The 287,254-nt window shown below is 43.2% G+C and overlaps 8 protein-coding genes and 2 long non-coding RNA genes across 16 annotated transcripts; 7 read left to right on the forward strand and 3 right to left on the reverse strand.

The window, feature by feature from the left end:
• Nucleotides 1–479: 479 nt before the first annotated feature.
• Nucleotides 480–8,425, reverse strand: LOC116999074 (ribosome biogenesis protein WDR12-like). Its single transcript, XM_033065401.2, is given in 14 exon segments — nucleotides 480–942; nucleotides 1,660–1,732; nucleotides 2,236–2,368; nucleotides 3,246–3,351; nucleotides 3,463–3,603; nucleotides 3,791–3,804; nucleotides 3,807–3,875; nucleotides 4,066–4,111; nucleotides 4,760–4,914; nucleotides 5,302–5,417; nucleotides 6,247–6,353; nucleotides 6,993–7,087; nucleotides 8,103–8,197; nucleotides 8,279–8,425. Coding segments are annotated over 14 exon segments (1,269 nt in total). The 5' UTR covers nucleotides 8,320–8,425; the 3' UTR covers nucleotides 480–864.
• Nucleotides 8,426–12,717: 4,292 nt separating this feature from the next.
• Nucleotides 12,718–15,837, forward strand: LOC116998688 (calcium-responsive transcription factor-like). Its single transcript, XM_042779449.1, is given in 5 exon segments — nucleotides 12,718–12,728; nucleotides 13,743–13,877; nucleotides 13,879–13,963; nucleotides 14,930–15,050; nucleotides 15,803–15,837. Coding segments are annotated over 5 exon segments (387 nt in total).
• Nucleotides 15,838–17,206: 1,369 nt separating this feature from the next.
• LOC116998806 (calcium-responsive transcription factor-like) lies at nucleotides 17,207–33,515 on the forward strand. Its single transcript, XM_033064921.2, is given in 12 exon segments — nucleotides 17,207–17,317; nucleotides 17,700–17,783; nucleotides 21,656–21,845; nucleotides 24,034–24,154; nucleotides 25,046–25,189; nucleotides 25,624–25,857; nucleotides 26,241–26,250; nucleotides 26,252–26,404; nucleotides 27,378–27,453; nucleotides 31,010–31,140; nucleotides 32,140–32,506; nucleotides 32,981–33,515. Coding segments are annotated over 11 exon segments (1,572 nt in total). The 5' UTR covers nucleotides 17,207–17,317; nucleotides 17,700–17,756; the 3' UTR covers nucleotides 33,100–33,515.
• Nucleotides 33,516–33,555: 40 nt separating this feature from the next.
• Nucleotides 33,556–40,288, forward strand: LOC116998808. The gene is made up of 3 exons (XR_004418462.2): nucleotides 33,556–33,683; nucleotides 39,067–39,120; nucleotides 40,140–40,288. It is a non-coding gene; the product is annotated as an uncharacterized LOC116998808 (long non-coding RNA).
• Nucleotides 40,289–57,737: 17,449 nt separating this feature from the next.
• PLEKHM3 (pleckstrin homology domain containing M3) lies at nucleotides 57,738–136,417 on the forward strand. Of its 3 annotated transcripts, none has more exons than XM_033064999.2 (8): nucleotides 57,738–57,823; nucleotides 66,890–67,749; nucleotides 74,634–75,569; nucleotides 86,466–86,611; nucleotides 91,296–91,489; nucleotides 102,974–103,037; nucleotides 119,935–120,092; nucleotides 130,019–136,417. In XM_033064999.2, exons 2-8 carry the CDS (start codon nucleotides 67,092–67,094, stop codon nucleotides 130,194–130,196), a joined length of 2,334 nt encoding a protein of 777 aa, XP_032920890.1. In that variant the 5' UTR covers nucleotides 57,738–57,823; nucleotides 66,890–67,091; the 3' UTR covers nucleotides 130,197–136,417. The 3 variants fall into 3 exon arrangements, with proteins under 3 accessions (XP_032920890.1, XP_032920889.1, XP_032920892.1); XM_033064998.1 differs by lacking the exon at nucleotides 57,738–57,823 and adding an exon at nucleotides 58,150–58,220; XM_033065001.1 differs by lacking the exon at nucleotides 57,738–57,823 and adding an exon at nucleotides 58,150–58,220 and having other exon boundaries at nucleotides 119,935–120,105; nucleotides 130,019–130,095.
• A 511-nt stretch (nucleotides 136,418–136,928) lies between these two features.
• On the forward strand, nucleotides 136,929–146,231 carry LOC116999034. The gene is made up of 3 exons (XR_004418514.1): nucleotides 136,929–137,330; nucleotides 145,168–145,286; nucleotides 146,103–146,231. It is a non-coding gene; the product is annotated as an uncharacterized LOC116999034 (long non-coding RNA).
• A 5,589-nt stretch (nucleotides 146,232–151,820) lies between these two features.
• FZD5 (frizzled class receptor 5) lies at nucleotides 151,821–156,245 on the forward strand. The gene has a single exon (XM_033065331.1). It carries the CDS (start codon nucleotides 151,930–151,932, stop codon nucleotides 153,658–153,660), a length of 1,731 nt encoding a protein of 576 aa, XP_032921222.1. The 5' UTR covers nucleotides 151,821–151,929; the 3' UTR covers nucleotides 153,661–156,245.
• A 3,289-nt stretch (nucleotides 156,246–159,534) lies between these two features.
• On the reverse strand, nucleotides 159,535–192,798 carry CCNYL1 (cyclin Y like 1). Its single transcript, XM_033064881.2, has 10 exons — nucleotides 192,509–192,798; nucleotides 180,278–180,352; nucleotides 177,982–178,016; nucleotides 176,191–176,291; nucleotides 174,685–174,720; nucleotides 173,895–173,946; nucleotides 170,738–170,857; nucleotides 168,564–168,730; nucleotides 164,044–164,206; nucleotides 159,535–161,293 (listed from the first exon to the last, which is right to left on the reverse strand). The coding sequence occupies exons 1-10, from the start codon at nucleotides 192,753–192,755 to the stop codon at nucleotides 161,177–161,179; spliced, it is 1,113 nt and encodes a 370-aa protein (XP_032920772.1). The 5' UTR covers nucleotides 192,756–192,798; the 3' UTR covers nucleotides 159,535–161,176.
• Nucleotides 192,799–202,109: 9,311 nt separating this feature from the next.
• On the forward strand, nucleotides 202,110–205,378 carry METTL21A (methyltransferase 21A, HSPA lysine). 4 transcript variants are annotated; one of them, XM_033064269.2, is made up of 3 exons: nucleotides 202,110–202,359; nucleotides 203,763–203,874; nucleotides 204,899–205,378. In XM_033064269.2, exons 2-3 carry the CDS (start codon nucleotides 203,790–203,792, stop codon nucleotides 205,294–205,296), a joined length of 483 nt encoding a protein of 160 aa, XP_032920160.1. In that variant the 5' UTR covers nucleotides 202,110–202,359; nucleotides 203,763–203,789; the 3' UTR covers nucleotides 205,297–205,378. The 4 variants fall into 4 exon arrangements, with proteins under 4 accessions (XP_032920160.1, XP_032920161.1, XP_032920159.1 ...); XM_033064270.2 differs by having other exon boundaries at nucleotides 202,110–202,351; XM_033064268.2 differs by lacking the exon at nucleotides 202,110–202,359 and adding an exon at nucleotides 202,653–202,886.
• A 4,071-nt stretch (nucleotides 205,379–209,449) lies between these two features.
• On the reverse strand, nucleotides 209,450–249,123 carry CREB1 (cAMP responsive element binding protein 1). 2 transcript variants are annotated; one of them, XM_033064266.2, is made up of 9 exons: nucleotides 248,897–249,123; nucleotides 237,737–237,824; nucleotides 230,267–230,388; nucleotides 226,781–226,927; nucleotides 224,847–224,947; nucleotides 221,926–222,068; nucleotides 220,329–220,511; nucleotides 218,790–218,940; nucleotides 209,450–215,897 (listed from the first exon to the last, which is right to left on the reverse strand). In XM_033064266.2, the coding sequence occupies exons 3-9, from the start codon at nucleotides 230,378–230,380 to the stop codon at nucleotides 215,753–215,755; spliced, it is 984 nt and encodes a 327-aa protein (XP_032920157.1). In that variant the 5' UTR covers nucleotides 230,381–230,388; nucleotides 237,737–237,824; nucleotides 248,897–249,123; the 3' UTR covers nucleotides 209,450–215,752. The 2 variants fall into 2 exon arrangements, with proteins under 2 accessions (XP_032920157.1, XP_032920156.1); XM_033064265.2 differs by lacking the exon at nucleotides 237,737–237,824.
• Between the last annotated feature and the right edge of the window lie 38,131 nt (nucleotides 249,124–287,254).

A 287,254-nucleotide genomic window follows, 5' to 3' on the forward strand; every position in this document is an offset into this window, starting at 1 on the left:
GCTTTTTCATTTGAATGCTGAACTCAAAGCAAAACCACCAGCAGGGCAACTGAGCATGTTTGAATAGTGTTTATCCTCTCTCAACCTAAAAGCTACTGCAACTTTTTCTATCTGTTCTAAGAACAAATTACTTCTACTTTTGCCTTCTCTGTGTGATCCACCATTTTTTATACATCTGCTTTTAGGACGAAGACAACACAATAGTGGTACTGCAACACAAGTACTGTGGTACATGGCAGGCATTCTTATAATCTACAGCCCAAATTTATGAGCTCCTAAAATACGGAATTTCATCTGCCAGTAAATCTGTCAAGTCCCTCTATATCATGCTACTTTCACTGCACACATACCAAGTCTTCATCCTAGAAAGAAGCCTGGGTTCTTAAGTAAGGACTAAATCATAAGAACTGCTATCAGCCAGACTGAGAGGAGAGCTGAAATCTAATTTTTATCTGAAATGACACACTAAACCCATGAACTGTTGATAAAAGCTTTATTTTTTTTCCCAATGGAAAGCAGGTAAACTCAAAAAATAATTTAGTCAGTGAGCAGTTTTTCTGTAAGTATCAGCAAACGGTTTACTTCTTTTTAAAAGGGCTATCCAAATATTAATTTTAAAAGACATCAATTCAAAGCCATCAAAAGGGAGGAAATGACCTTTGCTTTGTTTCACATGAATCCCATTTGTGCTTTGCTATTTTTCTGTGACAAATATGGATATAGGTTACCAATACAAAACCAGGAACAGCTCTCTGAGTAACAAATTCCTCCTTTCTTCGGAAGTTGATTGTGTAGAGATGCTAATAGAGAGCAACTGCTGCAAAAATCTTTTTTTTTTAAAAACAGTCTTCTGGCTGTTGACCTTCATGCCCCAACATCAGAGGCTGTAGCTGGGTATCTGTAGCAATATAGTTTGTTGTCTGCTCCTCCACTCAGTAACAACTGGTGAGAAAAGGAAGCTGATTAATATCAGAACTAAGCAAAGTAAGTGCACAAATGTTAAGGACTCACTTTTTCTTTACTTTATAAAATGCAGTAGTGAATAATGAACTGTTAATGCAGTTAAACTAGAATTAAAGTGCAGAAGCAACTTTGTCTCTTACTCTCCTCTTAAAATTGTGAAATGAAACTTGTGTAGGAAAGCTACCAAAGCTTTTCCTGACTTTTACAGTGAACAGGAGCCACACTGAGCATCTTGAAACATTCACAGAAGGGCGGTTTTTGGTAATTTTAAATATATGTGTACCAGTACAGTAGCAGAACAGCTTGCTATAAAGGGTTACATGTCCCACATTTACAGGTACTGCCACGCCCCAGCAGCTTTACTTTTTTAGTCCCAGTGGCAGAAGACTACCCTGGAACATGTGTTTTCTGAGTAAAGTGCAGTGCTGTTCTCATCTCTCCTTGTTTGGAATACTATTATAATGCTTAGTTAAAGCCACAGAGCTCCTGCTCCCTCCATTCCCCTTTGCAGAGTGTGGGGACATGCTCCAGTGCCTGTGACACCAGGCACTACCAGACATCAAACATCAAACACAGCACTACTACAACTGCCTGTTCTCCTCTAGCTTTAAGCATAAGTAACACCCTGTGACTGCTTTTAGCTCTCTTCCTAACACTATGTGTATAAATCAGGTAACTAGCTCTTCAGATTCTTACCCCTGCTTCTGTCCAGTCCACACACAAAACCTTGTCTTCATGAGCAGCCAAGTCATACAGAGGAGCTTTGCAACTAGGAAAAACAGGTTTGAAGTTATGTGAGCAATCACAGACAACAACTGGTCCCAGAGAGAAATGCTATCCCAAGGCTATCAAACAGATGTGATCAAGCAATTACAAACATTGAGAAAGTTCAGACATTGACCATCTGTGATGCTTCCTCTGCTTTCCCCAGAGCCAATCATATTACTATTATCCTACATCCCCAAAGAGAAAAGCAGCTACATTTTTCATCTGCTTGTAAACAACTTCAGGACTGAAATTCAATCAGTTGTTAGGAAGAATTTATTATAGCTTCCTCCTTCCATGTGTAGAAGCATGTTTTCCAGCCCGTGGTAGACTGCAAGTATTTTTCTCCCTTTTATTATCTGCTTGGCTTCCAAAACCTAGAAGGTTTTACAAATGCCACAGGTGTTTCCACTGAATGTGTCTGACTGGTTTTGCTATTTCATGAGAGGTAGCTCACTCTGTAAGCTTACAGGCCTTTGAACAGCAACAAACACAGGTTTATTTTACCTCCTTGTGTCCCAAAGCTTCACAATGTTGTCCAGAGAACCAGAGATTAGCTGATGCTCGTGGGTAGGTGACCACTTCACAGATGTCACCCAGCCTGTGTGAGAAGTCAGAGACAGGAGAACCAAGGAGCCATCTGAATAGAAAGAGGAAAAAACAGACATCAGCAGATGCTGAAAACAGCACTTTGAAGATGTGTACAAAATTTGGTGTGAATGCAGTTCAAGGTAAGCCACGCAAGTTCTGGGGAAGGAAAAAAATCCAAAGAAACAAACCAAACTGAACAAAAAAAAAACCAACCCAACCCCTTAAAATGTTTTCTTGTCGCTAAACTTCCTTTTCAAAGATTTTTTTCTTTAAACTAAACGAAAAAATTTGCTTTTATTAACAACATGTAATATGCTAGTGAACTTAAAATTAGATTTACAGAAGCTGAACAAGTAAATGTTATTTAATAATTGTAGCCTTCCAGTACCTGAACAGAGCCTACAAAAAAGATGTATTCGAGGCCAGGCTGGGTGGACTCCAAGCAATCTGCTCTGGTGGAAGGAGTCCCTGCCCAGGATGGAAGGGTTGGAACTAGATGATCTTTAAAGTCCCTTCCAACCCAGACCATTCTATGAAATGTGTCTGTGAAAATAAATCTGGTAGGCTTAGTCATAGTATCTGTAATTCCATCTGTTTATGAAACACAGTACCATGTCCAAGCAACTACTGTTTAATGATTATTAGACCAGCCTTAGTCTGAACCTTACCAAAAATAATCCATTCTGCAACTGCACAGTTGAACATTCACTAGTAAGTTTAAAAAAAAAACCTTCTGAATCATTAGATAAGAATTAAAATAAGTCTTGCATCAGAATTCAGAAAATAGATGTAAGCTTTGTATTTAATAAAAGCCTCCAATGGCTCGTTTCAAGCAGAGGGGCCAGAAAAGTTTGTGAAATGTCTCTTGACAGGACAAAGTTCTGCTTTTGAAGAACATCTTTGAAACTGTGCATGTTTAAGCTCACCTTTGCTGCGAGGATCCCATAGTCTGATATGTCTGTCAGTGCTCCCTGATGCAAGACGTCGACACAGGGGTGAGTAGGAGACAGAATTAAACACTTTGTTTCCTGTCTGTCAATAAAGAAAATAATAACTTTAAGACAGGAGCTATTTTACACAGTTCTTTCTTTTTCTCTGAGCTCAACTTCAGCTGAACCTACAGCTGGAGTATAATGATCTCACCAAAGTTGATTTGAGATCTCCAGTCTCAGCATCCCAGAGTTTAATGGTGTGGTCCCACGATGCACTACAAATTTCTTCAGCATCTAACCACAGCACAGAGGAGATGGCTTCTGTGTGGCCAGAGAGGGTTGCCAGGGGAGTCTAGAATTTAATGGTTACAGATTTGAGTAAGTTATAAAAAAAAATCTATTATTTCAACAAATAAAGAAGTCTGATTATCCTGAGACATACCAGCAGAAGTTTTAAAGTCACCTTTAGCAAAGAGAAATTATCTGTTGGGGCTACACTTCTAAAGAAAAATCCTGAACAAACCCAGAGCTCATCTTACCCTTGTTAGTCCCACTGTTCAGTTTTCTGCTTTTTCCGTGGTCTGTTAGCTGCTTCTTCCATTTCGTCCTCTTCATCTGTGGGTACTGGGACAGAAGACAGGCAGACTTGAGCTACAGGCTTTTGAATTCCATCTCCATGTAAGTAATTAAGCAAATCCCCATATTTATGGTGCCTACAACCATCATGCAGGTGATAGTAAGATGTGAAATGGTGTAATTGACCAAACCAGTAACTCAGCATAGTGATGTATAGCTTTACAAACTTACATCTTACCTGCAGACCAGATCTTTAACATCTTATCCCAGGATCCACTGCAGAACTGTATGAACAGAAACATTTTGTTAAATGTTGATCCACATAGACCTTGGAAGGGAGACTTGCTTGAAAAATAACCAATGGGTTATAATACACAAATAACAGTGCTGGGCTCCTAAAATCCTCCCAAAAATGTTTGGTATACATCAAATTATTATTTTTACTTCCTTTGTAGGAAAAATATCTACAAAATACCTATTTCCTTCAGCACCAAAATGTTTGACTTTAACCTGTCTGATATTGAGTCAAGCTGGAAGCAATGATTCCACCTTTGGTGGGAGTGCTCCAGTTGAATTCCTGGGTGAAGGGAAATAACCTATTTGCCACCTGCTTCTTCCAAGAACTCTGGAAATTTTTTTCCCACCAAAACCACTGGGAAAATTTAGTTCAAATTTGAAAAAAAGGTTCTCATGCATTTAAAGTACACTTAAATTTTAACTTGTTTTCTAAACTAAATGGTTTTGTGATTCTATGCCATAGAATTGATGTAACACTACAAATTCTCAATAACCACCACTTTTAAGAAGACTGAAAAAATTATCACCATGCCATAAAACCATGATGAATATCCATACAAGGACAAAACCACGATTTTTGAGGTGCAGGCTGCTAAATTGCAAAACACAAAGGTTTCTTTCCAGAAGTCACTCACTTTGGTTCTCGTACAATCAACAGCCACAGACTCAACACTGCCAGCGTGTCCTCTGCAGCAGTGAAGGGCTTTCACTTTGTTTTTCTCCACGTTCCACTCCCAGAGCAGGACAGTTTGGTCCATGGAAGCGCTGAGTAACAGGCATGATAAACTATCTGAGGAAGAAAAAAGTTACAGTCACACCCAACTCAGCTTTCTGAAGTCTTTATAAATAACTATTCTAATCCTAGGAGAAACAGCAGATAGACAGCAACTCGTATGTGGTTCAGTTTACATCATGTTACCCTGCCAGTACAATTAACTACATACACACCAGTATTTGCTAATGGAGACTGCAAGGTGGTTAGACAACAGTCCTCTTAAAATAACTGTATTTGTTATTGTCAAAGGACTACTTTATGCACACCATGACTTCATTTCTACATCACTCACAGAGACTGAAATAATTACATTTAAATAATTAAATATTCATAGTTAAGGAATGCTAATGTTTCTCCCCCAGTAAATCAAACTACTACTATTCCCCTGCTATATGTACTGACCTTGCTTCACCCATGCCACATCCTTCACTACTTCTGTGTGCCCAGCTATGGTCATGATGGATTTTCCTTCCACAGACCAGATCCGAGCAGTCTGATCGTAGCAGCCAGTCAATATCCTACATGGTACAGCATTACAAACATCATTGGCTTTAAGACCAACAAATGTTTTTATGAAATAAAGCCTCAACCATAAACTTGGAAAACTATCAGCACAGTAACTGGTTTAAAAGAAATAGCCTGAAGAGGAAAAAATACCTTTTTGCTACAGAGCAAAGCTTCATGGAAGCCTCGCAGCTGGGAGGCCAAGAGTACAGGCTAGAAAGACAAGCAGGGAAGGTACTACATGTCCTGGTCTATGGGACTTAAGATCCCTTAGATAATTTACACCATTTGAAACTTAATTTGTTTGTTCTAGTATGTTGCCAGAGGTTCTCAAAGGATTTTCAAATCTCTACTTAATATATTACCATTACCTAGCTGATTGGAAAATGAATGTGAAAACACAGTAGAAAAAGGCCTCCAATTATGCCTCTGGCTTTTTTCAGGAAAATCTCTGCAGAAAGATATGCCATTGTCTTTGTTGCTAAGGGGAAGTCAAGGGTTTAAGCAAAAAAGAGAGATGAGGAAAACTTGCTTTCCTCTAAGAAAAAGGATACTAAACAGCATTTGTTTTGTTCATTTGTATAAGAAATATCTCAAATTCAGTGTCTCTATCTGTTTTCTACCTATGTTAAAGTCACTATCATGTAGTGACGTGACAGTGTAACCAGCAGACTCCTTACAAAAGATGTAGTAGATGACTGACTTGAGAAGTTATTAAAAAAAAAATAAAGAGGGGGGAAAAACCCACCCAAGGGATTATTAAAGACAGAATAGCGCTCTATTTGATACCACAAAGGAACATGAATAAGCAAGACAAAACTTAGAACTGGCTTAGTGTGGTACCATTCTTCAGTGGCTTGAACAGAACTGATCCAGTCGTCATGGAAGATGCATTCCTCTGGCTGAGGGGCCATGTATTTCTCCACATACTCTATTTCCACCACTTCTTCCTGAGCTCACAGACAAAACACTTATTTAGCGATGTAGTGTGGTTTTGTTTTTTTTAACCACTAACAGTAAGATTTAACAGTAGTGTGGCACAAATACAAGTTTATTGAGCAAAGGTCTTGGTATCCAAGTCCTGTGCCACATCAGTAGAACTGAAGAATTTAGGAAAAAAGTGTGAATTACATTGCTTTCCATATTTTTATCAAACTACTAATAGCATGCTGGAAGTAAAAGCAAGTGATTTCACTCTTCTTACATCCTCTCCTTCTATATTCACTAATACAAAACTGGTGTCTAAAACACTTTCAACATTTTCTAGAGGTAATATTAAACATCTACATTATTCCCCCATAAGAGATAAAAATGTATTAATGATGAACTGAGTAAGAGACGAATTTCCTCTCTGAACTGTACACAGACAACAGATTGGAACATTCCTTGCACTGCTCTGTCTGTAGTCTCTAATCACTGCAGTTCACAATGGATTTAAAAATATAGGGAATTCTCATGGGAAAGTCAGAAAAGAAATGAAACAGAGACGGAAATCTACCTAGCTGACAGTGTAGTATTTAAATCAGATCAAGTAAACTGGCTAAGTCTGTTCTACTGTCCAAGAAGGGGAGACACTGAGTATGACTTACTGTGGAAATATTTTCCATTTCCATGTGTGTGACCAGCGGCAATCGCAAGAACTGGCCATTGATAAGGAAGTCAAATTCCACATACTTGTGATCCTCTGAAACAAATTGAAAAAAAAAATCAATGTTCAGGTGTCACTATTTATTTGATACCATCAAGAATGGCATCATTTTGTGACTGGGTCAGGAAAATAGAGCCAGGAAGAGTTTTAAAAGACCCAAACATAAACAACCACCCAAAACCAAACCAAATGACAAAAAGAACAAAACACCCAACCAATTGGTTTCTTCTTCCATTTTTAAGTGGCCAGCCCATTACTTCCACAGGATATTTAAAAGGAAGGAAAATTTGCTGTTGGGGTTCAAAGAGTTGTTTGCCTCTTATGTAATTTTATTGTAATTGTAGCTATATGTGATCAAATCCCAGCACTGCTTCCTGACTATTCTGTATGGCTCTTGCCACTTGTTACCATCAGCTAGAGCCCTGCACTTGTGGCAGCAGTAGAGGAAATCCTAAGGACTAGTTCACATTTCTCCCTTTGTAATGGCATAAATGACAAAGGCTCTGCATTTTGGCAGAAGCACTGCACTGTGCACTAGTTTTCTGCTGATTGTTTGTAATGTCATGGGTCAAAAGCGACTTGCAGAATTTCAAGAAGCAGGGTATAATACCACTGACCCAGTTTCTTACAGAAAATGGGATCCTCCAACAACATTGGACAAGTCTTTCCCCAGATAAGCTTCCATGTTAGCCGGCCCATTTCAGCACTGCCAGAATAGATGAGGTTTTTTTAAAGGCTGTTACAAACCCCAAACCTCTGGTTCCATTAGTTCTTGTGCCAGGCTGTGGGCACCACTTCCACTGCCATGTGTGGCAGCCGGGCCGGTGCGCCGGGCACACACGGTGTGCCAGCCTTCGGTCCCTCTCTCGCGGGGATGCGCAGCAGCGCCGGCACCGCAGCGTTTCGGAGCCAGCCCGGCAGTGCCCCGCTGCAGGCGGCCAGGCCCACGCTGCGGGGCAGGACCGGCCCGGGCTGTGACAGCCCCGCGGGGCCGGCCCGGCCTGGGCACACGCGGGCTGCGGGCTCGGGGCCGCCCCGCCGCGGCACCTACCGTGCGCTGCCGCCAGCAGCTTGTTGATGAGCTGGCTGAGGTCGGCGGTCTCGGAGGTCGCGGGCACCGAGAAGGGCACATCCTCCACGGCGAACCTGCGGGCACAGCGCTCCGTTACCTCCTCTGCGTCACCCGCTCCCGGACCCAGCCCCGGCCCGGCAGGGGAGGCCGCTCACCTGCGGTTCTCGGTGCGGAACCGCGCCGTGAGCTGCGCCATCGCGGCCGCTGCTGTCGCCGATCGCGGCACTGAGCACGTGTCGCGGCGCGCCCCGGCCGAGCCCCCCGCGGCACCGCGCACCGCCCGCGTGCCGCGCGCCCGCCGCGCTCCCGAGAGCCCGCGCGCTGCCGCCTTCCCGGCGCCCCCCGCGCGCCCCCGCCCCGCTCCGCGCTGAGGGCGGGCGCGCGTGCGCGGAGCGGAGGCGCGCATGGCGGCGGGGCTGCGGGAGCCGAGCCCAGGTGGAGTAACGCGCCTCCGGCATCTCCCCCCGGGCCGCCGCGACGGGGCCCCGGCCGGCGCCTTCCGCCGCGCCTGCCGCGGGGCTGCGCTGCCGAGGGGGGCGACGGGCGCGGGCTGAGGCGCGCTCCGGCTCCTGAGGGCTGCGGCGCGGGGGGCGCGGTGCGGGTCCCTGGCAGGTGCGGGAGCGGCTCCCGTGGCCGCGCTGTGCCGGGCCGGGCAGCGCCCCATGTGGCGCCCGGGGTCGCTGGAGTGGCGGTCTCCGCTTAGAGCCGCTCGGGTTGTGTTTCTCTGCGCGTCAGCGACACACCCACAATAAACTGCCTACTAGAAGTAATAAACCCAACGCGCGGTGGACTTTAAAAGAAGCTGTAAGTGAGTTTGGTGCTCTGGGAGAAGGCTGCTTGTGTGAGGACATGCTGTGTGCTTGCGTTGTGCGTAATTTTTTTCCCCCACCTTTTTGACAGTCTCTGGGGAGCCCCTAGGCTTTCCTGGAGTGCCCTCGGGTTTTGGTGACTCCGCTTGTTGGAGCGGGCGGTGTTGAGTGTTTGCTGTTCGGTGAGACTCTGAAGTCTCACCTATTTCTTTAGCGTACTTCAAAGAGCTAACGTTGTTTGTCAGCGAAACAGACACAGGTGCATTTTCCAGTTATTGGTGTTGTCTACAAAAAACTGACTTGAGAAACTTTTTAATTGTGAGTTCCCAGATCTTCACTGTTTCCTTAACAGTATCTGTCTCCTCTTCCGTGATAGATAATGCTAAATCTCAAGTCTGGTACAAATGGGCAAAGCGAATTGTAACTACTGGGGAGTATCACTGTGCCCTAATTTTCTCCCTGTTATGTTTTGCTGTAATTCACGGCCTTGTGAATTTGTGCCACTCTGAATGGTTGTAGAGAAATGCCCTTAGAGGGAGCTTTTTCAGACAGCGTGTTTGGATTGCTGTAAGCTATGCAGTTATCTGAAGTCTCCTTATAAAACCTCTGTAACATTTTGCAGAAAACCCAAAAGAGATTGATGATGAAACATTCAGCTGTGTATTTTCTGTTAACACCCTGCATACAGTGCTCATTATGGTTATCATGTTTGCCTGTGCTAGCAGCTTCTGGAGCTGCTTGCTCTCTTTGTAGAGGTGAACCAAGGACACAGTGGCCCCCGATTTCCCTTTGTTTGAGAAAAGTGCTTCCCAAGTGGAAGCAGGGTGAGGGAAGTAGACCTGTGGTGTTAGAATACACTAACCCATGTGTTGGAGGGCCCTGGAGTGCTGGACTCGGGAAGCAGCCCCTGAGGTGGTGGGGGTGGAGTTGTGTTCAGGCTAAAGCTGAGGCATAGGGAGCTGCCTGTGTGCTTTGGGGATGCAGCTCTTGTTCCCACTGTACACTAACATTAAACTTCCGCATTTCTCCTTCAGCTGGCTGTTAAATGTGTGATACAGTGGTGTTAGATGGGAATTCTTGTGGTGCTCACTTAATGTTCATGACAAGATGTCTGTATGTATACTTAAATGTACAGGATTTACCTCTCCTGTTTGGGGAATTGGTCAGCAATATTTATACACTATAAGATCTATTCACTGTGTATGTACTTGTACATCTCTGTAGAAGTGTATTTCTTTTAGACAAAAAATAATAATTTTTGTTTGTGGTTGCACACAAGCACTTAGGTTAATGAAACCTGGATGGTTAAACCGTGAAGTTGATTTTCCAGGTGATGTGTGTACCAGTGGTTTGCCTGGGTTACGTCAGTGATTAGACAAATCATGGGGCAAAATTGTACCACGGGGATATTTTAAACACATATAAAATTTCAGGTATTTCTGGGCTGCTTATGAAAGGAAGCTGGGTAAATATCACTGTGTACTTACCCTACTGCTGGATATTTTTTCCCTGAGCTTTGTTATTAACTATGGTTAGATAGTGGATGTTGGGCTGCCTGGGTCATTGGTCTGTCCCCACAGAGCTGTCCTTGTGTTCTGTTGTTGGGTTGCAGCATGCTCAGAAATGTGTCATCAGTATCTGGAACAAACTCAGTTTATCTCAAGGAACTGAATGTGCTGCTTTCACAAAACTGCCGTCTCTTTACATCTTTGAACTGAGGAAATGGTTGAGTAATGATGAAATCAAGTTTTCAGGGTTTGGGTTTGTTTTTTTTTTTCATTTGCTGCTAAGATGCTTCAGACATTGTAACTGAAACATCTTATAATTGTTCTCAGATCCAAAGCACAAAAATATTTGGTAAACATGAAGTAACTTCATTTGGAACTTGGTCTGGAGTGTCATCACTTGAAAATTGAATGGAAAAATAAATCTGCTTTAGATTAAAGTATTAATATATTGAGCATATGAGCAGCTTAACTTCTCAATGTTGTTTGTATCAGCAGGATGCTTTATTCGGCTTCAAAAGCCAAGGAGATGTGGATTTACTTTGCCTGTGTCCTTTATACCTTTGCAAAGCAGAATAAACCTGTGCTTTTAAGAGTTGTACAGTTCTTTTGAAGTTACTCTCTGGCCTGTTGCAGTCTCCTTACAAAAGCTGTAAACAGTTGAAATACCACAGCCAAGAAGGTCCATCTTGAGGAATTTACTTGCGTGGTGTGGTGAAGAAGATACAGCTGGTAGGAGTCATGTGCTAATATAATGCAGCCTGCCTTTAAAATAAATACTGAAGGGGAAATCGTGACTCCCCTTCTCCCTCCTTAACCTAAACTACAGGAGTTCAGTTTTCTTCTGTTCAGTTGGGTATGTTATGCGTGTAGTCTTATGTATGTATACTCTTGCTAGGTAAGGGGCCAAGTTAATTTTCATTTTGTGCTGTTGCTTGTGAGTGGCCATGCTTTAAAGGGTGTGCTGTGTGCATGAGAGCATTGTGCTGTGGTTGTGGCAATTCACTGTCCAATATTACCTGTCTGTTTGAAGGTTTGTAATGGGCAACTGAGTAACTTGAAGTTTTCTTTGGCTAGGAGATAGATCTCTGAAGTGCTGGGGGCTCTGTTTTTTTGTCTTTCACCATTGTAATGCCAAATTTTGTTTTGCATATCTGATAGGTTTTTTTCTACCCAAAGCATACCACTGTAGACTAAAAATAGTAATTTTATTTCATGTATATGCTGCCTTGTAAGCCTTTAAAACAAATTGATCTTCTTCAAGATGTCTGCATGACAGTTGCATAATGCAAATTCTGTCTGGTGATTATGGAAGATGACTAAAGCACTGCTGGCATGCGCCTAAATATCAAGTGTTCTCTAGATATGTGTGGTTGTTAGTTCAGTGCTTTTGGACATATTCAGATGAAGATGGTGGGAGGGTGTATGTGTGTTTTGAATCTGTGTATGCAGTGACAAATCAAGCAAATTGTCCCCTATAAAAGGCTAAACTGTACTGCAGCAACACACTGAAATTTTTCTGCAGTGAGTAATAAACTGATAAGGACGCAGGGTTTCTTGAGAACTTTGCTGTTATCTTGCAACAGCATTAGAACTTGTAGCAGTAAATTTGTAAGAACAGACCTAAAGACACCACCTGCTGCAATCTCCTGGCAAGAGGCTAAAATCAACTTTTATAACCTTTTCAGGTCACCTTGTAATGGAAGAAAGTGGAGCTGACCATGATACTGCTATGGAAGGATCTAATGATTTGTTCATAGAATGCTGTAATGGTACAGGAGAGTCAGAAACAAATGATCAGGTTTTTCAGGTGAGGTGTGAATGCTCTGTCCTTGTAGATGCTTCCTTTACATCCACTCTGATTTCACCAATGCAGATTTTTTCCTTGCCTTTAGAGTAATACATCGTGTATTTTAGGAATGTACATCCTTCCCTTGGATTCCCATTCAGTTTTGAACTGATGTAATTATGTTACACATAATGACAACCTTCAGTAATGTCCTGCTACAGTGCTGAAAAATAGATATTTTATTTTGTTAACCCTTTAAAAAAGAATGCTTTATGGTATGTGTTGGAGTAGAAGTTCAGAACACGTGAAAATGAGGTGGCATTGCTTAGTGAGCAAATATGACAAATAAAAGAGTCCAGGGGCACAGGACACCTGTGTATTTATTGAGGGAGAAGAGTCTTACATGTGTTTTTTAACAGATATTGCCAGATCTTATTTGGGGAGGTTTCTGTGCATGAATGCTCTTCTGCAGAGTATTCTTCTAACATAAAATGTCATTCAGGTATGATTTACTTGCACTTGTGGTCTCTGCACAATGTCTTTAACACAGACTTTGTTGCCATTTGTTTGTTGCTGTTTTTGCTGTAGTTCACAGTAGACAGTTTCAGCACAGAAGATTTATACCTGCAGTATCTTTGATGAGGTTGTTTAGATAAATTCTGACTTTTATATAAAATTTAGAAACATTTTTCCTCTTTGATTGTAGTGTATTAATTTTTGTCGCAAAAACATAAGAGTTGTTTGTGCAGTTGCTGCAAGAGATAAAAAGAAATTGCAGCCCTTCTTGCATTGGCCAAATGACAGCTTGACATGTTATTGCATACAAGGACTGCCTATAATTCCATTATTTTTACATGTTTAATGTTTGTGTTGTCAGAGTTTTCAACATTATTTGTGCCTGTGCCCTTAAATTTAATGAAAATAGGATGTACTCTTAAGACTTCGGTTCTGCAAACTGATGAAGATACACTCCAATTTTTGAAGATTTTGAAAATCTAATTCTTGGCCTTGAATTAGAGGCTGTGTTGCTTGTGTTTTCTTCTGAGATAAACAATTTTTAAAGTGTGTAGAGATTTTTTCCTTCATAGCTAAATGCATGTGTAGAAAGGCAAGTGGAATAGTATCTAAGATTTTTCTTCTGAAGTCAAATCAGTTGGTGAATATTTTACAGTTTTGTTTTTGGTGTAAGTCTTCTCATTTTCTGCACAGACTTGAGATGTTTTAAAGTCGTAAGTGGTTTTGGGGAGCAAATTTGAGCAAAAGGGATTTTCTTTTGCCTTAGTAGAGAGACTTCGTTCTAGGAAGCAGGAATGTGAATACTTTTTCAGCATGGAAATAGAAAACAAAAGTAGAACTGCTAGTGTTAGCCTCTTGATCCAGAAGGACAAGAGCTCCTCTGAGTATACAGTATAGCACACTGATTTTAATGTTCTTTTCTCTTTCTTGTTGTTTTGTTTTGTTTTTCTTCGTAGAAGTTGCTACTCAAAGCACATTTTACTGTTTTTCCTCTGTGAAGGCAACTAACGTGCATGGATTCCAGGGATCCATTGTTTGGCCAGAACGACTCTCCCCCAGCCCTGCCCATCACAGTGCCCCTCTCGGGCAATCCTCCAGCACCGGCTGTGCCGGCGCGGCCGCCCCAGGCGCGGTCCACCTGCAGAGGAATTGCACCTGGCAGAGCAGCCCAGGCAGCCCCTGTGCGAGCTGCAGCCCCTGGGAGGGCCCAGTGCACCCATGGTGAGTGTGTCTGCACGCGGGGCTGGGGCTGTGTTCACGGGTGAGGGAGCTCTTTGAAGAACTCTCTTACGTGGTGGTTTCACGTAGCAATAGCTGATCAGACTTTATCTCTAGCAACAAGGTGGAGCTTTTCAGTGGTACAGTTCATGCTCCAGGTGCCCTTCTTCAGGTAGGCAAATCCTGTCTGCAGCCATTACTAATTTTATTAAAACAACTGATGTACTTTGTTAGTATCAAGTCTGGATACTGTAGTGTGATAAGATCTTGTATTTCTACTGCTGCTGCTTTCTCTAGATTCCCTGATAAATCTTTCTGTATTTTTTGGTGGAATCAGAACATTAGCAGTAAACGAAGTCATTATGTCTCGCCTTTCCCCAGCCCTCAATTAATTTTTTTAAAGTGCTGCTTTATAATTTGTAACATCTATTTTGTAACTCTCTCACCCAGAGTCCTTTGTAATTATGGGTAAATATAGCATAAGGTGTTGTTCAAGTTTTTCAGAATCCCAGGTGATTTAATTTGTATTGGTTTTTTAAGCCCTAGAGCTTTTCTTCTCTCTGCTTTTGCATGAAATGCTGCTCATAGAGGTCAGCTTCTTAGAAGTAAAGGTCACAATTTTTATGTTAGTATTAGTTCTGCTAGTCTGAATGGAGTTACAGTGAATCCAACTATGAATGGCTTTCAGGTGTTTGATAGCTTTAATAACAGAGTTGTCAGTTTCAAATAAATGTCTCATTCATTGTAGAACCAGGTAAAGTTGTGGGTTTTTCTTTCCTTAGTTAAAGGCCTATTTTAAAAGGGGAAAGTAATTTTAAGAAATTGACAATAAAGAGACAGTTTTCTTATTATGTAAAGTCAAATAAATATACAAAGTATTTCCAGTTCTGGTAATAATAAAAGCCAGTTGTGCTGCAACGGTCACCATACAAACTAGACCCACTCATGCTCTGTGTGACTGCCTTACAGATGATTGTTGCCAGCCAGTCAGAAAATGGACAGGTGCTGCATGTCATTCCTTCTGCCCAGCCAGGAGTGACCCAAGTGATTATCCCTCCAGGTCAGCTTCTGGATGTGACCAGCACACAGGGTGAGTTTAACCTGTGGGACTTGAGGGTTGTGCTCCTGTGACTAAGCTCATCCTCCATTTTTTAAGCACCTTGTTTCCTTTCCTTAGTCAGTTATAAGAGAATTACGCACTCAATCTGCTTTCTGATTATGAGTCTGGTGCCTCACATACACATTTTCTGTTGGGCAAAAGCCTTATGAAAGCTTATGAGAGCTATTATGCCTCCTTTCTGAAGGGTATGTGATGGGTGGATTGACATACTTAGCACAGAGTTGTTACTTGCCTTATTTACCTTTAATAAGGATATTTGTGCTGCCAGCTGTACTATCTTCAAATTTTCAGTATTTGTTTACTTCATTGTGAATGAAGTAGTTAATTCCTGCAGTGCAGACAGGCCGGAAGAACATTAAATCTTCTGTTCCAGAGATCACTGGTGATGATGCATCTTCTGTGAGACAGGAATGAATCACTTTTAGGTAGAAATTCAGTTCCCAGTCAAGGAAAATGAGCTCTAACTTTCCATTCATTGGAATGTGTTAGTTGTCACATTTAAGCATGTGCTGAGATGCACAAATTTAAAGGTTTTTCTCTAGGAAATGGACATACTGAAACCTGATAGCCTTGATTATTTGTCTGCAATCCTTTCTGGATGGCAAAACACTGTGTACTAGTTTACATTCATGGAGTGATGCTGGGAACGAGGTGTCGTCACTTTTGTTAAACTCTCAAATGTTTTTTAAACTGTTTTTTCATTCTCTCCGCAAAATTCTCAGGATTTGAGCACCGGTTAAGTTTTCCTGTGGAATGATAGCTCAGAGTAAGAATAGAGTCTTAGTGCTGGGGGACAGAAGAAAGATTTGGGATTCAAGTCATGATCTAGCCCTTTTCACTTAGGGTTGCAATATGTTTCCTGACATTGCATTGGAAGACTTGTTCCTACCCTGATGCTCAACCTTCCCTCCCGCTCCAGCTTTAGCAGGGGTGAAACCAGGTCTGGTTACAGCAGAGTCTTACATGACTTGAAAGCTGACTAGGACCCTTTAGTTACAAATAATTACTGGTATCTTTGTGTCATAGTATTTGAATACTGTTCTACAGCAGTGCTACAGGTGTCATTTGTGGGGTTTTTCTCGTTTGTTTTGTTTTTTTCTAGAGACTTACTGTGTAAAAGACTTTGTAGTGATTTGGTCTTTAAATGATAGTTGGGGAGACTTGTCATCAGTTTACTGTAGAGGTGAAAGAGAAAGGAGAATGGCCTGTCAGCTCCTGAGATTCACTTGTCTGCACATGGTGGTAATGCATGGAATGGTGCAGACTTCAGAGTAGCCTGCACTGCTGCCTGAAGTGTCTGTAGTGTCTTAAGGGCACACACATCTCTGTAGGAGGAACCAGTGCTTTGAGTCAGAGTGGTGTTAATCCGAGTGCACACTTATGAATCTTCTTATGGAGCTTTGTGGGATCCATTTCTGTACTGTGTCAATAGCTTACCACTCTCCCTGGATGAGGAAAAGAAGCTTTCATAACTGAAGGGCAAAAATCCCTCATCTAAAGAGACCTCATGTGTTTATGTTGTGACCAAAATATTGAATGTCTGCTTTCACAGTTTTCCATTATGTTTTGTTTAACTGTACACACAGGCTTCAGTCTAAGAGCAATTTTTGGCTTGTGGATTCTCCCTATTACCAAGAAAGGCTAAAACATTTGTTCTAACAGCATGTCAGATTCAATTACAAGAGGCCTGTTTTTCTTGTTTAAGTTCTTTTCTAAGTACAAAGCAGTATCATTACCTCATTTTTTTCTTGTTTTAAAAGCAACCAGTATGTGACTTGCAGCTGAACAAAATACTTGTGCAATCTTATATGGATTCCTGGAAACAGAGTAATTTGCAAGTCGTTCTGATTATTTGCCTTGTTGTGGAAGGATTCATAAGCAGTAGCACAATTACCAAAGTCTTTAATATAAGCAGCCTTATGAAGTGTGTCTTCATATGTATGCCAGGAGTTTGAGCACTGATTCACAGCTATTAGATTGTCATCTATAAAACTTTCCTATGTCAAAAGACTTGCTTTAACAACACACAAATTTTAAATTATAGCTTGTTTTTCGCCATTCTGCATTCCGTTATTAACCAAGAAGCTGATTTTTTTTTTTGTAAAGATATTTCAGAGAGAGAAGTGTGGTGATGGGAACCTGCAGACTGTGGTGGTGGCTTCTGTAGCAGACAGTGCAAGCAGTTACATTCTACATCCACAGGCATCTCTTACCATATCGAAAAAAACAAGCACCAGGTAGGCCAGGGGTTAAAGGGATGAACAATCACTTTGATCCACTCTTAGCACTGCCTTTGTTTCTTAGTTTGTTTTTGCAATGGTTATCACAAAATTACTATGGAACAGAGGTTATGAACCGCAGTATATTGAACACTTGGAGGACTTGAGTGTAGAAACCAGTGGGGTTTTTAAATACTTTTATTCACTGTAAATTATTTTAATAATTAAAAAGAATATTAATAAAATTAAGCACAGGTTTTTAAGGCATGTTGATACAATATCCATAGTTTGATCATATGCTCTAGGGTTATACATAATACACTGATTTGATCTTACCTGTAGTTTAGACTAAGTTGTTGCTTTTCTGAATGTCTTTATAGACTTCTATTTTTTTTTTCAGGGTAGTGGAAGATTCTTTTCCCATCCCTCTTCAGCCATTGCCACTAAATACACCTGCATGGCACGCCGGCTCAGGAACTGTGAGGTGGGCCACAAAGAATTCTGAACTAATGTTTTATCATCCAGCTCTGAGATGGTGTTTCCTGTTCTTTGATAGGAATAATTCATAGCTATGGAAGTGTTCAAGCTTCCTGATATATAGCAGTGGTACTGCTAGCACAGTTAAACACATAAAATGCTGTGAAATCCCTTTCTATTTTGAGAATTTTAGAATAACTGACCATCAACAGTTCCTGAAGTAAAAGAAGTGCTGCTGAAAACCTGATACCTTGTAGTGCTGGGAAGAAGCATTGTGTGCCATATTAGACTTCGCTGTTGAACAGCAGTGCAAACTTTGCTGACTTCTGCAACTGTTCATGTGGTTTGTGTTACCGCCTAGAAATCAAAATCCATGTGATCGGCCAGTGTCAAGTGTGAGACTTAACACACTCTAATATCAATATTTCACTAAGGATTCCTATTTTAGATTCTTGCTGATTATTTTTTTGTCCAGCAAGTTAGGTTACTTGTACTTGTTTTCTCTTTTGTTAAAAAATGCTCTGTTTTTATGTTCTGTGATGGCTTTTGACCTAAACAGAACTCTTCCTTTTTTGCATATTGTTAGATGTTTGCAGAACTGTCCTGATGACTAGGATGCTATCAGCAGCTAGAATGCATCATAAGTTCCTTAACAGGAAGGGAGGGGAGATGAAAAGTTTGTTGAGAGATCAACTACCTCTTCCTCCTGCTCCCAGACTCTTCCTGAGAGATGTTTATTTTACTTTCTCTTAATACTTTTTAAAAGGAAAGCTCATACTCTGTAGCTGCCTAGTCTTTTTAGATATCTCTATCACTTTTTTTTCCTATTGACTTGGCCACTGATAACTAGAAGTTGCAGTTTGAGGGACCTAGAAATTTAATTTCTTCTCCTTAGAAACTGTTTTAAAATTAAATATATTAATCTATTCCTTTTGTGTTATGCTATTTATTTAGCCCAAATGATACCACTCTTACATGTCCACATAAATGTTAAGAAGTCAGAAAATTAATATTGTGAATTCTTCCATGGTGGAGATACAGTTTGCAGAGAATCAGTTGCTTAATTCAGCGGGCCAGTTAGTTCCTAAGGTTCACTGTGTTTTTAGCATTATGTGGTACATTCTTTCCTGTCTTAACATCCATTTGGCTAACCTGTATCATTTTTTATTGATAACAGATTATCAGAGGACTTATGATCTGCTTTGTCTCTCTATCACAAGAAATTTTACCTGCTGTGTTTAGCATTCACAGTGGCATTTGTAGAAAAGTTCTTATTTTTAAAGAAAAGGAAATAGAAATAATGTCTTTTTGATATGTTCTGAGGACACAAACATCTCCCTCTGCGTTCAGCAGAACTGTTGCTTGTATGTATTACTCCTCCCTGATCCACCAGAGAGTGCTGGGAAGAAGTATTGTGCCTTTTTTGGGGCACAGACTAGAGACAATGGAATTTTGAGGTGTCATTTATCTTTCAGATGTCAGGATGTTTTGTTACTAGTAACAGAATTGAAGGGTCCTACTGAAATTTGGAGATCCAGTTTTGGAGAGGTGCTTTCAAATATATCAGCTCAGGACTCCTCTTTTTCAGTTGTCTGCCAGAATTGAAAGAAGCTTAAAATGTTGTTTCAGTCTCTGACTCGCACAAGATGTTAGCAAGTGAAGCCACTGCACTCCAAAGGGCGGTAACTTCTTTGGCAATTGGTACTGTGGGCAAACACAGAGCAGTAGAAGCTGATTGCCTTGAAATGTTCAGCTTACACTTGCTGTGTCTGGACTGCAGAGTGCCTCTGGTACCCTGCTGCTGCGAGTTTCCTCAAGGAAAACTGCAGTCTTGGTGTGCGTACTTTGGGTAAGCTTTGTGTACTTCGCTGAGGCAGGGCTGGGGAGAAAGTATTACTCAATTTTTTGGCTTGAACCTTGGAGTTTAAGGGCTGAAGACTATGTGGTTGCTTCAAGTAATTTCATTGTTACAGAGTTAATTTTAAAAGTTTCTTTTCAATAACTTATTTTTAGTTTTCAGTGGTCTGATCAGAATGCATTTCCTGCATGTATCAGCCGGCTGAAATAAAATGTAATTGAAAACTGTTATTAATTAACTGTACAAAATTAAGTTAATTTATTTGTCTGAAGAAGGTAGGTGTCATTTGTCCATTTTTTTCCTACTTGTGAAGCCTGTAGAAAGCATGTAATATCCAGTATGGTTTTCTTCCCCTCCTCTTCCTCCCCTTCCACTAGTTTAGGGAAAATTATCTAACTTGTGCAAAAGTAAAGCCAGGAATAAGACAGAGTGCCTAATTGTTTTTGCTATTTTTCTGGCACAACAGTTTTTATCAGTCTTCTCATCTCTCTAGAATAAGGTCAATGGACCTATTTTTAGTGACAGGTATAAGATATGGGGAAAAAAACCCCAACTGTGTTTGCAGTATTTGTTATGTGCAGTGGTACTGTAATCTCCCTTTGAAAGGCAGCATCCTAGATTTCTGGAAAGAAAGAAGTTCTGGTACTTCTCAGGGTACTTTTTTTTCACCTGATTTTTTTCAGATCAAGTTTTGTTCAGAAGTATTTCTAGCTAAACAATTGCCAGTCTCTCTTGCTCCCCACTGCCACGTGAGTGCAGCCAGTGCAGACCTGGTTAGCTGCTGCAGCAGTGCCTGCAGAGGCAGTGAGCTCAGGTGTGAAACAGCTCATGTCTCAGTGACTCACATCCGGTGCACAACACAACCCTCGTGTCTGACCTTGCCCTAGCAACAGCACCAGTTCATTCACAAGATCTTCATTGGTTCATTGTTGACTTAAGGTCTTGCTAACCACAGACATTCTGTTTCTCTTAGATGGGTGTGAGGCAGGTTCTAAGCAGTTGTCAGGTGTCTGTGTGATAATCATGGAGGGACATGGTTGCTCTTTTGCTGTCAGTATTATTTAAATATCTGGCTGTTCTGTCACTGAAGGTGGCACAACAAATCTATCAGACTTTGGTACTCATTCACCATGTGTTTGTCCCACAGATATGCTTTAAGACTGAGCTGGCAGACTACTCCAGCTGTTAGAGCTGGTTGGCCAGGCTGACCCTGAGCTGTATCAACTGTTTGGATGAAAAGTTCTTCTCTGTCCCAGTAGTTTTGTTGCTTGCTGTCTGGCCTTTGCAGGCCAGCACTGAACCAACTGTGGTGGCACTGAGTAGCTGGATAACTGCTTTGAGTCAAGTTAGATGCAGTTTTTGTGGAGTTGCCCAGACATTAGCAGAATTCATTGAAACCATCATCAGTTTGCACATGGCAGATCTGGTACAGTATGTTTCTGTATAATGCTGAGAATCAAGGATGCCTTGAAGACTGGGAGGAATGCTGTGTGAGACTTTGAGTTCAAAGTTTGTGCATTAAGTAGGTGAGACAGTTTACTGGTGGTATGGGCAGGTGCATTCTGCTCCAGCTCAGTGCAGCATGTGTTTGCAGTAGATGCAGAGACAATTATTAGTGATTCAGAGATTCTCTATGACAGTCAAGTGAAAAACTTCATCTAATACTAATTTGTCTGGTCAGTGACTGCAACCGAGGTGTGTGTTGGGGGTAAACCACAGGAGTGAAGTTGTCCTCTGGAAATCAGAGTTGGCTGTGACTGTAATCTTTTCAGAGGTTCTTGGTATTCTTATAATCTTGGATGACTGACAGACTCCTGACCTCAGTGGGCACTGCTCTTCTGTTAGATCCTATGATAAATCTCTTTATGAGGATACTACTGTGGGAACAGCAAACATGGAATGCCACAAATCTGGGCCTATGTTCTCACCTGCTGGAGTCCCTGACTGCTTGTGTTTTCTTGTGTAATGTCCAGCAGTCAGATGGGTGAATAATGCTGTTATTTCCCGTCCTTTCCATGCAGAGAATTGGGGACTCGTACCGCGGCTATTGCGTGAGCGAGACAGAGTTAGAGAGCGTTCTGACGCTCCACAAGCAGCAAACACAGAGTGTGTGGGGGACGCGCCAGTCTCCAAGCCCAGCCAAACCCGCCACACGGTTGATGTGGAAATCTCAGTATGTCCCATATGATGGGATCCCCTTTGTCAATGCAGGTAACTAACTTTTATTTTAATAACTGCTTTCAAATTTTAATGTCACCTCCCAACTGACCATAAAGAAGAATCTTTATGTTGTTCCTTAGTTTTGATAAGGTCTAGACACAAACATAAAGAAAGGAGCAGCTTGCACACTGCTGTGAGAGTCTGCAGGAGCTTGTTTCCTTTTTTATGTTTTGCTGTATTCCCTTTTGTCCTTTAGAGATAAGTTAAGTACCATTTGATGGGGTTCTTGTGATGAGGTCTTTAGGTGGAGGTCCCATCTGCTCTGTTAGGGCATGAAAGTTCTCATAAGGGTAAGAGCTTGTTTGATTATTCTTGAATAACTTGAAAATCTTTAGGAGAGTTTGTTCCACAGCAGTCAATAAACGATTTAAATTGCAATCATTAAAGTAATAAATAAATAAATACAAAATTCCAAACAAACAAGCAAGATAAACACCAACAGACATCAGCAGAGAGACTTTGGCGTTTGGGGTTCTTTTTGAAATGTACATGCAGACTTCACAGCTTGGTAATTACATATTTAGCTCATGCAGCACATATGTGAAATTACCCAGAGTTTAGTTTGGATATAAAATGAACGGGCTTTACTTGGTACACAGAGAAAATGAGTGACAGGAATGTAGGTTATGTTTGAGGGTTTTTCTTCTTTTTTTTCTCTGAAAGTTGCTGAAAGAGGGAAATGTTAGCACCAGTTTTAAAGCTTCAACCATAAACTGTGATATAAAAGAAAACTAAAAATAAAATCAGAACAACTTACCCTTTTTCCCCAACATGCATATGAGACATCTTTAGTTTCATCTAGATCGTTTGGTATCTTGTGGAAACACCTTATGTTGCTGTTAAAATACTTCAGAAGTTTCTGGGTATAACACTTGTGGCATAGGCAGCTCCTGGCCGGCATACTAGAGTACACGAACTGTAATAAAAGATAACTAAATGTGATGTGGAAGAAATTTGGAAGATGTTTCTTTCTTGGCCGCTTTAATGCTTTGCTTGTCAATCCCTTTTGTTAGAGGTCTGACTGGAAGATGTCACTTAATTCGAGTTTAGAGCAAAGCAGTATTTGTTTGAGCCTGTCTGGTTTTGTGTGGGTGTGCTGTGCTGATACTGTGTTATTTAGCAGTTAAGATTTCTTAACTGCAAGGCTGAGCTTTTATGGGACCGCATGGACTGAAGGGTTAATTTAAGCCAAGAGGCTGGAAATGACTTGCTGACCTTGTGTCATAGTTTGACTCCAGCTGGAAATCGCCAGAGTCGCTCACTCATTCCCCCAGTGGGATGGGGGAGAGTCAGAAAGGTAAAAGTGAGAAAACTCATGGGCTGAGATACAAACTGTTTAAAAGGTGAAGGAAAATACACACACACAAAAGCAAAGTAAGGAAAACATTCACAACTTCCCATCCCCAGAACAGCAGGACACCATCATTTGTAATGGTTACCTGGGAAAACAAACCTTCTAACTTTGAATGTTCCCCCCACTTCCTCCTGCTTCCCACAGCTCTGTATGCTGCACATGGTGCCATATGGTATGGAATATGACTTTGGTCATTTTGGGTCAGCTGTCCCAGATGTGTCCCCTCCCAATTTCTTGTGTCCCTCAGCCCCCTCATTGGTGAGGTGGGGTGAGAGGCAGAAAAGACCTTGACTCTGTGTAAGCCCTGTTCTGCAGTAGCTAAACAGCCCTGTGTTACCAGCACTGTTTCCAGCACAAATGCAAAACACAGCCTCACACTGGCTACTCTGAAGAAAGTTAACTCTATCTCAGCCAAAACCATCAAACCTTTGATTTCAGCAGGAGATTTTCTCCGTTGTTTTGGGGGTTCTGCTTTTTTTATTTATTACCAGTATTGTGTTCCTTTGGTAGCTTGCAAGACTTCTCATCTTGTAAAGTATTGGTGCTAGCCAGGGCAAAGTCCCATATTTTGCCTTCACCTATGTTGAGGAGTGCTGTGAGGTGTAATAAGTTTGAGAAATGTTTTAAACTGGTCTGTGCTCTTACATACTGGGAGAGAAGCATTTGCATTATATTTGCTTGCTGTACCTTAGGGTTCTGCCTTCTGAAGAGTCTGACGGCAAACAGAAATAACTGCTTCAAAACTTTCATCTCTTCTGTAGTTAGTATTTTACTCTAATTAATTCAGTGATTGCTTGAACAGAGTGCATTACTTTCTGTTTCCAGGAAGCAGAGCCATTGTAATGGAGTGCCAGTATGGGCCAAGGAGGAAAGGATTTCAGCCCAAAAAAGCTGGTGAGCAGGAACGTACCTCTGGCCAACTGTACAAAGCCACTTGTCCAGCAAGGTAAGAATTATTTGTAAAGCTGTAAGAGTGACTGAGCATCCTAAGAAAGCATTCTTCCTGTGAACCATGACAGAGCACTGGTTTGGGCTGGTGGCTGATACTTACTGTAGCTCTTAGCTTTATCTCCTTGATAAGTCAAGGTTGATACTTTATTTAGAGGTAAGGAGGAAATGCTGTCCTGTTTGACTGAATATGTCTGAAATTTGATAGGCTCCCTGAATGCAAGGTAACAGTACATCACTCTATGAAATACAAGTGGGATTCATTATCTCCCTGAGCATTCACGAGTAACTGTGGTGCCCTTTAGTGACTATTTCTGTTCCTATAACTTTGTCATCTTATTTGTTGTTTCTTCTTCAGGCTTTTAACTGCACTGATATCAGTCAATCATGCTAGTTTAGCACATGTTGTGTGTCCAGAAGGAGTCATCTCTTCTGTTTACTGGGGATGTTCTCCTTCTTCAACACCAATGTTTTTTTCCTCACCCTTGAGCATTCTCCTGGCTGCTTGTTCAGTTTTTACTGAACTAAGAGTGTTTACAGAATAGTTGCAGCTAGGTCTGTATGTGCTCAATTCTGCATAGCTGGGTGAGCTGCAGCCTGCTCACAATTGTCTTGTACTTTTTCTGAGGAGTAAAAGGGACAAGGGCTTTTGCTGAGGAGTAAAATCACTCGGGCTGAGTGGCTGCCAGCTCAGAACAGAAGTGTCTGTCTGCTTCCATATCTATTAATCTTTAAGAATTTTACAGTTCTTTTAGAGACTCCTCACACCCTACATCACTCTGCTTGAACTTTTTCTATATTAATGCCTGATATGGAGTGGGATTTTTGCCTTTCCCTTCCCAAGGACAAAGTATACTGATGGAGAATTTTTTTTATTCCTCCTTGGAAGGATCTATATTAAAAAGGTTCAAAAGTTTCCAGAATACAGGGTTCCTACTGACCCTAAAATTGACAAGAAAATCATAAGAATGGAGCAGGAGAAAGCATTCAACATGCTGAAGAAGAACTTGATAGATGCTGGTGGTGTCCTCAGGTGAAACTTCCACTTTTTTCTTTATTTTCACAAATGAAGCAGAAAAAAGCAGTATTTTACTTGGTCTTTTTTTTTTTGTTTTGTTTTTACTTAGTCACTTATTAATAATAAAAAATTAATGCTGTCAGTAAGACTTCTATGGCATTGAAGTACTGATTTGGCAAATGTGTTAAGCACTAAGCAATGGAACTTCAGCAGGTGTTTCCATACAGGGTATCGATAGAAGTAGTTGTATAGTTTAGGTTTGATCTAGTTTGTTTTGCACTGAAATGTTTGAGAGGGCCCTGAGTTCTGAAAGACGTCTTCTTGCTTAGGGGCTGTGAAAATTTGTCACACTGACTAGGTTGTTGGTAGTTCTCAGAGTGTTCCCCCAAGACACTAATGTTTTACCTTTGTTTGAGAATTGTGTGTTTTAACTCTCTCCTTCTTGCTAGGTGGTATGTGCAGTTGCCTACTCAGCAAGCCCACCAGTATCATGAAATGGAAACTTCCTGTCTCCCTCCTTCACCATCCCATCTTTCTATGTCTCCTCCTGAGGAGGAGGAGGAAGTCATTAGAGATGAGAACAGTACGCTGCCTTCTCGACTTCATCCTCAAGTGGCAGACAAGATCCGAGAGCTGGTGTCTCAGGGAATAGAGCAGGTCTATGCAGTGAGGAAGCAACTGAGGTACAGAACTCTGCAGTGCTCTCAGTCTGTAGTGCTGTATCTGCTTTTGTATTTGATTAATTTGGTTTGCAGCTAAAGGGCAGTGCTGGTGCATTACTGAATCTAATTCCCAGATGTCGTAAGTCTGTTTTTCCCAGCTTTTGGTATCTTTTCATATCATTGTGGATAGTCACTAAGAGTTGCTGTACTCTTTAAAATTATTTGAATAAATGGGGGATTTAAATTCCAGACTCTGTAGCAGATGCACAAGGATCTGGCTCAGAAGATCATCTAGCTTGCTTTTGTCTTGTCATTGCAACAAGGGGAGGGAGAAGGTAGCAGTGTCTCAAAAACAGGGGAATATATTTAAGTATGCTAATAAAATATGCTTTAACACATGACAGAAAGTATGTGGGAAAGAGAATTGTTCTCACCTGATGAAGTGCCAGAAAGACATAACCTGTCCTTCTTCCCCACTGTGAATGACATCAAGAACCACATTCATGAAGTGCAGAAGTCCCTAAGGAATGGAGAGATAGCGTATAGTTCAGAAAGTATCCCAGCAACGGTATGTTGGCCTTTGTGTATCTTTCTGATTTTTGGAGTTAAATACTGGAAATCTTAATTTTTACTGCTTAGCTGTATTTAATCCAAAATCTCTGTGACTTTATATTTCCAGCAGAAATATTTTCAGTGGAATATCTGACTGAGCAGGATTGGATTAAATGTGAATAAAACCTACTGACCTTATTTGGTATTTATCTCATCAGCATTAGATTGCTGTTAGTTGGTTGACAAATTACGCAGTATTAGCACTTCTCGATGACTGCATGACCTGGAAGCCATTGGTGTAGCAAAATTGACATGTGACATAAAATTTTATTCATGGCTTTGTCACTGTCTATGTTTTGAAGAAGTTACTACTACTTTTCAGTAGCTGAAAAGTGAGAATGAAGTGTGTCTCAGGTGCAGTCTAAATTAGGACTTAATAAACATTTAGAATGTGTAAATATTTATAAATACACTTTATAGTAAGTGCAGTAGGCTTGGAGTTGAATCTTCCAAATGCTCAGTAATCCTTAAATCTTGTTCCTTAATTTTATTCCATGTATTGAGTAATAAGGGGTACACAGGGATCATAGTTTTCCCAGTTATGAGACTAACTGCTAAGAAATAGCCGATTTAAAATCAGCTTTGACAAACAGTACTGTTAAATCATACTGTGTCATCAGTCTTTTCCCTCTCCCTATGCTGGTGTAGCCCAGGTGAGTGAGTGTGCTTGTTAGTTAGCCAAATGGTATGACTGTTTTCTATTTTAAAGTCATTAAACTGTCAGATGAGGCAGATAACCTTCCTGATACACACTACATGTTTAAAAATCTTTTACAGTACTTTTTTTTTGTGAATCAAGAGGTGCTAAAATCCATAATTACAAAAAAGTAAGAAAATGTAGTTTCAGACACTGTTTTCTTATCAGACCTGTATTGAACCTGTGGACAAGCATGCACCCTTTCTCAGAACTGAGTTCTTTCTCATTTCAGCTGCAGTGGACCACAGACAGTGGGAATGTCCTCACAGAAACAGTGACTGTTGCGTTTGCCTCCCCACCTTCAGATGGTAGGACTGCATATATAACCTGTCTCCAAATGTGTTTTATTAACTATGTCACAGAAGTTCACTTTCCTTCCAGGGAGGTTGTTGTCATGTCCTGTCACTCAGGTGAACTTAAAAAGGATTATTTTGCTATAACTATTTTGGTTTACTTTTTTTTTCTATTTGACTGCTTGTGTGGAAAAAATGCGTAGTCATAATCTTGTTGGCAGAAGTATTAAAATTGTAAACTTGGCTTTTATTTAGCATCTTTAGGCAAACAAAAATTTTAATGGGATGATTGTCTGGAAAGAACCTTTTACCTTGGATGAAGGTGCTAATAATATCTGTTTAGAGAGAATTAAGTTACTAAACAGATATGTCTGTCAGGGGACACAGTTCTCAGGATCCAGCAGGATTCTTGAGTTTCCAGGTGGTTTGTGCTTCTCATAGGTTTAAATGTCTTGCTGAAAGGGATTTCAGTGCACATTGAGGCTCCTGCTTCTCAAAAGTCATTGGCCTGATGAGTTCCAGTGCTAGGATCAGGCACTGAACAACAAGCATTGTATTGCTGTTGTTGGCATTGAGACCAGTCTTTTCCATTTTTCCTTGATGATTAGAACAGAAACACGGGTGTTAAGTGGCAGCAAGGCTGAGAGATGTTTCTTCAGTTCTTTGTGATGTAACTTCTTTATTAATGTGGTGCTCAAGTATCATCTCTTCCCAGTGATTGTTGAGCCACAAAGTGTTAAACTTCTTCCCAGTCTGTTTCAAAACTAGAGTGTAGGTAAGGTAGACTTCTGTAAAAACTTAGTTTTATGCATTCTTGGTCAAAGGAGACTGGGGTTTTTTTAAGATGTTATGCTGTTTTTCCTTCATTGAAAGTGGGTTTCTACTACTGTTACTTCAACTTCAAAACATACTAAGGCAAAATACAGGTGTTTGTAACTAGATCTACTTTCTACCCACACAGTTAGAACTACACATAGGCTAAGATGTTCTTACGGCGGCTGGTAGTAATTTTAAAATTAGATTATTCTTCCCTTCCCACTCTTGTTTAAGGATATTTTGTCTAGTGTGACACCAAAAGAACTTTTCCTCATGTTTGTAGATGCTTTCCCCATCCTCTAATAGGCTTGATGTGAAACTCATCAGAGCTATCCCTGGCTTTTTAGCAGGGATATGATTGAAGTGAGATGGAAGAGCCTAATTGTTTAGACACTTTTGCACACAATTGTTCAGATTATGCTGCAGACTTCACAGATGTTTTTAATCTCAGTAGCAGAGCCAGCTGGTTTCCCCATTTAACTGAAACATGGTGGTGGGTACATTTTGTTCCAGACAGCTGATAGAGAAGTCTACAGGGACCAAAGGGGCACTGCCACAGCTGTCATGTTCAGGATTTACTGGTGTCAACAGTTATCCTGTGGTTCTTGCCTGAAGAAGTCCTGATGTGTTTGTGTCCCTTTCCCCTTAGGTCAGGGAGTGACGTGGGCCAATTTTTTATTTGTTGTAGCAGGAAATGTAAACCCCCAGAGGTTTGGCTCAGTGCATGAGTTCTTCTTGACGACTTTGTGAACCTGATTTATGTGAAGCAGTTCCATGTACACCAGTGCATTTACTGTTAAAAAAAGGCAAAGATTGGGCTGTGTTTCATTTGGGATTTTTTAACTTAGTTTGGCTATTGTTGCAATGGATTAATTTGAACATAATGCTGAAAAGCATTATGTATGCTTGGTGCTTTTAGGGAAGAATTCCACTGTTTACAACTGTGAGAGAATAGGTTAATTTTTAGACTCAGCTTGAACAGTGTCTCTCTTTTTTGGGGAAGTCTTGTATTTTAGGAATAAAAGAAATTTGCAATGTGAACAGACTTGCTGTGCTTAAGCTTGCATACCTATGTTAATATTGCCATTACTGTGTTTTTATGGAGAGACACAGGATAGCTGTGTCTTCAACAGCTGTTGAGCTGTAGAGCTCAGCAGGGATGCTGGAGAACACTCAGAGAACAGTTTTTGCTTGCTTTGTTTTACACAGAGAATTTTCTGAGACAAAGTAGCTTATCAAATGTGTAAACATCCATCCAGTGACACACTGAATTTTGCAGGAAGCAAAAGTATGGGATTTGTTTAGTTTTCTGCACATGTGAACCAGTTTAGTGAATATAAGCAGAAACTTAATTGCAGCCTGTCTCGTCTCCACTTATATGTGTGGGTATGTGTTTGTATACATTTGAACACATTTATAACTGTATTACAAAAAAGAAACCTAACTTCCTAAAAATGAGCTTCCATTAATGTTTGTGAAATGGTAGGAAAGGAAAACAGCATTGACTTTTCAGACTACTCTTTGTATATGTATGTTTTTTAAAATTCCAGCTTGTGCCAAATGGAGACAACTGTTTAAGAAATCAGGCAGTAACAGAATTTGTTTGTGCAGAGCTCCCTATCTCCATGTGATACAACTTTGTTTGTAGTGAGGAGAGGAGGAGTTGAACTATTACCTTTTTTCTCAGGGAAAATACAATTGTAGAATACAACCCAGGGAGAGAGCTACTATCTCTTCCTGCATGTGAACATTCGCAATATGCATATGGGATCTCTGTATAATACTCAAAAGAGTCTAAATATTTGAAGTACTTGTGTTCAAGAAGATTTATAGATTTGTGTGTATCTTCCTGTCAGTTATGACAGTTAAGAGATAGTTAAGCAGGTCTTTATATATGTTGAAAAATCTACCTCCACTCAGATTGCTGGAAACTTTTCTTATGATTTTCTGATAGAAAATGTTTTGCAATTGACCATTTTCATTTTTTTTTTGCATCCACCAAACAAATCTGCATTCACAGGGCAAGTTCTTCTTTTGCCTCCATAACAGGGGAACTGAGAAATAAGAAAAACAAGAAACCGAGCAATGTCTGCGTAAAACTTAACCAAAATGTTCTGGGTGGCTCAAACAGGAAATGGAATGATCTCATGAGAAATTTTCTTGCAGAAATTGTTACAAACAAATCTCAGTTTTCACAAAACTTCAGGAAATGAAGTCCATCATTCTTGCATGAAATAAGAATTTTGAGGCTATGATATAATCTGTAGGCTGAAAGACCTCCAGATAAATGGACTTTGGATGATACTGCATAGAAGCTATGCTTATTTCACAAAGATGGGAAGGGAGTGGTGAGACATAGAAAATTTCCTAGATTTTCATTTTGAAAGACAACCCTTTCTTTAGATACCTGTGTGTTTTTAAGACCTTACTGAGGTATAGATATTGTCAAATTATTTGTTGCTTTGCTAGAAATGTTTCAGCTTTTTGCTCTCAGGAACAGATTTATTGGTGCCTCTGGCTTTTGCTCTGTACAGATACATGCAAACTTCCTGCAGTATTGTCTTTTTGTCATACCCAGTCTTCTTTCTTTAGCATCCAAGTTCTGCAAAGAGAACAGCATATATGTACGTGTGTGTATATGTCTTCTGTATATCTGTATTGAGATTGAAGGAAGCTTGGTTCACAGGGGAGGCTTTTATTAAACAGGAAGAAGAGATTTGTCATAACTGTCTGCTTCCCCACTTTGGCACTGTAGGGAGCTCAGGAGTGGAGTCAGTCATCACCAAAGCAGAATCCAACCAGAGTGGGGAGTCCTTGGTACCAGAAACAACTCAATTGTTGTCTTCACTCTCTTCACTTCAGCCCAAGATATTTGCACAACTTCAGGTACAGTCAAGTCATTTACAGAACATCAAGCATGCTGTGCTGGAGTTGCTGAAGACGAGCTGAGAACATCAAGTTCCCTCTCAGCTGATCCCAAACATAGCTGGGTAACATGGACTTTGGAGTAGCTGTCAGCTCTTACTCCGGTTGCTCTTGCATGTCACATTTAGCATATAGCTGTGGTGCAGGGAATCCCACTGTTGTCTTCTGATACTTTGAAGTTAGGGTCTCATGTGAAGGCAAAACCAGGAGGATAAAGGCAGTGGGTTTCTGCCTCAAACCAACTACCTTTTCATTTTCCACATGATCCAGTCATTTCATAATGAAAATGCTGCAAAACTGCAGGGAGATAAGAGAGTCTTGTTTATTCTTTTCAAAGCCTTCTCCAGTCTCTTAAGAAAATATCTTAAAATCCTGAAACTGCTCCTAGGTCAGAGCTGTAAACTTGCAGGTTGAAAGGCTGAAGAGGGAGGGATAAGAATGTCATGCTAAAGAGCTTCTTCTAAAGCTCATCTCTCTTCAAAGCTGGCTCTCTTATCCTTCTTCCTTAGCTGCTTTGAAAAATCTGCCTTCATATTTCCTGAACCCCAAGGAAATGCATGATCTTTTCCCTAGAAATACAATCTGTAGTAAGATTCTGTTCTACTTGCTGTTTCCTCTTTTTCTGAGGACAGCCATGCTCCACCTCACATCATTTTACTGGGAGCAGTGTGCTTAGCTTGTAGTACCCACCTCTTGTGGGAATGGGTAGTACTGGGGAATGATCTGAAACTGAATATCAATTCAAAGTTAGAGCTTTATTGTCATAAGCAGTCTTCTAAATGCTGCTGGATTCCATTGTTTCCAACTACATTTTGAGCCTAGAGCTGCGGGGATTGAGTGTTCAGAAGAATTAATGAGTAGGAAGTCAGTCAGAAGCTATCTAGACAATATATGCTGTTAAATCCAACTCCTTCTGCTGTAAATGCTGCTCTATTGGTACTTCTGCCTTCTCTTTCACAGGGATTACAGCTGCAGTCAACATTTACCTCAGCAAATGGATCAACAGCTCTGCTAGCTGTCAATAACCATTCCCCTCCCAACCCTGCAAGTCTCCTGGATTCCCTGGGGAGTGCAATAAGCAGCCATTCTCTAGCACTGAGTCAGGGGCATGGTCTGCAAGCAGGTGCTGGCCTAACACAGGACAGTTCTGCTGTGCCTACTTTTGGGGCTCTGTCTGGTTCTGATCAGAGTCTGGTTGCCATGGGCCAGCTGGTACCAGCTGAAGGGGTGGATGACTCCAGAAGCCTGGAAGGAGGGGTGCATCAGATTCTCTTGGGAGATGTACAGACTATTCCAGTACGGATTGTGGACAGCCAGCCAGCACTTAGTAAGTTGCAGTTTTCTCAATAATATGTGAATATAGAAAATACAGTGGATTCTGTTCTGTGTGTCTTGAAAAAAGGACACACAGAACAAAATGTGTTGATAGTGGGGAACTCCAAGACAGCCTTCTTTCAGCCAATTCCAATTAGGTTTTTTATTTTTCCATGGGAAAGAGGAAAGACATTTTGTGTGAAAGTGGTTTGGTATCTCCAGACATTTTATCTTTTTTATGAATTGGTTTAAATATTGTTACTCAAGGGGAGCCTTACAGCAGTAAGTTCTTGTCAACTTGCAATATTTTAAAGCACAATAGGTGACATACCTGACTGTCAAGCTAAAAAGCAGTAAACTTCATATATGCTTTAACTATTAGCTTGAGTTCCTAAAATATTTTTTCTTTTAAATGCACAGTTATTAGGGTTGAAGCATTGTCAGTGGAGTTTGAACTTCAGTGTTTGTTTTTTGTTTTGTTTTTTAGCTGAAGAAAATACAGAGGGTATTGTTACCTGTGTGAGCAAAGTTAAACAAGAACCAAGAGAAAAAGCCTTGTCTATGGAGACAGATAAAATCAGAGACTGCCACAGTTCCTCACCATAGTTCTTCACCTTCACCTGTGAAACCTGGAAGGATTTTTCAAATTGGAGAGCTCTAAATGTCTTGGAAGGAAAGGCAGGTGCTCTCAAAGTACTGCCATTCTTTTGAAATTGTATTATGACATTCAGACTAAGCATATTTTAGAGTACTTCTGACAGAAAGCTGTTTTGGTTTGATGTGGCTCACTGCCAACTCCAGGTCATGCAGTTGCCCTGTGGAACACCATCTCTCTCTTCTGTTTCAAGTTTTGAGTAATTTGGATTCTATCCAAATGGCACATTTTGTTCATTGTTTCTGAAGGTCTTCCACAATTTAATTCCTTAGCTTTAAAACGTGGATCACAATGCTGGGTTCATATTTTCTCCTTGAGACCCCTGACTCTTACTGCACTACAGAGACCAGAGGATCTGTCAGCTCCAAGATCACAGAGTCCAACAGCAAAGTGGATCAGTATGGCAATGCTTTTGTGACAAAAGGAAGGTCCAGGATGCTAAACTTCAAAGTGATAAAGGACATGGATGCTTAAGAAAATGCAACTTTGACCTGATCATAATGTTAATGATGTGAAGATCAAGGAGAGGAGACAGGTGAGGTTGCCAGGTGAATGTAAGGTTGTATGGTAAAAGAAAGTGTGTGAATGGTAATGGTGAATGTTTTTGACTTGACAGCTTTGAACTTAGTTCTGGCTTTGTAATGAGGTTCATTGATGCATGCAGCCTTCCTTTGCAGCAGTACTGTATTTGCAGTTGGTCATAACAATGCAGGAGTCTTTCTCATGGAAAATGATTGATGCTGCCATTTCAGCTTATCTACCTCTTGTTTTGTGCACTTAAAGCTACCAGATCAGACAGATGTGCTGTTGTTTGGTATGTAGGGCTTGTGAATACATTCCTAACAAAGAGAAGCCCAAGAAAACAAAGGAAGCAATCAAAGCAATATGTCCAAGTATGCTGTCACCACAAGAGTCAGAAAACAAACTCTTCTTTTTCAAAAGTGATATATTCTAAGACTTATGTGGTCCATACAATTAAAATAATTACCAGGAATCTTTAGAAAATTGAATGTGATAAAAATTAAGGTTTAGTAATATTTGAGTTAAAACCATAGTAAGTGACAAGCACTGTGCTGTGTAATGTGCAACAGACGTTTCCTGAAGAAAAAAAAATTGCACCTACAAATAACTTTGAATCAATTTAAAGCTGTAAATTAAATGCAAGTTAAGCAATTGCATTGTTTGCTTCAGATGTTGAATTCCTAGAGCAACATTCACAGTAGTTTTTATACAGCAATAGGAGCCTTTCTGGTTTTAGTTCCTACTAAGTGATTGAGAGCTTGATCATAAAATTAGGGGTTTTTCCTGCATGCTAAAGAAGAATTCAGTGTGAGGACTTTTTTCTTTTTCAGACTTGAAAACAAACAAACAAACAACCCCAGGAAAATTATTAGTTCATTTATGTAGTAAAGAAAGTGTTGTGAATATTATATGAACCAAAATATTAACATTTTATATTGTTGCATTTAACTTGCATTCAAGCATTCATAAACATTTTCTAAGTAGTGGCCATTTAAAACTATTTTTCATTTTCTTTTGAGTGTTCAAAACTAAAACTTTCAGAAGTATTATATTGGAACTTGTGTTCCAAATGCCTTTATTTGCAACATCTGTTTGTTAGGCGCTATATCTTAGACTTAATGTACATTAACTCCTCTGAGGTTAACATTGTAAACACTATTTGTTTAAAACTAATGTTTGTGGGTTAGCTCCCATTAGAATTTTCCAAGAGGATTGTGCTCTTATTAAACTTATTTAATTTAAAGCCAGTATTTTATCATGCAAGTGCATAAAAATTCTCCAGTTTTTTTGGAGCTTCCAATATTTAGTATCTACACTGACTTGTTTTATGGTATGCTTTACTTGTTTCTGGCTAGGAAAAATCCCACAAGATTCACCTGTGGGGTTTATTTATTTGGTTGGGGGTTTTTGTTTAGTTTTATTTGTTGGTTGGTTGTTTTTTTGGTAGGTTGTTTTGCTAATTGTCAAAATATCTCCCAGATAGATGTTCTCTGCTGCAGTGTTAGTTCTGAAGCACTCAGCCAGCAGTCTCCTTCTCTTTTCCAGCTCAAAAACTGCATACCAGAATGGGTACCTCCTTCCATGCTGCTGTATTCAATAATCCATCACTATCAGTTTTTCTTGAAGTTTAAACTAATGCATTCCAACCTATATTCTCTTTCCCTATATTGCTCTTTATTGAGAATGCTTCTTTTCAAAAGAAAAATTACAGCTAAAGATTACCAGCAAGAGGTTATTTCAGTTATAGTTCTCTTCAAAGCAGACAATACATATATGATTGGAGTAAAAGCTTAAGGAAAGTTACATTTCCATCAGTTCTTGCTTAGTTCCCCCATTAAGAGTTCTGGTTTTAACACAGTTCTTTCCACCATGAGCTACAGTCTCATCCTGTGCTGCACAGTATTTCTGACAGTATTTCTGTTTTGACCTAGTACTTATAGCTGGAGAAAACACTCTTTTAGCCCATCTGGAATTGCAGGCTCTGAAATGAATTTTGTATTCTATCCTGATTTGCATGGTACTCTGAAAACAATAGAAGAAAAAGTTGGAAGAATTTTAAAGAAGCAATAAAGAGTCAATTGTTTTTAAAAACTGGGGATTAGACTTGAAATTCAGTTTATTGGAAAGTTTACTTTAAATTATTCTTCAGCCAATACTCATATTTTTGTCTTCAATTTTCTTCGTGTTCACAGAATTTCAGTTCTTTGTCTTCCAAATACATATTTCTGTTTATTACTGTGGGTTTTTTTTAATTTAATGTAATTTTTTTTTTCAAAGTGTGTGTTTTACCTTTGTTTTGTGCATGTTGCTGAAGGAAGAACATGAACTCATCCCCTATGTCCACTCTCTAGATTCCATGTAATGCCTTTGTTCACTAATATCCACCTAAATTTTACAGAGAAGACTGTTATGTATCTGAAAAAAATCAGAAGTAAAAGCTACCATGTTCAATGGTTAAAGTTATTTAAGTAGAATATGCAAGGCTGATTTTTCAGAGTAATCTATGTAGCTTGATGCAAACTAGTTGGTTATTACTTTGTGTTGGAATTGTAGATGTTTTTCTGATATTTACTTTGGTTTCTTGTGGTTGTTTTGTGCAAGCACTTATTTTGCAAACCTAGAAATCCTGACCTTCAGCAGCACTGTAAATGAACAACTGATTCTCCAGTTATCCTTGCTGTTGGCTGTCTGTAAGAGTGATTGGTTGCTTTACAAGAAGAGATGTGCTTCTGTATGTGCAAAAATAACCTTTTGGTAAAATGTAGAGAAGGTGTAAAAAGGTATACATCCATAGTTCTCCTTCAAGGCTGGAGGCCTCTTGGATGGAAACCAGTACTGGTAATGGGTGCTTTTTGTGCTACAAAATTATTGCAGTTTCTACAAAATGTAGAGGCACAAATATCAGTATATGTATGTGCATATATTTTTTTTTTTCTTTAGTTAACTTAGTGTATAATATTCCTATTCAAATGTAAACTACTTGCTCTTTTCTTTGTGGCTATGGGGGCTCATGGGGAGAAATGCAAGAGCTCTTTTAGGGATATTGGAGAACAAATAGGACAGCTCCAGGGAGACCAAGTGGAAGAAGTTTCTGAAAAGCCAAGATCCTGCTGGGAGGGCTGCGGGGGCTGTCCTTGGGGAACTTTAAAGTTGAGAGCCCAAAGGCTCAGTGCAGTTCCTGAGTCTATCCTTAGTCCTCTCTATGCCAGCAGTGGATAGTGTGAGTTCATGGTAGGAATTTAAAGGTATGGAGGAAAAGTGAAGCCTGCCCTGCCCTTAAAAACGGAAAAGTTGGGCTTTGGTGTCCCATTAGGGTTAGAAAGTGTGATACAGCTGAGGATGTGGCTGGGAAAAGTTACTGCTCTTCATGGGTCTCTGATGAGAAAACCATCTTTGACCTGCCTTACCTTTCTGAGCAAAGCTTTTGTAGGAATAGACTTCAGAGCCTATCCCATCAGTAACAATTATCCTCTCCCAGCAACAATGCACCCTCATTAATGAATGAAACAAGCCTTGTGTAAAACAGGTGGTGTTGATTTTTTTAGGTCAGAAGCTATCCAGCTGGTCTATCCAACAGCAGCAGCTAAGGTATGATTGGGGGGAAAAGAGGAAAGAGCAAATAACAGGAGTGTATGTGCATGCATTTTTTTTTTCCCAATATAAACTCTTACATTTTAGTATCCCATTCCATTTCTGATGCACATGGCAAGTGACCTGTTTATTTTCTAAAGGAATTTAGAGTATTTTCTGGAGAATCTTTAAAGAAGTGATCATGAACAATACTGCTGTATCATCCAAACTACTAGTACATGTTTGTCAACTAGGACCCCATTTTGTTCTTGTACAGAAGGGTTTTTAAAGTATAGAAAGCTTTATGAGGACAAGTGCTGAGTGTCTTTGTCCTAATGAATCTTCCCTGGACAGGAAAATGGGAGCTGTGGGAGTAATTCTCGTCAGTAGTCTGGTAACCTCTGATAGAATAAACCTTGCAAAAAGCATCCATGTGATAGCCCCTTACACAAGTTACCTGTGGATACTTAATAGTTTTAAAATACATACGCATACATATATAGATGTATGTACCTCAAAATGAAATGGTGACTGACTGTAATTGTTTGCACATAGTTCTTTAATTACACTTATCTGCGGTTAGTAATGCAGATATTTTAGGGCACATGTAATCAGATTTTTTAATGTGGGTAATTGGAATTCATGTTTTTACTACAACCATCCTTCGCTCTCTGCAGCGCAGCTCAGTCGGCCATTTGGCATGTACTGGCTTCTGTTAATGACATTCTGCCTGTTTAAACAAGAGCATGCTGTTCTAAGCAAATTAAATTTCTCACTCTTCCTGATTGTTTTTCTAATAGGGATTGATAAGGCTCATCATGCAAATCTGTTTGTAGTATAAAAGCTGATTTCTGGGTCCTCACTAGGAAGGAACTAGAGAACAAAAGCTTACATGCTATTGGATCTGCCATTTGGACAGTTGTATAAGGTACTTGGATTTCTATAGCAGGACAGTGTCAATACAGCATAAAGTCCCACTGAAATAATGTAAAAATTTCAACTATCTTCCTTGGTCAAATGTTGACAGTTCAGTGGCTATAGGAAAGATCATGGGAATACTGCTCTTTGGAGAACAGTTTCTGTGTGTAGATGCTGTTTAAAACATAATTAGGTGTGGCAATCAAGTGGCTGTAGGAGAGCCAGAAACAGAGAGGTGTGTGCTGGCAGATCAGTGAGAGAGGGAGAAGTTCAGTCCCAGTGTCTTTGTGCCAGTCTAACATTCTCTGTGCTAGTCCTGAAGGCACCCTTGAGAAACAGTGATTGTGTGCTGTTCTTTCTGCTTGCCTGCTCAAGAATTCTGCAAGCCTTCAAGGGACATGGAGAGCATGAAGGTGTGTAAGATCTTGTGAGAGGGCCTGCAGGAATGAAAAAGGAGATTAAACTTTGATGTCATGACTTCTGTGTAATGCAGTTTCTTTGGTGGGAGGAAGAGGATTTTCCAATAGAGAATAAAAGTATATCTTCCTTTCCAGAATATTAGTATTACTGCTGATTCTCTCTGGTCTGCTCGACAAGATGTGTAGTGTGTGGACAGATCTCAATGTTTTTGTTGGTATCACAAAATGTTAATGAAAACTCATTCATACATTGCCATTTTTGCATGTCATATTGAAACTGTAGGCCAGTGGCATCTCCTGATTTTATTATCTCTGTGCATTTTCTTAAAGTAAATTAAATCTTGTTTTATAAAATAGCAGAGAGCTTTTATCCAGAGTCCTTTCATATATATACTTTTCACAGAGTAAGCTTTAACTTAATAATGTTGTCTATTTCTAACAACCTAAAATAACCAAAATCTTTTTGCTTTTTTTTTTCTTTTTATCCAGAACATGAAGCATTCCAAACTACCCCTCAAAACCACCATGCTCAGAGCCTGAAAGGTTTGGCACTTTTCTTCCTCTGTAGGTGATCTTCCATCTGCGCTATGTTCAGTGTCTTGCACATAACACCAGAATCCATAGTTAAGACCTATCCCATCATGAGGGCAATTTTTCATTTGCATAGTCTACCTCATCACTTGGCTTTATGTCAGTAGCGATATCTGCAAACCACAGTTTATTGATTAACATCTGTCACAACAGTTCTAGATGTGGCAAATTTTCTTTGTGCGTGGAATTTGCATTGATTTAGTGAAACCAATAGTGATGTCAAAAATAGTCAAGTCTCATGAACTGAGAGACTTCTGTGAATTTGATTTGAGCTAGGGACAAACTCTGAGGCTATGCCCCTGTGTTCTGCAGTACTTGTTGAGCAGAAAAACCTTCCAGCTCCTGAGAACAGCTGCATTTGTGTTTCTGCCTGATGCAAATACTTATAAATATCTCTTAAAGGATGGCTCATGGGATTCTGCTTTCCAGCTTAAGGAAAGATAAAGTCTCTGTGTATGAAAACTTGATGGAAAATGTACAGAGAGTTTGGAGCACCCAGAACAGTCACCCTCAAGTGTACTTAATTTAGGAATAGGAGCTGGTAGAAGGAATAAGCAACTGAAGAGTATCATGATAAATGCAGGCATTCTTACTCTTTACATAGCATTGCCCTTACACAATACCTTCTCTTAAATATGTTCTTGACAAACACTGGTCAACAGTGAGAAGAAAACAATTTCTCCCCACTACCAGCTGACAGTTTAAACATGGCTTCTGCAAATTAATCACAAGTTGGGCCTAAAATTCTATCCTAGATCTAAGTTTGGTTTTGCTTTGTCAGGTCACTGTTAAGTTACATAAACTTAACTTTTTTGCATAGCTGTTTCTTTTAAAGCTAAGATTAAATGTGAGATAGAATTGGAAGTTTTGTTTCTTACAGTAGACACTTCAGTTCTCTAAAGTGTGCAGGTGTTTCCCCCTTGTCTTCCACTTTTATCTTTTAGTTCACTATGTATTGGCTCTTTTCTCAGGATCACTTACCTCTGAGAGTACTCCAGGTAGCTGTCAAGAGACCAGAGCAGAGCAGAAGAGGAAGAGAAGTTTTCAAAAAACTGCTTGCAGGAGATAGAAAGCTCTCGAAGTTACAGCTGAAGATTGCAATTTCTTCTGGCTGAAGTGGCTCACTTTAGATGGTAAATGTGTTTTTTTAATATACTACTTTTTAATTGTTGATTTTGGTACTATTTATGCTCTGAGCTTGTATCTCATAAAAGCTAGAATGGTAATTGTGTCTTTTTCTTTTATCTTCAGTGCACTAATTATCTTCTGAATGCTAACTGGTGTGATAACTCTGTGTTTCTGGCTGTTGACAAAGCTGGTATTATATCTGAGGTGTTCTATACATGGAAACAGATGGAGGAAGTGGGAACATTCTTGACCTTACTTCTACTGAGAATAGATGCTCTGTGGAAAGAGGGCTTTACCAGTTAAAATCAGTATCCTCACAATAATTTGGTGGGTGTACAGGTTTTTCATGTCAGGTGCTAGTTCACGTCTAACTTTGTATGTAATACAAGCCATAAAATTACCTCTCACTGGCCTAGCCGTGTTTTTTATTGTCTCCTATCAGTGTATTCATTGCTTTTTGGGAGTGGAGAAATAATTTTAACGTGTTCTCATTTTCCATTTTTCTGCCTTTCTCCTGTTGCCTCTTTCTCTTACCCAGAGCAGCACAGAAACAAATTTGTCATTTTAAAAAACTTCTCTCTCCTCAGTTTCCCATGTTTTGGGGTTTCCTGTTTGCTTTATTGTGCTGGAGTTTGATTTCTTCACTGAAATGTAAGGTATCATTGTGTTTTGCTTAAGGAGTGGGAAAGACTGGGGTGAGCTTCACTGCAGAGGTCCTTAGAGGAAGCACCTGGCACTGGTTCTGCTCCTGCACCTGCATCTCCTCACAGGCCAGCACAAACACAGAACTGTGCGGATGACAGCAGTGGCTTGCACTTTGTGTACCAGCACGCTATCAGTACAAAGTTATTGCTGTGAATCCAGATCAGTCTGTGGGTCTGCCCCACTGTGTCCCCACAAATGACTCTTTGGGCACAGTTTGAAAGAGAGCACAGGAGACAGCCAGGAAGTTTGTAATGTTCAACTTGCAGTTCGTGCTTCTGTATTGAGTTCAGGTGCCCTGGTGTGCGTGGCCTGTGCAGGACACAGCTGGTTCCAGGCAGCTCTGTAAGGAACCCTCCACGGGACACAGCTGAGCACACTGGTGAAGCACAGTACATCTGTGGAGGTGTCTGTAAGAAAGGGCAAAGTGCGCATGGCAGAGAGGAGTGAGGAAGAAGGTGAAACAGTCCTCTGAGCACCAAGGTGAAAGAAGAAGGAGAGGGAGTATTTTCCCTGCAGACCACAGAGCTGTGAGCAGGTGCAGATTTTTCTGAAGGAGCTGTGGTCCATGGAGAGGATCCATGCCAGAACAGGCTTTGCTGAAGGACTGCAGCCTGTGGAGAGGACCCGTGATGGAGCAACAGGAAGAAGCTGTTACAGACTGACTGCAATGCCCATATTCCACTTTGCTGTGCTGCCTTAGACAAGAGGAGACAGAGAAATTGGGAGTTCAAAGTGTGAATTTGAGTCTGAGCAAAGAGGGCAACAGGAAAGGAATGTACTGTTTTAATTTGCTTTTGCTTCTCAGTGATTTAATCTGTTTTAGTTGGCAATAAATTAAATTCGCTTTCCTCGTATTGATTCAAATGTTGAAATTTACATTTGGACACAAGTCATGGTGAAAAAACCTGATTTCTGTTTGATCACTGCAAGTCACTATTGCCTTTAATTTTTTAAGTCATCAAATTTTAATTTTTATTAATTTATTCTGTGTGAAGGAAGTAGTGTATCCAAATCAGGAATTGCATTTCTGAATGTATTCTGGTTAGACCTTTCAAGTTCAGCATGCTCACCTCTTCACCAGAGTAGATCTCAGGTGGAGAATTAACTCAGGAACATGTGTAATCCATTATATTTCAGCTGGAAAAGAATACCAGCCATATTTTTACATGTTTGAGCATGGAAGAGTCATTCTGAGGAGAGGATGCTGCAGTAGATTCTACTTTATCTACTTTGGTAAAGCTGTTCTTACTGGTGTTAAGGGTGTTATGGTGTTAACTGGTGTTATGTCTAGCAGTGCTTCAGAATTGGGCAAAGTTTGTGGTGAGTGGTATCTTTGGTGAAAGTGCTGTTAACTTTGGGGAAAGAAATAAACAGAGTTTGGGAATGAGGTTTATGTTCTTGGGCTTTTCAGAGATTATTTCCTGAATACAAAGGGAACTTCCTTTAGAGGGTAAGTTTTATATGTATGTCCTTACACCACCTTTGGAAAATAGCTGGCACTGGACACCAAGGGTATCTAGACAGGTTACTAGGTGACATGACACACTGGTTTATAATGGGTGCACTGGAATATAAAATTGATGGATAGCTTCCTAACATTAGCTAAATTAATTTTTTTTGTCCTCTCTCTCCACATTTCTCTATAAAGAGAAGAGTCTGTTAAAGGGAACCTGGTGGATTGTTAGTTGTCCATAAAACTGTTTATGAGCAGTTGGATGAAAAGGACTTCTTTGATGATGAATTAGATGAGCTTCAGAAAGAATTGTACTGTCATTGCAACTTCAAGTGTTTTCTTCCAATGATATCACTCACTGTTGATTATTGTCTTACTGTTTATTTGCTGTATAATTTATTTGTTAAGCTTTTCTGACCATGTCAGGGCCAAAGAAAGAATGCATATGGCAATTCTCTTTTCTCTTAGAAGTTTTATAAAAGGGAAAGGAATTCTTAAGTCACCAGCTGCTCTGGAAAAGTCCATGATTATCTGTGTTCCATAGCTACCAAAAAATCTTCTGTGCTGAAGTAGTCCGTAAACTTGTGATTTTTCCTTGGATCAGGCAAAGTGAATGTGACATCTTTTAAAAAAATAAATAAAAGGCAGACCACACTTGAACCAAATTTAGCATCTTCAGGAGCTGTGACCAGCTGTGTTCATCAGTTGCAATTGTAAAAAGATTGATGTTTTCATAGTGAAATGTTTTTATTCATCTAGTTTAATCTATGAACAAAAGTGTCTCCATTCCTCTTATTTCAGACTTCTGAACTCCTTTGCAAAATGAGAGATCGCTAGTGAGATTAGCTAATAACTGCAAACATGGAAAAGTTTCACTGGGGACAGGTGCTAACAAAATGTACCATAAAGTCAGCCACCATAATTGAGATTAGTAAGGTAAGATCACTTAGAGATAGCTACAGGTTAATACTTTTGCTGGCACACTGATGATGTTTAGTCTGATCTTGCAAACAAAAGTAATGTTTATGAGCCATTGCAGAAAGAACTGGGAAATAAAGCACTTTGTAAAATGCCAGTCTGTGTTGGGTTTGGTTTCTATTGGCTTTGTCAAGCTTTTACTTGGTGTTCATTCTTTTGTGTATCTGTTGTAGGGTCTGTTTTATCTGATCTCTTATGTAGAGTAAGTTAAGTTAATAGTTATTACTTTGAGCATAAGACACAAGTACCTAATGGCAAGATGTGATATTTCATGTCTTTTCTAACAAACAGTAAAAGTTGAATATTCTTGATAATTATCAGAAGATATTGGAGAGAGACTTCATATGCTGTATTCACTCTGTTTGTGTTTTGGAATTGATGAATTCCCGTTTCTTTGGGAGTTGTCAGGAGTTTTTAGCAATGAAATTGCTATTTTGAAATGAACTGTAGGTTCCTGCCTGCTGTTAAAATGATTTCAAGTAGGGAAACCAGGTTTGTATTTAATTTTGAATGGCCAGAATTTCCAAAAAGAAGAGACACTGGAGCTACCTCTGCACTCAGAAAAACACTGTGTTTTGGGCATGATGTGACAAACATCAACAAGGTTTGCAGAGAAGTTTGGCTGGTGTGCTAGCCAAGGATAGTATGGTGTGAGGCAGTGATGCTGCCTCCTCTGGGATGCCTGGAATACTTCATTATTCAGTGTCTTGCTGCTGGCATACCAGTGAGAGGATAAAAAGAGGAGAGTCCATGGATAAGTGCTTTGTTTAAACCCAGAAACAGAGGCAACAGCTGGCATATTTAAAATTTTTACTCAGGTGAGTGTCTTGAGATATTTGAGGAATGAATTTTTTCTTTTTTTTGTCTCTCTCTCTAGCATTGTCTGGTAACAAATGTTAAGTTTATTTGGATCAGGTAGTGCTAATAATACTACAGATTGGTAATAATGCTATTTGGGTGCTTCTTTCAGATTTCCAGTTGCTGTCAATTTCTTCAGGGAATTTTTGTCAGTACATTCCAGTGGCACGCTGTCTCCACTATATTGAAAGTAGTATTGTTTGCTAACTTGGAAAAAAAATTCTTTCCCATTGCTGAGGTGACTTACAGGAAGGTTAGTAGAGTTGGCTGTCTAGATAAAACATAGTCTTCTGGAGATGGAATTACTTAATGGTGCTGAGATGGCAAAACTGGCGTAATACAGTGAGATTTTGAGGAACCAGGGGTACAGTTTTTTGATGTTACCATTGTTGAAGCATAGCATTCACCAAGGTGGATCCCTGAAGAAGAAATTCTTTTGCACAGGTCAGCCAGAGTTTACCATCCTTGCCCACAGAGTAAGAACTAAAGAAGGTTATTGACTACTTGACCAGCACTTACTCCAGTTCTTTCTTGCTGTTTTAGAATGAATGGCTAACTTTTGGCTACCTGAGAAGTGCAGTTTCACAACCGAGTACTTTAGCTCTCTTCTAGGTGACAATGAGCTGTGTCAGAAATTTCTGAAGGAGAAGCAGTGGAAAATACTGAAGGAAGATCTAGGAAAGTCTGTACCACAAAGAAAATCTGCACCAAAACTAGGCCTTGCTTTTGAGAAGCCCATAAAACATGTTTGGAAATCTGGACCATGAGCCATGCTGGCGTTCTGGACCTGAGCACAAGCTATCACAAACCTCCAAAACCTTCTCAGCAGCACACACAAATTTGTTCCTGTTCACCCCAAGCCAGAGAAGAAGTCTCTATTTAGGCTACATACCAAGTTGAAGTTAATACCACATGCCAGTTTAAATGGGTTGCTTGAGAAAGCAGTCTGTAAACAATGATGCAGTCAAAAATTGAAGCTCCATTTTTTTAAAAAAGTAAAAGCTGAAAAAATGAATCTGTGTTCAAATCTATAATTCCTGTTTTCCATTAGAAGGGAGACAGAGGAGAAATAATATTTACCTGACTATTGCTATGTGGTGTAATAGATAATAGTCTGGTAAATTTGTGCAAGAAAGGAATGTTCATATTGCCTTGAAGCAGTGGGGGAAAAATTACCATTCTTTTGGAATTTTTAATTAGCTTTATTTTCAGTTTTTCTATCTATATTTGTGTGAATGGATGTTTTAATATATTGTATGAGGAAAGCAGGCAATTTTTTTATTTTATGATGGTTGGTTGTCACTGCTAATGCACATCTTGATGTTCTAATCACTAATCCAAGTGATTTATAACATCACTTACTCCGGGACAAGCAGTGTCAGACAGTAGAGAATTAGCACAGAATGGGGCATCCAAAACGACTTCTGCTGGTTTTTATCAGATTTTTGTTTGTTTTGAGTGGCAGTAGATAACTGACAATAATAATTTAGAGCCCACTCTTTCCTTGGAAGTCTGTTCCCTGCTGTGAGTTTTTGTCATCTACAGGATCAAGCAGAAGAGATAGGCTGAGGGTTCTGCTGTTTGGAGAGCAATGGCTGCGGAGTTACTAAGTGTGGACAGGGGACACAGCCACCATCTCTATAGCCAGCAGATGAGAGAGCAAGGAATTAAATAGAAGATGGATGTGAACCCTGTTTTTCTTCTGGTGTTACCATGTTAGATCGAAAGATTTCTAGGGGAATTAATGAGCAGCACTGCAAGAGAAAGCAGAGGTGGGAGCTTGGTGATGGCATCTGTTTGAACTCCACTAAGTCATCCAGCTACTTTTGTAGCATTGCAAGTGAGAGAATACTTTCTCAGTCCTCCTTCAGACTGTTTGGAAGGAGTATGTTCTATCCCAGGCTATCCATTCCCTGGTTCTTGACCTTGGGAGGGATAATGCCAGTTAGGCCAGCAGGTTATGAGAAGAGATGGATGCTGGATAAGTGCACCCTGCTCAGACAGCAAACATTAGTGCAGTTCTTGTAAATGTTGCCAGTTCTTCCTGCAGCGGGTTGCTCAGTACACATTAAGAGAAGGCACATTTAGGAAGTAGCTCTATTTCTGGAGGCTGCAAAACCCCTGTGTGTGTGTGTGCAGGCTCATGCAGTGCACATACACGTGTAACTATGTAATAATTGGTTAATAGTAACTGCTGCACACAACTTGGCAGAGAGCTGCTATCAGTCATCCTATGAAAAGCAAAGAGCTTGTTTCCATGTGACAGGTCGATAAGGTAAGAACCTTAGAAACTGTTTATAGAATGTACAGCAGTTCGACAAAGACAGTGATTAAAAAATTCTTATTTTCTGAAGTGTTTGGTGGTTTGCTTACGTTTTAAGAGAATTGTAAACATTTAGCATGGCTGTTAGCATGTATTGCTGCTTCTGTGCTTCAGTGAGCAGTCACTGAAGTCTACATTATAATTATATACTCAGAAATTTGATTTTTTTTACCTTTGATTAGAGAATACAGTCTCCAAGCTGGCATTATAGAAGAATTAGAGGGTTTATTCTAATTAGATATTGAAATTTAAGAAATGTAATAAAATCACTAGCAGCTGTAATCAATGACAGTCTTCAGTGAATTGTAGAGTCAAACTCTTGGGAAGGTTATGGATGGTTTGTGAATCATTAGGGACTCTGCTTTCTTCAGCTAACATCAAAAATCCATTTTCAGCTTCTGTCAGCCAGTATCCAGGCATTGCTTTGTTCTGCAAACAGGTGGAGAGGGAGGGATGGCAGTGGGGTGGCCCATGCAGTCATGGGCAGGAGGTCTATGAGGTGGTGCGTGTAAGACATCAGAAAAAGTAGCACTGGATGAAGGGAGAGGCAGTGCCAAAGTTCTACATGTTATGATGAGCACTAAGCAATTACCAACGTTATTAGGCACCACTTCTGGAGCATCAGCACTGATAGATATGTGGTTATCTCAGCCTGGCCTGACCTGGTTTTCCACATCAGCTGATTTCCCTGCACTTCACCCTTTGTGTCTTTTCCCCCTGCCCTGGCAGTAGGGAGGTGTGGCAGAGGGTGCAGTGTCCCTCCTCATCACAGTGCTGTTCTTTTCCTAAGAAAAGCCACAACAGATCTGTTTTGTGTGTGGGACTCTCTGGCCACAGCATGAGTGCATGAAGTTAAAGCATCTCAGACTGTGTGAAGGGAGGAGGAGAGGTTCCTGGACTTCCAGTGCTGCAACTGCAATGTGGAATGAAGTCTGTGATCCTCCTGGCAAGACTGGACCAGTTTGGATTTAACAGAGGCAGATTCTTCTTACATTGACAACCTTTTCAAAACTGAAACCTTGTAGGGAGTTTAATTAGGTGCTTGATCTTCCTGGAATATTGCTAGCACTGATAAATGTGTGGTGGGTATGGAAGACAAGACTTGGATGTCAAAGACAGGACAGCAGACACTGTCATTGGGAATGTTACAAACAACTGAAATCTGCAATCCTTGCCTGCACTACAGAGTTGTGGCTTTCTTCTGACCATGGGAGGAGGAACTCTCTCGCTGGTGTAAAGGTTGGTGTTGCTTCTATGTACTAGTTTGGCTTGCAGGTTTGGTCAGCAACTGTGTGTAGCAGCAAATCCATTTGACTTTTTTGTCAGGAGTCTTACCTCACTCTTTTTGACATTCTTTGCTCTCTCTGTGTTTCGAGAGAATTGCTGTGCCATAGAGAGAGGCTTCCTGGGCCCTAAACACAACAGAAATACTGTAGTCAGTGGAGCAGAGGTATATGGGCTTTAACATTTATGTTTGTCACCTCTAAGGAAGACCATTTCAGTACTCCTGGGGAAGGGGAGCTCTAACACCACTAAATCCTGTTTTGCTCCCAAATGCTAAAAAATGGAAGGAAAGCCTAGAGAATCTCTAAATGCCCAACCTGAATATTGTGGTTTGAGGTACTCGAAGGATTATTTCACCTGCTTATTATTCCAGTTCTTTCTCTTTTTATTTCCTTTCTGGTTACAATGATCATTTAAACAATGAGCACATCTTCAAAGCCAGAATAATCAATTTATATTGCTCTCCTGTGAAAGCTGAGAGCCAGAGTGGACTTGGACAATCTATACCTGTATTTCATGGATTAGAATATAAACTAAGACCTTTCCTTTTCCTGTCCTGTGAATGTGTTTGCCTCATCATTCTGAGGGTGACAGTGTTTAGCTGGGTGCACATAACTAACAGACGGGATTTTTGGTTTGGGGGTTTTTTTATGGTTTGGTTTGTGTTGTTGGGTTTTTGTTTGGTTTTCTTTTTTATTTGTTTTTGTTGTTGTTGTTGGGGTTTTGTGTGGGGTTTTTTGGTTGTTTTTGTTTTGGTTTGGTTTTTTGGTCAAAAAAGAATAAAAGGGTCAGACTTCCTTCATCTTACTGATACTTCCTTATATTTTTCTCTTTATTCCTTCAGGATGACAAAGGTACCAAGTGCATTAATCGTTTTTGATGCTAGAGGGAGCTCATGGCTTGAGCAGTCAGAATGAATCATGATACCTTGTACAATTCTTGAGGAAACACAGATGGAAAGTAAAGTGCTATTGATGACTATAATGCACCTTTTTCCATCACTAGCAAAATTAGAAGGGCTGAATGTATCTGCTTAGGAAATTACACATGGCTTTCAGAGACACTCAGATAATGAAACGCTGTAGCTGCAATCTCTTCTGTATCTGAGTACCTCCCTGTTGTGACTGGATTTATCTTCCCAGCTTCTTCTAAGGAAGTAAGTTGTCTCTGGTATCCCTGTGAATACACAGGAACTGTAACACCGGGAGCACTCGTGTATATGTATATACACAAAGTAGTAGTCCAAGCAAAATTCTCCAGAGCACCCAGGAGGAGACTTGAAAACACAAGGTAACATCGTGAGACATATTGACTGACTGTTTTGCCATCTCCTCGTTGTCATTAGGGATCTGTCACTGTAACAGTTCAGTTGACAGCACATCAGCAACCAGAACTTAGGGTCTTTGGAGGCTTAAATGCAGCCATACTTGAACTGGCCTAGCTTAAACATATTAACTAAGATACTTTCCATTATCAGGACAAATTTTAATTTACATTGCAGCCATTTCATCATTCAGAGTTCCTGACATGTGAACCTCTAATCCTACTGAGCACCACCTCTAATCTGTTTAGTGATATTTCAACAAATCCTTTCTCTTTCAGAAGAAGCTCAGCTGTCACTGTTAATGCTCGGTGAGGTTACTTCAAGTGTCAGGGCAAAATGGACAATCATACTGCTCCAGTGCCTGAGGCAAAGCAAGCTTGCTTGCTGTGCAGGGCTTTGGCAAGCCAGGCTTGGCGTTCCTGCTGGGGCAGCTCTGCCCGGGAGAGGGCAGCTCTGCCCGGCCACGTGCTCCAGCAGAGTAGCCATGGTGGGAATATGTATTATATTGGATAGGAAGGTCCATACAGACAGGTGGATAGGAGATACGACACAAAGAAATCGCTCAAATGTGTGCCACAGTATTTCAGTGGCATATTACTGCCGTAAACATGCTGTCCTGCTGGATATAGATCCTGTTAAGGAAGCCAGAAAAGAGGACTCTTGCAAAGGGCCAAAGATGGGAAGGCATTACAATGGCATTGGCTTCATAGATACCTATGCCTAAGTTTTGATTTGCAAAACTACAGTTTTGATTTGCAGTCAGTCTTCAGATTTGTGGACTCGAAGATACTTCAGCCCTCTTCAGGGTATACTCAGATACAGAGTGCCTGAGCTTTTCTCCTTGGTATCTTGTGACACAGTTGTCTAACGCTTGATTGCTTGGGCTTTACTCTTACAGGATGCAGTAAGTACTAAAAACTGTTACTCTCTCATAGGTGACACTGTAGAGACTCCTCTGCCCAAGGCAAACTTATGTTCCTTTATCACATAAAAGGTTCATCTGCATGAACAGCAACACATCATTTTTATTCACTTGGATTTACTTTTTCCCTTCTTTTTATTTATGCCCTAGATTTAAAAGTTAAAATGGAAAAGGCTGAGACTGTTGTAACACATACTGTTAAGGCTGACCATATTCTTGGATGTACTTTGAACATGAGTACCATGATGGACAGATGGAGTAAAGAGATTTTATGTCTCAGGATAGTATTTGTATAGCAGTTGTAGCTATGGGGAAATTATACCTGTGAGCCATAATTATGGTTTTGAGAGCTCTGGTCCTTGTACCTGAGGGAAAAAGAGCCTTGAGGCTGCTCTAACTTCCATGGAAGCTGCAGCTGTACCTGAAAGGCTAAAACATCAACCAGCATTCCCTGCTCTGCTACTTGCTAATTAAATTAGCATTAAGATGAAGAGACACTGATGAAGACAAGTACAGAGGCACACACTGAGGGTCTGGCTTACAACTTCATAGGAGAAAATAAAAGCAACCTGCTAGCAGCAAAAATTATAAGCGGTCAGTTGTTGTAGACATTTTTTTTAAGGTAGAGTCAACAGATTATGTTTGTGAAAGCTTTGGCATCTCAGACTTCTTTTAGATGAGATCTGGGTCAGGGCTCTCTATCCAAACCTTTCCAGGGGAATTGGGGTGGAAGTTATTGCTGTATAACATCTGTTCACTCATCTCGCTTCAGTATTTCCTTCCCACAGCATTTGCATCCCAGCAAGGAGCTCACATAGGCTGTATCCACACTGAATGCAAGCTGTCTTGTGAGACATCCTGAGCCGGCTGGAGGCTCCACATGGTTGTGCTGCTGAGCAGAGGGACTGGCCCTGGCTCTGGTGCAGGATGGCTGCTCACAGGGCCCCACGGCTAGGTGAGTGAAGTGGTGCACAGCACTGAGATGTCAGTATTCTTCCCAGTCCCAAAGCTGGCAGGATTGATGCTGGATAGGGGACTATCTGCAATGGGCTGCTTCCCATGGTATAGATATTCCTCTCTTCTGCTGTATTGAAGACCTCACAGGGCAAGTGAGCGATGTCCTGACACCAGAATAAAGTCAGAGCCTATGACTGGGAAGCTGGAGAAACCATGGACTGCACCAAAACAGGCCACAAAAGGCCAAGACACTGGGTGGGGCCAAGACAAGGAGAGAGATGGGCTTGGAGTGAAGGTAGGCAGGGAGAGTTCATAGGCAGGCAGAGCAGAGCAGAAGACATGTCAGAAAATGAGAGTACTGAACACACAGCTGCATCCCTTAAGGCTGCCTATACCCCCATAAGATGGGGAGGCTCAACACGGTGCAGGGATACAAAAGCCACTCCTGGTCAGGACAGGAGTTCATGAAAACTTGATTTCTCAGTCCCTATCAGAGTTTAAGTGTTCTCAGATGTATCCTTCCAGCAGCGTTCCCCTTTCTGGACAGAGAAATGGAGATGGGGAGACTAAAGCAGCTTGGTTAAACTCACACGGGAAGCCCATGGTACACCAGAGGAGTGAAGGAAGAAAGTCACCACCCTAATCTGGCATTCCTTTCCAAATGAGGCTGTGTGGACAGACAAAAATGTCACATGGTTGCTACTGTCCCCCCTATTCTAGTGGACCCTTGATCTACCAGGCAAGTGAGTGAGTGAGTGCTTCTCTGTGCCTCTCCTATTATCCAGAAGAATGGTCTGCAGGAATGAAAAGGAGGTGCAGGAAACACCAGCTGAGGGCATTAGAGGGACAGGTTTTTGCTCAGCTGGCAGAACAAGACCTGTTTAGTAGAGAAGGAAGAGTTCTAAGGATACAAAGACAAAGTAGGGAAGTTGCATTGAATTAAACCGGGATGACACTTGCAGAGATTAACAGCTGCTTCCCATCCCATATAATATGTCTCCTCCTTGCAAACATACACAAAGGATTTTCTGGAAATGCATACTTTACTCCTCTTTACTCCAGTCCAGTTTCCCCTGGGTTTCAACACACAGGTGCAGTTGAATAAATGGCTCAAGTCTACTTTAAATGAGATCAAACACAATTTGAGGGGGAATCCAAAACTGCACAGTCAGTGAAGGCATTTTCATTGTTTTAGTAGGATTCAGATGAGATCCCAGTTAGTTTATTTAAAATGTAACAGGGTAACAGCAGTAGATTGAAGTAGAACAACCTGGAGAAATCCACTTAAACTCATTGTCTGTTACCTTCAAATGCTAGCAGATTAATAATAATGATTAAAATAAATAAATAAAGGGGGAGGGTGTTGAAAGAATATCTCTGTACTAAACTGTAGGTATTAATGAGCAAATCTAAACAGAACTGGCTTGATGAGATCTGATGTAGTCATTCCCGGCTCGCTGCAGGAGCTAGACCTGAAGGAGAATAAATTGGACAAAGATTTGCAGACAAGACGGTGGCTCTTAGATTGAAGCTTTGCTTCCAAGACCTTACTTGCTGCGTTTCCATCTCTTTTGTACCTGATGCCTCACCTTCAGCTGTCCTAGTCTGGCTGAAGTTCCAAGAAATAGATCCACCAGTTGCTCATTGCCCATCCTATCCCTGTCACTGGGAGATGGGATACTGTAAGCTCTTGTTTCTAAAGGACCATCTCTTTTCAGCCTGCTATGCACAAGCTGCTCACTGAGCTTTCCTTCATGCATGGTCTCAAGACTCCCCTTTCTCATGACAAATCTCTGCCTTGACCATCCCTCCTTTACATGCTACAATTACTTGTTTTGTGTTATCCGTGTCTTCTAAGCTATAAGCCAATGTTTTTTTCCACCTTTCTGTTAAATTTCCCCTTGCTTTGGATATCAATGAAATTTCAATTCTTCCTTCTGAGTCACTGCTTTTTGCTCATTTGCAACAAAGCTGGCAGTATTATCTGCTAGTGTCAAAGAAGGAAGTTTTAAAGGCACTTACAAAGCAAAATCCATGCCAGAGGCCAGGTCCTATGCTACTAGTAATCATTGCTTTATGCATCTTTAATGACTATTCTTTTAAGAAATAAAAAAAGGAATATAAACAGAAACTGATTAACATGAAGAATGAAATGCTGAAAACAGAATGAATTTTCTGTATCGGGGCTATGATTCTGAAATCTGATTCAGAAGAGGGTGAAGGAATACCAGTGATCTTGATACACTGCAGTAAGACTCTGGAGAAAGAACTGTATCAACTTCCTAGCTCTGCCATGGCAAGAATGACCTCAGGTATTATTTAATTGCACTGAGGCTTAGCTCTCTGTGTGTAAAGGGTGATTATTCGTTTTGACTTGCAGGATAGTTCTGAGATGTTTTGATCCTATGGAGATGTTGTTCAGAGGAGCATCTCAGAGAGGTTTCTTTGTTAGAAGAGATGCAGTTACTGGTGAAATGTTCAAAAGGCCAAAATAATGAAATTTTTCAAAACTACCAAACCCTGAGGAAACAAGAGTAAACTCCTTTGTGGAGGCTGTTTCTTCAAACCAGAGTCGTGTGGTTTAAGTGAGGAGTCTGTCTCCATATATCTTTCTCCCTGTTAGTGATAAACCTTTAGCACCAGGATATTTACCTAAGTGGAGAGGACTGGGTGAGTGCCTGTGCAGAAAATTTTGTCATTCCACACCTCAGCCGAATGAAATAATTTATCATAACAAAGGAGGCTCAGGGCTCAGCAGTGAGGTTCCCAAGACTGCTGCCCTGCACACCTACAGGCACAAAGGCACTGCTTTGTCTCTGTAGCCTATGGACTGGCTGTAAGTACAGCCACCTACTTGAAGGTGAGATGGAGTAGCAGTGTCCACAGCTTGGCTTCAGTAAAAGACCTTCCCAAGTACTGAGGGAATAATTATCTTTTATTGTTCTTGAGATTCCTTATTGGCTAAAAATGAGTCTAGAAATTTTCAATCTTGTATCCAAGGTTGTATCCTTGTATCCACACCTTGGAACAAGCTGTGTCTTTCAATATTCGAATCTGTGTGTACCATTACAGTTCTCTCTTTCAATGCTGTCTTTTGCAGAGACCTCCTGAGACCTCCTGGCCCCATTTCACTGTTTTAGTGACCAGCATGTGTCTGACCCTGTAATATTGCAAATTGCCTCAAAAACTGGCTGCTGGTTGAAGATAGGGGCAGTTTCAGAGCCCTCAGAAGAATTTTAGCTGCATGCTCCTGAAAGTGGCTCTGAAGAATGTCGGGATAGAGGTTCACACTTGCTTTTGCCTCAGTTCACCTCCTCATCACCAGAGACTGCCCACAACCAGAAGGTAGGAGACATTGTCCCGTGCTAAATCCCAGCCTGCCTTCTCCTGCAGTGTGGGAAGGGGAGGCTGCTCCAGTCGTGCCTTCCCAGCAGCATCTCCCAGTCACAGCTGCTGGACAATGGACAGCAGCCCCAGGTTTTGCTGCGAGAACTTAATCTGCACTGTCGTCCCTCATTACTGCCACTCAGTGCCGTCGTGTCCAGCCATGAAGGGTCACAAGATGACATGAGAGAGGTCGGGCAGGGGGTGTACAAAAGGGTCTGGCAAGCATCGGGAAATATGGAAAGGCTAAAAAGGGAACAGCTACCCAAACGATGCTCCAAGCGGCTCGGTGGGGATGGGGCTGAATGCGGCTGGGTTCACACCAAGTTTTCCCGAAGGTCACTCTGCAATATGGTAACTCCCAGCCCGGCTGTCAGTGCCCATAAAGGCAGCTCTCCTCACAGTGCGGGGGGAGGAAGGGAAGGAGGTTTGTTTAGAAGCATTAGTGCGCCCCTCCCCCGGCCCCATTAGTGGCCCTTATTAAACCAACACAGACAAAGAGCAAAGATGCCCTCGTTAATGGAGAGTCTTCGATAATTACTCTGCTCTGCCGCTTCTTTTGGGGCCTGAATAGCCTTTGAATAATGTTTCTCTTGCTGTGGTTGCAGACAATACCCTCGCAGACTGCTTTAAGCGGTGCCAATCCCATTAGCAGAAGAATAGCAGAGCTTTCTGGTTGTGTGGGTGTGTGTGCTCACGGGAGGACAGCGGGCTCGCAGTGGGAACAGACTACGCTGCCCACTGCTGAGCTCTCCTCTCCTGCCCTCCAGGGCCCACGGAAGCAAAGCAGGCAAGTGCTGGGCGAAACTCCATCTCGGAAACCATCTCCCTGTTTAAGCAGCCCCCGTGCCAGGGCGCTGGTGAGAGCCGCGCTGCTACTCCCTGCAGGAGCGCAGAGACGGGCACAGCTGCTCACCAGAAGAGAAGGGAAGAGCTGGGAGGCAGAAACCCCGCAGGACTGGGGTGCCTCCAGCCCTCCCTCATGTTCCCCAGGCACAGCTCTCCTCGCGCCCACACAAAATTCCTTAGGCAACAGAGGCCCAATAGCCCCCAAAACCAGAATCAGGCAGAGCTGCTGCTTTACTGTACAGAGATGAGACACTCCTTCTGCATGCAGTTGATTATAGAGCATGAAAACAGCTATACCACCCAATTTTGGGAGGGTTAATTTTGTGCTGCACACCCCAAGCAGGAAGCTAATTAGTGTGTTCAATGGGTAGCTATCAGCCAAACTTGGAAGAGTTTGGATAATTCTACCTGAGCCTTTTTCTTTGATCTCCCCTTTTGCATGATAAGTGAAAATAGTGTATAGCTGGGCTGGCTGTGGTGTTTAATTTAATCATCTGATGATATTTATTTTCACAAACCTGAACTCAAGCAACAATTATCAGAAAGGCTTCATCTTGTGCTGAACGCTCCAGTTAATGGCCTTTCTGTGAGGAAATAGCTTCTATGTAGGGAGTCAGTAATTAAAACGTGTGAAAAAAGGCCACTTTTTCAGAGGCAGTGGAAGACTGGTGGGTCTAATGCTCAGCTGCTATGAGCTGTCAAGTCGGTCAATAGCCACAATAAACTGGGCACTGCTCCTTCCACATTATACCAGCAAAGGATGTGCCCAGAGGGTTGTTGAGAACAACCCAGTTTGAGAAGAAGGTTTGGGTTCTTGTCAAAAGGAGCCAAACTTAGGAATACACAGTGCAATGATCTGGTCTTTGAAAGATGATTCTGGAGTACTAATGGAAGATGTTCAGATTGAAGGAGCATTTGGTCCTGCAAACAAAGAAAGCAGCTAAGTTTCTAGTATTACTACAGACGGTTTTTTTCCCTCTTTCAACACAGTGTTGAAACAAAGGAAAAAATTACATTTGACACATTCCAAGTAGCAGGAAGATGAGTTTCTTCATGTCTTTGTCATATGGAAAAATAATGTACAATTTTTTTACTCACACAGGTATCCACTATATGGCTTCATGCACAGTTCAGTGTTGGGCCATGTGCTGATGGTGAACAATGAGGACAAAGCTGAAAAACAAGCTGTGTGGAAGATTCTGATAGGTAGCAACCACTATGTCTTTAAGCAGTATATCTTACTGGAAACAGCTTATGATTTCATGTTGGGGGACAGTGATATGCTTAAACAATGAAAATCGCAAAATCTGAAGCTTGCATTCTGAAAGATATATATAGGAATAACAGCAAAAACAATTTCAAAGGTTCCTATTTCTTCAGAACTGAGTGTGTTTTTCTGCAGCTTTCAAAGATAATGTTGATAATTGGGGTTTTTTTTCTCCCTCCATTGCACACAGACTGCTAGAGGAATCAGAAGCAAGGAAGAAATAGATTTTTTTACAGTGCACACTGCCTGCTTTTCTCCCCTGGACAGCTGTGTTCCCACAGGTAATAGACCAGCACAGACTGTGCACGATTTGGTTGGGCCTAAAAGGAAACTTTTAGTTTGTAACTGGAAGAGAGGCAAAGTTCTGCAACATTGTCAGACACAGGAGTCCTAGAGTCTCTTTCCTTCTGAGGAGCCCAAGAGAAAAATGTCTAAGTATCATTTGAGGAAAGGCTGGATGGTGATAAATAACATTGCAGGTAATGCTACTGCCTTGTCCTTTGTGGGATCTAGGTGGATACAACTGAATTGGAGTAAAAAAGATCAATCCTTGGAGAAGTCATTCATCTTTGGGAGCAGGACTTGGAATGTACGGTGATCTAGTAATAGCCTACCTGTTATTTTTGAAGGTCAAGATTAATTAGTTTTCAGCCAGATTAATTGGTATGTTGTGTGTCAAAGGCTCTCATTTATCCTTGCTGTCACTGAAGTGCGATAACCCATACAAACACTACTTTGTTAATTGTGCCAGTTGCATTTTGCAGTATACACTAAATGATGTATAGGATGTGTGAGGAGATGAAAAACTACTGGTGGAAGCTGACCTAACACCTGCCTTTCGCTGTGGATTGTGAATCCGCTTTGCGGATTCAATTCAGCACCACATCTTGTGGTTCCACTTCAGGACAAACCCGATCTCTGCTGCCACACCACTGTGCTGGGGAGCTTAGACCTGTGCACAGTGCTGGTGAGAGGTCTGTGTACATAGGACGTCGAAATTCAGGTGCATCCCTAATCCAGACGTGGCCATTTCTTGCCATGAGGTTGTTTTTACAGGAGCAGTACTGCCGGGTGGGTTGCCATGCTACCTGAAACAAGCCATTTGTAGCTGTCTTGTAACTCTTTGTTTTCCTTGGGTAACAGGTTCTGCTGGAGATCCTTTTGCTGCCCTGTGGCGATGTGGATTCATGCACCTCGCTGCTCCCTGCAGCCTTCGCGCCTAGGTAAGCGATCGTGCACCTGGGACTGTTAAATCCCGTTAGGGTTTTGCGTTTCCCATCTCTCCTGAAGCCAAGTGCCAGGTCCCTGAGAATCTCTGCCGCTTTAAACTTGGGAACGTGCAACTTTACCCTTGATGTCTATACAGGAAAAGCTGCGGTTTTCCTATTGCTGCGTTTTTAAGGGAAGTGAGAGCGGCGGGCTGTGGGGCCGGGCGCTCCGAGGGCCGGCGGGCCGGGCTCGGCGCGGGCAGGCAGGAACCTTGGTGCGGCGGAGCCGTTTCCCGCGGCGGCCGGGACGGCTTTGCGGCAGGACGCGGCGGCAGGAGGGGCCGCGGGCCGCGGGCAGGGCCAGCGCGGGCCCCTCCCGGAGCGCGGGCACGGCTTTGCGGCCCCGGCGCAGGTAAATAAATCCTCCCTTCGGTCCGCGGGCGGGGCGGGGCCGCAGGGGGCTCAGAGGCTCCTCGGCCCCTCCGGGGCGGGCGGCCGGGCCGGGCTTCCCGCAGCCTTGGCCGCGCTGCCCGCCCGAGCGTGCGGGGCTGTGTGCGAGGGCCCGGGCGCGGCCGCGTTTGCATTGATAGCACAAACACGCCTGCAGTCATGTGCTCGTCTGGAAGGGCTTGTTCCTGTCTGCCTAAAAAGGCCCCGTGCTTTCGTTTTCCCCACCCGGCTCACGATCCCAGCAGGAATTTGGGTGCTCCTCGAGTCAGACTCCAGTACGTGTGGGCACAGGGTGCTGACATCCCTGTCTGTTTTAATAGCCCGGAGTGTGACATAATGCCGTGGGCTTCTTACCTTGCAGTAAAATTGCTTCTTTTAAGGAGCAGGCACCCAGACACAGCCAGTGGAGTTATGGCTTCTGGAATTAAATAGGCCTGACAAGAGAGTCTGTGTTATGTGGGAATGAATGTGTGCTAGCTGGAGTATCAGCAGAAATGCTCGGGTCACTGGCAGTGCGAGGTGAGGTCAGGGAAGAAGCTCGAGTTGACATTTGTGTAGGACATCATGATTGCTCCTGATCGGTTCTGCAAACAGCACAAATGGCCCTCACCCTGCAAAGCTTTACAGACAAATCTCACTTTGAGCACTGCATACCCTACTAACGGACTACAAAAAGTTGTAAGAATTAGAAAGCACCTGAATCTTAGTTGGTCCAATGCCCGTACACTTTAAGGAACAGTAGTTTTCATCTTGCCACTTTAATGTCTTATTTATTCAAAATTATTGAATTTAATTTGGCACTTAAATCAGAAATCTAAAATGTGAAACAGTGCACTGTACAGTGGAATGAAAGTTCTTATTATTCTGTAGCAGCTAGATACATTGTTCTTGCAGCACCTTATCAGACTGTAGTCAGGTTATTATTAGCATTTCAATATCACCAGATGCCTTGAGATTTCTGCCATCTTCTGCTAAGATTTTCTGTAATGAAGATGTAGTTTGGTTTGGAAAAGAGCAAGCACTTGTGCTGGGTAGTCACACAACTCTGTAGTGGTGCCTGTGGTTACAACCATCCCGCAGGGTCAGCTGTTGTGGCAGGGCAGCCAGGACCTGAATATTTGGGTTGCTGTGGTAGGTTGCTGAACTTCAGCATTATTTGGATCATTGCTTCTTTTCCTGCCAATTTATGTGACAAAGCACTGTGGTGCTGGCTGCTTGAAAAACAAGAGAAGAGCTTAGTTTGGGGTCTGCAATGAGGTTGTGATTAAGTGCTGTATTTCCCTCAATGTCAGCATGCAACCACTAACAGTTACAGGAAATCCAGGGTTCACTGTGGAATGGCTTGTACTGTCCCAGCTGATTCTTTGGGTACCACAGTTGGTGAGAGGAGTTGGCTCCAACTGCAGATCAGGGCTATTCAGAAAACTGTTCAGTACAGATTTGGATATCAAGTGTGTTTTATTACAGCTGTGCCGGGATCTCAGGGAAGAAATGGTCTCCTGTGTTCTTGTGGGAGATGGTGTGTTTCTTATCTTCTTTTGGGCCTCCGGGGCAATGCAAGCTGTTATTCCCAGCTGTGCTTTTTACTTCTGTTCACAGCTTAACAGGGGCAGATTGAAAATGTCTTAATTTCTGAACTTGAAAAAAGTCAAGCATTTAAGGACTGAGTGTCTTTCCTCTTCAGCCTAGTCTTAGAAAATGTGGAGTGAATAGATACTTATAAAATTTCAGTTTGCATTAAGTAGAAGAGTTTATTTATTTTTTTAAGAGAAGTTTTATTTCACCTGACATATACAAAGTTGCTCCACATCCTAGCAGGAGCCAATCTTCTCCGTAGAGGCAGATACAATTAGAACTATTAGACTGAGTCATGTTGTTTGTTGTTTCCTGCTTGTCTAGTTCAATCATGTTTCCTCCTGTGCTGGAGGAGTTTGTATCACCCCTCTTGGATACCCTGTTCCCTGTCCATTTCTCTACTCTGTGCTGAATTCAGGAGGCAACAGGCTGTTTTGTGGTGTCTGTGCCTGGCAGAACAGGCAACGTTCTTGTAGACAAGGACAGCATGTAAAATCCAATTTATACAACTTCAGACAAAACTGGAATATAAGCACAGAAATCATTCACCCCTTTGGGTTGTATTTGAGGCTACAGGTGTGTTTAAGACCACAGATCCATTACTTGGGCCAAATCACTGCACTGCTTCATTCTTTTTTGTCCCTGTGGGTGTTGTGAGGTCAGGCAGCATGCAGAGGGGTGGTCTGGGTTTCAGTCTGATGTGACCTAAGAAAATGCCCATGTGCTGATGGGTTTGTCTGGCTGCAGCCTGGGCTGTGTGTCACCACCAGCTGCTCCCCTGTGGTCAGTCTGCTTGGCATACTTTCCTTTCTTTGTTTAATTCTTTCATCCTTCATCCCAGTCCAGCTGCTGAGATTTTAAATGGTTATTTATTCATCCCCAGGAAGTGACACAGCCCTTCATTACTTGGTGGTGCTCCCCAGCCAGGAGGGATGTGTGTCAGATGGCTGCAAGGCAAGCCAGTCAGTGATAAAGATCTCGGGAGAGCTGTCCAGCAGTCAGTTTCTGGAAAATAAATCCTTCCTGTGGTCTGTCTTCCTCCACTCCTGGATGCTCCTCACCTCTGGCCCAGCTTTGTTCTAATGCAGGCTGTTGTGCTCTTTGCAGCTTAGTGTTTCTTGTGTTTTAATCACTGTTTCCAAATGACAGTTAAAATTAAAGATAATGTATACTGTAAGCACTGTTTATTGTGCGCTGCTGTGTGCTCATCACTGGGTGAGCTGTTCTGGAGCTGTGATGTGTTACTTCTCCACATGGGGAGGATGCCTGGGGAGCTTCCTTGTTAGAGGCACTGGGTGAGAGCAGCAGCTGGGGAAAATCTGTGCTTCACAGAGCCAGACTCATGTGTCCTTGCCAGGAGTCTGCTTCCCCTCACAGGACATGGCTTCCTTCTTCCTACCCAATTTCACTTCTTTCTTCAGTTCATCTTTTCGCAGTTGTTTATTTTTGTTTTATTTTCTGTAGAGTAGAAGAGATCACCACTGTCTTTTAGCTTGACTGTAATTAGGCACAAGTTAATTGCAGCTGTTCCTGCTGTTTGTCTCCCTGGTCTAGCAGACAGGATGTGGGAGCTCTTCTTCATTGATAAATATTGGCAGTTAATTTCATCCTTAAAGGCAATGAGACTGGCAAACAGGTGGGTTTGCAACATGGAAATGGTTATGCTTACATTCAGCTACCCTCTCTGGACCCTATAGCCAAGCATTCCTGACCAGGGAGTTCTTTCTCCAGTTTTTGTGAGTTTTTTCCTGGGTATTACCAGTGGGTTTGTGCAAGAATATCAGTCAAAAGATATTTTTGTAAGATATTTTAAAATTGGGATAGTCTGAAAAAAATTTAAGCAATGAATTTCTCAGTTTGTCTGTTGGGAAAAGAGGCCTTTTGAGAGGGGCTTTAAAAATGTGATCTAAAGACAACTGCCCAGGTGATGTTGATCCAACCATTGACTGTCATATGGCAATGTTTTGAAACTGTGGTTCCCTGTATATGAAAAGTTTATTGTAGTTTTCTCTTCTTTCTTTGTAAATTTCCTGCAGCCATTGAAATGGTGACTCTAACAAGTTTGTGTGCTCTGTCTCACTTGATGTACACAGCAGTAGGTCATCTGGGGTTTTGGAATCACTCGGGAAAAGGATTTGTGGCCTTGTGCCGCAGGAACAAAACACAGCCAGGATCCAAGAGAATGTGATACACACAGGGACAGTGTCCCAGCTGATTCTTGCTGCCTACAGTTGTCCCTTGTAAAATTCCTCCTTATCAGTTGCCTCTCCAAGAGGAGTGTGACAAGCAAGCAGGAGTGCAGCCTTCAATTGCTGCTCTGAGAATTGGGCCACTGCAGTGCCTGGGGTTCATAACCACTCGGAGGGGAAGTGTCTTGAACCAGGTCTCTTGCAGGACTCTTCAGCTCCTTGTGCAAGCACTTTGTGCCAGTGATGTGCAGAACTGCACAGGCAATGGTAAAGGCTGTGTGTGTGACAGCCATCTCTGTCCTTGTTCTCTCCTCTGTCCACTCAGGTGTGCCCACCTGACAAATACAGCTCAACTTCTTAACTATCAGGTAGCACCTAAGTCATCAGTTTCATAGCTGTTTTCAGGGATCTTGCACAGCAGAGCCTGGCTTTCAAGGACTATCATTGACCTAAGTGTGTCCTGTTTAGATTCAGGGCAATACTTGTCAGATGTGACCTACAGAGCAGAGCAGAAATCCTTGTAGCAGCAAAACCTGTAGGTTTGAGGTACCACTGGAAGACATTCAGGTCACAGTCTGAGGTTGCTCAGACTGACAGGTAGAAAAGCTCAGTAGGTACTTAGCTGTGCCAGCCCCAGTGGATTGTATTCAAAGTGAATTGTATCCTCTTCTTCAGATGACCTGTTGTTCAGACCATGTTTATCTGAACAACACATAGCCCATAAACTGGACTGTAGTGGTCCAGACCTACAGCATAACAGAAATAAATTCCCTAGGCTGCTTGAATTTGCTCTCTTACTCAATTGTTACCCAACTGAAAGAATCTCTGTTTTACTTCTTGGCAGTGGAGTTTCAGCCCACAGTTGTAATATAGTGTGAGATAAGCAGAGCTGGTTCCCACAGAAGATTCCAGTGTGTTGAGAAGGGGATAGGGCAAGCTTCCCAGTGCCTGAGGCACCCCTGCTCTGTATTTGCCTACAGGTAGCTTGTAAAACTCCTCTTATGCTCTTGAGATAAAATTATCAGAAACCCTGACCTTTGCCAGGAATTTGAGCCCAAGAGTCATTAAGAGTCAATGAAACTTGAGGGACTTTTAATATTACCTGTATTTTGCTACCTTTTACTGATTGAGAGCTCCTGTAATTTATGTATTCCCTCATGAACATCATTGATAGTTCCTTTCCAATTCTCTGTCCAGAGGAACTCTCTATTTATCTCTATTTGTCTGTTGTGTGTCACTTGTTGTGTTAAGCATCTCTATTATCTAGAATGGAGGTGGGAAGTCCTCTGAGCACCAAAACCAACTTATGATTGTGAGACTTATGAGATTGCTTATCAAGTTCTGTGAGGCCTCCTTCCTTTCTGCTTTTTCCCTCTGCTTCACAGCCTTTTCTGTGCTTTTTAAATTTTGCCATGCAATACTTGGATGTTTTCCATGACCCATGACAATCCTGAAAATGTATTAGGAAGTTAAATGATCTCTTCCTTGGTGTTTGTTATTCATGATTTTTCTTTCCTGTCAGACTGTGCTGTCACCAAAGTTAAATCCATTTGGCTTCCCCAAGGGAGGTAATCTTTACTAAACTGAACTTCAGTGTCTCATGTGCTATGACCAGCAATCCTTGCTGTTTGTCTCAGCCGTGTGAGTGATGGGGCCATTATAAACTTGTGATAGCAAAGACTGCTCATGTTGTAAGTGCACATTAATTATCTGACTGCTGCATGTTCATGCTGGGCAGATATACAGAGAACTGTTTTTCAGCCTCTTCAATCTCTGTGTCCAGCAATTTTTGCTGAGTACATTGCAGCATGTTCCTTCATCCTTTTTTTTTCCACTAAGACTAGTTCCCAGGGACCTGGATGAGCACAAATCCAAGCTTATAGTTGCCCTTAGCTTCATTACTCTATAATGGTTTGGGCTGATGCTTCTTTCTTCCTCTCATATTCACTGCCTTAGACTGAATGTCTTTGGAAAATTTAAGGTGTTTCAAGAAACAACACATAAAGCAATACAGTTTATAGTAACTTAAAAGAAGTTTAACTTACCCCATTGTTTGCCTTTTTTTACCCTTCCCATGAAGGAAGTGATTTTCACTGCTTTCCCTTCTGGAGGAGATTCTGATGAAACTGTTTACTGCCATGTCAGAGTTTGCTTTCATTTGGCACCAAATCCATGCAGACATCTGAATTAAATTTTTGTTGAGTGCTGCTGTCAGAAAATGCCTAATTGCATTTATGGACGATATGTAATTGCAGGAGCCCAGTGCTAGTGGGAATTACTGGCACAACTCTTTTGTTGGTGTAGGAAGGGGTGAACCTGCCACCACCGATGTCACCTTGCACATCTTTATTGAGCAGGGCAAACAGACTAGCTGGGAAGGTATGAATGCTGCAGTTTGTGAGCCGTGTGATACAGGGGCCTGTCATCTTCTCATGACCATGTGATTCAGCATCCTACTGGATATGAGGTCAGTTTGTAGTCTGGCATCACCACACTTGGCTGGGTGGTACTGGATAGCTCCAGTCTCACAGGATCCAGAGAACTGTTCAGCTGCTTGAAGCCTCTGGCATTTAAAAATGAACTTTTTAAATGTAAGTGTCAGTTTTTATCCTTTGCTTTCCACCTTTGATTTAACATGAAGAACAGACCAACATTGTGTCTGCTGTCACTAGAATGCTGCAGTGGTGTGTCACAAGCCCTTCTGGAGTGATTGCTGCTCCAGTTGCGTGAGGGAGTGTGAGGCTGCGTTCTCTGCCAATTCCCATGAGGCAGCATCTGTGAAAGGAGCAGGCTGTAGCCTTCACTGCAGGCTTGTGTTTATGTTGGTGCTAGTTTTGTTCACGTGAATGCCTCCTGCAGTTTGCAACCTTGAAATACCATTCTGTAGCATAAAAATATGCTACAGAAGGATGTAGAATAAGTGGATGGGTTGCACCACATTATGTCCCTGTGGGTGCTCCTTGAACTCCCAGGCTCTGTGGTACCAGGGGGCAGAACACTGTTCTGGGGCTGCTGGCAGGAATGAGCTTCAAGAGTAAACTCCATGCTGCAGTAAGCTGACAATGCAGATGGGCCCAGGATGACTTAATTTCCCACTGCTGTCAACTGGCACAGTTGCACAGCTTTGTAAAGCATCTGTTCCTATATTGTTCTGATTTGAAATAACTCCAGGTCTATTTTGTTCAGCCCTCTGGTTGAGGTTTTGTCTCTATCTTCAGTGTCTTACTCTATGTTCACATAACTGAAGCTGATCCTACCCTGGTTCAGTATGAGCCTAGCAAAGTGAATCCTTCCAAAGAGTTAAGGGGAGAAAGATCCCAGTGTAAAGGCTTGATGTTTCAGAGTTGTGTATATGATTAGTTATTGATTTTGGAAGTTATTTAGTTGCAGTCTCTTTGTGGACATCATAGTCTGAACTGCAGATCTACTAGGAGGGAGGGTGAGCTGCTGGTTTTGACCACAGCTGTGTCATGGCTGGCTACAACTGAAGCAGGGGTGGGAGGAAGCCACGGGGGATTGTGGAGGAGGTTGGTTTGTGCTACAGAATTCTGTGTCCCCTTCTTGTGGGGGTTGCTCGCCACTTTCCCCTCTCCCTCTGGCTTGCTATAATAATTAAGCAGCTTTCCTAATAGAAGTTAGGCTAATAGACTGTTCTGGATTAAAAAAACCCTACCTTATATAGAAGTATTTTCTGGTTTTGATGTTGTTTAATAGATGTTTTTCCCTGCTAAGTGTGAATCTTCATGGGTCCTGGTAGCACTTCAGCAGCATTTACAAGCTAATGAGCTGCTAATTATCGGCCCAGCCCAGCTAATTAGTTTTGTTAAGAGTGTATTAATCTAGGCAGAGCTCTGAGCTAATGCAGCTTTGCTGGTTCTAGGACTTGAGCTGATGTGTTCAAAACTCTTGACTTTAAGCTATTCTGCATGTACAGGCTCTGGGTACTGTGATTTGTCTTAGGAGACCTGAGGGCTGTTCTCCTACAAGTACAGATGCTCACTCTCCAGGTCCCAAGAACTTGCAGACATTTGACAGGTTATCCCAGTTTAAACATACCTACCATGCATTTCCCTTCAGCACAGCAGCACTGTGGCTGGAGCTTCAAGAGTGAGAAGTTAGACAGCAGCAGACTTGGTGTGGCAGCAGTCAGCAATGGGACACCCCCTTACTGTACCATAGGGAATAGAATCCCTTCCCTTCCCTTCCCTTCCCTTCCCTTCCCTTCCCTTCCCTTCCCTTCCCTTCCCTTCCCTTCCCTTCCCTTCCCTTCCCTTCCCTTCCCTTCCCTTCCCTTCCCTTCCCTTCCCTTCCCTTTTCTAGAGAGAAACAGTGCAAGGCTCTGCAGTAGACTCGTAGCATTGATTTATTTGGCAGATGTCACAGTTTGGGTCATGCAGATGGGTAGGCAGGGTAGTTGCTGTAGAACTCATGTTGGTCTCCATAAAATGGTGAGTTCAAGCAATCTTGGACAAACAGGCAAACTATTTGAGGCTGGTTGGCGTATTTTATGACCCTGTATTTTATCAACTTTTTCTTAGAGCCCCAAGGGAAACTCTGTGAAGCATTCCCTATGTGGCTACCTCTCAATGCAGCTTTCTCAAGCTTGGTTAACAAGTGGTCTCACTTTGGTTTCCCATCATCTAGTGCCCCATCCAGCTCTCTGCAGCTTTTAGTTCAAAAAGTAATGATAGACAGAGTTCGTACAGAGTGAACAACAGAAACCACAAAGGGTTTCTTCATGCACAATAATATTGGTGCCAATTGAAGGAGAAAGTTAAATGAAGGGGATTTTGATTGTGAAAGGAGTGATGTGATTAAACATATTTACCTGACTCCTACTGATGTGATGTTTTGCTTTTCTTTACAGGTACTCTTCATCACTATGAGCTTGTTTCATACAGGGACCTTAGCCCACTTGGTCAGTGGGTGTTAGATCTTCCCTGTGAAGACAAATTAAGTTGGTTACTTCCTACCACTATGGGTTGGAGTTGGTGACTGTGTTTGCCTATCAGGTCTAAGTTAATGGTGTGCCAAGGACAGACGTGAAACAGGTCTTTAGCTCCATATTGATGTGGTATCTTCTTAACACATCGCAAGGCCCTGAGCCCACAGCAGCACAGGATATGGAGGCTCTTGAAGTGGATGACATTAGCCCTGCCTTGGAAGTGACTGAAGACTTTTTCAATAGTTTTGATACTAAACTTGACAAGATTGTGCAGCCCTCTGAGGTGTATGGTGTACAGGAGGTCCCTGAGCTGGTTGGGCATGAGGTATTTGATCAGATAACGGGGAGCAGGAACCTGAGGAACGTCGCCTCCTTAGCCAAAGGTAGCCTCATCTGGGATCACTGCAAAAATGGCCTCTTGGAAACCAAAGCTCAGACAGCTTTCCCTGCCAAAGACCAGCACATGGTGCAGAGGGGAACAGCTGCTGCCAACCTCGCTTGGGCAGGGGAAGGGGAGACCACAGCTTTTAATATCTTCAAAATCTGCCAGCGGCGGAGAGACAGGCCTCGCTCAGTGAATGACATCCTGGTGCAGAGTGAGGAAGCCTCCATGTTCAAACCAGGCCACAACAGGTCACGCTCTGATATCAGCCATGTGAACTGGAGAGTGGTCTTCACGGGCACTTCCCTGCAACAGCCACCTGCACCTGGGCAGGACAATAACTGTGCTCTGCTTTCCTACCTGGCATTAACCAAGGGAGAGGACATCCAAGGAAACACAGGTTTGTGCTGGTGCTTTGTTTATGTTTATATGAGGAATTTCCTATTTGGTTTAATATTTGTCTTGAAAGAGGAGCTGGAGGTTAAAAAACACAAAAAATTCACTCAAAACCCAACTGTGAGCTAACTTTTAAAAGAAGAGAAATCAGTATGGCTCTTTTGTCTTTGATGTGGCTCTGTGTGTTTGCCTGCCTAAGCATAATTTTTTAAAGTTACCTTGATTTCTGTTCTTTTTATGGTTTTAAAAACTAAGCTTGTTTGATTTTTTTCATTCTATTTTATTCAGTGTGACTCAGGAAAAAATAATTTATTTGCTGTGTATTTGTGATCATTTCCTTGAATGATTTTCCCAAACTTACAAAGAAGCTTTGAATGCTAAAGCTATTGGGAGAATGGCAAATCCAGACAAAAGCAGTTTTCATAAAGTGAAAGAATGGCCATTAAAAAGAGGCGTACAGAGCTTTACTGTAAGGCTTGAGATCTCTGCTCTTTTTATTTAAATAATGCTGGCTCTTCAGTCCATAAACAATTAACAGCAAGTAAAGCACTCAATTTGTCAATATTAAGGCATCCCTGCCAGCTTTGTGTGGGGCACAGGAAGTGTTGTTATCAGATTGAGGCAGGCGTCTCCAGTGAGCCATATGAAGCGGTGGTTCAACCAGTGATACTTCTTCCTTTTCCTTTCCCAAGAACTGCACTGGAAGAGGTTCTGCTCAGGTCTTTGGAAACACTGACCCAGTGTCTCCATCTCCATGATTTATTTTGTAGATGCCAGAAATTGTCTGGGCACTTATAAAGAAGAACAGCAGCTAGTGCCACAAAGATTTTTATAATCTAAATAAAGGCAGGGCTTAGCTAAAAATCAAGGGATTGTGAAAGGGTGCATATATCCATATGGTGGCTTGACTCCAGTTATGAATAGGTGGCTGTTTGGGGTTAAAAGAAACTTTTTGTGTTGGGTTTTCCAGGTAAGTCAGCTATAACGAAACATAGAAAGCAGGTGCCTAAGTGTTTGTTACTGGGGAGGTGTGTGTGTGTATAAATATATATAACATGTAAGTGTATATAAGTGTGTATAGGTGTATAATAGGTACAAACATGTAGGTTATTGTGTTATATTGTGATATAGTTGCTGTATCCCTAGGAAGGGTGTTCTTGGTTGACAAATGCAAGTATACCTGCTGTTATTTTTGTCTAGGGAGATGTATTGGTTCTTGTAGAGTGGGGTCTCTGTTCTATATCCTATGGAAAGAATGCAGAACATAAATACACCCACAAGTCTGGAGGCAGAGCTCTTCATTTTTATCAGCTGTATTCTGGGCATCTCCTGGGTTTGAACTTTATATGCCCATAGAAACTTCATCAAAATGGAGCCATTAAAGGTCTGTACATGTCCCTGATAGTGTTTTAAGCTTAATCTGTGATTCTGTGATATGAAATTCCCATGGACCTGCTTCTCGAGGTTGTCAGTGCTTGCTGTGTGCCCTCCAAGAGCCTTTCTGTATGGAATGCTGGAAGGCAAGGGTGCCTTCTTTGAAGAAGGAGAGCTTCTGTGCTCTGAAAATACACTTTTTAAACTTGTTTCCTTTACCTGTTCTGTTCAGCTGCTGTGCAGGTTTTACAAGGCAGCCATGCTATTTCTTCCCTCTGCGTTTACAAGAGAGCCTCACAAAGAGTTTGCTGCTACTGTTAGCTGAGCTGAAAAGAGAAGCATGAAAGCAAGAAAGTAGGTTTTGCAGACGTATATCTGTGGCTACTAATTATTCTCCAGAAGAGACTGAAGGATGTGTTTGGAGGTTGGATAAAATCTGCTGCAGTTGTTGAAGGGGTCATAGTGGTTGCATCCTTACAAGACATCCCTTTTTGGGGTTTTAATCCAAGTTAAATGAATGCTGTGTGATACTGAGAGGACCTTCAGCGTCTCCGTCAGTCCTCACTGCTGTGAAGGACTTCCCTCTGGAGCCTGCAGAGGTCTCCCAGTCCTCCAAAGCTGTCCCAGTTACTGCACAGATGAACTCTTCACTTTTTTTTTTAATTGTCACAGTATATGCATTACTGTGGGCTTATCTGTTCTTGCTGCTTGCTCTTTTATAGAATCACAGAATCATTTAGGTTGGAAAAAACCTTGAAGATTATCTATTTGAGCTGTTAACCCAGCACTGCTGATTCTACCACTAAACTGTAATACAAATAAAATGACACTGAAACTTTTCCATGTGCTGAGAAGGAAAAGGACCTAGAAAGAAGTTGTGCCTTTTGGGGCTGTATCTTAGGCCCACTGGTGAAAGAGCTCATGTGCTAGAAATACACCCTGTTTGTGCTATGGGGTACAAGTGGGAAGCAGAGCTAGCAAAGACAGAAGTTGTCAGCAAATTCAAGCCAGGCTCTTGTATTTCTAGGCACATGGCCTGGCAAACAAAGAGAGAATACTGCTTCTGTAATGTATAGTGAAGCTTGGCTTGGATTTTTAAAACACAGTGATTTAAAAACAGCACAGCTTGATGGTCATGTGGCTCATCATTCAAACACCACCACTCCTGACAGTGTGGGTGCTATAGTAGTTTTTCCAGGTTGCTGTTTTGTTTGCCTGTTGTGCCTGTGAGCTTGGGGAGCTCTAGAGCTGTCGCTGTGTTGAGCCCCTGCACACTGACAAACTGAAGGATACATACTTGCAGTCCCAGGTGGAAAGAAAAGATTGTATTTTTTAAGCAGGAAGATAGCGGACAATGTGAATCTGAGGCACAGTTTGTCCCTGATCTGGCAAATCCTACCAAGAAGGTGACTAGCCCTATCCAATTTGAGAGCATTTTAGGTGCCAAACATGTTTTGCAAAAATACTCTTTTTATAAAAATCCAAGAGCAACGCTACTGACAAAAACTCTATCTTACACTCATCACTTACTAAGCATTAGAGAATTCAGAGAGGAGTGCCCCCTCAAGATGCAAACTCCTCACAAACTAGGCATCTCTGCTTCTGCTCTTTCCCAAGTTACTTGCAATGACTGTTACCAGAAATGCTTCGGTGGTGGAAAACAGAGTGAGCTTTCCTGCCACGCCAGCTGAGATGCAAGTACAGTTATTTGGTCTCTGCCTCCAGGGGTGCTGGTTGCTCCAGGCTGCCCCAGGTGTGGCAAGTGGTTGGTGGGTGCTAAGCTGTCCTGGTTTCGGTGCTGTGTGCAGGGTTCCTAGCTGGGACCAGTGGGCACTTCCCCAGGGAGAGGAGAGATGCTGAGGAAGATATTACTCTGTCCCCAGCTGCTGAGTCTCTCTTTGTTTTCCTCTGCTTTCTTCCACCTCTTTCCTTGAAATTGTAACTCCAAATGGCTCAGATGTGGGCCATTTACTGTGATTATTTCCCTTTTTTTTTTTTTTTTTTTTTTTACTTTTCTTCAATTTACTCTGCCTGTCTCCACAAGGAGGAGAAGAAATGCATTTTCTGTTTGGAAGGTAGCTAGAGAGATGGTACCATTTGCTCTCTGAGTAAAAGGTATTATCTGGCACAGTGCATGTGGAGGAGAAAAAGGAGCAGAGCTGTAAGATGTGTGTGTATGTGTAGCATATGGATTCAGCCTGTCTCTGCCAGCATCTATTGCCCTGACCTAAACAATACGAGGCATTTGAATGTTAATCAAGGTGGCTGCTGGTTCTGTCCCAGTTTGAGTGAGAGCCATTGGAGCCAATTTCACAGAGCTTGAAGGGTAGGAGTGGGATGAAGGAGGGAGAGGGGGGTGCCTCTGTGAAAGAGGGAGAGATAGCCTTTCTCTAACTCAACAAAAGACAAGCAAACCTGTGTGCAGATGAAGGAGGGGTGGCTGGGGGAAGGTTATGAGTTGTCTTATTATGGAGAAGCTTGAACGGTCATCTGTACTTGATGGAAACGAGAGAGATTGCAGTTCGAGCTGCAGAAGCGCTGCCTCCCTGATTGGATTAATAGAAAGGGAAGATGACTCTAGAATGGCTGTCCATTATCTGCACTACAAAGGGATTAGTGTGGGTTTCAGAGAAATTAATGGCTTTTGAGTTAGTGCAGAAATACTAATGAATGTCAGAGCCAGAGATGTACAGTGAACAAAATTGGTTCTCTTTTAGTGTGTCCATGTGTGCACACATCTGTCCATTTGGGCCATCAAAGAGTGCTTTTTCTCTGCCATTTTGGGTTATAGATTAGACTTTCAGTTTTCATATTTAGCTGAAATTCTCTCGAGTAGTTTATTGACATGCAAGGTATAGTTATACTGACCTTTTTAGACCTAGTGGCAAAATAGCAATTTTTAAAATTGTTGTTATGATTTTAGCCATATCTGCAGGAAATCTCTGTAGATGGAGTGCATTGAGCATGATGTTAAAAGCAGGCTCCATTCTGAGTATGTGGGTGAATGAAGAAGCTGAGGCTGAGCTGTCAAGGAGAAACCAAAGTGCCTGCTTTTTGTTTGGGTGGCTGCATGGTAACATCCTTCCCCCATTTTTAACCCCCATGAGATTTCCCTACCAACACTAAGTATATCAAACAATTCATTTTCATGTATGTTCATTAAGTTTAACTGGAGCTTGCCTATTTAATCCTCATAAATCCTTAAAAGCTGGTCTTTGCTGAAGAACTGGCAAAAGCTTTTACACTGCTGCTATTCTGATTCTTTCTCCTGCCCATAGAAGAAACTGGGAATTAGGTACAGGAATACTTCCAGCCAAAGGTAGGAGCACCTTTTTAGAATGAAGGTTACAGCCCAAGGTTGCCCCAGTTGGTATCAGAAGCCCCTGGACAGTAACTTAGTTTCTCAAATACTCAAGAGTCCCTGACTGACCTTGTGCTCTGAGAGGACAGACAGATTGACCTGTTAGCCAGCAGTGGTGAGAGCAGTGTGGCCAGAAATCTTGGTCATATTAGCTGGGAAGCCAAGTATGGATGGGGATGTAGTTCCTATACAGGCCTGGTTTTGTTTCCAAGCTTCATCTAGTCTGGATGTTTCTCTTTTTTAGCTCTGTGTTGCAGACATCCTCAGTTCACTCAGAGATGGTGTCTAAAGCTTGTCAGAGTGTGGCCTGTTAACACAAAATATTTTATGCCTCCAGCTATCCCTGTTTCAAAGGCTGTCAGCCCCAGGGTGGAGATCTCGAGTAGGCCAGCTCTTGTATTGCTGAGGTCCGTAATGCTGTGTGTTAAGGTCAATTGGTGCTGATTTTGTTGTGACCTGATTATGCTGGGCAGTGGATGAGGAGCTGTTTCCAGGTGGCTACCTTGCCCCTGTGGGAACAGCAGACTCCAAGGGAGATAGACAGTTGGAGGCAGAAACCTTTCCTTGTGTCTGCTAATTCTGTCGCTGTTTGTAAGTCAAGACCCAGCACAGGTACCCTTACTGGAAGGGTGAAGTAGAACTCAAATGGGAGTAAGAGTTTGTTCCTCAGGCCTGGGTTGTTTTGGGGTGTCAAGTGTTACAGTTGATATTACAGTATAATAGTAAATGCCAGGGACAAACACAAATTGCCTAGAGCTGCGTGCCTAGCCCAAGGTGAAAATATGAATTCTCGCCTGTGGTGGCTGAAGTGCACAAATCAGATTGGAACAAATTTCTATGGAAACCTTTTTTTTAAAAATTCAGAAATGCTTTAGATAATTCCTTTTAAATTGCCTTGCTTTAGTGCTTGGAGTGACTTGAGTATGGCTGGTTTTCTGCGATGAAGAAAATTCCCCTGGTCTTTGCCTTGGGCTGAGGTTTGTGAAACTGTCAGCTCCAAAGCATCTTCAGTGCTGAGATGCTCAGGTGTATGTGTTTGAATCCCTCTGGGCTGCCTCTTACTTTCCATTTTTGGTTGTGTCTGCTACGCCTGAGCCTGATTCTCATAAATCAGCAAAACTCTGGAGTAAACAGAGCTGCACAAAATGTTCTGGTCCCAGGTCTTGCTGCAATGTGGTAAGAAACTGCTGTGTTGGGCACAGTTCTACATCTGCTGGGTCAGTCCAGGTGCTGTACCCAGTGCTGGCAGCAGGGCTGTTCCAGACAGTTCCAGCAGCCCCTTCACAGGACACAGCTGTGCCCATCAGCCACAGGTGGGGCCTCTTTGGCAGAACTAGTCTCAGGAAGGGCACAGCACTGGGAGCTGTGTCAGGAGCAGCTGAGGGTCAGAGGATAAGAGTGTGCTCCAGCCACTGGGGATAATGTGGTGCAGCAGAATCTCCCTGCAGGCCCATGTGGGACCCCATGCTGGAGAATGTGGAGGTTTCCTGAAGGAACTGTGGCATGGAAAGCTCATGCAGGGGTACCTTTAACCTGAGGGTCTGCAGCCCTTGGAAAGGACCATACTGGAGCAGGAGAAAGGTGTGAGAAGGAAGGAGCAACAGAGTGGAGCTGAGCAGATAACACTATTCCTTTTCCTTCTGAGCTGCTTAAGATGGGGGAGGCAGAGGTGGTGTGTGTGAAAACATGAACTTGAGCCTGGGAAGGAGCAGGAAAGAGAGGGTAAGGTGTTTTAATTTGTATGTCTTTCTCACTGTCAACATCTTTGTTAGCTGGCAATAGATTACTTGATAGTATTGTCCACTTCTGGACTAGGTTCTGGGAGACCTGCAGTGTTTTGTTGCTCTGCCATTGTCGTCCTGGATATGTCAGGAAAATTACTTTGTTTCTCTGTCCCTCTGTTTCTTTATTCCCTTTTTGTAAGGTGTTTTTAGTACCTCTGGGTAAAAAGGTACTGTATTCTCGGTGGCTCAAATGTAGAGTTAGTGCTTGTGTTTGATAATTGTAACCTATTAGATGAAGATTCTCTCTGTGATCCTATCCTCAGATATACCATGTATAGGTTAGGAGAGATGCAGAAGCCAGATTGATGTAGTAATTTGAGACAGTTAAAAAACAATAATCACAGTATTCTAATTTTTTTTTCCCTCCAGAACACAAGACGGTGTTCCCAAATCTTCTGAAGAAGGGATACTTGGAAGTTCGAAGAGACAATGACAGCTACTGGCAAACCTGTTACGCTGAGCTCTCCCAGTACAAACTGTACCTGTATTGCCTGGACAGCAGTGGCAACCAGACTCTTCCCACCGTGTATCCACTCCTGCGTTTTCAAAGGGTCGCTGTTACTGGTGGTGTTGAAACCAAGGTGGTGGACACTGTCCTGTCAGACAGCTCACAGCTACAGCTGAAGGCAGAGTCCTCCTGGGAGACTTTGGACTGGGGACAGAAACTTTGGGAAGCGGTGCGTGCTTCTGTCCCTGCTTTTACAAGACAGCAGGAGAAACTGGAGAATGTGCCAAAACCTGAAAATAACAGTGACCTTTCTCAAACTAATGGATTATTAGAGAAGCCTATGGAGCTCTTCCTATCCATGAATTTGACTGAAAACACTAAAGACTACCAAAATATTCTGAAATCAGGGACTCTCTATAGGTTAACTGTCCAGAATAACTGGAAGGCATTTACTTTTGTCTTGAACAGGTCTTATCTCATGGCATTCCAGCCTGGTAGGCTTGATGAAGATCCCCTGCTGAGCTACAATGTCGATGTGTGCCTGTCAGTCCAGACAGATACTCAGGATGGCTGTGACTCTTGCTTTCAGGTCATTTTTCCCCAGGATGTGCTGCGCCTGCGCGCAGAGACCCGTCAGAGGGCCCAGGAGTGGATGGAGGCGCTGAAAGCAGCAGCCAATGCTACTCGAAGTTTGACTCAAAACCCACAGGTCACGCTTAGGAACAAACCTGGAGATCGGCCCTTTGGAAATGATCTTAGGAAGACCAAGCGCCAGTCTGTGACCACCAGCTTCCTGAGCATCCTGACCACACTGTCTCTAGAGAGAGGGCTCACTGTTCAGAGCTTCAAGTGTGCAGGTGAGCAGCCAGGTTGCAGCATCTGCGCCTACACCCCCTCTGCTGGAAAAGAAAATTACTTGAAAGAGCATGTGTGGGTTTTAGCAGCTGTTCCCTGCCTCTCACTGCGCTGTAGTTAGGCTTTCTCTCTGTCAAATGTGGAGGAAAACCTATGGGTATTCAGAGATTCATCTGCTTTTGATGAACAGTGCTGAAACATTAGACCCTGCACATACATCACTACTTGGGCCAGGGCTGCCCTGCAGAGTGGCTGAGCTGTTTTCTTGATGCCAGGACACTGTAAAGGTGGTCCAGAATCGAAGGGGCTTAAGTTCCTTTGTTGTCTGATTCTTGTCCTGTAGGCAGGATCATGTTTGGGAATGAAGTGAAAACAGAGAGGACCTGTGTGAATGCAGTTCACTATCATTTTGTTTTAGCAAAGGCACCTGTGTGGAGTACATTGGGGCACCTTATGCCTAAACTATAGTCTCTGACTTGCTTTAGTTACGCTCACTTAGAAGTTGTCAGCTCGAGCAGAAGCAGCTCTTTTGGAGACTTTTTCTCTTGTATGATGGGAGCTGTGATGGTCCTGGCTCCTCCCCGTGCTGCTTTGGGGTGTGGTTCTCATGGCACTCTGGAACCACACATGACTCTGGGGAGTATCTATGTGGGGCCAGCACCTGCTGGCTAGCCTGAATCCTTTCCAGGGGAGACCTGGGCCCTGGAAGTACTGGACTGCCCTCAAAATTGACTGTGGGTGCAGTTGGGTTTGTCCTTCTCTGGTAGTCACCTGCAGGTGCTGTTCCTGCTCATCTCTCCACAGTGCATGGCACTCACCTGGCAGCTGGAGCATCATATGAAGGTTGACATCATTGCAGTTAATGATTTGGTCACAGTATTTGGGCTTCTACCTGAATTCAGCTTTGTTCTTGTCCACATTTGTATGATTTGATGTAATTTGTTTTATATTTTGCTTCATCCTCTGACTGAGGTACAGGAGAGTTTCAAGTGAATATTTTCAATGACCTCTAAAATGGGATCAGGCCCTGGGATGGCAACAAAATACATGTCTCCAATGTGAAGCAGGTTTTAGTCTTGCTTTATGCGTAATATGGGATCAGACTTTTCTCTGGGAAAGGGTGGATTCCCTCTCCCAAACATGGGATGATTAATATCCACTCACTCATGTATTCCCTGCTAAAATAAGGTGCTCTGACCAGGGTTGCATGATGTCTTTTCCTGATACACCTGAGGCATTCCCCAAACTCCTGTGGTCTACTTTTAGTCTGCCAGTTTGAACGAAGGTTCTCGTGCAGAGAAACTCTTCTTGAGTTGTGGAGGGTCTGTGGGAAGCTGGTCACTGGGGTTCTCTGTGCCCAAGGCTGGGGATTCACAGCACTGTCTGTAGGAGCTGGTCCCATGCCATTCCTGAGACCCTTAGAGCCGTTACCATGGTGCAAAGAAAGAAATCATTTTGGTTATAACTGCGGAAACTTGTTTGGCTCCGAAAAGCTTGTGCTGAGGAGGCACGCGGGCAAGCTGAGCCTGTCTCCTTGTTCCTTGCTCCCTGTGCGCAGTTGTGCCGTCCGGGCATGGGCTGCTGTTTAACCTGAGGGGCCTACTGTTGGTAATTACAGCTTGCAGGCATTGAGAGCGGTTTTCCCCAGGGCTGCTGGGAGGGGTAAGCTTGGAGAAAGATGAGGAGGGGGGAGGAAGAAAAGTTTTGCTGTGAATTCTTCAGCCATTTAGTGCAAATTCCTGTAATTACCGTCTTTGTGTCCTGTCCCAATGGCACATAATACAGCAGAAGCCTTTCCTAATTGAGACCTTACAGGAGGTACAAATCCCTCCTTTGTTCAGCCTGACAAATTAGTGCCAGAAAGTGGCAAGGTCCGAGTGGGAATCAAAGGCAAGCAACACAAAGATGGAACTTACGGCTACAGTAATAACCCTCTCTAGTCCTGCAGGGGTGGGAGGGAAGGAAAAGTAATGACCAATGAAAAATGAAGGGTTTTTTTGTTATAAATTCCCTTGACATGACAGCACCTCAGGGCTGCTTTATTTATTTAGGAAAAGCGATTAAATAGTAATACAACAGGGCAGACCATTGTCTCTCGGGCTACCCCCCTTCCTACAGACCCCTGCTGCCTCTGCTAATTGATTGACAATGAACCTCTGATAAAGAAGGTTGCTGGGAGGACCTGATGAGGACAGGCTTTTTAAAATTTATTTTCTCTTTGCAGTCTTTGTGGGGTTCCCCTCCCTGGTTTTTTTTTTTTTTTTTTCCTGTTTGAAATGCTCTCTGCATCCCCCTTTCTTTTTCTCCCTCAGTAAAAGCTTTTCAAGGAATTGGTCCCAGACAAACAGCTGATATTCACAAGCAGGTAGGGAAGAATGTGGATGTCTGTGCCTCGCTATTGACAGGTTTATCTTGGAGTCTGACTAGCACTTTTCAACTTGTGATATAAGCCAGGGCCATGGTGTCAGATGTAGTCATGGGGCAGGAAGGACAAACTGTTGATACCCTGGAGTCAAAAGGGTATGGAGTCAATTTGAAAAAAGTTGTCTTTTGCTTGATCAGCAGATACAAAAACTTTTCTCCACATTTCTAACTGCTTTACTGCAGAGGGCAGGGCATTATTTGTTGTAATTTGAAAAAAAAAATGAATGAACAGGCCACGGATTAGCAGTGGAGAGGCAGTGAGTTTATAAACCCTTGTAATTTTGTGGCCATTAGTTATACTTTTGGCTTAGGGAAAGGCTTCTAGGGAAAGGTAGGCATTTCTCCTGGAGGAGTTCTCCTGGAGATCTGTAAGGAGCAAATATCCCTGTTATTTCTTTGTCATGTGGCATCACTTTTCCATAGATGGGGAAGACAAATGGCCTTTGCCCTTGCCTCCTGTTTTTGCATAGCTCCTGTTCTTCTGATGGCTCTCTTCTGTTTCACCTTTTGTTTTCTTTCCCCTGTCTTTTATTAAAACAGACATTTTTTTCCAGAGAAGTCAGTTGTGTCTGCCAGGAACTCTTGTTACTCAGATAGCAAGTCCTAATGGATGTGGGAATTTCTGCCTTCTGGAAAATATGCTCTGCACCCTTTCATTTGTGTGGCTTTCCTTGCTCCTCTTCTGGAGTGCCTTCTGTCTTTTCCTCCCTGCTTTCTCCATGTCTCCTCACTTGCCAAAATGATAAATACCGCTATTAGAGCTTGAATGACTTGGCTGGCTGAGCTGAACATGAGGTGCAGAGAAGCCAGGGTTAGTAAATGTGCTGTTTCCTGAGCTTGCAGCCCTGTCAAATGAAGCAGCAGGTGGGGAGCTGTTGTCTTTCAAGGAATCGTTTTCCACCTAGTGCTGTGATCATGTGTGTAGCTGGGGGACAACCCAGTGCAACATGCACAGGTCATGGAACCTCTACTCTATCTCAGCCCCCTGGTCTGGAATCAGTCCCTACTGCAATGAAAATAAAATTCCTTTTTTTTCCCCCTTGATGAAAAGAAAGTATTTCCTAATAGTTTGCAGCCAGCAAGTGTAATTTAAAAACAAAACAGAATAGTCATAGTCATATCAAAATAGTGATGTCAACTTTATTTGACTTCTCAAAAAGCCTTACAGTTGAAACTTCTCAAATAAGATAGTTGAGAAGCATCCTTGAATTTAGCAAATACTTAGTAAACTGTCATTACACCCAATGCTTATTTGTAGCATGCCACTGAAATAAAAATGCTAGAGGATAAACCCTAGAAAATACAGCACAATAATAAAATACCATAAGGTCCTTTGGAAGGTTTTCAGCACTCTTGTCACTTTTCAGTTCTGAATAGCTATTGTTCTCACCTGTCCAGGGCTTTTAGGATTGTGCTTTTTCTAAGTGCTGTATTTGTTTTGTGCTTGGTTTCATTTCAATTGATCTCTTTCTTCCAAGGCTTCAGCAGCTTTTTACCTGCCCTGTATTTGAGACTCTGTAAAATCCCCTAGGAATGTTTTGCACTGTAAAGGTTTTATTGTTTAGGTATCTTCACCTTAGGCTTTGGTCTTCTAGTCTTGTATGTGACTTTCAGACCCTATTTCTATTAATTTTAAAGTAAAATTTCCACTACTAGCAGTGGAATTTCTAAACCAGCTGAGCAGAAAAAACATGGTCTAAGTTAGTGTTTGGAAAATACACCATGTTTAAACAAGGTCACTGACTTGTTGGGAGGAGTGGGGGGAGTGTTTCCAAACAAGGATGACAAGGCTGTAGCAGGGAGCACTTTATTTGCAGTGGACATGTTTCAAGACAGATTGCTGGGCTACAGTGCTTTACCATATGACAGCTCATTTTGGAAAAAGATCAGGAGATACCACATACTTGGGCTGGTTAAACCTGTTTATCACTTATGATCACAGGGGCAATTTAATCTTCATTGATAAGAGGAGTTCTTCAGTGCAGGATGGCATGATTAGAGGAAGTGACACTGAAAACTATCAGCTTTGCTGGTAGAAGTTGGGTCCTTCACCCTCCTGGGATTAGGCTGGCACCTTCACAGAGGGAGAACTTTGCCTTCATGGGATTCAGTTTGGGGCTGCCCTGCTGCTGGAAGTGCAGTTTAGAGAAGTACTTGATCAGTTCAGTGCCTGTTCTGTGCCTCCATGGGCACTTTGCAATCAACCAGTGTTTAAGTGAAAGCTTTGTCTCAACCCTGCAAGAGGAGCTGCTGACACTGTCTTGGCTGATGAATCTACGTTTTCCTCCTGGCAGCCTTGAAGGGAGCCTTTTCTTCCTATATGGGGATAGGTATCCCCATTGCTCTGATCTGCCCCTGTCAACAGCTCTGCAGGTTTTCAGTTCTTGTGCTAATTTATTGTCCTGTTGTGAGCTCAGTTCTGCAGGGTGTGAATGTGTCAGCACTGTAAGCATCGGCTGTTTGTTCTTGGCTGTGCCTTGTTTCTTCCTGGCTTGTGGGTGCTAGGTATGGAACGCAGAAAAACTGTTGGTTGTCTGGGGACCTTTTTTGTCCATTTTTTGTATGAAACTAGTCTTGAGGGATCTTTTGGCATAGAGTTCAAAGAAAACAATGCCCAAACCAGAGCATTGGGAGTCTAAATGTCCAGGTCTCACCTTTGTTGCAATGGAAAAAAGCTACATCTGGACAAAAGGAAGTATTTTTCAGACTCAAAAACTCCAACACTTATATACCACCCCACACCCCCACAGTTCCCCTCTGGAGAACCCAGAGGTTCTTAATAAACTGTGTGCAAGAGAGAGCTTAATTTGTTGGCCTAGCATCTTTTAAATCAGTCAAGCCACTTTTACTACTAAAGGCATCGCCTTCCCAGAAGGGCACAGGCATCTGCACAACACTTTTTCTTCAGTGGCAGTTTATACCAGGTTCCCGAGTTGGTTTGGGCAATGGCTGTTAGTTTAGATTCAGAAGAAAGCAAAGCTTATGTTCCAATGCTGTTTGCTTAGTTTTACTCTTACCCCATAACATTTGGATCTATTGACTGTTCTAACAAAATTTGACAGAGAAGAGGTAGCAAAGATGTGTGAATCTCAGTGGTGTCACAGAAGCCAGCATCACGGGGAACCCATCCTAATGCTGCTCTGGAAAAAAATCCTGTGAAGTGCACTGTGCATTTGTTTGGCATCAGAGTGTCCTTGCAGATGTGCAGCCTTGAGGGACAAACACTGAAGGAAAGTGTCTGCTTTAGGGTCCACTGCTGCAAAACTAGGGTGTTGGAGTGTGTGTTGGCAAGGCTCTCCCTCTTCTGTTGCACGCCAAAGCAGTGTATTATTACAAAACTTATTACATGTGGATCAAATCGGGGACAAAGTAAAAGAAATTGCAGAACAAAATAGAGGCCAACTGGTAGGAAGAGTTTAGGTTCTCAGTCTGGCCTTCTGCAACATCTCTAGTCTCTGACAGGTACCTGTGCTGTGTAAATCTGGATAGTTCATTGGCCCAGCACAGGGCTGTGGTAGTGATGTGCAACCAAGAAGAAATTCGGCCAAATAGCATTGGCAAAAATATGTAACCACGCTTACTGCACACTTGTTCCTTCTGTTAAAAGGAGATCCAAAACCAATTGTGTATTCAAATGGAAAAAGAGCTGGTTATTTCTGGGTATGCTAATGCTGTATCAAATTAGTGAAACTTGGCAAATCAGGTAGCCTTTAGTGTAAGTCAAGGATTGAACAGTGTAGGGGTAAAGTGGTCTTCAGACTAACTGGAGAGCAGAAATGAAAACTGGGTTAAGTAGAGATTCATTTTGCTAAATGACCTGGCAGAGGGTGCTGGCAGTTTGTTCTGATCACACAAATGGCTGGCCTGTTCTTTGCTGTGTTCTACCTTCTCAGTATGTAGAACCAAGCATGAATGTAGTTGACTGTACAAATAGGAATGCCATTATTAATTATGGTTACATTATCTCCTTCTAGCTGGCAGGCAGGCTTCAAGAGCTGGCCCAGAGAGTGTGTTCAGTTCCCATTCCTGACCAAAGAGTGAATTACTGAATCCTACCACTAAGTTATTCCATGGTAGATCCCATTTCCTTCTGTCAGGGAGCACTTCAGCGTCTCAGCAAAGTATCAAATAGTGCAGAGAATAATCCTATAAGGGCAAGGAAAAAAGAATACCAGATCAGTTTGAGATTTATGGTGTTACTCGTCAGCACTGTTGTCCTGTGAATGCAGGGAAAGGATTTGAAGATGTGCAGTAGGAGAATGCAAACTGGCCACGTGTTAAAAGGGTCACAAACAACAGCTTGTGTATAAAGCATGTCTTCAAAACTGTTTGTCATTTCCTCAGAGCATATTCTCTGGGAAGAATATAACTTTGCACCTCTTAGAATTTGACACTAAAGGTAAAAGTATCTATATTCTGATGAAACTCAGAAGTGGGGAAATCCAAGCCCATAAAAAACTAGTTTCTAAATGTATAGTTTTGTTGCTTGTTGTTTTTAGGATTTTTAGTTCTCATTTAGTGATGAAATGTTACTCTTGATTTATGTATGTGAAAAGCAAGCTTACATTGACTTAAGTCTATATTTGCAGGCTTAACTACATTTTTTTTACTGGGAAGGCAGAATTTAGCACCCTCCCAAAATGTGTCAGACTTTGCTTGGAGGTTTATACGTTTTTAATTATTTCTTTGAAATAAAATTGCTCTGGAAAGTAATGATGGGAAAAGAACAAAGTATAATGCAAACCTGGGTAGGCATAAGAGAGAACTGAGCTGGATTGTTAGTGTATCTTCCTTGTGAATTTGAATTTTCCTATGGTGGAGTAAATTGAAATAGATTTACAGGAATAAAGGTAAGCAACTGAAGTAACTCTCGCCTTATTTCGGTTTGTGCTGAGCTGATAGGACAATGTTGTATGTCTGATCGGAAAATTTGTTGCTGTGCTCCTTCTACTTAGTCTGCTTTATGCCTTTATCAAGCTGAAAGCCTTTTGAAGTCTGTGGATCATTTTCTTTTCTTTGTATTGTATGTTGTTTCTAAATGAATTAGCTTCTAAGCTAATCTGTCACAGATTTAATTATGGCACACAATCACAAGGGACTTGCTTTTTCCTGTTACTGAGCAAAGAACTTTATTGAATAAGGAAAACAGTTGTGTACTTGATTCTAATTTGGTCTTTCACTTTTTCTGTTTCACTGTGGAGCTGCTCCAGTCTTTTCTTGCTAAAAGATTAAAGAGAGAGGTGTCTGGATAAAAAGGATAGTTGTGTGTGTCTTCCTTGACCACAAGAGTATGCAGCAACCTGAAAGTGGTGTTTTCTGTGCTTCAGAGAAGAGGAATTATGTTCAGATGTATTGGATTCCTCCTCCATACTAGACCACCACCTTAAGTTAAGGAGAGAGTTTTGTTACAACTTTTTAACCTCACCTCCTCTACTTTCTTACTGAAGTCTTCTCACTTGGACATGAGCCTCTTGATGTTGATACTCCTGTTCTGCTCACAGACATGTTGAGAGAGATTCATCTGTGCCCAACAGCACTTTCTTGCTGCTATTTTTTCTAACCCCTATTTTCTTTCCTTGATTCCAAGGCTGTTTTGTTGTATTTTCCATGATGAAAGGTTTGGGGTGATTCCTTCCCTCTCTTTGCTAACAGTATACCTTACAGCTACATTTCTTCCCTCTGTAGCTTGCTCTCTAACATTCTTTAGGGAGGGATGATTTTAGGTGCTAGCAAATACTGTGGTGTTCTCTTTGCATTAGGCTCTGGGTTTGGCAGACCTTTGTACACATGTTATATAGATAATATTCTGTGTGAGCATTAGAAATAGGTGAGAGAGATTTGGTGAAAGCTTTGCTGCTTTTTTTCTCCCATCCTATGCAACGTGCTTTCTCTAGTTATGTAAGCAATTAAGTGTTTTCTCTGCAAACATGGTCCCTTCCCAAACCCTAAAGTATTTGTTGAATTGTGTTATTGATCTCAGAAGTGGTCAGCTACATCTGATTGTCCTGCTGGGAGAGATGCTCAAGAGGTTCAAGCCAGGAATCAGTACTAGCTTTGCTTCTGGTAAACATCATGGCAAGCTGTTGTACCTGAATGCCCAGGTAGAGGATTTCCAAGGTCATTAAGCCAATGGCTATTCCTTCTTCTTCTTCTCTCTTTCATTCTTGATCTACTTTTTTCCATCTTAAAAAAACAAAGTAGCATAAGTGGTCTATGCCACAGAAATATGTTTGTCACACTACACCACTTTGAACTGCATAACATCAAAGAAAATCAGTCCTTTGATAACTTGATTTGAAAGGGTTGTAGAAATAGCCATCATTATGAATCACAACAGAGAGGAATGGAAAAGATGGTGATTTTCAAACAGCAGAGCAAAATATAAAGTGGATGCCAGCGCCACATTATCATCTAACAAACCCCAACTACACAACTCTTATGTAGCTTTGCAGAGCATATTTTCTTGAGGATATGAAGAGGCATGAAACACACTAGGTGTAAAGAGGATCAAGGAAACAAATGTGGGCTCAGGAGAGGGCTGTAACAAAAGAGAAAGCAATGCATGCTGCTTGGGTACGAATTTCTTCCAGTTCCTCCTCTTCATAAAACCACCCTTCCTGAAGATGAAGGGCATCCCAGATTGCTTGCTGAGACTCTCCTCACCCCAGAGAACTTCAGTTCTTATGGGCTGGACATAGAGAGGAGGAGAGAAACCCCCAGCATTTCTGTGCTTTGTCACTCCTCTCTTGAGAAAGCTCTCTCCATGGACTGGAATGAGTTTCTGGCTCTAGGAGACTGCAAGAAACTTGGCTTTAAAGTGATGAATTCTCAACTGCAAATATTTTACTTTAGAGTTTTGGCAATTCAAATTGGACTTTACCTTATTCTTACTTTCAGTCTAACAGACAGGAGTTAGGGCCTTAAGGCAAAGTAGCAACCAATGGAATGGTAGGGGATGCATGGTGAAATCAGTATTTCCTGTGCCATCCTCATCCCCAGACAAGTAAGTGTTGGCTAGGTTATTCTAATGATTTTTATTAGAGCAGAGGGGGACATGGTGATGTCATTTGATGTGGGGAAGGAGGAGCTCAATTTATGCCTGGACTAGCTGACCTGCAATCCTTCCTTAAATCAGTGTCATTTCTAAAATGAGAAAAGATAAGAAACTATGCTTTCAGCTGGAAAAGTCACGTAATTGCACTAAATGAAATTAATTCTATTGGCAAAAGCAATTGGTCAGTTGACTTCTACCTGAAAAACTCTGTTTAACCAATCCTTTTGCAGTAAAAGTGATGTACAAGGATTCTGCTGCTCAGTATTTCTAGACAACTGCAGCAGAGACCATCTGAGCATACAGCACATGCCAGAGTGGAGCTCTGGTGCTCTGGCTCAAACAATAATTGTCATGTGGGGACACTGGCATTTGAAGGCTAAGCAAAAATACTGTCATGTATGCTGTGTCTAAAGGTATTGTTAACAACCACAGACATCTTGATGTATCTTAACCAAATATTTTTATCCTCACTTCCTGAGCAGGTTGTTTAATGTGACTGTGCTGTCTGTCTTCAGCCATCCACTCTAATATTATATTAAACTTTTGGCTCATTTTAGTCACTATTGAAAGACAGAAGTGTCAAGTACATTGAGGTTTTATGTGTTTTGTGAAAACAGGTGATCAGGTGAAGGAGATCTCTGCATTAGTTCTTTCCAACTAAAGCAGCAGCTTTTGAATACATTGTTTTACCCCGGGGACTCCATACAAGAGGGCATGGGAAGAGGCAAGGGATCTAGCTGTGAAAAAAGTGTCAGGCAGACCTCAGACCTTGTAAGACACAGAGTAATGCAATCATAAGGGAAAAAAAAAAGCCCTGCTGGAAACTGAGCTGTGTCACTATTGCTAGTCAAGACCTACTCATTCTCAGTGTGACTGCTACTCAGTTATTATTCATTATCTGACTGTGGTTTGCCTTGGCTGTGCTAATTCTGTGGCTGAGTCTTACCTGCCAAGTCAGCATCCCTTCTGGCTGTCAGTGGAGCTGGCCTGCCCTGCTGCAGGCAGACAATGCTCCCCCATTCTGCTGTGGGGAAAGTGGGAGCTCTCTGGAGCAAGCATACAGTAGAATGTGGCCTGTCTAAGCTTCAGGCCACGGTTTCCAGGTGGCCATGGCTTTTAAATGCCGAGTTCTCACAAACAAGTCTTCTGCCTTTTTTTCTTGAGAGATGCTAAGCGTCTTTTGACTGCTGTCTGAACTCTTTGTCACAGATGCCCAAGTTAGCGTGTGCTTTTTCAGTGCTAGTCCAAGAATACTGATATTTATTTCTCAATTTTTTATGGAACAAGAAATGTCTCTTGAGTAAAATAAATAGACTGTTAAAAGGATCTCAGATGGAGGAATACTTTTCTGACTCTGTCCTGACTGTGTATCTCTGGCTTGGTGTACAAACCCAGACTTCTGCCCCTCTCTTTTCTCTAGGCTGTCAGCGCTCCATAGGTTTGTCCAATGGGAAAGCCAAGGTGTGCAGCTACAGTGGATGGTATTACTGCAGCACCTGCCATGTGGATGACAGCTTCCTCATCCCTGCAAGGCTGGTTCATAACTGGGACACTTCCAAATACAAGGTAATCTCCCTGCACGTTGGAGTGCTAGGAATGAACTGAATTGCTGATAGAAACACAATAACCCAAAGGTTGCAGATATTGACTGCTAATACTGTCTTCTTTGTCCCTCCTGACAAAATGAGCCATGCTTTCCCAACAAGACAGGTTTTCATCACAGTTTCCTTGGGCAGGTCTAAGGTGTCCCTCCACAGGAGCAACTGTGCTCCTCCTTCTTGGTGGCATCTTTTTCATCATTGCTTATCTGGCTGTTCAAGGGACAGGGAGAGGTAGCACACAACAAACTGTCTTTTAGCTCTAATCCTTGCAGTTATTGGCTCCTTGAGGAGTACCTGTTCCATGACCAGCAGGGACTAAGGATTGGCACTGCTTGGTGATGGATGCTAAGTTGTGGAAATGCCTATAGGAAACTGGCTTACCAAATGCAATGTTTGTCAGGCCCAGTATGTCCTGTCTCTTGGCATGAGCATTTTGAGGACAGTAGAAGGACATTGCTGTAGCACTTGATTGAACCAGACAGATGAAAGTAACATAACAAGAAAATTCTACATTGCAAGAAAATACAGTTGTTCACTTGCCATACAAGAACTTTTCTAAAACTTTTATAATCTGCTATTTGCTGCTGCCTTGGTGGCTGGTTGCTGGATGGGGGCACTGATTATATGCCTCAAAGCATTATATCAGCAAACACAGCAACAGTGTTGTTTTGCCATCTCAGGCAGTATATGCTAAAAGAATAACAAACTCATAAGGAATCCAGACCATGCTAGAGCTTTAGACCTAGCAGCCACTGTTAGGAGAGGCTGTTTGATGTTTTGTGTCTGCGAATATTATTATTATGTGCTATTTGAAAAGGAAAAAAATAACCAGTAAATGCCCTATTAGAGGAAAAGCAGGTCTCTTGAAGAAAATTTGTCAGATGGGGAGATTATTAAAAGGTAGCCAGAGCCTGCCATCAGGAAAATGATAGTCTTGCTCTGTGAAATGCAAGGTTCTTCAAAGTTGCAGAGCTCCAAGGTGTGGAAACAAAAAGCCCTCACATGCCTAGAAGCTAGAAATATTTAAAAATTCTTTTTTTTGGATGCTTTTACCAAGGACTAAACTTGCTAGCAGATGGTATTATCAGTAGATCTGATATGGGTCTAGTGGATGGTAAGACAAAGACCTCACATCAATCTGTCAGTAATTCTGCCAAGAAAATAAACTGGGTTTTTTCTATACCTGCAGTGTAAAAAGTTTGCTCTAGTCTGTTTCCTGTGGTATAGCAACTGGGGCAGAAAAAGAAACAGGACTTTTAGGCTTAAGCATTCATTGAGAACTTAATCTATTGTCATCTCACTGTAATAGTGAGAAATTTCATTTTGTACTTTTTGGAGACAGAACAGGTATGAGGTGCTTTGGAAACACAAGCAAATTCTGTGCAGCTGCTTTACCTGCCTTTGTGTGAAAGTGCTCAGAGAAGTGAGTTTAAGAAAGGAACACATCCCTTCAGGTGGGAAAAAACAACATAATCCCAAACTATTAGAGCAGGAACTAAGAAAGGTGAAGATAAGCACACTGCCCTGCCCCTTGGAGGTAGCACAGCACTGCCTGAAAGTGGAGCTTCTGCTCCTGACTGAGCTTCTGGCTGCACATCCCAAAGAGGTCCTGCAGGAAACAGGCACTTGATGGTCAGGACTGGAAGAGGGCTTCAGGATTTAAAAGCTTCTTTGTTTTACACGGTCTGAAAAGTGTCTGTCAGTCCACCAAATTGGAAGCAAAATTGAATGACGAGTTTGCAAACCTGCACTCCTTTCCACTGCCACCTATTCCCCACCTCCTCAGGGGTTTCTAGGGTCTGTCCTGCTTCTGGTAAAGCAGACACCAAAAGGTACTGTAGAACATGAGCTTTTGCACTGTAACTGGGCATGTTTCTCTTTTTATGTTTCATGAGCTCAACATCTGAGCAGCAACTGTAAAATAAGCTGTGGCATCAATTAAATTTGGAAATTGAGGTTCTGGTCTGCTTTTGGCAAGACAGGTCATGAAAATCAGAAAAAATAAACCTCTCTAAAGCTGTCTCTTGCCATATCCAGAATCCTGAAAAACAGCAATGCACTTAACATCTGGTAGCACATGGGTAGGAAAAGAGAAATCCTCTTGGCTGCAATAGAATCTCTTTGAAAGGACTTGGCAGTTAGACATGTTTCTTCTGTCAGGACCAAAGCTGCAGCTCAGTCCCCAGGTTTGCTTTTTTCCCCCATGTCTCCTCCTGTTTTCATATTTGTATTTTTCATGTGTTTGTGTGAAGGCAGAAGAAAAGAGGCAGTTTTGTGAACACTGTCTTCCTTTTGCTTAGGCCAAGTGTTATCCCTGTTTGCACACAAAGCCCACTAAATATTGAAGTTTGTTTCAGGTGGCTTTCAGCCTGCACAAAATGCCAAACACAGTAGGAACTCCGAGTGACAGAAGGTTTCAAGAGAAGCTGACTTATGGTAAATTGAATTTTGAACTGTAAGTTTGCAGCTCTAGAAAGGAAAGGTCTGGAAGTGTTAGCATCTATCCTTGTATGACATTTAAAGCTGAAACCGTGTTGCACTTCACATCTTCTCACTCCTTCTGGCTGATTTAATAGGATTGTTTCACTGCCCAGTAAAGCTGGCTGACTGAGTGTGCTAGGATGTGTATTGAAATATTGAATTACTGTGACTGCCCCACCCTTCCCATTTTAAGACTGTTTCAGCCTCTTTGTAACACTGCTGTGTTTGGCAATGTGAGTTAATGTTTTACCAGATGTGTGTGCCTGTGTCAGTCATGCAGAGTGGACGGACACCTATCTGTCAGCCAGTTATGCTGGGCAAAGCTACTTTTCCTGCAATCAGCACTCCATGGGTGCATTGTATTGGCAAGGAGGGGAAAAGGTTTGCTTTGCTCCTCTCTCCTCAAAGGCTGCATTCAGACTGTGCAGCAGCAGTGCTGCACAGAAATACTTGGTTACCATAGTGCATGCATGTGGCAGAGTCGCTCAGGGGACCTCGGTTGTGGCATCTCTTTGTTTCTATGCTCTTAATGCCTCGGGGGAGATGCCCAACGCAGGGTATAGGTGTGCACAGATGTGAGTGTAGTATTCAGACAGGAACCACCCTCCAGTTCCCAGGACAGCAGGGCAGGTGGATGAGGAGCCCGTCACTTCAACAGAGGCTTAAAGCAAGGAGATAGCACTGAGCACCTGGTCCTGCTGGTGGGAGGAGCTAGTCACTGTGCCAAGCATTCACACACCTCCTAGGGAATCATGGAATACGTGCTTTAATTTGCTAATTGGTGGAAGAGGACTAATAATTACTGTAGATATGGAAGTTGCCAGGGGAGTGCTGAGATATTGTGGTCAGATGGTTAATGATTGTAAAAGCAGGTTGTTTAACTGCAGGTTTTTTATGCACTGCAGTAAGCATAATAAAACATCAACATTGCTAGTGTTAAAATACTTGATAAATTTGAAGTTTATAGAATTTTGTTCTACAAAATCTGAGGTGCTTGTTTTGCCACGTTAGCTCTGATTCCACTCAGATGGCACAGTTCCTTGTACATGCAGGATATTTAAAAAAAAAGAAGAAAAATGAAATTAGTGGGGTGTTTAATGTACATAGGTGGGATATTCAATACAGCTTCAGGGAGTGGGAAACCTGGGAAGTTATGGTTTGCTGTATTTAAAATTACACTTCTTGTTATCTATGTAGTTATTGGTGGGAAGGCTGGCCTTCTCATATTTCCTAGATTTGTATTAAATGTTGTGAAAAGGTTAAATCTGGGCTAGCTTCCCCATCAGTAGCTAGTTACTGGTTTTGGAAGTGGTGCTATTTCTAAAGATGTGTATTGTTCTTAACTACAGCACCAGTAAGAAAATAACTTCCTAAATCTCAAGGGGCTGTGGTGTGTGTTCCCTTTCTACTTTTGTTAGCCTAACTCATCCCTCCCTGGTCTCAGTGTAAACATTGACTTAGGGGTCCAGGAGGACTAATTGAAGTGTGGAACCAGCTACATTTCTGTAGCAGAGTTTCAGGTGATTTGCAGCTCATTTCATATAATCTCATCTTCTCTTTTCCATCTGTGATACAATGTAGAAATCAGGAATGAGAGAGAATTTGACCTTTTCACTTAAGGAACAGGTGTATATTTTCTAACGGAGCAAGAGTCCCATTCATTTATCGAGATTACAGTAACTTTTTGCAGGTGGAGATAAAACAGGGCGCTATCATGAAAAATACATTACAAACTTCTTGCAGATTGAACTTTGTGAGTAATACCAATAAGATTCAGTTTTATTTATCTGTATTTTAGAAAGCACAACTTGCTTTTAGCCATAAAGAAAGCAGTGAACAAACAGGAAAAATATTAACAGGGAAGAAACTGCTTTTTCAGATTTTAGACTTTAAAAAAATCTAGTGAGCTATGTTACATAGCATGTGTGACTGCAGATATCCCTGTAATTTGGGTAAAAGTAGCTATCTAATACATTCAATTTTGAAGAGCTTGATGAAGTTTGACTTGACTATAAGCAGAGAGAGTTTGATCTCTCTCAACTGTCTCCATTTGTAAATGGTAACAGAGTAAGTTTTCAGATGCATAGATTGGCTGACATCATAGAGGGGGGGAGATCTGCTTAACAAGAGTTTGGAGAAAAGCCTAACTAAACTGCTTTATTTTTTAGGTATCAAAGCAAGCCAAAGAGTTCCTGGAATATGTTTATGAGGAGCCATTAATTGATATCCAGCAGGAAAATCCCATGTTGTACAATCATGTTGAACCCCTGGCAACTGTTGTCCGCCTGAGACAGCAGCTAAAATCTCTGCGGGCCTACTTGTTCAGCTGCAGAGCAGCAGTGGCTGAAGATCTGCGGAGAAGGTGAGAACGACAGCCAACCTACAGCACAAGGATGGAGCTTCCTTGGCATGTTACCTCTCCTGCTGTCTGTTTTGTTTTGTCTCACACTGTGGTTCTGAAGGCATTACCCATTTAGAAAGATGCTGTGTGTGTATCTGACTTCTCTGGGAAGCTGGGTTATGTTCTGCTGAAGAAAATTATTTTATAGGGACTGAATATCTCAAGTTGTTGACAGCTATTAGCCCTGGGGCATCACACATTGTGATGAGCATCTTTTACTCCTCCTCAGGCTTTCTGGCTGTGTGTGAGTATTTTCATGTTGTGAGATCTGCTACCTCGTGCCCCCTGCCATGGCATCACTGCTGGGACCTTTGAAACACCTCACAGTGTGGCAAAGCATGAGGGGGGGCAGAGTCAGCCACCTTTCCAGTACTTCTGCTCCCCTCTGTGGGATGATCTCAGCCAAAGGCGGAGGTCAGATGTAGTCCCCTGGCACATGACCCAGCACATGGTTTATGCTGGTCTCTTCCTCAGTCAGTATCCATGACATGGTTGCACTGAATGTTTTGTTTATTGACAAATACATGGTCACAGCACAGTGTTTCATATTGCTTTTTCTGGGGTGAAAACAGGAGTTTCATAAAAAGTGAAATTAATTTTAGAATGCTGTATGTTAGTCCATTCAGTTGCTCCTGAATTTTTCTAACAAGGTAAAAAATGAACAATTTTCTTAAAACTGTCAAGCCAGAGTTGCAATCTTAAAAAGGCCAAGTAGTTTTTGGTGTGGATCTCCAAAAGAGATGGGGAGATGACTCTGCCCAAGGCGTCCTGTGAGGTGAGTGGCTCTGGCCACATGCAGCTGACCTGATGCATCTGTAAGCTTTTGTATACCCCCGCTTTTAAGACAAGACTACAAGTGGGAAAGCCACTGCTTTGAAATTGTGAGCTGCCAAAGGGCAAGGAAGCAGGTGACATCAGTATTTTGAACATGGTGTTCTAGGGACCTGAATTCTTTGGAAGGGAGAGGAGGCTGCACAGTGTCTTTATCCCAGGTAAGGAGAGCTGGTCTGCTGTTTGGTACATATCCTATGTCATTGCTTTGATGAACTGCCTAGAACAAGTAGGAGAAGGATACAGCAACAGGTTTATGGAGAGCATTGCTGAGTTCTTGTGTCAGATGCACTGTCGGTTACTACTCAATTCCTATTATTTGCTAGGGCAGCTTACAGCATTTTAAAAATTAAGATGGTTTTCTTTTATTCCAGATGATGGTATTTTCTTGCAGAGCTGGTTGTCTGTGCCATCCTCTACAGTAAAACTAAAAGGAAAATAAGATTTTTTTGGAAGGTTGTTAAGAAAAAGTAGCAGAAAGTAAATTATGCTTTCTGATTAGTATTGAAAAAAGTAATTCTCATATTAAAATAGACAGAAGGAGGCAAGGAACTCAGTGGACTTGGGAAAGACAGCAAAAGAAGAGTTCAAAGGAGGTCTAGCATAGCAATCAATTGACTAGAAGTGAAAAAAGGGATGAAGGAAAGCCAGGAGAAGGAGTTTCAAATAAGGAAGAAATCTCAGGAAATTGAGTTAATGAAGAAACCAGGACAAAAGAGGAACAACCCAAAATCAGCCTTCAAAATGGAGGGATGACAATTGCTAAGGAAACAGAAGAGAGAATGGACAAAATTTAACACAGAAATGTAAGCATGCTTTTTTCTTGGAGCAGAGAGGAGAAAGAAAACATCCCTGTGTCAAAATTAAACACTCAGAAGGGTAGAAGGAGAAACGGGGTAACAATGTTCCCAATACTCCTTTTTCTAATCTAAGAGCTTCTTCACACCATCTCCAATTAAAGCTGTGTGGTGGAGAGATGGACTCCATCCCAAGAAGGGTTTGATTTTGTACTGAGGAAGCATCTCCAGTTCAATAGGACTTGCTACAAGTGTGAAAGCCACTGAAGAAATGTCCAATACACACCTTAGAGTCCAGCTCCTTCTTGATTTGTGAAGTCTCCACTGAGGTGACTTGGTACTCAGTTGTTTCCTCAGATGTCTCCCCTAAGAGGTTTGCAGAGATGTGAAGAAGTTATTTTCCCACAAGGATTTATTCTTCGCTCAAAATCCTCCCAATGGCTATGCTGCCTTCATCTAGTATCCCAGTATGCGGTTGTTCACTACCAGTGTGATGACTTTATAGAGCACAGCTGAAAAGTAAACAAAGAAGATATGTGATTTAAATTTTCCTTTGGCTCATCACAGGAGCAAGTTGCAAGAAAAAGGAGGAGTTTAAACAATATGGTGAGACAGCATTCCTAAATTTAGTAGTGTTTCCTAATTAAAAGTGAAAGATGGAGAGAGAGAATCCAGTTATCTGTCCTGCTCTAAAAACATTCTTTTTCTGCTTGATCTTCATCTTAGTATGTGAATAACTATTAATCACAGGAGAGTGAACACAGCATCTTGAAGACCTGTCAGACCCATATAAACAGACTGAAACCAACTGTTAATATTGCTGTCTACAGAGAACTAAAAACAGACTGATTAATTGTATTGGCACCTTGCTGCCTCTGGGACACTGATAGAGCCTTCCTTATTAGGGAAAAGCAGATCACTCTGAGGTTTCTTTTATTAATACTATTTGCATTATCATCTACTTTAAATCTATACCTTGCTCTTCAACCCAGATCACAAAATGAAGATGGCAATGAAGTTGGAAACTCTTGGTGTCCTCTGTGAAGACAAAACTGTTTACAATGCTTACAGTCACTTTTTCTGAAGAATTCCAGATGGCTATAAACCAGGTTAGCTCAGGATCCAGTTAGCTTAAATGTGGAAATGTTATTTATAATGTTTGGTGTGCCTAGATAGGTACTTTGGGAACTTTGAAACTTGGCATCTAGCAGGGAACTCAGGACTGAAACCACATTGTGAACCTTGAAGACACAAATGACAAAGTAGAAAGAAAGGAAGAAAACAAGGAAGGAAAAGACAGAAGAAATCCTTAAAGTAGTTAGAAGACTCACAGTAAAAATGGTCTTTGTCAGTTATAGTGATTTATTCTCACCTATTGCTCCAGTGGATTCTACGCTTTTATATTTGCAGGGGGGAAGTACTAAGGAGCTTGGACTTGGCTGGGAGGTGAAATAAGGCCCTCCACCGGCACGTATCAGCAGTGTTCCTCTGATACTAGCCAGATGAGATTCCCAGCCTGTTGCTGAGCTCCCTGTTTTACAAGGCATGTTGTTATGCCTAGTTAGCTGTAACTGTCACCTCAGTATTGCAACACATCGTTTGCCTCAAATGTCTTTACTGAACAAGTTCTCGCTTGCTTTTGTTGCCTCGCTCATGTGGATACTGCTCAGGCAGAGGCATACAGGACTGAGACCTAGAGCCAACACAGAATTGTGCAAGTGGAGCTGTACAGATCCCACCACCACCTGCAGATGGTGAATGAATGGCCCAGATAAACCAAGATGGAGTCAATAAAATTCGTGTCTGTGAAGGAAACAGAAATCTCTGAGTCCATTAAATAATGAGGGTATTCTATGAAACTGTGCTGAATGATGCAAGTTCTGTTCTGGGTTTGCTTTGTTCTTGACCTGAAGAACCTTCAATCATGACAAGGATCTGTCAGAATGATTTTTGGGTAGTGTTCAGACACCTGCATATCTACTGTAGAGTAGGGTAACCTTGGCCAACCTCAGAGCTCCATCTGAGGAGCCCTCTCGGTTCTCTGCTCTCTCAACTGTGCATCTAAACTTGCAATTCAGGTGCTGCTAGCACAGATACTTTAGACAGATGGCAGTGACACAAGGTAAATGTTTTGCAGCACATTCCTCTATGCATTAGTGCTTGTTGTAGTGCCCTTGTTCTGTAAGTAAATCTGAATGGTGGTAAGAAACCGTATGAAAAAACTTCCCTCTTGTTACTCATCCCTGTCTGATACCATTTGTCTGTCAGCTCCAGAACAGCAATACATCAGTTTTACCCCAGCAAAACTCCAGTGCTAGGTACATCACAGCAGGCTCTAGTTTGGTCTCTCCTTATAGCAGCAGGAGGTTAAAGGTACACCTCCAGTGCTGCAGACAAGTGGTCCTGGCTGAGCCTGCTGGTCTGTCAGCACAAGGTGAAACAAGCCCACATTCAGTTATGCTGAACAATAGAGTCCTGTCACTTCCTACAGTGAGGCCTTAGACATATCACTTCTGACACAGGAGTAGATTACTTTCAAAATATTTGTGTGACAATTGGGGAACCTGTCTAAACACATTGTAGGAATCCTGATTGATCTAATGCAATCACTATACCTCCAAATACCTCATCATGTATGTGAAGCTGGCACTCTGTCATCTTTCAGACCTAGGACAACAGAAGGTCATTAAGTCATCTCCAGACTGTCAAAGGAGACTCTCCATTTTCTTTGCAATGTTTGGGCCATTTGGGAGTGGAAAATTCCAAAGCAGGAGAACAAAGATACGGGTTCTGAAAGCAGTAAACTGCAAAAAGAAAGTTTGAGCAGGGAAGAAACAGAAGGATGTGGTTTCGGGGCTCTGAGATAATGGCCAGACCAACAAGAAGAAAATTTGTTGCATGGGTGATTGGAAAGAAGGTGAGATAGAAACTCATTCGAAGAGGGTATCTACATATCCTGAGAGGAACCAGTGTTAAGACCAAACACAACTCAAAGTGAGGAAAGGTGAGAATATAAATGCAGAGAGTATGCACAAGCCATTTGTTGTTTTATTTAGATCCTTCATGCCTTTAGTCATTGCAGTAGCTGAAATAAAGTTGCTTGTTGATGGAGCTCATACAAACAGACTACCTTCACCTCTTCACTTCAACTCTTCTCTCTTTTGGAAAAAAGTAACCATGTGTGCAGGATCTTTGCAAATTAGCATCTTAACAAGTGTTTGGCTAATACTGAGGGGATGGTCTTAAGGTGGAATTTGAGCTTTCATTTCAACTAGAGGTAACAAACAGCTGAAGCATTGAGGTGTATGCCAGAGCAACCAGAGTGAAGGCAGTACTGCTGTCTGTTCATGTCAAGGGAAGGTCAGAAGCACAAGCTAATGCTCTACCATGGTAAGCATCCAACTGAGGAAACTGCTAGAACTTTCCATGGTAAGTCCCCCAGAAGACAGGTGGGTCTTTCAGTTCACGTTAGTGTGTCATGGTCTAGGGGGTACACCTGTATCTCCTTGTCAAAGAGATGAGTAATATTACATCTCTTTCACAATGGTAATTTCCATTTACCTTGTTGAGACCAGGTTGCTTTCAAAAAAAAAAGAGATTTAAAAATAATCTCCTGTTAGATGTGGACACCATGTTAAACATGACTTGTGCCATTTTTATCCCTCTATTTTTATATCAGAACCTCCAGCAGCAAGGTGTGAAGGTTCAAGAGTGCCTGACAAAAGCAAAGACCGTTTTCTTATTCTTAATTTCAAGTTAACTGGGGGATCTAAACTATTTGATTTCAAACTGTAGCTGTCTCTAGTTCTCTGTTCTGCTTTTAGTAACAGTGGTACTTGATTAATGAGTTAGAGCTGTAGTAATTCTTGTCTTTCACAATGTTACCGTAACCTTGCTCAAGGAACCACGAAGGAGAGAGAGTTGGTGTACTGCATTTTAGTAGGAAGTTTATAAACTGGTTCAGGATTGCTGATGGATGATAAGAGTAACTGTTTTAAAACATAGGGGTGCTCATGGGGAATTTCATAACAACATTAAATAATACCTTACCTGGACAGGCTTGCTAATAAATCTAGCATTTAGTGTGGGCTGAAGATATGTGGGAGTGACTGTTCCCAGAACATGACCAGAAGTGTTCATACCTCATTAATGTGAAATGATTCACAAACACTTTTTTGCATAAACTCATATAATTAGAAAAAAAAAATCGGGTACGATGCACAAGAACTAAATGAATAAGTAGTGTTTTGGTTTGGTTTAAATTAATTCCTCTGTTTTTGCCTTTTGACTTTAAAATCACTGTTTCCCAAAGCCCTACTTTTCTGAGTAACTTTTGTTGGCTGGAAAGTTTGGGTTCTTCTCTCCCAGGAAATTTCCAGGAGCTATGATTTCCAAGGAAATACAATATCAAAAGCCTGAAGAAAATGATAAGAATTAGCAATGCTGGAAAAAATCCTACCTTTTCCCCTCACCTCTGATTCTGTTCTCTGCCTTAAATTGACAATGTCCATATCAAATGAATTGCAAGAGAAAACCTAGCAAGTAATGTTATTTACCTTGCCACATGTATTTGGGATAACTGGCAATTCACTGATGCCCTCCGTAGTTTTAGAACCAAACAGTAACTCTGAAAAATTGGAGCTGCTCTCAGTGAGATCAGAATGCTCACACGTCCTGCTCATCTGCTCCACACACAGCTGCAGGGACAGGAGCAGAGAGGGCTCCTGCCCCTTGTTCAGGGCCAAAGAAACACACAGCAGTGATAATCAGCTTGTGCTGGCCTTCAGCTGCTTTAATTTGCAGTGTGGTGCCATAGCTCCAAAGGTGTAAGTTGCAGTGCCAGGGTATGAGGTGTGCTGAATGAGGAAGCGGACTTGGTACCCTGGTGCTGTGCCAGCTGTGGGTGTAGCAGCTTCCTGCAGAGGGGTGGGGAGGAGGCTGAGAGCAGCGCTGTGCTGGACCGGGTCATCTGCGTCCCCTGTGAGTCACGGCTCAGTCATACAGTTCTCAACCCGGTCAAACGAGACACTCCTGGCTGGCACATGAAACCCTGGTGCCAGCTTCCCCTCCCTTCCCCCCTCACATCCTAGGTTTTAAGAGGCTTTGTGGTATAAAGGAGACTTGGTTGTGCCCACCTGCCAGCTAACTTGATTTCTTTTGACTGCACTGTAAAAAGAAGAGTTCCCCCTGCTTATCACGTTTGTACTTTGGTTGTAGTGTCAGGCATAGGCAGATTAATTGGTTGTAGCTTTAGCAGAGCTGTCAGGGTATTTAACCCATTGAAGAAAAATTACCTATGCTGGTGATAAACAGGCTTTAAATGCAGAGCAATTACTTAGTGCTAACAAAGCACCATGACTACACACTTTATCCAAATGCAAAGAGCAAACTCTTATCAGTGGTTCTGTTTGCAGGAGGACACTAAAAGATAACCTTTGTTTGTGCAAATACTTACCTGATAAGATCATCCAAGAAGGAACAGATGAAATTTCTGTCTTGCCTGAAGGTTGTACACAGTATCAAGCATAAAAGAATAATAATCAGAAACTGAGAATGCTCACTTCTTTCTTTTAGTTGGATCAAAAGTCTTGGATGGTGTGTTTCTCTTCTGCTTGCATTGATTGTGTTTATATCTAGGACATAACAATAAAGCAATAAAGAGACCTTTAACCAGTAGGACTTTGGATTTCATTGTTCACAGTAACTGGCAAAGCTAGAGGCTGGTTAGCATTGAACTTGGTTTGTTCATTGCAGGCTAAACCCTGCCTGGTAGCCAGGGTTTACAGCACGGTAGTCCTGTGACTCATCAATGGTGAAACTGGCCCGCGAGTTTCCAAACTCTGGAAGCTGAGGAGGTGCTTTTAGTGGGGCGTGCACATGATACCATTTGACTCTCAAGGGTCACAGGTCACATTCTGAAGCTGCAGAGGTTTGAGTTTTTATTGTGATGAGCCTTAACATCTTGCGTTTGACCTCTGTCTAGTTCGCTCCAGTTTCTTTTCTGTGTTAAGACTTGGCTGAAAGGCCACTGTTTATTGAATGCTTTTAATTGACCAACTTAAAAAAAACCATCAGTTAGTTGTAGCACATCAATCAAAAGATTTACAAAACTGACATCTTTTATTTTGCTTACAAATGACTAATCAGAGATTTCCCATTTTGTGTTTATAAAGAACCTTTATATTAAGGGAAAAGTAAAATTCAAGCACGTTTTGGTCTTTCTGTATTGAGGCCTTGTATTAATCCAAGCGTGCTCAAAGCTCCTGATGCAACGTCCTGCAGGAATTAAATTTTCTAGTGAAGTGTTCCTAAGTGTCGTTATCGTAGACTATTCTGGGTCTCTGTGAGATTTTTGGGCATGAATGTGATTTTGGGTGGATCTGGATGCCTTGTAGTACTTTGTCTGGATGCTAATGCTGTGGTGTGGTGTTTGTGTGAGGCTCGTCTTGCCTGCTGTTCTCTACTGACTTCGGTTTCCATTGAACAATTTCAGTTGTAGATGACAGAGGGACAGAGATGGCATAGACACTACTTTCCTATTGGTTACATGAGAGGAGGAGTCTGTGTTGGGAAGCAAGAGGCTCTGAATTAGTCCTGTGTACCTCCTACTGAAAAGGACTTTCTATAAAGCCATGACCTCATTAGGCTCAGAGAACCTGTGCAGGCAAGCAAGCTGTTGGAAACCGGCCATCAGTCATTTTCTTACTCACTGGAATGCTTGGTCTGTATGGATTTCCTGCCCCAACTGATTTGCTTGCATTTTATGATGAGTTTTTTTGAAAATGTGTTTGGGTTTGGTATTTTGATGCCTGTTACACTCTTGTTCCCCACCCAGTAGAGGCTGGCAAAACTGGCAATGAACAGACGCATTTTTGGGAGGTGGTTTCACTGGTTACATTCAGGCAGCTGTTGAGCTTTGGGTTTTTCTTTCCAAATGGGTCTAATAGAAATTCTCTGGAGGAGAACTTAATTGCAGACATACAGCACAGCAGGACCTGTTTTTGAAGCAGTTGCTCAGCTCACCACAGGTGTGGTGAAAGCACTTCATTTATATGAGTGAGGGCTGAGCTGCCTCTTTGGGGCAATTTCAGGGTTTCACAGCCATGGGGCTGTATGGTTTCCACCTTTGTGGTGTGAGCAAGTGTTGAAGGAGTGTTTTGCACCTCTGCATTTATTGGGAATCATGCAGGGACTGGCCTGGTTGTTTCATGACGTCTGTAAATGCCGTTGCATTTGCGAGCTTTGGCTGCCCAGCTGTTTCTCTGTGGCCTACCACACAGAACCAGTTTTAATTTTTCATGTCAGTAGAAGGACTGCAAATCTGAAGCTGGACCAGCCTTACTTACTGAGGGATTTTTTGATGCCTCAGTTTCTGTAGCAATTGAAATAATCACTTCACTGACTTAAGTGCTGAGTATATATATATATGTATGTATGTATGTATATACATGTGTTTTGCGTAGAACTGGGAGGGCAGTGCCTACTTTTTTTTTCATGGAAATAGATTTGGATGGGAGGTGCATTGGATACCAGCTGTGCAGAGCTATTGCTGCAAATTAGCATGTTTTAGAGAAGGGGACAGGTACAGGGATAAGATTTGTCACCAGAGCCTGTGCTGGCTGAGACTTGCCTGACAGAGGAATTCAGTTGATCGTGAGTTTGCTTTTCACCTGCACACTTTTTACTAGGAGTTAGAACTTGCAGGAAATAAGGAAATAAAATGCCATCCTTGAAGGCAGGGGAATGTAATGTTAGTCATCAATATTAGTCATTTACAGTCATTTTTGCATATGGGTTATTCAGGCTATTTCCTGAAAAAGGGAATATTTCATTAGCTAATTGTTTTCCTTAGCAGTGCTCTAAGGGCATCAGCAAATAATACAATTTCTGGCAAAGCTGTTTAGTGCCTGCCTGTGTGATCAGGGGAGAATGATGGGTAGATTTTAATGAAAGAAATTCTATCTGAGGCTGAAAAAATACTAATGATGCAAAATGCTCTTCAGAGTTGACTTCTTATCTTTTAATAAGCCTGCTCTGTGCAAATGAGCAATTCCAGTGCTGTATGTTGTCTGATTGTCTGGATTTTGACTGTTTTCCAGTGATCTTTGACATTTTGCCAAATGTATTATGAAGGTGTGATGCAGCAGTACCACTGCAACACAGTCCCCTGAAAAAGAAGCAATAGTATAGCCTGGCAATGCTCTAGTGAGATTGCAGCTGAGAATTGGGTGGGTAGAGTGGATATGCTTGGTGAGTGAGAAGGAGCAATGGCACAGTCCAGCTCCAGAAGAGTGCCATAAGATGGGTGGTGTGCCGTTGTCAGTGCCTTGCTTGCAAAACTCTTCTCGTCCTACCCCAATAAATCTTATTTTTTTTTCAAAAGTAATTATTAATTATTTGTACTATCCACCTTAGCAGCAGAAAAGTCCTAGTCCCTTCAGTACATACTGTTTTGAAAACTATCTGTAAAAGGCTGTTGTTTAAGACAACTAATGGAACACCAGAAACAGGGGTATTTTCATTATTTCTTAGAATCTATGTTCTGTAGAAAGACTGCATTTGGTAGTCTTGTTCTCTTGGTCTGTGATTTGGCTGGTTATGTTGTTGCAGCCTCTTCTTTGAACTGCTGTGTACTTTCTCCATAGGCTCATATCAAGATATCATCTAAGCTCATATTGACCTTTCACTGTCTTTGGGGTGCTTTTGAACATGAGCAGTGGTCTCCCTGCCACTGAGCTTTACCATTAAAAACCAGAGCTTTGTTCATGCATTTAATAATACAAAGAGTTTTGGTTCTGTATTGCCTTAAAACAACGTGATTGAGATTTAGGAACCAGATTTACAATTTCCGCTCTGAAAGAGAACATATAGTGGGAAATAGTTTCACTTCTTAAGATACCTAGTTGCTTTTTTGGCAGGAGTAATGTGCAGGAGTAATCTCCCCTCACCTGGAGACCCAAGTGTGGTGGTGTATTTGTTCTGTGTGGATGGAAAGTAGAGCTGGTCAGATTGTTGTTTCTCTGTGCATGCACACAAAGATAGATGCACTTTTTCTATTCCTGACATCTTTGTAGCAGATACATAGGTTTTCATAGACTTTTTTGTTAATATCCACTTAACATTCCAATGTCCTTTTTTTTCCTCTGTGATGTTATATTAACCCAGTTTTTAATTTTACTGCCAGTCAGTCCAATTAAGGCATCTCTTCTCTGTTCAGTTTCCTGTAATTTTGCTTTACTTATCAGATCTGTCAGTATATAAGCAATGGTCTTGCCTGAAACCTTGGCTTATTTAAGGTAAATACTGCTTTCTTAAGTAAGTCATTATAGAGTCTATACCAATACATGTATTTCTGTATGGAAAGGGGAATTGATATCAGTCAGCTCTATGTTGGAAGAAGAGTATCTGCATGGCCTGTTTCCCAATATAGTTATTTCAGTTACAAAACCATAAATCACATCTGAAACTAAGTGTTACGACTTTGTAGCAGACCAGGAATCTTGTCCCAGACCATAAGAAATACTTTTCATATGTAGTTTGCATTACTTGTTTAAAGAAACATCAGAGCTTTCAATGGCTGTTAATGTCTCAGTATATGACCTGACAATTAGAGAATGATACTGGCCCAGAAATTATTCTTATTGTGGAACTGTTGTGCCCTTGCAGAAGACTGTAAAAATAGCTGGTGCTTAGAGGGTGATATAATTCTATGTTCTTTCTCTCTAGCATCACTGTCTTGCTGTTATTTGGTGGGGAGAGGAAACTTCTGAGTTTCCCAGTCAAGAGGTGTGACACATATCCATTTTTGTCTTTTCAGGATCTTTCCCAGAGAGTATCTTCTACAGCAAATCCATCTTTATTCTCTGGCAGACCTTCAGCAGGTAGGTGTCTTGGATTAATTCTACCTGTTACACATGAAGCCTGTTCTCACCTTCAGAGCTAATTGTACTTTTATCTTCTAGCATTCTACCTATTCATAGCAGAAATACCTGTACTTCCAAGTTGTGTCTGTGGTTTGTAGTTCAGTATAAAAACGAGTTAACAGTGGCATTGGTTAGGGATGGGAGCCTAGAGCATCAGTGTTCAAATAGGGATGGAAAGAGACTGTGAAAGAAAACCGTAGTTGCAAAGAGAACTTTGCTATGAGAAATTTTTCATATGCTCAATAAATTCTCATTAAAGTCTCAGCCTACAGGTGACAAGTAGTATTTGTTGCTTGAAAGAGTTGTTCTGGAATTTTGAAGTTTGTTAAGTCCCTAGTGCATTTTTTACAACATCTGCTGAGCATTGCCATGGGGGGGGAACCTAACCCCCACCCCCCCGACCCCCAAACCTCAGCCAACCTGCTACACAAAACTGAGCCATGCAGTGTTACCATGACAGATGTGATCATGGAAGAGGGAATGTGCCAGCAGAATTTGTCTTTGCATTGATATTGATTCAACAAAGCAAGAGCCTTGAAGTACATTTACCTGCACAGCAGAATTTTATTATGTAACAGATTAAACAAGAAGAATTTGGAACAAGGAGCTGAAAAGGGAATCTAAGGTGAATGTGCTGCAATGCTCAGATGCACAGTGGAGGAAGCAATGAGCTGAGGTGTGCTGGCTGACATGGGCACCTCTGTGTTCACACTAACGCTGTTGCTAGTGGCGTGTAAAACAGTATTTTAAGCTTCTTTCACCTATGTTTCCCTTCTCTAGTGGTACCTTTTTTGCGGGATAAGGGTAGCATAGTCAGTTCTGGATGTTCAGTTGTCACATTAAGTTGAGGTAGTTCAGATGCCCTTCACAGCTGGAGACTACAGAACAACAAGAATCATGGGTTTTGTTGGCTGGTGAAATCACAGGGTAGAAATGATTCCATATGTAAAATAAAAAAAATAGTTGCCTGAGGTCTGAAACTGTTTCCACATCTTTTCAGCATGTTCTGCTATCTCATCTTTAGTAATCAAACCATGAAAAAGCGAGCTACTTAACTCCAGAGCTGTAGTCTCCCTGGTGGGCCTGTCTATTAGCCTCCAGTGCTTTGTAAGCTGCTTAATCAGTTCCTAACATTGGTAGTAGATATTTTAGAAGCAATCAGCAGCTTATCAAGCACCCTGGGGGAGAGAAGGAGGGTAGAAGTCATAATTCATGCATTGATTTAGCACTTTCCTTTAACATATTTCTTTGTGTTTGTGTTTGCAAGACACCTTCTCTTCCCCTGAGGGCCCCAGTCCCAAACTTATCATATTTAGAGGCAATATAATTTGATTACCATTTCTGCTGGGGTGGGTTAAATTACATTTACCTTTTAATCTAGCTATATCCTTGTTGTCATCATAGAGAGGACTTTTCCACATTTCAGAGGCTCCAAGTTTGAAATCGGATTGCCTGGTTTTGTCGAAGTGGATTCAGAGTGGAAAAGAGAGGAGGGCCCCGCTGAGAGAATGAATCCAATGGTCAAATAAATACTAATACCCTTAACAGCCCCTCCTTGCTGTCTGCTTTGCCCCTTATTGCTGCTTTCTCCCTGTTGCTCATCATTTTCCACTGACCTGCAGTTTGGGTAGTTTTAATCCTGAAAGTTTTTCCTCCTTTTGATTCCCCTACTGCCTGTTTCCTCATATCCATGGACTGCTTTTGCACTGTATCCTGCTGTCATGTAGATTGCATGTGTTTGGGGAATTAACTAAAAGGTTTATTAAAGATTAATGGAAAGATAAGGCGTGGTGAGTGAATTAGAAAAGCAGAGAGGGGTAATCTGCAGATATAAGCAACCTTTACCCTGGTTAGTCCCAGCTCAATTCTGATTTGTTTCCTGGCCAAGTTCCCTTTAAAGATCCTAGAAAATATAGTTGTTTCCTACCAAGCAGCTGAGTTTCAAAAATGGGGCTTGAGGGTCTGTCTGTTCTTAGTTGCAAAAAGGTTGAAATGCATGTTTGCCAGTAGATGAAGCAGTTTGTAATACTATTCTAAAATAAAATCCAATATCGTTATCTTTCCAAGCTTAACAGGGCCTAGATATTATGAATCTTGCAGAGTATATACTTGGGCTGTCTGATGGTCTGGGGATGGTTATTGCTTGGATCCATTTGGATCGGGAAGACTACTGTGGGGTTAAAAGAAGAGTAAAAAAACTTGGAACAAACCAGCCTTAATTTTTGGAAATTTCCCAAGTCCTGGTGAGGCAGTGGTTTTTTGCTAGTACTTGGGTCATTAACAAATGCTTGTAGTGCAGATGTGAGTAACCAAAGAGGCAACAAGTGACAATCTTTATTTGTATGTGCACACAAATGCATACAAGGACTCCAGAAGGTTTTGCTGCAGACCAAGACCCCAGGGAGTACATTGAAGTTTACGAAGTCTATCTGTGGGTATTCCTCTGAGGTATATGTTCTTAGCGTCTGGTATCACTGGAGGTGTCAGCAGAGGAGATAACTGATTAGGTGTGTTCACATTGAATAGGCACAAACACCACAGCTTGCCTGTTCTGCTCCTTTGCTACACTTGCTTGTCTTTGCAACCTCCTGTCATCTGCCCTGCATCACCCATAACCCTCTGCATCTCTGTTAGGCAGTTTATCCAGGGTTATTCCAGTTAATTAACACTTTCAAGAGGGACATCTCCACTTGTTAGGAAACAAGTATTCACTCCTGAATTTGCTGGTTTTAGCAGACATAGTACACTGGAAAAACAGATTAGTCTTACAGACCATGATGTGCTTTACAGTCCAGGGTAGTTTCATCCAAAACCTGCTGGAGATGTGAACTCTGTTCTCTGCTGACATTACTGATGGACCTGTCAGTACCTTTGTGCATGTATGGACAGAGTTCATGCAACAGGAGTTCAAAACTATCCATTCAGATTTTACAGATGTGATTATGGGGCTGCTTTTATTGAAACTGACAGTTTTTACACTGTTTAATGTTGGTTTGGACCAAAGTTGACTCGGACAAGAGTCTTGTATTTTTTATGAAAAGTAATTCTTGCTACTTATGCTGTACTATAGCACTTACTATACACCATGGCATATTAATGGGAGCTTTCAAAGTAAAAGAGTAGAAGGGACTATTGTGGTGATTTCAAAATTCTATGTTCATCCATAGAGAGTTAACTAAAGTTTTGCCACTTTTTTATGTTAAATAGCAAGATACAAAGTATACAATTATTGAAGTGATGTACAGAAGTTCCACCTGAACATGAGGGAGAACTTCACTGTGCAGTGACCGTGCATGAGCACCATTTGCCCAGAGATTGTGGAGTTTTCCCTCTCTGGAGAACTGCCTGGACACAGTTCTGTGCCACATGCTCTAGGATAACCTTGATTGAGCAGGGCCAGATGACTCCTGTGGGCCCTTTCAGCCTTACCCATTCTGTGATGGTCTTTACTGTGGAAACTTTCTTAATCCTGGCAATTATTTCATCCTGGTTATGCCAACTGTGAAAGATACAGTAAAATGAAAAGGATCCCCATAAGGGCAAAAAATTACTGTATTTCAGGGGTGGAAATTGTAAGCAAGATTGGAAACTTAAAAAGATGATAATTTGAAGACTTGTTTATACAGGAACACTCAGGGAAAAATAATGAAGTGACAAAACATGGGAATTTAAAAAGATGAGTTTAATTACTTTGAATCACTGTGTAAATACTGTTATTCGAAATATAAGTGGCTTTCATTTGGTTTATCTCAGTTTACTTTGGAAGCAAGGTGACGTAAATTGTATTAAGGCCATTTTCTTTCTGAATGTGTATGTCCATACAGAGATTTAATGTAATACAATTTATCCATTTTAACATTGCAGATAAACTAATATGTTGAAATTTAGTTAAAACATTACTGACTTCAGATCAGCTTTCCCGACTACCTGTAGATGAACCTAAAAATAATGTGAAGAGCAGTGTAGAGAAAGGATGAACAGGAGAGCCCTGTTCTCACAATAATTTGGCACAGATCATACAGTGAGTATGAGGGACACATAAAAATCCTTAATGGAAATGCTTCTTTGCAGAACACAGTGAGTATGAGTTTAATGCCACAATAGTGTCACTGAGGCCAGAAATGTATCATCTTTGAGAGGATTAAGTATCCATAATGAGAATATCCACAGTTACAGTACATAAAATAAAGGGATTATAAGATTTCAGACTAGACATACTATACTGAAGGGATTAGGAAGATGTCTCCCCTACTGACAGACAGATCCGTGATTTCATCTTCCTCTGACGTTTGTAACACTGATTACATACAGCACTGGTTACAGCTCCTGGGAGCATTTTCTGGCTTGCTGGACTGTTGGTCTCACAGAAGCATTCCTCACTGGGAATCTTAAATGTTTCTAGTCAAGCTTTTTTGCATATAATGCTCCCTAACAAAAGTGTGGGGAATAAAAATGAACTTCAGTGAAATAAAGGTGCTTCCTAATTTGAGCCTAATATAGTGTTAGATTAGATTTAGAAAGTCTTAGAAGAGTAGTAATCATTAGGTTTCTTTCACTCCTCCAGGCTTTTAACTCACCCTGTACTTTCACTGCACTTCCTAGAGAGGAGTGAAGGAGACTGAAGATGCTCTTTCTACTATTTTTATATGTGCAATGATTTAGACAAGTTGTTTCATCAGTCCCAACAATAGCAAAGAATGCAAGATGTGGACTTCTTTTGCCTTTTACTTGCTGTTTTTTTCAGAAGTAAAACTTCTTTTCTGATAACTCAGTCCTCATACAATTGCTGATAGATGCTTGGTATAGATTAGTAACATACAGCCTGATGAATTCCAAGCCCATCAGTGGTGGTGTCCCTGCCCAGCAGTTCCTTTTTATTCATGCAATGAAAGGCTGGGATGTAGCATCTAATCCACTGTGCATGTGGCTGTATTGATTGAAAGAAATGGCGTTTGGCTAACATACTTTGGGCTTGCTCAAGTTCTAGAAGTATTACTGAATTAGGTTCATGACAAATGCCCTCCTGCTCTTAGTGTATATAGCTGACCCTGTGAAATAATGAGTGCAAACTCAGTTATATCAATGAGAACGTCTGTTGCTGTCATTTGTGTCATTCAGTGATTCAATATAAGCTGTATCATCTTAAACTTCTATTTACCAAAGAGGTTTACCCATGTAGCTGTACCAGCAGATTCTTTTAATTTTAGGCAAGCCCTTTTTCTGCTTGAGGTGCAGGAGGTGAAAACTGAGGAGAATTAGGTTTTGGGCAGGCCTGGCTATGCCGAGATGACTGAAGACTTGTCTGTCACAGTTCTCTGTGGGAGTTGACTGTGCTCAACAAGGGTAGAAAAATTCTAGGCACATCATCTGTGCCATAGCTGCCACAGTTCAGAGCACTGTTGGGAAAACATTCACATCTCCATTCTCCCAAGCGAGGGTTGACACAGCACGTGTGACAGAGGTGCAAGTCCTGCAGGGTGTTACTACCAGTGTAATAATACCAGATAGTTCTCTACATGAACTATGTAAAGATGCAGCTTGGACCACAGTGGCATCATGTTAATAGCTGTCTTTATGACATCCTTTATGTCCTGTGCCTGCTTGACAGTGTTCTAAAGTAGCTACAGTTCTAAAGTAAAGTAAGCAGTGGAATATGAAAATAGTCCTAGGATGGGAAAAACACTCAATACACATTTTCATAAATATTAAAAGATCTGATAGCAAAGCAGCTATTAAACAAGCTATTAAGCTTGTCTACTTTCCTGTGGCTGTGGCTCCTTTATCACTGAATCACAGAATGGGTGAGGTTGGAAGCACCACAGTGTGTCATCTGGTCCAACCTCCCTGCTCAAGCAGGGTCATCCTAAAGCACCTGGCACATCATTTATTTCTGTCACTCCCTGGAGTTTGCCAGCACTGAGCTGCCTTTCAGCAGAACAGGAAGCTTCAGGTTAGCTGATACTCCCAGTGTGTGTGTGTAATTCACCAAAGTGCTGACAGCTCTGGTTACAATTACTGGTAATGACAAAGATCTTACTGGTGTTTTCCTTTTACCTCAGCTCTGCTGTCTTGCTGTCATTCAGAGCCAGGCTCATGAGAGTCAGGCAGAGAGCATGGCAGAGCCAGCCAGGCTTGTGGTTGAAGAGCTGGTTAGGAGCATTTTGGCAGGTGACTGTCAGGAAGACAAGTTCATCTGAATTAGGTGTTGCAGGCAAAGTCTAGAGATCTAGCAAGATTGTTAGTAGATATTTTTAATAGTAGGACTGCTTCCAGCACTGTATGAAACCAGAATTTTTAGCAGGGTGTATTAAATACTTGTAGTCCTTTACCACGTGAATATGTAATCTGGGCCACTTGGGGTAAGTGTGGCTATTTAGAATGAAACTCTGTTTAAAATGACCCAGTAGTGGTGCCACTGATTCACAGGAGCATTTGAGTTGAGATCTCCAGAGAGATTTTAATTTTTTTCAGCCCATAGAAGCAGCAGCAGTAATATGTTACCCCTTTTCTGTTGCCTTGTGCTAAATGGGTTTCTTCTGTTATTTTCTGCTGTGCAGCATGAAAAGCTCAGTACTGGAGATGCAGGTTAACAGTGTGAAAGATTGGGCTCTGAACTCACTGCTCTACTTCACATAAAATGATGATTTGGAAGAGGCAGCTGGGTGTTCCTTCAGGACTAACATTTCGAGAAATCAGATTTTCCAAGAAATAAAATAGTCTCAGGGCTACCTGTTTGGATAAGAGAAGAATATTTTTTTTAGATTTTTCTTTGAATATACTTTGTACTCATGGAGGTTTTTTTCAGAGTAGCCCCAGCCATTTTCTTGGTATGTTGCTTTCTTGTTCTAAGATCCTTCAGAGGGTTCCTCCTAAAAATGCCCAGATCCAGTCCTATGCAAGGCAGGAAAGTTTCTAATTTTGTGCTATCACTCATGAAGTAACATTTTGCTCAGTGGGCATGTAGAGTCAGTTAATATCTCTGCATGCAATTGCCTGCTTCATCTTAAAAAAGCATATATATATATACTCTCTGCCTGATTGCATATTTGCTTCTGTATTTAGAGTCACATATGTTTTTAAGCTAAGTAAAGTGCTTTCTGTTTTCTACCAGCCAAATTCTTGGTATGCTTTCAACCTTGTTTGATTAAAACAGCCTTTAACCTTTGCTTGAATACCTTTTTCTTAAAACAACCTATAATCCATCCCTGCAACGAGATCAGGAGAACTTGGGGTGTGACAAAATTGACATGTAGCTGCCTGGAAACCTTGAGGGAAGGAGAAAGGAGGAAAGGCGACTGAAACACAGTGAGCGTGAGACTTGTTGCAGAGCTGGTGGGAGAGCTGGCACAGGTGATTTCCAGGCATGCTGTTTACACTGAGGCAATTCCATCTCCTCTTCACTTGTGTCAGCTTGCATCCAAAGGCCTGCTGAAATTTCTGGCATTTCTTCCTTTCAATGAGAAGAGTGGGGGAGGGCTTGGTGGAACCTTGTCATCCTCTCTGTCTCCTGCTATAAATTGACTTGAACTGTCACCAGTTTGTTTTTCCTCTCCCGCAGCCAATGTAAAACTCCATCTTCACCTTGCCCCCTGCCTGTGTGTGCTTATCAGAGATTAGCAGTGTTTGCTCTTGACCTTGCGTTTCTTCCTCTTCCCAGTGCCTGTTTTAGTTAGGGGCCAATTTGTGGAGTATCTGTTTAATACCAAATTAAAGTGAAACATATTCAGGGGTTTACTCCGGAAGGGCCGTGAACAGCAAATGGCTCTGCCATCAGTGCAGACTGCCTAATGCAAACAAGTCAAAGGGGGCTTCTGATTTCTGTTTATTCAAATCTCACTCATTTAGTTTACTCTGCTTTAGTTTGATTTATTTAGCAGTTGGTTTTGTGGGGCTCTTTTTGTTCTTTGCAGTGTTTATTGCAAGGTTTCCTTTCGGGTTGCTCTCTGCCCTGTGTGGGTGATGAGTTAGCGCAGCACAATGTGCACTGGTGTCAGCAGTGGGTCAACAGAGTCCTGGCCTCACCTGCTCCTGCCCACCCTGCTGGCACTTGTACCACAGGCTGAACAGGCTTTTGGGACAGCAAGGGACCTGTGGAGGGTGTAAAGGGAAGAGGAGGGAGAGGGTGGGGTGGTATCACTCTTGCTGTTGGGAGCAGGGATTGTGGCCCATAGCGTGCCTGTTGCAACCGAAGATGGGGCTCTTCTAAAGTTACTGCTGGGGTTTTTTTCCAGTTTTTTTGTAGCAGTGCACAACAACTGATTCTAGTGTGCATGCACACAAATAGTAAGAGATCATTCTTCCCTTAAATCACCTGTAATTTAAATAAAGACAGGCAGTCTGAAAGAGATGGTTGGGAGTCAAAATGGAGTAAGGAAAGCCAACTGACTAGTACATTGCACAAAAGATGGGGCCTAAAATCTGATATTTGCCTCTCTGTGACTTTTACCTCATGATCATCCTTCCTCCTTCCTTTTCCTTTTCCTCTGAACTCAAGATTAATTGTGCATTGAAATCATAAGAAGAATGTGTGGTGCTAAGAATCTGTCCAACGGAAGAGAAAAAGTCCTCAAGGAAATTAGCAGTCCACAAGCATTGTCTGTTCCCTAGATATAAATGACTGGGAACTTCCCAGCCAGGGAATGTTTTCCCTTTATTTTCTCTGCAACCTGCATTATCCTTAGCTAAGCATATTGTAGCATGCTTGTTTCCAAGTCTATGTTTTTATCACGTAAATCCTGACCCTACTGAAATCTTTGTGGGGCAGAGATTGCATTTACCATTTCAGCTTTAATGCCCAACTTCCCTGTTTAATGAATGCAGAAAATACCTTCTTACCTATCCAGTAAACAAATAGAATAAATAGGTAAAGGCAATCATTGTATTGTTCCTGCACCCCCAGTCACTTTTGCTTGTCCTGTCTTGTGACAAAGATTACTTGTGACAGACAAGAGAATTTGTCAGAAAATGGTTTCTGAAATAGATGTTGCAATGTAAGGATAGGAGGTAGAGTATAAATATAACTGATTGCAGCAAAAGAGATCTGAGGCAGGCATTAGGAACAGCTTTCCAGTTGTTCTGAGCACTGGACTGTTCTGGTGAGAAGTTTTTGAGTAAGTCAGTCATTTTGGTTGTGCTGGAGGGTTTCTAAAGGTTTATTTTCTAGATCTATTTTATCATTGGTAGTTCCTTTATAAGCATATTTCTCATCTCTCCTGGAGGTGAAGCAAGATTATTGAATGTTTAACCCTCTTCCACAAAGCTACCACTGGTGGAATTTGGAGAGTAGTAAGCATCCAAATGGTGAATTGAATACAGCCTGTTCAGGATATTTTATCTGCCTTTTCATTCAGTCCAGGAATCATATTCTCTGTGGTGCTTTAAAGTTTAGGCAAAGCTGGGGCTTACCTCTGAATTTTTAGGAAAAGGCATGATTCTGACTAACTGTTTCTGGAAAGGTAGAAAGAAAACAACCAATGGAGGCAGGAACCTTTTCTGTAGAGGATGGTGGAAAGCTGTGCACAATTGTTGATTGCTCCTTCAGGTAGCTTCCCTCTGCCAGACATCCATGACAGAATGACATTATTCCTGTGAACTGAAATACTTTCTATCTCCTCAATTTACATAATTGGGGATCATGAATGAGTTCCATGTCCACCACCCCTTCTATTTTCTCAGTGCCTCTTGGCCTTTCCTGTCTCTTCTACATTGCGTCAGTGCCTCCTGGCAAATTCTGTCTATGTCTGTCTCAGATAGAGCCAAGTGTATGTCTGGCCTTGAGAAATAATCATAAATTTTGTTCTGTCAGGAGGAGAGGCCAGGACAATCCAGTTTACATTTGAACCTGTAGTTCAAGGTGTTTTAGGGATTTCATATCACTTAACCCATACCCTCCAGGCATCACTTGTGTCTGACATGTCGATCAGACTGGAGGAATAAAAGGAACAGATTGCTCAGTGCTCCAAATGAAGGTTATGAAGCAAACCTGCGTCTTTAAACAGAGTGCCTTCTAATAAATGTTATCTGCAGAGAAATACACCAGCCCCTGCATAAGTAGTTAATGTTACTGCTTCGGTGTTGGCTCATAAAACAACTTTATCGCCTCTATGACGATAATGATTAACAAGCTGATTTACAAGGGTGGGGTCACAAAGCCATTTGGCAAATTTAGCTTGTCTCACAGTGGCAGGAATACAGAACCTGAGTTTTACAGAATTTTTTCCACTTCACCTGGAGTACTTAACCATGGTAGCCAGGCTCTTAGGCAGAGCAGTAGCTACAGGTTCTCCTTTATGGGATAATAACCCGAGTTTCCTCCAGTGTTTCTAATACCTGAGGAAATTGCAGGTCTCTGTCTGAGGATTTAAGAGTGCTGGGGACATTTCACAAGATCCCATCTCAGTATTTAGTCCCTGATCACTTAGTCACAGTGAAGTGCCAGTGTTGACAGACACACTGTTACAGGATGCCTCTGATTGACTGCCCCTTGTGCCAGAGCTGGCAGAATATCTACCCAAAGATGTGTGTAGATTTATCTTCCTGCTCTTAGATTCTGGGTAGCTGCTGTTAAAATATCCTTCATCTATTGATTCTCCATTATCTTGGATCTTAATAAAGGATTTTTCTGTTCAGACTGTGTCAGATTTTACTTTTATCATATGGTAGAAATTACTCAGATTAACAAATTTAATTTAAAAATTATATTATTCCAGCAACGCTTTATTGTGACTGTAATATGTCATGACACTATTGAGAATCTAGACTCCTTAAACTTGGCAGTTTCTCATATTGAGCAGAACAGTGTATCTGAAAACTCAGCAAGCTATATTCCCTTTACTGTCTATTATGACAGTCCCAATGTAGGTGATCAAAGGTATTTATGATCTCCATTCTATGTAAACATCTACTGCACTTTTAGAAGTTGGTAAAAATACACAGACAGGGTAGGAGTTTTGATGACTCTCACTCAAATTCACAACATAGACTCCTGCAGGGATAGAGGTCTTACTCAGTACCTTTTGCTTCTTATCTAGCATTGCTGACAGGAGCCCTGCCCTCAAAACAAACACTTACTGCCCTCAGAAATGTTTTTCCTTTCCTGCCCAGAAAGTTCATCATACAGATAGACTTTGATACTGATTTATGTGGCCATGATGCAAAGTTTGAGTATTTCTGTGGCCCTGATCTAATAGGTGGGTGGAAGGCTATTGCAGGTGTTACTTGAAGCACTAGTGGATTACAGCTAACTCATTTTGTCCTTCTGTTTCTATACATCCCTCCTCTAGTTCCCACTAAAGTTTTTGGGATATTGCATCTATGGAAATGACACAGTCTGAGTTAGGAGGGGACTTCCATGCTTGCCTTGTCTAATCAATGTTTGATTGCTTTTCAGTTAGTCCCAGCCAGAGGCTTCTATTAATGTCTTTTGTAATTTGACCAAATCTCAGGAACTGGAACAAACTCTAATTCTGTAATAGGGTTTTTTTCACGCCTAGTTTTTGGTCTTGCTCTGTTTCCCAAGCAGAGAGTTATTACAAATCATGAGTTTTAGGTTACCCTCTCTCTGGGTTGAAACTCAACAGACTTGAGAAGTTTTACCACTGTTCCCTTGGCCACTTTTCTAGTTTGGTTTTTAATATGAAACATATATTGCAACACCACGTTCACTACATTTCTCTCCCATGGGACTGTTTTGTGCAACTCTCCTTCGTGCTGGTAAGTAGGTTCTCATACAAGGAGATTTTGTTGACTGAACTGGGAAGATGAAGTGACTTGACTTCTCTGCTGTGTGATGGGGACTGGGGGTTTGTGCAGCATGGAGGCACAGCTGGGTCTGGGCAGTGGGGCCTTCAGAGGTGGACTTCTGCCAGCACTGTGCTCAGCCCAGGGAGCTGGGATGGGGGATGGAGTCACAGAGCTGGAACTCAGTGAGTGTCCGAGATGAGGGGACCTCTTCTCCTCCAGTGCAGGGCAGTGTTGTGGGCTAAGAAATATGGGGGTCAGACACAGGGACACTGGTCACAGGCCCCTGGGCAACACCTGCTGCTTCTGAAAGTTGTTGGTGAACAAGAGTCCTGCTGTGCACATAGTGGGCCACTGAGGAGGATTTCTCTGGCTTGGTGGATGCTCTGGTCTATGGCCTTTGCAGTTCTTGTTGTCTGGGGACAGCTGGCTGCCCATTTGTTTGTGAAAACATCACCTTGATAGAGAAAGGGAGCTATGAGTAACTTCCAGTCTTTGAATAGAAGGATCAGGGAACCTCTGGGGGCAAGCAGCCCTCCTGACAAATAGTTAAACTTTGATCACAAAATTGCCCTTATAATCATATTAATGTGATGTTTCCAAAGGGACTTCAACTTGTAACGTAGCCACTGCTACCTTTTATTTTCTGTCTTCCTGGTGTATCAGGAAACTCATAACCAGTGCAGGTGTCCTGTCTTCCCACTCCTGTAGCCTTTGCCAGTGTTGGCTTGTCTGGTGGTGTTTGGCAGTCCCTGTATCTGTATTTCCCCCTCACCCCACTTATTCTGAGCAATTATTTCTTCAGAATTATACTGATCCCCAACTGAAGATAAACATATACGAAGAAGAAAGTTTGATTTACCTTTGTTCATGACTTTGACTTGTATGGGAAGCCTCTGCTTCAGAATTCATCTAAAATAATTGTGCCACCAGCCCTTCAGCATGTGTTCAGATACTTGTACCCCGTTTGTTTCTCCTATTGCTGCAGACAAGTCTCTGCCTTGAAGAGCCTCTTGCTCTTCAGCACAGCTTGAGCTTTCCCAAACCAGGTACAGGAGGCTGGGCAGTGGGGCAGGTAGCTGTTCCTGCTGGATTTCCTGGTTCCTCCTCTCCTCCTGGCAGCTCTGGCACTTGCAGCCAAACTCTGTCCAGGGGGATGCTCTGCAGTGTGGGCACGGAACCTGTATGGGAGGCTCCTCCAAAACACAACTTGTCCCATTTCAGGTGGGAGATATTTCAGGTGGCAGTTACTGTAAAAAGCAGTGTTTGCTTTGCTGGCTTAAATTGTGAGTGCTTTGAGGGCAGGGCCTGGCTTTTGTGTATGTACATGTGGGTGTGGCTTTTTTATACAGTTCTTAATGTGACACACAGAGGAGCTACTGTGTGCAAAACCATGGCTTTCTGTCTTGTGGAAGCTTAGAGAAATATTTTTCCTGATCCAGAGGGATGAACAGTGATTCTGATCTGAACACTGGGGGTATTCAGAGACACAATTTGCTTTGGACCTCTGGACATAACTGTTTTCCTTCTGTTGTCACCAAGTAGCATACCCGGGTACAGCAGTGATAAGCATGGCCCTGTGTCCAAAATGATGCTGGGATGGATTCCTTGACCAGTTAAGGAAGAAAAAGCTGCATTGTACCCTCTGTCAATTATGGACTGGGATGCCATTATTAATCACCTCTCACCCATAGTTTTGACCAATTACACAATTGTTTGCTCTACAAAGAGTTTGGATTAGAAACAGACCTTGTGCTTTATGTGTGCTGTAAGTAGAAGAGAATCTGAGCTCAGCAAAATTTTAATTTAAGCTTAATGCTTTTTTCTTTTTAAGAGAGAGACATATATTTTAAGCATTTGCCAGGTGTATGCTGAGACATCCTCTATTTGAAGAGCTAAGTCAAGGGTGAAAATTTTGGTTTCTGTTCCTTTGGCATACTCTTAACTTAGTTTTGTGCTAAACGGCCACACTTCTGAAATGTGATGTACTTTTCTGCAGCTTGTAGTGTGTGATTTCACAGTTTCTCTGTTTTGTAAAGTTATTTTGTAAACTGAAATGTTCTTAGGAAAGGTTCAGGTCAAAGCTTAGGAGTGACTCCAGCAGTGAGAGCAGACGTGTTCTGGATTAGACTGCATGGGGGCTGTGAAGTCTTCGTCACTGAAAGGCTTTAGGAACAGATACAGCTGCAAAGAGTGATAAAAATATTAGTGGCTCTGCCAAGACAGCCTCTTGAGGTCTTTCTTTACCTCCCATAATTTCTGTGATATCTGGATAATGCATTGCATTTGACTATCACACTTCTATTCTTTAATCACTTGTGTTTCCTTGAAACTCAAAGTGAGGTTCTAGCAACAACTGTGAGAAGATCCTGAGATTCTTCCATCATGGTTCTGGGGTGTCTAAACTGACTGACAGTGGACCTCTGGCAGTCACAGGAGAAGTTTTGACACCTTTGATTACATGTTCTGTGTTCCTTTTCCCAAGCCATAAAACACTCACTGCAAAACTGTTACCACAAAACAGTGGGTAGACAGTAAGTAGACTACAGTAAGTAGACTTCAGCAAGTAGAAATCTTCCTTTCTGCTTGCCTGGCATAAATGGAGATGAGGATTTTATTCTTATTAGCTACAAACAAGAATGAGAGAAGGCTGCAAGGAAAAATCATCTTGTGCACAGCCTTGAGGTCTCTGATGAAACAAAATAACACAAAATTTACAGATGCTAAAACCAGTGATAACATCGATTTGATGCTGCATTTTGTCTTCCTTCTATAATACAGTAAAATGGCCTGTAATTCACACTGTAAAATTGGCATGCATGGCTCTTTGAAGATATCATCTTCCTTATATGTCTGCAGTGGCCAGAGTAACAAGCCCACCCACTAGAGTGCTACAGCAAGCCACACAAATAAATAAATAAAGAGGGACAAATGACACCATCTCCTCAGGGCAGCTGCCCACTCAGTGTGTCTTGCTTCAGTTGTGAACTCTTCAGCACAGGAAAGCTTTTGTTCCTTGTAGTTTTAAATTCACCCCCAGTGCTTAGGAAGGTAATAGATTTGTCATAATTGTGTTTATTATGTTATATAAAATGTTCCTTCAATACAGAGATTCAACTTTTAAATCATTGCTGACAGTGACATTAGTTCAGATTCTGAGAGTTTGTTTGCAGTGTGTCTTTAGCCAGGCATTTTAAACTGAGCATTTGTGGCCTGAGGTGACTGCTATATCATGAAAATTCTCTGGAAAATTTGTATGCGTTGTAGTTTGTTTATTATCTTTGTATGTGTATTTCATCTATTAGTGCCTAAGTGGGCTTTTGGAGGGTGACTGTAGCCTTGTCACTAGCTGGGTGGCTTCACTGTTTCTTTCATTTTGTTTATTGAATATCATCAACTTCTGTGTCTTTCCCCTACTCCCAGCTTGTTTGGCTTTCAGACCCCCCTGTAACTGTGGAGTCTGCAAGCAAAATATCTCTTCCTTCAAAATGAAAAACAAACCCCAGCCTAGGGGAGCTGAATTAGCTTCTGACCATCTGTTAGAAGGTTAGCTGTATCTCTACCTTGAACCATGGCTTCATTTTCATATTTCATGCAGCAGCTTCTCTGCATTGTTTATGTTGTGGTTGAAGGGGATTTTTCTATACCAGGAAGCAATAGGAATGTCATTTTTCCTCTGACATGAGGAGATGTCCTATCTGCAGTAGTAGCAATAACATTGCTGCTTCCTGTTGTTGCAGGTGTTGTTAGCAGGCTGGAGCTGAAGGCAAGGAAGGGGCACATTTCAGCCCTTGCCATTCCCCTGCCATCAGCACCAGCACTCCCCATGCACCTCCTTTTCCAGTTGTACTTGTTAGTTATGGCTTTCTTGGCTAATGGGCAAGAAATTGCCCTGAAACGCAAATTTATTTCCTTACCACTTGGCATTTGCTTCCAAACTCTCTGTCATTCTTCTCTGCCTTCATATCTCTGCTTTCTCTAGATTTGTTTGCACTGAACCCAAATTACAAGGGGTGTGTTACCCTATTTAGGGAAGGGGTGCCTGAACTGACTGTGACACTCATTTAAGTGCAAAACTCCCTACTTTTGGGTTTCAGGGCACAGCCCCATGCAAGTCTTCAGTCAGCAATTACTGAATTCTTTTTTCCTTTTTACGAGAGGTTGCTGTCAAATCCCATGACACATTTCGATCACTAATCTGGCAAGCTGCCATTCAGACCACAGGAAGCCCAGGAGAGAAGAATATACACTTAGGGCCTTATTCCATCTTCATTATTCTCTACAGCAGCAGAATTCCTTAAAGTCTCTACAATTTTGTGTCTGAATGGAAAGTATTTTGCCTGAATAGCACCCCTTATTGAGGCATTGTCTCCAAGTCACAAATTTAGATGAGTGCTGTGTTTAGCAGTTTAAGGTATATGGCTTGGTCATTTTTCCCCACCAACACAAGGAGTGCTAATCACTTCTAGTGGTCTAGCAGGATTCTCTGTGACTTCTTGATTTGAGAGCTGGACATTAAAGAGGAAAAAAAACCAAACCAAGTTCCTTTTCAATATTTTACTTAAGAAGTTATTAATTTTGGCAAGGAGCAGAACATTATATTTGAATGGTTTTCAGTGGGAAAGACAGTTTTACTAAAGGGCTAAAGCTAGGACTCTGTTCACAAACTACATGCAAAAAACTTGTACTTTGAAGGAAAAGAAACAAAACCAAAACTGTGATATGTGCATAAAAAGTAAGAAGTAGTGAAAATTGTAAGGCAGTATTCATAGCTGTCAGAGATAATGTGGAAGCCTTAAACTTGTTTCCTATTTACTTCTTTGTCCTTTATTGTTATTAATGCATTGTTGCACTTAAAATGACTACTAATATTTTGTTATTGCCATGTAGAGACTTAAAAAGAGATAGTAAGTTTTTATGTTCAGATTATTGCTGCTTCATTGACTACTATTATCACTTGTGTTTTCATGGAGCTGTAATTGTTGGGAAGTAACTTTCTTATTGTTTTAATCAACAGCATGTAACTGCATTTCTGTAGCAATAAATATTGTCTCAGTCCTTCAGGACATTCTGGTTATTTCTGGGGGGTTCATTCAATATTGTCTTCTCATTCCAGGTTATTGAAGGAAAGCTGGCTCCTTTCTTGGGGAAGGTGATCAAGTTTGCCTCCTCTCATGTGTACAGCTGCAGCCTTTGTAGCCAAAAGGGTTTCATCTGTGAGATTTGCAACAATGGAGAAATCCTTTACCCCTTTGAGGACATTTCTACAAGCAGGTACTCCAATGTGGTAATGTCATTCATACATTTGATTTAAGTATTAAAGCCTTGAGGATTCTCAGCCTCATGACCTTTTATTTAAATAATTAGGGACTAGATTCTACTAATGCATATTTCTGGGCAGCTACAGTAGATCACTGCTCCAGGGAGGCCACCTGAGCAAACGTGGAAACAAATGAGAAATGCTACTTACCACAGCCCTGTAAGTCTCAGAATAGCTGTTCAAAAAGGCAAGAGCCCCCAGTATCATCACACAGTGTGATTTATCCAAAGCTCTTCTGAATTTGCAAAGTGTCCTGAAAAGCCAAATTACTTTTCTGGAGCGATCACTGGCATCTTTCTGTTCTCTGGTATCACTGGGCCCATAATGTACAGGGATCATTCATTATAAAACAATCATCACCCATTCTGAAGTGTCTTCCCCATGAAATGTTATGGCTAGTTCTCTGTTCTTTGTCCGATTATTCCTCTGTGCCTGTGTACATAAGATTTTTATTCTTCAAAAATTACGTTGCTATTCTCAGGTGGCAACAAAGTAAGTGTAAGTGCATGTGAGTCCTTAACTAAACAAACAAAAAAACCCAAAAAAACCCACCAAAAAAACCCAAAAAACCCAACCAAACAAAAAGAGAACTTCAGATCATGTAGAGTACTGGATGCCAGGTCAGGGACAGGAGTCACATGGAAAACTGAGAAGCAAAATGCAGGGAAACAAAGCAGATATGGCAACACAGCAGTGTTACTACTCTTTTTCAGTAGTGTCTTGGATTTTGAATAAAGGAGATATATTTTTTCCACCCTTAACAGAAAGACAGTATATCTGACAGCACAACATTCCTCCACAGATGAGTATTTTTTGGCTGTTTCAAATACAGTAGTTGTAATTTTTTCTCCAAAGTGTTCATTTGAAAAGGGAAGAAAATCAAGGACCCACCTTTGGGAACAATTAGGACCAGCCTGTTAAAAGAGTTTAAGAATCTGGTTCCCTTGCCTGCACAAAGACATTAAATTACAAGTAACCAAGGACTACTCTTAAGGGATTTTCAGTCTGATCTAAGTTTCAAAGGCTGTTTGCACATTGTTTTTCCAGAGTCTTATTCTGAAAAAATGTATTGACAAAGCAGTGGATAAAAGCTAAACAAGGTGTGTGGCTGAGTTCTATAAACAGTTTTTAAGAAAGAATGCATCTAGGGTGCATGGTGAGATAGACTGAGTTAAAAATAAAGACTAAGGTGGCATAAAACATAAGATGTCTGTTGAGACTGCATAAAAGGCAATTAAAGATATTCCCAAAAGATTAATGAGAATGTGAAGGAACATTTGGGAATACAAGTTTATGTTAAAATTTTATTTGCCTGGGGATTTTTGTTCGCATTATTGGACATTATCGGGTGTATATTGTTTCCCTGCCCTTCAGCTGAGAACAGACATAGCTTGCAATTACAGAGTTCAAAACCCTCTGGAATCAAATAGAATTTGTCAGCAGTTCAAGCCAACAGAAGCTGCTCTAGCTCCTGTGTTTATGTGAGTTAGAAGCCAGAAGGGACTTGTGTTCATGTTTCACAAATGTGACATTATGGTTGATGTCATGCCAAAGACAGTGATCTTTGTTAATGGGTTTAATTAAAACACAATCAGCATGAAGGGTTCTTCGATAGTTCCCTTTCTTATTTCATCATTCTACTTACTCCTTTTGTATTCCTTGTAACTAGTTTTTATCCCTAGCATTTTATATTTCCTTTCCTAATTAGTTTTCTCATCTCATTACTATACATGCACCTATGTGGAACTAACCAGATTACTTCAGTTACATATTTTTGCTCTGGTGGCAAGGTCTGTCTACAGAGGAGCTTGTACACTTTACTGTGCAGCTCCATCAGCTCCAAAGCAGTGAGGGAGAAAGCCAGGTGAAGGGATTTTGTGTTTGTTTCCTTCTCTAAAAGATCAGAGAGGTTTCTGAAGTAGGTGTACTGACCACTACAAAGACAAGTGTAAGGTGAGGAGGCTGGTTGGAAATAGGGAGATGGACAGAGTAACCTGTGGCAAATGGAATGGCAAGTCCTAAAAGGTCCATGTGAAGACTTGCAATTGTACCTGAAAATTCTGATGATGTGTTCAGCTTTCCTTGTCAGTTGTCATACAGAGCTCTGAGTAAACAGCTCAGATTTGTGATTTAGTTATGCTATTCTGAGTCCACGGTGTACAGAGATAATGTACTACAACTCCCTTTTCTCCATCCTGGTTTTCTGGAATTGCTATCTACAGCATAGTATTCATATTTTGTACACAATACTGGACTGCCAGGTACCCTGGCTGAAACTGGTGAGTTGAGGAGGAAAGAGCTGCTGAACTCTGAAGACCATTTTTTTTTTTGCATTTGAATGTTTGTTCATTTTTGAGCTATTAACTCTACCAGCAAACTAGGCTGTTAGGTTAGAAATATTCTAAAGTGGGTGCATGACATCTTTTGCAGACTTCAGCTCTTTGCTCCATATTTGAAAAGTGAAGCCTGCTTTTGTGTGTGTGTGTGCATGTATGTATGTGTATATACATGTGTGTCTGTGTTGAGCTGGCATTTGGTTTTTTGGCTACCTCCCTGACCTTTTTCACAATGGCCATTACAATTATGAGGTGTTTCTCAGTTGGTTCTTAGCTTTCCATCCTCATGGTCTCTTAGGTCAGCTTTGAGGTGAAGAGGTTGTTTCTCTCCAAAATATTCTCAGCAGTTTCTGGCGCAGTGTTCAGCAGGAATTTATGAAGGATGAGTATTCTTTAGATAGATACAACTGAGAGAAAAAGAGGGCCCCTCTTGAGGGCTGGAGTTTCTCTTTGGTCTGGTTATTTGCTTGAGAGTCATTTTTGTCAGTCCTTGGGCAAACAGAGTGAATACCTGGGTTATGCACTCCTCAGGGTTTGAATACACATATATTACATACCCTTCTCTCACTAATCAGTGTGACACATTCCTTTGTTGGCAAACGGTTCCAAAACAAACACAATCAGTTCACTTAATTAGCGGGTCTGTGGGCTGTGCTTGGCAGGCTCTTTACATCCTGCTCAACAATACAGCACAACAGTTTGCTGCCTTGAATGTAAGGGTGGGCTCACAAAGTCATAAGCTTTCTAATGATACATACTTTCTCTGGCTTTTCTTGGGAGGTGGCCATTCTGCACAGATCATAATGAAAGTTCTGATTCAGTAGTTAAACAATTTCTTAAAAATTGCCCCAGCCTTTTGATGCCTCTTCCAGTCAGTTTGATTCTTCTGTCCCTTATCTCCCTCTTTTCTGTCTTACCCATATTTATATAATACTTAATCAGGGTTCTTTCAAAATTTCACTATTTCACCTTGATTTTGAAGGCCTTTAAATAATGAGAACTATTTCAAGCCTCTTGAATTAATTGCATATTTCATGGACAAAATTTTCAGCTAATGTAAACTGTCAGAGCCCTGCTTTTGCTGGAGTTCTGGTAGCTTAAGTGAACTGAGCATCTACCTCCCATTTTATTTCTTGGACTAAATTTGCCTGGGCTTAAATTTAGTGAGTAAACATATAAAATCATCATAATATATCACTTATTTTATATTTAGAGGTGTTGTGCAATGACTTGAAATATCCTTGACTGTAAATTGGCTTATTAGAGCTATCCTTGCCTATTAGCAAGCAGGCACTTCCCCTCAAGTTGTTCTGATTTTTCTTGTTCTTCACTAATGTGCGGAAAAGATTTTGTTTCTTTCTCCTAAAATTAAAAAAAGACCCAACAACCAAACAACAGAAGGGAAGCCTGTGTCATGGCACTGTTGTCTATAGTAGTGGCTATATTTGTTTTGTAGGTTAGAACAATTTTTAACAATTTTTAAATCTTAAGGAATACTGAGAAAATTACCTTTAGAATGAGTATAGAATTCATTAAGACATGTTTTCTGTCTCATCAGACAATTAAGCAATCATGGTTATGATTAAGATTATGTTACCCAGTTAATAAAGTTTTGGTCTTGCCTGTCATCATCCTAGTGATTGCTTTCACGGGCAGTTAAATTTGTTGTGTTTTGCTGGTAAAGTTACTTGCTTTTTAAGAACAATTTAGTCCATTCCTTTCCTTTTATGTGCTGACTGTAGATGTATGTGAACCATGGAGAGTTGCTCTTTTGTGTTCATATTCATTTATCAAGGCTAAACTGTTTTCACTTTGCTAAGTTAATTTGTTCTGCTGATCAGTTAAGACATGTAGACCTTTTGAGATACAAACCAGAAGGCCCAAGTTTAAAATAGACGTGCCACAGAGCAGGCTTGACTATATCAACCAGCTCGGATGCCTCCATAATCTTTGGCCACCATCCTGATAAGACCTGTGAATGTACTTTGCACATAGTGACAAGTCTTTAGACTAAAGACTCCAGGGCTGTGCATGCCGAAGTCTTTGCAGAGTTACAGCTGACTGTGTTGTGGATGCTCTGTCACTGGACAAATGCGACTTTGAGCATTTGGGGGAACGTTAAAGATAGATGTTAGGTGGAGAGACTGAAATATGTTGTATACAGCATTTGCAGGAAATACCTTGGCACAGTTCAAAGGCTGATGCCTCAAAGTACATAATTTTCCCTTTTGCTTTGATTGGTTTGTCTTATGCTAGAAAGCCTTTCCCCTGGCCCAGCTCACCTGAGTTGCGCCAGGAGTTTAGTACCTAATTTTTGAAAGAGCTTAGCCTATCAGATGCTGATAGCTAGTTCAAAGCACTGGAGTGATCTGCTCAGCACTTCTTTGAGGAAATGTAGGCACCTAAATAGATGCTAAATTCTCTTGGTAATTTAATTTCACCTGAATCTATCAAAACTGATCAAAATCTTCTGGCCCAGATTGCTTTATTTTTGTTTGTGCTGGGTAGCACAGTAATACTATCTGGAATATGTAAACAGAAAACAATTAAGTATACCAGCTTTTTTATCAAGTACTGTCTTTTGCAACTGAATTAGCTTTAGAGGTTGGTTTTACTTGCCTCATGTCACAGTGGTTTTTAACTAAAATGTTCAATAAATGTCATATTAGTGCCAACTTCCTTCCATTTATTTACTATGTGGGCATCCCTCACTAGGCAGGCTACTTCCATTGGTTCCTAGGCAACTGGAATAATATTGCTGCACGTGTGTGTCAGGCACTGATTGCCTTTGGGGCTTTTTTTGTGTTGTAAGTGAACACAGGCTAGTCCTTTTTCCTTTTCTTTGTGTTCTGCTAAAGGCTCAGAGTTTGAAGGGCCTGTCTGTGATATTCACAGCTGAGCAATTCAGAAATGCTTGCAGATAGGCACATGTGCATAGTGTGCAATGGTGATCATGCTGGAATCCCCAGGCAAGGCTTACTTCAGTCAGTGTGGTTTGCTCTTTGGGGTTTTTCAGTAGCCAAGTTACAGGTGGTTTAGTGTTTTGGATGATTGGTGAATGTTTAGCATCATTTAAGGAAAACATAATGAATAACCCCATTTAATCCTGCTTTTACTCTGCATGGCAGGAAAGAAGAAACTGAAGAGCTTAGTCAGTGAAAGGTTCAGCCCTAAATCAAATCCTTGCTGAAATTTGTTTCAAGGGATTGCAGACTTGACCAAATATTTGCAAGGTCTGGCACAAAGGAAGTGAGTTTTTTAAATGAAAAAATGAAAGCTAATATATAAAATTACAAAAGAAAGGGTGGTGTGTGAATATGGCATTGCAGTGAGACAGGGGAGCTCTTTGCCCTTCTCAGCTCCAGGAGCCTCTGGCTGACCTTGAGTCAGCCAGTTCACCTCTTGCTTCTTGTTGTGAGGTGGAAATGGTGACACTCTGTTGTGAGTGGTTGTGTATTTGGTACAGCCAGCCCATGTGCATGGGACTGAAGGTATCCTAATAAATGTTGCTGGTTGCAGCGACTTCATCCCACCTTTGTACCAGGCACTTTGGTGAGTCTGTCAACCAGTAAGGTTCCTATGAGACAAAAAACCCTGTCTTTCAGGTTTCCACCTGTTGATCACCTCTGTTTCATTTTGTCTGATTAAGGTGAAAGGTCTTTGAGGCCTCTTTGTGTTGTATCCCTCACTTCAGGCACCTGATTCTGCTCAGGGGCACTTAATGGTGGTGCAATACAGAGGAGAAATATGAGCATAATCAATTGGTTGTGCAGCATCTAGAATTACTTGAGCTATAATCCTGGAAAAAAATAGATGGGAAGCATAAAAAGAGCATGCCAGAATTTAGTTTACTGAATACTGATATGCTTCAAATGCCCAGACTTAATGGGAGATACTAACATCAGCATTTCCTCAGCATACAAGGAATTATTATATGCTTTTAATGTAGAAAGGCTTTTCTTTTGTAACTAGTAATGATAATAATAAGAGCATTATAATGTCTGGCTGGCTGTGGAGAGCTTTGCCCTTTCTCTTACAATTTCCAGTGCAATAGAAATTATTTAGAGGATTGAATAATTCGCTGCATTTTTTTTATTCCATACAAGTAAAATATCCTTAAAACATAAAACACCCCCTAAAGCCTCAAAAAAAATTTAGTCAGAAAAGAGGGAAAAAAAAAAAGGAGAAAACACCAAAATGGAGAGGAAGCTATTTCAGCTGCCTTCTTAGAAGACTGTGTGAAAACAACACGCAATGTTCACTAAGTCTTCAAATACTGTTTGAAAAATAGCAAGATGCTATTAATGTGCAGTGTCACAATATCACTCATTAAAGAAGGAAACATGAAAGGCCTGAATGGCTATGGGCTCATCAGCTTATTATCAGTGGTGAATAGCATTCTCACAAAGGATGTAGGGACTTTCTGGCCTCTAGACAAAGAATAAGTCATGATTCAGAAATAGCACCTGAACTGTGTATTACCTATGACAACAACAAGGGTTAAGGGAAAGATAAGTAAGTGTGGTGAACTATTAAGTGAGCCTTTTCTAGGGTACAAAATACATTTTATTTCTCCAGAGAAATAAAATCATTTTGATATACTGAGGCTTGAAAACAACAAAAAACCCTATGATGTGGAGATAAAATTAGATCTCAGGATTAACTAGGAGGCAATCTGTTTGCAATATTCTAAAAAGGAATATAGTGTTGGTGGAGTTTTGGTATCACTGGAGAATCTCTTGCGGTGAGGTTAGAAATGGTCAGCATTCCACGGCCAGTTGAGAGTGACTGTATTTGATATGAGGAAAAGCAAAGTTGTTTAGGTAGCTTGGAGTAGTAAAGCCCCACCACTTTAAAAGGAATAACTTGCCAGTTGCATGAAGGCAGAGCAAGATCAGCATTGCCCCCCTGCCCTGTTGACTTTGTCAGTGAGGGGGATGCAAGCGTGCAGCGAAGGCTGGTATGGGTGTCCTCTCTATTCGTTCCTGTGCAGAGCTAGAGGCAGCTTTGTTCTCCAACTCAGAGCACCCTTCTTCCAGGCTGCTGCTTTGTTGTCATCTGCATTGCTTGTTGGGCTCAACCTTCACTAGAGAAGGCAGAAAATAGGTCTTCAGAGCAGCAGTCGGGGTGGGGGCACCAGAATAGACCAACAATGGCAGCACTGGTGCCAGTGCAGTGCCTGTGAGATCAGGGCTGGCTGTTTACTCTGCCTCTGCTTAGTGTGGGGTCCTGGGCAGAGCTTCAGCTACTGCACCAGCTCTAATGAATAAGAGTTCAGACAGTTTTTCTCTCCGTTTTGATTCTAAATGATGGGAAAAAAAGTTTGTTAATCTTTTCCACTGACCTTATTTCTGAAAAATGAATTGTATTAATTTGAACACCATCAGTCTTTGTTTGCTCTGCTGATGGCCTTTGACTTGAGAGAGCAGGTGTGCTGGCTCCTTTCTCATCCTGCTCAATCCATTTCAGCAGCAATTTCTGATAGGTTTTGTCATTTCCATGCACACTGTAGAAAAATATTGGGCTAGCATAGGGAGTGGCAATGTAAGAGCACTAAATTACACTCCTCATCAATCATTACCCTCTAGCAACTTCCAGGGCACTGTAAACTGCTGACTAACAAGGGAGAATTAGCTTGATAAAATCACCATTAGTGTCAGTTCAGAGTGGTGTAAAGTTTTAAAGACACTGCTGTCTTCTGTCTCTTCTTTGTCCATTAGTGTGTCTGTTTGTGGAGATCCCAACCCAGCAAAGCACGTAAACACATTTAATGGAAGGCAGATCAGTAATCCCAAAGAAATCAGTGGGATATGAGTCCTAAGCATGTGTGCATGTGCTTCAGTGGATAAGGGCAATAACACACTCTCTGAGCACAGAAGTTGTAAATATCCCTGCGTGAGCTGCTTTCTTGATTCAAAACCAGAGTTAGACTATAGTTGGACTGAGAAATCCAACAGTCAGGTTTTACTGCAAGAGAGCATGAAAGCCAGGAGATATACTGCTTTATACTTAGCTTTGTTCACCTGCCTTTTCTTACTCATATTTGAGTTTTATCACTTTATGCTAGTTAGAAATGTGCCTCTTTAAATCTCTGCACAGCCTTCTCAAAGCTCTGCACTTATTAAAATTTGGACCCATGCATAAAACTTCAAGTGCAGCCAGACCAGGAACAGTTTTTTTGAAAGTTACAGGTGCGATGCAGCCAGTATAGCTAAGAGATTGTGTTAGTTTATGGACTTCTCTCAATGTTGTCAGACCACAGGTTCTCACTTTTTGGGGGTTCCTTTCTTCACATTTTCAATTTTTCTTCACAGTCTTGAAGACAAGAACCTTATTTCTATGAAAAATAGGTTCAAAGCAAACCAATAAAAAACCCCACTAAATTTGTAACAATGAGCACTTGGATTCTTATACAGTCATTTGACTACAATAGCTACAAGAAAGGAAAAGGAAATTGTGAGGCGTTTCGAGATGTCCTATAGAATCACCAAGGGCAACCAACACTCGTTGTTTGTACTTCAGGATTGCTCTAAAGTTTCAGGTTTTGTTGCTTTTATTATTTGGTTATCCAACTGAAATCTAAGACTTTACTTCTAACAGTCCTCCTTTTTCTTTGGTTACAAGGCTGTAGTGACCACTCATCACTACAGATAGTTACTTGCATTGAAAGGCTGAGAATGTCCAGCTGTTCAGTTGTAGCCCACTCACTGATGGCCAGATGTTTTATTGCTCAACATCCATCTGCAGCAGGGGCATCATCTGCTGTGACATTAAGTTCATTGCCTCACAATGCCCCAAAAGTAAACTGGTCATCTTCTTTGAACAGTTGATTTGTTTCAAGTCTTAATGTCACATTTGAGAACAGAATAATACAGCTTTGAATGCCAGAAGGATAGCTCAATGTACTGATCAGTTGATTAACATAGATCAGTTGTGTTCATCTAGTCTTCCACAGGACACAGGGCAGAAAATATCACTTACCTCTGTTTAATTTTTTATTTTTGAAACAACAACTTCTCCTGCTGTTGAAGTTGACTGTTTTTACTCTTTCCAGGATAGCTGTCGCCTGGAGTTTCAATGAGAAATATGTTGTATCATAGCTGTTGCAAATCACAGAATCTGGTTCTGCAAATGCTGAAATGTACCTTATTGGAATAATATAGTCACTCCTCATTTACAAACAAAACAAGACTTGTCTTTCATAAAACAAAGTTGCTATCTTTTCAGTGATATACCTGAATACTAGTTCCTAAGAAGATAAATATTAATCCTTCTATAAACTGGTCTGAAGCAGAAGTGCTGGGACAGATTCTCAGCAACTGCAAAATGAATTCAAGTCAATTTATTTTAGTGCTCCTGAGTTTGACACCAGCAGAGGTGTGGCCATACCAGTGTCTTTTACAAAATCACTCTAATGAAGCATAAGGCTCTTTGAGCTCTCAGAGTGGTGTCAAGAAATACCTACTGCCACAGCCCACCTGAAGCCCTTTGCATGCTCTAATCCTATTTTGTGATTCAATTTTGACACTGGTTTGTGTTTGCAGGTGTGAAAGCTGTGGTGCTGTCTTCCATTCTGAGTGCAAAGTGAAGGCTGTACCATGCCCCAGGTGTGTGCGTAAGGAATTGCAGAAGAAGCAGAAATCCTTCTGGAGACAACTGAATATGGACGAGAACTTCGAAGAGTCTTGCAACATGTTTGAGTTGTCATATCAGAACACATGAGTTCCTTAAGGCAGTGGCCAGCCTGAAGAGAATCCCTCTCCCAGCTGTCAGCTCAAGCAAATTCTCAGCTTAGACAGGCAGAAATTGTTTTGAAAAATATTACCTGACCATGTGTGAATAAGAGCTGCCAAAGTGGCCGTAAAGCCTTGTTGGCTTTGAAATGCCAGTGGCTAAACTGCATTGAAGTCCAGCTGTTATCTCTCACATAAAATGTGGTTTACGAGAAATGCTTTAGGTCTAGCTAATTAAGTACCCAACTTTCTTTTCCAGCTCTGGAGAAGACTTTATCTCAAGGCAGAAGATATTTGCTACCATGACTGCATTCTTTTTTGTTGTTGTTGTTGCTCATTTAGAATTGATGAATCTTCTACTTATTTATGTGTCTTATTTATTTATTAGTAGCCTTGGCAGGGGTTCTGGTGAGGTGTTTCACCCACCCAATAGAGCAGGAATTATTTTAAATCCACTATCTCCTCCTGATATGGACGTGTGGTTCCATTTCCTCATGTTTTCAGAGAGTTATCTTAAAGGATCAGTGCATTAACATTTTAAAGGATCTCCTTGCCAAGGAAAGAAAAGGATCTCCCATTAAACCTTATTTGGGGTGCTTACAAACTTAAGATGCTGAATAATTCCTTCAGTTATGTTTATATATTTATAACCACCCCAGCGAACTACTCCATATTCAGATAAGCATGGAACTTGCTACTCTTTTTGTTCAGGCGGGGAATATCAGTTAAGCTCTGTCACTGAGATTTGTGCTGGTTACTCTCAATTTATGGGAGGCTGTGGTCTTGTCTGTAATAACATGATGCTGGTTCTCCTCCTTCCAGTCTGAAACTTAAGGGCATTTTAAGTGTTCACATTGGTTTTCTTTTTATTTCATGAAGTTTACTTCAAATGTTTTTCTAATCTGAACCTGTTAAACTGATAGTCCGGAAAGTGGTCTTGCCCATTTTGGTTAGCAAATACCTCCAAAATTGTGAAACACTAGTTTGCTGTTTCCATATACAACTTGTGTCCTGCATTCTCTTTGAGCTCCAAGGCATTTATAGTTCTGTATTGACTTCCATGGTGGACAGTGAAGTTCCTCGAGATATGATTCTGCTCCACACACCTGGAACACAGGGAAGTATTTAACACAGTAAACTATTCTGTAAAGGGAAGTACATGATGGATTTAACTGGGGAGGCATGTGTCATTACTGGCAGTATGTTTAATTCATGGGGAGTTCATCTCCAATGAGCAGCTAGATTGTCGTCCCCCCATTTCACATTCCTGACTCTTTTCCACACCCTGCAGTGATATGTGTATTACATACCTATGAAAGCATTCATGTATATGCACACACATATCTATATACAGAAAGCAAATACGGTTTCAGGAGAATAATGCCAGTTGCATGTGTATTTTTCCTCTTCTCTCACATAGGTTTGTGAAAATACGGAACACTGATTTTTGCTTCCAGTATAATCTACAGACTGTTGTAAGGCAGAAAGCAGTTTTGATTGTTGAAACATCTCACTAATTGCTGAAGTATTTTAGATAAAAGAACAGGGTACATCATGCTTCCATTAAAAGGTAAAATGTTACAATGGGTTGCCTTGTACTGGAATATAAGTGGTTACCTTTCCCAGCCTCCAGTCAAAGAAAAAGTAGCTTTCTCAAATTTGAGTGCAACTACTATATATATATAAGCATGTTTATATCTGTATACATTAGACAACCAGTGCCTTTTTTTCCCCAAAATCCTTCTTTCATTTGGATTCTTTAGAAGGAAGTGAGGGTTTTTCCATATTCTTGGCAAAGTGCTGTAGGGATTCCCATACTTAATAAACCTGGTGAATCATGCACCTTTGTCACTGAAATTAATACTTCCCATACACAATGGTGTCTCTGTCTCAGCTCACTGTTCCTCATGTGAAATGAGTTGCTTTTGGCTATCACTCTTAAAGGTATAATGTTCCTTGCAAATCCATTCCCATGCAAAGAATTCCCTCTGTGTTCAGAAATGCAAACACTGGGGAAGTATTGTGGAATTAGTCAGGCAAACAGGAACTGCACTGGTACTGGCTGAATAAACAAAACGCTCCCATGTTTTTCAGCTTGTGTCACTACAATTACTCCTGTGGCAAAGCCAGTAGCTCTGAAACTGTCAGCATCTGGCAGGTACTATTTTGAATTATCTGTAGACATAATGTAAGGTCATTAAAGAAAAAATGGTGGTGTTTTTGATATTATCATGCTCTGGTATTTATGATACCTCACAGTGCTGTTCATGTCCAGCTCAGTTTAGAGAAGGCTGCTTGAGTACACTGTCAAAAACCATACAGAGTCAAGGATTCAAGGTCCATATTAGTTACTTTGACAGATGTCCTAGCTCCAAAGTACCAGTCATGTGGGTGGTTAGATATTGGAATTTAATTCTGGAATAACAATATAGACAGCATTAGAGTTGCTCTGGTTTGTAGAGGTATTACAGTACAGTTTCTTTGCTAACAGAGATTTAAAGTATAAAAAGAGTATGAAGTTGGCAAAACTGAAATTAGTCATGGATCTGAAACCACTGCCATTACCAATGACATAGAGCAAAAGCATGTTATGATATTCTGTCAGTGCCCAGAGCTTTATATAAAAAGGTACTGTACAATACCAATCATGTTATTTACTTTAAAATACAGTGTTGTTGTAAACCAGCTAGTTCCTAAAATGAAATAGACATTCATTTCTACTTTGGAAAAGTGATACAGCTTCACAGTAGCTCTAGGAGCAGGCTGTAATGTGAAAGATGATGTCCTCTCAGGGATGCCTAGCTCCTATCCAAAAGTAGTTATTCCTTATGAATGGGTAAGATAAAGTATTCTGTAAGCATAATGAAAGGCTTAATCCTGCCCTCAGTCGATTTTCTTGCAGGAGCCACCTGCAAGCAGGAGCCTCAGCCTGGGATTCTGCAGGTGGTTTGGGTTTCAGACAGCGCTGTACCCTTGCATGGCTGTCTCTGCTGTACTAACAGTGCTCTGTGCTGGTCCCCACTGCTACTATCTGCCTGTTCTGCAGCCCACAGCCTACACATGGCTCTGCTCTGCAAACTTCTCAATGAGCATCAGCTGGTAAAGTTCCTGGGAGCTTTGCAGATTGCATGACTCTGCCTGCACCCTCCCTCCACCCCAGGTGAAATTATGGTACTTCAGTTTTGCCCTACCCATGCAAGAAATGAATTTGAACGATGCCATTTCATTGTGAATCAAGAATAAAATCTGCTATTTGTTGTCTTCAAAGAGAAGATGCTTTCATAGCTGATGGAGAAGGAATTGATCTGTAATCCAGTTACTGCTTTTGCTTTGTGCAGAACTTGTTATCAATGTAAAAATAGGATGCTTAACTGCAGTGGACCATAGCTTCACTCTCTGCAGGCACTTCTAGTTGTTACTCATATTATTTTAATCTAGGACACTATTGAGATCCTTATTTCTCTTTTCCTCTTTACCCTAACCATCTGACTTTAATGGGAAGATGGACCTACCTAGGGAATGCAAACTGCTGCTCTTTTTGTATTATCAATCTATGAAAAGAGAAATTTATATTTCTTGTGTAGGAATCCTCCTATTGCTTTTCTTGGGGTTTTTTGTCTGTCTTACATGGTGGAAAATGATGGGTTGGTGATGTGACAAAATATCCCGGCTGGCACGTACCAATATGAGCTCACTGCTGGGATCGATAGGAATTGGCAGGTGTGAGGGAAGACACTTTTTCATGAGGAATTTAAGTTTTTCACAGTACTCCACAGGCTCTGATGGCCCTGTTAGAAGTGAATTATCAGGGTATCCCTAGAGCTCCTCTTGTCAAGGCTTCTTTTATTATTAGGATAGTGTGTGTATTATGAGGGATTCATGATAATGTTTTGAAAGGTTTTTAAAAAGAATAGAGGATGTCTGTTTACAATGAAATGGGGAATCTGCCCAGTTGAATTTTGCTTTTTCTCTGTAGCAACAGAAGCCACTGAGTTTCCTAGGCTTCCCAAGTCACTGCCTGGATTGCGGCTGACTGTTGATTTGTATAAAAGAAATTAATGGAATAATCATCATAATCTTCTAATTTTTTTTTTTGCTGCCGCTCAGTTGCCAGCCAGTCTCCCCTCTCTCTCCACTGTCTTGTCCATGTCCTTACTCACTGTACTGAGCCTATAGCCAGACTTGGAGCTTCATAGCTCATTGTGTTGCTTTTGAACCAGTTGAGTCCAATAATTCTCTCCTTTATAATTTGCCTTCCAATTTTCCCTTCCCAGTAGGAGTGCCTTACATTACTGTATATTAGCGTCTCTCTTCCTGTTTTGGATTTCCTGATTGCATCTGCTGTTTTATTAACTTGCAGACTTAAACTGAAACTCTCCTGTGGCTGTGCCTGCTCTTTTGCAGGAGCAGCTGAGTAAATCAGTTTGCTTGTTCTGCCCTGATGAAGTGAGCTCTACAGGCTTCATATACCAGCTCTGAAGACACCAAGCTATGTGGGAACTCCTCACTTTTGCTCATTTTGGTGCCTTAAATTTTGAGAAGTGAATAATTTTTTTAGAAATGCTCTGCCACGATGCAATGTGTTTGGCATTGGAACATAAAACCCTTGCTCGTGACAGTTTCCATCTTGCTAGGAATGGTAACCATATAATTTGCTTACTGTCTATACTTTATGAGGGCATTATGAGGGAGGATAGTGTGGAGATGGTATTGGTTCTTATTATGTGTTTTTTTGAGACTAGCTGGGCTGCTTAGCCTGAGATGCAGTTTTGCAAGGCCTTCAGAAGCCGTGCATATATAATGTCAAGTAGAGAGAATTAAACGGGGTCAGGTCACATGCAGTTTTGCTCCTCCTGGAACCCCTGGCCAGTCCACACAAGGTGGCTAGGGACTCCCATACAGAGCTCCCTGCTCACTTGCACAGCTGGGCCCAGTGCTGTGGGAGTGAAGGTGTTCCCTCAAAACTGAGTTTTAATGCAGCCTGGCTGCCTGAAGGCAGAGCCAATGGGGATTTGGTTGGCCTTACCTTAGAGAGAGGGTTAACCTGTTGAAATTTTATCATTATTTGCTAAAGCATGTGGCATGTGTCAGCCTGGGGCACATGTCCATACTAACTGTGATGTTGTAAGTCCACATTTGACACCAGTAGTAGGAATCACATTTGACAGCGGCAGTGCTGCTGTTGCATTTTAGCAGTACAGTGAGGAGACAGCCTGGATAATAATGTGCAAAGTCCTTATTTACTTGAAAACCCTGGTATGGCCATGATGGCTTGAGTCATATCTTAAAATGCCAATTTCACCCAAATTCCTTAGGGTGACTATTAATCCAAATTGCAGAGATGCCACTTGTGGTCAGCAACAGAGAGATCTAGGTCTGGAGAGCTATCAGCTGTCTAGGACCAAAGTGTATTAGATTTTGTGCACAAGTGTCATTGGATCAATTATTTATTTATTCCTTTCTAACCCACATGTTAAACCAATATAAATCCTTGAATACACAGCTTTGTTTTGATGGAAAAAGGATTTGTTTCAGTGCACTTGTCTACCAAATTGATTTTGCTTAAATTTAACTGTGCTTTCAGGCTGATTTTTAATTAATACCTGTGATACCAAGTTACCTTATATGAGTCCTTCCTATACTTGAGGTAAGCAAAAGTAAATGAGCAAAATGTGTGTTTCATAGGTATTAAGTGATAAAGGCAGCTTCCAAATCAAATTTAGGTCAGTCAAGGCAGTTAAAAGCCAGGGAAAGACAGGTATGAGCAACAGAGCACAGTGGCTGGTCCCTGGCAGCCTGGGCTTGTCTTCCTGCCAGAGCACCAGCTCACCTGCACCACTTACAGTGAATTTTAGCATTGCTGGCAGTGCACCCTGAGTGTTTGGAATACCATTATGTGTTTGTGCTACTCTGTTAATTTATTTGCAACACTGTTATGTGTGTTTCATTGTTCTTGTGTTTGTGTTGTTGGATTGGTTTTTTTTACTTTTGACAAGGATTTTTTTTTAATTATCTGCAACTACTGGGCTATAGTCTTAATTTATTCTTGATGTGTAATGATGTTATAATTTAAATCCATTGAGTTTAATTGCTTGTTGACACTTGAGCAGGGTTTATTTGGGTTCACTTGTGACTGCATCAGAGCACCAGTCCCTCCTGTACAAAGGCAACTCTCAATAAACACTAAAAAATGTTACTCGTCCTTTTTAATTTGCCTTCTGGTGGGTACTGTACCATGAGTAGGGCAAGCTTTGAAGGAGTGATAGTTTTCTTAAAAATGCTTCTTTGCTGGTTAAAGTCTTCTGAAACTAAGAAAATACAATACTTGCTGTTCCCAGATCTCAGCTAGAAGCGCCTCTGGAAGTACTGTTAATGCTTGCATCAGGCTCTGGGGGTTTGGATTCCCAGTTAAATCTTGTGTTTTTGGAAAGCCACAAATTCCTAGATTTTTTATGGTGCCCATCTCTGCAACAAGCTCCCAGGGGAGCTTACTGTGGTCTTGAGGCACCCTTGGATACAGAGCTCCTGGGAGGCTTGCAGGAGGCAGCTGCTTACTGTGTGGCTGCCATGTGGACCTCTGCCAGAAGGGTCCAAGGTCAGGGCTTTGAATTCTAAGTAAGTGAGGCATCTCCCACTGGACTGAGGGGACCACTGAGGGGCTGGAAGGGCAGGGTTTTGTTAAAAGGGTTCTCACACTTATGGATGTGGGAGCAGGCAAGATTCTTGTTCTTCTTGGTTGTTTCTTCCAGTGCACCAGCTAAGGAGCTTCTGCAGCTCCTTGAATCTGGATTTGATGACTGAAGATTGCAGCACAGAGCTGTGGTGGAGCTCATGGGCCTAAAATTCCTGCCCGGAACTCCCCGGAGCATTCCACACCCAGCCCTATGCTCTGGCAGCTTTCAAAGAGAAGAATATATCCCCTCCTTCACTACCTTCCTGCCCCTCCTCAGAAAGACCAGAAGTCCATCAGGAATGTCAGTCCTCTCTCCTGCAGGAACCTTTGGACTTCATCCCTGTGATGAAATCAGCTTCAAGCAATGAGTTAATGTTTGACCAGGACCACACAAGCTGCACAAGGAAACCATGTGCAAGACCTTCTCTTCGTCCTTATTTGCTTTACAAGGTGAGCAAATTTTGTTATGACATCTCCTTCCCCTTTCACTGCCACCTCCCCTCCTCACTTCACCCTGTAAGAGATGGTGTGAAAAAGCATCCACACAGAGCAGAGACCATGGGGTCTGGAAGAGCATGCCATTCCAAGCTCTAGCTCTTCTTTTAAAATCAAGATAATTAATTTTTTAAAAGCTACCCTTTTAGCTCTCAGACCAAAATTAATAATATTTGGATTCATATGTGAAGTTAACTGATTTTCTGAAAGAACAGACCTAGCAACATCCCTCTTTCCTTAGGGACTGAAAGGGACCTTCCAGGTATGAGGCTTACCATACTTTTTCAGTGAAAGCACACTGAGGGCAAATGAAAATATTCTGGGAGTTTGTGTACATAGCTCAGGACTGTCTTGTTAAAAGAGTTCTTGTTTAACTAAATACTCTCCAAAATACCAGTCCTGTCTAGAGGCCTGAGTATTACCACTATGAGAAGGTGGTGAAAAGCATCTCAGATAATCAAGTGTTACAATTAAAAACAGACAAAGTCTCCAAGGCAAGCAGGAGTAAATTCCATCCATTTTAAGTATAGACAAATATAAAACTTGGCATTGAAGCTGTAAACATGCTTTAAAAAGTCAGCTTATAGTAAGTGACTTCCAATTTTCTATAATTTAGTTCAAGGCATTAGCATTCATTTAGATAATACAACTTCATTTTTAAGGCTCATGTGGAAAGCAAGACAAGGCAGATAAGAGCTTGCCTTAAGGGAATGAACTTTCATTGACTTGAAAATTCTCAGGTGTTTATCATGTAGGTGCAATATGATGTATTTAGAATAATTAAGAAGGAATTATTAGTAAAGTTAGGTACTGTTTCAAAATAAGAAAGTGCAAATTACTGAATCAGTGCAAGAAAGTAATAGATGTAATCAGCATGCATCGAGCAGTTCAGTCCAAAGTGCTTTTCTAGCATTTAAGATTATAAATTAGTCTCATTTCTGACTGACACTGCGGACAAATACCTGAAGTGCAGCAACAAAGTAATGTAACATAAGGGATGTGCAGTTTTGGGCACCACAATATAACTAAGATGTTAGGCTGTTAGCATCCAAGAGGGGGACAACAAAGATGGTGAAGGGCCTTGAGGGCAAGCCAAGGAGCAGCTGAGGCCACTTGGTCTATTTAGTTTGGAGGAGACTGAGAGAGACCTCACTGCAGTCACAGCTTCCTTGTGAGAGAAAGAGGAGGGGCAGGCACTGATCTCTGTAATGACCAGTGACAGGACCAGAGGGAAGTGGTCACAGCACCAAACCTGACAGAGTTCAGAAGTGTTTGGACAGTGCTCTCAGGCACATGGTGTCACTCTTGGGAATGGTGCTGTGCAGGGCCAGGAGGAGTTCAACACCCTAGTTTTTGTGGATCTCTTCTAATTCAGCTTATTCCATGATTCTGTGTCCCCCAGTTTGTACCTTCCCCTGCGATGATTTCTGAGAGCAGGGGTACAAATGCCCATGAAAGCAAGGCTAGGGTGGAAAACAAATGCCAGCACCCTCGTCATCAAACATTGTCAGGCAATGGCTTGTGACACTGGTGGATACTTTGTTGTGTACATATTGCAAAATGTCCTGTTCTGGCTTGGACTCTGCACTTATGAAGGACACTTATTTCAGATTTAACAGACAGCATGTTCGATCCCAGAAACAGATCCAAGATCTGCTGGCTCCAATGAAAGCTGCAGTTTGTCAGAGAACTAGAGCTGGGCTCTCAGTAAAGACAGGAGCTGTAGCAGCGTATAAAATTGCCAGATTCCTTGTGAAATACAAGTGCATCTAGCACAGAGTTAACCCTGGGTGATAACAGGTAAAAGAGGGCAAAAGCATAATAAAATACAGGTCTCTACTGTAGGTATTTACACAGTATCGACATTGTTAGCTGTGCTTAGAGATTTATGTCAAGTGTTAACTGCACTGTCATAAAACAATAAAGTACTTCTGTGAAGGGCTTAGGGCAAAGAGAGGCAGAGAAGTATCACTATATAATGCCCTCCTCCTGCATCTGTGGTAATCCATGGGAATGTTTCCATAGCTGTCAGCAGGAGTTGTGTGGAGGCCTGCTAGGGGAGAGCAAGCAGAAGCACATTTACTGTGTTTAGAGCAGGTAACTAATGATTTTGTCTTGGGAAGGACATTGCCACCACCAAAGTCTAGGAGCTAACACAGCTGATAAGTCCACCTTGCAATAAGTGGAGAGATTAGGGTTCCTTCTGGCAGCAGGGATATCCTTTGGTGTTTCATAGAAAGGCTGACAAAGACCCATAAAATGTGAGAGATTACAATAAGAGAACTACTGTGCTCCAGGTGGCCATGAGGTGAAAAGGGCAAAGTCCAGTGTCCTAGGGTTTCTACACAGAGTACCCTGGACTCTGCACACTTCCAGCTCTAGGCTGTTGCAACTCTGCTACTCACACTGAGCTCACAGTAGGCTTCCTCTCAGCATTTTGGCTGCAGGACCAGACTTCTCAGCTGAGTTTAGTGTTTATATGTAGTGGACCAAACTGAAACGCCAGTCCCAATCAGTCAGAGCACCAGGGAGTTTCGATCTAGGCGTGGTGCCTGCCTGTCCATGGGTTTGTAGCTCCAGTTTGTCCTCCCTGCTTGTTGTGTCTGCCCTTCATGAGCTTATGGCAAGATTGCTTCTCCAAGCTATGCTGATACATGGGACTTATTAGAAATGTGCTGCTCTTCCACTAGAGATGGTGCCTATGCAGTTGTTACCTGTTTAGATGCCACTGTATGGGAAGGTGTTTTCTTGTTTCTTTCCAGATGCAGGAGGTAATTCTTCTTTATCAAAACATCTAGAAGTCTCCCCTACCACAGCACTCCCACAGCTGTGCTGAGAGGGGCAGGAGAATTACCTGCTTCCTGACCCTGCTCTGGACAATGCTTCTCACAAATCAGTCAGCTTCAAGTAAGAGAAACATCTTTGTCCAGAAGACATTTCAGAGCCCTTCATAAACTTGAGTATTGCTGCCAGCCTGGCTTGCCTTGCTTTCTCTGTCAGGAACCAGAGTGCTCCACACCTGCTGTCTTCGCTGTTCTCTGAGGGAGCTGATAGGAACTGTTTGGAAAACAGATGGGTAGGTGTTGAGCACTTCAGCATCTGACCCCATGTCTGCCAGCTGTATGAATTAATTTTGGGCCAAAGCAACTGGATGAGCCTTCCATACTTCTTTCTCAAAAGCACTGTCTGTGCCATTTCCTGTCCCATATTTTATCTTAAAAGCTAATGAATAGAGCTGAAATCTGTCCCTCACTTGTCAGCTACATCAGCTTTCAAATTTCAGGGCTAGCTTCATCGGGCAGCTTTCAAAGCCCATGGGCTTATTCCTGCCATATTTCAGTGTGAGACTGAGTTAGTCCCTCCTGAGTCCTGGGTGGTGTCAGAGTGGCAATAAACAGCTTCAGTCCCATAGCACCTGTTGTCCCTTTCATCCCTCCAGCCCTCAGCTTTACTGGTGCTGGAGATGTGGCCCAGATTCATTCCCCTACGCCCAACAGCACCACAGGCTCCTGCTCCACAGGACCGTGCTCCTGTCCCTGCATCCCACTGTCCTGGTGCAAACCAGAGATGCGCTAAGCTCAGTTTAGAAAGAGTTGAGCAGTCTCCCTTGTGTACCCAGAGCAGAGTGCCCCAGCACCAGCATCTTCTTGGCTGTGTGCGTGACCTTTTCCCATGAGTATCTCAGTGGTGTCCTCATCACATGAGTTCAGCCTCTGGCATGGTGAGACAGCCTGGGAGATTGAGATGACCCTTTTAGATTGCACATCTCTTGCTCTGCATAGCCACGCGTTAAAATTTTTCGCTTTACACTTCCATGCGGGAATACGGGGGGGCCCTTGGAGCGGGCTGGGACGGGCACGGACGTGCCCGCGGGAGAGACGCGGAGCAGAGCGCGTTTGTGGCTGCCCGCACTCCCCTTTCTTCACGGAGCCGCCTCGGCGATTGGGAAGGACCCGTGTCCCGTGTTCCACCGCCGCCCCCCCGCGCTCCCCTCTCCTTCCCGGCCGCACAATTGTCACCGCCAATTAGTGCATTGTTAGGGCACACAATGGCGCTGTGGCCACTGGAATGGGCCGCTTTTGTGCGTCTCCAGTCGGCTGTAGGGGCAGTCAAGATTCATTTAGGGCCTTACACAACATGGACAGAAAATACTATCAGAAAAGCAAAAGGGGGAAAGAAAAAGGGAGAGGTAGCGAGGAGGAGGGGGAGCCCGCTATTCAGGGGTTAGCCCAGCCGCATGAAAGGCCCAAGAAGCAGTGCCACATTGAAGACGCCCCTTGGAACACAAAAAGGAACCGGGGCTTAATAGTAATTAGTGGGCAAACCGCAAAGCGCACCGTGGCTCTCCAGTGAATTGTTCCTGCACTTACTGCCAGAGCTGCCCCTTCCCCCTTCCCTGCGCTCTGCCTGGGACGGGAGCGGCTCGGGGTGGGAACTGGCAGCGCTCCTTTACCCACCGCCCCCACCAAGCTCTTCTTTGTGGCAGGTAAATTGGATGTCGTTCTCTGAAGCTCGTAGCCAGTTACAGGAGGTACTTGGCAGCCAGGGCAGGGGGATGGTTTCAGAGTCAAGGACCTTTAAACAGCTCTGTCCCTTCCTGCAGCCTGGCATGACACACCTTGAGGCTGGGCTGTTTGTCTGTGGCCTGTCCCTCTTTTCCCCAGCAGAGACTTGGAATCCACTGGTGTTGTTTTGCTTCTGTTGTTTCCCCCTTTGTTCATAAAATAATCACCTGCACGGGTTTTTATGATCTATTTAGGGAAAGGCCTGATAGCACCTCAGTCGGCTTAGTAAAGGTGAGGAATCTGCTCAGGCTGAAGACCAAACCTTGCCCATCCTTCCAGAAGGCTGCACCATGCAAGCAGCATTTACCTCCACCTCTCTCCCCTCATATCTCTCGTATCTATGCCAGGTCTCAGTCACACTAAGGCCTTCATCAGTACATACAGAAGTTCTTAAAGAACATTTGGCCCAGCACATCTTCAGATTGTCTTAGGCAGCTGCATTAGGGTGCAGATGAATACGTTTAATCCCTTCTGTAGAGATCGGGTTGCTGCTGTTATCAGTCTCAGCTCATCTCCTGAACTTCTTGTACTAGGTTTAGTCAGGAGCCTAGGTGTCCAACAGAGTTAGCTGTGTCTTCGTAATATGCCAAATTAAAAGAGCCACAAGGCAGATTTGACCTTACATAAATGTGGTTAAGTATTGAGGAGAAATTCAGGGCATCTTAGCCCTGATGGAAAGTACACAGAGGCACAAAATTAAGAATAATTCCTTTTATGTTGTCAGAGAGTCTAAATAAGTTCTATGGAAGAAAGCTGTAGGGTCTGATGTTAGTTTGTTGGCTCTTCTTAGCTAATGGATGTATGTTTCAGCTATCCTTGAATACAGGGCTGATGGAACAGGTGCTCATCTCAAGCACAACCACACACAGTCCCACAAATTTAAACTGGGCTCTTGCAGATTAAGCTCAATGTGGTTAGACATTGTGGTTAGACCAGACAACTAAATTTAGTAGTCTCAGCTGGAAATGCTTCCAAACTGCAGCGTGTGAGATAGACACATGAGTTCTGGACCACCATCTCACTGCTGGTAGAGATTGAAAATGCCTCCCTGTTTCCTCTGGTAGCTATTAGTACAATGCTCTCCTATCTTCTGGATATCCAAGCATGCCTAGGAAATACAGATGATGCTCCAATACCAGTCTTTTTCCATGACCTGGAACCCACAGCCACTCTGTATGTCTATACAAAATAGGTTTGGTTGTATTAGAATGGTGAAAATAAGATTTACAACCAGGACTTCTTGTCTGTCTGGAATCCCATCAGGGGTTTCATGTGAGGCTGTGGGCAGCACAGCAGGCATCAAGGGCTGAGCTGGTGTTTCTGGGATGGCTCCTGCAATACAAACACAATCAGGGAGCTCAGTGTCTCACAGATAGAGCTGGTTGAAGGCACTGTCTCACAACACAGAACGTGTCTGTCTCTCACCAGCCGCAGTACATCCTCTCTCTGCTAATTAGCAACATCCTCGGCAAAGTCTCAGCTGAAAGGATTAGTCTTCTCACCTTGCTCTATCCCTTCCTCCCCCAAAGAGGGATGTTTAGTCCTGGCAGCCTGGCTGGCCCAGGTAAGGAATCTGCCTTTTTTCCCTCCAGACTGCACATCTACCAGAAGATAGATTTTGTTTTCAGGGACAACAAATCTGGTCCTGACTGAAGGAAGGTGCAGCCTTGCCTCCCTGCAGCAGAGAGCCAGAGGTTGTCAGTCTCGTGTGCTCTAGTGGCACAGAGATGGGGAACAGCACCTGCAGCAGGGGCCAGAATGGTATTTTTAAGCTTAGGACTATGGGGTTGATTTCACAGCTCTCTCTGGCCATAGAGACAAATCACAGACCTTTTGTGTCTGCGAGAACAAGGAGAATTACCTTTCCTTTCTCCTGTTTTTTGTGTCTGCTGAGCCCAAGAGGAGTTTGAACTGCAGGTACATTCAGCACCTGGCACAGGTGGAAGCTTGCACAGGAATTTCTGTGAATGTGCCCGGTAGAATCCTGTCTGCCTCATGATGGTGTGATGGTTGGGGGTCTGGCAGTGCCAGTCTGTGGGAGACATGGAGTAGGGCTCAGCTTCTCCTTTGTACCAAATAGTGAGACAGTTAATTCACCAGCATAAGGGAAATACATATCCAGCATGTATTCTCCTGAAGTTGGACAGACTTTCCTGAGCAAAAAGCTGAACCAAGCTACTTCACTGTTTTCATGCCATAGGGAAGATGCTGATCTATGTGAGCCCCATCTTTGCAGCAATTATTCTACCTTTTGTGTCAGCTTATTGTTTGTACAAAATCAGTTTGATTGTATCAGTTTGGTAAAAAAAAAAAAAAAGCATGTAGAAGTACTACACAACCTTGTCATCAATATTTTGGCAACTCTAATTGTGTAATATTTTGGGGCACTTTCTTGCATCACCATCATATCCCAAGCAGGATAACATAATTGCATGCTCGATGTTGCTGTACATGGCAGTGAAGTGCAGGATTTAGAGAATGGAGTCCTTCTTTTGCCCAGTAAATTTCCTGATTTGCTCCAATTCTGTTAACATTAGTCCCTGCCCTTATGGCCAGAGAGCTAGGGAATCAATCACTCAGCCTTGAGCTGGAAAAAGACCATTCTTGCTCCTGCTGCAGATTTTGCTCCCTGTTTCCATTCCACTGCAGCATGTAAGGGTCACTTGCATGTGTTAATCCTTCACATCTGACTAATACCTGAGTGGGAAGGTTGCTGGCAACATCCTATCCAAAATCACTTTGACCTGTGTATTGTATTGTGCCACGAATGACTTGCAGAAGGAAGTAATCAAAATGTGTATAGTTCTAACTAGTGCTAATTGCCTTTTCATCTGTTTCTGGCTCTTTTTATTGTGTCCAATAAATGTGGATTATACAGGGATTTAAATCTGTATTTCAACATAGTTTCATTCACGTGATGTGAATGACACGGCTCACTATATCTTAGTTCCAAATATTCCTCTAGCTCTGTGTCAAGCACTTCAAGGATGTCAAAAGGAGATAGGGAAAATCTGAAGTGCCTGATCTTAGCAAGAGTGCATAAAAGGTCAGGTAGAGGACATTGTTTCAGGAGGTCTCTGGCTTTGATACTTTCTGGTTCATAGAAACATGAAAACACAGCATGTGTGTATTGTATGTGAATGTTCTCCTTCTAGGGTAATGTACATAAGTACCCATACAGGATAAAGCTTTCAAATGCATAATTTTTGATTGCTTCTGATCTTTAGTGAGCAATGTGGCGTGTTGTAAAGGAGTCCCATTTCTGGAAATGAGGATCCCTTAAGGTTGCCTCAAGAGAGTGCAGAATCACTGCATCTGGAAGATCTTGATCACAGCATCTTGAGAGGTTAGTGAAGAAATGCAGTCAAACTGGCTTACGTGTTTGAAACCTATTTTAAATAAACTCTGTATTTTCAGGAAAAGACAGGCTGAACTTGAACTATTCTGAACACAGACTGAAGTTGCTTTTAACAGCAACAGTTGTTATGATATGTTTTACACCAATTAATAGAATTTTAAGGCCAGGAGAGACCACCCATAACTGCATATGTTCATACTGAGAGCAGTTTCTTTGTAAAGTGTCAGTTCAGCAGAGACAGAATATTTCTTGGAAACGTTTCTGTTTTGACTGACCAACTTTCTCTGAAATCAGGCAGGACCAAAGAGACAAATGCTCACCAGGCAGATTCCTGCCTGAAGTCTGCCCAGTTTGCCAGCAAGAGCCATCACTCCAGGACTTCTGTGTCCCCCACCCCTCCCCCGATCCTGTGCTCCTAAAGCCTTCCTGGGCAGGGGGCTTCTAGGAATTCTCTATGTTTTGAGAGGAAACTTTCTAGCTTTTCCTGATGCTGCAGGATTGCTCAGAAGTATGGGCAACTTGCCCTGTTTGGAACAAACTGGTGTGTTTTACATTGTTTTTTAATGTCAGAATTTTCCACAAAACAGAAATCATAAGTTACAGCCAGCTTCAGTCTAGGCTGCCTGACTGTTCTCCAGAGGATTGGCCATTACAGGCTTGCATCTTAACTCTGAAATATTTGCCAGAAATTTTTCAGCCAGAGGGTCCTCTAACCTGTCCCTCTTTTTGCTGGAATAAAAAACTTCTTTGTACTTCTGTTTCTGTAGCTGTAACAGTATGTTAATTTTGGTGTAAAACAAACAGATAGAAACAAGTCTCCAAAGGCTGTGATCTGAAGCAGGGCAGGAAAAGCATTTTGCCAAAGAAGAATAGCTTGGAGCAGTTTCACTCTGGAGGTCTCACACAGTAAAGGAGAGGACAGGAAGAAGGCAGAAAAGGTAAGAACTACTTTCGAGATAGTGCTGATCCAAACAGCATTGGTCTAAAGATAAGTCAAGTAGTAATTAGCCTATATTGTTACTGTTTCATAGAGGCACTTGATGGCTCCCATGTATGAGCTGGGAGTTTGTTTTGCTCTCTGGTCAGAGTCTAAGCTGGTGTAAGTCAGCACTGTTCTCTGCTGTGCTCCTTCAGGCCTGCTGAGGAGCCTGGCCGGGGGGGTGGTTTCTCACACCTGCACTGGTTTTCAGAAGCCAACACTTGTGTTCTTGCATGCTGGCCCCCAGGGGGTTACAGGGAAATGGTGATGGCCCCACCTCATGTGCAGGTAGAGGGTTTGATGTGCTTTGATGCAAACCACAGCTGTGTGTCTCTTAAGGTCACGTTTGCTGGACTTTCAGATCAGACAGGGCAAAACCTGTGTGGTTCTTGGGAAATGTCCTGCTCTCTAAGTTAGGAAAAGTCCTGAGGTGCTGAGACCGCTAGAGTGGCAAGCACTGGCCCCTTGGTTGAGAAAAAAAAATCTCAAATTCCATGCTTCAAGGCTGCTCATTTTGCAGCTTTCCTGAGAGCTCGGTTCACTTACTATGTGAACATACTATTGTAGCTATAGGCATACAAATATATGTGCCATACAATAATCTGGTTTGGAAATCCCACTGAAGCAAAGTATTTAACTCTGAAAAATATTTGGAGTAACTTCTTTGCAATGTATAGAGCAGCGAGAGTTTAAGAAACAATCTCACTGTATTTAAACAGTCATTACTGCTTTCTGGGTAAATAACACATGTTTTTAAAATGGTCTCTATACACAATAGACGCTAACACAATAAATCCTAATTGCTCTGAAGGACCCATTAAGCTGTATCAGGTCAATACATGGCGGAGCTTTTTTGAAAGTCACTCACCCTGTTGTTACATAAGCCACAAATTGAAAGTCCATAAATAAGTATTTGCCAAATGAAGAGTGAGGGCTTTGCCAGGGCCATACTAATTTATCATGTCAACTTCACTATGGGGACTGTTTTCTTTGCAAGGGCCCATGAAAGAAAAAGAAAAGAAACATAATAATATGATGTTTCAAAAATCTACATATCTGAAAAGTTTCAGATGTTTCAGTCTGCACTATAGCCCCTAAGAAAATTGGATGTAAGGAACTTCACTGCTGCTTCTTTATCTCAGTGTTGTGTGAGTCACAGCAAGGAGATTTGAAGACCAGCCATGGCTGTGGCATGACAGAGGCCCATCCTCATCACCACCACCAACCCTCCTGTTCCTCTGGGCCAGAGCCCTGATCCTGCCTCTGCATGCTGTGGTAGTGGCACCTCAGGACAGGAACATCCCTTCAGTATTCCAAATGTGGCTCATGGGAAGGTTCCCAGTGCCTGGGGAGACCAAAGAAAATTTATTACATACATTTTATGTGTACCTATATGTACAAGTATAGTTAATAAGTGCTGAGTTTGGCAAGATTAGTTTTATGTGCAGCCATTCTTCCTGATTTTACTTTGGTCTTACTTACCTGAACATTTTACAAACTGCAGCACTTGTGTTAGGTGTAGCTAAAGTCTGTGTCAGTGTTAGAAATCAAGAATGAGATTAATTAATTCAAAAGTTTTCAAGTTCCATGTACTTTTTGGGTATGGCTACAGCTTGGTGTGGTTTTGTTTTCCTGCAATATGTAGGTGTGTATTTGCACAGGTGTATATAAAAACAAACTGTATTGATGTAAGCTAGGATTTTGTAGGGAATTTCAGCAAGGCATGGTGAAAAGTATTCAAGTGACTTAAATATGAATTTCTGTCCCCAGGCCTTTAATTCATTTGAGCACATGAAAAATGTTCACCTTTCCTGGTGTTGCACTTTAGTAGGATTTGGGTGCCAGGGTCCCTCTGCAAATCCTGGCAGTGATCCTCACTCTGCTCTGCCTGTTTGCAAAGGCCCAAGAGTCCCTCTGTCTCCCTGCCTGTTAGGCCCCTCCTCCCCTGTAGTGCAGCAAGAACCTTGGTCTTATTTAGGAGCCCCCCGCTCCAGGTGCTGATCCACGAGGTCAGTCTTGGTGCTGGGGTTTGCAGCACAGGCAGCCTGGAGCTGCAGCTCTCAGGTGGGAAGGCAAACACTTGCTACAGGTGGAAGCAGAAGCACACCTGCCTTGGTGCAGCATGCAGCCGTGTCCTCAGTGTGGGGCAAACACTGATATCCTTTTGTACCAGCACACAGTGGTCTGCTGTGCTGGCACTGCCTGTGGGTTGCACCACGATGCCAAAAGTGATGTCTGTTCCTGCACTCCTGCACTGTGACAGGCAGTAAGGCACAGCCTTGTGCTGCTGCAAACCACCTTATGGTCTCCAGCACCCCCTCACTCAAGCAGTTATCAGGGGTCACTGCTAATTTGAGCAATGCCTGAGCCAGCACAGCCTCCAGCTGGGGTGACTGGCAGGCTGCCCACCAGCACCGGGAGACCGGAGTCACCTGCACTGGGCCCCCACTGCTCCCTTCCTGGGAGCTGGAGACTTGTCAGCAGTGCAGACAAAACCAGGATTTGCTGCTTCAAGCAAGAAGGGTTGAGGGCCAAGGGGTGGTGTGCCGATCCTATGACGAGAGGGGCAGGAGGTTCCTGCCCTGCTTCGGTACTGGCAAAGCCAAGGGCGAGATCAGTGCTCTCTGGCTTTGTCTCTGCCCAAAGCCTGGGCTGAAAAGCTCTTTGCAAAAGTCTGCTGAGTCCTCTAACAAGGGCAAGGGCAATAGCCAGTCTTTACAAAGGAAACTCAGTCCTTTTCTGAAGTATTTTAAAAGTCATTATATCCTTCACAAAAGCAATTTGTCCAGGTAAACAGTGTACACTGACAATGAGCAGCGAAAGAATGAAATACAGAAATAATTATCACCTTTTCTTTCTGCTTCTACCAGGAACCACTGCATCCCAGCTGAAAACGTCTCAGTGGGTGGAAGGTCTGTCTGTGAGGACATGCATTGTCAGTCCATGCCTGTATCCCCTGGGCTGGAGCCAGGAGCAGGGATTAGATGAACTCCCAAGCAGACCTGTCTAGCATAGTGGAGCTTTGTGGACTCTTCTGCACATGGATAAAAGGTAAAGTGATTTTTAATAATTTAAGAGTTTTTTTAACTACAAAAGCATTTTCTTAGGGACAGGAAACCCCTTTTGGTCTGCAAGGTTTGACAGTAAATTTGTGCAGGCGCATCTTCTGTTAGTAATAGTGCTGGATGTACATGAAGCACTGTACTCTCATACTGTACTGAAGAGATGAGTAACAAACCTATCAAGTGCACTGGCACTTACACTATATTTAATCCTGCTCTGGTTGTTCTGCTACATATTCATAAAAAACAAAAAGGAAACAGAAGCACAGAGCAAGCCAACAGATGTCTACCTGGCTCTTAATTGGGTTTTATGTGTCCCCAGTGTAGCAAATACAGCATTATTTACAGCCAGGCTCTAAGAATTAGATACATCTGGAGGAGTGGCAAAACCTGAACCAGGCTACAGGAGTTGATAGATTTAACTGAAATGAAGAGCTACCCCATTTCCCCCTTCTTATCTTCTCCCTTCCCACTTGTTCCCCATTGCGTGTCAAATCAAACTAAGATATTGCCCAAGAGAATGCTTATTAAAATGAAAGATACCAACAAAAAAGAGAATTTCTGCTCTTATGGAGCTTCATCAGCATTTTCTAATTGTACAGCAATGATGATAATAAAAAGGCTGCCCTCTGCTCTCAGCTATAATTTGGATAATCAACTGACAGCCATAATGAAACTGTCTGTGATTGCTTTCTGCTGGGCTGCTAGTTCACAGAAACTCATTGTTGGGGAGAATTAAAAGTTATGACTCCTGCTACAAGGATATGCCACTATCTTCCAAAGGGACATGTGACTTGTAATTTCCTTCTGTATAGCTCTATTATAGGGAAAACTTACAGCATAAAGCAAAGAGGTACAGGGATGTGAGATTTCTTCCCCCTTTTTAAAAAAATGTTGTTAAGCATCAAAGTTGACAGTGCCAAGTAATATGCATGCCTAGGCCGGGTGGATGTGTATTTCAGGGGTGGTCGTGAGGTCTCTCACCTTAAAATCCTTGATGACTTTGATCATCAGCAGTCAGTGCTCTCTGCCAGTGGATACATCAGCCACTGGCCTCAGAACAGTAAGCAAGCCAGGTTTTATTTCTGGGAGGAAGGCTGGAGCTAAGTCATGCTTTGAGTCTTTGCTTTGAGGGCTCTGGGTGCAGTTAGGGCTATTTTGGGTGCTGGTGTTCCCCAGCACCAGGCCTTGAATGCAAGCTGTCTGTATCTGTGATGTGCTATGGATATGTCTTGACTAGTAGATGCAGGGCTGGATGCAAGTGTTCTTGTCCAAATTGCCCTTCCATCCACATCCACATCCACTGAGGCTGAGTGAGCAGCTCCTGTGCAAGGGCTTAGGAGCAGCCTTCTGCCTTAGCCAGAATAAGGCTCTGCCATAGAGCTGCAGTCTGTGACCCCTGAATGTGGCTTCTGAAGCAGGTCTGCTCCCCTGTGTGCCCCGAACATGCCGTAGGCTTCAGGGCTTTCAGGGAAGCGCTTGAAAATCAGGCTGGCAATTTCGGTGTTTACGAATGGATGGACTGGAGGATTAGAATTCCCGGCAGCTGAACGTGAGCACCTCGGTGGCCCTGGCAGGAGCCCGCGGTCCCAGGGCGCTGGGCAGAGCCCTCTGCCCTGGCACGGTCTCGTGGGTTCGCGCTGCGCTCCAGCGCCTGCCACCCGCCTGGGAGGGAAGAAAGGGGCTGGGGAGCGGATGGCCGGAGTGCGGGGAGGGATGCGGTAACGCAGCTGCCCGCACCCGAGCAGGGGCGATTTCCCTGCGCGCCGAGGCTCAGCGTTCCGGGAGTCGGGAGCGCTGCCCGGCCGGACAGCTTGGGCTCGGGCAGCGCCGGGAGGCAGCGGCACTCGATGCTACAGTGCCCCTTGTGCCCGGGCTGATGTGCCTTGCCCGGAGCGAGGCAAATCCGGCCAGGACCCCTTCTCGTCTTCCCTTCCCCTACTCAGGGTTTCCCCCCGTTCGTCCCAACCCCGTCACGACGGGCGAGACCCCGGCCCCTTCCCGCGGAGAGGGGCGGCGAGGGGCGGAGGGGCCCGCGGAGGAAGGGGCGAGGGGCGAAGCGGCGGCAGCGGCGCGGGCACCGCCGGCCCCCTGCTCCAGCCCCCCGCTCTGCGCGCCGAGCCGGGCGCTGGGGGCGCGGGGGGTCCCGGCTCTCGGGAGGGGCCCGGCGGGCAAGAGGGGAAGGAGATGCACAGATGCGGAGCAGTCAGTGGTTTGGCAGCACCTCGCTTCGCCGCCTGCCCCCGGGCCGCCGCGGGGCTCCGAGCGCCGGCGGGCGGGTCCCGGCGGGACGGCAGCAGGGATCGCGGCAGCGCGGCGTTTGGCCAGAGCGGCAGTCGGTGCCCGGCGTGGAGGCGGCCGCGGGGAGCCCCGGCGGGGCGGGGCGGGGCGAACGGCGGGGGCGGCCCCGGGGCGGTCCCGGGGCGGGGCGCGGGCGCGGCGCGGAGCGGGGCCGCCCGCCCGCCCCAGAGCGCAGGTGGCGGCGGCGGCGGCGGTCGGGATCGCGCTCTCGCTGCCGGCGGGGCCCCGCTCCCGGCGCGGAGGCGGCAGGTGCCCGGGACATGCGGCGGCGGTAGGACGCGCGGCGGCGATGGGCGGCCGGGGGCTGCCGGTGCCGCTGCTGCTGGGGCTGCCGCTGCTGCTGGGGCTGCCGGCGGCGGGGCGCGCCGCCTCCAAGGCGCTGGTGTGCCAGGAGATCACGGTGCCGATGTGCAAGGGCATCGGCTACAACCTCACCTACATGCCCAACCAGTTCAACCACGACACGCAGGACGAGGCCGGGCTGGAGGTGCACCAGTTCTGGCCGCTGGTGGAGATCCAGTGCTCCCCGGACCTGCGCTTCTTCCTCTGCAGCATGTACACCCCCATCTGCCTGTCCGACTACACGAAGCCGCTGCCCCCCTGCCGCTCCGTCTGCGAGCGGGCCAAGGCCGGCTGCTCGCCCATCATGCAGCAGTACGGCTTCGCCTGGCCCGAGAGGATGAGCTGCGACCGCCTGCCGGTGCTGGGGGACACCGAGGTGCTTTGCATGGGATACAACCACACGGAAGCCACCACCCTGCCGCCTTTCTTTGGGAAGCCCACGCGCCCTGCCAAGGACATGGCCAAAAACCTGACGCCACTCGATGGGCAGCGCCTCTCAGGGCTGGACTGTGGTCAGACTTGCAAGTGCAAAGCGCCCCTGATCCCCATCTCCAAGGAGTCCCATCCGCTGTACAACCGCATCAGGACTGGGAAGGTACTCAACTGCGCCATCCCCTGCTACCAGCCCTACTTCACCCAGGATGAGAAGACCTTCGCTACCTTCTGGATCGGCCTCTGGTCCATCCTCTGCTTCCTCTCCACCTCAACCACCGTGGCCACCTTCCTCATTGACATGGAGCGCTTCAAGTACCCTGAGCGCCCCATCATCTTCCTCTCTGCCTGCTACCTCTTCGTCTCCATGGGCTACATTGTGCGGCTGGTGGCAGGGCATGCCAATGTGGCTTGCAACCCGGAGCACCACCACATCCATTACGAGACCACAGGCCCTGCTCTCTGCACTGTGGTTTTCCTTCTCCTCTACTTCTTCGGCATGGCCAGCTCCATCTGGTGGGTCATCCTGTCCCTCACCTGGTTCCTGGCTGCTGGCATGAAGTGGGGCAATGAGGCCATTGCTAGCTACTCACAGTACTTCCATCTGGCTGCCTGGCTCATCCCCAGTGCCAAATCCATTGCTGTACTGGCACTGAGCTCTGTGGACGGTGACCCGGTGGCCGGGGTTTGCTATGTGGGCAACCAGAGCCTGGAGAATCTGCGGGGCTTTGTGCTGGCACCACTAGTGGTTTATCTCTTCACCGGCAGCCTCTTCCTGCTGGCCGGCTTCGTCTCGCTCTTTCGCATCCGCAGCGTGATCAAGCAGGGCGGCACCAAAACTGACAAGCTGGAGAAGCTGATGATCCGCATCGGCATCTTCACTGTGCTTTACACTGTGCCTGCCACCATCGTCATTGCCTGCTACATCTACGAGCAGCACAACCGGGAGGCCTGGGAGCAGGCACACAACTGCTCCTGCCCGGGGGACCCTCACCGCCCCAAGCCTGACTATGCTGTCTTCATGCTCAAGTACTTCATGTGCCTTGTGGTGGGGATCACCTCCGGTGTTTGGATCTGGTCTGGCAAGACACTCGAGTCCTGGAGGCGCTTCACCACCCGCTGCTGCCGGGCCAGGAAACCTGCGGGCGCCTCTGTGTACGGTGAGGCCAGCCCGGCACTGGTGGGCAGGACGGTACTGCCCAGTATGGCCTCCTACCACAAGCAGGTCCCACTGTCCCACGTGTGACCGGAGGGAGCCTCGGTGACCCCAGCCACAGGGAGGAGAGGGTTGCAAAGACCCTGGGCCACAGAAGAGGGGGTGACAGCTGGGCTGCCCCTGGCATCTTCAGCCTCACCGTGGTGGTGCTGCCTCAGACCATGGGCACGGAGCAGCTGCAGCCCCAGGCAGGGCAGGGGGAGGTGCTGCCGGCTATGGCAGACGGACAGGAAGACCTGGAGCCTGACACTGCCATGTATGCCCCTTTGGGGTCCCACATCCTGGCTGGGGTCCTGGGATGCTGCTGCCTGTGAGCCAGTCGGGAGGCAGTAGCCCTGAAGCACTGATTTGTGTCCCACAGAAGCCTCTGGGCAGGTCTTGCTGGTGCTGGGGTGAAAGAGCTGTAGCAGGCAGGGCAGATGGTGGCCCCCATCTCCAGGTGGGGGCTGGCACTGCCACTGAGCCCCTCACTAAAGGCCAGAGAGTGTCAGGGAGAGCTGGCAGGAGGTGCTGCCTCCCTGGGTGCCCTGGGCAGAGCAGGAGACTGCCCTCAGTGCCCCCAGAGCCCCTAGGCACAGCTGTATTGAGGAGGAGGAGGAGGCTGGGGGCCCTGGTGTGAGGCAGCCACTGGCCCTGCTCAGGCAGCAGCACACTGAGCTGCAAGGGCTGGGGGCTTCGTGGGTGGTGGCAGTGCAGGAGGAAGGGGCCATGCAGAGGATCTGCCACAGGGACAGGGTCCCAGCTGTCTGCAGCACACAGGCAGGGACCAGGTGATCCCCTGCAGTCCCTTCTGCCCTGGGCAAGCACATCCAGCTGCCTTCAGTCAGGGCTCAGGACCGGGCGGGAGCTGGCTCCGGTGGGCTCGGCTGGGTGGCCCCGATCCCCTGCTCTGCGATGGGCAGCCAGCCCTGCCCGGGAACCGAGGGGCTGCACAAGGGGCTGTGGCTCTGGGAGCAGGGCTCTCCTGAGCTGCCCTTGCCCTGGGAAGGGTTGGTGCTGCTCCTTGTCCTGTGCGGGTTATCTGGGGTGAGGGAGGCAGGACCTGCGTCCTGCCTGCCAGCTGTGGCATGTGGCACAGCAGCTGAGCGTGGCACAACCAGCCCCAACAGGGTGGTCACATCACAGCCCTGCAGTGAGCAGTGACTGCACGGGGGTGTCCCAGCCAGGTGGAAGGCTGTCTCTACAGAGCAGCAGCCGGGTTTTCCAGTCAGTTGGCTTCAATACTTGCTGCTTTTTTCAAAGCTGTGCCTCTGCCAGAAAGTACCAGGTTTGAGAGGGAGCAGTTAATTTAGGAAAACTTAGCAGAGTGCTGGTACCTCTTTTCCTCTGACTTCCCAAGCCTTTTTCACTTCCATGGATAGACAGCAGTTGAGATGACAGAGCCATTGCCTGGCGTTAAGCAGTGGTGACAGCTGGGTTTCAGTAAGTACAATAATGGTGAGGGGGCCCTGTTGTCAAAGTTACTAAATGCAGCCAGGGCAAGGGGCTCCAGCTGTGGCATGGGGTGAGGCTGGCTGCCTCTGGCTTCAGACCACTTGTGAAAGCACCTGTGTTTTAATTTTTTTTTCCCCCTTGCCCTAAGCAGTGGTGATATGTGTAACTACCCAGCCATTACTGGAGTTCTTTTTGCCCTCCTTCAAGCGTGGCACTGTGACCCAGCTGCTCAAGCACTGGAGAACAACTGCTGGCTTTGCTCCTGCAGGACTGCAAGGATCTGAGGTTGTTCTTAACACCTTTTTGACCTTCAGTCAAAAAGATTTCTGCCTCATTTTAAAACCAAAACTTGGGAAGTGAGGGAACACTCAAGAGGCCCTCCAGATAAAGGTACTGCATGAGTGTGTCTGGTGTGTCCTGGATAGAGGAGACAGAGGAGCAAGGATGGAGGGCTCACCAGGGACTGTTCAGCTGCACCCATGCGCACTCTTGCAATAGGGCTCACCCCCTCCAGCATGCTGGAGTGCTTTATTGTGGACAGAATTGCACCATATTGTGTTACAAGCTGTAAATAGTTGTATTATAGCCTAATTTGTACATACAGAAGCCGTAGTGACCTTTGATACAGGTTAGGGACAGGTGTGTTCTCAGCAGTGAGGCAGGTCAGGTACAGAGACACTGTGGTAGTCTCTGCTGTAATCCAGGGCATTAAATGATTCCAACCTCCTCCATTCCGCACCTTGCTGGACTCCTCTCTCTCTATAGTGCCTTTTGTAGATACAGCTAAACACACATCATGCAATACAATGAACAAAACCATGTCAAAGGTGGTATTTTGCTGTTTTTGTTTTTTCCAAAGTGCAACTGACTGTGTAAAGAAATCCAAGATTAGCTACAAACTGTTGCCTATTGAAAAACACAAGAGCATTTTCAGCTTTGATCTAACGGTAGGGTAATAGAATCAACTCGTGTTTGAGCCTGGCTTCTCAGCAACAAGTGGCAGGAAGGGGGATGGAGCCGTTGCCGTGTGCCCTGTCTGCTGTAGCCAATTTACATGTTGGGTTTTGCCTCTTCCGTTACCGATGCTGTTCAATGTCGCTTAAATAACTGTACTATATTATGTGAAAAGCTGAAGAAATTTTATTCAAAGAGAAGTATCAAGATTAGTTATTTATGATGATAAAAAAATTAGCGTGTGTTGTTTTTTTTACTTCTGCTTCTGTTAGAGTATTTATTACCTTAAAAGCTCACCTGTGAGGGGGAGGGGGAGGCGTGTGCTGCAGGGCCATGCAGGGCTCTTATCACTGGGGATCGTGGGGAACTGGTGAGGCAACTGCACTTGCGTGGCACAGGAATAGCATGTTCCATGTGCACGAACCCACGCAGCACTGCCCTTGGCACGGAGCATGGCACACATCTGTGCCCTCAGCCCGGCGTGCCCGGGCTGGGCTGGTGCTGCAGCCAGGCTCTGCCCTTGCTGGGTCCTGTGCTGCCTGTGCCCGTGACCGCGCTGACAGCACGTTCCCTGACGGGCCAAGGTCATGCCTCGCTGCTAAAAGAGGGTTAACTATCAACTTTTATTGGCGTTCTGCAGTTTGCACAGTACATGTCCCTTGCCCTGTGCCGAGATCAGGCCCCGAAGAGATGCCCTTTGATACTCCTGAGGCCATGCAGGTGACAGCTCCTAGCCAAGCAGGATGCTGCACGCCGGCCCATTTGGGTGGCCGTGTTGCCATCTGCTGTGCGACCTCTCCTGTTGCGAGGAGCACTGGGGGAGGGACAGCAAGGGGTTAAGGCTGGCTCCGTGGTGACTAATGGTGCAGGACTCTGCTATCTAGTAGGTGTGTAGGCACACACCAGGTCCCACCAGATAGGATCTCTTACCTGGAAGCAGCATTCCAGCACCCAGTGATAAACCTGACAGTCCCACAGCCTGACTCACCTGATTCTGCAGGGATCTGCCCCCCATGCTCAAGTAGAGGTAAAACACACCATTGGGGCTGATCCTATCGCTTGAAGGGCAGCACTTTTGGGCTGTGGAGGGGACATGAACCATTTCAGCATCAGGTTCTTCTCAAGGAGCTGTGGACAGTCACTGCCTGCTCCCGGAAGGAACTCCAGCACTGGGCTGGCAGCCTTGTTGTCATTCTTGCCTGCCAGGAAGCTGTTGTGTCCTCAGCTACTCAGTAAACAGGAGTTTGGCAGCACTGCCATCCACCGCCTACCTCAAGCCAGTTTCCAAGCAAGGGAAGGGCCTTTCCTGCAGGCAGCGTGTGAATCACCTGCAGGACTCTGTTCCCGTGAGCACACACGTGATCCTGCACAGCTGGCCCAAGGCTTGTGCTCCTATGCTCTCCAGGTTCCACTTGGTCAACTTGAGCCGCCCTTGAGGCAGTCACCGGCTTCCCTGAGCAGTGCAAATGCAGCACAGGTTCAGGCTGGGTGGCATGGGGCATGGCAGTGTCTCGTGGCCATGGGGACCGTGTGGCTCTTCAAATAGGTTTTGATATCATAGATCAGAAGCCAAAGTGTTTATTTCACCTAGAAGATGCTTGTCTGTGAAGGCAGACTGAGACTTTCCTAATCCTAAGACAAATGGCAGGCCCATGCTCTGCCATTTACGTGCTCTTTTGCCAGTCCATTGGGGGGTGGGTGTCAGTAGGGGCACTACAGTCACTTTGGCAGCACCCTGTAATTCACTGTGTTGACAAACAGCTTATTTGGTGCAAGGACAGTTTTCCCAGGTAATGATATGGAATGCCAGTTCTGTGTCATTGTCCTACACTATGGTGCTGTGAGAAATCCCAGGACAGTTTGGAGGCTGCAGCCTGCCCAGTGCTGAGCTCTGAACAGAGCAGCTCACCCTGCCCTGAGCACTCTGCCAACCTCCTGTGCAAGCTCTTGCCTCAATGGCTCTTCTGTCCAATTCTGCTTGCTCAGGGTATGCTTGACACCTATACTCTTATCCAGGAGCAGTGGTCTTGACATTTATTCCATCCCTCAAGTGCCTGTCCTCTTAACTGCCAAACCCAAACTGAAGTAGTTCTCATGAAATTCCCTTGGAAACAAAATACACAGTCCTTGTACACAAAGGGAAGGGGCTGCTGGAACCCAAGGGCATCTTGTAGCCCATGAACACCTCCATGGCCTCCTGCCCCAGCTGACTGCTAACACAGGCTGCTCCTGCTAGTCTGGCTGGTGCTCACTTCACTCTTACTGGGCCGTAACACAGCTATTGTCTCTGCAAACAGCTTTTACTGCCAGATGGGGAGTGCTACCCTGGAACTGAAAGCAGGCAGAGGTCACCTCAACATAGATTAAATATTACTCAGCTGTTGGATTGAGAAAAACAAGGTACTGATCCTATAGCCAGTTGCTCTTCCCTGGGAGCAGAGGTAGGTAACAGTCTCTGTAATTCCAGTATTCTGACCATGACTATAATTTTTTTTTCTTTTTGCCTCTTTGAGGAAAGTGTTGCCAGCATATAGAGTAGTGCAAATTGGAGGGTATTTCCCTTTCACAGTTCATTATCCATCTAAAAGCAATTCCTTCTGAAGAACTATTACTGTCCAGCATTTCAAAAGAGAGCTGTACAGTTTACATTTTACTGTTTAGCTAAGAAATGTACTAGCTGTGTTTTCCAGACTCTAACTCCTTTAGGGGTACCAGAATGGTAAATGGAATTGTTCTTCTTTCCTCTTAAGAAGCTGAGTTGGAGTTCAGGCCTGCTTAGTATCTGCTGAACAGATCACAATCCCATTGGTAATGTGCTCTGAGCTAGGCTACAGAAAAACTAAAGCCAGGTAATATTCAAAGCAAAATCAGGTTCATAGCAGCTGTCTCCTGCAGGATGTATTGCAGAAGCAGCCATCAGCTTGAGATGTCATTCACCTGTCATCCAGATCAGCAGGAAGAGTCTCCATCTCATCTGGCAAGAAAGGGAAATGTGTGCCTGCAGTCTCTGCTGAGCAGCTCACAGAGTGGCTGCTTTTGGAGCAGCCCCACAGCAGAGTGCACCAGCCCCATGCCACACAGCTGAAGGCACCTGGCAGTGCTGAGGGAAGCAGAGCTCCTTAGCAATTAGGTCACAAGTCAATTCAGGAGCTGGTCACTTGTAGCTTCCAATTTAGTGCTCCTCAAGGCAGGACTTAAAAACCATCAAATTGCCTCCAGAAAAGCTGGCCCTCCTTAAAGACCATTGCAGTGCAAAGAAACGGTCAGTGAGTGGCTTATTTGAGCAGCACGAGTCAAGTTCTAAATCCAGAGTTCTTGTGGGAAGATCTGGGCAGCCATGCAGGGCTGCACTGCTCCCAGGCATTGCCAGCCCATGGGGACCAAATGAAGGTGGTAGGCTGGTGTGGGGACTGGAGAGGCCTTAACACACACCACTTTTTGAGGTATTTGTTTTTTTCCTTTTTTGAGGGGCAGTGGAATCCAACAGCTGTACAGAACACACCCTTCACCTTTAACTTTAATTAAAATAGAGTTTATTAGCTTTTCTTTTAATACAAACATGAGAAAGGAAAACCACCTGAAGATGTAGTGTTATTTTCAATATTGAATTGAGATCAATACCTGAAGTGCCAAGTTCCGTGGGTTTGGGAGCCAGGGGCTGGCACGTTTGCATACTGCAAAGGGCTGTATGCATCATTTGAACAGCTACTCGAGTGCAGCCACACTGATGATGGCACTCACACAGCCCCACTCCCAAAGGCAGATGGACTTGTTCAGTGTAAGTTTCTGGGCCTTGGCTGTAAGAGGAAGTGCACAAAACCCGTGTCATTCGGAGGGAGAGCTGCTCCTAGGACACTGCCTAGAACCTATTTGGATCCAAGAAGGGAAGATACTACAAAGACTTGTAACAGGAAGAGTCTATAATAATACTTATCCTGTTTAGAGTTCAGTTTCAGAGCTTGAAAGTAAGCTCTGTTCCAAAGTCTCAGAAAGAGCAAACCCCAAGCCTCTAGAGCAGTTGCACAAGGTAAAATTCACTTTGGGAAAAAAAAAATTAAAAAAAAAAGGTTTATAGAAAGCTTTTTGATAATTCTCAGTTGAACACATTTTTTTTCCCCATCTACCTTGATAGGTAGTCCAGGATTCTCAAAGTCATTATTGTCTCATTATGAATGTAACTTCCTCCCAGGAAACTGAAACCCAAGGAGAGCCAGATGGATGCACAATATCAGCTTTAGGAACTCACTGTATATAGCACAAGAGATCTGCAGTAGAACTCAGAGAAGCAGTGCTGCACACACGCCATTCACCACTGGATTGCTACACTGTTTGGGATGGTGATGATGTTTCCAGACCAACTTTTTCATTCAATGCCTCAGAAAAATACACAGATTACATCTCTTCCAGAGCAATATAAGTATTAAAAAATGAGAGAAGCACCATAATTCACAAGAAATGCAGCATGGACCCTATACATTTTAACAATACATAAAACCGTATCTCTGCCCCCAGTCAAAACATTCAAAGTCTTTTGACAATCTTTACTGGAGTGAAGTTGTGGGTGCAGAGATGGAATTCCTTCCTGCGGGCAGCTTCTTGGTATGAACACATCACCAATAATAGCAGCTTTTAGTAGCCAAACCAGGGAAAAGCCATCAACACGAGTCTATGCTACTGTTTTCAGCTCCAGAGTGGCTTTATACTTTAAGAGTCCCATGTGTTGTTTTTGTTAACACTGCATTGACCTGAAATACAAATGCAGTGAGACTCTGGGTGACAGGGGAGAGGAGGGAAGAACATGTAACTATAATCATGTGGTTAGTGTTTAAATTCTAAAATTTAAAACTACTTATTATTAAAAACCTCAAGAGTTCACAGCTATAGGCCTACATAGTAAGCAAACATCTGTGGGGGGGGAGAAGGAGATAAGTTTGTTTTTGCACCTCTGGATACATTAGAAGGAGGAGAGAGTTGATTTGACAAAGGTCTTGTCTTTTGCACCAAGCATGTTCCTCAAGCTCTGGGTTCCCTTGGCTGAGTGACTCTCCTGGCTTCCTCTTGCTGGAAGACACCATCACCGCTGGCCTGTGTGCATGGAGTGGTGGATCCCTCCGCTGCGTGTGGATGCTGGCTCCTGCTGCTGCACCTTGCTCTCTCCTCAGGAGAGGATGGCATTAGAACGGCGGATACCAACTAAGTTATCAGCACTGAACGATCGTCTCATAGCAGCTTTTGACAAGTCTTTGTATTTGTCTTCACACAGCCGGGAGATTGCCTGGGCACCACACACACACAGAGTGAAAAGTCTGTGTTAGGAAAGTCTGAACGTTCCAAGGGAGGTTTTACAAGGGCAACACCAACAGCACAGGGGCTCTGCAGCAGTGACACCCCTGCCTTTTACCCAGAATGACAATAAATAAGGACTGCTCTGGAGGGAAAATAGTAATGGGGTCTGTCCCCAGGTCAAGGTGAATGGTTTCCATATGCAAGTATCTTCTTTATTTTACTAGTCTCACTATCTAATGAAAAACTTGGATCCGTTTCAGACTTAAGGTCGTGGAAGTTATGTTGAAAATCACTGTGAGTAGCTGGGTCTGGTGCATGCAACAGCACAAAAAAATTATTTTAACAGTGCAGAAATGCACACAGGCATTTCTCTGGGAGAAAAGGTTCAAACTGAAAAGGTTTCTGTGCTCCCTTGGGCATTCTACCCTTGGCCACTCATGGCAAGCAAGCCAAGGAAATTAATTTCTATTAGGGTGTCTGTTTTGCCTTTACATTCTCTATCCCCTCTCTCCCAACATATTCTGGATCTCCCCCATGATCTGAGAAGGAAGGGCAGCCATGGTACTTTATTACAGCAATTAAATATCAGCACATGTAGACAATCTAGTGTTGAATTGCTTTTTCATCCATTTATTGGCTTGCCTCTGCCCTGCTTATCTAGCTATTCTAGTAATAAGCCTAATTATTTAAATCCTAATAACACAATTGTCAAAAAAATACTGTGTGTCCTCGCCTGCAAGGCCTGTTTCTGTTTGGAGCCTTCAGGCATTATCAATGCAAATTAATAAGGATACCTGTAATAAAAAAATTGACCTGAATTTCAGCCCTGAACATTTACTTCCATTAATAATTTACCACCTATCACCAGATGAACTTTCAGAATCCTGTGATCAGCTACAAGCCTACACCTTCCCTTTAAGGCAGCACCCATTCAGCACAGCCCAGTGTTCTGCAAGTTCAAAAGGTGAAAAGCACTCTGAGCATGAATAAAGTTCTAAGTGTATTTTAAAATAATTATTTACATTTATTTCTGCCGACCTTCTGGAGGCATGCATTTGGCTCAAGAGTGGCATTCTTTGAGACACTGGCGGCATGAGCTCCTGGTGCAAGACCAGACAGACTCTCTATCCTGCTTTAATGCTAGCACATCAATCACACAGCAACCTGTGTTGACATATTTAGCCCCAGTTGCCCATATGGTGTAAATCAGTGTTCAGTTTCTGGAATTCACTAATTCACTGCTTTATACAGGCTCCTATCAGCTGCTTATGTGCTTCTAACTGAAAGGTAGAATTAAAAATTTCAGCAAATAGTCTAAATATTTATCTCATTTTAGAATTAAACCCCAAAATGTCCAATATACATGCATTAGTAAGTGCATGATAGCAAATTACATACTGTACTCAAAATTACTCTGGTTTTAAATACCAAGTCCCCAAATACTAAGAAAGAAGAAACAAAACAGGCACTCAATCTGTAAATCATCCACTTATGCCCTGGCACTGAGCAGTTCAGTAAACAATTTCCTGTGGACTATGAACTGCCCTACAACCACATTTACAATTAGTGACAGTGTTAGCTTAAAGTGCAAGTAACAAGGGTGAGACAAAGCAGAAGAGCTACATTGCTTAACTTTAAATAGAGGAATTCATAGGCATATCATGCTTATCATTCCAAAGGACCAGGAGGGATCACACTTACTCCTGAAGTTCAGGCACTTATGGCACAAAATAAAATCCTAGCCCTTGGCAGAATTATTGGGGGTGGACAAGGGGACAGTATAAGCCAAGAATCTGCAGCACATCCCTCTCTGAAAGGGACCGTGGTATCAGTGTACACAGGGCCTGTGGTAATGCTTTTGTTGAAAGGTCAACAAAACAACACACAGAGTCATCAATTAAACCTGGACACATGAAAGGTTGCATTGATCCAACAAGAAATTTCCCTGGGAACCCAGGTAATTTGTATATTTTCAAAATGTCTTACATATCTCCAGCAACTAGGAAGACTGACTTTGCAAAAATTAAAGCTTTTTAAAATGAGTCTTCGTGCCAAGAAGGCTGCAGGGCCTCTCCACAAGGGCAGCCTTTCCCATGAAACAGAAAGGGACAGAAATCTGCATTTACACTCCTCTGGGCATTCTGAAGGATTCCCAAGAAGGAGCTATTCCAAAAGTTTATCTTAAAGCGACGTTTCTCTGGAAAGGTGGGAAGCCACAACTTATTTCTGCAGCTGCCCCCAGACAAATTGTTTATTAAACCATGAGAGCAGTAAGAGTGCTCCCTCTAAATCTAAAAGCAGCTGTGCAGTGGGATGCAGTGGGAAACCCTTCAGCTGGTAGTATTTAGAAGGGTCTGAGTGTGACTGTCTCTAGGTGCTTGGAATACAGACTGTGACCAGCTAAAGACAGACAATCCATTATATATGACACTAATCCTTTCAATCTTAAGTAGCCTAGCTGAACTATGGTTCCCAAAATAACATCCATTTTATTTTGCTATCTGCTAGACTTTTGTAAACTCTTCCAAAACCCACCCTTTCCTCAGAATTCTAGCTTAGCCTAGGCATGGTTTTAGAAGTGCTACCTGTATTTATAAAGGGGTTAAATTACCCTGTAATACACTAATCTAAAAGCTTTTTAGTTTTTCTAACTGCCACTTAACATGATTAGCAACAGATGCTCTTACTACTCATACAAGACAGAGGAGTCCCCTGCTCAGCCACTCTCAGACCATTTACCTCCAGCTTCTGTGCTCTCTCTTTACTGAGAGGCTCCAGCAGAAAGCTCAGGTTATTGTCATCTGCTAGGGAGCGAAGATCAAAGTAGTATTTGGCGTAAACACTGGCAGGAACATTGATATTAAACTGCAGTAGCTCCAAGAAGTGTCTTTCCATCTCGTTCCTAGGAGGCGTAAGGGACAGGAGACAAAGGAAAATAAAGATTGTTTTAGCTGGCTGAAAACATTGAAGAGACCTCAAGCTTGTTTTAAACCCAGCAACTTTGAAACAGGTCACTGAGAGCTCTGCATTATTAGTTTTGAGAGACAGGTCATTCTCTGGTGCTCAAAACAAGGTGCAGCTTTTGAGTCCTGGCACCTCCGGCTCAGCTCGGAAGGCAGTGCCCTGTCGTGCACTCGCCCGGCGGAGCGGGGAGGTTCATTCTTCGGAGTTCCATTAGTGCAGCTGTACAATTCATGCGCCATTCTCACTCTCATACGGCCCCACACTATAGTGATCAGATGAAAGGAATGATGTATGCTGTTTATTAGCTCTGAAGAACTTGCAGACATTTTCACCAGGCTGATAACAGGAAGGGGGTTTATTGAAGTAGAGGCGGACTAACAAAAGGAGTAGGCAGATCACCACGGCAACAAATGGATCTATGAAGAGCTGCTGCTATTATCTCACAGAAAAAAGCCTCTTGAAGCAACATGGATTCATCTCCAATAAATAAATAAATAAGCAGCATTAGGTGGGAGAAGGAATTTTCTCCTCAATAGCATTAGGCAGGATAACAAAGTACTATGTCAAAGGGCACTGTCCAGTTTTTACTCTCTTGTCTGTTTCCACTGGGCAAAATACTTGGAGGAAAGCGTGCAGAGTGCCAGGACAGGAAAAAACCTGCTTCAGCTACTGTAATGTGGTCAGCTAAAGCAGAGATACGCTACAGAGGAAAAACAATGTTTTACAAATTAACCTAAAAGAAAGTGATGGTACCCAAACTGAGCAATTCAGTTCAATAACAACTCAACAACAGTCCCTACAGGTAGCAGATCTGTTCCAACAGAGTTTAGCAGCTGTACAGGCCAACTGTGAATACACCAGAAGATGAGTTACACCAAGTCAGTGCCAAGGTTGTTAACGCTTTTTTGTGAGCTTTTAAAATGGATGCTTTACCTATCAGTGCGGGCACAAATAAATCAAGGAATCATCCGTGTTGTCCTGTATTGGTCTCAATATGAATAGCAGCTTTGTGCTTCTTTCTAGCACAGCAGACTTGAGTATCATTGAACCTAGTGCCAAAATTAATTTCCTGTTCATATGGTCATAAGCCTATAGAAATGTAAATCAGATAATGTTTTGATGATCAGCTGATCAGAGCTTGATTTACCCTGTGAGTAAATGCTCTTCACTTTCCCTTTTGTACTCACTAGGCTAATACATTTTAATTCTGTAAAAAGACAATTCTTCATTGGATTAACAAGTCTATTAACAGTGGTTTAAAACCTGGGAAAGGATAATGCCCATATTTTTTCTGTGCCTTATTTACAAATACATGCAGCCTAAAGAATGAACAGCATGTGTCCCCTTACAAACAATCATGGCAAGATTAGCAGCTGTACTGTTAATTTTTCAGCAATTATGGATTCGGTCTCATCAAAGCTAGCCAGTTCTGACAAAGGATGACTTCCAAATGTCAAATAAATTGCCTTTGATTTTTTTTCCCATTAGAAATAAGTAAACAAAAAAACTATCTCCCAAAACCCAGAAGAAAAATGTCTTTCATTAAAAACCCACACCTTTACCTTGGTGAAATAGAAAAGGGCTTGTGATAGAAAAATTAAGATGAACACTTTAGCTATGTTGAGTAGGATGAGGCCAAGGCAAATGACCACGTGTGGCAGTAGCCAGGCCTGGATCTTGTATCCCTTCAGAACCTGAAGCCCCCAGCTCCTGCCCTAACAAAGCTGTTGGGGGTGCTGCCAGCACAACTCCGAGCAGTGCGGAGAGAGTTTGGTGGGGAGGAGGTGCACCTGTGCTGCCTTCACAAGGGGCGCACACACACACAGATTTGCAAACTGGGTGAACAAAATCAGATATAAAACCTTTTGCCAGTTCCAGAGTGGTGCAGCCCCTGTGCTTGGCTTGCAGTGGTTCAACAAGAGCATTGTCAGGTTAGTGAGGTCATTCTAGATACAGGAGAACCAAGAGGAGAATTCACAGGAGTTCACATGCAAAACTTGCCACCAGCTCTTTTAGACAGGCTGTTCCTGCACAGGAATGGCCCAGCCAGGGAGCCATAGCTGGTAGAGTCCTGCCAAGCAGTCTTTAGCTGGGGACTTACTGGGATTTTGGGTGCATTCTTTGGCAGCATCACCAGCCATCTCCAACATTAGAATGCAACTGTGACTGAAATCCTTTGCCATTATTTTCTCTCACTAACTCTGGTATTTGGAATACTCATTATCAAATGACTGGTTTAAAAAATACTGCAACTACTAAAACTGACGATAACTACAGTACCAACCATGAATTGAAAGCAGACTTGTAAACTTAAAACAATTTTTCCAAGTATTTGAAGCAGTTTTCCAAGGTCCCTATAATGGTGATGTTATCCAGCCAAAGAGTGGTGAAGTCTGCCCAGTTGCAGAGCCTGAGATGAGCACCCTGTGCCACTGTCAGGAAGGGGGTAGTGCAGTGTCTGCCCATACCTAAATTCAAAGGTCTAAATCATCTCAAATGAGATGGGATTACGAAACTCCCATCCTCAAATTGGAGGAAAAAAATATGTCTAAATTCCATCTATTTTCCTTACCACCATCACTGCTTTGAAAATGCAAGTACTGACATTTTCATGAGACCCAGCACTCGCAATAGAGAATAAATATCCTGCTTGTTACTGATATTTTCAGTACTATCAATTTGATTTGTCCCAACCAGGGCTAGAAGAAGAGACATCAAAAAGAGCAAGATGTACCCTCCAGCACTCCTGGTTTTGCTGACCCCACTTCAGCCATCTCAGAGTTATTTGCAGCTACGCTTCAAGTATGTTCCTTGGCTAGATGAGCACTCAGGGCCAGGCTAAGTGAAGATGTACATTGTATAAAATCACTAATTATTCCTTCCTGAAAGCAGGGCTGGCACAGTCCTGCATTTTGAGACAAAGAACTCCCACGCAAGGGGTATGTATAAAACAAGGGGTTGCTGTTTGAGATGTGAAATAATTTGAATAATAAAATTGTTTTGGTGCAGAAAACGCCATCATTTTTAGAAGTACAGCCCCCCACCTAAAAGGAAGAAAACTACATATTGCTCCTCCTAAAGAGTCCCAAATGAATAATTACTTACTGTATTTTAAACATTAGTTTGGGCTGAATCCAGAGAATAGAGCTTGGGGCAAGAACACTGCCCCATGACACAGGCAGCCTCCCAGTGCTGTGTGCAGAGCTCAGTATGCTCCTGTGCTAGAACTGGCTGTCACTGCACAGGCCTGGACACATGCTCAGGGCACAGCACTGTGATTAAACTCAAACACAAAGCATATCATGAAAGCAAGGCCAGAAAGCCTGGTGTTTTAAGCTGGACTTGTATAATTTCTACCTGTGATTATAAGAGAAATAGGAGAACAAGCTAGCAAATAGAACTAAAACAAAAATGCTGACGTTTCAAAGGTCTGAGTTAGAACTTTGTGAGAAGGAATTTAACAGAAAACCTAATGGGCCGACCACAGTCCACATAAACACACCTCCAGCCCAGAGTATGAGCCTGGAGCCATGAGGAGGAGTATCTTCCCATAGTGCAGAATCTGGCTTGAAGATGAGTGCAGCAAGAAAAAACAGCAGATTCAAAATTTCTGAAAAACTGAAAGTGACACTCACAACAAAAATATATTTGAGGAACAGCCTTACCAAAACAAGCAGTAATAAGACTAAGGACTTTGTTTTCAGCGCTGAAGGCACACCAAGAACCTACTCAGAGAGGATAACAGTGTAACACAGGCAACCATAGTTACCCACACAAATACCACCTGCCTGCCAGCAGCAGCACTAGGAGTTCAGACCTTGAGATGTTTAGGCCTTAACTGGATACACAAGCACACATCAAAGTCACCAGTTACGGTTTACCTTGCAATTCTTCAAATTTTAAAACAGAAAAGGTAGGGGACAAATTTAGTTCACTTTTTTCTTCCTTCTAAAAACCGCTTTTGGTAAGACTATAAATTGGGCAGTTTAGTTCCATGGCTCATCACTGAGATAAAGAAGGTAAAAAAAGCTAACTTTGAAGTCGCTCAAGCAAATAATTACAATTATTAATTCAGATTTGTCTCAAAGTAGGATAATTATCCAAAGTTTCTTGAGGTTAAAAAAGAGAATGAAACCTGACACTAAATATTCACCATATATATATAATAGGAACAGAGATTTTCTCAGCATGATCACAAAAACTGCTATTTAAAAAACCACAAACAAACAAAAAAATCACATAAAAAAACCCTCAAAACCCCCACCACTGTAGATAACCCAAACCTTGAAACTTACATGTCCTCAACAGTAATGTCCTTCAGTATTTGGCAATAATCCACATTCCACACAGCTTGGTCATCCCAGACTTTAGAAGCCAGCAGAATAGCTCCTAGAACTATCCTCTTCCAGTTACTAGGGCATATGTCAATCTCTGCATAGGTTAAAAGCCTTTCCAAATAAACCTATAGAAAGAAGAAGGAAAAAAACCAAACAAAACCCCACAATTGTATGTGTGTAATTAAGATCTGGAGCAGAGCTGAGCAGCAAACATGCCAGTCAAATATGACTTTTTATTACTGTTAAGTGTTTCAACATAAGTATCAGTGATTACTGCTTACACGTAACGATCCAAATTTTCAGGAGTTATGGGTTCCATTTTTCATTTTCCCACAAGAGCTGGAGCACCAGGGTACACAATAGCTAGTGAGGTGTGAGTTCTGAGCAGTGAGCACTGCTCCTTCAGGAAGACACTGCTACAGCTGTGTCACATATCTCTGGCAGGTTCTCATCAGGGCCTACCTGGACAGCAAATCACTCAACATCCATTAGCCTTTCATCATGGTTAAAGTCCAGCACTTGTAGCTCAACAGTAAGTGCTAAAACCTGCACTTCCATCTCTAGTGATAGGACAAAGATGTGTTAATTGCTGTATCCACAATGAAAGGCCTTTAGTGCTATTTCTGTTTTACCCTGTATGGAACAGACCTCAATCCCTTCATCTCCATCACCAACTGCTCAGACATAACCAAATCCAAAGATGTGCCTTGGTTGTTTCCTCCCATGAGATCTCAAACCAACTCTAGGACATGGAATCTCTCTTCCTTGAAAGTTCTCTACTATTCACACTCCTATAATGATCCATGTACTAAGTAATACACACTTTCAAATTTGAATAGAAATTGTTTTTAATTTTCTATCCCTGCATCTAAATCCAAGTTTCTAACATAGCTTCAGGTAAATCAGTGGGTAAGGGAAGCTCCACCTATTAAGGTCTAAGGGAAGGATTAATCTTTGTCACTGAGGTCTCCCCATGCATTCTTCTCACCCTTGGCTTGTAGCCTTCAAATAGCCTAAAGGTGTTCCTATAATAACAGGGCCATCTAGTGGTAAAATTCACTTTAAACATTAACTCAATTTTTTGTAAACACTGTACATAGTTTGCCCAGGGTTAGCTGTCGTCTTGTTCTGTCAAAGTTGCTTGTCTGTCTTTGAAAAAGCAAAAACCTCCAACTGCTTTCAGAGTTTCAATAGCTCTTAAATATTCAGCCTTTTAAATTACCGATTTCCTTATTAAAGAGAGTCCCTCAAGCTAAGTTTGCTTAATTGCTATATTGTCTTTTGGTGATAGTTCTGTTCTCTTTTCACACTTTTTCAAAAAGAAGCTACAATGAAAACTGAAGTTTAGTGTGCAACAAAGCGCAGTTTGAGAGGCAGTCTAAAATAGCAATTATACATGTTGTGGTTTTAAAATTTCCTTTCATATATATATATGCATACATATATATATATATATATCAAAAAATACAAAAATCATTGTCATTGATAAAATTTTAAATCCACCATGCTTTCTAAAATCAAACAACAAACTGTAATGAGATTATTATCTTACTATTGTTCTTAAATTCTAAGTACCTCCATGTCACCTGGGGAAAAAAGTTACAGCCTCTTAGGATTAATTAAAAAAAAAAAAAGTTTGGTAGAGAGGTGGTAATGATTGAAGGACATAATAATGAGAAAGATGCTCTCTTATAGGATTGACTCTTGATCCCTTGAGGCAGTATTACTTGTTCCGGTTAATATGAACTCAAAACTCACACCTTTCCATCTACACAGCTGAAATAAAAAATGTATTTGTGTATGATTTCATCAAACTCCACTGTTTACAGCATCCCACTGTTCTGCTCCTCTCAAGTTTCTACAGCAAGTTATGCATTATGAAACAAACAGGGTTTTATTGGACAAGTAAGTAAGCATTACATATTTATATACAGAAAAGGGAATTGCCCTTTTATTTAATCACTTCTGTGACTACTTAGAAGTCTCTAATGAACTCACTTGTACTCTGCCTTCATTAATAGGGTTTCATGAGCTACTCTAAACTATTTAAATGTCAGTTCAGGCCAGTTCTCTTAATGAGGAGAGGGGAAAGTCCTCCAAAAGCTCGAGTTGCAACACTAGGGTGCTCTTACCAGAGTCACTATTGCACATTCTGCTGTCAGCTGTGCTGCACTGAAGAGCGTCCGAACAAACCGGTAGATGTGCTTGTGGTCAGGGTCATGCTTGTAGTAGTCATCTGGGACCTCTTCCCTCTGGAAGAGAGTTCGTGGAATTACTGAAAATCTTACTTAACACTGCCTCTAGAGAACAGGTTGTTTCTTCTCACCAAGGTGTGTACACCCATTTCTGTCACAGAGGCAGAACAGAATTATACACTGAAAGAAGCAGCCTTGCAATATTGCAACCATTCCAAACAAAACACATCTTTAGCTGGTATCTCTCTTCTGAATACTTGTTTGACCTGTAGGGCCAACAGGAAAGAGCATGAACTGCCATCATCACTGCAGGTGCTAACTATTGTAAAAAAACCCCAACTTCTCCCTGCGAGAAAATCACAGGTATACACACTAGGGAAACAATGGCTCTTGAAAAGGCAAAATTAACAGACTTCATGAGAACCCTCTTCCAGCTGAAGAAGTGCTGAAGAACATGTGGCTATAATTCTGTCACAGGTAGAATTAGAAGGTAATTTACATTGTCTTCACAGGACTCATTCTTGAGAGACTCCAGAAAAGCAGCAAAGATAATGAACAAGTAGATTTAACTCTGAAACAGTGCTAAACTGTTTCTAAACACAGGGCAGAAGAAAAGCTCAGAAAGAGTCTGTAAAGGCAATCCTAAAGTACAGTAAGTGTTTGAGATATATTCTGATATTCAGCACTTTTTCTGGAGGGATAAAACTTCAAGAGCTCCAACTGTGCACACTGGTTCTGCAAGGTTGATACTGGATAGATTTCTGTCTACAGTCCAAGTTAGACCCACAGTATGGTCAGGACAGCAGCTGAGAACAGCATACCTGCTTGACACCAAGTTAGCAGTTGCAAGGTAAGCAAAACAGCATTTTCCTGTGGTTGTGTAGTTTAAAATAGCCAAGGAGCATTGTCAAATAAAAATGCAGAGGTAAGTTAACATTGTCACATTGTCACATTGTCACACAGCCTTCTAATGCACCACTAACCAACAGAGGCTATCTCTGCAAGGGGGACATGCAACATTAGCAATAGTAGGAGCAGGAACGCTGCTCATTCCTGTGCTACACATGGTACAAAAGCACATCTGGAAGTACATTTTTGCTGACTGGATGTACTGAGGTAACCCAAAATGGTACTGTATTCCCATCTATGTGTGCCCAAAAACTGTCACAGTGTCTTCAGGACCCTGCTGTGGGAAGTTGCGGATAGGTGGGTGATATCCCAGGTGCTTTTAAACTTGGCCCTGGAAGGCAGCTGGGCCCTGCTGCTCTGTGGTCTTGGCTTTGCCATCTGCTTGGTCTTGACTTAAGCACAGGCTTTGTCCTTTTTGGGTTCTCTTTTTGGGTTGGTTTTTTTGTTGTTGTTGTTTTTTTGTTGGGTTTGTTGTTGGTTTGTTTTTTCCCTCGTCTCAGACTGCAGTTAGTGGCTTTCTCATCTTGGGAAGGGCATTCCTGGCATTTTGAGTCTCTCCTTTTTCCCACAGAGTGTGAGATTCAGCAGTTTGGTATTTAGCAGTTATTTACTGTTAATTTTTGCCTGTTGGTTTGTTGTTTATTGGTAAACTGTTATTTTTTCACTTATATCTATTTTTATTCATTCCTTATGGTGGAAAGGGATTGGTTGAACCTACAGAGGGAGGAAACTTATTCCAGAGTGTTCTCCTTTTAAATTACCTTAAACCAAGACAATGGAACTGAGAAAGGAAGCACCAAGACTGGTGTTTGTGACTAAATCCAAGATACCAGTAACTAGGTCCCATTAGGGTCAACAGAGTCTGGTGTGGACTCCTTGTGACTGCATCTTTAGAAGACAAGGTGTTCAGAGATTTCTTCCTGCTAATTAACCTTTCTGAAGGAACAGCAGGTACCCAGGCAAAGCACCATTGCTATAGAAACTAACAAGTGTGTGTGCCTTTCCCTCAGAAGTGTGACAATCAGCCATAACTCTGTTTCTGTCTGATAAGATAGAAGAGACCTTTAAGTGTCCTCCAGAGGAGACAATGATTTTCTTCATTAAACAGGAGGTAGGCTACATGAAAGGATCAAAGGATGTCAGGCTGTTAAATAAAAAAAACTGTCTGATGGAGTCCATCTTACATAAATAATTTTGAATGCAAACTAACAGATTCAGGCATTTTAAATAGTTTTGGTCCACACTTTTTGCTCTGAAATGCTACAGTCCATACAAGAAATATTGAATATAGCTCTTGTCCTGAAGTTCTTTTTTTTTTTTTAAATTGAATAAAGAGTTGTATTTATTTATATTGTACTGTACTGTACCTAGCAGTGGGTTATATTTAGGGATGAAACTTTAACAAACTTAAAATATTAACGTGTTTGTTAAAATCTGTTTATTAGCAAATGAGATCCATGAAATAGGTTATACTGCATCACTCAGGTAAGCCCCAGAGCAAATTCAATTTTCTGCTAAATTAATTTCACATGAAAAACAATATAAGTGGTTCTGTTAACAGGGATTTGGATAAGAGTGCCCAAACTGGATGTGAAAGCACAAGCTCCACTCTTGAGCTTCCCTGTACTGAGGTTTTGCATCTTTAAGAGTATCTAAAAAGGTGTATCAGGATCAGTCACATTAAAATCACATCCTGAATGCTCCCTGCTGTTACTGCAAGCAATCTTAAGCATATTTGCTTTAAAATGTCACCTTTCCAGTTTTTTGAAGGCCAAACTCACTGTTGCCTACTTTGTGTGATGCTTCATTTGTCCACAGTAATTTAAAAAGTTAGGCACATACCTACTAACCATGTCTTCCTAAAGATATAGAAAACACTTGTAATAAAGCAGCATTAAAGAGATGGATGAGAAACTTCAGACATGGAATACAAAAGAATTTGGCACATGCTTGTTTTTATTTACAGTCAAAGCATAAGAATAAAACATAGTTTGTAACAGTTAGACTGGGCTTTGTTCACGATCTAGCTGATCTCAAAAGTCACTGTTTGCATTTTGCATTACATATAAAGACACAATTTAAGATCAGTTTGATTGTGGCCTGGTACTAATACATTTTTATGACTTATACCATATAAAGCACAATGTTACTGATATACACCCAGAGGACAAAAAATTACACTTACTGTCAGAGGATGAGATTTTTCATCAAATATATCCAATGATCTGTCAGAATCTCTACAAAACAAAAGTCTCTGGTTTAGCAATAAGACTTAATTGGCAATGCTATGCTTTACTAAAAATCATTTTTCATTAAAGAGGATCAAGGGACCTATTCTATAGTTCAGCCTTTCCTAAATATATGGTATGGAGCTACCTTGTATTTTTGCAAATCATTTAATGATGAGTCCTTACAATTAAATACTTAAGATGCTAAATAATGAATAGCTTTCCATGTTCTTGTATTATGCTTATTAAAGTTCTCCCTTAAAATGTGAAACCAGGTGAAACTCTTTAATAGCATTTACTTCAAAAAGTTAGCTGTAATTCAGGAGCATATGCTGGAACTAGCTGGAATGGCAAGAGTGATTTGTACATGGACAAAGTGTTCCTTCACCCATCAAAACTAATCCATACTTCTGTATTCAGGGAAAGCTAAATAAAGTCCAAAGGCTGATTTGTGGTGAGTCAAGTGTGTTTTCCTCCCTCCCTGGTTTGGAGTTTTATGTGCCATTGGAGGGGTGCATTACTGACCCTTCCACAGCTGCTCAAGAAGGGGTACAAAGAAAAAGCAGATATAGCATAAAGTGCCAGAGTTTTCACCTCCTTTAAGTTTCACCAGCTGTCACTTAAGTGACCAAGACCATATTTGACTCTATGATCTTTAGAGTTTTTTTCCAGTCTTAGTGATTCCATGATTTTATATCCCTGGTTCAAAAAGAAAGTAGTATTTCAGCAAAGAAAGAGTTCACTCACCTGTTCTTTATATGGTAGAATATTGCTAATGTTACACTAAAAAAAAAAAAAAGAAAAAAATATTTAGAAAAGCATATTCCATGCACACTATTCCACCGCAAAAGCTGTCATTCAGCAGAATGTTAAAAATCCATTTTGCAGTGATGTCCTCTCACATCCCCAGGCACTACACATTTCTGACATTTAACTGTCTGGACAGAAACTGGCCAAATCAAATCTTCCAGCTAAACTACTTTTACATTCATTGTACAGGTATTTGTGCAACAAGTGTTAAGTGACATTTTCAACATACACCTTCATGAAGTAACATTTTCAACATATACCTTCATTTCCTGATTAGTTGATATTTAGTGAAATGTCGACTATTCCCAACTAAAATGTAAGTTCTCCTTGGTGTTACATATACCATTGCAGAGATTCTGCAGATGTTTTAACCCTGTCTGGTTGTCTAATTTAAGAATTGTCTAAAAAACAGAATAATAAAGATGGTGTTGTGCCAGCATAATCCCAGAAGTGGACAAGAACAGATTCCAGTCTCTGCTAAATGAAGCAAAAGGTTTTATATAGTTACACTTGTCTACTGTGGCCAAAGTTCAGATTCTTTTCTCGTGGTGATAACAGGAACATTGCCATCACAGGAACTATCATGAAAGGTTCTGATCTGCTGCCAGTTGTACAGCACTTCAAAATGGCACAAGCATAATCTTTTAGGTTTTTGTTTTGTTTTTCTCTAGAAAAGGAGAAGTGACATGCTGCATACCTTTGTCTGAAACCAAATTTTAAAGTAACAAAGCAACTTAGACATTTCCAAACTCTACTACATTATTAAATCAGTAAAGCCTTCTAGGTCTCAATCTACTCTGCCCTCCTTTCCCCCCAAGCACAATAAAACTCTCTTTTCAATTCTCAGCTGGTATCATCTAAGTGCAAATAGCTGACTTTCTGGTACCCAGAAAAATAGCTCCAGCAGCCATTTACATTGCAGTACATAATAATCACCTACCTAAAATACCGACTATGTGAAGAAAAGGCAGAAAGGCCAGAACTAAACCCCAAGTCAGCAACATGCATGGTTTTCCACAACTAGAGGGCAGACTAATATCACTGGAATGTACCAAACACAGTCCTGCAGCTTCTCCTGCAACTCCACACACAATCCATTTCAAGTTTTCCCAGGTCAAGAATTTCTTGGCTTTCAGTGTGAACTAAACTCCCCACCTCAACACACACTTTCAAACCCACAATGCTGACACACTTCTGCACAAGTGCATGATGAGAATGACTTGGAAATAGGACAGTCCATGAGCTCTGTGACTGAAACAAGAGCTCCCTCCAGCAGCCCATGACCCAGACCTCTACATCCCTTCCATGACCAACCTGCTGAAGCAATGCTGTTCCTCTCTCATGCAAGGGTGCAGTTGGCTTTGGAACAGACAAGACCCCAAGAAAATCCCCAACAACCCTTACAATGCCACTCAAACCCTTGCTGATGACAAGGGTCCTTACCACTTTATTGTGCTTCTAAGGTTAGGCTGACTGACAGTGCTGTCATCTATAAATATTGTTGAGCAGGAGCTGTATTTTTTCGTAAGCTGCCCAGGAGAAACCTTGGGGAAAAAAAAGAAAGAAAAAAGAAGAAAAGAACTGAAATATACTCAAGAAGGAAGAAGGATTCTGTGAGCTTTTGTTTAGCACACTGAATACTGGCTTTGCACCTCTGGTTACTGCACAGGAGGTCCCTGCGGATGGTTGCTGCTGCAATGTAAGCTACCCTTTAGCCATATAGTTCCTTTGTGTAAGACACATTTATAAACCACCCCTCATAATACACAACATGATTCTAGATAATTTACAGCAGAAACAGCTGAGCTAAAGCAGCAAGTCCTGATTTTCTCACTTCCCTTCCATCCCATTCTTGTCAGTTTGTGTCCCAGTCTTCCCTCTCTGTGATGTACTCTACTAGATTTCCCTGTGACTCCATAATCACCATCTCCCTTCTTTTACATCCTGTACCTTTACAATTTCTGGTTATCCAGTTTAACATTTAGGGGTTTGTCATGTTACAGTTTCAAAAAAGAAGAAACCTTTTCCTGACCTGGCTCTCCTTCACACATGTCCTGCTTAGCATCTGGAAACAGAGTACTGCTATGACCCTTACTTTTACTATTAGTATTTAGAGCTAGCAATATGCTCCATCATCCATCTTAATCCTGTCCATTCTGTACTGTAAGAAATCTTCCAACATAACCCTACCCAGGCATCCCTGAGCATTTTCAGAGAATGCTTTGCACTAGAGATAAGACATAATTGAGGGAGGAATTTTAATCAAACAATTCCAAATTCATTAGTTTTCACTAGAATTTTTCAAAATGCGTCGTCTAAAACTTGAAAGTCTTCCACATGAAAATGTTGACACCCTTCAAAACTCAACAGCTGCCTGGGAATATGTTCCATTCCAGCTGAAGTTTGCCAGCAAAAACACTGCAATCACACTTCACCTTGGTACTGGCAGACCAAAGCTGGAATTATCAAAAAAAAAAAAAAAAAAAAAAAAAAAAAAAAAAAGAGAGATATATAGAAAAAGGGAAAAGAATCACCCCCACTCCTTGCATAATCATGCATAATAAGAGACTTGAAATACCATTATCTTACCAGTACTTTATCAGTAGACACTTTTGATGTTTTTTAACTTGGAAGTTACTAACTTCCATTCTTACCTTTACTAGTCAATGTTTTTTTAATACCCTTATTAATGAATTAATTTTTGTTTTGGCTGTTTATTTGGTAAGTGAAGTGTCCAAACCAAGTAATATTTGTGGAAGAAGTTCAGAACATATTTTAAGATTTTAAAATTAATGGAGTATCACTTGTTTATCATACTGATGATTTGTTCATTATTCTCTTTTCATACTGGATCACTTCTTAAAGTAAGTGCTGTAGCAATACTCAATCAGCAAGTCATTAAAGACTTGCCATCTCAACTAAGAAATTAATGCAGTTTTATTTCTGCTTAAAAAAATACAGACAGCTTGGCTTATATTTTCTTCTTTACTGTTCTGAAATGCTCAAGACTAACAAAACAATTCTTTTTTATTCTTTTGACATCAGCCATTGTATGCTTTGTGATATTGTGCCTGTTTATTGCTTAGAGACAGGCAAAGATAATTCAGTTTCCCCTTTCTAAGGAGGATTTGGAACATATGTAAGACGATATACCAGAACTACTACAGTTGTTTCCTTGAATTTATCTTTGGCCCAATATCCTAATATCATTTACATAGAATCCAGTTTACTTACATGATTTATATGGTTACTCTTCCTCTTCTCTCGCACTAAAAAGAAGGAAAAAGAATGTGAAAGGTTTGCCAATTTACAGTCAATAAAGTCATTCTATTAACCTGGTTTTCTAAAGTATAGGAGTATTAAAAGTTTCAAATTTTACTTTAGGTGTATGGAAAAGTAGTTTGAGGAAAAAATACCAAGTTTTATCAAGCTAGTAAGCTACATACTCCTTCTGTCTACCCACATGGACATTTAGGAACAACTACTTCCCATCACACTAAAGGGAAAAACATCTCAACTTTGGAAAAAAGTTGTGTATCAAGAAAAACAGGATGATTTCAGATAGCTCAAACAGACAATGTCCAACATCCAACAGCAAGCAGAAGCAAAACCAGCACACCCTGAGCCTGCCAAAGGCACACAAGGAGGAAGTGAGGTGCCCAGCATTATTTACATGTTCTCTCTCCTATTAGCAGAAAGTAAAAGGGCATTTCACTATGCAGAAGATGCTGGCACAAGCTGTGCACCTATTTATCATATAAGTGCAACCATGTCATTTGATCATTTTAAACTGTGCTAGTCTTTCAAAAGAGACTGCAAGGTTAAACTTCCAGCTGTGACAGCAGCAATACAACAGTGTGTTGGGGAGAGCTGAGAGCTGCACATATGCACAAAGTACACAAATGTGACAGCATGCACAGGCACCTCTCCAAAGTTCCAACCTCAGATCATTACCACTCTTTAGCAGGACACATTCTCTTACATATTTAGTAAAACTGACAATTGGAAAACAGTATCCATATTTTTTTAGTCTTTTTGCATAAATCAAAACTCATAATCCTGATAACATTTCACTGAGAGAGAACTTATGGATATTAATTCTACTAATTCTATGGTATGTCAGCTGAAGAAGAACAAGAGAAATTAGAAAATAAATTACTCTGTCCAACTTCTCCATAAAATTAATTAATTTAAAACAAACTTCAGAGAATAGTTTAAGTTACTACCTCACCTAGAGAAGCCTTTTTCTACATGAACACAAATTTACACCATTCAATACACTTCATTAGAAGAAAACCAAATGACATTTAAAAGCAATACTACCCCCAACAAGCCTGTTGACATAGTTTGAACATTTTCTGCAGCAAGGCTGGAAGGCTGCACAGTGAGAGTGTTCATGAACTGTCAGTGTGTGAGCTGCACCTTCAGCACTGCTCATCTCAGAGGTGTCTGAAATGAGCAGGTCAGACCCTCTGGCTGTTTGAAGGCTGACCTTAGAGGCCCTAAAAAAAGAGGCCTTTACAACTCCTTGGTACCATCTCTTCTGGAGAACCAGGTTAGTGCTTGTTCCACTGCTCAGAGATTATCTGAGCACGGCAAAGTTGATACAACTGACAATTCTACCACTTGCCACAAGACTGAATAGCAGGACAGCAACTGACAGACCTGTCAAAATAATTCTTTTCTGTGGCAAAGCTGTGCCAAGTTAAAAGACACACTGCAGCTTTCCATCAACACATCCAACCTCAAGTGCATCACTTTCTTAGCAAAGCAGTGCTTCAAACAAGAACCAACTAAAAAGAAACAAAAGCATTTAAAAAATATTATCTTAAACTTTTTTTTAGTTGCAACTTTAAAATGTCCTGCTGTCAGAATTTGCTTTTATTTGTGCAATATAGAAATTCCTCCACTTTGTAACAGCCTTTTGGAATGCACAAGCTATAGCAATTGTTTCAAAATTGAGTTACTATGTAAACACAGGATCTGCAAAGAAATTGAAAATTGAGTTATTACGTAAATACAGGATCTGCAAAGAAACTGAAAATCCCAATACATCTATAAAATTAAAACCGGGATTGGAGAATATTTATCCTCTGAAACTCTTCAAACAGTTTGAAACAACATATTCAAAAGCAACTGATATAAACTAATGGTTCAGACTTATTATTTATTACAGAAAACGTACTTTTTTTAAACTGCAGGTTTTTTTTACTTTAAAACCATTTTTGAAACAGTCCCTGGTCATTAAAAAACCCGCCATTCCTTGAAACTTGAATTACATTAATGAAGAGAGCTTTGCTCCTTCAGACTACTAGGATCTGTGCTCTGAAGTCTGATACTTAAACATTTTAAAGATCAAATTATTTCAAGTGTTAAGTAAAATGGTCTGCAAACACATTTCTGTGTAATACATAAATTACTAATCCCTATGCTTTGAAAAAATTGAAGCACTGTTCTTGAGCTGTTACTTTTGGTGATTTTCCCAATTTTTTTCCTGCTTTTTGTTAAATTGGAAAAAACCTTAACTTACCATCTGTTTGTGACTTGCTCAGGAAAATTGTGCTTGCTCTGGGATGATCAGATGGATTAGATTCCAAGGCTAAATCTGAAATAGGAAAAGAAAGGAGATACCTTTAACAGAAGATGGTAACTGCAACAAACTGCCACAAAGTGCTCAAGCACAATGAGGGAAACAAGATCAAACCCACATAGAACGGGCTCTCTGAAACAAAACCATACTTCTGTCGAGATGAATAAAAATTTTACATTTTTCCCCTCTGAGGAAAAAAACTGGACAGGGAGATCTCAAAAAAGCCCATTTATCTTCAGAAGTCAATTTGTGCCCCTGCATGTTAGGGTAGCTGGGTGTGGGGCATGTGCTCAGTACTGAGCAGAAAGCTAGAACTTTTATCAAGAGAATAATTAAAAAAAACAAAAACAAAACAAAAAATTATTGCTGCTGATCTTTTCCTCTATGGTCTTTCCCTCTATGCTTTATGTAATAAATACAGCAGGAAACCATCTCTGTGGTCTTACAAAAGCACCTAGTAAGTAACATTTACAGTGCTAATAAATATCAAAACATGGAGCTTACACTATCCAGTTCTTTCGGAATTTCAAATAAAACCATGAAAAGGTAAAATAGTTATTGAAGAACAAAATGACTGCTTTAATCCTTTGCCACAACAGAGCAGTGATGGCATTAGAAGAGGATATACTACTCCTTTAGATTAAGATGGAAGTGACCACAAAAGTTTGTTGAAACTGTGACCATCATGATGAAATAGTGAGCTGCCTTAGCTTTGACAGAGAAACAGCTGTTCTGAGGAAGTCATGCTACAGACACACGAACAGAATAATCTAGGACAGTGATCCTCTAAGCCCTGGAAAGAGCAATTTTGCATCCATTTACAGTTGTTGTTCTTATGCCATGCCAGCCACACAAGCACAGACACTTGTGCATGAGCATTTGCACTTTAAGTGCTCAAGGTGGGACACCAACACAGCTGCCACACCCCTAAAAAGCAAAGTCATCTAAGAATTGCCATCAACTTCTAATAAAAAAAACCCCATAGTCTTTTATGCACCCAATTAGCAGAACTCTGCCAAATCACAAACTGCCTGGGTGCAGAAGTTTTAACTGGGTGAATGTTTGTGCTGCTGCACCTCTCCACAACACAGCCACAGCCCCCATGGAGCAGCAAGGGAACAGAACTGCAGAATTCTGTACACGAGTTCCCAAAACTTCTCATTCCAGATTCCCACTGGTGCACAACACTGCTATCCAGACATCCATGTTTCCCAAGTACTGGGTTGTACCACACTGCTGATCTTAATCCAACCATGTGGCTCTGGCACTGATCCAGGATGTGGACCACTGCAATTCTGAACCTCTACTGTTTAAGTAAGGTAGCCAACATCTGTTTAGGAACACCAAGACTGCTCAAGAGGGAATTCCCCCCTCCTCTCAAAAAGACCAGTCAGCAATGAAAGCAGACCATCTTGTGAAGATTTAAAAAGCTAATTTACAAAACCAGTATTTCTATTGTCACCTTACTGTGCTCATTCACAGCATACAGTGAACAGATTTTATTCATGCAGTTAAAATGTAAGAAGTCCTGGCTTAGATGCCCTAGAGTGGAATTTGCCTCACAGCTCATACCTCAGGTACTTCTGATACATAGTTGATTCTCTGAAAAAATAAAAAATCCAGCATGCAATAGCATGCCATACTGCCACATTTTAAGTACTATTTGTAACATCTTAACAGAACAGTGTAACTTGTATAAAACTTGTCCACAAGTCTGACAAGTTTTTAACACTAATTTAACAAAATCACGTTTAAGAGACAGTATACAGCTTCTAATGCTAGCACTGCATTAACAAACAAACTCAATACAAACAGTGATTCAGAAGTGGAAGTATTTTGCCAGTCTACAAGTAACTGAAGTATCATCAACAGGCTGAACAAGACTGCAATATGCAGACTTAAAATACAGATTGTTATCAGCAAGTTATGATGCAAACAGAGCAAACAACTTAGAATTTATTTATTTATGGTTCAGCAGCAACTTTTAGAATAACTGGGTAAGTCAGGTTAGAATGGATCTCAGAGGTCTCCAGTTCAACCTCTTGCTGAAAACAGAAACAGCGTTTGGTAGAACATGAGGTTGCTCAAGGCTTTACGGAGCTGAGCCTTGAAAACTTCCAATGAGGGTCCATCATCTTTCCCATTAGGGGGACTAATGCCTACAGGGCTATGAGACTCACTATGGAATGGTAGGGAAGAGCTTGTAGGACTGTACAAGTCTTGGGCCATATTTATGGAAAAGCAGCAAAGAAAACTGGGGAAGAAAAAGCACAGGAAAACTGAAGGAAAAGGGCTACTGAAATCAGTAACTCCTAACACAGAACTCCATGCTTCTCCTTGCTGAATTTCATAGGGTTGGTGTTGGCCCAGGTGCTGTCCATCCAGGTCCCTCTGAATAAGCAGCCTCCAGCACATTGGTTGTTGGCTGTCATCTGCAATTTGGGCATCCTCCACCACCTCCTCCAGGTCACCGATAAATGTTAAACAGGACAGATGCTTTTTTTCCCAGGGAAGGGACAGTATAGGATAACACACATCCTCCTTCACCTCATTTTAAAAATACACTACTATCCTGACTTCCCTATGGTTTTGATTTACTTTGAAACCATGTGACTTGTTAATGGTCACGTCTTACATAGTTTCTGTCTCTTCTTGTGGTCTGCCAGTCCCTATATCCATGCCTCTTAGAGGTTAGGACTAAAAGTACAAGAATGAATATAACCAACTTTCATCCTAGACAAGAAGTGTCTGCAATGTCTTCTTGTCATTCCAGGCAAGAAGATCCACAGCACTGCAGAATGCACTGAGTGACACAAAATTGACAAGGCCACATGAGTCAGCTCCCTGAACCAAGCAGACCCACACAGAGGAGAGGAATAGAACTGAAAGGATCATAGACTTTGCTGGCTCCAGTTCCATGATGGCTCTGCAGACACAAGGAGCTTTCAGCTGGATGAAGCCAGGTGTATCAGCACCCCCAGCACACGAAATCCACAATGCAGATTATACAACCAGAGTTAAGGTACTAATGAAGTCCAAGACATATCACATGGCTCCCAGTATGAAATCCCTCCAGAAACAATCAAGACCAAGCTGGGTGAAAAGTAGCTGGGTTTGTTATTTCAGGATAACATGGAATGAGCAGACACAGTGTACCTGCTTTGGTCTAGCAAGAGACTGCAAAGAAAGATGCTTTTAACAGACCACCTCCCTGTAGTTTTCCCCTAACAAGTTGCCAGAGAAATTTAACCATCCTGCCTGTGCCATTTTCCTTGGACAATGCTTTTTTCTAAGCAAATGGAAAAAGTAGTCATGTGATTTGCTCGTCATAAACTGCCAGTGTTGCTCATGAAACACCAAAAAGAAACAGCAATACAGCTGATGAAGGAAACATAAGGCAAGATACAGATAAGGGCATGAACAGAGGTAAAATGTAATGGGAAACAGCAAAAGAAAAGGCAGAGGAAGAGATAAATCTGTCTGCAAACAATTCAACTCACAACCAAGCATAACTGCTAACACTTCATCCTGGTAGCACTTATAGTCCAAAGTCAAGATACTAGACCTGAAGGTAAGGGTAAGTCTTGAGTAGGAGCTGCATCAGTAGTTGTATGACAGAAAAATCATGCTTCACAGAAAGCTGGCAGAAAAATAAAGCATGTATTACACAGGATAAACAGGAATAATAGGAAGTAAAACGTGCAGAAACAAAAATGAGAGAAATGAGATGAACAACAGGATGATATAAAAAGCAAGAAAACAGCTCCAGAACATTTTGTCTAGAGGCTATTAACGCAATAGAAATCAAAACACTTTCTATCAGACCCTCACACTTAGTGATAAAGAGGTGAGAAGGAAGATTCCCATCAGAAACTAGGTCTATGAGAACAGGACAATAATGCTGCTACACAAGGGCCCTTCACGAGAACAGTGTGTTAAGAACAACCTTCCCTCTTATTTCTCTGCATCTCTCAGAGCCATTTACTCGTGTACTACCAAGCTTGTCAGATCAACCCTGCCTCCAAGTGGAGCAGAGAGAAACCTGAACTTGCTTCCCTCTGCCACTGCTTCCCCTTTGAGGAATCCCTCACCTGCACTTCAATCTCAGCCACCTCTGCTACTGCTGTGTGCACACAGTCCCCCACAAGGCAGATCATAACAATTTTAAAAGCAATTCTCTGCCCTAGCTCAAGATCTTACATCCTTTTCCACAACACAAAATCCACATCAAGACTTTACTTTTATCCATGCCATGTAAGAATGTGTGTAGGTTTTAGGAATTTATAATGCTAGCTACTTATCTATGGTTTACACACCTCCACGGGTGACTTCCAATTATTACAAACACATTTCACACATAGCATCGTGCTACATGAATTATCCTGTGAATAAAGCTGACAGTCAAAGATGTCACTAAGCAGCAGCCCTTTGATAATTTCACTACTTCAGAACAATAAACTATTGCATTTCCCTTAACAGTTTTAGTCCCATCCTTTGCTTTATTAGACAGCACTAACATTTTGATACAGCACATATTTAAAGCATTGCATGATACATTAATCTCTTTGCTGCAAATTGCGTTTTGTCACTTGCTCAATGACTTACCAGCTGTGACTAATGCTTGAGTTTCCCTTATATTTCATTACCTTATGCTGTAAAGATGCAAGCCACTTAACACTCCCAATAAAGATGCAAAAATTATAATAAATTAGATGAGCAAATCTGCCAATCCATTTCAGAAATTCTGTCATTCCTAACGATAAATTAATATAAAATTATTTCTCATTTAAATTATATTATTCTAATTCTTTTCCCAAAACTTTCCTAAAAAGTTACAACTCTGGTTTCTAAATTTAACCTGCATTGTTTATTCGTCCCAGCCACTCCAAATGCACCAGAGAGCCCAGCATGCAGAGGTTGCTTTCCATTTGCAACTCTCATTGTTGAAAGATTGTTAAAAGATTATTTCTAAATACTGTGAATTTACACAATAGACACTGAAGGATGTGTTAAAGCTATTTAATGGCTGTCAGTTAATCTTTATGGTACTAATACAAAAACATAATATCATTACCTATACCCAGCACATATCTAAGTGCACACTGATGTTTCAGAAGGATGCAGAAATTACTTCAATAATCAACAAGATTTCTTAAATAGAAGGAATTATTTGCTCTTTGACACCACATTCGAAGTTGGGCTGGAGAAACTGGCACAGTAAACAGTGCAGAATATATATGAAATACTGGAGACTACCTAGGGTTTAAGTAATTTATTAATTTCTGTGGCTTAAAAAAAAAACCAATACTGTATTAATACATGTTTTTCATTTCTCAAAGTGCAGGAAGATCCACACCACTCTCTGCAGCCTCCACAGGACATCCCAACATGATCCTATTGCACCCCATTCACAGCTTCTGCTGGGGAAACAGCTGAGAGATCTGTTCCATACAACACCTGCCCTTTCTGGGACCAAACAGAGCCCAGGAGGCTTCCACACATTTCCTGATGTACCTGCCAGGGTTATAAGCACTTCTACAGATTTAAGGCAAGGCAGGATAACAAGAGTGCCCTAAATTCCACAGCAAAAGCAGGACGAGTTAAAACACTGGTGAACAAGATGCCCCTAAGATTTTCTTTGAAGGCAAACAGTAGCTCACAAACTAGATTGCAGAAGTAACTAACATTTTGTTAGGGACATGTACCTGTACTGTATTTAATTTAGGACCATTTAAAGGACAAGGATAAATAATCAGTTCTATGCTGTCACTTTTTATTCCCTGCACCAACCTTCCCACATAACACAATTCACCACCACCAGAGGCTAAAGCCAAAATCCACAGCTGTAATTTTCTAACTGATAAGCCAAATCAAACCAAACCATCAAACCAACCAACCAAACAAACAAAAAAAAAAAAAAAGTTTTGGTACATGTTAAAGAGCAACCAAATTTTACCATCTTAGATACCATGCTGACAACAGCAAGCATAAAGAAAGCCTTCCATAACTCCTCACATGTTCTCTGCCTTACTTCCAAACCATGGTTCAGAAAGCAGAACAGGCGAGTACCAGAAATTTGTCTCAGGTAGCGTCTGCAGGTGACCAAAGCAAGACACACTGCAGTGTTGCTGGGGTCACATGCCACCTGATGGATTAGCACATGGCACGTTTTTCACCTCTTCCAATTGCTCACATCTGCAAACTTCAAATGAAGCCTGGACCTTACCTGCAGTCTGTTCTGTAAAAGAAAAATAACCAACTACATAACAAAACATGGCCAGAACTTTACAGAAAAACTTTTTTAAGTCTTTGAAAGATACTGGCATTCAGCAGCTTATTATCTGAGCCTGACTGACACATTTCATAACAAGCCAGTGTTAGTTTTCACACTGGAAAAACATCAACAACGTTTGACTACTGCAGTGATTCGAGACCCTTTCAGAACTCCACACAGAAGCAAAGCTGTGCTATACACACAGAGCTTATCAGACACTGAAGAATGCTACCTGGTTGATGGGGATTTTTGTGCAAACTGTTAAGGCAATCCTGATATTCACATCACCTGCAAGGAGGATCTTCAATGTTATTCATTTGGCTTTACTACACATTTAAACAAATAGCATCAAGTTTTTTTAAGGTCAGTACCATCCTCACTTATCTCTTGAAATCAAAACATTGAGTTTTCTTCTGAAAACATTATTTTTCTAGTGAGTGAAATAAAAGAGCACATTCAAACTTTAGATGTAATGTAGAAAAAAACAGGTTTAAAAATCTCAACATAAACTTGCTGGCAAGGATCTACAGATGCAAGGTCTGGGTTCTTAATGTTTGGTAGAATTTTCCTCCTGCCTCCCACAGTAACTTCTTCCTTCTCCCTATATGTGGAAGAAACATGGTTAGAAACGCTAATTTAGTGTGCAATATGAATCTGGGAGGGGTAGGGTTTTGTGTTTTGTTGGCAGTGCAAGAGTTCATTCCTCTGTTAGTCAGCTTTTTGGTATGACCTCACCACAAAGATCACACTTGAGAGAACACATAGCTGTAGCCACAGAACTTTTGTTGTTCTACAGCATCTACCCTGCAGGTAGGAGGGAAAACAGCAAATCTCCTAAAGAAAGCCAGCAGAGGATAAGGATGCTAGAGGTAAGTCACACAGAACCAGTTAAAAAAAAAAAAAAAAAAGTGAAGATTAAAATTAATTCAGTTTCCTTAGTTCTATAAGTTTCATCAAACCCCTCTAATTATGTATTTTCTTTCAATACCTGTAATGCTGAAAGCCTGAAGAAACATACCAGAAACACAAATCAGTCCCTCCGCATGAGCTTCATGCACATGTATTCCATACCAACTAATCTTAAAAAACTAAGGTTTACTTGCTTGCTGCAGAAGTCTCCAAGACTTATTGAAGAGAAAAAAGGATAGAGGATTCTTTAGTTGCCAGCAGCATGCAAGCATAAGAACAGAATTACAAATACTATACTGCAGTGATGAATTATTTCTTTCCAGTTCCTAAATCTGTAAATCAATTTCATTGCTGTTTCTGGATGACTTTGTGATTCAGACATTTCCACTACAGGAACTTCACAGATTGTTTCTAGAGGTCACAGCATCAAGCTTCTTAAGCCAACATGGAAGGTGCTTCAGGCTTACATAAAGTCCAGTATTTCACATTTGTAAAAATCACAGATTATCTGCAACTGCTACAAATACCTTTGTAATGAATATCTAGCCAGTTTCTGGAAAGGGATATTGACAGTTATAAGGACCCAAGAGTGAGTCTAAGTTAGGTGAAAAACTCTGTGACTACAAGGAAAAAAGGAGAGGGAACACTAAGAAAAGGCACCAGCGCATCATTTGGGTTTTAGCTCTGGCTTCATGTTTGTCCAAAAAGACAACAGTGTTTGTCAACCTATGCAGCTACAGATCTTCAGATAGAGAGGCACAAAAACCAACACAAGATGGTTAAGCCTTCCCTCTGATGAAAACTGCTGGCATCAAAACGCTGATTCTTTGCACCAAAGTGTTTTAACTTAACTAACATTTTAACCGGGATTCAAAAAAACCTCAACAACAAAAAAACCCTGAACTAAAAAAAAAACCCAGGAAAAAACCTCCACCCACATGCCTGAAATAAGCTGAAATTATATAAGAGGAACAAATGAACACTATTTAGACCTTCTGCAAGGAGGTTTATAGACAAGCTGTTATAGACAACCACATCACAGACAATCAATATATCCAAATACCTGTTAATCAACACTATTTAATGACTGCAGCATGCAGGCAACCTGAAGCTTTCAAGAGTTACTCTAGGCAGTATCCAGGTAAACCTCACTTACTATATCCCTATTAATTCTCCTCTTCAAAGTCCCCTTCCATTTGCTTTCCCATCTAACCTGTGTGTGATGCTCACATCCCACTCAGCTCCTCTCCTGATCCCATTTGCTGTTCCCTCTTATCCCCGATAGTCTTTTCCCCCAGTTATTCAGGTGAGGTTACCAGGTCACTTTGTCCCATCACTTCAGTAGGGCAACACTCTTCCCCCTGGTTCCAGGGAATCCAGCAAATATCTGCTCAAACTCAGTGAACAACAGCAGTGCAGGGAGATGCTTTCAAGCACAAGTGAGAAACATCTGCCAAGCAAGGTCTTGTTCTAGTTTTATCTAAGGATCAAAGAATTTCTGAAGAAGTAGATCAATGTTTAAACATAGGGATCTAGCAAGAAAGTGTCAGACATAAGAGTTCTTCCCCCAAATAACCAGAAAAAAATATCTCAGGATAAAAAAGAAAGCCCAAAACAAAGACTAGCAGACACACATTCGAGGGGGGGAAAGCCCAAACAACCAAATAAACCCAAAGAACCAAACAAACACCAAACCAATCACTACAGCCCAAAAGGCACACTAAGATCAAAGAGCTACCATTACTAAAGCTAGATAGGGAAGCCTTTTTGGTCAATTCAAACTTGTTGAACTGTTGATTTAAGGAACACTTAATGCTCAGCTGAGAAGTCAACTAGCTGCTTTAGATTCATGGCAGACTTTGATATCTAATATTAGCTGTAGGCATGAACCCATTTGGAAGAAACTTCTCTTTTCAAAGTTATGTTTATTCCTGTTTACTCAATCCAACTTGGCTTAATCTATCAAACCACAAACACAGGTTTATTTCTCATTTGGAGAAAGTGTGCACCAAACAGGTTATGGCTCAGGATCTTGAGAGACGTAAAATACAAGGTCATGCTTTAAATTCTCTTAGTAAAGGATCTGACAAACCTTTCCTGTTTGAATTAACCTTTGTTGAAACACCAGACTTTCAGCTTTGCTGTGTTTTACCTCCGTTCCACCTACCACTGCTTTTGTCATAAATAATTATCACATCACAATCTGTCCATATTAAGAAAGTGAGAATTTTCTTGTTTCATTCTGATCTGATACAGACAATCTGAGCAGTGCTGACTGGAAAGTTGTGCCTGTTAAGCAGAGTGCTGGAGAAGTTACAGAATAATCCTCACTTAAGAGCACAGACCTGTGAGGAACACATTCCACTTGCTATGAAAGAGCAAGACAAAGCTATGAAACAACACAAAACAAAAAGTCCAAAGCTCAGTTGGTAACTTCCCGATACAACCAAAACATTCAATTTTAGCAAAACAAGTGCAAAAGTACTTAAGACAGACTTCAGAACAACAAACAACCTAGAGGTAGAAATTCAAGGAATGAAGCATCACTATCCCATTCGGATGCTAGCTTTCTGATATATTTAGCTGTTTTCTTAGAAACTCCTAGAACTGAGCAGCATGGAAACAAAAATAGCCAAAATCATCTTGACTTTTTTCCTCACCGCTTTCTCCTTTCTCCCTGCCAATGGATCCAAGAAAAGGGCAGTAAGTAGGTTCTCAGTCTCCCAATATAGACTAAGTTTTCATCTTAGTTATCCTATGATATTACACAATAATCAATTCCAGAAATACATTTTATCCCCCAAATGAAACCCATACTTTTAGTAGTCAACAGCACAGAAACATGCAGGCTGTTTGCATGGTTTGGGTATGCTGACAGCTTTCACATCCTAGAGTTTAAGAGGCATAAGCATAGCTGCTGGTCTATTACAGATTTATTCTTTCACAGAAGGTATTACATTAAACAGATAGCAGTCTCACTTCTAGCTTCTTCATAAAGCCTGTATCGTAACACTTGATTTCTGGCTTCACAAATAGTGCTTTACATTTTGAAGTTAACTGTTTCAATTCTATCCACAGAATGTTTGTAACATTCAAAAATCAACACAAGAAGTTTTACTTTTAAGATTGACTATCCAGAATTTTATTTTAATAAAGATGTTAAACTTTGATACTTTCTGCATTCCTAAAGAGCTATATCAATCAGAAAACTTCAAATATCATCTATCACTTGCAGCAGATCAACTTTGGAGGGCAATAGTGAACCACATACCACTGTGAAAGTGATCTTTAAAATCATCTTAAACACATACTACTTACGCAGTTCTAATTTTAGGATTATCTCCTGCCTCAAGACTTAAGTTTCCATAACCACAAAAGTAAAATTTGTGATAGATAGCTACTATCTTATTCTTGGATCATACATTTTATTAAGGCTTGCAAATTCAAAAATATTAAATACCTGTCTATTTCAAGGCCAGTCCTGAAACGTGGATGAATTCACAACTAAATCTGTTACTTAGCACAACTGACATGATCACAATATTAAAGATTCAAACAAATACAACCCTTATTCCTGAGGAGATTTGTTCAGCTTAGGCATTTTTGCTTGGCTTATTAGAATCTTTAGAGAGTTTAGCGCCTCCTCCCCTAATGAGTTGAGAGAGTTCTGTAATAATCTTCCTGCAAAAAAAAAAAAGGTTTATTTCTCCTAGGCAGCAAACATAATTTCTACTACTGCACAGCTGTCTCAGAGGAGATCCAAGGGGCTGACTGTTCCATCTCATTTCTGGAACAGCTGCACCATATGGTGCTGTGCAGAACCCTGCAAGTTTAATAATTCCATTTCTGAAGGTCTCCTCACACTCTTCTTCAGCGAGTCTGATAGTAAAAAAAAAAAAAATTTTTTTTTAAGTTCAAGAGGAGTATGGATTACAGTGATTATTGTTACTGTATGCACCGTACATTAAAGATGTCAGGCAGGCTATCTTTTTCCAAGTGAATATATTTGGCATAGGCGTGGTTATAATTGCGAAGAGGAATAGCAAGACGTTTGTTAATTAAAATAAGTTTTGAATAGCATGAGGTGCTAGACTGCGCCGTGCGGCTGCAGCAGCACCGCGGGAGCGCCCGGCCAGACAGGAGCACCCCGAACCTGTTACACGTCCCGGGAATTCCCGGCACAGCCCTGCAGCTCTCCCGGCTCACCAGGAGATGCCTCACAGCCAGGCTCTGAGGGACCAGCGCTCCGGGTGTAGCTGCAAGGAATCGGAGCAGCACTCACGTACTTTCCCATGAGCCCAAGGAAAGCAAATTGGGAACACCGACAGCTACGCGACAAGGAACGCCGGTGCCATGAGTCCCCGGTTACAACCCTGCACAGCCAGGGTATAAATCACCCACGTCCAGCCACGGTGATGTCATATGCACACAATCTTTGTAATTCTTAATTCGCTTACTCCCCACACACCCTCTTCCTTCCTCCTGTTCAACAGAGACTGGAAATGCAGCAGCTTTTGCGATCTGCCCGAACGCTGCGACCGAGTCACGACTCCATAGCTAAGGAGAAACCAGCAGGCAGACTTCTCCACCTCAGCCAGGAGCACCCGGGAGCTCTGCCACGCTCTGCTCTTGCTCCCCGACCCCCTCTCCGGGACCGGGCAGGGCCGGGCGCTGCCGGGCAGGGGAGGCGCTCCTGGCCCGGGCGGGGACTCGCGGAGCGGCCGCAGGCTCGTCCCGCGGGCGGAGGTCCCGGCCCGAACCCGGAGCGCCGGGGCTGTGCCGGCGCCGTGACAGCCGCGGGGAACTTTGCCTGGGGCGCGGCGCGGGCAGAGCCCGGCGGGGCCGGCGGGACCGCGCTGCCCCCGCCGCCGGACAAAGGGGCCGCGCCTCGGGCCGCCAGTGCCCCCCGGGTGCCCACCCGGGCGGAGCGGGGGCACCGAGGGGACGGGGATGCGGTGCTCGGCGCTCCCCGCCCGCCCGCCGCTCACCATCCGGGAACTCCCGGTCGCTGATGTGCTGGAGGTGGGGGCCGCCGCCGCCGCCGGGATCCGAGTCCCCCGACTCGGCCTCCGCCGACCCCGAGCCGCCGCCGCCGCCGCCCGCTGTCGCCGCCGCCGCCTGGTACGCGTCCGCCCAGCGATCGGGCCCCGGCGCTGCCCCGCCGCCGCCGCCGCGGGCCCGGCTGAGCTTGGGGCTGGCGTCCGGGGATACGCAGCAGGTGACGGTGTTGCCCATGGAGCTCGGAGCTCCCCCGCCGGGCCCCGGCTGCGCGGCTCCGGGCTGGGCCGGGGGAGGGGAGGCGGGCGCAGGGCGGGTCGGAGCGCGGGGCGGGCTCAGCGCCGCCGCCCCCGCCCCGGCCGCGCGCGGCCCCGCCCGCCCCCACGGCCGCGCGACCGCCCCGCCGCCTCCTGCGCGCGGCGAGCACAGGCCTGGCGCGAGCGGCCGCCGGGGGGAGCCCGGGCCCCGCCCCGCCACCGCCCAATCGCCTCCCGCCGCGGCGCCGCGTGACGGCCGCTCCGCCAATGGGCGCGGGGCTCGTCACGCGGCCGCCGCGCCCTCCCCCGGCCTGTGTCCCACCACCGTCCCCTCCCCGCGCCTCCCCCAGGCGCACGCGCGCACGCACCGCCGGCCGCGAGGCCTCAGACACCACCCCACGGCCACGCCCGCTCGGCGCCGCGCGCGCGGCCCCGCCCCCGGCGGCTCGCGCTGCCCGGTGCGCACGTGCTGCGGCAGCGGCGGGAGCGGCCGTGCGGGAATGCGGGACGGCCTGGGGACATCCTGGGAATATCCTGGGGACACCGGCCTCTCCCCTCCCCGCCCCTTCAGGGCTGAAGGGCTCCATCCCCCGGGCAGCGGAGCCTCGGCAGGCGCGTCCCGCTCTCGCCGGGCGCTCTGGTCGCTGCTGGGCGCGGTGCCTGCCAGCGCACAGGGAGAGGGACCAAAGGGACCCTGCACGGGGCCACCGGCATCCCCAGGCACCGCCGAAATGCCCAGCAGCCGGTATTTGCTTGCTGAGTTTCAGCTACCTGAGAGCTCTTCAGAGGACTGGAATGTTCAGATACACTCCCGGGAAGATGGATTAGAGGGCGAGATACCCACAGCAGTCAGAGGTCCTGATAAACACAAACATGCGTTGTTCGGCAATGAAACAACCCACTATCGCTACAAAAATTTAACTCTGGCCCCTGATAAGACGAATGACTCTGCTCTGACTTAGGAACTCACAAAAGTATTACAAAACTCTGCTATCATGCTGGCAGTTGTTCCAAAGATAAGCAGGCTCAGGGTTTTACTCCATTTTGTAGGAAAAATCCTAATGTTGGCTCTCCCATGTGATGATAAACATGGAGTTTTTGGGCAAACCACGTGTAGTTTCTTTGAAGAGAGAAAGTAATAGATGCTGTGTTTCCAGAATTTGTACAACTTAATCCCAGGCACAATAAAGGGACAAATCAAATTATTTATAGTCTTATGTGAGGATTATTCCCTCAGACTGATGAATGATACCTTTTCACTTACCAGCAATTTCTCTAAACTCTGTTAGCTAAGCCTGTCTGCACACTACTGACAGTTTGCAAAGCCTTGTTACTGCAGAGGAATCTGACCTTGCTGTGGATTACACAAGGGCCTTGGAGAAGATTTCAGCACTTCTTGAATCACTTCAGGCCAGCTGAAGTCCCTCTGCAGCCTCTGCACCGTGCTTGGATAGCTGTAGGCCAGCTGGTCCTGCTCCCAGTTCTAGGAAGGGCCAGGGTTACCCATTGGGTGGAACAGGAGACTGATCTAAGCCAGGGAGGGGAAAAGGGGCTTCATGCAAAATAGCTGTTCAGAGATTGGTGTTTTCTTCCCTCTGGCATTGCATCCACTGATTTTTTGTGAGGATGGTGGGGGAAGAGAAGAGGCTAGAAGGTTGGCATGGCTTACTGAAGTAATTAATTCTCAAGTAAGAGTAAGAGTTGGCGTGCATCTGCACTAATATGAAAACGGGCATAATTTACTCTTGCACGAGAAGAGCAATACCTTTCCTCACTCTTTGCACCTGGCTGACCATTTCCAGAAGCTGGCTAAGCTGCACTCCTGCTGCACTGCTGGGCCCCTTCCAGTGGCTGCATGCCGATGGAAGTGAGCTGCTCCATCCAGAGCAGTGGTAGGAGCTACAGGCAAATCTGCACACCTCAGCCGGACAGCAGCCATGCCGAGTGCCCGTGGCTAAAGCCAAGTCTGTTCCTTGCAGCTGTGCCAGCGTGTGCTGTGGGGCTGCCTGGCTTCAGCAAAGGGACATGCAGCTGCAGCAAGTGCCTTGGGGGATCCCAGCAGCAAGCTGGGATCTCTGCTAACTCAGGTTTGGAGCAGCTTCAAGGGAATCCTTTGCCAAAGCTGCGGTTTTGGGCAGTGGAAAAATCCTTGTTCAAGGGTGAGGAAGTGAGCAAAAGTGGCTCAGCAGGAAGCTGAGCACCAGGACCCAACAGCCAAAGCCCCACGTACTTGTGCCGATAGTGAAAAATGCTGGGAACTTGGAGTGGCTGGAGTATGTGACATACTTCACTGCTATTTGGGTGTGATGGTTTTGGTTCCTCTGCCTCCCAGAGACTGAAGTTTCCCATAGGTTTCATACTGGGAACATTCTCAGTGTGTAATTCTGCAAAGGGGGCGTGAGGAAGGCTGCTCTTCCCCTGCACTAGTGCAGTTGTAAAGTATCAGTATTTATACAAACATGCTGAGGGAGAAAAGAAATCAGTAATCTGTTTCCCTGTGAGGACTTACTCATGTAGGTCTTAAGCAAGAGGAAGCTGACTTTAATCCCTGGAAGTCACAGAAACAGCAAACTGTCCCACCTCCTTGTCATTCCAGGAGAAGTTAAGCTTCCGCTTCCACATACCTCAGTACACCAGTAAAGAGTAATTTTCCATATCTGTGAATGTTCTCCTTTAGCTGCAGTGATGAGGAATATTCATTTCCTGCTCCATTTTGGCAACGTAACTCTTAAAATCTTTATTCAGATCTGATTTATCAGGATAATATGACAAAACCTGTTGCTGTGTGTATTTTCTGCAGAACCAGGCGATCCTGTTAATAGGTGTAGTCTGAGCAACACCCTGCAGAAATGAAACACATTATCTTTTATTTATGCAGCTTAACATTCTATTGACTTAGTGCTATAGCAATACACTGAATAGTCTCTATTATGATTTATTACTGGCCCTGGTTCTCTTCCTAGTTTCTGTCTCATCTTTCTACTGTTCTGTTTGATTTACCCCAGTGATTCATCAGACATTTTCCATTATTTAAAAAATCAATTACTTTGATGTACAATGGGCAGCACGTACCTAGTTCCACATTTTGCATAAGCAGGCATTTTTGGATGGTGGATTGTAGCAATAATGAATGCCTGAGCTGAAAATAGCTTACTATGGACTGTTGGGATCCAATCTCTTTTCCTCCTGCTCCAGAAAGAGAGGTGTGTGCCATGGGACTCTCAATTGCCACCCCTTGTCACTGCGCAGGGCACCCAGTGGGCAGCAACCCTCTTGTGCTTTAATTTTCACAAAAGTGAAAGCAAAGTAACTTTCAAAAATGTGGGAAATGAATCCCATTTAAGCCCTCTCGGGAAGTTGCTGCAAACTTTGGGAGAACTCCACACAGTCTTTAAGGAAGGCCAGACAGCATCTTGAAACAAACCCTAAATCAGATTGTGATGATAGCCAAAGGAGTAGTGACCTCTGCTCCTAATATGCAGAGATTAGAAAGACCTGTGGTTTATTCTGAATATACAAAGGACCAGACTTGCTCCTCATGTTAGTCTAATGAGGTCAGAGGAGCAATACTCTGCCAACTACTCCAAGTGAGGAGCACACCCTGCCAACCACTAAGTGCAGCTTCTGAGCTATAAACTTAACTATATGTATAATTATTTGCAGGATACATAATAAATGAAGACTACCAGGCTTGACAGGACTAATATTAGTGCTACCAGCTGTGTTTTGGCTTGTGGGTTTACAGGGGGAGGTAATTCTGTCTCTTTACTTGGCCCATTTGCTGAGTATATGTGAGCTGCTGTCTGCTTGTGTTCAAAGGAACCCCACTTCTCAGACAAGTCTTTACGCTTCCTGCAATGGTTCCTTGTAGGCAGAGTCGTGCGGGTTTTTATTTAACTCCATCTCTGAAATCTCAGCACTTGCATTCATAACCACACAACCCTGTTGTCCTTTGCTTCATGATGCAAAATGAGGCTTCCCTGCATCTGCAAACAGCAGTATCCCTAAGAGAAGATGTCTGAAACCAAAGTTACCAGCTTCTTTATGAGTAATAACTCTTGAACAATTCCCAACTCTAAGCATATGTTATTGTCCACACCAACTGCAACAAGATGAGAGTCTTCTAAAAGGCTTGAAATTAAATTGCAGGATTTCCCTTAAGCCACCATCAGTCCCAGAAATGGAGAATGGCTCGTTGCACATACTTGCTTGTGCTTCACAGGACCAAGAATCTTAAATTCGGTAAACTCTGCTGTTATCTTCACCCTGACTTGGTACTGCACATGTCTTTCCAAGGTCATGCACCTCCTTGCCTGTCTGCAGGGTGATGACACCAACTCTGGGATGTGTTTTGTTCAATTTCTCCCTTCTTAGAAAGTGTCACAGCTGGGGGAGGAGTGCTTTCTGATTTTACTTGGATAACTTGGAGAAGAGCCAGGACTTTGTCTTTTCCTGGAAATGCAGCTTCAGGAAGAATGAATCACCAGGTTGAACCTGTATAACCAACTGAAAACAAAAGCTCAGACTTCTGTGTCTCACTTGGAAATAATCAGGGGAAAAATAGGCATCCTGTTTTGAAAACCACTACCAGCTGACAGGACAAAAATGTTGCACGTGTGATGTCTTTTGAAGCTGACAAGTAACCTAAGACTTTAGCCATTTAAGGGAAAAATCCCTGAGCAAAACAGTAGTTAGGGAAATAGAATATTCCAATGTTTGGGGGAGAAAAGTAACCAGGGAGGTTATTCAGAACACCCAAGGTGGATTTTTAGTAGCCCTGAAGTTTCACACACTATTACATCTCTTGTATTACCTTGGGTAGCAGTGAATACAAGCAAACCAGGGCTGGGGAGCCTGTATTTGATAGCATAAGGACAGACTGCAGTGCTGCTGTCATTGATTAAATCCCTCCTTTTGCCTTTGCTGCAGTCTAAGATGTCATTACAGGCAATGCAGAAGCTGCTTGGCTGGCATGTGAGCATCTGGATTGCTGCAGGGATACCACAGCACAGGCATGTGGGAGTAAGCCTTTCTTTATCTTAGCTTCTCTCTTCTGCTCCTACCTTCATTTTGTCTTCAGGTACAATAAAACCAGCTTGACAGTTACCAAAGACTAAGTTAGAGTTAATGGAGGCTTAGTACCTGAGAAGAAAATTTGAGATGTGCTGGAACCAAGACGGAGGCCTGCAAAGCTGTACTTTGGGCTGGCAGAATGGCCACTTGGATTTATGAAGTATTAGAAACAGCTGTTACTGCAGGCCAGGGATACAGATTTCTTATGTGGAAAAGGAAAATGTTTTTCAATATTTTAACACAAACATTAGCACGAATAGGAAAAGTCTAATTGTGCATGACTAAGTCCTACAGCAAGTTTATTTAGGGTAAACTTCTGCAGTTCTAATTCCAACTCTGGGCCACCAAAGCCTGGACAGTGGTGCTAAGGGGCCCTCCCTGTTAGTTTTAAGGTACCTGAAATTTTTTAGATTCAACTCTTCCATCTTCTCTATTGTCTGATAGATTTTCTTTCTAAGGAAGAAGAGAAACCCTGACAATACAATTAGAAATAACATTAAATGCCCCACATTCTTCATATGCTTGGATTCTTCCTTCTGTTAAAAGGGTAACATCTGCACTCAGGGAAATGCCTTTGCATCGGTATGAATGCTATAGCTGTTGTCTGCCTGTCCATATAGTTGTTTTTAAATTGTTTAAAATTAGTTGTTGTTAACTAGCTGTAAATTAATACAGTCCATTGCTTGCACTGTAATTTCCTCTCCAACTGCAAAACACTGCACCTTTAGAGCATATCATACATTTCTCCAGCTAATGTTAAGCTTCTAGATCTGGACTCAAACTCCACAAAAGGAAGGGTTTTTTTAGCATTTTCCCTGCCCCATGTCTGTTCCACTTCCCCATCACAGCCCTGTGCTCCCAGGAGCTGCTGGAGCAGCCTTTCCCAGGGTGCATCCACGTCTGCTCATGTGTCAGTCTTGCTCTGTGGGTTATGGATTCTCCCTCCCCTCCCAAGACCTGACACTGGCTTCTCATGGCCTGGAAGTTCAGCAGCAGATGTGGGTAAGGCTATAGATCTGGGAACATCTGAAAGTGGGGAGAGGTTTCCAGCAAGTGAAGCGCAGCTGGAAATCCAGTGGTTGGTTGTGAAGAAGAGCCTGCTCAACTTGCTTTTTGTTCCTTAACTAAAACTTCAGAACAATGTCAGCTTTCAGACCTGAGAGCTCACTCACATAATTCTACTAAAAGCTTGTCTGTAACCAGACACCTTAATAAATGTGATTGTATGTGGCTGTTTATCAAGATGCAAGGTTGAAGGCATGACTGTAGTATTATTGATGGGAACAATTCCCTCTTCAGATATTCCAGAAACTTCCTGTGAAATCATACATCTTCATATTTTTGATTGTTACTTCCACTGTTTAACTGTGTGTAAAGGAAATGAAACACTAGATCGAACTATACATTTATTTCAATATTTTGCTTTTTTTGCAAGGATCTTGCAGAAGCAGCAAGTTCTAAGGTCTACTGATAACCCACCAGTTTCTGCAGAAACTTTTTATTTTTAAGTCATCCCATCAGTTTCAAAGATGATCCAAATCACTTCAAACTGAGGCTGTCTTGATTCTGCAACTGCAAGCTGTCATCAACCAAATTAATCTCTGCTTTATTCCCTTTGTATTTAACACCAAGTGATTCACCACCCCATCTATTTTATTGGTGTGAAGAATCTGGAAGATTCTTCTGCTGGTGAAGATGATAATGTAAAACTTGTTAAATCATTTTAGTGCTAGTCATTTGAATGGCTACTTACAGTGATACATAGGGAGAAAGACTGCTTTCTTTCCTGGGTTTTCCCCCAAGATTTGTGTTAGCTCTTGTTCATTTGGTTGATAAAAGCTCTTAGCAAAACAGGTATTTGTCCAAACTTTGCTTCCAAGACAATTTTCATATTTCAGTGGAATAACAACCAGAAGTAGCTGCTGCTTATTTTGGGAGGAAAGGATTAAACCAGAAGTTTCCACACAAATGTAGAACAGAACCATTTGGAATAAGGCGTTGCTGTCAGAGGGTTATCAACAACACAGGTTTCTAGATGGAGTTTAAAAAAAATCAGATTGTTTCTATTTATACCTGCCTTTGCCTTGGTAACCAGAGACTGTGTGAGGGATGCAGTATTTTCCCATCACGGATGTCTCCAAAATCCATGCGCAGACATGCAGTGCATCCAGTGTCTGCAGAGCTATCACAAGAACTGTCACTTTCATTTCTAAGAGGGGATTTTACATGCTAAGCAGCAAAGAGAAGATTGCAGAAAGAGGGTTATATTAGTATAGATTCAAAATAATTTGTACTCATTTCTATCTTATCTACTTTGTTCTTTGATCTTTTAAGTATTTCAAGGACCACTGTGCTTAAACACTTTTTCTTAAATACCCCAAGCTGCTTACCCAAATCCAGGGTGGTGGGATTTACTCATAATTGGCTACAATATGCCTGCTGTATCAAGTAATTGAATGCGGTAAGAATGGACTTGAATCGGTGTTTCTTCATACTTTAAATAATTCTTGCTTACCTTAAAATCAGCTGTTTCCTACTTCACAAGATTACCTGCAGCTTAGGTGTCCTTACGGCCCTCTGCAGTGCTCAAAAGCCAAACCAGGTTATGTTCTCACCATTTCACTGCTGTGCTGAGCTTTAGCTCTGCTGAGAGAAAAGCATTTCAGGTCTGGACATCTGTTTTAGCCATAATTCTGTGTTGTTATGTTTTCCTTATCCTTTTACTGTCAGGAAAGGTAGAAGAAACCAAGTGTGTCTCTCTACCACTATAATACCCAGGTACTCAATTTTCTTAGAAAATGGATGTGGAAAGGTGAAGAGAAGGTAAATATAGACTCAGAATGTATATGGGGAATCAGGGTCCTTACTAAACTTCTAGTGGACTTGCTTCTTTCTTAATAGCTTCACTATCCAGTTATGATTCAGAAAGTAATTTCTGATCTTCTGTCTAAGGCTCATGGAAGTTAGTGCCAGAGCAACTTTATCAAGGAAGAAGGGGAAATATTTCTGGGAAGCAGGGCAGGGTTGTTAGAGAACCTGCTGTGCTCCAGAGATATTCAGGGATATCTGACTAACAAAATCACATTATTGGGATAAAAGCACTCACTGCATTATTATCTTTGGGAACAATACATTTTCACATGCAGCCTTTTTTTACTCTAGTTGCTATTCAGCCAGACACTTGGTCTTATGAAATACTGCAGGGGAAGAAAACTCATCTGGTGACAGAAAGGAGGCAGTTGGGAGCACTAGAGCCCTGCCACACTCCTCCATATTCTGGTTGGAGATCCCAGGGCTGGCATGTGGTACAGGAGGTGGAGGTGAAAGCTTTGTGCCATTTGGGAGTTTCCCTCTATTTGCCTGCTGGTGAGGTTTAGGCAGAGTGTAGGTGACTCAAAAAGTCATTCAAACAGAGTTCTCATTTCAAATTAATGACTCTCATCACTTTTCCCACACTGCCTATATAAATAATTAAAAAAATAATCGAGATAATAGCACAAGCAATTTCAAACTCTCAAAAGCAGGAATCGTGGCAAGGGACCAGCACTTTAGGACATAAAACCACAGAAAACTGAATCATCACACCTGTTCTGGCACGTTTATAGGAAGAAGTCTGAGTTGCCATAAGACAAGTATGGACTGGTTTGGGGCAAGTGAAATTTTGGGTTCAATTCTCCTATAGTAGCAGAACCCTAAAAACAAGCCTTACTTTCTGCTACCCCTGTGCAACCTGTGTAATGATCTTCCACAGAGGTTTTCATGAATCTTAAGCCACTCTGTTTAAATTGACAGCTTTTAGATGTAACCACATTTGCCTTTGTCTGCCAGCCAGATTTGCTGGTCCTTGTGGGAAAGAGAGGGGATGTTTTCTGGAGCTGGTCCCAACTTCAAGGGGCCAGCCTTGCCCCCATTGGTGGTGTCACCTCACCGGAAGCTGTCAGGGCACAGAGCCACCAGAGATGGGACAGAGATGTCCCCTGCCCCTGCAGAGCAGCGTGGCTGCAGGCACTGTGCCTTTCTGTAGAGGACCTGCAGCTGGACCATGCTTCCCTGGCTCTCCCATGGCCTTTAGCAGGCTTTGGAGCGAGTTCAGGGAACACAGGAGAGGAGCTGTGTTGGTTTGCCAAAAAGGAGATTAATGGAGCCAAAGGTGAAGAGAAGCCCATGCACAAACGGGGCGCCAGGCGAGAGCAGCCACAGCGCCAGGCGAGAGCAGCCTTGGCTGTGCCGCCTCGGTCAGGGCTCGCTTGGGGTGCAGAACTGCTGCGTTTGTGCGCTGGCTGCCCCGCGCTGACACTGAGGGAGCGCTTCCAGGCTGGGATCAGCACTTGCAGAGACAGCGCTCTCCGTGCCAGCTGAGGAGGACGAGGCTCGCCGGGCTGCACAAATGTTTTTCCCGGGCACTGACTTTAAACCCCCGAAGCAAAAGCCAGAGGCTGGCACCACAGGGAGCAGTCCTGTGACAGGGCGTGGGACCTTCTTCCCGTACCTTTCCGCGTGGCTGTGAGCAGGCGAGGAGCCCTCTGGGCCCCGGCCTCCCGCAGGAGGCAGCGCGCCGCTTCTCCCTCCCCTCGGGCCGGCCCGGGGCACAGCCGCGGGGCAGGAGCGCTCCGGGGACCCTCCAGCCCAGCCCAGTCCAGCCCCGCGCAGCCGGGACGTGACCGTTCCCGTTCGAGCGCTGCGGAGCGGCCGCTCCCGCCCCTGGCGGCGGCGCGGGGGCCGGGCCGGGCGCTGCGCGGCGGCCCCGGGGCTGCGGCGCGGGCGGGCCGGTCCCGGGCGAGGGGCCGGGCCTGTCCCCGCGGCGGCCCCGGGCCCGTCCCTGCCCGCGGCGCGGGGCAGCGCAGCTCGGGCGGGGCCTAGCCGGGGCTGGGGCCGCGGTGCCGGCGGCGGGATGGCCTTGGTGCCCTACGAGGAGGGAGGCGGCTGGGCCGCGCGGCAGCTGCACAGCCCGTGGGCCACCTTCCACTTCGCCAGCCGCACCATCCGCCTCCAGCAGGACTGGCGGCGGCTGGGCGTGGCGGCCGTGGTCTGGGACGCGGTAGGTCCAAGCGCAGCTTTTCTGCACTCGGTGGCTTCCTGTGGCTCTTGCCGAGCTTTCAGATTCACCATACAAAATTATTTACCATAGAATTGTAAAGGGAAGGCTTTTAAATTTTTTTTTAATGTTAGGAAAGAAAATGTTAAACTGTGCTTTACCTTTCTCTCTTCCCCCGCAAGAGTTCTGGCAGGAACGCAAGAGAGATGTGCCACCTAAACCCTTCATGGCCAGTGCCCAATACAAGGAAATATTCGGGATAACTCTCACCTCTTTCTTTACAGTGGCGGGTGATGTTAGCTTGGCGCCCTTCAGAGCACAGCATGGATCCCACTGCTTGTAGCCTCAAGCAGGACTGCTGATAGAGTTTATCTTGGCGATAAGAACCGTCCAAAACAGAGGGTTTGTGGTGGGTCCAAGGCCGCAGGGCAGTCGCTCACAGCATCACTGTAGGAATCCAAGGGCTTGGCTTCCCATTGGGTTGGATCTCAGCCCACACACAAATTGCACTTCTACCTCTAGTTTAAAAGAAGTGTAGCATTTTGAGCAAACTTCTCAGCCCCTCAGCTTTTCCTTTCCAAATACAACTCTTCCTGCCTCCTGTTACGTTTGGGGATTCATGGAGCAGTTACCACATCCAAGTTGTAACCTCTGTGGTACTTTTTTCCTTTTGCCAGTAGGAATCTTTCATAAAACTCTGTACAAAACTTCCATTAAGCATTAAAAGACTATATGTGCACATAGGAGGTGGAGAGGTGCTGAAGGTCTTGCTGCAGACCTGAAGCACCTGACCCTTCCCATAACCTTGTCTCTCAGGGTAAACCCTGTGTTCAGTATGACTGAAACCCTGTGCTTAATCGCCCTTGTCTCTTGGCTTAGGCTGTTGTCCTGTGTGCTTATCTGGAGATGGGAGGCATTGATCTCAGGGATCGGTCTGTGATTGAGCTGGGAGCTGGAACTGGATTGCTGGGAATAGTGGTCACGTTACTAGGTAAGGGCTTTTTTCTTGTCTCATTTAATCACAACTGTAGTAAAACTAGTTACTTGTACATGCCTGGTATAGAAGTGAGCACAAAGCTGCATGCATGAACTGTGATGGTTCTTCTCTGAGTCATCTTCCTTCCTTGTTAGACTTGAGAGCCTGCTGGGATATTTGTTGTAGTGATGGTGCCACTGCAGTTTACTTTATGGCGGGACCCTGTTGAGGCTGAGCCTGTTGCCATGGCAGGCAGCTCAGCAGCATTCAGCTCTGCAGCTATTCCCCCCCAGGGAACAAGAGCTGTGCTTCCCATCTTCCACTTATCCTCCAATGCAGATAAAGCTACACACAGAAACCACTCTCTGAGGTTGCATAAGCCTTTCATTAGCCTGTCTTGCAGACAGGGCATGGAGAAATGAAATGATGTGCTGCTGATCTCTCTGTGGCTGAAGAGCAGGAACTGGGTGCTATGTTAAATTTGTGCTATCTTTCCCAGGTTAACTTTGTAATTCAAAGCTCTGGTGGCTGTAAAAGGTGCCTATTGAAATCATAGAAACAAAAGAGTTTGACAAAATACAAGCATGCAAAATCACACAGGCATAACTCTTATCTGACCTGTGAAAGAGGCTCTCTAGCTGCCTCTCTCCTGCAGTAAAATATGGCATTGGAGCAGGTTGATTGTAACACCCCCTGTAAATTATTCTTTTGGCACATATGAAAAGGCCAAAAGTAACTCCTTGACTTTCGTGTGTTAAAAAAAGCGCCAGAAAATATGTTTTTTTCCTTACCCAACCTAATCTTCATGTAGAGTACACTTTATATTCTTAAGTGACTGATGAAGGGTAGGATGTCTGTACACAGGGGAGTTTTGCTTGTTTTGTTCTTTTGTTTGTTTGTTTTTAATCAGGCAGCTCAGGAGAGCTGTTAATGTTTAACAGGAGCTAAGGAGCCTGCTGGAGTTAGAGCACTGTATCCCCCATGCTGTACTGAGGGACATGGACTGTGAGTGTGAGCCATGTCCTCCTGTCCCCCTTAGGTGCCCGTGTTACCATCACAGACAGGGCGGCAGCACTGGAGTTCCTGGAGTCAAACGTGCAGGCGAACTTACCCCCTGAACTACGCCCCAGAGCAGTGGTGAAGGAGCTGACGTGGGGAAAAGACCTGGATAACTTCCCTCCAGGAGCATTTGACTTCATCCTGGGTGCAGATATCGTTTATCTGGAAGAAACATTTGCAGAACTGCTTCAGACGCTGGAGCATCTGTGCTCAGAGCGAACGGTGATTCTTCTTTCCTGTCGTATCCGCTATGAGCGGGATCTCCGGTTTTTGAAGATGCTGCGAGAGCGTTTCTCTGTATCCGAGGTCCATTATGATTCCAGTAAGGATGTTCATATCTACAAAGCACAGAGGGGCAGTCGCAGGGATGACTTTTGACTCTCTGCTTTGTTAATAAGTCACTGATGCTGTTCAGTTCTCCCCTTTGTTTCTACTCAATACACTCATTCCTAAGCATGAAGTTGCAGTTGTGTTATTTCCCTGGCTTCTTGTTCTGCTGGTCTTGTCTGATCACTAGGTCTGACACAGCAAGGTTTGTACTTCCATTCTGCAAATGGAACCTCTGCTTAATTTCTGAAGGTATAGGGTGTTCCACTGTCTTTTTATCAAATGTAATTTTTGAAACTGATTTAAGTTGCAGAAATCTCCAGCATCAAAATTGTTATATCACAAGGTCTGTTGTCTGAAATCAAACCACATTTAATTTATGGGGGAAACTTAAAAAGATTACAGTGGGTTTTTTCCCCTTTATCGCTTCCTTAACTCTAGCAAAGTAAGAGTGGATGAAATAAAAGCTAATACTCCAGCTCTAAATGCTTTAACTCTTTGGGACTTCTGCATCTTAAAAGTTGTGGTAAAGAAACCACTTAAAAGGCAAAAAGAACCAAAGGCAGATGCTATAAAGTTGTTCCATTGCTGTCACTGCTGCGTTGAAGAGGCACAGTGAAACAAAGAACAAGATCTGCAGGGGCACTGGGAATAGGGATTGCCAGCTCAGGAATCAGTGGCATTTTTCTCTGACTTGCAAGCAAGCGGGCTATGCCTGCAGTACTGAAGCAGTTGTGGTTTCTGAGTTGTCCCTAACAAGTCTGCCTCACACAGACCAAGGCTCCTTGGAGCAGATACACGTGCACACGTGCTGCCGGGGAAGTGCAACAAGGAGACTCAAGCTGTTCTTAAAATATCAAATCAGCCCTTGACTCTCAAAGTACTGCTAGATAATGTTCTTTGTTTCTGCTCCTTCTATCTCTGAGAGCTGTTATTTAGGAAAGGAGGGTGCTCTGTAAAGTCTTTGTAGCAGGGGAGGTACTTAGTCGTGCCTTGCTTGGGACCTTGGGGCAGTGTCTAGGTTTAAGTGTGCTTTCAGTGCACAGTGGTAGTTAAGACACTGTTCTAAGTAACAGATTTCATACCCTGACCTTGTAAAACACATCTGTGTTCATCCCACAAGATCTGGGAATCCAGTTTGCACCAGCAACAACTTCCTTCTCTTTCTAGTGGTGGAATAATGAAACTGATGAAAACAGTGGGCTAACAGAAGACAGCTACACCTCTAAATGCAGGAATTGCTTTACTAAATTTTTTTGTGTGTGTGGATGCAGAACTCTTTTTGCTTTAAACTTAAACTCAAAAAGCCTCAGGTCAGGCTCAGACTTTGAGCATGTACATGTATTTGGCACTGGCAACAGCAAACAGCTTTGCAGACAATGGAACAGTTGCTTTGGGCCATGGACATTTTGGAACTTGTCACTTTTGCTCCCATCATACTTCCTGGTTGATGGTCCAGAAGTGCTGGGCTGACTGTAATGTGGAAATGACACATTTATCATTAAGGTTTGTGCTTCATCTCTGGCACATCTCCTGCCTGCTTTCAGCGAAGTTACTTGCTTGGCTCCTGCCTGGGAGTTGCTGTAACAGTATCCTCAGAAGCCACACGGTGTCACTAAAACAGTACTTAGGCAGCTGGCTGGGAATTCGCAGCCTGGAACTGCAGTTGGAGTCAGTTTGGGGGAAGGAAGACGGCACCTTTGACTGAAAACAGATCATGAGATGAGCTCTCACGTGTCAGGTGTAGCTTCTTCTGTCCTATCAGCTGGGTGAGCAGGTTGAAAAGAATTACCAGCTCTCCCCCCTCCTCTCTAGCTCTAGTTTTCAAAGTATAGCTGTAAGTTCTCACCTCTTGCGTTCCTTTTCATCGCCACTGGTGTTTCCTTGTCTCCAAGCTCGTCTGAGATTAGGCATTAGGCTCATGTTTACCTCAGGCTCCCCTTGGGCTGGAGCTGGCAGAAAGCAGTGTGCTGGTGCCTGGACTCATGGGTGTCCAAGAGAACTTTTCTGTGGGAAAAGCCTGGCAGCACTCAGCCCTCACAAGAGGCCGGAGCTTGCAGTGCTGACAGCCACAGCAGCTTGCACTGTTGCCATAGCAGGAATGTGCTAAAAAGCCTGCTTAAATAGCACAGAATAAAGGCTGGTTCAGCAACCTGCACACTTTTAAGAACGGGGTTTTGCCCCAGGCCTTGCTTTGACAATAGAAACAGTTTTGTACTTTTAAAACAAATCAGCTTAATTTGATCACTTTCTAATGGTTTAGTTAAGTTTTCAGTGTCATATTTCCCACTGTTGCTATTACAGGCCACATCCATCCTGCCAGCACAGGCATGTGCCAGTAAAGACCAGGCTTGGCTTCTTTCACTGTGCTGCTAGTACACAGCAGCTGTATGCACACCCAAGGGAGTATGTTTGAAGGCTGAAGCGATGGCACTGGCAGCTCAGGTGAGCCTTGCCCCTGACCTGCAGAGCTCTTGGTGGCCCTTCCCCAGCCCGGCAAGTGGTATCCCCCCAAGAGGACACCTTCTCTGACTGCTACTGGGGTGCAGGTCCTGTTAGATTTAGGAGACCAGATCCAGGAATCCAGGAATACAGCAGTTAGGCCATGACCTTGTGCATGCCAGTTGTGGTTGCATTTAAAGCTACAGTATTCAGGGGCAGGCATCAACTCTGAGAATGGAACTCAGCTGTAACCCGCAGTCCATCCCCGCCGGGCAGTGCTGACACCCACGTGTACCAGGCAGTGAGCCTTGCCTTGTTTCCCACGTTGGGCTTCACAGGCTTTTTGTATTCCCGACACACTTACCTTCAGGGAGAGGTCAGGAGTGAGTCAGGCCAGGAGTGACTCATGCCAGGCGTGCAGGACAAGTAGCAGAGGTGTAACTGCTGTGAGTGAGCACAGGGAGCAGCCCTCTGCAGACACCACCTGCAAACTCGCTGTCCCAGCCCACGCGTCCCACGGGAGCTCCTGCTCTAGAGTGAGATGATATATGACAACAGCTGTTGCCAGCAGCTGTTTGGTAATTATATCAACACCCTGCCCAAACACTTTCTCTCACCCTGTTCATCCCAGCACTAGGGAATCCCACTCTCCTTTGGGTGGTTCCATTGCACTGATCCTGTTTTGTAACACGTGATCTGAGCTCATCTGTAAAAGGATGTGTTTGCATGCGTCCCTGAGTAGTGGGGCAATGCACAAATAGTCTCTTGAGAAATTCACTCACTCTAGGGAGTGGGTCCAAGCCACAGGAAAGTGACCAGGTAAGAAACAACCATGCTGAGATACTGGGAAACCAAGCCTTAAACATGTGCAAGAGAACAAACTTTTGTGAAATGTCATTGCAGCCAAGGTAATGTTTGATTGATATTAAGATTGATAGCTGAATAGACAGGGATCTGTGTTACCCAGTTCTTTTCAGTACAAAATTCAAGCCAAACGGCATTTTTATTTTGGGGACTAACCCTGTTTGGGATCCTCTCTCATGACTAGATTTTTCTGAGCAAGAACATAAATGGCATTTAAAAACTAGAAAATCCCAGCTGTAATGAGCTGACCTTACTGCTTCTCCTTGATTTCACTGGAGGTGTGTTTACCTCAGTGCTGAATTTGTTCTCCTGGCTTCCATCCCAGTGTTTGGATCCAGCCTTGCAGATTACATAATAAGGTTGCGATCTTGCAGTTTTTGTTGCCTTCTGTTTCTGTTCTGTTATAAAGACCAGCAGTACATGGTTTACAGGAATGCTTAAAAGTGAGACATGCAGCATATTTAAACTGTGAAAGGCATAAGCCTTTCAAATGTTATAGAACAACAGAACTGCCACCAGAATGGATACTGGAAAGCAGGTTTAAAAATATCAGGAGGAAGAGAAACTTTGTTCTTCAGGACTTAACCTTTGACTAAACTAATTCAATTAAGATTTAAAAAGCCTTCTCTTTGGGGAGAATACATTATGAACACTTAGGGCAGGGCAGAGATTGAGAGGACACCATAGACTACCCAAAACATGCCTTTTCCCATATTCCTCCAGCTACCACTTGCCACTAAATTAGTGTATATGGAACATCCTGCTCAAAAAAGAGACTTTGTAGAGTTTTTTAAAGCATGTTTATGTGACTGCACATAAATGTTTGTGTAAAAAGGGAGTTATGACAGTTTATACCACAAAGGTTACAGTAAGAAAAAGCACTTCTTTATGACAATAATTCACAAATTCACAAGAATCACTTTAATATACAAAGCAATTACTACCATTCTGAAACACAAAGCAGCTAATATGTACATAGTGTTAATAAAATGCATTATAACCCAGTACAATTGTTTTAAACACAGATAAAGCACAAAAAAAAAAACCAGAAAAAAAAAAAACACAACAGGGATGTTTCTAGATTTTTGGGGAGATGTAAAAAAGCATTTATTTCCCCCAATGATTTTAATTTAGTCTTTTAACTTCCACAAGTATGTGGGAGTCAAGCTCAAATACCCTGTTCTGTGCTGACATGGTTTGGGTAAAGAATCAGAAATGCAGATGAGGTGAACATACTCTTTCCAGCTTACACTACAAAGGGAAAAAGATAATTCTCCCTCTGGAAGCTTTCCTGAAAAACATTGTTTCAAAACAATTTCAAATTATAAATCCAGAGTATAAACAACTAATTTCTGAAGTGAACAACCAATGTGAGGACAAAAGTTTGTGGAGGGTTTGGCTGCCAACTAGCACCTCTTCTTGCCCTGCTCCCATCCCAAGAAGTCCATTATAAGCAGCACAGTTTCAAATCTCTTATCTCATATAAACTTGAAGTTGTAGAACTTTTTAAAATTAATGTTTTAATATAAATAAACACACAAAAAATGGAGTGGCACCTGGATAAAACACAACTTGTGGAGAGCACCCAAACATCCTTGGTTCTTAAGAGTGGCCATTTCCAGGTAAGCGACATGCTCGAGGCCAGCTGTCCCCATGCTCTCACTCAGCTATCCCCTAATTTAGAGAAATATGCAGCTGAGGCTGAGTGAACTGCTCGAGTCCTGAGTACAGGGAATGCTCAGCTCATGGAGTGTGCCAGCCATGGGTCATCCCAGCCTGGCCCTGGCCCTTTCCCTGCCAGCACACAGCTCCTGAGAACAGCTGACTGCTCCTGCCTCTCCTGCTGAAAGCGAGCCCTGAACTCACCACAGAGCAAGTCACAAACCTGCACTGGCAGTGCCACAAAGCAAACAGGTCACTCTCTTCAATTTGTGCTATGCTAACTAGCCCAAGCACATCTCTTTGCAGGCCACAGCTTAAATACATTTTAAAAACACATTCCAAGGCAAAACACTTGAAATGCAAACCCTCTTTACACCACCTGGATCTGGTCCCTTTTCCCCAAAGATTCACACTTAAGTCTATCTAGCCACAGACCTGAACCTGTCACGAGCACACAGCAGGTGGATTTCAGCATTCTCTCTTCACCACTCTGGCTCCTTCCAGACCAGCTGAGCTTCAGGATACATTCAGGCTTTTGTAAAATCAGTGTCTTTTACAGACAGCGAATTACACAGCTCAGAAAAACGAGTTCCCAGGCAGATCACAGAGAAACATCAAAGCACTGAATGATTTTTAAAACCTGCTCACAGTGACAGACTTCAGGGTTATAGGTAAATTATCATCATTCCTGCAAAAGAAAGGTGGTTGTGCTTTTCTTTTTTTTTTCAAGCAGGGTGACACACTGTCAATACACCTTTACTTCCTGGTGTCAAATTATTGGAAAGCCTTTCAATTTATTTTCTTGGAATGCAGCTTGTAAAATCCACAGACAAATCTCAAATTGAGAAAAGGGGAATAAAGTGGCTGAAAAATAGTTTAGCTTTCCTTCCAAATTAACTTCCCTTTCCCACATGGGATCACTGAACTAGTTCTACTCTAAAAATAATTTCACATCCATCCCCTTCATACTGCTCCGAGACACCACACGCTTGATTCTCGCCCCTTCAGCTCCCCTGCCCTTCTGAAGCAATGCCTGCTGGGCACCAGGTGCTGATCCGCAAGTTCAATTAGCCAAGGAGTCAACTGCTGTGGAGGAGTGAACTGTGTGCAGGCAGCAGGATCACAACAATTATGCCAGAAATCTTCTCAAGCAAACCAAATTTATCTTAATTTTTTTTGTTCTCTGTGTTTTGCTTGGTATTTTTTTCTTCTTTTTCTTAAAGTGCACATTTTAATTAAACATTTACAAAGAACATAGTGTAACAAAAATAAATACATGACCTTTTGGTTGGATCATTGGCAAATGTTACATCACTAACCAGGCTCCAGGGTGAAAAAATAACAGTAAAAACAAGAGAATCAATTAAATCTTCTATGAACTCTCATAGATTTGCAACCACTGATATCGAACTTGCTTTGATTGGTGGACTTGTCTTTAAACCACAAAGTGCACTGTCTTCCATAAATGAAAAAACAAAATAAAAAAGCAGGTGCCATTTTTCACTAACAGATTACTATTTGCTGCTGCAGTTTACTGGAAGCCCAGATTTTAAAAAAGCAACCTGTGGTACAAATTTAGGTCAGAAACTATCAGGGCTGTTTTTCCTTATTAAATCCTTTTTTTTTTCCTGAGCCTCTTAATGATTCCAAACACCCCACCAATTTTCTGACCAATGTACAAGTACCAGAGAAGACTGTGATCTACAATGCAAATGCCAACTCCAGGCTAGCCAGAACTACAGGTGTCTGAGGAGTCCTGACAAGCACAACAGGCTAAAATTGTGCTTTCGGATACAAGCAACGGTGCCAGTGCTGGTGAAATTGCTCTCTAAGGAAGAATGCATCTCCACTACCCCAGGAGGAAAACAGAAGTCTTACCAGTGGTTCCTTTAGAAAATAACACCTTTAACAACCCTTCCAAATGTTTTGCCTTTGATATATAGCTGCCAAAGAGAAAAAGCACAAAAGTGAATTACTCTGGGTGGTGGTGGTTGTAAAACAACTGTTTACATAATTTCAAAAATCTTCATCAGTAAAAAACAAACTTCACAAAAGCCACGAAAGATGAAATAAAATTCTTGAAAATGGATAACTGAGAGACAGCACAAAACAAATCAGAAATAAGCTCTAGAATAACGCAGCCCAGAGCTACTGGGGTGAGGGGAAGCTTTCACACGCGCGCACACACACATCCACGCACACCCAGACATACAGAAAAGTAAAAATTCTTTTTTCTGACCTCCATATACTATAATACTCAGCATTCCTGACTTAAAAGCTCTCAGAGCTGTAGATTATATACTGTGTGTATATATATATATGTACATATATTATACATATGTATTTTCCAAGAATATCTAAATTAAAAGAGCACCTTTGACAATATCTTAACTGCCTGATTGGTGCTGTTGTTTTGCAAAATAATGACATTACAAAAATTATATTTCAAACCAATTCTTGTTTATTATGAACATAACGGATCTAGCCCTTTCTAACCCTCTCTTTAGGTAAAAGAATCCATCAGTTCTTGAAAACTCACAACCGTGAGATATAAAACTAATCCTCCCTCCCCCTCGTCACCGTAATTTCCATCCTACTTCCAAATGGCCTTAGTTTATAGAAGCTTATTACCCCAACCTCAGTACTTGGTAAATAACATAGGAATGGATTCCTGTGTCATACTTCCCTTTTTGGGTCAATATGAAAAGTAAAGCATGTACAGGTAGCCTAGCCAGCCCTGTACTTGGTCTAATACATTTTTTATTATTGTAATCTATAATTTTCATTAAATAAATTTGTGTCCCTAAATCCTCAGTGCAGCATAAATAAAAATAAAGATTCTTGCAGACCCCTATGTACTTTGAATTACATTCCTTTTGTTAGTGAAAGTTTATTTGCTAATGAAGTCTAGGCTAAAACCACTACAGGCCACTTGCAGACCACACAGACAAACGAGTAACACAGTTCTCCTCTCACTGCCACACGAATTTGCACAAACTGCATGTTAGGAGAACCTCACCTGGGCACTGTTTTAGGCTCCCACGCCCATCCAGCCCCCAAGGCTTTGTGCCCAGTGATTATCAGCAATCTCTGGAGAGTGTTCATAACCCACTAGACACAGCTCTCAGAGCCCAGCTCACCTTGCTCAGGTTCACAGCAAAACCGCACGTTTTTGCAAACAGATGTTCTACAAAAGAAGCAGCCTTAATGTGGGCACATACAGCCTTTTGTGTGTTTCTCAAAGCTGGAGGAACCATTCCATGTAATTGCAAATGAGGCTACCATAAGCATCATGTTTTACAAGAATGACTCCTGTATTATCAACATTTCTACTTCAATACTCATTGTGGAAAATGTAACCGTTTTATGTATTTGTATTTGCTGATTTTACGAATCAGATAATTTTTATAAAAGCACTGTTGAGAACTTAGGGTCTTTAAATTTGCATTGCTAAACTAATAGATTCATCTCCCATTAAATAAAACCACAAAAATCAACTCTCTATGGCAGATAAAAATAGACCATTTATAAACTCCCAGAAAACTTGTGAAAGTGATTTTTTTCGTATTTCTCATACTTATGTTCTCTTCTTGAAATACAAGTGTAATTTGAAATTCTTGATAACTCTAGATTTAACAATAATGCTGTAAGTTTAACCATGCTCCTTTTAAATTAAGTCTTGGAAACTGAATGCCCTCTCAAGTGAGAAATCTAGAACTTTTAATACTGCTTAGGTGTTTGAGACTCAACTGCCCAGAGTCTTCCAAGTATTTTTCTTGTAACATCACACTGATTGTATAACCTTTTAGAAGCCTGTGTGTGAAATTTATCTTAAAAAGAGATAGAGTGAATGGGAAAAATATTAGCTAATACTCTGCTAGGCAATGCATTAGTACAGACCACAGCCTTAGAGCCTTATCCATACGTTTCTAAACATAAAAGTTTGACCAGAAGCCCAAAGTAAACTTACTCCATGAAATGACCCAAGTTAACAACAGTGAGAGCCTGGCTTCAGAGGCCCAGTACACAGACCGCACATGATTCTTTTGGACACGTTCTTTTTAGCAACTTCTTGAGGTTCTTTTTCGGTTCCTTTTGAGCATGATTCTTTTAAGATCCTAATACTTAGTACAGAGGTTTTTTTTTTAAATACGAACTACCTTTTTTAAAACCATAAATCTGGGAAAGATCACAGTTCCTCAGTGCACAGAAAAAAGAAATTAATCTTGCAAACATCTGAGGCACGTGAGTAATTTTAATTGCAGGAACAGATTACTGAGTAAATCCGACCCTTTCCATAAAAAAATACCCCAAATAAATTACGAGTTTAGCTAACCTGGCCAGGTTCTAATAATCAGTATTGCCCCTTGCGAAGCAGGACTTGGAAGATGTGTGTCTGAAGTCCTCTTTAATATTTGAGGTTGTCCTAGTAGCTGTCATATTGCAACTTTATTTATGTATAGAAGGCAGCCTTGAAGTTCAAAAAAGAATTTAGCAAAGCAGGCTGATATTTCTATTGAGTACAATAATTTCCATTGCATAAGACCAGTGGCAGGGAAATAAAAACAACCTCATTGCTTGAGAGGACTTGGGACACAGACCATACTGTCATCAGGGAGTACCTAAGTGGAGCTGGCCATGCTTCAACTGCTTAGTTGTTCTGCATACAAACAGGCAGTGGTTTCATGTGTTACCCATGTTTACTCTGTGACTGTTTTCAGAAAATCACGATTGCATATTTAAAAAAAATTTCTTTCCCATCCAAATACCATTTCCCAACCCATTTCCTATGAAGTTGGTGTCTGTTTCCTGTGCATTTAGAATGCTGAACGCACCTGCACACGTAAGGTATGAAAAGCAACAACTGACCAGCGAAGCTCATTTCAATGCATTTGTTTCTGAGGTATGGAGAAGGTTTTACTAGTCCAGGAGGGCTTAATATAGATTGCAAATCAGGCCCCCTCCTGGGCTAGTATGACAAAGGTCTGTTATCTCCACACCAAGAACATGACAGTGAAGCACCCTTCATCTGGCATGCTGCTCAGCCATGAATTTGCGCAGTTCAACATCAATGTGTGAAACCAATTTGGCAACCACTGCTTCTTCACCGTACCATGCATGCTCCACCTACGTGGCCCACAGTTCTCTGGACCAAGAGGCTGGGGTGGTTCTGTCTCTAAGGCAATGGAAAGAGCTCAGCACAAATTTTTGACATCTTTACAAGAGGACCCTCCCCACAGTAACTTCCCAAGTGACCACTGTTACTCCTTGAAGAGGATCGGGAGACGAGAAAGAAGCCTGTTCTTCACGCTGAGATTGATGATGAAATTCATCTTGTAAGGGGAGAAGTGGAGGCAAGTACTTGAACATTCACAGTTTGATGCAAAGCACAGATGAAGTATATTCTGTAGTTGCTTCAGGCAGTTTTGCGCATAGAAAAAAAGAAATGTTTAGAAAATAAAAAGTTTACTTTGTCTTTCTGGGTATAGCCAGAACCAGTCTCTATCCCACCTGGACAAGTGAAAATGAGAATCCAGAATTAATCTGATTTGTGGCAATAAAGGTCCTTAAGTGCTTTCAACTCCTCAATCAGTGTCTTGTTTTGGTTTTCAAGTACAGCCACTCGATTTTCTAGACATTTCACATACTCCTTTTTCTTCCTGCGACATTCACGTGCTGCCTCTCTGCAAAGCAAAAAAGGCCATTCAAATCCAGAACAATCACTTGCAGACATGGGCTACCTAACTGCTTTCAGGCAAACCTTTACTAGTACTGCCATTTTCAGAACATGAAGGTATTGTTAAGAAATGCAAGTTGTTATGAGTCCATAACAACTGCTCCTCACCAATCACACACACTCAGGATCCACGTATCATTTCAACATACAGATCCCTGTAAGGAAGCACCAGTAAAATTATTATTATTATTATTTCTGTGAGCAAAGGGTCCTACTCAGTGATAAGATTTTGCTTGCAGGATTTACACTGGAGCCTTCAGGCTGAGTCAAATATTGCTGCAATAATTTGACTTTATTATCACCTATTATTCTTTTTACAGTCTTTAACTTTTCCCTTTGCTGCAGTCCAACAAGATGATCAACTGGTGTAAAAAAGTGCTGTATTTAGAGCATTCATGTATTTGCTCTTGAGCTACACTTTCATTTTAATAATGTCTGCATCACTGCAATGATAATATTATTGATGGAAATAAAAATTTAAAAACCACAAAACAAACAGTAGGAACCGTGTAATTCTTTAGTCCCTGTCAGCTATGTAAAAAACAGATCTCAAGATAGTCAAACTTCTAAGTCTTGCTTGTAAAGAGTGAGCTGCCTGTAGGTAACTTGGTAACATACCAAGAACGCCAGTGAAAAATACCAGAAGGTATTTATGTGCTGCTGAGCATCCTGAAGGCAGGAACACCAAGGCAGGAACTACCCTGCACAGCAATATAATAGCACCAATGTGCAAAGTAAGCACAAGGCTAAATGCCACGGGCAGATGGGAGCCCAGGCAGAGGGCTCTCCTCCTGCAGTGCAGCTTGTCCAAGCACACTCTGCAGACACATGGAAATAAACAATTCTTTGCCCTGAACCTTTAGGTGCAAAGCAGAACAGCTTCAAAAATAAGAGTCTGTGTGACCCTTCCTTGCAAACACTACACAGACTGGTGAGACAGTCGGTGTTCTGGGAAATGAGAGGACAAATCAGAACCCAGGTCCTCTCCTTGTCAGATAAATAGTAGCTGTAAAAACAGAATGCATTCCAGGACCTAACTGATAGGAAGCCTCTAAAGTAATTTTTAAAATTCAGTTCCCAAATGAGACAGGATAAAGAAAACATAGCCTCTAAGCCCTGAAAGGACTCAGGTATCCATTTGTCACTCCCACAAATACAATTTCACATGCTTGCAGTGCTTCAGTAAACCACGTGTAACATTCAGAATTTAAGTAATTTTGGGCTGTTACCAAAAGATTAAGTACTAGTGGATCAGGAAGTGCCTCCCAATACAAACTACTAACATTTCTCCTTGGGTGACAACATTTTCTTTCCATGACTTTTTCCCCCTTAGGCTACATATATTAAGCAACCTCAAGTCTGTGTGTGCTAGCTGTTCATTATGAACAGCCAGAGTTTTAATGAATTACAACAGAGCTTTAAAAATGTATACAGAAAATCTGCACAATAATATCTATGAATATTTACACTATAATCCTCCAGTAAGTACCATCTTGCCATCTGCCTCTCTATTCTTTTTCCCCACTTTGCTATGGAGCTTAGATTTACAAATATCTATTAAGCAGACAGGCTAAAACACCACATGCAACATGATACTGTTGCAAAAGCTGTCAATTTAACTCAAGTGGGGTAATTCCCCATTGTTTTTCTTGGCTTTCACAAACACAAAAGCTTTCTTTTACTGGAATAAGACTGATGACTAAATGAGGGTATTCTGTGATTCTAATTAATTTTTTTTTCAAATGCAGAGCCTGAAAGGGCGATATCTATTATTCACTGGTATGAGAAAACTACATAAAAAGGGAGATGGATGACATTCTGTACAAAAACCTTTTAAAAAAGTGAACTCTGTTGTTCAGCATTATTTACTTCATTAAAGCCCCTTGTATAAGCACTGGGTCGCTCAAGTAAGTTTCTGTTGTGTTCACAGCACAGCAACCTACAGAAGATAAATGAACCTGTACAACATCAGTTTTTTCAGACTGACAGATGAAGTTAACAAGGCTTTCAGGGGGCTTTCCCTGCTCAGAAGGGGAGGAAGCACTGGGTTCTCAGTGTCACAGTGTAACACACAGGCTCCAATCTCTGGCTTGTGGGTAAGAGCTCAAGCTTGGTGTGATGGGCCAGTTCAGGCCTGCCCCTTCCCACTCCCACAGCAACAGACTTCAGGAGCATCCTGCTCAACTTCTCCCTACTTGTCCCTTCCTTTGCTACCTCCACCTACTCCCACCTCTAAGCTTAGCTGCTCCTCCTAGATTCTACAGGATCAAGTCTTTACCTTTCTTTTAGCCCCTCTGCTGCCACTACTGGCTCCACAGGATTTCAATCAAAAGGAATAGCTGCTCATTTAGCCTTTGCTTGAGTCTTTTCTGCCCCAGAAGTAGAAAACCCAAAGCTGCTAAAAGAACAAGTGAGACAATCAAGTACTCATGAAGAGCACACCTGGGCCAGCAGCAAGGAGAATGCATGCAGAAGGCTAAGGGAAAGAATCCAGGAAAGTAAACCACATGAATGTACTAACTCAAAAAAAAGAACTCATCTTGGTGCTTGTAAGAAAATATCTGCAGTCATACAAGTGTGTCACCAGTTACTTTTCTCCTTACTGCAACAACCAAATTCACACACCTCACAGAACAAATCTGACACTTCACTCAAAGGTTTCACAGTCACAACACACAGCAATAGTAGATGTGCATTTCTGCTTTGCATCTTTAAATAAGGGCAAATTCTTCATTAAGCCTTTCATAACATGACTAGGAAAGATCAGGACTCCTAGTGCTTGACACTCTGGGCCTATGCAGAGCTGACTGGGAAAGAAGAGTGTTCAGAATGTACATGCCTGTTCTTCATGAGACGCACTTCTCTCTTCCGCGCAGCCTCTTCTGCCGGCTGGGTGGGAAGTGCTGGGGAGGATGCCATGACTACTCCTGGTGCAATGGTGCTGGTCGGGGCGGTGCGGATCTGGTAGGTCTGCACGTCTCCTGAGGCAGCTGCAGGGACATGGAACATGACATCAGTACGGTGACAGCACTGTCACACATGCTGTGGAGAGCAACAACTCATCTAACACTGTCACCTCTCTGCCCCAGTCATCTCTCCAACCGTGCACCCTGGGCCACAGATCAGGAGGGACAGCCATCATCTGGGTCATCACCGCTACCTCAGGCTTAGTTTATTAATGTATGCAAGGTTTTGGGCAATCCTGCTGAAGAAGTCTTCACTTGTGCTTGGTAACTTGAGTGGTCTTGCTGTACAGCTGTGCTTCTTTCTCCCTTGTATTTCTTTGTACTTCTCTGGTTTTCGGGCAGTTCTAGCATTTCTAGAGAAGGCTGGGGTCACTATTTCTAGCTATGCTCCGAAATGCCTTTCTGGAAAAGGAGGAACTGCATGTGTAGGTATCTAGCATAGAAAAAAAGATGCAAAAATGCAGCATTTACTCCCATGAGAGATGGACAGTGCACTCTACTGCTTCTCTATAATAAGCAAGGTCTTGGCATTCTTTTATTTTATTTATTGTAATCTTAGGAGTGTGTTAATTTTGCCTGAGCTCATAAGAAACCACAATACCACCTGAAGAAATCATATGTCCTTAAGAACACAAAAACCCAAAGATCAATGCAACAATAGTACTCTGCTAAGCATTTTTACTGATGCCTGGTAAACTCTTCACTGGATAACTTTCAAATCAACTGCTTTACAGTCATAGAAGCAGGAGCACACTTCTGTTCTTTTCAATAAAAATTTTGTAATACTCCTCAATTTTTAATAAACCAAAATATGTATTTCGATACAACAGCTCCCCACAACTTATTCTAAGCAGCTCTGCCAAGTTGAGGGCTAGACCAAATGATCACATATGGCACTCTCCTAAATTGTTCTATGATTCCAAGACTCACTGACTGAGTCACTCAGTGACTAGTTACAAAATTTACAATAGGAAGGAATTATGACTTGAAATTGAAAAAGGGGAAAAAATACAATAAAAAAGTGTCCCTTTAGAAAGAGTCAAACATCCTTCTCTCCTATCTTTAATGCTTGCTTTAAATTTGCTATTGAACATATGGGAGAATGCAGAACTCTAAAGTGGTATTAGTTTTTGCAGAACATATAAAAAAATTGAGGGGACAAAATGCAGGAAATACAGCATGTAAAAGCAAAAATAAATATATTAAACCTCAAATACCCATAATTTTACCAATGTAAAGGGAAAGGCTTCAAGAAAATATGACAAAGCTTTGTCCAAAATTTCAACTTTATGGACTTACCTGTGCCAAAGCTGTTAATTCTGTTTCCTGACACATTTGAAGGAGTCAGGCTGGCAACTTACATCTGCATAGAGAAAATGTTACACAGAATGACTGGCTGTGAAGTTTCTCACCTTGTACAACAACCTGGTTGCTGGGTACAAGTATCTGCTGTCCGTCTGTGGTCTGTGCATATTGTAAAATGGTGGTGCCAGGTTGGGTTGCAGCTGCATTGGTCATTGTCAATGTCTGCAGACCTTGTACTCCATCTGTGCCATTGTTAGATAACTGTATTGCTCCTCCTTGGGTGATGGCAACTGCAGACAAAAAAAAAAAAAAAAAAAAAAATCAACCCAGCATTTAAGACACTAATTCACTCATTAACTTAAAGTACTAAACCTAGGTATAGAAGAATACTGATCTAATCCTTTGAACCCTTACACACCCCCAAATCAAACACATGGCATCAATGTACATGAAAGAAACCATCCTTTGAAAGGTAAGCTTTCAAACATTTGTGAGGGCCAAAACCACAGCCTAAAATACAGATTAGTTTCTCTAACAAAACAGAATCACATGGAAGTGTTATAATCCACCCACAGGGAATACTTTTTAATTTGTTAAGATTTTCGTCTTGGTTGGTTTAGATAATTTTCTCAGTCCTTACTTCTCCTCTCATCTTCTGTGCTTTATGGCCTTCAGTCTCCTCTGCTGCTAGTGCTATCCATTTTGTGTTTCACTTTCTTCTTGTTTTGGCTTTTTTTCCCCTTTTGATTGTTTCCCCCTTTCTCCACAACTTCCTCAGACGCTTCCTAGTTGTTTATTCATTCATAAAGGTACAGTTTGGTTTAGGCAGTCTTAACTTTGCTGGCTTTTTTCTTTTCTTTCCCTCAATCCTGTCATGCAGGTATACTGGGACATTGCCCCTTTTGTGACTCACAGAATTTCACTGTGTTCCTAAATACAGACACACTAAGTGTCTGCACACACAGTTAATAGGAAGTTATAACAGGAATCAGAATTAACCACATCCGTTTCAATAAAATTAAGCAGAGTACAAGGCAAAGGGGTTAAAGAGCAAACAGAGATACAAATTTTTAAAGAGATTTTAAGAGACAGATGTAAACAAGTAGTTCTTTCTCCCTTTTGTACGTGTTGTGTATGTCTACTACTGTATGTGTTAGTGTGAGATAGCATGTGTCTTATCTTTACTGCCACATCCTCAATCATTCTTCAAGTCAAAACACTATCTATAAAATCTAAAAAATAAAGAAAACACAAACACATACTTAAGACATATTAAGGTTGTTGACATCCTTATTTTTTCAGGACTTTCTAAAAACGTAACTGCAAACTGTAATGGTTTTTTCTAATTATGAGGTTACAGTTTTGTGAACAAGTGTTAATGACCTGTCAAGAAAAAAAAGAAACTTCTGAATTCCCCCATCTAGTTCCTGAAGTGAAGAAGTTTATAATAGCATTATGGTTAGTTCCTGTTTTGCCTCAGGATGCATTAGCTGCACCAAGTAGCCAGCAGTCCCAGAATGTTAATCGAGCCTTTCAAACACTTACAATAGAAATGTGTTTAAAAGGCCTGGTTAACAGTCAAAATAAAGTAACCCTTTTTTCACCTCCTGCTTTGTCCTAGTCCAAACAACAGTTGCAGAAATAACAGTCCTTCATCTTCTCATCCCCACTTACTAGCACCACTGAGAAATTCAGACTACATACTGTACTGCCCACTGCTGGTTTGGTAAATGGGAGTTGGCACCGTAACAGTGGCGATGGCAGGTGCTGCTGTTTCCTCTTCAGACTTTTCTTCTTCGATCCTTGGCACTCCTGGGGCGTCTGAGGACAAGTCATTCAAAATTTTTCTGGCAAAGACAGTGTGTTGTAGAGATTTTAATAAAAATTGGGGGAGAAAAATAGTCTATCTGATACACAATGCTGGGGAAAACTGAAGTGCAGCAAGCCAGCAATGAAAGTATGAGTGGAGAATGAAAACCACACACCATCTTCAAACTCTTATTGGAGAGGATTGTTCAAAATTTCAAGCACTGGTGGGCAAGGGAGCCAGCACACAGCACCTGTGCTTGTCAAAACCCACGATACAGCTATTAAAACCTTTCCTTTTTCTTCAGAGCATGTTTCTCTCATCCATTTTTATTTTTTTTCCTGCTTTTAGCTATGTAAACATTTAAAAAAAGGCAGAACCTGTCTCCTCACTTACATTGGGGGAACTGCTCCATTTCAAAGACTATAAACACCTCAGCCAGAGAGCTGAGTACCAAGGGACTTAGCAGGAATGCTTGCAGAGAGCCAGCAGTTCATAATTTAACACCTGCATGGGAGACAATACCCAGTGTTTGGGAACAGTCTCACAGTTACCTTCAAAGGTGTCTTGCCCGAGAAAGTTCATGGGTAAAGGAAAGAACAGATTATTTCATTATGTCCATGAGCTAATTATCCAAAATCAAAACTTTAAAAAAAAATCACTGCTGCAGGTCCCACTGAACATGACTGTAGATTGACCATAGCAATCATTGCAATTTGCATCACTGAGATCAAACACTGTCCCTCCTCAGAGGACTGTCAAGCCCTTTCCACTGTTGGCATATTCTATTATGTCACTGCAAAACGCAGTAAATGCCTCAGATAAATGTAATGCCCTTAAGTAAAGGGTAGTATTTTTTCTGATTCTCCTCCTATGTTTTCCAGTGGATTGGCACTGGAACTCAGTGGGATGAAGCAAACACAGCTGTAGACCCCAATTTCCAAGACAACACAACTTTCTTATACAAGCCTCCTAAGGCTGTGGGAGCCAGAACACCTGTATGAAGGTATCTGGGGAGAGTAGTCATTCTGCTTAGCAGCTTGACCAACAGAGCTTTGCTGTTGCTGTTTGGACTTTTGTGCGTATGCAAGAAACCCCAGCACTGCACAGCAACGTGTGAAGAACCACTTGGACAAATAAAGTCCCATCCAAAGAGTTTACAATCTCAGTGTTAGACTAGAAACTAGTGAATGAAACAGATGAAAAAATATGGAGAGAGCAGGGATGATGAAGAACAAAATCCAAGAGATAAAAAAAACCCCACTTTTTAACCTCATGTCATTATGACATAGTGGTTAAAACCTACCTTTGCCATCATAAAGATGGATTTAAGGTTAATGATAAGGTGGTAGCTCTACAAATACAGGAGCTATGAACTGACATGGAATACATGATGCACTTTAGTAGCAGAATCACAGGAGAGTTTTTGTGGAAGACATAGTTTTCAATTCTGTCAACATATCTGCGTCTATCTTGTTTCAGGGGCCAGTTATAGCAGGTTGAATAATGCCAGCTGGGAAGTCACCAAAGACAGCAGTGGTCTGGCTCAGCCTTTCTGACCTAACCAACACCAGCCTTATCAGCTGAGTCTGAGCTGTATATGCAAGTGTTGCTGTGTCACTATGATCTGGTTTGAGACAGAGGCAGTGCTGTGGCACCAGTGCATGCAAAGGAGTCCATCTCAATGAGAAGTCAGCATGCACAAGCAGCCTCTTCTCAGTTTTGCTGCTTGTTTACTTAGCTCTGCTTTCTCACCATATACAGCAACTCTTCCATATATAGTAAAATCAAGTGTCTTGCTGCAGAAGTAGACTGAAGGGAATCCCTGGCAGCCTTGAAGTTAACACTGCTGCTCGCAAATAAAAATATTTTCCCAGATCTATTATGGCTAGGGATCTTCAGCAATGATTTTCACTACCTTTGGCAAAACAGCCTTGAAGGCTGCTGGAGAAGCCAGACAATAATCTCCCAAGTGCTAAAAAAGTATCATGGTTGAGATATGCTCAGGCCTACAGCCCAGCTTCTATTTCCAAGGTTATGCTCATAAACAAAAAGGAGCATGTGAATTTTCTAAAGCAGAGAGAACTCACAGGTCACATAAAACCTACTGAACCCCAGAGCTGTTCCTTAATGCTATCTAGCATATTTTAAAAATGAAAGTGGGATTTAGTACAGACACAAAAAGCTGTACAAAGGCTTAATTAACAAAGTAACACAACACACCATGTGAAGGAGAACCTCAGCTGGTTTTGCCAGAGGTATTTGCCATGAGAAGTAGAGACACGAGATGCCTTTCACTATGTTCAACTCACACACTCACTTAACTTTAAACACAAACTATTTTGCTCAAGCAAAAATTCTCTATAAGGTATGGAACATCACAACTTCCTTAAGTCTCATGGGAGACAGGAATTAAGTTTGCTGCTATAATTTCAACAGTGAAAACCAGTGGGGCTGATTTTTTGCAGACTACAAATTACACAAGTCGCTTTTTGCAAAGCTTCAGTGTACTTTGTGTATTAAGTATTCATTAAAGCTATTTCTAAGGCATCTATCACAAGGATACCTCAATTTTCTGAAATGTGGCAATTAGCATATTCTCAGCTCACTTCTGTCTTAAGTGAGTGTTAACTCCTGAGGTTTCTTCCTCCAAGTGCTATTTGGTTATCTCTTTACATCCTATTCCAATTCCAAGACATTACAGAAGAGAGATTTAAGTGGTAAATCTAAAAATAATAAAAATACAATCCCACTGTTTGTATAGCCAGGTGAATGCACCCATCCATCAAGCAAGATGCTTCTGCTTTAACCTCCATACCTGTAGGATGGTCGTCTGGACAGAATTTCTCTTCGTTTCTGTGAGTCTGTGACACTGTCTACTGATTCCTGTGAATCTTCACTTTCTGCTATGGTGGAGATCTGCAAATAAGAACAGCAATCAAATTTAACAAGACACTTCCAATGCCTTTTTTTAAGGAAACGTGGACATACTGTGAAAAACACCCCAATGCAAGTATTCTATCTAGACAATGAACACAAAGTTACTGCTTAGAAATAGATTCAGGAAAGGATGACCACAGTCGGTGATCTACCCATCAGAATGTTCTTTATCATTTAAATACTCCAATAAGAAAACATAAATATTAGTACCATATGGTTTTTGCCTTCCATGTTTCATTTTCATCCATTGCAAAGAAACAAAGATTTTTTTTAGTAAAATTTAGGGAGAGGGTAAGTAAAAAAGCTAACGTAGCAGAAGTGTTTGGAAACAAAGAATAAAATACTGAAAAAACATCAATTTATAAATAATGAGATAGGTATGTTAAAGAGAGACTGCCTTTTATGGGGGAAATTGCCAGGAAAATATAATATATGAAGATATTAAAAAATAATGTAGTGCTGAAATTCTGAATATCTGTGCTAAAAAAAGCAAAATATTTATGCAAGAAAGCTCAAATAAAAATCATATTAAAATAAATTAGATTATTTAAAATTCAAAATGTGCATGACAAAAATATCTAAAAGCTAATGATACTTATGTGAGAAACAGAGCTTGCATCCTGATAATTTATGCACTGCAGAGAAGATTCCTTAAGGCTCAAAAATCTTGCTGGCACCCACATCTCACAATCATCAGATAGAGGGCCTGAATATGTCCAAACCTGACTGTGAACTTCTGGGCTCTGAATATCAAAACACAATGGATCTGCATTGAACCAGGTGAATTTCAAGCATGGCTTCATTGTCAGTCTCTGATCTTCTACCTCCAGGATAGCAACTTGTGCACTTATCTAAAAACTGCTCACCTCTGCAGATTAAAACTCTAAACTTTTGACTGCAATGGTTGAGGATGGTAGAGCCTGCCACAAACTCAGCACTGAAGCTGAGAAGGAAAAAATAAAGATTATTATCAGAACGGCCTAGTTTTAAATTATGCATACTTTATTTTTAAAATTAATATCCAGTTAAATATCTGTATCAAAAAGTCACAACACCTATTTTTTGAAATTAAACATTTTATGAGCTCATTGTTCTAACAGCAAATGAATAATGTACAGTCCTTGTCCTGGGCAGCTGCTGTACACCAAACAATTTCTGCATGCAGTAACACTGAACTTGAAGTGGGTATAAAGTAAGTTAGAGGTTATAAAGATTAGAGACTACTTGTCTCCTCTATCTTCAGGCTACCTCACCATATTGCATTACCTGTCTTGCCTTACAGAAGAAAATATGCCAAGGCTTTTTACAAAGCACACAACACTCAACCAGCACATTTTAAAAACATTTCTATGTGAGGACTGATAGGTTTATTTTAAGAACCAGTAACATACAGAAACCTGTTTTGTAAACCAATGCAAATACTTCTTATGCAGCAAAGGTTCTCATTCTAGAATACTGGCCTCATTAATTATTAAAAATTACATTATTTTTAAAAAATCATCCTTTTGTTCACTTCAGAATAATATGAACTCTTACTCAATAAAAATGTATGGAAATACAGGAGAGATTAAAAGTACAGTAATACTGTAAGGAAAAACATAAAGCTGTTAAACTCACCAAACAAATTCTAGAGGGAAGTGAAACTCAACAATGTTTGAAAATGAAAAGTGGTTAAGCCAGAACAGAAAAAAAAAGTCAGAGCAGCAAATACTGTACAGATTTGCAAAAACAGAATCCAGGACACAAACCAGTGGAATGACAGGCCTATTTTAAATGCCCACTTCACATATCAGGAATTTCTTCAGTCAGTACCTGAACTGTCTGGACCTGTGGAGACTGAATGACTGATGGCTGGGCAGCCTGAATTACTCCATGCACTTGAACCGTCTGCCCATTGGGCAGCTGAACTAAGGTCACTGTGGGTGCAGAAGATGTTGCGTGAGCTGCTGGCATAGATACCTGCAAAGAGACAGTGAGCATAAATTAGGTTATTGCAACATCTCCTTAGTTCAAGAATTGTTTTGGTGAAAGAACTACATCTCTTCTAGACCCCAGTCAGGTGACTCAAATGTTTCAGTGTAATATAAAACCCCCCAAACTGCCTGAGCCCAACACCTGACCTACTTCACAAAATAATCTAATACAGAATTTCTGCAGGCTCAAACATAGCTTGTAAAATTACTGACAAGAATAAGAAAAACACAACTGCCTCTATTTTGAGGTAACCTGATACAAACACATCATTACCTTTTACTTACTTCACTTGGATACTGCTCAGACTCGGGTGTACTCCCACAGACACTGCTGAGTCAGAGGCAGAAACATATGGGAGTGGAGCTATTTTTGTTCTCACTCAGGAAAATGCAAAGAGTTTGCCAGATGTAAGATTTTAACATTTTTAGGGAATCCTATCTTTCATTTTCTACCGATTAAGCAATATGAGTAGCTGGCAAAGTGCATATAAATGAAGAAAACTGACCATGTGTTCAGACAGAAAAACCCCATGAATTTGCAGTGGAAATAAGTATTCTGCAGGCAGTCATTGTGATTACTGTGTAACATATCAACACAAACTCTAGTTTCAAGAGTTACTTCTACGACGAAAAATTGCCCACGTTTTAAACACAACTGTGTTTCTCCAGCACAGACCTGCAGGCAGCTATGCCAACAGGGATACACTGATGAGCTCAGCATGGCACATTAGGGCTCGGGCAGTAGCCACACAAAGCAGTTCACAGGGCAGGCCCACCCTGGCCAGGCACAGAACTGCTCTGGGCAGCTGAACTGCCACGTACCAAGGCTGCACCACAGCTGGGCCAATGCCCAGTGCACACCCAGAACCCCCAGCTGTCTGCTGACACGATGCCTGTGTTTGGGGCTGGGGGCTCCTGAAAGGCTGCAGGGTGCCATGGCCACCATGCCCTCAGTGTGTCCCTCCCACACTGCCCTCAGGGAAGCACTGCAGGCAAGCATGAGCTGCTCTGGCAGACCTCAGCCAGGTCATGGGTCACTGACTTGCCAGCTTTCTTCTAGTCACCCATGTTTGGAAAACCTAACATTCCTACAGGGTTCAACAGCATTTTAAAAAAATTTGATCCACATAGCTGCAGTGCAAGAAAGGGCTGCACTGCTGTGCTACCTAATCTCAGAGGGCTGCTATGTACTGGACGCAGAAGGAAATCCTCTGCTGTCCTTGTGAACACGTGGTTCTCAAAAACCTGCAACAGCTGATCTCTGAATTTCCATAAACATCCACCACTTACAATGAAATCTTACTTAACAACAAAATTAAAGGGAATTACACGTAGACCTCTCTCCTCCACAGCTGTCTCTCCCTAATCCACCAATTTGCACTTGCTTTTACCTTCCTTCTTCAGGAAAGCAGCTGCAGCATTACATGGTGCTACTCAGCTCGCATCTGAGAGAAACTGGGGCTGAGATTAACATGAGAGCACTTTCCTCTGGCAAATTATATTCCTTTAGCAAGCAACCTTTCTTAATAATGCATGTCTGACTAAACAGTCCTTGGCAATGACTGCAAAGCTGATCAACTGGAGGCCACTGTGGTTGGATTAAGCCCACAGCAGAGTGTAACTTCCGCACATGTCTCTGACTCATACCTTGTGGAACTGGGACGAGTTTCCTCTTGACTCTGAAAACTACCCTGAACTCACTAAAAATGCAGCAATTAAGCTTGCAAGAGGGGTGACCTTACAAGAGATAATACAAGAGATAATGGAAGAATTAAATTGATATAATTAGTTATTTAGATTTGGCTAGGCCTCTGAGGGCACTCCCTAATGCCAAACACTGCCACTTCACTCATTAAAAATATCATAGTAACATAACACTGATGTGAACAACACAAGGAATTATGTTTAGACTGTTTTATCACCTCCACAAACTGTACAGGCTGGGGAAAAAAGAAGGTGCAAATAATACAGTGAATGACAACATGGTGGTTCACACGGATTTTAACCACACCTGTATAGTGTTTTCTTACATGGAAAAAAGTCTCATTCAAGTACTGGGGTAATTATGTCCAAGTAAAAGTGCATTCTACCCACTACATACTTTTAAGTTCAGCTCCCTGGAGCTTAGCATGTTAGCACATAAATGTAAAATATTCTTGATTCTCTGGACTAAACCATAAAGCACATCAAGTGAGCAGCAGTTCTCTGGTTTTGCAAGAGAAATAAACTACTTCCACTCAGTTCACACTGAAGTATTATTCACACCACCTACATTCTGTGCCTAAGTTAGACAGTGAGAAAACTGCCCAAAGACGCAAGCTGGTGTAGGGCAGCTGATGGCTTGTAAATTCATACTACAGCTTCACCCAACAAAATCACCCTGTGCATTTAAACAGCTCCAATCCCTACACTATCCCATGAATGGAAATGTACGGGCTACAGAGGACAGGACTTGTTTGGAAGTTTCTGGGCTACCAAAAGGTGTAATGACTTTAAAAAGACACTGATAATTTATAAAATGTTAAGTGATTTAACACTTGTGCCACTTAAAAGACACTCAATTCCATAAACTATGAGATCAAAACCACCTGTTTGTTCTTTGCAGACTACAATTAGTTTTCAAATTAAATGGTTACAGAAGAGAGCCAAACAGATTCTGTAGTCTTTATACAATGGGGTTGCTTCTGCCAACTATCAAAAATGAAAACCGGTTCCAAAATCAGAGATGTAGCTGGGATTGTGTTTCTTATCTCTCCAAAATTATTTGGGGACAACAAATGATCTACTTCTGTCTCTCTAATTCGCCAACAATTCTGTGAAACTCCAGAGACAACAGGGTAACACGAGCTGTCAAGTGCCAGATTGTTCCACTTGATTATAATGCTCATAATATTAATCCCATCTGATAAGATGTTGTATTTGCTGCGTTATTTATCTACATCTTCTGTTTGTTTTCTTCAGAATTAAACTGACTACTACAGACAAGTTTTTAATAGAAAACACAATAGCAAGACAATGCAGTCAATATAAAAAAAGACAGTAGCAACACATATTGAAATTAATTAATTTCAGTGGTATGGTTATGGCAAAGAATGCTAGAAATACTTTTATTCATTACTGTGTTAACATGACATAATTTACACACATATAGTTTTTCAGAACTAACACTGCTTTAGAAATGTGAAGACAAATATTAAAAGAACTATCCATCACATGTGTTTCAGAATGGTATCAACAGAATCTTCTCTCAGGCCCATGAGCAGACATCATCCCTCTTAAAAATATTAACCATAAGTAAAACTATTACACCATATGATTTTTATACCTGGGCTAACGTTGCAATCTGTGGTTGTGCCTGTACTGTCATCTGTTGGGTTTCTGCCTCTGTACCGGCTGCATCTCCACTCTGCTGGTTCTCTGCTCCAGATTCCATGGTCATTTAGTTACCTACAATCACAACATTTGTCGTAAGTCTGGGTTGGTATGCAAGTCCATTACTCTTGGTGGATCTGGCAGTAATCACTGCAGCTGAACTCCCATTACTACATACTGTTTTAATTTGCTTATTAAACATTGCCAAATTATTAGTATTCAGGCAAATTCTTTTCATGCCAGGTGTTTGCCTCAGGTAGATTTTTCTGTATGTAATGTTTCTGAAAAACAAGTCCAGTCTCCTACAACAATCAGAACAGGAAAAAATGCATTCTGCTCATCCTAAAAAAAAACCTGAGCAATTGCACTCTGATGACCTAGCACCTCTGCAATTTGGAATAATGACTTGTCAGTATGTCAGGAAGGGCACTCCCTCAGTGCCAAGGTGACAACATGCCCTGTTACAGCCCTCCCTCTCCCCCCAGCTGCAGTGTGCAGATATCCAATAGCAATTGTTTCTGTGCTGGGCAGTCAGTTCTCAGTTGTCTTTGCCTGAACTAAATATGCAACATCTCCATGCAAGTTCTTCCCATCACCACACTGTGTACGGCTCTACATCATAGCAACTTAGCCTCTTCCATCCAGTAATTTTAAAGCCAGTATACAAAATGATGGAAGCCATTTCTACTTGAACCTTACCACAAATGTTTTTATATTTAGAGGTTCACATTAATTTGCCATCACCTAAGTTTTTTATCATATACAGCTCCTAATACACTGATGCTTCTAAATACTAACTGAGCAAATCTAGATCACCAGAACACACAATTCTATAAAAAGAGGTTGCATAACTTCCAAACCTGTGCATGTAGGCAGAGTGCAATGCCTGTTAAATTCTGCACTGATCTGAGCAAATCACTTTTCAGTTCTTCTTTAAGTACTGATATGAAAATATTTGATATAAAAAAGAACTTCAAAATACAAGGAAATTATACAGCAATGCTACTGTATTATACAGAGCTCCAAATATCAAATATATAGAATGGGTACTACCTCCATAGCCACAACACTTATTCTGTGCTGCCCAATGTACTCAGGCCTCTGGCTACCCTAGGGCAGCACACCTCTCCTTCAGAGCTGGTCCAAAACAACAACTAGAGCATTTCTGCTTTGGGAAAAGGCCTGGAGGCAAAAGATGCTCAGAGCAGAACAAAGGTGGAAAGAAGAAATGCCCCTCTCCTTCCCAGCCCCTCTGAGAAAAAGACTAGAAGCATCAATACAGGTAGTGGTACCATGTCCACACTCCAGACATTTCACTTTAAAACAAAGTCAGGGAAACTTCAATTTCAATGCAAACTATACCTCAGTGTTAGAGGAAAGAGAATACCTTTTATACTGCCTAAAACAGCAGTCACACTTCAAAACAAAATGTCTTACAGCAAGCCACTGATAATCAAGAAAGATAAAACAGCTTTTCACATTAGTAACTGCATCCTACATTGAAAGAAAACAAGTCAATGCGTATAAATCAAAATCTGTATATTTACTACTGAAAGTGACCGTTCAAATGAGCTTGTGTGCGTCTCAACACTGAAATGTAAAGAACCAAATATTTAGTTCTAACATCAGTAAAGAAGGAAAAGATTTTAAACCTGATTTTCCTTGAAAATTAACAAGAAAAAATACAATTAAAAAAATAAAAGCAAATTAAATTATTATAAGCAGTGGAATTTTGTTATGCCTCTCTCTAGCCAAGATTTCTGTGCTACAAACCAAGTCTTTCCCATGTTGTGTTTCATATTTCAAAAAGCACACAAGAAAATCCATACACTATTAGTATTTGCAATATACATTACAAAACAGATTTTAAAGACTTAATTACAACAGTGGGTTTCCTATCCCAACTTTAACACACAGGTCATATTTTAACACTTAGTCCTTCATGCTATATGCCCGTTTTCTTTTGAGTATTCTGCATTTTGAAAACTACAAACCCAACTACCATTGGTTTCCCTTTAATTATTACCATTCTGCTATTTGTCCAAGGTAAGCAAATCAACAACTTTTTCCCAGTTCTATGCATGTATCACGATGACTCCAGCCAAAAGACTACCTCATCGGAACCAATTCAGAAACAGATCTTTTACATCAGCAACATCTCCCAGCCAAGTCTCTCCAAACAACTTTAAAACACAACTTTCCAGCTACAAATCCAAGTATATCGCAAAACTAATAATGTTTTTGTTCACTGACAGAAATCGTGACTCCAACAATGAGTCAATTGGGATTAGAAATAGATGAGATGCACAAGTATCAGGTATTTAGTAATGTTCACAAAGGTAAATGTGTTGCCAAATTCCTGCTGATAAATGCAATGTTTTCCTAGGAAGAATTTCCAATCCTCTCATACACTATTCAGCAAAGGTCCTCTGTCTTTACAAGCTTGGCTTTCACACTTGTATCATCTTTTGCATATGTAATCAGCAAAAGGATTAACTGTTTGAGATACTCCCTCTTCTACAACACCAACATTCCAAAAATCAATTTCTTAACCAGAATTGCAAACACCTAAAAGGAACTTCCTCATTTCATAATGTAAGAACCAAGCAATGCAGGAAGCTGCCTGCAAGATTTACATTTTGACACATGCAGCTTAAGTGAGTTTCCAATGACCTGTAGATTTTTTACAAGCTCTCAAGTCTCATGTTATTTACAGGTTCTAAGGACTCTGGTTCAATTTAGCTTGCACTTATACATCACAGTGTTTGAATTCTAACAGCTTCACTATTACCTTTTACAGTCATTTGTGAGAAAAAAGAGGAATCAGATTTTTGAGCATCAAGGCATCATATTTCAGAGACACTGGCCACTACACTGTTTAATGTTTGGCTATGATCAAGATTGCCAAGGTGTACAGGACCACGCACACAGAACATAAACACTTAGTAAGCTGTGTGTATAGGTAAGGCCATGAGGGCAGAAACTAACGTTGTCAATTCCTATTCTTGCAATTTACAGTGCAACAGATGAAATTCTGTTTGGTTTGAACCCTTAACATCCCAACTCATATAAATGAATGCCAAACTGTACATCTCCTTTCTAAGTTTTCATACCCCTAGTCTAGACAAGCTTTGCTGATGTGCATCCCAGCACCTTTCTGCTTTTGTGGGTGCCACCCTCTCTTTTTATTCCTCCTGCCCTGTTCACAGGGACCCACCCTACTCCCTGGCAGGCACTGATTTCCCTGACAGGCACCACACCAGGACTTCTCAACTGAAGACAGGGATCTGAAGAGTGTCCTAGTAGGGAACAAGTTTCCAGGGTACGGACAGCATATGGGAGCCATGGGAGCACACTTCTCATTTTTCCTTGCTTCCAGGCTACTTTCCAGCTTGTCAGGAGAGGACACCCACACACATACTTTGAGAAAAGATTAGTAACTGCAGTATTGACCCGAGTATTCTACATGAAACTAACTGAAAACAACAGCTACTAACAAGCAGAGTCAGAAAACCAGAGACTGCTTGCCTAAAACATCCTGGCTATGAACTCTGAACACCAGAAAGCTGATGAGACTACCTGGTTAGAGAGGGTTTAACCAGTGACTTTTGTAGCACACAGCTTTCTTCATTAGTTCAGAAGTGGCAGCAGTATTGTATTTACTAATGCATTTAATTAATAACTTACTTACTAATGATCTCAAACTCTGGAAGCAAAGGGTCAAATAGTGAAACATTCAGCTGACAGATTTTATTTCAGCTAAATCAAGACTGGGAGAAAGGAGTTCAGCAGACAATAACTAACTGTCCCAGCTGAATTTACACCATGACCACAGAAGACAGATGCTACTAAAAACAATCAGTTGCAGAATGCAACTGAACTACACACACTGCAGAAAAATCCAAAATAAACCTGCCTCCTTAGTTACATAAACCTGGAAGGGGCACTTAGCTAAGGACTGCTGCAGAGAGATCACTTCAGATTTCTCCTTGACACGCATTTATGATAAGAAAAGCCAGTTAGACTGCAACAATAATAAGAAACAGGCTAATCTTTAACTACTGTATTTGTGTAGCTGGACCCTATACATCAGGTGGATTACAGTGCAGAGGCTGGGAGCCTATATTAAAAATGAGTTCTGTGGAATTTGGGTATTGAGGGAAAGCAAGTATTTAGGGCAATGAAAACCTATTATGAGGAGACTAGACAGATTTTTATTATTTATCCAGAAAGAAGAAAAATGCTTCAAAACCTAGAAAATATATTTAAATTATTAACAGGATTAAGTAAACTAGAAACATGCACTGTCTGATTATAAAACCAGCAAAGCTTAAAGATGTCAAATTTTACAGTACAAAAAAGAAAAATAAAAAATCTATTAAAAATTATGAAAATTTATATTTAATGTACTGCATAAATGGAGCAATGATGCTACTGATGACAAGAAATTTATTAGGACTTAAACATGGGTAAGACAGGCACTAGGGTAAAATTAATATCCAAGAATATGTTGAATTAGTACACTTTTTTCATGCCCAAAGAAGTGCTGAACCATAAGGAAGATAAAAACTGAATGAGTTGGGATTTAAACTGCTTTATAATCTTTAAAAATTCAAATAAATGCTTTTATGATGGGGGCAGATTACATCCCATGTAATTTTCCAGGTTCCAGTAGAGTTTTGAGGTACCTACTGATCTTCACTATCTTGAAGACAGGATGCTGAACAAGGTGCTACAGGTAATGCTAACTCCTGTAATCCCTCTTAATTAAAGTGAGTGTTACTGCTGTGTATTCAATGCATGAGCTGTTAGTTACTTCCCCGCCCACCTGCCTAGAGTCAAGATAAAATACAATTGTCTTGCAACACCTCTCATCTTCACTCTTTAGTATCCTCCCCTTGGTATGTCTGTGGTCTGCCTGCTCTATTTTGCTTCCCTACATCCTCTTCTATCTCCTGTCTCATTTACCCCCACGAATTTTAGCATGTCTCCTAAAGATTAGGCTCTGCTCCTTGGTTTATCCTTGCTCACAGAAGCTGCAGAGCTTTCCTACTTTGCCAACAGGCTGCTTTTCATCTCCCAAAGCAGACTGGAGAAAAGAAAAGAGATCCTTTCCCAAACACCATGAAATCCAAGAACCAAAATACTACACTGTGGCTATTAGAGTAGATAAAACTTCCCATCCACTTTCATATGCAAAAGTCCTTAATACCCCAAAGCTTTCCACGTTTTCCAGCTGGACAGTTGACACAGTAAAACACAGCATGTCTCCCCACAAGCCTTTCTTTTCTCTCTTTATTAGCATTGTGGTGGCAATTCACTGTCAGAAGTTCAAGCCTACACTGAGTTACTGCCCATACAACATTACTGCACCTCCAGGAAACGTGGTTTGCTTTATGCCTCCGAGGTACTGTCACGCCTGCTCCCCAGCAAGCACAGCTTCACCAAGTGACACGCAGCGAGGAAGACTCCTGACTTCTGGATTCATTTTGTTAAAATATACACAGAGAGTCTGAAGAAAAACAAGAGTCTCCAGAAACAGTGCAGAGCAGAGACCCAACAGACTCATGCCTATTCTGAGCCTGACTTGTACCACACCCAGCCATCTGCTCACCGAACACCTTCAGAGGTCACTATTGCCACTTGAGGCTCCCGATCCAGGGCAATATCCACTCACCCAGCTGCTCATGGCAGTGAAGGACCAGAGCAGCTGAGGGAAGGGAAATTGAGGCAATGCCTGTCTCAAGCCCTGTACTTGCAGTAGGTGTGCCAGTACAATTGTTCAGGAAGCAAGCACAGCTCCAGTATCCAATGTTCAGGAATCTGACTCATTCTGCATTTAATGCATGTGGCTTTAGATCCACCATGAAAGCACTGAGAAGATCATCAAACACCACTCTGGTACACAATTGTTTTCACATTTCCAGCATAAGCACTGAGAACATTGACCTGCAATCTGTAAACATTTCCACTGTCACCTTGCAGAGTGGCAGCCCTTTCAGCCACAGCTCAACAGCCACTTTAGGAACTCCATTCAGCAGCTGCCAGACTGAGAATGTTCAGAGAAAAATAGTTTTATTTACAGCTAACACTTGAGACTCCAAACAACCAGTAATAAATGCTTAACAGGACAAGACAGGCCCGTAATTATTTCTTTTGTCACTAATGACTATAGTTGGCTGGCACAAGAATTGCAATTTATACCACAGCTTCTCTGTCATCCCAAGATGGCACTGCCACTGTTCCTGGGTATTTGCTCCCTGTGTCCTCTCCCTTGGGTGACCAGTCTGCATGCCATACATATTTGCTGCTTCATCTGAAATCTACCTTTTACCACTCCACAGAATGGGTTCTCCACAAAGCCATTCTGATCACACCAGCTTTTGGGTCAGGGAAGCCCAAAGGCCGGGCAAACCAAGTGGAAGTGAAATTAAAGAATGGCCATAACAACCAAAGCCACTAAAAATGCCTAAAACGAAGAAGAGTCTTCAGATTGTGTTCTGCAAATAATCTGCAATAAAGGGATCTGCTAGGCAAACTGAAGAACAAAAAGCTGGGAAAAGTCTTCTTGTCACTGAACTTACAGTATTTCTTCTTGAACACACAAGAAAAATTTAATCTCACTGTAAAAATATCTCACACAAAACAGAATCATTCCATCAACAGAATGCAATATCTGTCGTCCCACCCACTGTCTCCATCAATGTGACACTCAGAGCAGTGTCTAAAAACTCTCTGCTGACTGAATACAGCATGTAACAGCCTCTGCAAGAGATGTGAAAAAGGTTGTATTTTCATACAGGACACAGAAGAAATGCAAACAGGACTCTTAATTACAATTAATAAACTTTTCTCACTCATGGTTTTTTCAAAACTTTTGTTACACTTCTAAAGTCAGTGAAAATTTCTCACACTTATCAGATTCAAATATATGAGTGATGAAAGTACTGGAAATTATCTGCATTGCATACTCAATCTCAATTGATCTAAAGAAAATGTGGTGGCTGATTTTAAAACAACGGCAGAAGACCAAAAATGTAACACTGGGTGAGCACCCAAACCAGCAATATCCTCTAGATTTTGTTCTCTGTAACCATAACTCAAGCAAGCTGACATTACTAGGCAGATGGTGAAATCAGTACGTACAGGTGAGGTGTATGAGTGAAAGTTGCTTAAACACTCTTCACTGCTGTATCCTCCTGATTCGACTCCTGGCATTGTAAAAGAAAAAAAGGCTCTGACAGCTACTAACTGCAACTAGTTTCTTGTATCACAAATTACACTAATAAATACAAAAGCATCCAGCAAGTATTTGGTACATAAACATAATTTAATTCAAGTTTAACCGATACTGCCTTTTTTTGTTCAATATAAATGATAAATAAATAAATAAATAAATAACCCCCCACCCCTTTTTACTAACCTGAACTAATAGTTGAGATAGGTCTTATGTGACTACATGAGCAGAGCCCAGTAGAAGCACCCAAGGGGAGACACCAAGCAAGCATTTCCTAAGGCATTAACAGAGAAAAGCAAACAAATGACTCTCCACTGTCTTACCCCCTCCCCGTTCAGAAATGCCCCCAAAATACTGCCAGACTTCACTTAGACAAAACAAAATATCAAACAAATCCCAGGAAGGTAACAAAGTCATTAGGTAACTATTACTATTATTGAAAACATAATCCATAAATATGTTCTATTTATAAATACTCTGTGCTCCTACTGAAGGCACTTAAGGTATTAAAAAACTAATTCACATGCTTTAAGTCTGTGATCCTCAACATGCAGAACAGAATTGTGGTAACTATTTATAAACACCTTTATTAGTGCAGTAAAAATGACCAAAACCCATCAGAAGATATTTGCAAATTGAATTTTAGATAAGCAAGACATTTTTAAAAGTGTCCTGCCCAAGATATTCAATCTGTTCACTGAGACTTCTAAGAACTCTGCCCATTTTGTTATTCTTAACACATTCATTGCCAAGATCATATTTCTGTATTTCAGTTACTTACAAACTGACTGCACTTTACTACAGCTTACCATCTGTTCTCTGACATTATTTTTAGGACATAAAACTCACCTAATTTTCATTCTATGCAGATTTCTTGCAATTCGTACCAACAGTAAAAGCTTTCCTTTCTCAAAAATGATACCACATGAAATTGCCACAATACATGCCTGTTTTCACCCTGTGACTGCTGAAAGTACTGTGGCTCACCTCATCACATGTAGCTGCTGGTTACTTAAAATCCATTACAACACTGTATCTGAATAGCATAATTTGTAGGCCAACATCTTTAATAAAACATAAAATACAGACAGCAAAGGATTTTTTATCATGCTTTTGGGGAGTGAATGCTCCTACTGAATGCACCACAACTCCAGGAACAGGCTCTTTTCAATTGGTACAAGCCCAGCAAGTCAATAATCAGCACAGCCACTTGTGATGAGCATTAATTTCAGGCCCTAATCAAATTCTCATTTTACTTTTGACTGAAACAGCTGTGGGTGGAGACGTGAGGGTGATTCCATGGGATTTGAAGCTGACCTCAGCCCAAAGGAGGGCAGCTACCTGAAGCCAGGCACTTCTCATGTTTGCCCTTCTCACTCCAGTACTGAACTGTGACTGCACACCACTCTGATGGTAGTTTTTATTTAAAAAGGATGACATGATTATCTGTACTAAGACAAGTGAGGGAGTCCTGCTCAGCCCAGGGTGAAAGCTTACAGCACCCATCCAAGAGCCTACGACCCCAGACAACAGGAGTAGAGATGGGTAGAATAATCTAACAGCTTTTCTGCTCAGGAGGCTCTGTGCCTGAGCTGGTACACCCTGCTCTGAGCACAGGCTGATAGTTTGGGCTCAGTGCCACACTGAAGCAGCCCTGCAAACCCTCCTAAAGAGGTAGGCTGTACCTGGCTGGCACAGTGAGCAATTCAGAAACATTCTCTCCTATCACCCAGCTATCTAAATATGCCAAATAAATAATTTACCCTGCTGGCCAACCAGCAGAACATTTTGAGCCACTTCCTTTCACAGCAAACACTGGCATGTGAAGGTGTTCCAGCAGAAGAGCTAAGGCAGCCCAGTGACAGAAAGGAGAGCTAATCCAGCAAGCAGAGACCACCTCCTTTCCCACTGACAGTGAGGACTGTCACTACAACAATTAAAGGAGTATTCAGAGCAGAAAATGATGCCAAGTTAGCAAGGCTAAGATCCATCTAAAAGAAGGTGTATGTGTTCCTTTTTTCCAGTGGGTAGAGCTGTCAGAACTTGAGATTTCCACATGACCTGCCAGAGTAATTCAGATGAATATTATATTTGTTCTCCTCCATATGCATTTTTATGTTTTATGGTCTTTTACTGCCTCACCATTTATTCTGGCAGAATAAGAACCACCTAAATGCTGCATGACATATTTTGACAACCTTTTGACATGTTGTAAGGATCTCTGTCCACTTGCCAAGCAACCTTTAAACATTCCAGGTCAGAGGCATCAGCAGGAACAACTGTTGCAATTCCAAGCCTGGGGCAGCCTACAGTTCTCTAGGGAGAGCCTCTATGCATTTTTATTAAATAAAGGGTTATCTCTGAGGTGAGGAATTACTGAAACTGGTTCTCAGCAAACAACTACAGGAGCGATGACTGACTGCTCAGCAGAGTCACTCTCCTGCAGTGAAGAAGAACTAAGATGTTGTCAGGACAAGGGTATTTAATATATGACTGCCTCCTGCACAGGCTGCACTCTATAGATGCGCTAGGGAAACCCACAGGCTCAGTCACTGGCTCTGTGACAAACACTTAAGTGAGTAGAGCTGAAGGTAATTCAAAACTATACAGATCACCCAGCTCTCTTTTGGTGCTTGGAACAGATCAGGAACAACTTTAAAAAAGATACAAAAACCAGAGCATCACACAGGCCTATACCAGTGGTTAACCTGAGTGCTTCAAGCCCAAGGGCCAAAAATACAACATGTAGTAATTTCAGACCTTTAACAAAAAAAGAATTACATCAATATTGGTGTTTCCTTAATTGTATTAATTTAAATTACATACCAGGTATGATTTAACGGAATAATGTGATAAAGCCAGAGAACCACATAAACATTTTATTATCACCTGAAATCTTTCTATTCAAAATAGATGTTTTCAGAGTCTCTGTTAATTTTACAAATGTGAAAATATTAATAGAGACATATAATTTATAAGAATAGAGTACTCTAAGACTGGACCGAAGGCTCTTAGAGATTATATTGATTAAATATGACATTCTAAAATAATATGAATGCAAATTTATATTCTGAACTGGAAAGTCCCAGATATTCAGGGGACTTTCCCATGAATAGTAAATGTTTCCTTTTCCACCCTGTAATGAAGGAGAGCAACTGTCAGTATTTAAAGTTCTTTGTATGGTCTCAAATGTTAGAGACCTGAATTTTATAATCTATTTGTAATAATAATAATAATAATAATAATAATAATGTTAATAACAGTAACAACAACAAGCCTGAGGTTTAAATAATGTAGGTCACCTCAGCAAAATACTGAGCACTGAAAAGGGTCAGATACTGGAATCCCAAAGTGACACATCACACTTGTTTTCACATCATTCTTCTGTTGCAGAGAACAATCACGTCAGCTGGGGAACTCAGGGCAAGTGTGGAGTTTCAGGTATTTGGAAGCTGCACAGTTGAACTTGACATAAGAATTTTAGGTAGAATTTGTGTCTGCTGAGATTTTGTCTGTTGGTGAGAAGGGACAGCTCCGTGGCTAATGTTTCTAACCCACATCTGAATGTCAGTGGCTAAAGCATCAATTAATAAAAATGTCACTTGAGATATTTATGCTGCAAGCTTGACAGACATGAACTATTTAAACAAACAGTAATCATTCTGATTGATGCTTGGAACATATGTGATATTTCTAGAGCTCAAACCGTAGTATAAAAGCATGAAGTTATATAACTTGGTAAATATTGGAAAGTCTTGTTCAAAAAAACCAGAACACTTCTAATGAGTTCAGAAAGAAAACACAACAAAATAGATGCTTCAGACCAATGCTTTCACTGTTTTATTAATAAGTATCATTAGAAAGGGTCACCTGAAAGTAAGACTGAGTTATTCATACAAAGCTGACAATTACCAAATATCAAGTCAAGTCTCTGAAAAAAAAAATTAAAACAACAAAATAACCTGTATCTTTAAAAGCAACATAGTTTTGTATTTTAAAACGATTTAATAGCTTTGTTTCATTTTTAACAGGCAATATAGAGTATTTTTTTTGCTTCAATGCCCTCCAGGAAGTGAAAACCTTTGAATTTTTTCTGAGGTTGGAGTGCTAGAGTATAGTATGCCTAAGTATGCACAAGAAAAACAGCACTTCCTTACAAACCCTGCGCTTGTCAAATTTCTGAATGCATCCTATTCACAAAATTAATCACAACATTAAAACCAAAAGATTTAGGTCTTAAACCACAGTTTAGACTTGGAAATACCTTTAAATCCTAAAATTGCTCTGGCTTTACTAGTTTTATTGAAAACATCGTTCCTTGGTCAATTAGCACTAGTCTTGAAACACCATTAGATTATTGCTTAATGCACCAAAATTAAATCTATGACCCAGCTTCTCTCTAAAAACCAACTGAAATGTAACAATGACCAAACTTTGTAGTAAAATACTTCTGACTAACATTACCAAGCAAGTGGATTCTAGTTTATTTTTCATGTATTTTTAAAATTTGCTGGGCAGTGCAGGAAAGCCTTTTAAAGGAGAAAGATCACTCATATGTCTGCCACATAGATCTACTCATCATCTCCAGAGGAAGAATAATGTTTCTCAAATACTTAACTGGAGTTTAAGACCTCTATCAACTGTGAGCAACATGACTCCATGGAACCCCATGGAACAGGGGTGTGATCTGCCGGTAATGCTGAAGGTCTGCAATGACCCGGAGTAAGCAACTGGAGCCACACCAGGAAGGGCAAGAGAAAGAAACAGAATCCATTTTTTGCATCAATGTGTTGCACACAAAAGAGGATCTCCATTTTGCTTTCTGCAACTACAGCTACAGTCTTGCAAGCATTTCTGCTGGCAGCACTGCCAGCTTGGGCTCTGGTTTCCTCTAAATTCTTTCTTATTTACACCTTTACACTTGTCTGTGAACCTGTCTAGTAAATGGGACTGGGAAACCAATTTGCACTACAGACAAGGAAACACAACTAATTTCTAGCCTGGACCAGTTCTCTGATCCAGTTCACAGGCAGTCATACTGGTGCTACTTGCACAGGAACAAGAGCAGGAACAGGGAAGGTGGAGTAGAGACTACCCTGCCACAGCCAGGCCTGTCAATGAAAGCAAAGTAGATGGGGAAGGTGTCACAAGACTGTGGAAAGCCAACAAAGATGTTGAAAAAACCACCTCTATTCTGTGATTTCATTATTGTTGTGATGACGCTGGCTAAGAGTGTGAGGCTGGAAACAGGATGAGTATTTTTTATATGATCAGCATTAGCTTTCTGAGGATTGGGCAGAGATGTATTTTTCAAACAGCCATGCTGCTGACAAAGTAGCTATTTGCAGCAGGTAACACACCTCTCCCTAGTCCAGGGTAATGTGCACTGGTTACACGTGCCACATTAACTTTACACTACAACTTCCAGGCCAGTAGTTTCAGCCACCATTAATTATTTTACAATCCAGAAGACAGGCCAAGGCATTTATCAGTTTGTAGCAACAGTGATGCTACAGTGAGTTCACTGCCCAGATGCCTTTGGCCAACTGACGGGATGTGCACCCAAGTGCTGGACCTGCACCCCTTCTGGAGCTTTCTATTTCAGCCTGGGCTTATTAAAGGTATGTTATATATCATTCTCCCCTGGTGACTGGGCTCTTCATAACGAAAAGTACTCAAGAGGCACACTAATCCAACCTCTCGAAAAGACTGAAATCTGCCTCTGATAAGCAGCAGTTACAGCAGTTAGTACAATCACACAGGTATCAATCACACATGGCTTTTAAAACAAGGAAACTTCCCTCTTTTTTTTTTTTTTTTTTGTGGGGTTTTCTTTTTCTTAGCTTTCCCAGCTGCAAAGACAAACTCATGTGGCTCTGATCACTACGGACAGAGTCCAACTCTTCCTTCCTTTGCTCCAAGTGATGGATATGCTGCCATTCCCCAAGATGGGTCTGCGGACAAAGCTCTCTGCTGCTGAAGGGAGAAAGTTGTGTCCCTCTCATTCCTTTCCCTACTGTCACTGCAAATCTGCACTGATGTTTGTGCTAACAGCATCTCGATCACCAACCAATTTAGCTCACTCATGCAGGAGAAAATTACCTACTAAAAAAGCACAGTTCTCTCCTGGGTTAGTGATTTGAACTGGATTATGTTTTACGTACCATCAACAGTACAGACAATTAAAAGGGATGGTCCAACACAACCAGGAGCAGGAGGGAGAGAGCAAGACCACACACTGCTGTATCAGCTCAGACAAAACCACAGCAACAGATTATTTTTGCTGATTATACTGTGGCATTAGTACATAGTACCCTTTTTCACACCTTCCCTCCCTCTTTATCTCCCAGAATTTTCTTATTAGCACAAAAGGGAAATTTGGGTGAGTTTCACAGGGAGGGCATGGGTCCTGTACCTACCTAAGTACACCTACCTAAATGATGCCTCAGGCTTTTTTTTTTTTCCAAGAGAAAGAAAGCTCACTACAATCCAGAAAGGTGTAAATTTACAAATGCTGCTCATATTGTATGCTGCTTGGAGCAATTGACAAGCACCAGTGGATTATGAGGCCAGGCCAGCTACACACAGCCAGATGATGTGCCATCAGAAAAAAAAGGCAAGAAAATGCTTTCCATCCATTATTTAACGGGGTATGAAGGATGATGACAGGTTTTACAGATGAGATTCTGACATTCAAGCCCCAGGAAAGGTGCAAGGGAAACTAAAATCCAGTTGATACTAGATGGCATAGAGAATGAGAAATTTAGGGTAGCACCTATAAGAAAAGTGCATGTAATATTGGACCCAAAATGTCACAGAAGGTTGAAGAGTTTCTGAAGAGATTATTAAAATACTGCAGCAAAGAGCTGCAGTGAACAGCAACAAGCGAACTTAAAATGTAAAGAATAATAAAAAAAAAAGAAGTGCACAGAGAACTTGCTAAAAAACACACACAAAAGCAGCACAACAAATCACTTTAAGACATGATATTGAAGTTCAATATCATGAACAGCTGCTGCTCATGTTCATTTGCTCATGTTTAGCACATGTAAGAACTTAGCTGAATGATGCAGCTTTGTGGCAAGAACTCCAGCAGCATCTGTGTCATCTAGCTTAGCTATAAACACAGTGATGATTTAAAAATTTTTACATAGGCTGCGTTTTCCCATTTGGCAGCATAGCTGCTTGAGCCGCCCTTACCTCCCTGCTCATTCCAACGCCATCCCTTCCCCTGATTATGCTGGTATAGCTCCTGTGCAGCCATGCAGCAATCAGAGGAGAGAATGATCTAGGTGAAAATGAACCAGGCTCCACACCTCTCAAACAACCAGATCATTTCCCCGTGCAGTAGCCCAAGCATTTGTGTGAGTGCAATGGAAAAGACATGGAAGATGCTTTGGGCAGTAATAGTACCAAAAGAAGTGCTATGAGGAACTACAGTTTCAGTTCATCAGCCAGAAGATGAGCGTCAAGAATTCCTGGATTTCTTAGGCTACCTGCTCTTTTTTAAGTTTAGAAATCTATCTGAAAAAGTTTCTGCCTAAAGAAGAAAATACAACTCAGCTTTAGTTCTGCCATGTGCAGGGAAAAGGAGTTTTCCTGATAACCTCACTGACTAAACAGGCTATCACTGAACACTTAGAAGATCAGAGATTTTTACAAATCACTTTAACTCTCCCCTCCAAAAAAGTGTGAAAGCATCAAGGACAGAGATTTTTATTTCCGTTTACTGCACTAAGGTAACTTCAAAATAGCTCTCTGTAAGGCTTCCTGCAACTCTCAAGTAGCCAGTGTAGTCTCCTGTCAGAAAACAACTGAAAAGTAACAAAATCCAGAACAGCAATTGGCAGGACTCTCCTATCTTCAGAACTATTTTTCCATCGTTCACCTAATGGTCTTTTTTTTTTGTTTTTTACAAAATATCAACTCTATTTTACAAATATCAACTTTCACTACATTCTCAGGCCAAAAATAGGAATGTTTATTATCTTAGGATAATATTCTGTACCTCTCTGCACTCTAGTAAAAAATCACTGCAAGTAACAAGTATCAGTGCTGCTTTAAACTTGTGTGTGTGTACCTGTTAGGTAAACTGTATGCATGCATCCAAACAGGAACACGTTTCCTCCAAATCCTTTATCCTCTCACCTTAAAGTGGCTCTTCCAACACTGAGTTTTCTATTCTTTCCACTTGACACATAACACTATAAATCCAGCACTGCCAGACAAAAACAGCAGCAGAGAAACCTTGGTTTTGAGTGCTTTTTTTACCTGAAAGGCCAACTACAGTCTGGCACATTTTCACCTCCTGTGCAGCTGACAAGGCTGTTTTAGAAATATGGAAAGCTGGAAGGTGTTGTATTCATTCTCACTCACCTTTTTAAAATGCAGTACAATCAAGTGATTTAAAAGCTTTGAAGAACAAAATAGGTATCAATGCCTTCATGCTGGGAGATGTACATAGGTCATTAATGGGAGGCTGCTCAGGTTTTCATAATCACTATGAAATATGAGCTCACAGACTGCAGATGAGGCAACACAATTTTGATTCAGTTTTAAAAAAAAAAAAAAAAAAAAATCACTGCCTTGTCATGAACTTCAGCTGAATGCAGGTAGGGTACCAGGGAGCTCAAACCAAAGTGAGTAGGGTTGTTTCTGTAGATGAGGATTGCTGTCACGTCCCATGAAACTAACTTTAGTTAGATTAGTGGCAGAAAGCTAACACGGCCTTCTCACTGCACAAAAGCCTTGAGAAGTGTGGCATGAGTAACTGATCTCCACTTGCTTCCAGAGATCCAAAAATAGAGGTGAAGTGTGAATATCCCATTTGTTTCAAAGCGCTGCCAACAGAAATTCCGAGTTGGGGCCTTGTCTCCTATCAAAATATGCACCTACATAGCTGTAGCTGCACTTAGGCAAGAAAAGGCTGCTTCTTACTGCAGCAGAACAGCTACTCTGCAGTGTAAGATCTACAGAAGACTTTGTACAGCAATAGCTGTGTTGGTGCAGGTTTCCAAGAAACAGCCAGATTGATGACTTGACTTCTAAACGAGATGTTTCTAAAATTTCTGTATCAGCAAACCCCTCCCAGCCTTTTAGACCTCTGGGGTGTTTTATGTGTGAGTTTTTTTGTTTGACTGGTTCTTTACTTTTTTTTTACCCAGGGCAATAGACACACCTATCACCAAACCTATGAGAAAAAAAAATAAATTAGATGTAGACTGTCCAGTGCAGATCCAAACACCATACTGAGAGTACCAATCTGAATACTTGTGCTCCCTCAATTAAATGAAAGCATTAAAAATGATTACACTCTTCTTTACCACATGCAACAATTTCATATTAAGTCACCTGTAAATGATGCTTAGCAAACACACAACCACCTCTGTTCACTTTTCTTTCTGAACTGTGAGGGGACAAAGCTGGTGAGGAAATGCAGAGATCTGTGTTAGAAAATATGGATCGGAGAGTCTTCCACTCTACTATGAAATAGAAAAAAATGTTTTTCTAAAACTACAAAAGACAACAAGCAAGGATTTTCTGTCCCATTTTTGTATTTAAAATGTAGTGCGTATTCCATCAAACCAAGAATGAATGAAATACACCAACAATTACACTCTCTTTAATCACTATCAACAGCTACATTGCTTACTGAAGTTCTTGGATGTCTAGTAACCAATTAGAAGTTTAGAAACCTCTTCTCATGTCGGTATTACACAGTGATGTGATGTAGAGCATCTTTGACCTTCATTTCAAAAGAAGTGGTGGAAGTGACAGAAAACAGAAATTCACATACAAGGAAGTATACATATGAATCACAATTATCCATTCTGAACAAAACCAATTTCAATGACTTTGTATTTTACTGTATAAATCCAGATTTGTTGATACAAGGAAGAAAGGATGCAAGTAGAGTCTCAAAACTTCTATATTCTCTAACAGTGTTTAGTGGTGGTCAGAATGGGACTAAACAGAGATACATTATATTCTTAAGAACTCTGTGGTTTTTTATTAGGAAATAGGAAAAGGGTAAAAAAAAAAGAAAATAAAAAAAAAGAAAAATGTGTTATTCCAAAAGCAGATTGCGAGTAGGCATCCCAATATTTAGTGGGAAGAAACAAAAATTTAAAGTGTTTCATGAAGAAAAATAATATGACCATTTAAAACTTTTTATCCTCGCATACATTTAAGAGGTGTAACAATCTTTGCTAAAAAGTTAAGACTGCCACGTTGTTTTTGCTTACTACTAAACATGAAACTGCAGATATCCAGGATTTGAAAGCAGAGTGAAGTCAAAACACTGTCTTCTATTCTATGCAAGAAAAGAGGGAAAAAAAGTCCCCCAGCTGCAGCAAGGCAAGGCAGCTGTAAGGTGGAAAAAGGCATTTGAGCTGACATTTGCTTCTAAAGCTGGGAGAGAGGTCAAATCCTGCTCGCTGTGCAACACCCAGGTCTGTGGAAAACTGGCAAAAGCAAATCCCAAACCGAGATTTACCAGCCGCAGCCTGGCTCAAGTTCACTTTGGGTTAAAAATACTACCCGGGGAGAAGCGGCGCGGCGAAGGGAACCGTATCCCTGTTACGTGACCTGCGCGCCGGGCTCGGGCTGCGCCCGCGGGTCCCGCCCGGAGCGCGGTGTTGGGTGACCGGCACCACGGCCCGGCGCGGCCTCCCGGAGACGGAGTCACAGCGAACCACCACGCCAAGCGCTGCCCCGGCTTCCGAGCACAGATTTTATTAAAAGCTTCTCGTTACAGAGCCGGGGAGCGCCCCACGCACTCGTGTCCATCACGGCGGGAGTCTGTTTGTTTATCCGGACAGCGCGCTCGGGGCGCCGGGGAAGCGGAACTCCGGCGGGCGCGGGGGGCCGCGGCGGCCCCGCGGGAGGGTGCCCGGAGCCCGGCGGGGCCGGGGGGCGGCAGCGGGGGAGCGAGAGCCGGAGCGCACTCGGCGGGGCGGGGAGGGGGCGCAGGCGGGAGCGCGGCCGCCCCCCGCCGCCGCTCCCCCTCGTCGTCGTCCTCCGCCGCCTCCTCCGGGGGCCGGGGGGCGCGGTGCCCCTTCCCCGCCGCGCTGAGCGCCGCCGCTGGCTGCCGGCAGAGCCGCCGCCGCCCGGCCGTGGCGGCCGCCGCCGGGCCGGCTCCCATCCGCCATTATCCTTTGTTCGCGGCGCGGCGGCGGCGGGGATGTTGCAGGGCTCGGCTCCATCTTTAAGGCGGGCGCCCCTCCCGCGGGCGGTGCGCGGCCGGGCCCCCGCGTCCTGCCGCCCGGCGGCTCCCCTGGTCCCCGCCGGGCTCCATTTCCTTCCCTCCCCCCCGCCCCTGTTTGCTGGGCGCCGTCCTCCTCTTACCGGTTACCAGGCTGCTCCGTCACTGCTTTCGTTCGCGCCTGGGATCTCGCCGCAGTTTTATTCTCTCCCCCACGTAACACACCGCGTCAAACTACACCTCCGCCGCGTCACTCACACACACAGGCGCTCCCAGCCCGGCGACAGGCAGGCAGCGGCCGACTGAGGAGCGCCAGCCAGGGAGCAAGCGCCGAGCGCGCCCGGCCCCGCACGGAAACCGCCGAGCGCTCACGGAAAACGCCGAGCGCCCGCCAGGCGGCGGGAACGGCCGAGCGCGCCGCCGGCCTCCGCGGAAAGAGCCGAGCGGCCGCGGAAACGAACGAAGCGCCCCGGAGAGGAAGGCGGAAAGAGCCGAGCGGGCGGCGGGAAGGCGCGAGCGGCGCTTCCGCCCCGGGGCGGCCCGCGCGGGAAGCACCGAGCGGGGCTGCGGAGTGTGGGGGGGGCGCGCGCTCACCCCCCCGCCCCCGCCGTGCGCGCGGCCGAGGCGGCCGGAAACTCGCGAGCGCTCACGGAAGCGGCCGAGAGGAGCCCGCGGCTCCTGCTTCACCACAGAGTCACGGAATCGATTATGCTGGGAAAGACCTGTGGGATCGTCGAGTCTCAGCTGTGACTGAACACCACCATGTCAACTAGATCGTGGCACTAAATGTTTAAGTTCCTTAAACACCTCCCGGGACGGTGACTCCACCACCTCCCTGGGCAGTCCATTCCAATATCTGCACACTTTCTGTGAAGAACAGCTCCCTCATGTCCAACATAAACCACCCCAGGCTCACCTTAACACCGTGTCCTCTCGTCCTGTTGCTGGTAGCGTGGAAAGAACCTGGCCCTCATCTGGCTACGCCCTCCTTTCAGGCTGTTTGAGGGCGAGAAGGTCCCTCCCAAGCCTCCTTTTATCCAGGCTAGACCCCAGCTCCCTCAGCGTCTCCTCGCGGGACTTGTGCTCCAGCCTCTTCACCAGCTCCATTCTCTGGACACACTCCAGCACCTCAGAGCTGTACTGAATAGAAGGGCCCAGAACTGGACACAGCATTCAAGGAGTGGCCTTATCAGTGCAGGGTAGAGGGGGACAATCACTGTCCTGGTCCTGCTGGCGACACTATTCCGGATAGGGGTCAGGATGCCACTGGCATCCTGCAAACACATTGCTGCCATGGGGGACCTGCTACCCCCAGCTCCAGAGGGCTGTATCCCTCCTCAGGCACCCCCTCCCTGTGTGCCCCACTGCTGGGGCTGCTGCCCAGACCCCCTTCCTCAGCCACAGTGTCACCCCGAGACCCAACCACCTCTTCCTTTTGCCCGCACAGTACGGCAGGTGAGGTGCCATGGCCAAGCCATGCTGCCCCTCAGTGCCTCGATCCCCCCATGGCCAGCCCTTGCAGCCCAAAACCAGGCACAGGGTACCTTCTCCATCATGGCACAATATCCCCATGGAAAACCCCAGCCCTGAGCCACTGCCCCCACCGGTGCTGGAGGTGGCAGAGGTGTGGCCACCAGGCACCTAAGCTATCAAACAACCATGTTTAGAGTAGCTGGGGGCAAAGTGGGGGTTTGCACACATGGCACCAGCTCCCTGCTTTGCTGCTTCTCAGGAGGGACAAAAGCTGGCATCACAGGGCAGAGGACCAGCCATGTGTATATGCCTTGTCAAAGAGAAGCAGCCATGTGCTGTGGACCTCAGTCTCATCTGCAGTGCCAGCGTGATGTCTGTCATTGGGAGTTTTAAAAGCTAGATAGATTAATTATTTCTGGGAAAGCTGTTTTCAAAGAGCTGGTGCCACCAGGGAGCAGGGAAAGAGCCAGTGGTGCTCCAGCCAGGTGAGTCCATCCCTGTCTTCTGTTCACAAACCCAGCTGAATGCACTCGATCATACACCCTTGAAGAACGGACTGCTCCAACTACAACCGGATAAAAACTATCTGTACTCAGAAAAGCTGCCTTTCATTTCCCAAGACCTCAAGATGGCACTACATAACAAGATTTGAAGCTCCAAAGCTGGTGCATTTTTGCAGCTGGCCTGGGACGGCACCACTGCCAGGTGCACCGCATGACATGGCACTGGTGTGCCATTTAGTTCAGTTCATCTCAAGTCTTGTTTTCTAGAAAAGGTTGAAGTGATTTTACTTATGCTGAGTTTCATCTAATTCCCCCCAAAATTGCAAGAGATGATGCAAGGAGCGTTTACAGCTGTACTTTGCATTAGGTTTTGTTGATGACACCTATTCTAAAATAAACCTTTGATATTTAAAAAGAAAAAGAGGTAGCTCAGCTAAAATGTTTCATTGCCAACATGTACTGTGGCTTGGGCCACCGCTCATTTTCTGCTTCTGATGCACTTTTTCCCTCTGCACTGCCTGCTGACAGGAGCTCCAAGGTTGCAGGACAGCGGAGCCTTGGTGCCACCCATTTTTCCCAGCTGTTGTGGACCTCTGCTGTGCCTTTGGCTCATACTGTTCCTGTCTGCAGTGTATGGATGACATAACTTCTGGAAATTATTTTTCCTTTTTTAGAGTCTACTAGGACATGAAAATCTCCATGCACTAAATAGGTCTTTTACAACTCCTTTTGGGAGCAGAATGCTTCTTCCACTCAAAGCTTTTGAGACAAGCAAGAAATCTAAACGCAATGTTCTTGATTTGGTCCATTCATTGACAGTGAATGGAAATGCTTCTCACTCCAAATCACCAGTACAGGTGCAAAAGGCTTGTCTTACCACATTATTCTCATTTCACAGGATACTGAGGTAGAGGGTTCTTTTTGATAGTGTTTTGACATTTGAACTCCAGCCCCATTGCTCAGTTTTAATATTTTAATGTTTGTTTAATAAAGTATCTTTTCTGCATTTTGTTATCACATACAGATGTAAATCAAATGAGGTAATTAAAATATGTTATAATTCATCTAAAACATGAACATTTCTACATTTTGCTAGAACTTCTGCATTTCCAGAAGTGATTCCAAGACTAAAGTATAAAGGTTCAGCCTTTGTGCTCCTTTTAGTAGTAAGTAAGTAGTAAGTTCTCCTTTTGTGTGAGAAAATATTTGTGATGAGCAGAACAAATGTAGCTACCTGAGTGTCTCTTGTTTGACTCATTGACTCATAGTTTTCTTTAATTGTTTTCTCATCCTCTCTTTGCCCTTTACGTTAATGTTTGTGTTTCATCAGCTTTTTTTTTCTCACATGAGTGACAAAAATCACATACATTTACCACCCATACATGTTGCCCAGAGCTGAATTGCTTGCCTCTGTGCAGCAAACCTAAAGAATCACAGCAATCAAAATTTAAGGGAATAAATTCTGGTCCTTGATTGAAAGGCGAATAAAGTGCAATAATCAGATCTCAGCCTATGGCTCCCATCAGAAACCTGGGCAGCACTCCCAGCCTGAGTGAGGAGAGTGCCACTGGTGTTCCTCCAGACTAGGCAGGGCTGCCTTTCTGCAGCTGCACAGCTCCCTGTGGCTCTGGTCCTGCTGCCCCTTTGGGGCCGGTGCCCTGGCACCCTGCTGACTCTGCCAGTCCTTGGCAGCTCCCTGGCAGCTCCTCAGCACTTCTCTGAGTCTGCCAGCTCACCGATGAGTTTGCACAGGGCATCTGGAGCAGTGGCTACTTCTCTTCAGCCAGTGTAGGCTCCTCATATAACAGACAGCTCAAGAGAGCAATTGATCTCAAACGAAAACAAATGCCTCCGGTAGGCCAGATGCCTAAAGGGCATTGAGATTACACCCAGTGTTGTGTATCTCCATCTCTTGCACCATCGCAGAGGCTGAAACCATGGATGGAAGTGAGCTGGATTCATGCTTGCTTCCTGCTGTCTCAGTGGCAGGGCTGTGTGGACTTCTCATACACAACTGCTGTGGAACTTTCTGATAGCTGTTTTGCACATTCCTCCTTGGAAAAAAAAATTGGGGCACTAAGCAAACTGGAACTTCTTTGGGAGAGGGAACAAAAGTCGGAGTTGCCAAACCCCCTTCTCTCACTGACATCGACACCTTCCTTTCGCGGATGCTTCTTGGGGAATCTGTAGAAAATAGGATAGCAACGATGTGCCAATTACCCACGAAGTCCAGCAGGGAGAGGCTGACTCGGAGAGTGAATTGGAATGCTCAGCAGTTTTCTTCTTCATCAGCAAAAGTTTGCTTGATGATGAGTGAAACCCAGCAAGATTAATTACTTTTCTTACAATTAAGCCTCAGAGGCAAATTCATTAGTTTTCAGATTCCAGGTCGGTTACCCTGGGCAGTGGACTCCTCGCACACAGCATTTCAATTGATTGCCATGGCCCAGGGTCCACAGAGGCTGGCTAGTGTAGATCAAGAAAGGTTTGTGCTGGCTGTGTGGTGTGGCAGAGTCACAATGCACACCGTGTCGCTGGAGCAGCCAATGCTGCTGCACTGGTAGCGTGAAAGACAATATTTATTGTGGAAACACAGAAGTACGTGCATTTTTAGTCTACATACAGCTGTAAAGACAGCAACACAAAAGTATTTTTTGATCATTAGGAGCGATTTATAACAAAATAATATTTCAGCATCGAACACTCGCTGACAATTTCTAGAGGACCACTGTGCTCTGCCAGTGCAGAAACAGAGAGAGTGTGTTTTATACAAATCTGACATTAGGTACAAGTATTGCTGGGGAGGAAAGAAGAAAAGGAGGCGAGGTGTGCTCTGGGGCTTTGCAACTGCATACACTAATGGATATTTTCCCAAGGAAATGGAGAGAATTTGCAAAAAATGAGTGTGGAGGGTGACAGATACTACATTAGACAGGAGAGCATCCAGCACTTTTCACTGTACAGACTATCGCATTTATTTCCAGCCTATACAAACTGAGAAACTGATTTTGAAGCAGATGTAAGAGAAGGCAGGGGTGCATCCATACCCCTGTGATGGACATGGCCATTCAGTAGCACAGACAAAGCTCTGAACTGGTGCTGACTTTCTGAGGACGATGAAGATAATAAAGAGGTGTTATTCTGAAATCCAATGACAAAGGCATGCCAGTTCTCCATTTCGGCCTCTGCTTCTGAGATTGATGGAGGCTTAACTTCAAACTCTCATAATGAGCAGTCTTCTATCATTTCATAGCCTCTCAAGATGAGCTAGAACTGATTACTCATCAGGATATGGACAAAACCCTACAGGTTTAGTATCTGCCACAGAGAACAAGATTCACTGGACTCCCTGAGCACTTTATTACAGAACTAGGTCTAAAATCACAGTTAGCTCAGAACAAAGTAACTGATAATAGAAATGGTTTTTCAACATCATCCCAGTTAAAGTTAATGATCTGCACCTCAGGTCTGCCCTTACTGCTCTTGGAGATTCATCATTGCTAATAGTAATAAATCTTCCTGGCCAAATACAGGCTTTACAAGCAGGCAGATTGCATGCTCAATTAGCCCAAGGAAATTGGTCACTTTGCTTAACCCCTGCTGTTTGAAATATGGAGTCCCACTGCTGCACCATCCTGCTGGAGCAGCATCACGTCTCTTCCACTGATGGAGCAGCCAGGGAGGGGAAATCCTCTGCCCTGAGTGTTCCTCACTGCACATCTCCTTGTGTGGAGCAGAGGACCTTCCCAGCTCACAGGCTGCTGCAGCAGGGTTTGCCTGCTCTGGCCAGCATAGCCATTACTTAGGGAGCTCTGAGTGCTTTGGTTACATTCTGTGCTAAATAACAGCCCATTTCTGAATTATCAAATATCACCTCTCCCAGAAGCAGAGGGGATGTTTCAAGGGCAGGAGTGTGGGAACAGATAAGCACAAGCAGCTTTTTGACACTTTGACAGTATGCTGTGTTTTCTAAGGGTAGCTAGAAAAATAAATCTTCTGGCTTTTGAGCACACTGCAGAAAGTCCAGCCCAGCCCACTGTCTGAACTCCACACAGACTAGGAAAAAGTCTAGACTTTCCCTTCAATCCATGAAAAACACCTCCTGAATATTTTCTTCCCATTATAGCTTCACTTTTCTCTGTCTTCCTCATTAAGGTGAATTTCTTCTCGCTTTGCTTGAGGCCTGTTTAACGATTTCTCATTTTGGTTACTTTGCTGTGAGAATTTAGACCAGATCCTTCACACAGTGTCTTCTCATTGCAGAGACATCCCAGTTAATATATCCCAGGCCTCCGAGGATTGCCACTCCGTGATAAATGATAAATTATGACTTGTGCTCTCACTAAACCCCCTTTCTGACCAGGCTGCCTCCTTTGCCCCTATCTCTGTCCCCTCTGACTTGATGAAGGTGTGACTTAGGCTCAGCCCTGCAGGGCCAGCTCAGGTACAACCTCTTCTATTCTGCTTTCCTTGCCTTAGGATCGACAGATGCTGGCCCTGCAGAAGCACGGTTGTTGTTGTTATCCCATCTTATGGCAAGTCCCTCATGTGCCAGATGTCAGCAAAACTGCTTTGGGCTGAACCTCTAAAGGTCACATAAGCTTTAAAGAGCATCTTGTGTTTTCATGTGACAGACTGTCACACAGAAGGGAGAATTGAAATGAATTGGTGACCAGGGAGGGGCTTAGACATGCTGTAAATACCTGGTACCTCTCCAAACAATGGTGACTATTTTCTTGTCTATTAAGCCCTTTTATCACATACTCGATGGCTTCTGGGCCTGGGGATGCTCAAAAACTCTCTGTAAAAAGCCATAATTGGTATAATTGCGTTCAATAACGTACCAGGCACGGCAAGTTTAACATGAATGGGATACTGACCTGGCACTGGGTGTACCTGGACCCTGCATGCCATGAAGCAATTGCTGTCATGAGGTCACATTGGCCCTACACACGAGGGAGAAGGAGTTGGGGCTTCTCAGGAACACACCAGTTGGAGAGCTTTTCCTTTCAAGGAGGAATGTGAGTTCATCTGCTGCACGTGGGGGAAAAAGCTGTTGGATGAGACACAGTGCAAGTGGAAGCCAAAATGAGAAACCAAACCAAACACAATAAATTCTGTCAGGGTGAAAAGGGAAGGGGAAATTAGGGAATAATTCTTGGAAATACCCTCAGCTTTAGCCCTGAGAGCCTACATTTTAACTCAGAGATGGATGTTGAGGGTGGTATGTTCTATATCACTCTGTTATTAAATACCCCATTTCTATCTGCACAGCCTGCTGGTTTTGAGCCAGTTCCTGTCATATAGAAAATATTATTTAGACTGACTGCACAATTTGAAAAAAATAAATCTTACCCCTCAAGAAGCCAGCAAACACTAATTTGGTGAATAATTGTGGTTCTGGAAGAAAAAAGAAGAGCCTGTGTGTGGTGTTTGGTTTCAGTATCACTGTCTCACAGTCTTGGTTAAACCAAAGTCCATGTACATTCAGCAGCCCCATTTTTTAGCATGTCCACTTAGTATAAACTCAGGTTGCAGGAGTTAGGTAAAGGAGAGAGAAGTTGTTTAAAAAAGAAAAATATAGTGAAAACATTAAAAAAGTAGTGCAGGTTCATCTGAAACAAAATGCAGGCAAAAAAGAGGGTGGGTGGAAGGGAGTAATGATTACCATTAGCCCTCCTTGGTTTCCATAACAGGCATGTGCTATCTATTACTAATTTAGCTGATGAGAGAGCCACAATTTCTTTAAAACATGCCAGGACTCCAGTCTGTCTCTCAGCCTATAATATCCAAACAACAAATTGGGTCCCAGCTGGGATGTGTTTATCAGCTTAAAAAGAACTCATTTTCTCTTCCACAGTCAGAAGGAAAGCGTTGTCTGACAACATGAACCAAGATCAATGCTCCTCCCAAACTCCCTGCAAATGGGCAGTTTTGGCTATTGGATTGTCCAGATACTGATTCTGGCTCTGCAGCATTAACTCTGCCCTGTTTCTGGCAGCCCATCACCATTGTCCATCCCCATCATCCATCTCACCAGCAGGGTCCATCATCAGCTTTTATCCACCTCCCACATCTTCTGCAGAACTAATTACGCTTCGACCTTTCTGCCCAGAGCCACTGGCTTAAGTGAAAATGAGTCTAAGCTGCTTTGAATCAGAAACAGGCAAGCAGGAAGTCTTGGTCCAGATAACTGGGTTTAGCCTTTTTGTGCATGTGGTGTGTGCTCGTTCATGCCTATTGTCTTTCAGGTTGATTTTTATGGACTGCTAACTGTTAAAGCACAGTGATTTGTACAATACTTCCATTAGCCTTGCTATTATGTGTATGTAAGAATGAGATACTGTATCTAATCACAAGTATTTATTTATCCAATGATATAACATATTTACTTGGGTGGCTATATAACATACAATTTAATTTGTTCTATGAAAATAGTGAGCCTTTCTTACTAGATTTGTGTCAAAGCATCTGAACATAAATTGGAATTCAAATAAAAAATCACATTACTTTAAAGTATTCTTATTTAACTATTGATAAAATAGCTCAGATGGGCACAGTGTAAATGACAGTAAAATTGGCGTTTACAACAGCCGTATTAGACAAAAGGGAATTGGACTGAGAAAAGCAAATCGATTTTTTTCCTCACTGTGCTTGAAGCAAAAACTGTGTGTAGAGAGGAATCTACTAATTTAGAAAATCTTAGTCAGTTAATTGGGGTACAAATGTTTGCTTTCTGCCTCTGTCTCTCCCTCTGGGGCTGATCTCCCTGGAGCATAGGTGAAGGCTGTGATGGGAAGTGGCCTCTACCCCTTCCCAAGGACCCTGTCTGACCTGGTGTCACCTCCTTGGGATGATGGCCCTCAGTGCCACAGAAGTGACCCTCACATGCCACTGCTGGGAACATGCTCAGCAGCATTTTCAGCGCTGCCTGGGGGCTCCTGATGCTGCACCTGCCTTGTCTGGTGCTCCCAGGCAGCCCCAGGGAGCCAGTGCTAAGAGCAGGGGAAATGGCCCTGGGATGTCTGCATGTAAATCTGCACGAGAAATCAGTACCTGAAAAGCAGCTCCTCACCTCAACTCATATGCAAAGCATCCTTTTTTTAATTTTTTTTTTTTTTTAATTTTTTTTTCCTGGACAACCCCTGCTCATATCATACAGCTGTGGAAACATGTTTCCCTCCCACTCCCCCAAACCCTAAGGGTACAAAGGTTTTGTGTTTCCAAGCCCCCAGCCACAAGCAGTGGCTGGCTGTGAGGTGCTCCGTGGGTGTCCAGCCATGGGTTGGACCTGCTGCCCCACTGTGGGTGTGGAGCCAAGGGGTTCACAGCACCAGCCTGGCTGGGGAGCAGCGAGTGGGAGCTGGCTCTGCGTGCAGGAAAAGTGGAGGCTACTGACTGCAGGTCCCCTTGGCAAGATAACTATTGATTGCCCCCCTTCCCCCTCCTTTAACTGGTAAGGTTTGATATAAATGAGTTGCCATGCAGAGCTGTATACAAAAGGATATTATACGATGGGGAAAAGGCAAAGCCAAGCATTTGGCTGGGTTTAGGCTGTTCTGTGCCTTTCCAAGCACGATAAAATTAACAGAATTATCTCTGTGTGTGCTAGTGCTTGTGGCAGGCTAATGGTGTCAAAATAGCAAAAGATGACGAGAACAGGTTTGGGAAGGCAGCAGAGTGTTATCCCTAGATGAGAAGATTTGTGGTTTAATTTGAATAGCTTCACCTTGGAAAGACCCTTCTCTGAATGGAGAGTAAGTCATTGTGGGAGAGGAACTCTCCTGCCCTTTTCTATCAGTAGGAAGAGAGTAAGAACAGTGGGAAGGGTGCTGCTGTATCTGGATGCAGCACATGGAGAGCTGACATTCCCTAGCAGAGAATATTTCCTCACTCTTATTTAGCTTTGGGGCATGGGTGATCTCTAGCCCTATGCCCATCACACCTGTCTCAATCTGCCAAATTCATTTAGCTCTTTTGGGAGCATGAGTACACAAATAAAACCAATTTAAAGATCCAGTTTGGTTTCATTCATGGATGCTTTTAGCAGAGAAAGAACAAATTGGACACTACCTATCCAGGTTTCTTGCCTCAATTTGGAGCTTCTGCTGAACCTCATCTGGATGAATCTTGATTTCTCCAAAATGGAAATGCAGTAGGAACTTCGCAGTTTGCAAAGCTATAGTCAGGTCTGACCTTGCTCCTGATGTCTCCCACCACTGATTCCCATGGTGGACATGAGACCTGTCCTGAGTTTCAGCACTTTTGTTTTTCTAAGCTCTGAATTTCATCCCCTCTCATTCTCTGGGCTTGCTGTCACTGTCACTTTGATCATGGCTACATCAGCTACATGTCCTAGAAGAAGGTGCAATAAATATCCCAAAGTTGCTTTTGTCTTTGAGGCTTGGCAGCCCTTATTGCAACTGTGATTTGAGAGGAATCATGGGAGGGATCATGAACTGTAGGGTGAGAAAACAATGCACCACTTCAGTGCCATTTCAGTGCCAAATTTCCATGAGTTGGCTGCCACAAACATCTCAGCAAGGCAGAAGCGTGGGAGCTACAGGAACCTGAAAATGCACCATACTACAGCACTAACTCCTAGTGAACAGAAACAAGCTGTTTCTGTAAGCACAATGCCAAAGCTCTATTAGAGCGTGCCAACCACATTCCACGAGGAGTAACCTCAGGTTAAACAGCTGCACAGGCCAGATAACCTGGGGTTGGCTTCATCTGCAGAGGGCAGTGGGCTGGGTGCCAGTTAATTAACCAAGCTAAAATTTGGGTAATGGTGTCTGCTCTGTTAGGCAAGCTCACATGAGCTACCCCAGGTCAGACACCTTTGGGGAGGAAGCCTGGATTTTCCCAGCACAGATTTCTTTGTGCAGGATCCCCGCTTGTTAAGGACATCTCACTCAGCATGAGCTGTGCAGCCATGGGCCCATCAATGCTCCAGAGCAGTGTCTGCCATGCCTACATTTGGAATGATAACACAGCTGCCAAAAATCCTGATAACAGTGTTCTTTGATCATTGCTTTTCTATCATTTCTCTCATGTCATCTCTGTGGGGAGGTATCTCAGGTGATGAAAGGTTTGTAGGGAGAGGTGATTGTCCTGATCTGGACACAGAATACAGATGGAAAACCCAGGCAGACTCCTCCATGCTGCTGTGCAGAGTGGGACAGGGGTGGCTGCCCAGTGGTCTGTGGGATACCAGCGGTTCCAAAACTCCTCCGTCAGCTTTTGCCACAGCAGAGCGTCTAACAGAGGATATCACCTTTCCCTGCAGATCTGATCTTGCTTTTGGGATGGTAGACTGGGTTTGCATGGCAAAGTCTTGGTCCTGAGGGACTACAAGGGTGACTTCTCTGAGAAGCTGCCAGAAGCCTCCCTTGTGTCTGATGGAGACAATGCCAGTCGGCTCCAAGACTGACGTGCCTCTGGCCAAAGCTGAGCAAAGGATAGTAGTGCCTCTGGGATTACATATTTAATAGCTACAGAAACACAGGTGTTACTGCTGCAAGGAAGAAAAAGGTTTGGTTAATCATGAGATTTTCCTGTGACTACCTGCAAGTAAAATCAAACTCTTGGAGTCCTGTTTAAGATGGGCTTAATGCAAGAAATATTGGAGTGCCATGCCCAGAAATATGTAGGGTGACATAGGTATCTGGGGTTTGGAACACTACCATGGGAAGCTATATGTGTATCTTGAGTTACTCTGATAATTCTCTTTGAATGTGCTACCCTGCTGGGACACCAGCATGATTTCTCTCCCCAGCCTGAGACAGCTTCTGGGAGATCAAGATTGTTATTTTTTTTCTCCTTTTAAATCTTCTGAACAAGAACTTATGTGCAGCCTAAGCAAAAAGTCCTGAGGCTGCAAATAGCAGAGAAAGGAGCTATAATGACCATATATGTTTAATGGCAGGTTGTAAATGACTGCTGATGTTTCAGCTGGAGGTCTTCAGCAGTGGAAAACTTGATCTCAGAGTGGTAGCTGCCACCCATTATCTGCAATGAAACAAATGGAAAGACTTCTGTGCCTTTGCTTGATGCCTTTTTTATGTTCCAGGTTTGGAGATTTCCCTTGTTCCTGTGAAGCAGACTGTGCTGACAAAAAGGAGAATGGCTGGCAGCTGGCTTCAGTGTGGGAGTCATGCTGCTAATGCAGCCTGCGTGTTCCCAGGCTACTCTCTGGGGCCTGGATTCTGCTGCCCCGCTCCCATTGCAGTCAGGAAAGACAGAGCCAAGCTCCTTCAACTCTTGCTTCTTCCTAATTCCTTGTGTGGACACTTCTGTCCCAAGGGAATAACACTGGCAGCTGCTTCAACCAAACATGATAGCATCTGCTGTAACCTTGGTCAGACCAGGTCATATCTGTTCCCTTTATCTGCTTTCCTATCTTTGACCTTCTCCACCTGGATTTGTGCTCATAAAGAAAACAGTAATTTCTTACTGTGTGTTTTTCTTTCCACGCAGTCTGTGGAGTCACAATTTCTAAGTCAGGAAAAAGATGTAGTTCAGATCAGTCTCGATAGTTTAGCTGGTACAGACCCTCATGGAGTTATTTCACCTTTTCTAAAAAACTCCATTTATATACAACGCAACAGCAAAAAATTCTGTTTTGAAGAAAGAGCAAAATATTTTGATGCCTTGCTGTGTCACTGTGAATGCTTTATGAGAGACACACTCCTTGGGATTTCAAACGATTTATCCCTTGAGTGTTCATTTTGGAGTGGTGTCCATCCAGTGCAGCTCCCTGGCTCAGCATCCAGTGCCACTCCTGACAGCACCAGGTGCTCCTCCCATGGCAGACAGGACAGGGGGCTGCCCATGGGAGTTTTTGGGGCTGCCCATGGGAGTTTTGGGGGCTGTGGGTTACCCAGTGTGCTGCCCCTGCACAGCCCTGCTGCAATGCATTATCCGGGCAGAGCTGAAGATGGCAGCAGGAATTTGGTTTGGTTTCTCTTCTGTATTTTGTATCCTTGGGAAACACAGCACAGGGCTGCTGCAAATGGGGCTGTGATATGGGTTTAATGACATTGTTCCTGGGCTCACTGCAGAGAAAGACACTTCTCTTCCCTTGCGTTTAACCCTGTTTCATACACAAAGGACACTGAGGAAACCCAGAAATCGCCACGTGGGTCTTGAACTAAGGTGAATGCCTTCCTGCATTTGATGTGGGACACAGGCTGTAACCCCAGAGCCATGAGCTGCCTGCATGCCTGTGCTCCCAGACAGAGTGTCCACGCTACGTCCCCTGGACTTCAGGAGATGGGCACCATGATGGGCACCACGTGTGTTTGCAGTGCACAGCTAGAAACAGCAAAAACTTCAAGACAAATCTGCATTTGCATGCTGGATGCCTCCCCACAGGGGAGGTGACTGGGGAGGGGGCACTGCCAGGGTTACTGGGGACTGGGGCTTTGCCTTCTCTACCAAGGGGGAATCATGGCATAAGATCTGCTTGTATTATAGCAGTAGGCAAAGGAGGGATGCCTGGTGCTCTGCCAAGTTTGCAGTCATGAGCACTTGACTCTCAAGCCAACACGAGAGAGGCCAAGGAAAACAGCAGGAACTTTATTCTACATCTTAATTTATTGATGTTTCCTTAATCCTCTCACAGACCTCATCTGTTTGAGAAATCAGGTTCATATGTCACCTGTAATGTCTCCTTCCAGACAAATAGCACCACAGCATCTGCAATTTTCATAAGTGTGTTGCACTTTGAAGACGAAGATACATGGGACACTTCAGCATAGATTGCTTTTAAGTGCTGCAGAATTTGCCTCATCAACAAGAAGGCCTATTCACTGTACAGTGCATGCTGGTATTGGTTTCAAGTTGCTCAGATGCATGAAAAGCAGAAGAGCCCATTGCTCCAGGCAGGCACTGTCAGCTGATGCATTGCCCAGATCCTCATTTAGAAGGCAGAAATTGAGAGGAGGCCTCAAAAAAGGAAAGGAAAAAAAATAGCAGCTCTGTAAACTTTACATAATTTCCTGGGTTTCATTCATTTTACAGTGATTTTACACATGTCTTCACATTAAGAGCTTATATTGTCAGAGGAGCACTCAGGATAAGTAATGTCACTCAACGAGTCACAAATGGAAACCATGTCGGCTGGCATTGCAAAATGGATCTATAGCTGGCTTTTTGTCCCTCAATTTGACATGATTTAATTCGATTTCTGTGATTTATGGCTGGGAGGAGGATGCTTGCTGTTCCTCCATTCCCTCCATGCACCCAGGCTTGATGTCTTCTCCTCTTCTGAATATGCTGGCTTTTGCAGGTAATGAGTGTCTGAAAGGGCACTGCACGTATTTCCTGCCTGAACTGATTTTTAAAGCAGTAACTGGGAGAGGGAATTTTTTTACCTGTCCTTGCTGGCATCTCAGGATAACACGTATCACTCATGCCAGCCCTGAATTTGGAGATTATGGTGAAACTGCATTTGTAAGAAAAATGAGCGAGGTGTTTGGGGTGAGTTATGGAGACCTGCAAGAATTTACAGCCACAACATGGAGCTGCCAGTGACAGCAGCAGCACCCGGTGCCACTGCAGGCTGCTGCTGCTTGGAAGCCTCCTCTGCATGTTTATTTACTCACTGAGCTCTGACACAAAACCTGCCATGTCGGTGATTTTCAGTGGGCTTCAGTGGGATCAAAGCTGTGACATATAACAACAAACCATCTGTAAAATCTCACAAGCTGCTATTTGGGCGAAGAGAGGACCATCGCTGATTTGGCAAGAGGTGCTCCATTCCAGTATCAAATACAAGTAAATTCAAGCTAGTCATGCACGTATAGGAGAGGGCCAACACATTCACCTTTGTGGATGCAGTGTGTTAGGTTCCTGCAGCCAGCTGAGGCACTGCTGTTCTTGCTGCCAGTGCAGAGGCAATGGCTTCAATACACCACGTGCACCCCCCACTAGAGCATCAATGTATGAAATCCACTTGCTTTGACATCATCTCTTCCCCTGTGCCCATGCAATTTCCCACCCCCTGGAGAGCAGCAGTGAGCCTCTGGCTCCCAGCTACCAGGTGTGCCACAGCTGCTTGCAGCTGTGTGTTGGTGTGCTGTGCAGGGCAGGGGCCACCCATGGGCACACAGGGGCTCTGCCCTCCCCTGGGCACTGCTGTGTGCCACTCACACCTACACGTGTGCACACGGGCTGACCCCAGCTGACAGCACGGGCACGGTAAATCCATGCTGCCATCTAAAACCTCTCTTCCTGCTCAGCACATGCAGTGCTCTCCTTCTCTTGTGCTGTGACAGGTGTGGGTATGAGGTGCTGACCAGCTGGGGGTCCCAGCACTGGTGGTTTTGGCATGCAAGGAGCTCCTGGAGCTGCTGGGGTGGAAGGCACTCCATGAAAGGAGAGATGATTGTCCCTCATCTTGCTCATCTCACAGACATTCTTGTCACTAGCTCTGTGAACAGCCCCAGGTAAGCTCCATCCTGACCTTGCCAGTCAGGGTTTTAGGAAGAAAACATTCAAGGCTGGCATTGTGCACCCTGTGCCCAGGCCACCCACCAGGCCCCCACACTACACATATGTGAAATGTGGGCAAAATATACTGCTGGTTGTGCAGAATTAGGAAAGGCAGACTCCTGCCATGACCCTGATGGGTCATTCACAGTTTCCTGGTACCCTCTTTCCTTGCTGCATTATGCTTGAGTCATGAATATATGTATTAACTACAGAATAGTCTTAAGCAAACATTTATCTTGCGCAGCAGTGGCTGTTGTTAAAGACACTGGCGATGGATGTCTAGGAAAACAAGCCCATTCGAGCACAGCACTGGAAATGAGGACGTCCTCACAATAATTTTTTTCCTTGGGTTAACAGTTTCCAAATAAGCAGGTGAAATGGTCTGAGGTGATTAAAGCAATAGAGAAGATTAGTTTTGTTATATGTAATCACCTTTGCTTCTCTTTTATGCGTGGAGTGATTTTTTCAGCAGGATGTGTTATCTATTTTAGGGAATGCTAGTCTTTTTGTTATTCCTTTTTTTTTTAAAATGTAAATCAGCTTTTTAATCTTTTTGTGTCAATTTGATAGACTGTAATAGCAAGTCTGTTTGGTAGTAGATTCCCTCCTTCCCCAAGCACTTCTTTGCCTTTAATTGCCTTAATTGTTCTAATTTGAATAAATCTGGGATCACACCTTGGCTTGTGGAAATTTCCTGCAGATCTGCGGTGGTCTGCATGGAGCCACTCCTTCATGTTTCTGTCAGTTCTCTTGGGTGGGATGGCAGGGGATGGGGGGCAGGTGGAAAACCCGGGTAGTGCTTGATCTTGGCAATGAGAGGGTACAAGTGCTCCTCTAGGTTGGGCCACATCTTCCTCCCAACTCTATTTCACTCCTGCTCCTACAGCGAGTGGAGACCTCATCCTGCTCCCTGACTGCCCCCATCTCCTCAAAGAGATGAAGTTTTGGGTAAGTTAGGCAAACCTCAAAACACACGTGCTTTTTTTTACTGTTGCAACTTCTTCTAGAAATACATATAGTGCTGGGCCACTCGTTTCTGCAGGATTTCCTCTCCCTGTGCCTCAGAGGAAGGCATGGATTTTAAGTGCTTATTTTAAGTGACACAAAGCAGTAGCAGCCTTTTTCAACAGTGCTTAGCTCTGTTGCCCTCAGCACTGAGGGAGGATGCTTGTAGGGGACGTTCCTGTCTGAACCCCTGTGCTGCTCATTGCCTCGAGAAGCTGCAGACCTTGAGCTGTCACTCCACTTTTGATGACAGACAGAAAGAAGGGAAAGGTGTAATTTGGCATCCTTGTGCATTTCGTTGGTGAGCTGAGATAATTTTACCCTGACAAAAACACATATCTCCATCAATGCCTAGACCTTGGTGGGGCATCCTCACTGAAAGATGCAACAAGGAGATAATGCCTCCGTCAGTACGGGATCTGTTCGTGGTGGCGTGTGAGCTGATACAGCCTGTCAGGTACATGACAGGGTGGAGTAGAGCCTGAGAAATTATTTCTTTTAGATCACTTGGAAAACAGTCCCTGGAGCAGCCCAGATGAGAAGGGCTCCCTTGGGAGCGCTGGGAAATGAGCATTCATCTGTCAGGGATGTCTTCAGGAGGTGGAGATGGCTGCGAGCTCCTCCTGTGCTCCCTGGCCCAGACAGGGGGACCTGCGGGAGGTGATGGGTCCCTGCATCTGGGGTCTCACCTGCACTGGGGAGCTCCAAAACCAGTGAGGAGGTAGAGAGGGGCTTTATTTCCAAGGAAATTGTGCCCAGAGGAGTCAGGCCTCCTTGCTCAGTCTGTCCCCATGCCATCCGCCCCAAAAAGCTGCCAGGACTGGGGGGAAATGCTCTTTTGATTAAGCTGCCACGGGGCCACTCACCAGCTGTGGGGTCACTGCCTGCTTGCATGGAGTGGTTAAATGTTATTGGGAAGTGAAGAAGGAAAATGCTAGATGATTACTGTGGAGGAAAAAAGGTTACAGTAAAGAAAGGAATTAAGGGGAAAATAACAGGTTGACTATTATTAGGGAGGGAGATGCAAAGAGATAACGGGGGGAACAAACATCTAGTACAGTATATTAGACTTGGGTGCGGATGTAAGTATAAAATGCTCCACAAGTCCTGTAATTGAGAAAATCCATCAAATGTCCTGACAGCTGTTCCAGCATTTCCAGAAGCGATAAAACTTGAATTTATTTCGCTTCTGGAAAGGGGGCAGTATCACCTTCTGGCGGCTCTAATGAAATGCCATAAAATTTGAGGAAAAACTGTGCTGTAAAGTAATAAAAAAGGGCAGTCGGCAGCGAGTTGTTTGCTGAAACACTCGTAGGGGACGTGGTGGGGCGGACCTGCTCCCACTGGTCACAGCACCCACGCTGGGGGGATGCTCTGGGCCCTGGCCCCATTCCCTGCAGCCACAGTGCCTGCAAGGCCACAGCAGAGCTGGGCACGGCTGGGTCTTGGCCCTGGTGGGGAGGCACAGAGGTTCCAGAATAACCATTAGCTTGTGCCAAGGCTCAGGCAGGGCTGCAGGGGAGCTGGGAGAGGCTTGTGTGGCGTCCACCCACTGCTGGCCAGCCCCAGCACCTGGGCCCATTCAGAGCAGGAGAGGGCTGCAGAGTGCAAGCACTGAGGAAATTTTCTTAATTTGGCTTTTTTATTAACTGAGTCATTTGGTGACAGGAGAGAAGGTCATTGCTGTTTACCTCCCATGGTAGCTGCTAGGCAGTGAGCTTGTTTTCCTATTTAATTTGTTAATTGAAACTAAATTTGTAATACAACATTCAAGTTATTTGAAGGCTCTTGGACTCTGTAATTTAACCCTAATTTGTTGGCAGGAGAGCACACCTTTTGCATACATGTTTCTTTTTGGCTCACCATCATCTCTCACGTAATTGCTGAGACGGTTTTCTTCCATTCCCTAATTTCATGTAAATGCTGCAGGCGCCTTGGGAGCAGTGTTACTACCCCCAGCTGGCAAATATTAGGGATCTAGGTAATATATTTAAACAAAAGTGGGAGGAGATATCTAAAAATAGAAGGGAAGGAAGAGCAGTGCTGACTGTGCAGAGAGACCCTTCTCCTCCTCCTCCCCCTGTCAGGGGTTGGGCACAGCGGTGCCTTGTCTTCCCTGGGTGACACAAGGGAAAAGTGGCCAGGAAAGCAGACCAAGAGCCACCAATTTGTTTCCACTTAAAGGTTAGTAATATAAAATTCTCCGTGCCAGATGCAAAGCTTTGGATGAGGCCATAAAGATGGTTAACACATCCCAGTCATTACGAGCATAAAGCACTGTGCACCACTGGTTTCTGTTCTGTGAAACCCTGTGCCCAGGCACTGTGGCCGTGCTCAGTGCTGGGTTTCCATCAGCATCTCCCACTCTTGGACACCTCCTATGGCTGATGGTCCTTCTGGGGAGTGACTGGGACAGCTGCATGGGATGAGAAGTCTGCTCTTTGGTTAGACTGTGGTTCCCAGTAGCTTGGCTGGAGGATGAACTGTGGGAGTCAATGGGAGTAGGAGTCTGCTGGAGGGGCCCCAAGTAGAGGGAAGCATCTCACTGCCATTGTGCAGGAGGTGCAGCTGCTCGTGCTGCGCAGCATGCTGAGCACCTTACACCCCAAACCAGAAAATAAAGAGACAAAAAGGTGATCTGTGAAAGGATTATGAAATTCCTTAGTGGGCTTGTCCTTTCACACACACTGGTGTATATTGGCCAAATTGGAGAGGCTGAGCTCTGCTGATAACCTGTGTGCTTTATTCTGTGTTCTCAGCCCAAGTCCCTGCTGCTTACAGAGGTGTTGAAATGAGCAAGGGAACGATTGTCTTCAGCCCATCATGAGAATTCAGAGTCCTTTTCTCCCAGCAGGCTGCTGATGGTCTCTGTTCTCTTGCTTGGCACTGTGTGCAGTGGGAACCAGAGGCATCCTGTGGTGCCTGACCAGGTGGCATAGGCACATCCTAGACTGCTTGTAGAAAAAGCTTCTCCACAATGAGTACTCTGGGGCAGCCCAGGACTTCCAGTAGGAATTGCCTGAGTGTTAGGGAGAGGATTTCCCAAAGTTCAGGTGGCAGTGTGTTGGAGGCTGATACTAAAATGCCCTCTAGCAGGGCAGAGCGAATCCCTTCGCAGGGAATGGTGCTGGAGCCCAGCTCCTGCCCAGCCGTGGGAAGGATCCTTCTGATCAACCCAAAGTCCAGATTTCTACATGAGGGTTCCCATGGCAACCAGGCTGCACAGATTAAATATTTAAAAATATGGAAGTGATGCTGGTGTGCGAGGCGAATGCAAGAACTTTAGGGCAAATGGTGTCCTCTGTTCCACCCCATGGATGGGCTGTGGCCCACACCATTGTCCTGCAGCCCAGCCACTGCCATCTCACCTGGCAAGGCTTCTCCAGGCTGGGAACAGCCACTCTGCCCATCATCCTGCCCATCAGCATCACTGCCTACAGCTTCTGTGGGACAACCCCTCTCTCCAAGTGATTTTCCACACCAAAAACTTCAGGACATGAGGCCGGCCCCTTTTGGCAATTGCTTCCTTTGCTACTAGTGCTCTTTAGAAAAGAAAGGTGGAAAATGCAATTTAAGTGCTGAACAAAGCTTCCCCAGGCTTCTGCCCAGTGAAACATTATTTGTGGAGAACTTCAAAGTGGTTGCCAATAATTTGGGAGGGTAGTGGAGCAAAGCAAAGAACGCTGCTGATTTGCCTTCATTGTACAGCTGTTGGAAAGCACTGGCTAGTGAAAAGCAAATGCTCTGTGGGAAGTGATCAGTTTAATGATATTTTGATGGAAAATTTCTAATCCACTAGAAAGGAGTAATCTGCTTTGACCTTGTTTTGTTTCTGAGATACTGTTTTACACAAAGAGCATGGCTGAGGTGGCACTGACCCTGCTCACTGCATTAAGATTATTCTGCCAGCTCCAGCAGTACCCGTCCTGTGGTAAACGAAAAAATACCACTTACAGCAACAGGGGATCTTCACTGGGAGTTGCACTTTTCAAGCTCAGCGTGGTCATGTCTTTTCCCACCAGTGAATGTTAATTTTTTGATCCAGCAATGGAGTAATAGTGGCAATGCTAAAGGAAGGCGGTGCCAGCATCAGGGCATCCACAGGGAGGTACAGATGGCCTCTCCAGACACAGCAGAAGTTTAGGGCACCACAATTTCAGCTCCTGTCTTTGGGAAACAGATATCTCATCTCTAAAGTGACTGGGAAGATAGGAAAGTTGAGTTTTTAATGGCACCCACCATACCTATATCCACTTTTAACATTTCAGACTTGTCTCTAAGGTAAAGAAGAGTGAGGCTCATTAGAGTCCTTTTCCTAATTAGCTGCTGCAAACAGATTTTATTTTATAAATGCCTGAATGTAAAGTTATTTGTGTACCTAATTTCTTTTTTATGTTACATTTATTTTTAAGTGTAATTCACAAAGGCTTCACATTTATAATTCTTTCAGGGGCATTACAACCAGCGATGCACATTTATTACAACCCCTTAATTTGCTGCATTTTATTTCCATATGCTTTTGAATTGCTATTGAGCTTGTTTCATGCTCTTCCCATCGTTAAATTGTATTTTTTTATTGTACATAAATGGTAAATAATTGATACCTGCCATCTGGTGCTAATCATCTTGCCAGCCCTATGTCTCCACCCTGTCCTTTCATTCCTTGCTAGCTCTTCACATCAGTTCTTCCCCTTTCTTTCCCAATTTTCTCTGCACCTTCACCCCTTTGCTCCCTGGAGGTGTTTGCAGTGATGTAGTGCCAAGAAATGCACTGCCCTTCATCTCTGCTCAGTCCAAATACTCCTGACACCTTTCAGGACAGGCAGTTTCCCTAGGGATGCTCAATCTGCCATCCCTGCCCAAGCTCCCCTCATCCTCATGGTCTGTCCAGTCCCATCACCCAGGGACCGTGGCAGACCCCTCAGCTGGAGCCACTGTGCCCCAAAAGCGCTGGGCTTTGCAGCCTATCTCCTGTGGTGCCCGTGTGCCTCATTGCTTCCTTGCCAGCATTAGACCCTCAAGGGATGAACACTGAACTGCTGGGCTGGGTTTCTCTCAGTACAGACTGGGCTGGAAAAAAAGCAGCCAGACGATAGAGATTAATGCAGCAAATCTCCAGTGCTGGTGGCTTCAGAGAGAAGCAGCAAGCCAGAAGCCACGATGCTGTGACTGCCTCCTGCCCTGTCACAAAGTTCCTCTGACTCCTGAGATTGCTCAGCAGTGATTTACATGGGCTATGAACTCTAAAAATCACATTTGCAAAGTATCCAGTTGCCAAAGCAGGGAAAGCCCAGCGCTGCCTAAAACCAGAGAGTGCTTTCCGTGAGCAAAGCCATTTCTTTGTCTTAGCCTGAATGAAATCTTTCTAGACATAAATAAAACCTCTTTGTAGGCAGATCCCTGGGATGGAGAATATCTGTCTAAATAGTTAAGAGTTTGGCAACCTTGTGAGTAACCAAAAGCAAGGCTTCAGGATGGGGAATACTTGGGAAAATTAGGAACCAGCATTATTACCAGCCCAGCCGATAATAACAGCTGGCGCTGTGCAGATATGTGACCATCCGTGCTGAGCTAATTGTTGATAAAATCCTAGGAGTTATAATTAGCCCCTGTGGGACTCCTCGTGCTGCTAAAATGAAGCACATGCCTCCCTGTTTGCAGGGAAGAGCTGCAGGGCAGGGGGTGGCCCAGCACCCTCAGGGTACAGGGTCCAACCTGGCAGAGCAGACTCTGCCGGGCAGCGCTGCCCCCAAAGGAGGGAAGGCTGGGGGTATTTGAGGGATTGGGAATAAATAAACCAGTGCCTCCCACCCTCCCACATGATGGCCAAAACGGGCTGATATAGTGCTTGCCAGAGCACAAGCCCTTCCACTGCTTCTGCTGCTGCAGGACAAAGAGATTTTGGGACGCTGTACCTGAGCATGCATCTGTCCATCTGTCTGTCCCGAGCACCTTGTGCCGGGCACAGGTGTGCAATGCTCCTCTGCTCTGTGCAGCATCCTGGGAGCAGGCATGGTACCCAGCTCCTCCAGCAGCCCTGGCTTGTCCCCAGGGAAAGGGAGGGTCAGGAAAAGGGCCATGGGTGGCACAGAGGGCCAGCAAAGGGGCCATGGGAGGTACAGAGGAGATGAGAAGAGCACAGAGGGAGGCAGCAGGAGGAAGGGAGCGACTGGGAATGTCCCTGTGCCAGCGCTGGGGCTCAATGTGAGCTCTCCAAAGGGGAGGGCACTGCCAGCCATGGGTCAGAGGCAGCTGCCTCTGTCATGACCTAAAAGATGGAAAATTGGCTGAAAGCTAAAGGCATTGCTCCTGAGGGACTGATGCTTGCAGTGTATTTAGTAAAGAACCAGGTTCCTTTCCATACTGCCTGCATTTTAGTGCACAGGGAACAGCCCTACTGAATGTGCCTCGAGCAACTAACACCCAGACAGACACAGATGGGCTTTACTCTGTCCTGAAACCTCCTTTTTGGCAATCTCACTTCACTGGGGGACCAATCAATCAATAATTAAAACACGGGGTAATTAAAATCTCATAAAAACCTTCTCTGGGTCCTCAAAGTGAAATATAGCAATGTTTCCACTACCTACACTGCTTGTCCTGATTTTGTGGCATCCCTCACACATGGTGATCTGACCACAGTTTCTTGCTGCTGTGGAGAGCAGGAGCTGACAGCCTCCAGGAGCACCAGTTGCCAGTGGCTCCCTCCGGGGCCATGATGCATTTCCAGCAGTGGTTGCATCATTTACAGCGTGGCTGTGTGCGGGGATGTGCTCGTGTGTGTGTGTGCCAGCTTTTGTTTGGGAAACAGGAAGATTTTAGCTGCTTACATCTACCAGAAATTGGAAACTCCGGGTCCCCTTGCAGCTGAGTAAAGCCCCCACCAGACCTGAACAGAGTCACTGTGAGAGTAAAAAGTGAAATCCCATCACGACAGAGGAAGACTAAAGGCATTTTACTGCCAGGTAAAAACTGACGGTTCTAGGAGGTGAACTTATAACATGAGTCCTTTTTTATATGTTCATAAATCTAGTGATGACAGTAAAAAGGCAGTTTTCCTCCAGAAAACACAGACCTTTTCCGGGCATCTAAGGGTTAAAACACATCAAGCAGACTTTGAACCCTGAAAGAAAGCCCCTCTGCCCAGGGACGATTTCCTGGGCGCATTCAGGCCTCTGACACACTCTAGCTAAATGGCATTCATTAGTTCAGAGGAATTTCTTTAGAGGAAAAAGCCCTGTACTGGAGCCAGGTGCTACCAACGTGTGATTAATAGCAACTGGTGGGGTCTGTGCACGTCAGGCGAGCAGGAGGACGTGGGGGGATAGAAAGCCCTTCCCAAATGTCTTTGGCACAAGCCTCAGCAGCTCTTTCTAAGCTTTTCCTGAAACCTAGCTCACTTGTGGGTTTAAAAAATGCTGCTGCGTCAAGAGCTGCGCTTACAGGAGCAGGTGAGACACAGCACCGGCATTCCGAGGTTATCCAAGCGAGCCAGTTCCTGACCGTAGCTTTGCCTGGATGCTAACCTTGGCTTCCAGGCCCATCCCCTGGGTCCTCCAGGCACACAGGGGAAGGAGCTGCAGGGTGGGGAGCTGTCACCCTCCTCCAGCCGGCCACAAGGCCACTCCTGCGGGTGGCCCCAGGAGCAGATCCCCGGTCTGTGCGCCCTGCAGCCCCCGCATCCCTGCGGGCCACGGCGATCTGAAGAAATTCTGTCACCGCCAGAGCTGCTGGTCCCAGAGCTGGCACGGAGGCTGCTGCCGCGTCCAAATCCTCCCACGCCCCCGGCGAGGCTGCGAGGCTGGCACGGCGCTGGCACGGCGCTGGCACGGCACCCGCGGCGCTCGCAGGGAGGGGGACGTGCCGGCTCACGGGCCTGAATTTTCTCACTTGTGTCTGATGGGCTAATTATTATTGATTGACATTTTTGGAGTTTTTGGGGCACTTTGGGGAAGTGTGGAGTGTGGGAAGAGGAATATGTTGACAACTTTTTCACATAATCCTTTCCAGCCCCCTCATTTTTCAGTCAGCCATGGAACGCATCCAAATATCTGGGATTTTAATGAAATTAAAAGCAAGCAGACCCAAAATCCCTTGAAAAATACAACAAACCATACACAAGTTTCTGTTTCTTTTCTCCAGCCCCCATACCACACTGCTGGGATGGATATCCAAGGAGGTTTGGTGGTGATCTAGGGAGGCTGCCCTGACCTTTGCTCCCAGCTCCACGCCAGGGCAGCTGTCCTGAAGCCATAGCACTGCATGGCTACCCTGCTTGGGTGATCAGGTGGTGTTTAGTGAGAGCATCTTTCCCTCCCTCCATGGTCTGCCATCAGGTTCTGTGATAAGGACTATTTATGTGACAGTCCTGCCCACACCAAGAGCTGCATGGCATCCTCAGTCGTGTTCCAAGGGAAGGTCCAGCACCCCTGTGTGCTGAGCTGGCTAAAGCAGCATTTCAGGAGTTATAGCTGCTGGTGTGTATTTATGCTAAGCCCCGAGTGAAACCCCACTGGGAGCTGCACCTCAGCCCATGCCGCTCAGGATCCCCAGAGGGCTTCAAGCATGTTTGTCACAGGAAAAAAATGTAGCTCTTGATATTAATAAGTAACAGTCTACTTTAGCTTAACTGAACTGCAGTAAGCAATTTGTATGGCATGTGCTGTAACAAAGCAGTTGAAGGTGGTTACAAGGGACCAGCAGTCACACACTGCATGCAGCAGCGTCGGTACGTGCAGCCTCCACCTCAGCTGCTGTAAAAAATGCATTCGCACAGGTTCAGCCACTGCTGCAGGAGGTAACTCTCATATTGCACTGCGAATGATGAAAACTGTTGTACAGTAAATACCTAACTGGCAAGCTGGATTTTAAACTAATTTTCCTTGGAAAGGGCAGCCCAAGCTGCCTGCATGGCTGGGAGCATTGCTGCTTCCTCACTGCCTGGCTGCTGGCGCCAGGCACAGCCAGCATGGCGACGTCTCCAAAAGATGCTCCCGTTGCGTGCTAACACTGCGAAGGTACAATCCAGACACAGCTGGAGCTCTGGCTCCTACAAGATATTCAAACCTCAGCCTGCAAACACATACTCTTTCTATTTTCCCCGGGCAGCTTGCTTAGCCTTTAGGCTTCCTGGGTTTTGAATTGACTCTGTCTTTTGAGTGGGAGTTTCAAGGAAAAAAAACCCAGCAGGTTGAAAGCAAAGGAGCCGGCTGTGCTGACTAACCTTTTTGATTTAAGGCAAATGTGGGGAATACGGAGGGGAGAAGCAAAGCCTGTGCTTTGTGAGCAGCGCGACAGCAGTGCAGCACGCGCTTAAAATGGATCCCGATGCCTGCCGTCCTCAGCTCAACATTATTAATGTTATTTAACCTAAACAAGGCTGGACAGGAGGATTTTCCCCCAGCATGGATTAGTGAGTCAGGAGAAAAACGAAATTCAGCAGAAATCCTCTTAGTAATTTTTATCAGGGGTAGATTTTCACATCTGAATCTCAGCTGCCAATTTGCATGGATAATCTTAGATTAGCTTTAGTCCATGGTTCATTTTTTTGTTTCCCCTCAAAATAAGCCCACTTTTGCAGCGACAAAGGAGGCGAACAATTCTTTGGGAGAATGGCTGTGACATCTAAATAACAATGATAAAAAAGTCCATCTAAAACCGAGCAGCTCGGCACTTTCGGCTCCCCCCTCTTCGCTATGCATTATTCATGGTAGACAACAGGACCAAATGTGTATGCTCCCTGTGCAATTACCAGGAGAACATATTCAAAGACATATGCTAGTGCCTCTTAGTGAAAGGAGATGTGCAAGTACCCATTATTTACTAGGCACTGTTATAAAATCTGCAAGTTTGACTCCAAGGTTGCAGCTTAATTGACTCCCCCTGGTAGCTCTTGTCATCCATCTAATTCAAGCCATGTGAAAGCCTGGTTGTTGTTTTGTGTGTGTACAATACACTGGCTGCTTTGGCACATGCTGGTGGAAAAAATGTGGTTTGCATCAATTAACCTTTTTTATAGCAAGGAGAGTGGCTGAATGACAGGGCTTCTGAGAAGCGTGTAGAACTTCAGCGTGTCACTCACAGAAAACTGTGGCCGGGGTCATCCGTGTTATCATCATGGCTGCCTTTGGCCCCGCTCCCCACAAGCACAGAAGCCTCAGTAAGGATCATCTGCTTGGTTTATTGCCTTCTTGATCCAATAAATATATTTCCTGTGAGAAAACCCTTCTGTGGGATTTATTTAAATCAGCCTCCTCAGATTCATCTCTGCAAACTTCCTTCCTCTTCCTCCCACACTGTTTCTCTCTGCGTGCTGTAAGCTATAAGGATCTCTGCACTGATTCCTTTCCATATCCCCTTCCTAGGCAAGCAGTACCCTCTGTGCACATGGAAATAATTTTCCTCTAATCAGCCAGAGCAGTCCAGCTCCTTTTCATTCCACAATACATCCCCTGAAGATGCATGCCCCTTTAGAAATGGTGCACTGAGGGCAGCGGGAATGCCTGAAAAAGGAAGGACAACAGTTAAACAAAGTTTTGGGAAGAGACTACAATACATGAGAACCTGTATGGAAACTGTCATCTTAATTCTCAATAGGAACAAATTCAAACGGACAGGTGTATTTCTGAGAATATGTGTTCAATGTGCACTTTTTTTCAAGCAGTCCCACTCTCTGCAGTGCTTTGGGAAGTAAAGCATCACTTCCAGCCTGCTGAGACTGGGAGGAGGGACAGAGCGGCGATCCGGTGTTCTTTCCACACAAACCCTTAATGTAGACGTGCTGCAGCACCGCAAAAGGGAATTGACTTCACTGCAAATGAAGCAAGGCCTTAAGTGCTTTGTTGAACAGCAGCCGAGCTCTTTGGTAATGAACAACAGTGACAAAAGAAATAAAGAAGCAAGCCGTGATAGCCCGATGTGGTTGCAGCAGAGTAGCTGTTACGATGGCTGCTGGCGTGAGATGACATGTGAACACAATCTAACTCCACACGCTGCTGCAGTCTTTCACCAGAGGCTAGTTCAAAAACCTTGAAGAGTTGGCAATTAAGAGGACCTCTAATTGAAACAGAACAACGGTAGCATTTTAATTGCTGTGCAGCTCCCCTCCAGAGCATCGTGGTCTAGTAGAAATTCAAGGTTTCCACAAGCAGGTTTAAAAGCAGGTTTAAAAAATCATACAGAAACCATGTCATGTGTGTTTTGCCTCAAGAGCCTTTTGACTCCTTGGGGAAGGGATTAGCTACTCCACAACACCAGGGCAACACATTGGGGTAGAAAAGACACGTTGCTTCAGTGCGTGACATGCCCTGGAAACCTTCTTGCTAGAGGACAGAGACACCAGCTGCAAGTACCAGACAATTTAAAATGCAGTAAACCATGTGCTGGAGCCCAGACTGGAGCTTCCTTTAAAAAAACACACAGGCTGATAGTGATTATCAGCTGGGACAGGGAAAACCCACTGGTGTCCGTGTCATGCAAACTGGGATGGTGATATTCTGATGTGCCCAGAATGGGGGTGATGCAGAAGTTCAAGTCACATTAAAAAGAAAAAACAAACCAGAACCAGAAGTCTGGATATTCCTTCTCATTACCTGGATTATCCTACTGTTTGCTGGCATTGACACAGGGCTCTTCAAGGAAGGGACATCCATTCCTACTATAGCTGGGAAGAGAAGCACTCCAGGTAGCACTAAGAGTGATAATAAATGGGATTGCAGCAGCAATCTCACCCCAGGGCAGAGTGTGGACAGGGACTCTTCAGGGAAGGAGGGAGATGCTGGAGATGCTGGGAGCTCTGCCAGCTTCCCCTGTGGCGGGTGCCAGAGCCCTTGCTGGGCAGGAGCCGCTGGCAAGTAGATGTTGTAATATATTAATATACTTTTATAATTCCTTTCATTTCCAAGAGCCCCGAGACACGCCACAGCAGATAATCCTGCTGATTAGCCAAATCAAAGCTTTGTGAGCAAACCCTGCACACCCTTCAGGGAGCTGTGCAACATGAAATCAATGTATTGAAAGAGTGCTCTCCACAGCGAGTGCTGCTGATTCACAGCCCTCGTCTGCTTCCCATTTCAGGGTAAGTGACATCCAAGGAACGGTCGTGGTGCTGTTTTCCATTATTAATTATCTGCTGGTCCTGGTCTGGATGGCATTCAAGACGTGAAAGACACCATCCCTTTCCCAGGGAGATGAGAACCAATGCAGAGGGAGAATCAAGGCCAGGAGTGGAGGTTTCTGCCTTGCATCTGTGGGAGACACCCGACCTAGGCTGGAGCAGCAAATGCATGTTAGGAACAAATCTGCAAAAAATGGTGAGCAGGTGTCTGGCACGACGAGGAGAGGAAACACAGAACAACAGATGAAGAATAAAGGTCTTTTCCTCTAACCAGAAGCCATACGAGGACTCTAAAACCAGTCAAAGCCAAACCCCTTGCTGGGAGCTGGGCATTCGCCACTTGTTTTTCAGGAAACCCCAGTGCCAGGTGCTCCTGCCTGCAGCTGGTTCCCGGTGCAGATTTCAAAACTAGGTCTTGGTCCTCCTTGAGGGAAACAACAGTGCTGGGGGAGCAGCACCCTGCAGGACCCCCGACACAGCTCCCCCTTTTCATCACACCAGAACTCTTGTTTTCGTCCCCCCCAGCCCTGGCAGCACGGAGGCAACCTGACGCTCCGCCGCGGGAAGGACCTATTAGATAATTGACTGCATCCCCTGCCAAGGCAGCAGGTAGTCTCCTGACAGAGGCTGTAACAGATATTAAACATACTGCTCTTGATCTCAGCAAAAAAAGGCCACTGGAGTAATTTTTTCTTTAACCCACTAAGTAAAAGCTTTCTAGCTCATCTTAATAGGTTTTATCTGATGAAAACGGTACATTCATCATGGAAAGGCTTTTCTTTTTTTTTCTTCCCCATTAAACTTTCGAAGAAATGTTTTAATTTTTTTAAGCTGTCATTGATTTTTTGTAAGCAAAAATGGACATGTTGAAGCTGAAAAAAAATCCATTTCATTGTAAGCCAATTTTCATTTAGGGGAAGATTTCAACATACACTTTCCAATTTGGTCTCGTCACATCCTCCTTGTCCTGCTGCTACACAGGTCAAAACATTACCAGAGACTGATAAAAGTGAAAAAATGTGAGCTTGTTTTAGCAGTAATTGGTACTTTTATATTTGTTTCCAGACAGTTTTGTCTAGCTGCTTTTCTCTTTTTCTGTCAGCCCAAGAGAATAACACTCTCAGGTAGCCGCAGCATGTTGATGCCAGACCCATGATGGGGAGCTTTGTTTCCCTCCCATTTCTAAACAACCTCAACCAGACAATGGAGTATGACCTGTATTCAGGTGAGCAGACACCAACACCACCAGCAAACCAACACATGTGATGACCAGAAAGTAATTAATTTCTCTGTTAAAATCAATCCCCTTGCCTGACCCACACTCCCAAAAGCCTTGCTGCCCTTGGAAGCCTTTCCCTGCTCACACTTCCCATCTGGGGTTGTGGGGTATGAAGAGTGGGCAGGGGGGTTTGGGGGTAGATCCCTGTCAGGACCTACCCCTGTCTCAGAAGCACAAGGTCAGGAGCATGGTGAATCACTCTGCACCTGGAAAACATCTTCTGCTGGGCTTCTGAATATTGCAGCAGCCCCTTGGTGCTGGCAAATACTGGCGGCAGTGCCAGTGCTGCACCTTTGAGCCCTGTGCACCTCATTAGCCCCAAGTTATGTCCAGCCAGGGCTGTGAACAGGCCAGTCTCCAGCAGCCAGGGCTTCCTGTAGCCAGCTCAGCACCTCTGCCTGCAGCCTCGGACATATTTTGCAGTCGTGTCCGTTTGGTACCAGCTGAAGGCAAAGAAGGAAAAGGTGAAAAGCAAGGAAACCGCTCCCGCATTGTTCATCTCCAAAGGAGGGAGGGAAGCTGCTGCTACAGCCCGCAGGGGCACCATCTGTCGTGAGTCAGCAACCAGCCAGATTTACTGCCGATTGATTAAATTAACATTTGTTATAAGCCAGGGAAGGGAGGAAGGGGGGAAGAAATCCTCTTCACTGCTCTTGAATTATTTATGCCCTGGAAGCCTCCATGCCATACTCGGGGCAGGCAGCAGCGACATGAGCTGCAAGTCCTTGTGCAGTGAGACAGGCTGGGCTACTGCAGGTCCTCCTGACCTCTGACAAATTATAGCAGCACAGGGTGGTATGAGGTGTGCAGGAGGTGCCACTCCAGAGGGCGTTTTCCTCATGTTGTTTTGGCCACGAGCTCTGTTTTCCCAGTGGTGGTGGGAGGGATGATTGTCAGCACCACCGCACTCTTCATGCCTGCGCTAAGTCTTCGTGGGCAAGTTTGTCTGGGCAGGTTTGTTTGGGCAGGACAGGCTGGGTGGCTTTGCTCCACACCCCTGCTAGGTGCAGGAGAAAGAAAACCAAGCTGAATTCCCACCAATTTAATGTGGTATTTTTTTCCTAGGTGCTGACAGTGAATCTGGATGGATTCAGCTGGGTGCTCTTGGAACCTGCCTCCATGTGCAGCGTGTGGCTGAATTCAGGATGGGCTCGTGTTGCTCTGCAGGGGCTGTCGAGGCTTGCCATCTGCCTGGCCAGGAGGGGCAGAAAACGTGGTGGAGCTGCTGAGAGAGGTGTTACACGGGCCATGCCTGAGTGGGCTGCACCTGCCAGGAGAAAACATCTGTGCAAACCTGGGCACACCAGCTGCCAAGCCAGCGAGGAGCAGGGACTGCAGGTCTTTTATTCTTGTGGCTCATGGTGGGTTTCAGAGCCAGCCAGCCCCAACACAAGGCCATAGCCCTGACCATCTCTCTGCAGAGCTGGCAGCCAGCCTGTGTGAGAAATAAGGCAGCTCTTCCCTTCCTCCCACAGACTAATAACCTCTGTGCTAGGATGCGTTTCTTTCTGTCGGCTGACCTGTTGCACAGGGATGAAGGCCCTTGTGACCCCACAAGGTGACAGGTGAGAAGTGTGCTCCCCACAGGGATTGGGACACAGTGAGGGCAGGGGAGCTGAGGAAGGAAAGGAATAGTCACCAAGGGGCAAAGGCAGCAAGAGAGATGACCGTGGGAGCAGTGCCACCTCCTGTCCTCGCCAAGCCTTCCTAAAGCCCAGTCACTGCCCGAGCCTTTGCGAGGTCGCACCCCACAGCCCATGCTGGCATGTGAGTTCTCCTTGAGCCCCCAATGGCCTGCACAGCCTCCCCAGACTTGCCAAGTCCCAGGCTGCCACACAACTCCCTGGCAAGAGCAGGGCAGCCAGTGTGCCTGTACCAGAGAATGAACATAGGTATTTAAACTTCTTGTTACAGTCAGCCATCAAATATTCATAGTAACAAATAAACGAGGAGAGGAGGGGCAAGCCTATTGCAAAGGGGCTGAAAAGGGAAATAACTTTTTACAGCCAGACCATTAAGTCATAAATCTGGATATGTCCAGGATTTATTTACCATGCTCTCTGGATGTAAGCATGCTGAAGCTGCAGCTGCAAGCTAGGGCAGGAAATGTCTGGTTTGTCCAGAAGATGCCCAGGTAGTCCCTCCAGCCCCAGGAGGGTGGTTTGGGTTTCCAAGGAGCTGCTCAGCCTGAGCTCACGTCCCAATGCCGAAAACACACCATCATGACCTGTTTCAGCAGAGTTCCTGTTATCAGAGAGAAGGCAGCACAGGAGGGAGCTGTGGGCTCCCTGCTCTCTGAGCCACTGGCAGGCACAGGTGCCCAGCAGGTACACAGCAGCCCCAGAAGTCACCAGCAGACTTTTCCCCAGCAGTGATGGGGAAAGAGAGAGGTGGTGTGGGAAGGCTGCTCTCTGGCCACAGCCACCTCCCCAGAGCCCTCTCCCCATCCTCGCTTTCCCCCAATGACAGTGCCCACCACAGGGGCACTGGTCAGTGCAGGAGCCTTGGAACAAAGTGGGGGCTCTGTAGGGCTTATTTGTGCACGAGGATTTTCCCTGAGCCAGGCCAGGATTTCCTCACCCTCCAAGGCCCATCACTGTAAAGGTCAGGGCGTATCTCGGCAGCGCAGAGCATCCGGCACGGTGAGCGGATGCCTGGACCCCGCTCCCAGTGGCCACTGTGGATTCCTGGACAATGTTGCTGTGTGAAGCTCCAGGTCCCAGGGAGCAGAGCAGGCAGGGAGGGTCAGAGGCATGCCAGGGGGACTTCAATCCCTGATGAAGTTTCCAGTCATATTCTATTTTAATGTTGAGATCCTCCATTTGTTCTTAAAGGCGACCCCCAAAGGAAAGTACAATTTGGGCCCATGCCCAGTGTTTGCTTCCCTGTGCTGAATAAAAAGACCTGGAAGTAGGTATTTTTATAAAGCTGCTTTTTGGCATTAGAAATGTGGATCTTTGCTTTACCTCAATACTCTGGGGAGGCAAAAAGGCTCTCCTATGGTGTGGTTACAGAAATGATAGTGATGTGAGCTGAGCTGCTGTGACATGACTGGAGCAGGCTGTTTGCTGTCCAGTGTTTCTGTTTGTTTTGTTATTAACATCACTTAATTTCAATGACCAGCTGACATTTTGGATAAAAAGCCTTTGTTGAAGCCTCAGCATCATGCCTTCTCCTATGGTACATTTTCTGTGGGCTCATCCTCCATCTGCTTCAGCAAAACTTACCGACTGTCAGTTCCATCAGCTAAACCAGCAAATGGGAAACATCCTTAATAGCTTTTCCCCTCCAGGACTTTTGTCATATAGAGAAGATACCCACAAGACAGAAATCCAAGTAAGAAAAACCCAATCTCAGGCCCCAGGGCCCCCAGGGCTGCCCTGGCAGTGCAGGGCTCTTTGCTCTTCCATGAGCTGCAGGCAAAGGAGAGAGCTGTCCTTCCACGAGCACAGCATAGCCACCCCCTGCACCTCATTTTGAGGCAGAATTTATGGCTGTTCTGCCATCAGAGACTGCTCTTATGAAGCCTGTACAACTTCACACAGGCTTTTGTCTCGATCTGTGTGTGTGTGTCCTTGGGAGCTGTATCCCTGTCACTCATGCATGGACACCCCCACTGCTCTCCTCTCACCTTGCTCTTATTTCCAGAGCCACTGTTAAAAGCTGGGGTCACTTCTGACGCCGGGTGTGTGCCTGTACAGTTTACAGCAAAAGCACTTAGGGAACGTAATCACTCACACAAACCCAGTTCCCATGGGGGTGACACCACTCTTTGATGCATTGAGGTTTTCCTTGCCATGGCCCCTCCTTTTCCAGTGCCTGCTGCCAGCCCCCGAGTGCCTGCCCTGGGCAGAGCATGCCAGGCACGCTGGCAGGTGGGATGAGGGCAGTGGTGCAGGGCTGGGGACGCGGCTGGGGACGCTGCTGCAGCTCTGCTGTGCTGAGTCACACCCACCGGACGCTCCTGCATATCCCCGCTGGAAAGGTACCAAGAGCATTAGCATTGCAAGCCCAATCTCTGCAAAATAAGACAGCGTGATCGTTGCAGTAGCTCCTGTTACAGCCCGTGGCTCCCTGCCCTGTGTCCTCCAGCCATCCGTCCTGGCTGGGTCAGGCAGCCTCCCTTTGGTGTGTGCTGCGTGCCTGATGCTCAAAGCAACATGCCTGGGTCTTCTCCAGAGAAACCCACAGCCTTGGTCAGCTGCTGCCATAGCTGATTTACAGACTGCTGCTCCCCCTCCCATGCTCCCGTCCCCCAGCACAGTGATGGCTCCTGCCATTCTGTTCCAACCCATGGCACTGCCCAACTGTGGGCTCCTCTACATCTGTGCAAAGACCAGACAGACACCAAAGAGACCTCCAGCAACACCAGAGACTGGAAGGTTGGCCTTTAGTCAACCCTTGCAAGCACAGGGGAGGCTGGGAGGGGCTGCCCTGTGCCCCAGAAGGCTCACAGCCCATGAGCTCTCCTTTCCTTCAGCCACAGGCGAGTGATTTATGGCTCTGTGCCTCCATTTCCTTGCCTGGTCCCAGACAAGCATCCCTCCCTCTCAAGGCTGCTGTGACGAGTGCTGTGTTTGAGACCCGAGGTTCCCGGGCTCTATAGCAACGTGGCCATACAAACACTTCGGGCTGAGCCACCCTTTGTTTGGTGTTTCTGGAGCTCTGCTGTGACTGATGAGCTCTCATCAGACCAAAACCATCTCGAGCAGGCTCTGCTGGGGCCAGGCTGCTCTTGACGTCAGTGGGTTTTGGACCCAGGCCTGTCTTTCAGAGGAGGTGAAGCCAAAGCTGCTTTTAAATTGTGCTGCTTCTGCCGACAGTAGAGAGGACAGAGCGGGGTGCAGGAACATGCAGTGGCCATGGCAGAATCCTCCAGGGATGCAGCTTGACCAAATCCTCTCACTTTAGCTGGCTGACCCTTCCCACTACCTTGCCCTGAGGCTCCTGGTGTGGGCAGCAGACCTGGCACAATCCCTGCCCTGAGAGCCCCAGCTGTTTCTTGGGCAGACATAGTTTCCTCTGCCCAGCTCCTCAAGCATCACCCATCAACCCTCCATGTCTTCCTTTCCAGCAAGGTTTCCTGAGGGGACAAGGTTACTGCCACCAAACTCTGCTGAAGCCAGAGGACCAGCTCTGCTTGACATTCACACTGTGAGGGACACTGGAGAGACAAATTGCAAGGTGCCATGATCCCAAAAATGTCTCTAAGGCAATACTGCAAGAACCAAATAACCAGCAGTTCAGGCTGTTCCAGAGGGTCTTCGCTTCCTGTTGGATATCTAAGCCTCTCTCTCCCACTCTGAGTCCTTACTACAGTGTCAGAGAAAAGGAGAAGGTCTGCAGACAGAAAGCAATCTATTGCCTGTGGTGTCTCCCCACCAGCTTGCCCATCCCATGCCGTGGGGCTCCTGGCTCTGGCTCCTGCTCTCCCATTTTTTGGTTTGTAAGGGGCTGTCTCTGGGCTCTCCCACATGCCCCGCAGCTTGGGGCTGCCAAGCACCAGCCCATTCCCCCAGGCTGCCAGAGGGACAGCGGGTGTGCAAGGAGGGTCCTGACTTAGAAGGCACAAAGGAAGGGGAAGGCAGGGGTGCCGTGGGACACCTGTCAGGATTCACCCTGGACAGACACACTGATGCTCCAGCCCCGCTGCTCCAGCTGCTCAGGTGAGCTGGTGTTTGCCAATGGTGCTGCTCCTCTGGGCACAGCTTCCCAGCACTTGCTGCCCAGGCTGCTGGCTCTGGCTCTGGCTCTGGGCCTGCCATGTGCCCAGGGTCCTGCTCCAGGCTGGGGTTGCTGGGCAGGATGGAGCATAATTAACTGCAAATCTTCCTCCTCCCCCGATTTGCTCAGCTCTGCTAGGTCTCCCTGCTGCTGTTTCCAGGCACTTCATTTTCTCCTGGCTTCTTCCTGCTCACCTTCTTCCATCCCAGGGCTGCTCTTTGAATCCACCAAAGCTGCTACATAGGTCTTACACTAATTTTAACAAAGGCTCTTGTTTACCCTGGGGATTTTGTTAGTGTCTCTGTCAAAGCTGCCTTTGAAAGCTTTGCTACTCATGCTCACTAATAATTTAGTGTTTGGCTTCTGCATGGCTTCCTACTGTTCTTCTGGCTCCACCAGTCTCCCTCGTGCTTCACTCATCTTTTTGCTCATGCAGGTTGGGAGCAGTAACCAGTTAATATTTGATTTCCCCTCTTGACTGCCGTGTCTGGGTGGCATCAGGGGATCAGCACAGCCGCCCAAGGAGGGAGCAGCAGCCCCCCTAGAGCTATTTGCAGCCCTCCCAGATGTCTGACTTTGCTGCCTTTGTGCCCCTTGATGCGTCGTCGTCGCCTCATCCCTCCCCACACCCACCCTCCCAAGGTCTGTTCCCCCCTGTTGATAATCCATTATCTACATTTAATGCCTCACTAAAGTCCTCCCCTTTGTCTGACGGTGAAACCCCGACCAGATGTGAAGCTTCTTCTGTTACTAATGGCAAATCCTTTTGCAATAGCTGGTTAGAAGATGGGAAAACCTTTTTAATGAAATAAAAATTGCATCACCAGGCTAATTTTCATTCTGTGGGTCTCATCAAGGAGCAGCAGGTTTTTTAGCAATATTTTTATCTTTTTACAGAAAATCACTCTTTAGAACTGTGGCTCAGAAGATGGGTTTGTGTTGTCAGTAAGCACACCACTAGACATTTCCTTTGCTGTGCTGGTGTAGTTATTATTGCTCTCATGGTCCACTCAGCTCTGAAAAAAACCAGGAAGGGAACAGGAGGTGGAAGAACAAAAATGCCAATATTCTATTATGTGTTCAGACTTCAGAAAACTGAGGCCACCAGTAGCATTTCCAGAAACAAGACTGCCCTCTGTGCCTGCTGAGCACACCCAGATGGATGCACAGATAGGCTCCAGGAAGGGGGTGAAGTGTGGCTTAAAGGAAGCTCTCCAGTTAACCCTCAAACTGTGTTTTTATCATTTGGCATAATTTCCAGAGTCCTTCTGCAAAGCTGCTGGCTGCTATGAGGTGTTAGGTTGTCTTACAGTGCCATGCAATGACCATTAAAATACAGCAGCAGCAGAGCTTTGCAGCAGAGCTGCAGTACCAGCACAGCCCCTGAGAGCCCACAGCCCTGCCATAGTGGGCCAGCATTCCAGTGGAGACCCAAAGCTGGGGGGTGCAGATGAAATGTCAGCACGTGAACCCTTCTGGCCAGCCAGCACTAGCACAGCATTTTGGTCTTGCATTTGGGCTGCATGTGCCGAAATCTGCATTGTTTTTTTGCTGAGGCAGGTGGTAAGAGGAGATCCTGGAGCACAGAAACCACGAGCATTGCCAGCACCTGGGAGAGAACTGTCCTCCTGACCAAATGCTTATTCCCATTACTGCACATGTGCCTATCTTTTTCCTTCAGATGCAAGCACTCACTTTTGCAGCTAGTTAGAAATGCACTGACAAATGCCAGCCTGAAATGTTCCATCTCCTGTTCAATGAACTGTCACTGAACCAAAAAATAAAAAATAAAATTAAAAAAAATAATTCACGAGGACATGCTTGCACTCCTGGTATGTCTGCCCAAAGCCAGGATTTGAGAGTTTCCCAAATTCATTTATGACATTCTTCCAGCTGGGGGAAGTCTAGCTAGTTTTTAAGTTTCTGTCTAATTCAGAAAGAATTTTTGCTTTTAATTTCTGGATACAGTGGCACATCCTGTGAACTGTAAATCTTGGGTACCAGCAAAACTGTGTGTTAGATCTGTGGAGGTTCCTGTGTCCTGTCACTTGGGATAAAGAGGTTGGTTGGCTCATCTGATACCCCAAACAGCTGAAACAATAAGCAAAATATGCACAGCACAGACACACAAGGAAAACCTATACTGCCTGAGAGATTCAGAGGGAGCTGGTGCAACAAAGGTGCTTGGCTGTGGCTATGAAGATGTCCTGGGGCAAGAAAAGCAGGCAGACAGGAAAGCTGTGAGGAAGGGCTGTGAATAAGTGCGAGAGCAAGCTGGTAAAGGAGTCTGAAGAGAGAAGAGAGGGAGAGGTGCAGGACCACACACCAGTAAAACCAGCCCTGGAGTTGTGAGCCCAGGCATTTTTCCCCACGTGATTTTTCCCAGGCACAAAGAAATATTTTTTTGTGAAGGTAGAGGTTGGCAGCAGAAGTGCTTCCTCTCACATTGTTTTCCCTTTCCAAGGCCCAGAGCTTGCCAGGCACTGCCTTTTCTGTTCCCCACCATCACCAAGGAAAGGCAGGCATACATAAAATGACTGAGTTCAGTGAAGCCATGGTTCACTAAACCACCCAGCTAAAGGTGGTTTTGGCCCAGAAGGAAAAAAACCCTGGAAGGACAAAAAACCCTGGAAGGAAGAAAAACCTTAGAAGGAAAAAACCCTTGTAAGGGTGACAGCATCTTTGCCTGGATTTTACTCTGAAGGTGAAAGCAGCAGCAGTGAACACAGTGATAGGAGCAACAGGACAGCCCTTCCTGGGCTGACATCCTTTAGTCCCCTCAGCTTGGCTGTGTTTTGCCCTTAACAGCAGGGCTGGGGGATCTCACAGGGTGAGATGGGCACTGCTGGCTGCAGGGTATCAGCAGGAGATGTTCTTTGTTCCCCTTGCTTTTTGCATTTCCATG

The sequence above is a fragment of the Catharus ustulatus genome, chromosome 7 (genome assembly GCF_009819885.2).
Source record: "Catharus ustulatus isolate bCatUst1 chromosome 7, bCatUst1.pri.v2, whole genome shotgun sequence".
NCBI lineage: Eukaryota > Metazoa > Chordata > Aves > Passeriformes > Turdidae > Catharus > Catharus ustulatus.

Bases quoted from the DNA above. Each gene is read 5' to 3' on its own strand.
- CREB1 (XM_033064265.2), bottom strand. From the start codon at position 230,380: ATGACCATGGAATCTGGAGCAGAGAACCAGCAGAGTGGAGATGCAGCC. The intron at 222,069-224,846 runs GTATGGAGGTTA...TGTCTTTGCCAG, and splicing joins TCCAGACGACCATCCTACAG to AAAAATTTTGAATGACTTGT. The intron at 215,898-218,789 runs GCATGTACATTC...TTTGCTTTGCAG, and splicing joins GTGCGTCTCATGAAGAACAG to AGAGGCAGCACGTGAATGTC.
- PLEKHM3 (XM_033064999.2), top strand. From the start codon at position 67,092: ATGTGGTATCTTCTTAACACATCGCAAGGCCCTGAGCCCACAGCAGCA. The intron at 86,612-91,295 runs GTAATCTCCCTG...TTTATTTTTTAG, and splicing joins GGGACACTTCCAAATACAAG to GTATCAAAGCAAGCCAAAGA. The intron at 120,093-130,018 runs GTACTCCAATGT...TTGTGTTTGCAG, and splicing joins GAGGACATTTCTACAAGCAG to GTGTGAAAGCTGTGGTGCTG.
- CCNYL1 (XM_033064881.2), bottom strand. From the start codon at position 192,755: ATGGGCAACACCGTCACCTGCTGCGTATCCCCGGACGCCAGCCCCAAG. The intron at 176,292-177,981 runs GTAAGTAAACTG...TTTTTCCCCAAG, and splicing joins AGAGTAACCATATAAATCAT to GTTTCTCCTGGGCAGCTTAC. The intron at 161,294-164,043 runs GTAAATGGTCTG...TGTGGTGCCCAG, and splicing joins AGAGAGCACAGAAGCTGGAG to GCAATCTCCCGGCTGTGTGA.
- METTL21A (XM_033064268.2), top strand. From the start codon at position 202,740: ATGGCCTTGGTGCCCTACGAGGAGGGAGGCGGCTGGGCCGCGCGGCAG. The intron at 202,887-203,762 runs GTAGGTCCAAGC...CTCTTGGCTTAG, and splicing joins CGGCCGTGGTCTGGGACGCG to GCTGTTGTCCTGTGTGCTTA. The intron at 203,875-204,898 runs GTAAGGGCTTTT...TGTCCCCCTTAG, and splicing joins AATAGTGGTCACGTTACTAG to GTGCCCGTGTTACCATCACA.
- FZD5 (XM_033065331.1), top strand. From the start codon at position 151,930: ATGGGCGGCCGGGGGCTGCCGGTGCCGCTGCTGCTGGGGCTGCCGCTG.